Genomic DNA, 285,070 nt, shown 5'->3' with positions numbered 1-285,070 from the left:
TGTTTCTTGATTGCTTTAGTCTGATGGTGTGGTCACTGTCTTCGCTGGGTCTTTCTGTTGCGCGCAAAGCCGGGGGTTTCTCAATCACGTGCTGATTGCTTTGCCCCAAGCCGCTGCTCACTCCTTTGTCTGTAGCCCTCAAGGCAAATTGGCGTTGACACAAAGTGTCCGCTAGTAAAGCGGTCCCAGCTGGCCCATTAATCAGTTTGCAGTTGCTCACTTCCCCTTTTCCTTTGTTGGCGCTGGGGCAGTGAAACTAAGTGTGGCTGGTCAAGTCCCTAGCCATGCTGCGCCGGCTGAATCTGACAAGAATTACCTACATACAACTCCCATCTTGCACAGGACAAGTCGGTTTGGAAGATCCTTCTCCCATGTCAAGTCTCTAGCTAATATTGTTTGCCTGATGCACAGGAGAAAACCATACCCTCACTTGGTGCAAGGTTTGCCATTCACGCTGCTAGAAAAAGGATTTAGTAGCAGGCTATTGTTCCTTTTTCGCTCACCCAAAAGATTTTGCGTACCTGTGAGTTTGGCTGCTTATTTTGACTGTCTTGTGCTTTTTTGGGGGGGGGCAGTCACAACCACGATAAAAATATTTCAGAGGCATTCTACATGATGTATCTATGCAATATTCATGTAAATGAGTTGTTGATTAATAAAAGTTCACAGAATATACCCGCTGTTGGGCAAAAAATTATTAGATATGAGAGATTATTGGTAGCGGTAGGCAAAAAAGTACTTAGAAATGTTCCCGTGGGACAATGAACTTACTCTTGTTCACTGGGAAAAATCTGTTTCTTATGTGGTTTTATGTTTTTCTTTTTATATGTCTTGATGAGCTGATATAATGCCTCCAGTAACTGATAATTGTATTAACTCAGAAGAAAATATCTCCTCCTTAGTCAGCACATTTGAGATCTCCAAGAAGTATTGCCAAGTTTCCTTCATTTCTGTTAAATGTTTAGTAGTGAAGTAACTGTTGCACCTGAAGCCTGTTAAATGTGGTTTTATTGGTCCATACCTTCTAAATGATCAGAAAAAAGCAGGCTGTGCTCCTCTTGTGCATTTAATATCAGATTGGTCATATCAGCAAGTGAAGGTGTTCACAATTTGGAGGTGAGGGTGATATTATATTTGGAGATAATATGTGATGGAATGGAATTATGAAGGGCAAGCTCAGGGAGATAAGCATTTTCTTAGCTCACCGGAACCGCGTGGGAGGAACAAAAGGATGAGACTGACACCTCCCTGAGGAATTCACACTGTTGTGGCTGGAGGACTTTGGGAACTGGAGTTTTAGTCTGGGAAGATTCTTGCTAGAGGTTGTAGCTAATAAACATAGCTGGACTGAATTTGCATGGTCTCTTGGAGTTCCTTGGGCTAGGCCTGACATCAATCTTCCCAGACTGAAACCCCAGTTCCCAAAGTCCTCCAGCCACAACAGTGTGAATTCCTCAGGGAGGTGTCAGTCTCATCCTTTTGTTCCTCCCACGCGGTTCCGGTGAGCTAAGAAAATGCTTATCTCCCTGAGCTTGCCCTTCATAATTCCATTCCATCACATAATATCAAAACAAGAAGAAAACAAGGGGACGCGGTGGCGCAGTGCATTAATGACGCTGAAAGTTGCCGGCCAGAAATGGTCGACACTTCAGCAGTTCGAGCCCAGCTCCGCTTCCTCCCCAGCTCCTGTCAACCCAGCAGCTCGAAAACGTACGTGAGTAGATAAATGGGTACTCTCACCCCGGTGGGAGGAAAAATGCTGGCGGTGCTTGCATGGGAGACGGGACCACGTTGCCAGTAATGTGGAAGCCGCACACGCCCGAAAAAGGCGTGAAGCAACGGAAACCCCGCCTCCTGCGCTCGCCAGCTGGGCTCCGCTCTAGGAAGGCGGCAATGGCAAACCATTTCTGAAACACCTTGCCTTGAAAACTGCAGGGACTCGCCTAGGCAGTTGCCATAGAATCAGTCACGATTGAGTGCGGATTAAAAAAAAGAAGAAGAAAACAATGAAAAGAAATTGGAGAGTCACCAAGTTTCCTACTGCGCTTAGATTGCTTGCATGAAAGATAAATACTTGCATTTCTTTTCTTTCCCCTGGACGAAGGGATGCAGTATAACAGTGGTGTTCCTCCAAGACCAGTATAAATGAGTACAGGTTGGGGTGTGCATGGGACAGATGGTGGTCTTCAGATCTGCAAGATAGGGGGCCTGGGGCTTATTTATTATATTATATACATGACTCTGGGAAGCATCCTCACAACTATGGGGTCACAGTCCAAGCCTTGTCCCTTTTAGTATATAGCACCTACAAAAGGGGCAGGGCTTGGATCATGACTTTGCATCCACCATTTTGTGGATTTTGACCCCTCCCCAATTCCTCCTGAATACAGGAGTATTCTCTTCAGCTGCTAGCTCTTCTCATTTTACCTAGAGAATTCAGGTCCTTTCTCCCAACACTGAACCATTCCAGAGCCCTTTTTTCCCCCACTTCAATATGTGCACCGCATCCTCATTTTTTAAAAGAAATTTATTAGGTTATAAAAAGCATAAAGGTAAAAGCAAACAAGAACTAATAATCAGAAAGAATAGTAGAGAACAAAAGAGTTAAAGATAAAGAAGAAATACAGAAGTGATGAAAATTAAAAAGGAACAAAAGAAAAATTTCAAAAAGAATGACTTCTGACTTCTTATACAGCAGATATAAATGAATCATATAGTGACCTGTTACTCTTAACGTACATATTTTGTATAACCTATTATTTAACTAATCATCAAATCCATAAATCATGATTTCATTTTTTTCTGTCTCCTGCAAAAAGTCCAGAAGGAGCTTCCAATTGGCAATAAAATCAGTCAATGTTTTTTCTCTAAGCAAAGCTGTCAATTTTGCTATCTTGGCTAACTCCATCAGCTTCACCATCCATTCTTCCATTGTAGGTAATGTCAAGTCTGTCCACCTTTGAGCATCTCAAAGTCTAGCTGCAGTTATCATATATAGAAACAAAGGTCCATGAGCTTTTTCCAATTGTTTGTCTATCAGTCCCAGAAGGAAAACTTCTGGTTTTAACTGTATATTAACCTTCAAGATCTTCTGAATTAATATATGGATTTGTCCAAAATTTAGCAGCCTTATTACGTGTCCACCAAAGATGATAAAAAGTCCCTTCTTGTTGTTCGCATTTCCAACATATATTTGAAACCCTTTTATACATTTTGGATAATCTTTCTGGTGACAAATACCATCTATACATCATTTTATAAAACTTCTCCTTCAAATTATAACACAATGTAAATTTTAACCCTTTCATCCACATATTTTCCCATTGTTCCATTTGTATATTATGTCCAAAATTTTTTGCCCATTTTATCATAAAATCATAAAGACTTTATCAACAAGTCTTTAACTTGTTCATCGTCTGTTTCAAATCTCAACAAAAGCTTATGCATTTTAGCAATAAGATGTTCATCATTGGTACACAAATCAATTTCCAAAACAGCTTTGTTTTGTTCAAAACTGTATATCTTTTTATCAGTTTTAAATGTTTCTCCAAGTTGTACATATGTAAATCAGTGGCATGGATATCCTTGAGATATCAAATCCTCTCTTGATTTTATTTTAATTTTTCCTTGGTGAATATCAAGGATATCGACATAAATTAACAATTTCTGCTTAGTTACCATTTCTTTCCTATAAAATGCTTCTTGTGGAGATAACCATAGGGGTATTGTTGGACACAATCTGGGTTTGTATCTATTCCCAATTCTCAAAATGGCATGTCACACATCCTCATTTTTAATAGAAATCTCGTTTATTACAACAACAGTGCAGTGCAGGGGGCTGTATTTTGCTGCTTGACAGTTCCAAAAAGGATAATTTCCTGAGTCTGTTATTCTTCCCGGAAATGTAAACTTGTCCCTTTCATCTTCTGCTGGTAATCTGCATCAAATGCTTCCCTTTGAGCCACTGTAAAATAGTTCTTCCAATCACCAACTTTACCTGAGGAAATGCCAATGAATGAATGAATGAATGAATGAATGAATGAATGAATGAATGAATGAATGAGTGAGTGAGTTATGGGGAATTTCAGAATCAAGAAAAGCCTTGCATTACATTTGCAAATTCCATTCCACCACACTGTCTCCTAATTTTGGAAAGATGTGAGATCACCATCCATTTTTTTAAAAAAGTAAAAGGCAGCTCTCCTTTCTCTCCAGCTTTCTCTAAAGAAGGCAGAAGAAAGATCAGGATAGAGCTACTGGAAGACCTCTAGAAGATTTGTAGTAGGACCCCAGTGATGAAGTTACCCTGCTTCTGCTTCTTCACAAAATTAAAAAATAAATCCTGGAATGGCGCCCCTATACATCATATGATTTCTGAATGGTTCTTCCATACATGCTTTGGTTTTGTATGTAACATTTGTGTCATAGCTGATTTCATGTGTTCTTCTGCTGGGCTCTGATGTCCTGTGCATATTCATTCACAAGTGTGACCTACTCCCAGGAAAGGTTTTACAAGATGGCAGCCCAAAGCTGCTACTCTGAAGAGCTTGATATCCCTCCACACCCCTCCCCCAGACACAAAAGGGCTAGTGCTTTAAGGTCTGGACCAGGGACTGAGTAACTCTGTGGGCCTTGACTGTAAAATTAGATGGATAATCTGCTACCCCAAACCTGTTTTCTGAAGCCCCCAGCACCCACTTGAACCATGATTCCTGAAATCATTGACACTGTTTCCTGTTATTTTGAGGCAGAAAACACAGAAGAATTATAATGTAATACTAAATGAATGTAGCCCTAAAATGGACTAAATCATTTAAAATTTAAAAAGACCTTTCCACTCCACTTCTTTCCCTCAAATTCAGGGAAAAACAAGAAATCCCAATCTCATCTCTATACTTGTCTTGGCTTTCATCCATTCTACAGCCCTTAACCTTCACAAAAATCTTAAGTGTCAAACCATGGCCATCAAAACATTGCTTATCCCAGATATAAAGGCTCCTGATCCAGAACTAGCTTAAATTGTCTACCCTTCTTCCCATTTTAAGGAAAGTTACTGTACGAATGGAAACCACCACCTTGGAGTTCTTCATCTTACCTTTTCTCATGAAGATGCTTTTTGACTTGTCAAAGATGACAGAGGGTACAGTTTCATAATTTGCCATGGGATTGTCCTTCATGATCTCAAATGATGCCTCATGCACTATCTTCTGCACAATGTCTTCAGGCAAGTCAACCTCTAGGAAATCTTTTACACGGTGGACTTCACGGGCTAAATCCTGGCAGAAGATGGATGGCATGGATGGGGGAAAGGGCAGAATGTGAACAGTATAAAATTAATCCACTGTAAGTTCTTAGGTGCTGAACAGATTGGTGAGAGGATGCAGGAAACTATGGTGGATAGCTTCACCTCCAGAAGTCAAATTAGATGACCTTTGGATCTATTTTACCTACAGTATATCTATTAAATCTCTGAGCATATCACGATTGTCCTGGACCCTAGCTTGAAGGAAGCAACATTTGATTTCAAATGTGTGAGAACAACCTCAATGAGAAACAGGCATTTCTTTATGATGAACGTGCACTTTGCAGAGATGTGAAGGCTGGGGAAGAGGGGAAATGGACCAATAAAAAGATAAGGGGGGAAAAAAGGGAAAAATTGAGAGGAGGGAGCCCTGAGGGTATTTTTATTCCTTGCTTTTACATCTTTCTTCATAATTTTTACTTCTCAAGTCCCTGTATCTTAAACTGCCTCTGGGACAGTTGACAAACTGGGTTAGCTTCCAGGATATGGTTTCCTTGATTCTGGTTAAGTGTGTTGTGTGAATCCACCTAACTGTGGTTTATTCAATAAATCATGGTTTTAAAAACCACAGCTTTATGTAGTGTGTGAACCAAGCAATATAATGTTTATTAGTTGTACCTATGATTATTCTCCTTTAAAGCAGACACATTCTTGTGTTCCTCCCACCCCTTTTGAGAATACTTTTCCTCTATTCCTGTTACTATAGTATTTTAAAATCAGTTATACCAAGCCATTCAGTGTGTGTTTTTTCAATCAGAAAAAGAGCCTTTCAAAAACATTTCCAGTAACTTTACAATGAGTCACCCCAAAATATTACAACATATCAATAACAAGATTACAAAATGATGGTAACCTGATCATTTTAGTCATTCTTTGTCTCTCAGTGATGTATGTATGTATGTATGTATGTATGTATGTATGTATCAAATTTTTCACTGCCTATCTCGTTAAAATACAATTCTGGAAGGTTTATAAGGTAGTTAAAATCAATTAAAATTACATTATAACTTAATCCTAAATAAATAGAAAATAAATATAATCCAAGGATAGATGTTAAAATTGGCAATAACTCGGGGAGCGTCATCAAGGCACCAGCCAGCCCCAGGATTGGGTAAGATTCTTATTGCCCCATGCAATACTTCCCTATTTATACATTATTTCAGCTACAACTACTGTGAAATTTGCAGGTTTTCTGGAACTATTCTATCTACAAGCGACTTGGGAGGGAAATGAATAACCCAATGCCATGGAGTAAGGTTACAGCCTCCAGACAGGCTGCAATCCACTAGTCCTTGAATCAACTACAGAAAAGTCTGCAAGTATAATATTTGCTGTTGAATTGCTGCAGTAACAAGGCTAGAATTGGTGCTATCCTTACGGTTTTAATGTGGGACAAACTGAGGACAGTGATTGGTGGATTCCTCTGGCTTCAATTCTCTCCCACCAAGTGTCACCTGCCAGCAGAAAAGTGGCCACCAATCACTCACCTTAATTTGGGGGCAGGGAGGTTGAGGGGGAGGCAGAGGGCACAGGGTTGGATGGTTGTAGGGTTGGTGGGTGCTTGGAATGGCGTGTTTAGCCTTCTGAAGTTGCCTAACAGTTCACAAATGAAGGCTATTTCTGAACATAGATCTACCTTAAGAACATTAAAACCATGTCCAAAATTAGCCTGGCTGACAAATCACAGATGTGGAAAGGGGCATGGGTTGAAGTGGTAAAGAGTGATCAATAATGAGCAAACTCCATCTTAACTAGTACTGCAAAGGAATCACAGTGTTGGAACTGACTTTTATTCTCATGGCTGGTAGCACCCAAAAGTAGCCCACAGAGACCATGGAGCTGGAATTCCGTAGACTTCCCTTAAAAAGTTCTGTGAAATATGCTTTAATGAAATTTTCTGCTGGAGAGGAAAGCTATAGTTCTTAGATTTCCTTCTAGTGAAGGAATGGTTATATGAGTGGATGTACCTGATAGACTGCATAAAGGAAAATTTTCCAAAATGCAGTCAGTGAGGAGCCAGACCCTATTAAGCCCCATCAAAGATAGGTTTGAGGTGTTTTGGGGTGGGGGGCTTGCTTTGTGTTTGGTCTCAGGATAGCTATGTGTGTTATTCATACATCTGAATATCACCCTGGAACCTACTGGTTAAAGGTAGCTAAGAAATGTTTGAAAGAAATAAAATACTGAAGTTAGACATGGCCTTCTGATCTTCTAGCACCTCCCCATCACAGGTCACAATGACAAAACTTTATCACAGATGATAACTAATAGGGAAGTTCTCAATAATGAAACAGATTTGCCAGTAAGATATGGGACAAGACAGAATGATGATGTGTAGATAAACAATCTAACTGGCATGCTGGTTTGCAAGAGAAAAAGTTGAAGTCAAATAGATTTGGAGGGTACCGAGTGGAAGAAAGATTCAATAAGCCTATATGACAACATCTCTTAAAGGCCTGTCTCAGAGGTCATGGCCTTTTCTGGCCATAGGCCCTATTCTGCAGTGTTGTGTAATAACCTGGGCTGCTCTTCCATACGCCTGAAATCTCATAAAAATAACTCATAAAAATCAGAATTTGGTGATCTCATCCTGACATCTTTTAAGATCTAACATATGAAAGTGAAATCTCATTTGGGACTTCTGGAAGAAGAAATGGTGGACTGAACATGGCTCGGAAAAGCAGAGCCAACAACTACTGCACAGTGGAATGAAGAGCCAGCGAGTAGACCATCTCTTCAATAATTCATCTACATACAAGGAGAGGACCCACAAGTGCTCCAGACAGCTGCTTTCATGAAGAAACTGCAAGATAGTGGTTTCCAGCAGGTTTAGAGCTCTGGGAGATAAGGGAATAGCCATCTTGCTCAAACCACAGTCACCACCTTTGAAAGGACACTATGTTTGCACACTTTCTTTCCTAATCACTTTTGAAAATTGTTTAAGTTATTAGGAACTTAATAACTCAGTTATTAGGAACCTTTAGATCAACAACTTTGACAGCACTGGGTGAATTTCCAATCCTTAGTGAAAAAAGTTTTAACTACAAGTTTAAAAACTTTAAAAACTTTTTTTTTGGAATAAGCAGCAAAAGGGTGATTAAAACTTTGATTTTAGAAAGTTACAAATGGACTAAGAGTCCAGATAAATTTGAAGTAATATTTTGGAATTAATGATAAAGAATCCTTCCTGTGGGAAAATGCTTTTTAAATTTTTTTTTAAAAAAACCTAATAAGAATTTAAAAGTTGGACACTAAAGGAAACTAAAGATTAAAATTAAAAGAGAAGAACACTTAAACTTGACTTACAATTACAGAATGAAGCAAAATATTCTAACATTGGACATATTGAAGGATATTTTTGTTAAGGTATTCACCATAAGTGTTTCCTTTAAGGAGTGCAGTATCACAGTAAAACACATCTCAGGTGAGAAAAGGTGGAGCCGGCACTCTATGATTCAACTCATTTTTTGTCCATTGTCCATGACTTTATTCAACTCATTTATTGTCCATCCAAGGATATGTTAGCCGATGGATTAAAAAAACCGTTAGGTGTTAAGAAACACCAAGACCTCATATCAAGATTACAAATCAAAAGCAGTATCTGAATGTATATATGTATATACTAATGCACATACCTGTAAAATAAAATGTGTGTTTATCTCCATAAAGGAAAGGAGGGGTGTTAAGGTATTCACCATAAGTGTTTCCTTTAAGGAGTGCAGTATCACAGTAAAACACATCTCAGGTGAGAAAAGGTGGAGCCGGCACTCTATGATTGGATAGCCTACGTATAACCATAGGCTGTTCCCCAAGCAAAGTTGTTGGGGGATGTTTGGAGAGGAAGTACTGTTGCTGAAATGCTACATTGGACTGAATTGTAAGTGTATGACCTCGGACTGTTTAATTGACCATTGCCTATTGTATATATCTTTGCTCATTGAAATACAAGTCTATTGGACTACAGCTGTGTTTGACTTGTTATTTTACTGCTGTGCATATCTACTGGTTTAGTAGATATCATCTCCAAGCCTATCCCCTGATAATTTTTGAGCAATGGACCCAGAAGTTAATTTTAAGAGTGTCTGCCTCTATGGATACACTGTGTTGAAAAGATATTATGGAAGAGGAACAAGTTCTATCTGACAAGATCAAAACTGAGTTTAAAATGGATTTACAAATGACAGGCTGTGAGAATGACATGGAAAAAGATGTTACTCTAGACATACAAAAGAAACTGACTGATGTCTTAATAATTAAAAGGGATATACAAACAACAAACAGAGTGACGTGGATAATTTTCCTATACTGGATTTACAAAAGAGGCTTGATAAAGTTTTGAAGAATCTTGTGAGAAGGGACAAAGAAAAAATGAAAAGAAATCAAATTCTATGAAATTATTTGAAGGAACTAAAGATTAAGATGGTTAGAAGTAAAAGGAAGGAATATAAAGTTGGTTTATTTGATCAAGGTTAAAATAGCTATGTCGCTATCTCTGGTAACCCTTAGTGGACTTTTGCTGACATCAGGACTGAAATGATGCTACTTTATGGATTTGTTCATAGATAAGAGATGGGATATGGGAAGAAGAGATCATTTGCTGTATTTTAAGAGAAGGTGATAAGTTACTAAAATTGTTTTTACTTGTTGTCATGAAAGGGGAAGTCATTTCTTTATATATTTCTTTTCTTTTCCTTTACTATATTCTTTTCTTTCTTTTCTATTTTTCTTTCTATTTTTTCCTCTTTTTTCTTCCTTCTCTGCACCTTCTACTCTTTCTTTTGATACTTCTATTTTTTCAGTTTGTACTAGTTTTTACTGTTGTAATTATAATCTTTAATAAAATTACTATTAAAAAAAAGTGAAATCCCATTTTGTGTGAAAACATTACAATCTCATAACATTTCAACATTCTTATTGGAGATTTTTCATTCTCACCCAAGATGTGAGGTTTAGGTGCTTCATGAGATTTCACTGGTGTGTGTGTGTGTGTGTGTGTGTGTAAAACATTGTGGGATGCTGTAGGCATTGTGGGTATTATGTAGCAGGCCACTTGCCTATCTAGCTCAGCATCCTGTTTTCCACAACAGCCATTGAAATACTGTACCATTGAAACCCCTTGAGAGAGAGCATGACAGCAATAACCTACTGATTCAATCGAGAAAATGTGATTCAGGATTTTGGGTAATCCCTAAGTTTCTACAGCACTTAAAGGATTTCTCCACCACTTGGAACTTCCTCTTTTGTGTGGATTGTGTTTCTCCACCACTTGGAACTTACTTTTTTCATGTCTTCGTAGAAGACATAGAGGATACGATGATTATCTTTCTCATCCCAGTAACGCCGCACATGGTCATACCATGATCCCCAGGGAACTAAGTCACAAATAAAGTAAGATGGAAAAAGAGCGAGGATCATCATTCATTTCATAAAATCAATTAATCAAAAGCAGTGCAATAATGCATGGTCACTTACCAGTCAATCCCGCAGGAATCAGCAGCATTTACATTCTGAGTAGTGTGTGCTTCCCTTTGCTTTTAAAAGCAAACACGGCAAAAGAAAGTGGGGGAGAAATAACTGGGGAAGCAATGGGAATTAGGCTTTGAGGTGGATGGAGTAGTAAGGACATAAAAATGAAAGGAGAACAGTCTTGGGGTACGTGTACGGAATGTGTTTCTATGGTAGGGATGGAGGGAGTCCACATGCATGAAAACGAACAAAAGCGTGATGGATTTGCATGAATGGGATGCAGACAAGTTAATGGTGCTGCAGGAAAAGAGCATGAATGGATGGATGAGTGGAGGTGATGAAATAATGGGTGAGGGATTACAGTGAGTATGGTAAACAAAAGTGGCTGATAGAGTGTGCGTGGAGTGTAAATGAATGAATTTATGCAAGAGAGGGGTGCATATGGCTCTTACCCTTCCCACCTTCAGCTGACACATTAACCCCCAAAAGATTACCCACAAGGAAATGTAGGCCCTCAGGTTGAAAAAAAGACCCGGTCTCTGCTGCACATATAACCCTGGAGTCTTAATTGATTTATCATTCTCTTAATTAAATCTGCATAAGTGAATGTAATATTTTGGAACAATTTATGTTTTTATCAAGGATACCTGCACATATTGTAAGTAAATAGCATCACCTAAGAAGAGGCATGGAACTGATGATGAGGACTGTACTTTCCAAAAGTATTTACATTTAAAAAATAAAAAACAAACATGTTTTCCAGTCAATTGAAAGTTATGGGAGGGGGGGGGGGTAATGGATTAATCTACTCTATTACAACTCTAATTGGAATCCTTCTACCCAAACTATAAATCCCCCACATACTTTCTCCTTCAACCAACACCTGGACTGTTCCCTAGCAGAACCCCCTTTTTAAGAGAAACAGGGAGAGAGAAATCAAATGCAAAACAGAACAAAATTCTTACTTTGAAGTTATAGACAGGAAAGGACTGTTTGTTGTGAGCACATCATCTCTGCATATGCTCTATCCCGTGACAAGCCTAGAAGCTGCATTCACATACCATGCTAAGCTTGGTTACTTTCAACCTTGGCAATTTTTAGTGGCTGAGCAAGTAGGTGTGAACAGAAACACTCGATTGATTCAATGTTTTCTGGAAATCCAGAAAATGATGACATGTAAGCAGGTTAAACTGGTTAAGTGGCCACAACCCCTAAGTTTGTGACCTCATACTCCAGAATGGGCTGAGACATGTTCTTCTCTCTCTGAAACTCTGAAAAAGAACTGCCAGTTAACGGAACAGGTGTCAACAAGAAAAGCTAATGGCCTGGCTGTATAAGGCAATAAAAACTTATGATCTGGGACGGTATCCAGCGCCGCAGTGAAATAAAAATGACTCTAAGATGGAGTTTCCATATTCTGGATGACTAAAACATAGTACACAATCTAGCCTGAAAGTCACACGACTCCCTTCCTAAAGGTTTGTAAAGCTTCCAAGTCCCTTGATAGCTGCTGCTGCTGCCGCCGCCAATTTTTAGCAAGTAAATAAAATTAAACCCAGTGATTTAAAGACTGGATAACATAGGAGGGAGCAGGTGAGAGAGAATCAGCTTAGGAAAAAGTTGCGGATGAGAGTGAAGAAACTGGTGAGAGGGTGGAGAGGTTTTTTTTGTTTTTGTTTTTTTTGCTGCTAGTTTTGATTCCTGGCGACTGCCTGGAAAGTCCCTGCAGTTTTCTTGGCTAAATATCGGAAGTGTTTTGCCATTGCCTCCTTCCTAGGGCCGAGAGAGAATGACTGGCCCAAAGTCACCCAGCTGGCCTCGTGCTTCAGGTGGGACTAGAATTCACGGTCTCCCAGTTTCTACACCAAACTGGCTCTCTCATTACTATGTATACATTCACTCAAAAAATTAGAAACATTTCTTATTTCCCAAGTAAATATTCAAGAAGAGTTTTGCACAAGGCAAAGACTACTGGCCTAACATTACAGCTCTCTACTTCCAAAAACAGAATCCTGGCATCTTCTTCATTTATCTCCAGGGCTTAAGCAGGAATAGACGACCCCTGAAGAACCTGCGTCCCAAAACTAAACTTTGGTGGTGGCAGCTCAGAAGATTGGCAAGGAGCTAGTGATGTGATCCACTTTGGCCTTCTGCACATATAAGATCGATATTCTAACAAGCTGTTGCAAAATGCGTGTAGTTTAGCAAGCTTTGTATTGTGAATTCCTCCACATGTGCAATTCAAAAGAATTGCTGAGCAAGCTTTGTGGATTGCGTCACTGTACTATAAATCACTCTTGCTTTTAAATCTATACAGTAGTGCTACTTGTAACAATTAAGATAAAAGGGACAATCTGAATTCTCTAATCTAACACCTGTTAAGGAAGGGACCCAAGAGGATGTTTGTTAGAAATGTTTCCCCTAAATATTCTCAGCAAAGGGTCAGCTGTGTGACTCCCCAAGTTATTGACCAGTCCACCCCAGGTGTTGTCTGCTAGAGAGGATGGCGTATTTAAGGTAACTCTGGCAGAAGCTCAACTGTCCGAATTTGTGATCCAGTCATTGGCAAAATGTGCCACAACCCATCTCCAGGTATTACTGTTTACACTCACTGTCCCTTTAGAAAAGTATAAAGAAGTGGCAAAACCCCCCAGACATTTTGAACTGTGGTGCAGACCTAAAGACCTAAGAAGAAAAGGTGATAGCAATGCCAGCTCAGGGATGTCCATCCCCTATCATTTTGGGGGAGGGTTCTTGGCAAGCTAAATGGATGTGATTTATCTTTCTCTGTTACTTTCTTAATATTTATTCAATAAAATCCTTTTTGGCATTTCACCATGGTTTTGAGCCTATGGTCTCTGAATCCTAACGAACCATTGGCTACAGGCTGGCCATTGATATCAACACACCTTTGCCTTCCATGAATTTCTTAAGGTACTCTTCCCAGGATCCTGGATCAGGTTGGGTCAAATTCATCTGGTCAAAGAAGTAATAGGATACCAGATTATCCTTGGCATTGCGAGCAACATAGATCATCTGTAAAGGGATAGAAAAGAAAATGATGATGGACGAGGCGATAAATTAGGACTGAGGAGTGGGACAAGGATACGAGTGGGACTTGAATAAACTTACTTTGCAGTTATTTTCCCAAAAAGTTTTAGGGATGAGCTGGAAGGGGAGGTGAGTTTTGATCACACGAGGAGATGGAGCATTCACCAATTTATCAACTCCTGAGGAAGAAGAAGCAGAGAAGAAGACCACATCAGTCCAACAGCCTATATAGTATATTCAAGAAGTAGTGCTGGACATCAAGATGGCCATGTTTTCTGGCCTTACCAGAAGGTACAGGAGGTGGAGAGCAGATTTCTAGAAACGGGATCCGGACATGTATGGGTGCCCGTTTTGCTTTTTCCAAGTCACCTCTAGTCTGTATCAGATCAACAATTTCCTGCATCCACGTGGTACCTGAAAGCCCAGAGGATACAAACAATTAGGACAGTCCCTTGGTAACCCCACAAGCCCTTCTTCCCAACTACAATTCATGACAGCGGCCCCTTTATATATTGGCTACATAATAAGCTGTACTGAAGGTGCACTACTAATACATATCATCACAACAAATGCAACATTGCATGTAGCAGCACAAATATATATCCCATTCCATATGAATTAAAACAGCACCACCTGCATGTAACAAGGTTTGTGGAAATTAAAATAGTTTTTAGAAAAATAACATAAGTGGTGGCGGTGGGGAACTAAACAGCCCAGTTAGGACTTAGCATGTTCTTGCCCACAGAATACACTTTGTTGGGGGGTAGAAATGGAAAAATGAAAATGAGGAATGGAGTTTCCTGAATGGAAGTATTTATTTCATTTTAGGTCCTGTAAGTAACCTTAGAGAATACAGGACAGAATACAGGTCAGAAACGTGCCTCATGGTTACCACAGCTCCTTATTTTTCCATATCTCTATTTCAGGTTTTTAAAGACAGTACTCTACAAAGCAAGCAAGAAGCAAACCACTTACAGTTACACAGTTACCTATTAAAGACCTTCACTTACAGTATAGCCTACTCTTCACTCCTGAGATAGTAAGTTAATCCAACGTGTTGAAAAGCAAAACTTTGAGAGCAGACTTTTAAAAAATCAAACCTATGTTATATTTCTATAAAATGACAACTCTTTTTCTTTGAAAAATATCATGTTTCTCGTCTGCTTCTTCCCAAGACTTTTAATCCACCTAACCACCTATTTATGAAACTCATGTGCAGGACAGTTGGTTCTAGTTTACCTCAATATGCAATTCCAACATTACCAAAACAGGAGCACAGACTGGCTCTCTTGTATGCAATCTATTGAACTCTGGAAGTGCTCATGAAAAATCTACCCGTGGCTGGGTAATCCTTCATCAAAGGAATTCCAAGAAACAAGGACAGCAAAGCAAGAAACCAGCCTTCAAAAGGTGCAAAGAAAAATGCACAGCTCCCAGTTTTTCAGCGCATGCAGTACGTTCCAGATCTAAGATACTGTTTGTCACAGGCAGCTGAATTTTCATTTTCAGAATAGAGCTTCCACATCTAAGATTTGCTTGTTTCATTTTTGTGGGATCGGTGCTAACTTCATCTTTTTTCTGAATTTTGTTCTTGCAACCCTCCATCTGCTATATTGCCCCATAGCAACTCACCTGCTTTGGGGTAAGTTGAGATGACCAAGTCATCTGGTCGTGCCTGGAAGTTTTCAATGGGATCCCACTGATCTGCGATAGGTTCCATCAGGGGGATTCCATGGACCAGCTTCAGCGGATACCTCCGAAAGACATGTGAATACTTATGTAGGAAATCATCGTAGTCCATTGTTTCAGTCATGGTGCCTTTTCAGGGTTGAAGGTTGTACAGTTCTTCTCCAAGAAAATAAGAGCTCCCTCCTGGAAGATTTTCTGAAGTGATTCTCTAAGAGGAAGGTTCCCCTTACTCCTTGTTTGTAGACACTGTTTGCTCTACAGCCTTTTTACCTCATTCCAGAAAGCACCACTCTTCTCATTAGCATTGCCTCACACCGGAAAGTTCAGCACCAGGAAATACTTTCATTCTGGTATTTCAGCTCGCCCCTTTATTTACCAGCCAACTGAAGTGACAGGGCAGGGAAACACCCAGGGAGGCTGGACTTCTGAGTATTTCACCTCAAGATGCTTTCATGAAGTCTTTTACTGAGCAGTTGACCTGTTCCAGGATCTTATAAAAGCTCCAGATTGCATACTTAACCACTCAGAATCCTCTGGTATTTTTTCAACACATCCTTTTAATTAACAGATGCCTCCCATCTGGAAGCCCCCCCCCCCCCGCCCCACTTCTCTCTCCAGGAGCAGAAGACTCCAGGAGCCAGCCTGGCAAGAAACAGTTTGCTCTAACCACACACACAGCTTTGACTTCAAGACGGCTCTGACACAGAGATGGCTTCCTTATCGGCCACTGGGGACATGTCTTCCCACTGGAGCTTCCATCTTAGGGCGAGCCTGACATTGACACTGAAGACAATATACAGTCCAGCAGGAAAGTGGTGGTATCCATTGGAAAACAGAACAAAATCTCCTATGTGAACATTCTGATTCATGTGGAAGAGGAACCAGAGGGAGGTCAACAACCTACAAGAATCCAACTTGCTTTCTCCCAGTTCCCCACTAGTAGGCATATCAACCTTGTGGAAAGTATGTCACAAGGCCAATATTCCAGCCAGTAAGCTCCACCATTTTCTACCTCCATGCTTGCTGGAGAGTATCACTGCCACCCAACTGTCATGGGGATGTCCATGGTGCTCTCCAGCAACTGCAGAGGGAAAGTTAGGGAGGGATAGCCATGGTGAGAGACTGTACGGGATTCGTGCTTGGACAGGGATGAGGATTAGGGGTTTGGCAAAGAGACCACTGTGGGAGCAGTAGTTTTCTACTTTCCTTTAGTTTTGAGAAGAGCACATTGAATTTGGCAGTTACAGCAATAGTGCCTGAACAATTCCCAGTGTCTGGTTCTAGTTGCTGTCATAATTTCCACAATGCTTCTAAGGAAAACTACAGGTAGTCCTTATTTAGCAACCACAATTGGGACTGGCAACTTGGTTGATAAGTGAAACCGTGGCTATGCTTATGATCTTATGTCAGCTTTCCTTTGCTTTACAGACCTGTTAAGGTCATAAATGAGAGGATCGGTCACAAAGTTACTTTTTCATCACTGTCATAACTGCAAGTGGTTGCTAAATGAAGCAGTCACTAAATGAGGACTACCTGTAAAAGGATAGGCATCAGTGATGGCTTCTAGCAGCAGCCAGATCCTGTGTATTCTGTGTCAGCAAGGAATGCACATACATGGCTTTTAGGATCTGATTGAGGTATGAAATGTCATTGAGTTGCAGGCCTAGAAAAGAATGCAAAAAAATTAGTGAAACTTGAAGTCAGCAATGCATGTACATTGCAGGTTACAAGTCTCACTCATTCTTTTGCATTCTTTGCTAAGTCAGCCTAGCATAGCTTTATAGGTGGTCCTCATTTAAGGACCACTCATTCAGTGACCATTCAAACTTGCAACAGTGCTGTATGAGTAGTACTTATGACCAGTCCTCAAAGTTCTGTCCACCGCAATGCCCCCATGGTCGCCATCCAGGCATTTGGCAACTGGCCAGGATTTCCAACCATTGCAGTGTCTCCCAAAGTCATGCGATCACCATTTGTGACCTTCCCTGCTGGCTTCCCACAAACAAAGTCAATGGGGAAGCCAGGAGGAAGTTAGAAATCACGATCATGTGAAGTCGTCACTTAACAACCATAACTGGGGACTGCTGGAACTGCCGCTGCTAAGTGGCACAGTCATGTGACACTGTGCTTTATGACTGCATTGCTTAGCGATGAAAATTCTGGTTCCAATTACTGTAGTTAAGCAAGGACTACCTGTATGCACTGTATGCAATGTGTATTTTTTTTCTCCAGACTTGTATTTATTCTCAAAATCATTATAAGTAAGCATCTCTTAACACCGTATGATGTGAACCTAATATATGTGTTCCAAACCTATGTGCACCTCCCTCCAAGTCCCTAACTACTAGTTCTATCCTATTTACCATCCTAGATCTATGGAAAGGTGTTATGAAATTAGTTAGCATTTTATTATCCATTCCTAGGCTGAAGAGATGATAGGTGATTGGTGGGCAGAGAAACCTTTGATCATGCTTCTTCTGTTGTTCTGCCATCCCAGCCAAGCCCTGGAGCAATCTAGTAGGGTTCCCATGACGTTGTTACCTTTCAGCATTCTTCTTCCCCCAGGTCATGATTGTCCTGATCTCACCCAGCACCCCATAAATTCTGATAGTCGAAACTGCTGAGGCCATCTAAGGTTTACCAGCCAATCTTATTCAACAGACTATGACTTATTTTCAATAGCGACTAGCTATTTTAGCTCTTGTAGCATCTTTACTACCAGCTAGTGCCTCCATTACTCCATTTCTCCCCCCCGCCCCCGCTCCCCCAACTGTCTCTGATCTTAATGTGTTCTTCTGGAAGTTTTTTTAAAAAAGGATTTCCCACCCCTTTTGCCAACTCTGCATCCGCCTCTCCTTCTCCTATGAGCATTATGTCCCACAAGAAGCCAAACTATTCTATATTCTATTCCCAGCTTCTTATCAGTAAAGTACAGAGCTACAATAGAGAGGCAGAATATGCAGGCCAGGCATCGGATGAAAATACAACAAATAAGAGGGTTTTGGGGCAGAACACCTCAAGGGGGTCTGTCATCTACAATTTTTTTGTCAAACTGGGTTCCGCGGAAGTTTAGGGTTCTGCAAAGACTTGAAGAGATGTAATGGGCTGTAAGAGTAACCTTGAGGAACAGGAGGAAGAGCTGCAACCAAGACAACAGTCAGACAGAAGAAATTTGAGCTGAGGCAGAAATGTACTTTAAGAAAGCTTTTCAGACAAGACCCTCCCTAGTTCTCATGAAGAGAGGAAGAGGGGAAGCGCATTCAGACTTTCAAGATTCCGTTACGGTAACCATATAATAAAAGTAGTATTAGCATTCATAACTTTGGTTTCCTAATCTGGTCTATTTTGAAGGGCTGACATCAGATTCTGTGGGACTAAAAGGAAAAAAAACTGTGTTTTTTCCCCTATGGTCACTGATGTACAGCGGAAAGTGTGTGGCTTGTCAGCTGACACTCAGAAGCCTCACTCCTGAAACAGGGGTTCTTGGATTTTTTTTCAAACAGGTTCCACAGCCTGGAAAAATCGTGGAAAATGCCTGATCTAAAAAATAAAGAGGGAACAAACACAATATTGCATTCCAATTCCCATGGCTGATGGACAAGGATGTTAGGAAATGTGGTCCGGCACCTGGAGAGCTACAGGCTCCCCCAGGCTTAAATATGGCACCCAAAGCTTCCCTGGCTGAGACATCTTGCATCCTTGTGGATGTCACGAAGAGCACCAAGTGCTTCTTAGAGCAGAGGGAGGCGAGCCATTTGCAGCCGTGGCGTCACTCCCAGCACTGACTGCCTTGGAGGAGAGCCAGAGTTATGTACAGTTCCAGAACGGTCAGATTACAACCAGAACGAGGTTCAAATATCAACAGCTATCGGTTGTGCTCACTCGGCACTCTTAATCTGATTAATAAATCAACCCATTTTTCGTGTTTATATAATACACTGAATTATAAATTCATCTGACAGCTTGGCACGCGATGGAGAGACCGCTGCCAGGTCTTCAGTGAAGCATTAAGTATTCGTGAGCACAGCCAGTATTTCTTGCGTCACCCCCTGCCTTGTTATGGGGCTCAAAGGGGAGGACCAAGCCATCGGGAGATAACGAACATGGTCGTACGGTACAACACATCCTGCGACCACCACAATCCAGTTTCAAAACAAAGATTACGGGGTTCAGTGCTTCCTAAAAGCGACATCTTCCTAGACATAAAGGCGCCGGAGCTTGCTGAAATCTTCACATGCCTCGGAAACACTCTTCCGCGCAGATCACCTCGCACCGCAATCTATTGTGCTCGATTCCGGAATTCGCCGCCTTGTCAATCAAGCGGCAATTACCTGTCCGAGAGGAAGGCCCACCCCCGCTCCGCACCTCCCCAAAGCGGCAACCCATTCATTGCTTCGGCGGCTTCTGCCGGAAAGAGAAGCCTGATTGAGGGCGGAAGTGGCGTCGTAAGGGGCTGGTCTGGGCAAGTGGCCGCTGGAGTGAGGGCGGAAGTGGCGTCAATGGCCGGGGAGGGGGGACCAGGAAGAGACGGCTCGGTGCTTTGGGCGTGCGAGGCGCTGGAAAGGTGTGAGGGATGGTGCTCATTAAAGAGTTGTAAGTACTGGAGGGGCAGGGATGGGAGAGAGGTGCACGGGGGGGGAAGAGTTAATGGGAAGGTGGGAGGGGCTCTTATAGAAAGGCTGTAGGTAATAGAGAGATACAGGACCCGCTATATATAATTACCCCCTCCCCCCCTTTTCATTTGGCTATTTTGTATAGCGCCTAACAGTTATATAGTACACAACTATTTTATATAGTATCTTGGGTGCTGTGAAAATGTCAGCAACCGTAGTTTAGATCTGGCGTTCGGATGCAGTGGGTCCTTTGGCTACTTTAAGTCAAGGTAGTCACTTTTTCCTGTTTTCTAAACAACCTTAACGAGGGTGTTGGATTACCACTTCCATATTCCCAGCCAGCGTGCCCCTTGTATCCCAACACTTCTGAACGCCCACAAGTGTGCGTGAAAGTGAGCACAGCCACATTTCTTCCAGCCTCTTTCCTGCTCACAGATGGCATCCAGTTGAGGTGACTGAGATTAACACACTGGACTGCCACAAGCCAGTTATCTGCTTCTTCCAACTGACTCATTCCTTTTTTCAGAGAAGACATTTTCTTCTTAATGACCTCCCCCTCAACACCAACTTTCTTATTAATGCTTAGGAATAAATATGGGGAAGGTCATTAAGAGTATCACAATCGTTCCTTGGCTGCCTTTTCCCACCTAGAAGCTGCTGTATTTTAGGAATAGATTTAGCGGAACTTAAGTCAAATACCCACAGGCATTTGCAAACGCTGAGGTGTCACCGCAAATCATGCTTAGGCACAATATATGGGGAACTTTCCAACAGATTTTTCTTTGCTAACAGGCCAGGACAGATAATACAGTACAGGAAATCATAAGAGAGAAGGCATTTGAGATAACAGGAATTCTGTTTCATCTTATTCAGGGTTTCAGAGGAGTTTATTTAAGGAAGACTGCAATCCTGGCATTTGCCCAGTGGGTTTTGTTTTGGAATAATATGTATACAATTGTGTGTTGTGTTTTATAATAGAATTGGAAATGTGACTTCCAGAGGACATTGGATTGTATTTCCCATCAACTCAGTGGCTGGCTATTTTGGTTGGGGGTTATAGGAGTTGGAGTCTAATTTAGCAAGATTTGAGCCTTAGTTTCTGACCCCTGTTTTTATAATAAGCAGTATTCTTCACAGTTCTCAGCCAGGGCGGATGTGTCACACATTTCAGCTAACAGATATGTACACTGAGGTGTGATTCACCCACAACACATTCATTCAGATTTCTTGGTCTTGATTTGGTATCATATGAACTCAGCCATTGCTGTTTATAAACCATGGTTTGATTTAGCATTTTGTGTAAATTCAGCAAATTGTATGTGATTCAGTAGACCATGGTTAAGCATCAGTTTGTGATCTCAGTCTGAAATGTTGTGTTCTATACTGGATAAGTGTATATGCATTCCTCTAGACCAGTGTTTCTCAAAGTGTGGTCCAAAGATCCCTGGGAGTCTTCCAAGACCCTCTCAGGGGTCTGCAAAATCAAAATTATTTGCTAGCCTATGTTAAAAAATAACACAATATTAAAATCCCATCAAACAATTGTGAGAGCGGCAGTGGGTTTGTCAGTTTTAATTTTTAATACGGTAAATATCGATAAATGTAATCCATACAAACAAAAGCTCTTTTGGGGCCCCTTATAATTTTTAAAAGTAGGAAGGGGTCCTGAGAAAAAAAAGTTTAAGAAGCCCTGCTCTAGATCAGGGTTCCTCAACCTCAGCAACTTCAAGATGGGTGGACTTCAACTCCCAGAATTCCCCAGCCAGCTGTGCTGGCTGGGGAATTCTGGAATTTGAAGTCCACCCATCTTGAAGTTGCTGAGGTTGAGGAACCCTGCTCTAAATGACATCGCAGCATGCTTCAGCCTTCACTCCATAATCTTACGCTGATTGTAGGAACTGCTGCCCACGATCTTGTGTGTGGAAAAAGACAGATATTCTAAATACATTACAGAAATATATTTATTTATATTGCTTTCATTCTCAAAAGGCTATGCAGGGCGACCGAGGTTAGTGCTTAGGTAAGGGATCAGCAGGAAATACCAACATTTTATGCTAGATTAGAAAGTTAAAAAAGACATCCCAGGATTAAGCAGTGATAACCCACCTTCTCACCATGGCCAAGAAAACCACATGGATATGGCTGTGAAACCACTAGGATTCAAGTCTGACTCAGAGATTTTGCCTTTATTCTGTGGGCTCATAGAAGCTAAAAACTTTTTTGTCAATAGCTTTGTTCCTGACTGGTTTATAATTTGGGATTGTCTCTATACTCAGTTAATATAGGAGTAGTTAATGTAGATCAGTGTTTCTCAACCTTGGCAGCTTGAAGATGAGTGGACTTCAACTCCCAGAATCCCTCAGCCAGCCATGGTGGCTGGGGAATTCTGGGAGTTGAAGTCCACACATCTTCAAGTTGCCAAAGTTAAGAAACACTGATTTAGATTGCTAAACTAGGGGGTTAGCTTGCTTGTGGACCCTCTGCTGTGTTTTCTGAATGTTATTATTGCTGTCTTGTCTGGGCGGCTGTATTATGTTTTCAACTGTGTTTTCATTCTATATTTGACATTTTGTAAGCTGCCCAGAGTCTTTTTTTTTTTTGAGTCAGGTGGCCTTAACACATCTAATAAATACATATTTAAGTATGCATACTTCAAATTGCAAAGCTTGTGATACTTCTTAGGTACCAATATCTTTGTGTTACCTCTGCAAAGGCAGGGCCTACACAATTTCTGGTCCACCAATATCTGTCTGCTCATTCATTATGGCCCAAGTTATTTGTGCCCCCCTCTCCCCATAAAACCCTAAACAAAAAGTATATTATTTACCACTCAAAAAGAAACTTGGGGCAGCAACTTTCCTTAGCTCAGGTGGAATGGGGAGGATTTATTATTTCTGTTCTTCTTTTATTGTTACTTGGTATTTATAACCCTTTTCTGTACTCTGCCTTGAGTCACATGGCAGTTGAATGGCCTTACAAATCTAATAAATAAGCACAGAGAAATTACTGCTGACCAGTTTAGTTTATGATAATTCTGTAAATAAGTATAATAGAAACCAATTATGCTCTGCATCATGTTTTGTTTTTAATTGTAAACTGCTTTGAGACTTCTTTTTAAATGGGAAGCAATGTACAACTATTTTAAATAAATAATGTCTACCAATTAAACTGCAGTATCCCATATAAATTGCTTTGTGACTTAACATAGTTACGGATTTTATCCATTGAACACAGTCACAATCCCTTGAGACATTTCCAGATGGATAGCTTCTAGTGCTAGCAGTCAAAATTGTATATAGCTATTTCTATATGGCTATTTAATATTTTTCCCATGGCTTTTTAAATAAAAAAAGGGGGAGGGGGTTGAAAAAGGAGTTGGTGGTAAGAAAAGGTGGAAAGGTTTCGTTGTTTGTATCCACTGTAAAATTCTGTGGCTGAAGCAAAGTGATTTGAAAGGGCCTTACTTCAGGTCTCTTTAGGCAGGAAAGATGTGTTAATATTCTAGTGATTTTTGTTCATGGAATGGGAATATGTATTGCTGACAAAGCAAAAGAATCATATCCTTTTTGAGTTTTATTTCTTGTGGGATCTGCTAAAAACAAATTAAGAATCTGTTCCGTCCGGTCAGGTAAACAGACTTGTAAAGAATCCTTTTTAGTTCAGGTAATTCAGTCGTATTTTCTAGGGGATCATAGTTGAGCTGTCTATGAAATAATGTTCCATCCTGCCTAAATATCTGTATGAGCACATTCAGGCGCTCTGTTTATGTAGCCCATGAAGTAGTGAGGTGGGAGGGAGTGATCGTTGGGGAAAACCTATCTAATTATTTCCTTCTCTTTCTTTTCTTCCCCTGCAAAACAAAAAATCCCAGTCGAGTGGTACTACCTTGCTCTGTAGAAGAGGTAAGTTATGAAACCCCGCTCTGAGGGAATTCACGATCTTGCTCAAGATCGTGGGTAATGATGGGCTGCTATAAAACAGTCCAGAGTTAGCAATATTCTAGCTTGTTTTGTCTTCTACTCATGAATAGGTTTTGGTAGCCTGCTTCTTCTCCAGGGAAAGCAGTGTTTTACCCCCCTGTCTTTTTGTCCTCTTCAGTATAAAGTGGGACAGTTATTCTCTGTGGCTGAGGCTAGTAAGGACAACACCGGTGGTGGTGAAGGAATTGAGGTGCTCCAAAATGAACCCTACGAACGCGAGGGGGAGCAGGGGCAGTACACCCACAAGATCTACCACCTCCAGAGGTAAGGACCACCCTGGGTGTGGGCAGCTGATGGCAGGCTGGATCTAAGTCTTCCCTTGTTTCTTTCTCTCACAGCAAAGTTCCAGGATTCATCAAGATGTTTGCCCCTGAAGGGTCCCTTGTTGTCCACGAAAGAGCCTGGAATGCCTATCCCTACTGTCGGACGGGTGAGCCTGAGGGAAGGGAAAAGAGACCCAATTATTATGGGCAGAAACGATTATTGACCAGAACTACAAGCAATGTAGTTCAAGAAGACCTTCAAATTTCCACATCATTGAAGCCATTTTATTTTCACACTACATTCCCAGTGGTGAACAGGCAGTGTCTTGGCAGAGGAAACAGGGAGCACCCATTCACTCTAATCCTGCTTGAATTGAGAATGGGCAGTTGCAGATGGGGGGTGGAGCTTGATGTAATTAATAAAAATAATTTATTATTATTACTTTCCCCAAATGTAATCTGAAAATACCAAAGCTCTAGAAAATTAGTCACAGGGCAATGGAGCCTTTAGAAGGGCATGAGATCTTTCTTATTATATTCTCCAATTCACATGGCTGGAATTGGCAACCTGTGGCCTTCTCCAGATGCATTTGCCTAAAACCAGAAATCAGAAACATGAAAATCGTAGTAAAAGCCTTAAAATAAGTGTTAGCAAAGGAAAGAAAAACGCCCAAATTGTGCTCCATCACCCAGGAGACAGATTGAAAATCCAGGCCCATTGTCACATAGCCCAGCTCCCTTGGCATCATCCTTCAGGCCACTCTGCCATTCAGTCCTCCCAAAAAAGTTAAATGCAATGCTTGGCCACAAAAACGTTGCCCACTTTTACATTGTGACCTCCTCAGCTCTGATGCCCATAGCATTCTGCCTGCTGAGTGCTGGATTCTAACGTGAGACATTTTGAGTCATGCATAGTAATTACTGCACTTTTAGAGACCTAAATAATATAGAGTATATATCCACATACATGCCTTGCTGCAGAGATCTGGTCACACAGGGAGATGTACTGCAAAGAAGGAAAGGTCAGGATCAGTGGGCTTATCTTTTCCTCCCCCCACCCCAATTCTGATTGAACTGCTAGATAGGCCTGTAATCTAACCTTAGTTAAGATTATTGTTGGGGCAGAATAATAAGATGTGATTTAGAAAAAAATTCTGATTTGCTTTGCCACGCTAATATGCTTTCTGTCTTTTCCCTTATTTCGGTCTCATCTGCTGCAGTCATTACGGTGAGTGACGTCTGAAATGGGCAGCTGTGGGTGGGCGGACCGTTTTTCCTAGTTACTGCTCCCCACCCACAAACTTCCCAGGCCTCTTGAGCACATCTATGTCCTCTAATCCACACCCCCTGTGGGGTTCATCAGTTCTGTGTGACTCATATGAATTTACTCAGAGCATTCAGAGTAATGTATCCCTGACAAGTGCTGTGTGGCCTTAGTTTTTGCAGGTTCTGCTATACAAAGGAGGTGTAATTCTGGGTAACCATGTTTCCTTCTCCTCTTCTGTAGAATGAGTACATGAAGGATGATTTCTTTGTCAAAATTGAAACATGGCACAAACCGGATTTAGGTGAACAAGAAAATGTAAGTAGGAGCGTGCAAATCTAACAGATTGTTTGTACAAGAACTTTACAAGAACTTGTAAATCCTACTGAATTCTGTTCTTTATAGACAGCAAGACCTTGTATTGCTGGGCTCAAGTTTATTAAACTTGAATAAAACTTAAATAAAATTGTGGTTATCAGTCTTTAGGGGACATCGAGAACACCACAGATTAGTTCTGGTTTGGAGAATTAGCTTCCAGGAAACCCTTGAAACTGCTGAATCATTGTGGTCCAGAGAATTCAGTTTTGCATATCCCTATCAGCATTTATTTTCTTGTATGGCTAATTGCCCAGAAGAGAGGTTTTGAATTGTTAAGATTATGTGCTTATTAGCTTAGTGTGACTTGTAAAATTAAACTGTGCTTTATTTTCTTGGGGTTTGGCATGTTGTTCAAATCCAGCCATTATGATGTTGGGTTTAACATGGTATGCAAGCCTAGTTTATTTATGGTTAAACTGTGGTTTGTCATAATAGGTGAAGTAGGGATGTGCAAAACTCAACGTTTGAGGCATGGAACATTCCAGTGTTCTCTTTTTGTGTTCTGGAAGAGGCTGATTTGGTTGTTTTGGGGATGGCTCTGGTTTTCCAAAAATAAATCTACCTCTCCAGAAGTGGCTTGTGGTGTCTAGGCAGGGTATCAGCACTGAGTTTTTCATGCAACTAACGTGAAGTGCTTAATAGGGAATAAAGCACTTAGAGTAAAGAGATTTTAAAAAGAGGAAACAAGCTGGAGCAAAATCTTGCTTGATCCAAGTATCCCTAAATCAAAAGAATCCTGTTTAATCATGATGTACAAAATTAGCCCAATGAAACCAAGCTTCTACACGGCAATAGACAAAAATAATGTACTGAAGATATTACCTAGCCAGGTAATGAAATGTTTGCAAGAAAACAACCAAGCTCAGAGAACACCAAGAACTCCACAGTTCAACCCTGAGCTACGTATATTCACTTCTATTGGAGACAAAAATAAGTAATATAAGACCTAAACAGGTTAGCGTTGAAATTATCAATAAAAAGTCCAAGCAAATGAAAAAGGCTTTAGCTTGATGGCAATATATCATAGGAGAAATTGGAGAAAGTCCTGGAGAAGATGTTCCATAGGTGGTTGAGGCTCCAAAGAAGAAAGCATTCCATTTGCCACCTACCTGTTCCTTAAAGGAGGGCAGCTGGAAGAGACTCTCTGGGGATCCTAAGATTAAAAGACAACTGGCAGCGATTTTAGATACTGGCTGCATTCACATATGTTAGCCACATTTCTTTTGTTAAAGAAGCCAGAGACACAAGAGGGCCAGTGTTTCAGACAAACCAAGTTTCCCTGTTTCATTTATAATTTCCTGGCTAATTCCAAGTTTTTCTTTCTTTTTTAAAAACAACTCTTGGCTTACATATCTATGACTTGGTTAGATGCTTGGGAAAGGCCTTACAGAAAACTAGGAGCGAGTCAGGAAATCACAACTATTTGCCTTGTTCACACATCATATTGTGCTACACTTGTAATCAGTGAGCCAACAAAAACATAGTTTAAAATCAGTGGGATTATCTGATCTAAATACAGCCATCAAGCTGAGCGAAAACCAACCAAAGTAGCTCATTGGTGCTTCATATGTGGCCACAGGGTGATCCATATGGACCTCCAGAATTTGTTATCAAACTGTAATTTTTAAAATAACAGAAGATGGAAATTATTAAACATTTCATTTTTTAAAAAAATATTTAATAATGATTTCTTAAACTGTTCAGTTAATGAGCAGAGAACAATCAAGTTAATAATCTTAATTATAATTAAAACTCAATCAAATTGTTTCGTCCTCGTCCCATCCACTTCTTTTTGGAATGCAATTCTAGGCAGGCTACTCAAAAGCCAGACTGTAAAAAGTTGCCTGCTCCTGCTTTACCATGAGGTGCGAACTCAGTCACTATATCTAAAATATTAGATATTTAGATATATCTAAAATATTAGATATTGTGTATAAAACATACGTATGTCGAGAAGTTCTCCAGAATCACATACCTTTGATCCTATAAGTGATTTCTGAAATCCTAACTCTTTCTCCTTTGCAGGTCCATGGGCTCGATGCAGATACCTGGAAAGATGTGGAAGTTGTTCACATAGACATTGGTGATCGGACACAAGTATCAGATGATGTAAGATACTGCCTGGGCTGTTCCTTGGCAGTTGGCAAGGCGGGTGACCTGAGATGAAGGCAGGGGAATTCTGGGTCTTAAAAAGGGACTGGGAGACCGTTGTGAGCTACGGAGAGTTCACTTCTGGTGGCAACAGTGATGACTGCTTACACCAGTTCCACCAAATGCTTGCTAAAGTTCTGTGTGACGCTCAGTCTCTTTTGCCTTTCACTGGCTTTTGGATGTTAAACATTGTGGGGTTTTTTTTTTCTTCCTCTGTCATTAGGTTAGCCATTTTCTGCTCAAGCTGTAGCAGGAGATTAGTTGACTTGTTCTGACTACTCTTCCAATTTCTTTCTCATCCGCTGAATGGAGAAATATGTCTTGGTGTTAGATATCCAGATTCTTCCTCACATCACAGTTTGTTGGGACTTCTACCCTGCATGTTGCCACCTTTCCCAACTCCTTTCTCTTTCAGGATTACAAGCCAGATGAAGATCCAGCTCTCTTCAAATCTCTGAAGACGGGCAGAGGCCCTCTTGGTCCTGACTGGAAGGTATATTTACCCCCCAAAAAGGGGGAAATTGGCTTTTCAGTACGTCTTTGATTGCCCCCCCTTCCCCCTTCTTTCAGGCATTCTAGATTCCAAGAGAGGCTTGATCGGATGCAACCTCATTAGAGCCCCAAAATTTGGTTTGACCAACCCAGTGTTTCTGGTCAGGATCTCTTATCCAAAATAGGAGATCAGTCCTGCTTTTTTCCATAGAACTACAAGGCTTGCTCACATACTGTGTTTTCACACTGGGCTGACTTAAGCTGCCTGTGCATTTTGGAAGCGTTATTATGCCACATAACTCATCTGATATGCTAGAATAGCCTTCCACAATTTGGCACCCTCTGAAAATGTTGGGTTACAGCTCCCATCATCCCCAGACTGCATAATTGTAGCTGGGTACATCTGGAGAGCACCGGAGTGGGGATGATAGACTCAGATTCCCTTTGTCCTTAAAATGTATCTGATGGTCCCAGGCTAGCCACTGCTTCCTCAGCCTAATGTGAACTCCTTAGAGAAAAGTCATCTTGCTTTTCTTTGCTTGAAGGGTTGTTCTGAGGAGTAAATGTTTTTTCAAGTATATTATTTGTTGAGAAATGGAAACCGGATAAACAAAATTCATGTGAGAAATTTTGATTCAGTGTTATCTGTTCTTTCTGCCTCCCTCCAATTCCTCTCAGATGTTCACCAAAGAGAAACATTACTTTAAAATGTCCAGGACAGGGGCAGAGGGGCACCTGTGCCCCCCCCCCAAGCCTTGAGTGTTGTTACCATTTTTTAGAAATTCTTTCCAACCCAACAGAATGACGGAAAGAAATGATGTAAAGGGGGTTGCAACTCAGTCTATGTGTCTTCAGCAGGAAGCTCTCTGAACAGAACTGGGCCAAGTTTGGTATGTGGGAAGAAATCAGCATGAATTTAAAAATAGGATAGATCCAGCTAAGGGCTGTAGAGAAGAAAGTCCAGAAAAATTCCCCCATACTTCCCAATAGGAGAAGCAGTTGAGCGCTGGCTCAGCATGTTGCTGAAAGCTCCATCCTAAGGCCTTCCTTCCTTCCCAGTCAGGTAACCTAAAGCAGAGTTATGTTAAAGGAGTTGGGAGAAATTCCAGAAGCCATGCTCTGCATGCTTTCCTGTGGCAGGAGGAGAACTCAAACACATGATTGCAATGAGATTATAGTACAGGTAGTCCTCGCTTACTAACTGCCTCATTTAGCAACCATTCAAAATTACCATGATTTTAAAAAAAAGACAGCTTTGCGATCAATTCTCACAGTTATGACCATGACAGCGTCCCACAGTCACATGATTGCCACTCAGGCACTTCACAACTAAAGTGCGTTTACAACCGTTGCAGCATCCTGCAGTCATGTGGATCACCATTTGTGTGCTTCACAAACAGCATCCAACAAGCAGAGTGCATGGAGAATGTGGAAGTAAAATTGTAAGTCATGGTCATGTGATGTCTCACTTAATGACCATGGTGATTTGCTTAACGACTGAATGGGAAGTGACATCATAAGCCCATTATGGTCACATGATTTTCTGCTTAGTGATGGAGTTGCCAGTCCCAACTGTGGTCGCTAAGCGAGGACTACCTGTAACTGTATTTAATTATAAACTGCTTCTCTGAAATCAAATTTCATTTGTGTTCTGGCCCATCTGTTTTGCGGAGGGTAACTTCTGGCATGCCATTCAAAGGGCATGTGCACCCTTGGCCTGGAAAAAGTAGAGCATCCTGGTCTTGCCCTAACTCTTCTGATTTTATTCTCTCCCCCCCCCCCTTTTTTTTGTTCCTGTTAGCGGGAACTAGCCAATAATGAAGATTGTCCCCACATGTGTGCCTACAAACTCGTGACAGTGAAGTTCCGCTGGTGGGGCCTTCAGGGCCGGGTGGAAAAGTTTATCCAAAAGGTGAGTTCAAGGTGGGCGGTTGCTTGCTCTTGTTTGGGAAAAGTTGCTGGTTTGAATGAAAATGGAATCTGAAGCTCTCTCCCCTCTGTTTAAGGAGGAAACCTCCCCACCTTCAGTAGCATCAAGCTGATGTAGCTCTTTATGAATTAATAAGATAGAGAGGTTGAGTCCAGTAAAGATTGGGCCATCTTCTCAGGAGAAGCACTAGAGTTGGCTAGTTCAAAATGGCTGCCAGTCTTGCTTTCCTGTCTGAAGAGCCTAGCCTGGATTTATTGCTAAGGCTTTGATGTCCAAGTAAGTTGGCTTCTGTTCCCACATTGGGGTGTCTTGTATTCTCAGCATCCCAGTTACTTAAAAGCTTCTCTTTCTCCTCTGACAGCAAGAAAGACGCCTCTTTACCAACTTCCACAGGCAGCTCTTCTGCTGGTTGGATAAGTGGGTGGATTTAAGCATGGCTGACATCCGGCGGATGGAGGAGGAGACGCAGAGAGAGCTTGATGAGGTACTGAGGATGGTCACCAGTTTGGGAGTACAGCATGTACTGGGTGGGGTAGTAGAACAGCTTTCTTTCCCTGAGAAAAGTCTCTGCTTTAACAGGTGGTGGGTCCTTTATTGTCCTAAAGGAGGAAATGAATATAAGGGTACAGTGGTACCTCGGGTTACAAACGCCTCTGCTTACAAACTTTTCGGGTTGCGACCAGCTCCGGCTGCAAAAATTTACCTCGGTTTGCGAACTCTGCCTCGGGGTACGAACCGGATCCGTGGCCATTTTCTGCTGTGACACGTGGTCCGTGGCCATTTTTCCGCCCATGCCACGTGGTCCGCGGCCATTTTTCTGCCCGTGCCACGTGGTCTGTGGCCATTTTCTGCCCGTGCCACATGGTCCGCGGCTGTTTTTCCGCCTTGCCGCGCGGTCCGCGGCCGTTTTTCCGCCCTGCTGCATGGTCTGCGGCCATTTTTCCGCCCGTGCCACATGGTCCACGGCCGTTTTTCTGCCCTGCCGCGTGGTCCGTGGCCGTTTTTCCGCCCTTGACACGTGGTCCGCAGCCTCCGGAATGGATTAACGGTAATTACATTGAACCTTATGGGAAAATTTGCTTCGGGTTGCGAACAAATCGGGTTGCGACCAGAGTCACGGAATGGATTAAATTCGTAACCCGAGGTACCACTGTATTTTATAAAATGAAGCTTCCTAGCTAAAAATGAAAGAAGTTTGCTTTTTTTCCTTCAAAATCATGCTTTATTCTTAAAAGGGTGCAAATAACGAGAGAGTTTAAAAAAAAGAAAGCAGCCTTTTTCTTTATAGTTTGAAGATGTAAAAAGTTTACACTATTAATCTTTAATGTGGAAGGGAAATCTGTGATCCACATGCAGCCTCTTCCCAACCCATTTTGTGTCTGCCACACTCTCTTTCCAAGATATGGTTGCTGAAATTAGTAGCAAAAACATCACTTTTCAGCCTTTTGGCTACGATCGGGTGTAGTAGCAGCAAAACCACCAGATTTTAGTGATACCATTTTGTGTTGGGCTTAATTATCTATTTTGAGCTTGAAAGATTGCAACCCCCCCCCAAACCCTTCAAATAGTGTTAACAAATTTGGCCCGCCTGTCTCACCTAGTGACACTGCTCTGCTACTGTTATGTCTGTTGTGTCCTTTCGATGCCAAATAATTAAAAAGGGGCAGCCCCTTGTTTCTACAGAGTTGTCTGCTCCTGCTCTATATTCATAAACAGCCACCTATGATTAAAGTATGGAAACATGTGAATGCATTTCAGTTCAGTTGTCCTTGATTACTGCTAGGAAACACATAACCGTTTTGGCTTGATGAACAAGCGGAATCAAGCCTAGGAGAAACTGAAATGGGCCAGGCCCATTAGGAGATTATTCTTGCAAGAAATCCATTCAACAAGGAATTCCGTGTTCTGTTGCAGATGCGCCAGAAGGGCACAGTGAGAGGCATGACTGTCGGGGATGAATGACTGCCCCCCTGCTGCTTAGGCCAAGAAATGACAAGGTTGGAAAAACAGGAGTGGAATGAATAGCACACTGGAAAAAGGCGGGGAATTGATTCAGAAGCTCACATCTCAGCTTAATACAGCAGAGATGCAAGACGTTTGCCCCACACAGCCTCTGCTCCTCTCACTACAGTGCAAGTAAACAAAAAAGGAAGAATATAATTAGCCATAATGAACCAGTTTGGTGTAGTGGTTAAGACATCAGGCTAGAAACCAGGAGACCGTGAGTTCTAGTCTTGCTGTAGGCACAAAGCCAGCTGGGTGACCCTGGGCCAGTCATACCCTCTCAGCCCTAGGAAATAGAAGGCAGTGGCAAACCACTTCTGAAAAACCTGGTCAAGAAGATTGCAGGGATTTGTCTAGGCAGTTGCCAGGAGTCAGCACTGACTTGAAGGCCCAAAAAAATTAAAATAAAAAATAATTAGCCATAATTTGTCTACTTTAGTGCAAGCTAGGATATTAATTCATGGTTTAAAATTTGGCTTGGGTTAAACAGGAAATTATAGCTAATTATTGATTTCCTGACTTACTTGAATCAACTGCATGCACAGGAAAAGATTTGTCACATCTTATTTAGCTGAGATCTGGCTGTGCAGATGTGGTCAGTAGGGTATATATAATCTTTGTGAGAAATGAGCATATAAACTAAAATTAGTAGGGATATTTTAAAGCCACTCCTGATAATTTGCATTGCATTACTGTTGCAACATTCTTATGATTAGAGATATACATTCAATAAAGAATACGGTTTGCAGATTCATACTTGCTACTTTTTTAATCAACAAAGCATAAATGTGACTTCCTCAGTCTGGTATCATTCAGATGTGTTGGGTTCCAACTCCCTTTGTTCATATGGGGCCAGCATATGAATTATAGCCCCAAACATCTGAAAGGCATCTGATGGAGGAAGGCTGGCTTAAATCTTTCAGTTAGCATTCCTCTTAAACTTTATTTGTATGTCTAAATTGCTTTATGTAATTATAAAACCAAAGCAGCTCATAAAATATTTTTTAAAGAATGCTAAATTAATCCATTGTATAAATTCTGCTTAAAAATGTGGAATGTAGGCACAGTTGCAATATGCAACCCAGCCACAAGCAATCTGCTTTAAAAAGTAGAAAGTCAGGCATTTTGATCAAAATACCTCCTTTGAAGATTTCAGCTTGGTGTCCAGAAGAACAAGTTTGGGGCCCAAGAGCCTCTTTTACTGGTAAGGTTAAGAAATTTTTACTTTTGAGACTTACTGTACTTTAGCAAGTTGAAGACGCAAAGCAAGGCTTCAGGTTCTTTAAGTAGTTCTTAAATTCAAGTAAGTTTAGAAAAAAACAGCATTTGGGGATCAGAAACAGTTTTTACCTATTAATACACACCTTCCATTGTCTTCATTGCTGCTGGCTAAGACCTCATATCCAAAGGTGCATCTTACAGTTAGAATCCTCCAGGTCTAAACTGGGCAGAAGTTAAATTAGGATTACGTATGACACCTTGGTGACTGTAATAGAGGAGCAAAGGTTTCTGATTTCCTATTGTTTAACAAAAGCAAGGAAAATATTTTTAATTTTAAAAAACTGCCACAGCTGGAATTGTGCTAAATGCGTATATTTTCACATCAATATTTATTTCCTGTTATAGAGTTGCTAACTAATGCCTTTAGCCCAGTGTTTCTCAACCATGGCAACTTGAAGACATGTGGACAACTCCCAGAATTCCCCAGCAGAATTCCCCAGCAATTCCCCGAACACTAACACTAACCTAATATGGCCGGCTGGGGAATTCTGGGAGTTGAAGTCCAACATCTTCAAGTTGCCAAGGCTGAGAAACATTGCTTTAGCTTCAGTTCTTCCTGAAGCTCTCCTGGGTGTTTGGCGTGTTTTATGTTAGAATTCCGGATCTATGCAAATTATAGTGTAAATTGGTAGTATTATATATGGTGTGGTTCAGAGGAAGCAGAGGCTGATTCTCCTGCCCTCCCTCAATTATTTCACAGCTGGCCCTGATTAATGGAACTCCAGGTTCTAGTTAAAACAGAGGTAAATTCCTCATGCTACAAGTCTGCCCTCCTCTGTTGCACGTTGTGTGGAGTTTCAAATGCATCATTCAAGCATCCAAAGATAGAAAGCAAGGCACACAAGCAGTTGCCTTTCTGAGGCCTTCTGTGAACATCCCATCTCTTCTACCTGTTTATGCAAGCGTGAGTCAAAGAAGGCTGAAATATAAGTAACTTGTCCAGGTTTAGACTAAAGTTTGCTCTGTAGAGAAAATACTACTTTTTGCTCATTCCTCTCTGTCTCTTTTCTACCCTAGATGCAGTGCCCATTCTGACCTGAGATTGGACCTATCCTCGTGGGACTTTCCCTTCTCTCTCTTCCTCTCTCTCGTCACCTGGGAAGGGGGAGATGGGTTCTTTCTTTCATTCCATACTTTTGGTCCGAAAATATTCCAAGCTGTCCCTGATTTTACCAGCCTGGGGAGCCCCATGAAACTGCTGCATATTACTTACTGATCATGGATTAATAGGTGTCCTTACCGCATGAATGGGATATCAAAGGGGGCAAGGACCTTTCAGGGGTGGGGGGGCATCTCCCTTTTTTCACACTGCAGGGTCAGGAATGCATGACTATTAATAACATTAATCTTAATATTCTTTAGAATCATACTTTGGTGGGTGGGTGGGTGGGAAATTTATAGGAAGTGGGAAAGCAAAATAAGAATATTTGAGTTGGGTTGGGGAAAAAAATTAAAGTTAGGAATATAGTCAGTTTCTCTTTCATGGTGGAGAGTTGGAATGCACCCTTTTAAGTCACCCGTGAAAACTATTTCTGCCCTTTCAAAACCACATTCAGCTTCCAAAGCTGTGGAAAAAAATGAGGTTTTCGCTCCAGGAGTCGTCCTATGCATGCCACATGATGGAGTCCAACATGCCATTGGACAGGGCCAGTTACAGGCAGAAATGTGTCTCCCCACTTGACCCAATTTTCAGACATGGCAAAACTGTGTCATCAAAATTTGGTGGCACAGTTTCCTGCTATACTTTTCTGCTTTGAAATAGCACTGGGACATTCTCTTTAATTCAGGGTCCTTTTCCTTGCTTCCCCTCATCCTCACCTCCAATTTCAGGGGAGTGGGAAAGCAAGTAGTTTTCCATTTGGGGGAAAGGTACATAGAAGCATTTCAAGCCTTCCGGGGCTTAAGGAGAAAGAAAAAGACTTGGAGGGCCTGGGCTGTAGTTCAAGGATCTGAACAGTATTTTTTTTAAAAAAGAAAACACTGAAAATCTTTTTTAAAAAGTAAAACAGTAAATAAACTTGAAACGGAGTTCTTGTTTAATTCTTACATTGGGTGAGGATCAATGGCTGCTGTGTATAATTTCAGTCCTTTTTGTAATTTGTGTTCTCTTGATGCACTGAATGTCGAAATGGGAAATTTTATGCAATTTCATACATTACTTGTTTGTACCCCAGATTATTATAGACTTTCCACAGAACAATCCCACATGTAAATGTGCTTCATTCTCTTTTCTGGTGGGTTGGCTTCACACCCTAGAAAACAGGAATTCTGCTCCTTATCCCCACTTAGAAAACAAGGCAGAGAGCAGAATTGCACCAAAGGCTCTTTCAGTTGTTCCCCCAGGCAATGATTCCAAAAAAGTGAGGTTAAAAAAGCATGATTGCAAGAAATTGAGAGTCAGAGCTACACCAATGGTATTCTTGCTCTGTTACAATCTGTTTTAATTTGGACTGTCTAATTAAAGACATTCTGGGTGATTAATTCAATGACTTTACAACTACAAACATTGGCATACTGCTGAAACAAAATTTGCAGATAGAGATGGCTAACCAGTTGGGGACAATTGAGGAAACACCCATCCATTGTTTAGCTGCTCAGGATCCCTATCCTGCAGAAGTAAGAACATTTAAATGCTCATTAGCTGCTCTATTTTACTTTTCTACCCTTTCTGACCACCTCTCTACAAATCTTCTAAATGTGAACATTGTCCACCCATGCTCCGAACTGTCCCCAGTTATGGAGTCCTTGGTGCTCTCTGAGCTTGGTTGTTTGCTTGTAGACATTTCATTATGCAACTAGGTAACATCAGTGCGGGTGAGTGTGGGGTTGCTCCCTGTTTATATTGATTAGGGCATTGTTTTCTGCTTGATTGTTTGTCTGGTGTTAATCCCTGCTTATCTGGGTGTTGGAGCTACCAAGGAGAAAACCACACCTCTACCAAAACTGGCAGGGCAAGCTGCTGTATGTAAATAGAGAGCAAATCCCACATTCACCCACACTGATGATGTTACCTAGTTGGGTAATGAAACATCTGCAAGCAAATAACCAAGCTCAGAGAGCACCAAGGACTCCACAGTTCAACCCTGGGCTACAGATATTCTCCTCCATTGGAACCATCCCCAATTAATATTTGTAAGCATTCTGCTCTCAAGTTAATTCTTGGCGTTCAGGTTCTGTGTGGGCCCAATCTACCTGAGTACCAGGTGGAACTATTCTTTTTTCATGGTCTGTCCTGGAAGTGGGAGACTCATATGAGCATGATCGGCTTACTAAAGCACAGGCTAAATGAGTACCCTTAAGTGTTAAATCCCTTCTCTTCAGTTGCAACCCGGGTAATGTTGCTTTACTCCTTGCTCAGAACTGTTGGGTTGCTATTCTGTTGCAGTAGGCAGAAAAAGAGATTTAAGGTGATGATGCTGGAAGGGGATGAAAGTAAAGATTCTTCCTCCAACTACCAATCCTGGGGTGGGTTGTATAGACTAGCTTGAAGGAATGTGATATACAGGGTATACCAAAAGTCATAGCCCCATAGGCTAATTGCAATATGCTTTATTTTTTTTCAGAGAACTTGTTTTTCTTCCATAACATCTTTTAAACACAGTCTATCTATAAAGGCAGATACTATTAAAATTAATTTCTGGGTCCATTGTTCAAAAATATCCTTCAACATGTCCAATTTAAAATATTTTGCTCCATTCTGTATTAGTAAGCCAAATTTAAGTGTTCTCCTTTGCTCTTTAGTTCTTTCTTGTTCTCTCTATCCTATCATTTTTTTTAATTCAAAACAAAAGCATTTTCCCACGGGAAGGATTCTTTATAATTAATTCCAAAAATCTTATTTTAAATCCATCTGGGCCCTTAGTCCATTTGTAACTTCCCAAAATCAAAGTTCCAATCACCCTTTCGCTGTTTATTCAAAAAAAAAATTTTTTTTTTTAATTCCCTAGTGTTTAAAACTTCTTTCACTAAGGATTGAAGTAAACTCAATCAGACCTGTCAAACTTGTCAATCCAAAGGTTCCTAATAGCTGAAAAGCAGCTAACAAGCAATTTCTGAAAATGATTAGAAAAGGAAGTATGCAAACTTAGTATCTTTTCAAAGGTACCAACTGCGGTTTGAGCAAGATGGCTATTCCCTTGTCTCTCAGTGCTCTAAACCCTCCAGGAACCGCCATCTTGCAGCTGCCTGGAACACTTGTGGGCGATCTCAAGTCCTCTCTTTGTCTGGAGGGGAATTACGAAGAGCTGGTCTACTCGCCAACTCTTCATTCTGCCACAGTTTTTGGCTCCGCTTTCAGCAGAAGCTGTTTTCAGTTCACCATTTCTTCCCCGAAGTCCCAAAGACTAATGTATTAAAGATTAAAGTAATTGTGTTTGTAGGGATAATGGAGTGAACAGTTGCAACTTATACATACATGGCAAAAAACTAGAGCAAATAGATGAATTTGTATCCTTTGGTGAAATGGTTACTAAAGATGGTAAAATGGAGAAAATTTAAGTTCTGTAAATGCTGGTGGTAAGCTAATGGGTAGTACATGGTCTGTTCCAAGGAATGAATGTGTGTTGAAAAAGCCTAAATTAGCCATGTAGAAGAACATGTTTCCATCAGTTTATTATATGGAAGCTAGAGCTGGGTTTGTTGGAAGAAACATCAAAGTAAGTTAAATGCAGTGGGGAAAGGGGGTATTTAAGAAGCATTGTATGGTAAACCAAGAAGAGGTAGAGGCAAAAATGAATGAGTACTATATGGGTGCAGGCTGAATACAAGAGTGTGTGGCTGGTTTGGTCATACAGAAGGAATGGAAGGATTGAAATTCAAGGCAAATAAATGAAGAGTGAATGGATCAAGAGGAAGAAAGGAAGCTAGAGCTGGGCAGAATTAATTAGATTTTCAAAAAGAGGCAAGAAGTTTAAAGAAGAAAAGGCAAGGTATATGGAGATGGTAGAAACAAGGATGATTTGCACTGATAGAAAGATTCAAGGAATGGTATTGGTATACATGAGATTTAGCTGTATTCTTGTTTTCTTACCCAACACCTTTAATTTCTTTGGCTTACCACTACTTACTCCCTTTCTGCACTATAATAACATTGTTTACTCTGGAAGAAAATAGCCTGTTGGGTGTGCATGTACGTATATCTTTGCCCCGGGTGGCTGCTTCAACTTCAAAAGCTTGCTCTGTGTGTATTCTTGTTCTCCTCCAAATCTATATTGCTCTAAACATTTATTCCTTCCGGGCACCTGCATTACAGGGAATGTGTCTTCTAATGTAATGCCTGCAATTTAATTATGTTGGTATGGACTTAAAGAGTAACTGGGTTGCCTGGTTTTTCAATACCCTTCACCCATTCAGGCAAAAGGTGCAAACATTGTTTTAGCTGGTAGGTCCTGTTCTGTGCCACTGACTGGGACCACGTCCCACCACTGTCCTCTCTGCCCACTATTGTTGTTCAGTCGTTAAATCGTGTCTGACTCTTTGTGACCCCATGAACCATATTGCGCCAGGCCTTCCTGTCCTTCACTGCCTCCCTGAGTTTGCTCAGTTTCATGCTCATTGCTTCAGTGACACTATCTAACCATCTCATCCTCTGCCATCCTCTTCTCCTTTTGCCTTCAATCTTTCCCAGCATCAGGGTCTTTTCCAAAGAATCCTCTCTTCGCATTAGGTGACCAAAGTATCTGAGCTTGAGCTTCATTATCAGTCCTTCCAATGAGCAATCAGGGTTGATTTCCTTTAAGATTGACTGGTTTGACCTCCTAGCAGTCCAGGGGACTCTCAAGAGTCTTCTCCAGCACCACAGTTCAAAGGCATCAATTCTTCGGCGCTCAGCCTTCTTTATGGTCCAGCTCTCATAGCCATACATTACTACTGGAAAAACCATAGCTTTGACTATCCAGATCTGTCAGCAAGGTGACGTCTCTGCTTTTTAATATGCTATCTAGGTTTGCCATAGCTTTCCTCCCAAGGAGCAAGTGTCTTTTAATTTCATGGCTGCAATCTCCATCTGCAGTGATCTTGGAGCCCAAATAAATGAAGTCTGTTACTGCTTCCATTTCTACCCCTTCTATTTGCCAGGAATTGATGGGTCCAGACTGCCCACTATAGCCTATTGATTAAATCATTCAACTAGATTTGCAGGACTGGCAGTCTGCTAACTGAATGTGTCTGTCTTCCAAATGTGGTACTGTATTATGCAGTTCTTTTGAACCTGATTTCCTTTTAAAAAAAAAAAAAAAATCCCCCGGCTGAGGATTGCACCCGCCAATACGGTTAGAACTAGAAGGGAGAACCCAACCACCCAATTCCCACTCAAGCCTCAGTTGACGGTAAGCTCTGTGGGTGGAATTGTAAAGACTCTTCACGCCCCTGCTCAGAAACAGAGGCTGCTCTAGGAAATGGATTATTGACTGCTGCAGGTTTTACTTTCTATTTCTGTGCTTGTAAAACAAGAAAAAAAAGTTGGCAGGGACACTGGCTTTCTGCAAAACGGCCTGTGTGTATTTCAGCCCTGTCCTACCTGTTTCCCCAGAGGCAGCCACAACTGGTGCCAGTGAAGAGCATTCCTGCTATAAGATGTTGCAGGGTCAACCTTAAAAAAAGGGGGCGGGTAGCCCAATTCTAGATGCTGAAAGTTGAGTGGGTGGCCCTGTATCTCCCAGGTGGAAGTGACTTACACTAGAATAAAGAGCAGAGAATCAGTCGAGGATGAGCTGAGCAAAACATTGCCCATGAGTCAGTAATACTTAAACGGTAATAGCAGCTGCCTCTAGTTTCTGCTGTCTGTTTCTGGGATTTTCCATCGGCATTACTTAACTAAAATCCCCGTAATTCTCCCAATCTTTCGTACCTTGCATGATTTGTTCTCTGAGAAATATAACATCATCAGTCTGTATATCACAGTATCAAAGTCCCCTTTAAATGTGTATAATTATTTCATTTTTGCATCTGTTGTGTTTTCTGATTCTTATTAGCCTGGCTTTCTTCAGAAACTCTGTGATCCAAGAGCTGCCAGGAAGTCGCTAATGCCAGTCCATCCATTGGTGGAGCACACGTGAGATAGTGTTCTCTATTTATCTGCCCATCTATTTGTCAAAACATATTAATTGCTATCTGGGGTGAGGAGGAGCTGGCTGTGAAAATGCAGCTAAATCCTTAATTTGTTTTAACATAATTTCTATGTGCCCATTTATTTCTTTCAATTTTGACAAAGTGATAGGAGATATACCAGTTGTTTTTTTTTAGTCTAGCTCACTGCATCACATACAGCTAGCCCTGAGTTCAGCCCAGTACCTACCCCCAGCCAGGGCTAGGTTCAGTTGTGTAATTTGTATTTTGTTCAGTTTTAAAGCTTTATTGTAGCTCTGTGGCTATGTTGCCCAACACATTGAACCACATTAGATTAGTGTGTTGTGCAAATCCAGTCCATGTGGTTAGTTTATGATTCAGTGTGCTTCACAAACACAGAAAATTGCTTAATTTCTAACCACATTTAAATTAATCATGGATAAGTGGCTTATGCAAAAGGCCTTTTTGTCATAGCTCACGGTCAGTATAATTAATAATGGAACTAGATAATTGTGGAACATTCATAGGACTCTTTGGATATTTTGTTAAAGCAATGTATATGGGTTAGGGAATCCCAATGAACCATCTGTGCACAACTTTATTTACAGTCATCTGTTTATAGCAATTAGTACATGCCTACTGCTAGCTATACATTTCTAACACCATAGGCACCACTGAGGTGGGGAGCGATGAAACACACACCATCACAACACACGCTGCCTGTATTGTGTTTGCATACATTACACAGCCATTATGAAAGGATGGAGCTTGTACTGTGATGTTACAAAGTACATTCTGTGATTTTGACATTATTGTGGTTAGGAACAGATGTCTGTGCCCAGCTCTATCAGTTCATGTAATACAACAGCAGCTATTCCCACTTCCTGATCTTAATTAAATTTTTGTGATTAGAAAATGATGGAAGAAGAAATAAAATAGCACAAGAGACTTCATGGGGAACACGGCAACAACTGGAGTTTCTGTAAAATTCCAATAATGTGGGAGACCTCATCTGATGTGAAAATTGACTGTCAAACTTCTTTTAAAGTAATGGATTTGATCTCCTGGCTTCCCAACATGGAGCCCTTAAAGTGTGTTGGGGTGAGAACTCAAGCAACATAGCTAAATAGTGTGGGAACCAAGACTATGCTGGCTAAGAATTATGAGAGAAATATTTGGAGGGCTCTAGGTTGAGTAATGCTGATGTGGCATTTGGCTTGGGATTTTGCATTTCAAATTACAAAGGAAAAGCCGCCAACATGTTGCAGGGAACCATGCTGATGTCTGAAATTTTGGGAAAGCATTTTTTTTTCATTAGTGAAAAAAGGGGAAATTCACAGCCAACTCAACAATTCTTCTCCTGAAAATGTGATGATTTATGGCTTCCCCATGTGTATTGTTCATAGTTTTATTTTGCCCTTCTGCTAATCATCATTACAGAAGACTATGATTAATCTCCCTAACCAAGGGAGAACCAACTTCAAATCTGCCCTTAGTGACCGAAACTTACTGAGTAACTTTGGACCAGTAACTCATTCTCAACCCAATCAACTTCACAAGCTTGTGATTATGGGGGAAATGCCAAGGAAAGAATATTATAGGCACCATCTAATACCCCTGCTGGAGGGCAGCATATCGATCTAAAAAATAAAATAATAAATGCATTATAAATGCAGCAATGTAGCCATCATAAAAACATAAAAGCAGCAATAAAACACTCAAGGTAATTTAAAAGTCCAAGTTAAAAAAAATGTTTTATGAATTCAGAGAATGCAGGTTGGAAGGCAATTGAAGCTCTGAAAGAGAGACATTTTGCAGGAAAAAACCCTTTTCTTGATCAGATATTGCAGCTGAGGTATGGTAGCCCTTGGGTAGGGTTTCCCTACTGGGCACCCTCCTGAAAGGGGACCTCCAGCTCCTAGAATTTCCTACTGGTGAGAATTCTGGGTTGAATTCCACACATCTAGAGACTGCCCAGGTTGGAAAACATTGCCTGAGCAGTTTCCTTGAAGGAGATTTCCTGTAAATCTCAGTAACTTCCCCATCCATACTGACATAAGTAGTCCCCTTGATAGCCAGGCTCTAACCCTTAAAAATTAAGTGGTTTTAAATGTCAAATCAATTATTTGAATTGTGCCCAGGAATAATTGGGAGCCAGGGCAAGACATTCTATAATACAGGTAGCCCTCATTGAGTAACCACAGTTGGGACCGGCAACTCAGTTGTTAAGCAAAGCAGTTGCTAAGTGAAAAATCAGATGACTGTGGCTGTGCTTATGATCCTACTTCAGCTTTCCTTTGCTTTACAGACCTGCAAATATTGTAAATGCAGGCATTGGTTGCAAGGTTACTTTTTCATCATTGTGGTAACTGCAAACGGTCGCTGTCTGAGGCAACTGCTAAACGAGGGCTATCTGTAGCCCAATGTGATGTGGATGCAATAAGCAGTCTGCTTGCTACTTTTTACAACAGTTGAAAGTTCTGGGTGTTCCTGCAGACTCGCAGTATAATAGTGCAAGTATGATGTAATCAGGGCATGGGTTACTATAGCGAAGTTGGACCATTTGAATAAAACCTGTAGCTGGAGCATTGAAGGCAGTTGTGTAAACACATGCTTTGCCTCCACCCTCACCTGAAAATCTGGGGACAGAAGAGGATCAAAAAGCACTCCCAAGCTAGCAATACGAAGGGAAATGCAACCTTTAGCTTCATGTAATTGTGTTTAATAACACAGGAGACAAGCTGTAAGTCTGGGCAACACTACTTCTGGGGGTCTTTTGAAAATGGGGTGAGGCAATGTTCTTTTGGCAGCACGATGGTTGAATAACTCTAGGAGATGCTGATGGGGATCTTCCGTTAAATCCTGCATGGGATGGAAATCACATAAAAACATGATGCAACATTTCATCAACAAGTGTCCATCAACAAAAGAAACATTTTTGGAACGGAAACGGGACTGTCCAACAAACAAGAAGTCAGAGGTCCAAGGAGATAGAGAGAAAGAAAGAGAAACTAAGAAGGTTGAGTGTTTTTTGGATTGTGTCAAGGTCCGTGGTAAGATTAGTGAATTTCTTGGTACTTGTGGTGCTGGATGTTCTGAAAATACAGGAAGGTATTGGATCGGAACCCTCAATTAATTTTGTTATGAATGGATTATGCTATTTAAATTTTCTTCTGTATGCTGGGAGATGCTTAAGCCATGGATGCCAGAAACAGCATCATTAAAAATATGAAGGTGTCTGTACCACAGCCCATACAGAATAGTAAGTAATAAGTTACGTATACATTTTATATAATTAGCAGAAAAAGGAAAGGAAAAATTTACAGTCTTGAGCAAAGATGCTGATGTGGCATAGTGCTGTCGGGAGTAACTGGGTAATGATCTCTCTTTTTTTTTAATTAAAATGTATTCCCCCCAAGTCTCTCACTGAATTAAATTGAATATTCTTATAGTACATAGATTGACCTGTAAAGAAAATAAATGATAACTTAATGAAGACTTTGTAATTTATTAAACTGTTGCACTACCTTTTTGTAAATTGTTGTTATTATTATTCACTCTGGGCTGCTTTCAGAATGATCTTCCTTGAAATGTACATGGAGTAATCAGTTCTTGTTTTACATAGCTTGTTTTTCTCTCAGCTGGAAGAGTCTGTTAGGGAGAAAGAACAGAAACATAAATCTTTGAACGCATGGATGTGCTACAGGATTTTGTTTGTCCAGGCTGGGTTGTGAGGGAATGCCAAGCAATTCAGGTCTAAATCATTGTTCTCTTGGGATAATTCTATTATACCTTAATCTGCCTTAACTGTTCTCATGAATCTTGCCATTGTAATTGATTGCTTTCCCTGTTAGAAAACAAAGGATCCCTGATATTATGATAGGACAACTTATCAAAGAGCAGAGTAATGAGAAATATTTCGTAGTTCTACAATTAGGCTGCTGAAAATTTTAAATGCAATGTGGTTCACAGCTGTGTAAAACATCTGTTCATTATTTGTCTGTTTGGAAGAAGCAAATGTGATTATTGTGCAGGAGGGGGGAAAGGGATGAGGTGGGCTAGAGAAATACGTAGAAGTCCATGCATGTTCCACCATACTCCCCCATTAGTGCGGTTGGGCTAGTTTCTTCACAATAATAAAAAAGAGCCAAACTGTAGAGGAGATCTAACTGAACCTATCCCTATCCCAAAAGGTACAAAATAAGGCTGCATCCTAGCCTCATTGTTGTTTGATTTATATATTAATGATACGGTTGAAGTCTTTGCTTTACTTCCTCTGTCCCTCTCTTGCCCATTGCCCTGTTCCCATCCTTCTCTACGCTGATGGTGCAGCTATTCTTTCCATAACCCAGATGGGCCTGTGTAGATGCCTTGAAGCATTATTTTCCTATTGACCCAGAGAATGCCATGAGATCAGTTACTCTAAAATGTTTGTAATGTTTTCCAGAAACCTTTTCAAGTCCCTGATCACCTGGAAGATTAACAATAGGCCTACTGAGCAAGTCATGACCTTCTGTACTAGGCATGCACTTTCAATCATCTACTCACTGAATCAATCAAGCAAAGAACATTATTATAAGAGTCCAAAAAGCATCTTTTGCCATGACTGAATATGTATATCAACACAGTAATAACTGTGTAGCAACAGCTGTCAAATTATTCAAGGTAAATTATTGGGCTCAGTGCTAAATGGGGCCCCATTATGTATTTATAAAGATGCTTCTAGATCAGAAGCTATCCAATCCAAATTTTTAAAGGCCATAACTCAGGTTCCTTATTCTGCCCTAACCTTTCTTATCCAGCTGGAATTAGGCTCTGTCTCCAGTAAGGCTGCTAAATTTTTAACAATAGCCATGGCTTTCAGAGATATCTGGTGCCTCCCTTACACTATTAATTGCTTCCAACTTTTCTGTATATGAACTTTAAAAAAAAAAGCATCATGGGATCTTTGATGTGTTGTAATATTTTCTTTTAAATATTAGTCTTGGGCTGTAAAATAAAAGAAGCAAGTTGTGTGGACGCTATGTTGAAGTTATGCAAGGAACAAAAACTGGAAACAATGCTGAAACAGAAAAGAAGGTTCAGTCCTGGAGAAAGCCCAGGCCTTGTGTAAATCATTCATACTAGCATACACAAAGACCAGCTTGAGCTTAGGGAGCAGATTCCAGATGTTTGTATCAATTCAAAGGAAATAAAAGTTCTTCCACTTATTCATTTAAAGGTCCAGCTGGGAAAGTGGTTTCAAAGAAATGAGCAAAAGGATGACGTTGGTATAGGTACTGATTGATCTTTCAGCTGCAGATTGGTTCACATCTTTCAGTAAATTCACTGAAGTGGTAGATTAATATCTGATTCATACTGCACTTCAGCTTCCAGGGCTTTGCAACAGTGGCCCATTCTTCTGGAATGAACAGGATTTTCTTTTTGAAAATTGCAATCAAAATAGATAAATGGGGGGAGGGGTACTGTTTTTTTTATTTACAACATCTGTATACTCCCCACACCAAAGATTCTGCATGATGCACAATTAAAACATTGACCTAAGACATAGCTGAAAATGAACAAGTATTTATGTACATAATACTAGTAGAACTCTCCTTTGGTGAGTAATAGTTGCAGCACAGTGAAATGTTTTGATGGAATGGGTCACTTGAAATCATGAACAAGCTACTAATTTGGGTCTGAAAAGAAACTGAAACTTAGATCGAAATCTTCCTTAATGACATGCGCATGAGGGAGTTTCATGACATTGTGAATCTTCTGAATCATAGGTTCAGGGGAGATTTTATAAACAGGAATTTCACCTTTATTAAAGATCAAATCAAGATTTATTTGGCATTAATAGCAATTAGCTGTATTGCTACTTCTAGGACAGTTTTCCTAACCAGATTATGTCATACTGTATCATTGGTTATGCTGGCTGAGATACTATCCTGATGAAAACTAAACTTTCAACTGCTATTAGCATTTCTACAGTCAGGTCCAGAAATATTGGGACATTGACACAATTCTAACATCTTTGGCTCTATACACCACCACAATGGATTTGGAATGAAACAAACACAATGTGCCTTAACTGCAGACTGTCAGCTTTAATTTGAGGGTATGTACATCCAACTCAGGTGAACGGTGTAGGAATTACAACAGTTTGCATATGTGCCTCCCACTTGTTAAGGGACCAAAAGTAATGGGACAGAATAATAATCATAAATCAAACTTTCCCTTTTTAATACTTGGTTGCAAATCTGTTGCAGTCAATCACAGCCTGAAGCCTGGAACGCATAGACATCACCAGACGCTGGGTTTCAACCCTGGTGATGCTCTGCCAGGCCTCTACTGCAACTGTCTTCAGTTCCTGCTTGTTCTTGGGGCATTTTCCCTTCAGGTTTGTCTTCAGCAAGTGAAATGCATGCTCAATGGGATTCAGGTCAGGTGACTGACTTGGCCATTGCATAACATTCCACTTCTGTCCCTTCAAAAACTCTTTGGTTGCTTTTGCAGTATGCTTTGGGTCATTGTCCATCTGTACTGTGAAGCGCCGTCCAATGAGTTCTGCAGCATTTGGCTGAATGTGAGCAGATAATATTGCCCGAAACACTGCAGAATTCATCCTGCTGCTGCTGTCAGCAGTCACATCATCAATAAATACAAGAGAACCAGTTCCATTGGCAGCCATACATGCCCACGCCATGACACTACCACCACCATGCTTCACTGATGAGGTGGTATGCTTAGGATCATGAGCAGTTCCTTTCCTTCTCCATACTCGTCTTCCCATCACTCTGGTACAAGTTGATCTTGGTCTCATCTGTCCATAGGATGTTGTTCCAGAACTGTGAAGGCTTTTTTAGGTGTCGTTTGGCAAACTCTAATCTGGCCTTCCTGTTTTTGAGGCTCACCAATGGTTTACATCTTGTGGTGAACCCTCTGTATTCACTCTGGTGAAGTCTTCTTTTGATTGTTGACTTTGACACACATACACCTACCTCCTGGAGAGTGTTCTTGATTTGGCCAACTGTTGTGAAGGGTGTTTTCTTCACCAGGGAACGAATTCTTCGGTCATCCACCACAGTTGTTTTCCGTTGTCTCCCGGGTCTTTTAGTGTTGCTGAGCTCACCGGTGCATTCCTTCTTTTTGAGAATGTTCCAAACAGTTGTTTTGGCCACGCCTAATGTTCTTGCTATCTCTCTGATGGGTTTGTTTTGTTTCTTCAGCCTAATGATGGCTTGCTTCACTGATAGTGACAGCTCTTTGGATCTCATTTTGAGAGTTGACAGCAACAGATTCCAAATGCAAATAGCACACTTGAAATGAACTCTGGGCCTTTTATCTGCACATTGTAATTGGGGTACTGAGGGGATATCACACACCTGGCCATGGAACAGCTGAGAAGCCAATTGTCCCATTACTTTTGGTCCCTTAACAAGTGGGAGGCACATATGCAAACTGTTGTAATTCCTACACTGTTCACCTGAGTTGGATGTACATACCCTCAAACTAAAGCTGACAGTCTGCAGTTAAGGCACATTGTGTTTGTTTCATTCCAAATCCATTGTGGTGGTGTATAGAGCCAAAGATGTTAGAATTGTGTCAATGTCCCAATATTTCTGGACCTGACTGTAGATAAATGTCTTCAGAAGGACAACTTCTATTGGGAATTCAGCTGAAAAGAAAAAAAAATAACACATTTTCTCACCTGTGCTGGTCCTCCTGAAAAATTCATGCTGCAGGAATCTATTAACTAAACCGGTGCTGAGCGCCTCTCAAGCAATGCATTTAGCTTCCTGTATGAACATCAGTGGTTATTTAAAAAAACATGGAGAGATGCAGTGGGAAAACTTCTCTGTGGCAGCCTTCTGCTACTGGACTGATTTTAATTCATGGTTTCATCTCATAATTCTTGTGAACAATCTTTTTAGCACAAGTTTCTGAAATATGTGCAAAGTTCTCCAAGTCAATGTGCTGCTTCTAACTTTCTTTGTAAGTTTATAGTGATTATTTTTAAACCTCCTACAGTACAGTTACTAGAGGTTTTGGGTTGTACATGGGAAACCCAGCTTCCACTTTCAGCTCTGTGCTGAATCATGCAACACAAGTATCGTTCTACTGAGATAACCATCTCTAGTTTTTTGCATAGCTAAGACGATTCTATTAATAACGTGGGATGCAGTTTAATCCCATCCTTCCTCCAAATAGAGTCACATATGGGGGCAGATCTACATGGGACTCCTTTGTGTAGATGAGGCACTACGTTGAAAGTAATTTTGCCAAATACAATTGCTGTTCAATGGGCACATGACAAACAATACAGTGAAATATCAATTGTGTTTATAAGATGAGCACCACACACAGTTCATATCTGTGGGGATAAGTTAGGATACAGTAGCATTCTAGTACTTCTGTTTCATACATAAGAGATAGTCCCTCCCCCACTTTTTTGCACCATCCCTCCATCCACCCATATATCCATCTGAAAGGGGCTTGTTCTCTGTTGTACAGGACCCAAAATCAAGTTGTACAGGACATAAAGTCTAAGCTACAAGAAGGCAGATTCTGCTTGCTTTAAACTAGGTTCCTGCATGGGATTGGACTGAATGATCTATGACTAGGAGATACTAGAGGAAAGGCCTCGGTGATTGGCAATCAGTAAAATGAAGTTTTAGTTGCTATCTCTGGGGAGTCATTTTTAGTTTGAATTTGTAATGGTATGTAAGAATGACCTTGGGAGATGCGCCCAGAGGTGCTGCCTAGGGAACAATCAGATAAGAGTATAGTCTGCAGCTGGATAGTGGAGTTCCTTGAGGATTGGAGGCCATTCCTGAAATTCCTGTTTTTGGAAGAGAATATGAGGCTTGCAAGACTGATGTCAGCCTTACCAGGTAGATCAGACAGGAAACATGACCAGATGAGCTAATTCTACTTTATTATAAGGCTACATTAACAGAATCTTGCAAGTCTGAAAGTACAATTCTCCCGCCATCTCCTTTACCATCAAGAAATTAGGGAGGGTCTCTTCTGAGCCTCTTGCCCCACCCACTATCCAGCTGCGGACTATGCTGTCTCTTATCTGCCCATTCCCTAGGCAGCGTCTCTGGGCCCAATCTCCCAAGGTCATTCCCACATACCATTACAGAATTTCTTTCTTCACAGATACAATTCTTCCTGTAAATTTCATAGTTTTTTAAAAAATAAATAATCATTTCATGACCAATAATTTCTGCCAGGAAGCAAAGATAGACCCATCCTCTCCCTGTCCTGCCCCTGGCAGTTGTTGTACTCTAGTCAGTTTCTCTAGGAGACCTTGAATTGGTATGCTAAAGGATGCCAATGGACAGACACTAATTCTGTCAAAGGATACAAAGGAGATCAAAGGAAGATGGAAGGAGCATACTGAAATACTGTTCAGTAGAGATGACAACATCCAAGTTACCTCAGAAGATACTTCCTACTTATAAGAATCTCTAGTACTAGAAAATGAAGTCATATCAGCACTCTGGTGATTACCAACTCAGAAGGCTACAGGAATTGATGGAATACCACAGAAATATCTCAAGCAACAGAAGAACCAGTAAACATTTCAACCAATCTGTGCCAACAAATCCGGACAACAACACACTGGCTGACAGATTGGAAGAGGTCAATCTACATTCCAATACCAAAAAAAGGAGACTTAAAACAGTGTGCAAACTATTGTACAATAATATTCATTTCACATGTTAGCAAAATAATCATTCAATGCAGATTAGAGCCCTACATGGAAAAAGAGATGCCAGATATTCAAGCTGGCTTTAGAAAAGGCCAAGGAACATGAGACATTATTGCTGATACATGCTAGATAATTGAGAAAGCCAAATAATACCCAAAAGAAATTACTATGTGCTTCGTAGAGAAAGGCCTTTGTGGCGATCATGTCAAGCTGGGTAATGTGCTCAGAAAAATTGAAAACCGAGAACATCTTGTCCTCATGAGAAACTTATATATAGGTCAGGAAGCCACAGTAGAGACAGAACATGGTGAAACTGAGTGGCTCTGGGTTGGCAAAGCAGTGTAACAAGGCTATATGCATGGTTTTAAAATTGGAGGAAGAAACATCAATAACCTGAGCTATGCTGATGACGCTACCCTGATAACCTGAAAATGCAAAGAATCTACAAGCTGTGGTAATAAAAGTCAAGGAGCATAGTGAAAAAATGGGTCTAAAATAAAATATAAAGAAGATCAAACAAACGACAACAGGTAGAACACCAGCCTTAGAATTGACAGTGAAGATATTGAAGTGGTGGATAGCTTCTGCCTTTTAAGATGGGGCATCAACAATAAAGGAACAAGCAGTCAAGAAATACACTGCAGACTAGCACTTGGTAAAGCAGCCATGAAAGCCTTGGAAAATATATTCAAATTCCATGATGTGTCTATACCTACAGAGATCAGAACTGCACAAGCCATGGTATTCCCTGTGACACTCTATGGAAGCAAAAGTTGGGCTTTAAAAAAGCAGGATAGGAAGTGTATTGATGGTTTTGAACACTGGAGCTGGAGAAGGCTCCTGACAATACCATGGACAGCCAAGAAAACAAACTAATGTATAATTGAACAAATCAACCCAGAGTTCTTCTTCGAGGCACAAATGACCACAGGTAATCCTCAGGTTACGACTACTCATTCAGCAACCATACAAAGTTACAACAGTGCTGAACGAGGAGGACTTACAACCAGTCCACGAAATTGCGGTCGTCACAGCATCCCCATGGTCACGTGATCACAATTCAGCTGCTTGGCAACTGGCTCGCAATTACAACAGTTGCCGCATTCACAGTCACATGATTGCCATTTGTGACCTTTCCTGCTGGCTTTCCACAAGCAAAGTCAACAGAACAAGTCCTTCCCCCTCCCACTGCTTTTTCACCACCAACTCCCCACACTCCATAGCGCCTGCCTGCTGCACTCCCACACAACTGTGCTTCATAGTGCCTGCCCGTGGCACCTGCCCACCCACTACACCCACACCTCCACCTGTGCTCCATAGCACCTCCCCGTGGCACCCACCCACTTGCCTGCTGTACCCGTGTACCCGCTCGTGCTTCATAGAGCCTATTCACAGCACCCACACACCCACACGCACCCCATAGCATCTGCCTGTGGCACTCGCCTGTAGCTCTCACCTGCAGCTTTCACCCACTGGCCTGCTTGCCTGGGACTCCCTCCTCTTCCTACGTCATGGTCACATGAGGTCCTCAGTTAATGATCCGCACAGTCCTGGGTTTATGACAGCAACTGGGACAGCTGGGATTGCCATTGCTAGTGATGCGGTCACATGACATCACATTTTACAACTGCGTCATTTAACGATGGAAATTCTGGTCCCAGTTGCTGCCGTAACTCAAACACTACCTTACTTCAGAAACATTACACAAAGATCTAGCTCTCTGGAGAAGGCTCTAATGCTGGGAAAGAAGAAGAGGATGACCAGCAGCAAGATGGATAGACTCGGTTACATGGCAATGGATGCACCATTGGAAGAGCTAAAGGATCAGGTTAGGGACAAATTGTCATGGAGAAAAACCACAACAAATAACCATAAAAGTGGACAGAGCTGAAAATTAAATGAATTAGATATTAATGTTTACCTTATAATCAATTTAATCATTTATTTCTTACATTTTAGCATTAATACATACATACATAGTGAAGCCCATCATATTTCTCTCAGCTGATTCCCAGGTTCAGTATGAGAGAAACAAATCCTTTATTCTCTCATACGTGCTCATGCAAATAGTCTCATATTCATATTTAGAGGAGAAGGGAAGAGAAGGCAGAGCAAAGAAGCAATCTTGGGTTTGCTGGTGGTCAACAACAGGATCTGCAGGAATGTTGGAGGCCACACCTAAGTTCCTGGTGGGTCGTATGTTTCTCTTGAGCCAAAGGAGAGGAACTTAGGTGCTAGATGATCTCATGATCTCATCAGTATAAGGCAGAAAAGTTGGATTAGATGCACAGTGACTTTTAGCTTGTAGACCTAGAAGCCATCTGGAAGCGTCCATAATCTTTTCGGCTGAGATAATGACAAAAGCTAAAACCCACGATAGGCATCAGCAAGAATGACATATGCATGGTGACATAATCACAGTTGTGTCATCATTCTGACATCATGGTGTTTTCTTACAGGCAATCTTTTACTCTTTCCAGGATCCCAGTTTTGTCCTTTACAATATTTTTGCGGGACGAAGAATTAAAAATCCAACCATATGTAAGATGAACACCTCAGTGCAGCTGAAATACTATTTGTTATTTGCACTACAATAAACACTTCCAAGATTTATTTCATTAAAATGCTATACTGTAATTTTAGGTCTGTATCAGAATAGATACAGAATAAAATGTGCAGCGCCAAGGGAGGCCTTTGTTAACTTTAGCCAGAACTAAAAAGGATCTATGGCAGCTAGTTAGCATGGTATGGAAAACTTGCACTGAGGAAACTTGAACTAGGGATCACAGGGCATTTGATTAAGGGTACTTTTCATGATAATCTGTTAGAAAGGAGGGGGGATTAGGAGCAAACACAGAGCAAAACTGAAATACGTAGGTGGTTTTGGAAAAGTCCATGTTGAGAGAGAGAGAGAAATCTGCAGGACAAGGGGGGCCTTGTTCACGTGACCTGTTTCCTTTTTCCTCAGAGAGAAAAAAGAGGAACTTTTAAAAAAATTTATTTGCTGCTCCAATACGTTACTCTTCCGCTTGAAACCATAGTAAAAATAACTGGAGAGCTTTTTTTGCCCCTTAAATCTGATACAGTGTAATCTTGGACATTTTGTGTTCCCACGAAAATGAAAGCCGCTGTTCTTCAAAAGGCCCCCAGAATGGGCTGCAGGATTAGACTTCTCAAACAGGCGGACAGAGATCCCCCACGAACTGGAAAGCCTCAGGATGTGTCCACGCGGTAAGATAAGAAAAAAAAAATTGCTCTCTAACTGCTCTTCTTATGTGAAAAGAGGCTTATCTGTGTCTCCTGGGATGGAAACTAGGAACAAATGTGAAGGCTGGATGAGTCAGTAACAAGAAGAGGTATCATCAGGGTCCCCTTAGCTAGAAGGGGACAGGGCATCCAAGGTTGCAATTTTATGCTGCCTTTTAAAAGACATAGCCTGGCATTCTCTGAAGCGCAAATTCTGATATACACTGACACAGGTTTGGGTTCAGTAACATTCTGGATTGATTGATTGATTGATTATGTGCTATCAAGTCGTTTTTGACTCTTAGCAACCACATAGATAGATTTTCTCCATGACGATCTATCCCTAATCTGGTCTTTCAATGGTGCATTCAATGCCATTGTAGTTGAGTCCATCCACCTTGCTGCAGGTCGTTCTCTTCTTCTCTTTCCTTCCACCTTTCCCAGTTTTAGAGCCTTCTCCAAAGAGCTGGGTCTTTACATAACGTGTCCAAAGTAGGATAAATTGAGCCTGGTCATTTGTGCCCTGAGTGAGAACTCTGGGTTGATTTATTCGATGATTCATTGGTTTGTTTTCTTGACTGTCCACAGTATTCTCAGGAGTCTTTTCCAACATCAAAGTTGAGCAGTTAGATAATCTTAGCTTCTGGACATAATGGTCTTAGAGGAGATGCCTCTTTAGATGATAATGTTTATTACTCAAATTACTTATTACTTCAAAATGTGAGCCAGATGTCCATCTCAAAGTCCTGCTCTGATGGCACTGCTGGTCTGGATGGGAGGCTATCAGGGGTCTCCATGTGCATAACTGAGTTTTGGTGGAAGAAAGGGAGGATATAATAATAGTTATCTGTTCAAGCATATTTAGTTTATTATTGTACTATAGTTTACCTTTAGGGAAGGAAAGAAGGACTTTCTATCATATGCAACAAAGAATCCTACAAAATAACCATCTGAATACTGTAAATGATTGGATGATAGAGGTATAGCCTTCTCATTTCCTTCTGAAAACAATAAAGATACGACTGAGCATCAGAAAAGGACTGGCTCAAGAACATTTGATCTACCTTCTACCTGTGTCCAGTGCTATAACCCAAGACTTTCCTAAGCTGCCTCAAATCAAAACTCCCAACATGCTTATCCTGGCTGGGGCTAATGAGATGTAGTCAGGGATATATTTTGATCAGCAGGTTGGGGAAGGCTGGACTAGCGTCCCCATTGTGGCTATTGTTGCTACCATCTCAGCCTTGGGTTACATCTTCCTTACATGGTTCCCTCTATTTTCCTAGCAGATTCTCAACTTCGCTTTGAGGTGTATGCAGTCTCAGCCTATTAATAGTTCAGTTATGGTTTTTGTTAGTAATAAACTTAAGGCTCAGTGTAACTGAAAAGATCTCAGTATGATAGTATCTCTGTAAAATGAAATTCCCCTCAAATGGATTTCCCCAGTATAAATTATGAGATGGCCATGTGACAAATCTGTAGACCAGATCTGGGGTAAACATATCATTCCTGAGATGCTGTAGCAGGAATTTTATGGGCAAAATTAACTCCCTTCCCAACACAGGGTACATTAGCTAACTTTAGATTATGGATTTACTGATTTACAGGAGGGGTTCCTACTTTTATGTTTTTTCCCCATCAATATACAGGTATGGTAAACATGTAACACAGAGGTTTAACTATCTGCAGAAAAAGAGGGGCCTTCATGTGGCCCATCCATGTGGATGTGCATCTATTTTCCCCACAATGGCATTGTCTGATATTGCCAGTATTTTATAAGTACATAGGTCTGGCTTAGATACACTAGCATCCAATACTATCTCAATTTTTTTTCTAGGTGCAGTTCTCCTCCTCCTCCAAATTCTTCTCAACTTTGACATCCTTCTTGCTGCCCCTTCAACTGGATTCCAAGAGGAGAAGGGATCTGGGCTTGAGAGCATCCCTCAAAAGCAGCTGAATCTGCAAAAAGAATTTAGCATCAGCTTAAAACTCTCACGGCAACTTCTCCACAAAACAAAGAACCTTACACAATGCTATGTAAGTCTACTACTCTTTCTTCTCAAAGACTGTAAGTGAGGAGACAGGTATTGGATGATAACCCAAGGAGAAGGCAACTCTTATTTTTAAATTAGTTCCTCCATTCTCTTTTCTGTGTCCAATTTATTAACCAATCATCAAACTTTTTAAGGCTACTGTAATACATTCTATTTGGGGCTGCCCTTAAAAACTACTTGGAAATTACAATTGGTCTAAAATGCTGCAGCCCATGTATTTTTTTTACTCCCATCATTGGGAGGATATAACACTGGTTTTGTGGACCTGCACCAGTTGCTTACCAGTTTCTGGGTACAATTTAAGATGTTGGTTTTAACCTATAAACTCCTTTATGGCTTGGCACCTGGGTATCTGTAGGACTGCCTACTCCAATGAGTATTGGCTCAGCCAATTAGATCAGAGAGTATATGTTATTGATCCCATATTTTGGGGAGATTCAGGAGACTGAAGCAAGAAGGTGGTGCTTTTCCATGGCAGCGCCAGTGCTGTGGAACAACCTCCCAGTAGAAATTAGGCCCCGTCCTCATCATAATGTTTTGGAAGCCTCTTAAAGAGGGGAATGTTTTGGGGAGCCTGCCTTTGATTTTATCATGCCATCTTTACTTTCTTTTGATTGTTCATAGTATCATGTTTGGGTGGTGGTGTTTTACTGTAAAACAAGCCTTGTTTTACTTGGATTTTGTTGTCTATGTAAGCTGCAGAGAGCCTTTGGATTGCAGCCAGACAGAAATGTGAAAAATAAATAGATAAATAAAAATATCAATCAATAAGTGTCAGTAAGGATGGGCTACTGGTTGTTTCTGTCATTTGTATGGCAGATAAAAACTGGTGATTTGAACTGAGGGAAGGCTGCATGCCCAGCGAAGAGGTTGGAATATTCAAATTCCTTCTCTCAGAGGTCCCACCCCCCACCCCCCCAAGACTAAATACTCTCGCCATGCCTTCTGCCTTAGTATGCAATTTGGGAGTCATTGCTGCCACCAACTATCTCCTGCAAAGAAGGTCAATTACATCAAGAGGAACATAGAGTCCAGACTGTGGGAAGTAATTATCCCGCTCTTCTCTTCCTTGGTCAGCCTTACTTGGAGTACTGCATTCAGTTCTGCACACCCCAGTTTAAAAAAGACATTGCTAAACTGGAGCAAGTCCAGAGAAAGGCTACCAAGATGGTAAAAAGACCCAGGTATGTTTAGCTTTCAGAAGAGAAGGTTGAGAGGGGACATGATAGCTATCTTCAAATATCTGAAAGGCTGCCACACTGTAGAGCAGTGTTGTCCAAACTTGGCCACTTTAAGATGAGTGCTGGCTGGGGAATTCTGGGAGTTGAAGTCCACTCATCTTAAAGTGGCCAAGTTTGCACAACCCTGCTGTAGAGGATTCACACTTAACTGTCACTTGCTCCAGAAAAGACTAGGACTAATGGGATGAAATGTCAAGGATGTAGATACGGATTAGATATTAAGAACGTCTTGACAGTAACAGCTGTCAAACCAATGGAGTGGTTTCTTCACTTCACTGGAGGTTTTCCAAGAGAGGGTGGATAGTTATCTATCAGGGATGGGTAGTGACTCCTACAGTGTGCAGGGGGTTGGACATGATGACCTTTTATGTCCCTTCCAACTCTACAGTTCTATGATTCTAGGGCATGCTTTCGCTTGGCATCCTCCACCCTAACTCTAGTGTGAGAGAAAATGAGGCTCCCACAGTACGTGTACATTACTAGAAAAAAAGTCATAAAAAGGAAATAAACTCTATACCACCACCTGGTTTGGTAGCGTTGAGATATATTACTAGGGAAATTAGTCCATCCTTCTCTGTGGGGAGATAGACCAGTCTCTTAATAAATACATAGAACCACATTTTATTTTTAAAAAAGGAAAAGGGAGGTCACAGTGATATGAAGAAACATTCAGTGGTTGGGAAGATAAAAATATAGGGCCACTCAGATCAGAGACACATCTTAAGAAGAACCTCTAAGAGGAAAATTTACAGGAAAAGCTGAGATTCTGAGAAGGTCCCAAGATGATGCTGGTGACTGAACTGCTCCCATTTAGAAGCAATTCTGATGTAAAGAGGTGTCCATCTGCATAAAGCGCATAAGGAATGATCTTGTATAGAAACAGTAATCTGCAGAGGAAAAAGATTAGATTTAAAACAGAGAGAGAAAAAAAGAAAGTTTCCATAGTTCTTAGCTAACTTTCCCCATTCCTCTAGAGACCAGAACCCTTGGAATAGACGTTACCCCTGTGCCAATTTTTTACCTGGAAAATTCTTCCTGAAAATTCCAGTTTTAATCAGAGGGTGGAGTAGAATCTTAGCTCTCTCTTTGCTCACCCTCACTCCCACCACACGGCTTCTGGCTTATTTGTTTGATTTATATCCCACCTTTTGTAAAGGAGTGCAAGGTGGCATGTGCCACCCTCCCTCCTCCTCCTCCTCTCCCCACAATAGCAACCTTGTGAGGTGGGCTGAGACAGAACGACTGGCCAGGGTCATTCAGTGATCTTCCATGGCTGAGGGGAGACAAAAAGCTGAAACTCCCTGCTCTAGCCGGCATCTTTACTCCTCCTCCTCCTCCTCCACATTGGCTTGTCTCCCTCCTGCCAGAGAACTCTCTGTGCTTTCCAAAACTACAAGGGCTTTTCCATCTGGAGAGGGAGGGGATGTGAGGACCCCTCCTTTGGCTATGTGCTAAAGTCAGCACCTCTCTGTAGAAAGATCCTGCTTGAGATGGAGGGAGGGAGGGAGGGGTAGAGAGAGAGAGAAAAAAGAGAGATCTTCATGAATTGGTTAATAAATTGGCCAAGTCAATTTAACTGAGCAACTGACCAATAAAATCTAAACAATAGATTTTTTAAAAATGTGGTTATTACCCTCTCTTTTAAATGGAAGCTGAATACAGTGCGAGAAACTTCACAGTCAAAAGTTAGATTGGGGGGCAGGAAGTAATTCACATTAATTTTATGGCTGGTTTCCCCCCCCCCCCCAAGATTTGATTGAGAGAAGTGCTATGATGCATACACTTAATTTTAAAAAAATATTCCTTTCCTCCATTGCTATAACTATATCTGAGAGGATCACAAAACAAAACAAACACAATATTAAAATAGGTTACAGGTTTATGTATTAAAACAAATTGCTAATGTGTAATTAGTGAAATATCAATTTCAAATTGAGAGGTAATTTGAAAGTCACATTTGGGTGAATAAAAAAAGTTTGCTGCCGACACCAAAAAGTCAAAAGGTGCTGGTGAAGGCTGTTTCAAAACCAGAGCATTGCTGTGAAAAAGTCCTTTCTATGGGAAAATTCAACATTTGGATGCATAGATTTTCTGCAGTTTATAATCAATTGGCCCCTAGGGGCCACTGATGTAACATTTTGCCAAGGAACTCTACCCTTTTGCTTCTTTTTCTTGCACAGGAATCCTTCATTTTCTTGTTTCTACATTCACATCTGTTCTCAGTCTGATTTTTTTCAAGGCATTCATCCCTTCCATTTCTTGTCCCACAATCCCTTTCTCCTTTCTCCTTTCTCCTCTCCCTCTCCCTCTCCTCCTCCCCATAACTGAGAAAACCTGCCATTTTTAAAGTGTGGACCAAGTGTTTCTCAACCTCAGCCATTTTAAGTGGTGTGAACTTCAACTCCCAGCAGGGGGAATTCTGGGAGTTAAAGTTCACACCACCTAAAGTTGCTGAGATTGGGAAACACTGGTCTAGACAACTAACCAACCTTCTAGGCTTTGTTATTGTAGGAGAATTTTCCCAGGATTTCTCAACTGCAGACCAAGACACATTGCACCGAAGCACATGTTGGTTTACCGACAGCACTGGAGGCAAAAACCAGCCTAAAGAGGATGATCTCTTCCCTCTTAATAGATGTATGCAAATTAGAGTATACATGGAGTTCACACCACTTAAAATACATGGGATTCGATACAGCAGCAAGAGACTTGATTACATTCAGTTGTGTGTCTAGTGAAGTCAGGGAGGCAATTAAGGCGTAATGCTGAGGTAGTAGAGCAGTGTTTCTCAGCCTTGGCAACTTTAAGATGTGTGGACTTCAACTCCCAGAATTCTGGCTAGGGAATTCTGGGAATTGAAGTCCATGCATGGTAGTTGCCAAGGTTGAGAAACACTGTATTAGAGCGAAACTACAAAGAAGGAAGGTTTGAAACAACAAGGTGGGAGTTATTCCGTGAGCATAATTGTTTCCAGGGAGTTACTTTCTTGTGTTTCCTCAGAGCTCTGCTTTCCTCCCAGTATCTTTTCCCCCTTATTGGCATTCCTTGGCTTTCTAAACGTTTTATGGTTGAGCTGGCAGTTTTAGCTTTGCTGGGAAAGTGTGTTAGAGTTACTTTAATCCTGTGCAAAATAACCTCCCAGCATTTTCACTAATCATTTTCTGTCTTGCCTCGTTTGGCAGAGGGATTCCAAGCAAAATTTCTGAAGAATTTAAGATTTGGGTGGGTATATTTGGGAAAAGGCATCTTTTCCATTTTTGGCTCAAATTGTCAGGAACTATTTCCCAGGCTGTCCTACTATATGGGACTGTTGTTAAAATCAAACAGAACCAGTCCATGATTTATATATTGAGCAAAGAGTCGAAGGACTGAATTACTGGGTGTTTTTATGCAACAAGTGAATTTTTTTTGGATTTTAAAAAAGTTAATTTTGTTGAATCTGTACTTGTGAGATGGGAGCTTGAGATTGTGGGTTAAAGATTTCTGTGGGAAAGGTGCTTTTTTTCTTTCTTTGCTGCAATGCTGACTGGAGGAGCTTTGTACACAAAAGTACTCTGAGGCCTTGCTTTTTACCCATTTTTTTTCCTGTGTGCAAGGCTTGTCGTGGCTGCAGTGCAGCAAAGGGAATTTAAAGAGACACTTACACATTTATTGGAAGATCTCACTACTAGAATTCTACAAGTGACAGAAACTAAATTTGAAGCCTTTGAGAAAAAAAATCAGATTTGATAGTGATATTGACTTGCAAACAAAATTGGATATTGAAAATAAGAATATTGACAATGTTATAAGTTGTGAAGTAAGACAATCTTCAGAACAGGAAATGAAATAAGAGATCTGGATTTGGATGGAGGCCTGGATGATTTAGTTTATCTTCAGCCTGGAGATAATGAGTTCTTTATAAAGCCCAAATGTACAACATAATTTTTTTTTGACTATCCAGATCAAAAAGCAGAAGAGTTGGAGATTTTTCTCTTTTGGATGCTCAGGAAGGACTTATTAAACCTTTGAAGGTGTCTTTGATAGTAAAAAAAGGACAAAGTGACTTTTTTTTACTTGAGATTTCACTTGAAGAAAAGATTAAATGTCAGGCTCCCTGTAAAGAAGAAAAAGGAATTTATTTATTTATTTTTTATGTATTTATTATTAAATTTGTATGCCGCCCATCTCCCCCAACTGGAGATGTTTTAAAGTGGACGTATGGGACCAAGGTTAAAATGTACAAATTATGATTTTGGATTGGTAATACTGGAATTTATTTTTGGACTGGGATTATATGATAATGTTTATGGATTTTACTGTTATAGAAAAAAAGTAGACAGGTATTGAATAACGATAGATTAACTGATACTTCAAATGTTGGTAAGGACCTTGGGATAATATGTCTGTATAAATTTCTTTAATTTTGTTTCTATTTAGAAATTACTCTTGGGATTTTTGCTTGTAACTGAAAGAAATGAAATTTTGACTTTGAGATTTGCTATTTAGAATTGTTTTTGCTATAGAAATGTTGTGTTTTATTGATATTACTAGGGTAAGAAGTTAATGTAATATCTTACGTATAACTGTGCCAAAGAAAGTCAGAAGTTGTTCTTTTCTTCTTTTCTGTTTCTTTTTCCTACCCCCCCTTTTTTTTCCTTTTCTTCCTCACATTTCTTTATCTATTTCTTTCTGCTGCTTCCAAATCTTTTCCAAATCTGAAAATTTTCTGTTTTGTAATGTGAAATTAATAACTGGAAATTAGTAATGTGGAATGTGGGAGAATACAGGCAGACTCAGTGAATGAGACTTAGAAGCCAACTTATATTGTTCAATTTGAAAAGAGCAGCTGAGATTTGCTTTTCTCTGCATTGAATACAAAACAAGCTTGCTGTTCATAAAGCAGTGCTTCACCTTCAATTCATGCTTTACTCTTTACAAATACGTGTAGCCGTCACTGTTATTTAAACCAGATACTGACTCTTGGAAGATAACCTTGACTAAAGACCCAGAGCTTCAGTGTCACATGTCCTTATCACTCAAAATTTCTCCTTTGGGTTGACCGTTGGAGACCCCTTGAAGCCTCTGCCCTCTGCATTTATCACATCTCCCTCAGGAATCCAGCTGAAAGGAGATGTTCTGGTTCAAAATTCTTGGAGTGATAGGTCTCAGTCACCCAATAATCATACCGTCCTCTATTTAAGTAATATATGCTTCTTAAGGCACTGCTACAAGGACTGGTTGAAAATGTATTTAGAGTCACACTTGCTCTTCTTTTTCCAGCTCTCTGACCGTTTACCCGGAGTTCAAGTCACCCTTATTTCCCACCTGGGGCTTCTTCCCTCAACCAGCATTGATCTTCACACATGGATCTCTCTTCCAGTAAGAATATTTTTTACTTTTGCATTTGTATTTTTCCATAAAATCCTCAAAGTGGCTCCAAAGACCAATAAAAGAAAGAATGCCATTTATTAAGAATACCAGTCACCAAATACATCACGTGGAGAAACAACTCAATTAGGCTTGCTGCAAAAATTCAGACAACTGCTAGATGTCGCACAATGAATTAGTTTTTCCATATCTCTATAACCATCTAGTAGGGTTGTGGATTTTTGAAGCCTAGATATGGGAGATCTCATCGTCTTTCAAAAGTCTGAGCGAACCAGTTTTAACATGGTGCTCCCAAGGTACCATATTTGGTAGAAGACATTTGAATGAAGGCAACTGAAGTATCACTGAAAGGTCCTCTCATACTGGTAATCATCCATCAGACTCAAAGCAAAAGTAATCTAGAGTGACATGAACAATAGGCAACTTGATGGTTAGAAGACAGAAATAATAGATTCAATTGGTTAGGAAGATAGGATACCATAAGATAATGACAACTGGAAACAAGGCGATATCTGTTCACCAACTTATATAACTTAAACTGTTTTTCCATCAAATCCACTCTTGTGATCTCCCCTAAGAATGCTAACAAATGTAATTTGCTAATAGGTTAGCAAATTACTAAGCAAAAAATGCTAAGTAACCTCTCAGAGAACATGAGTTCCAATACTAGAATAAGTAAGTTAAGAGTGCTGCATTCTCTTAAGTTGCTTGCAAGGTCTGCACATTGTGTATGATCAAGGTTAAAACAATTTGTTTTCCTTTTACATATTACAGAAGTCACAACTAGCCTGCATCAGTATTGTAGGTGCTTATTGGATAATACCAATGCCAACATCACAGCTCCACTAACCAGTATCCAGCTAACTTTTGGAACTCTCCAATTACTATTGTTGTGTATTAATAAATGCACTCTTGTAAACCATAGGCTTCCACAGGGAGAGCAAGGAAGACAAATGCAGACATGCACATTTTGGTGCCAATGTTGTGACATGTACTGTACTTGCAATAGATCCAACATGAGACAATTACAACTGGGTCATTTGCACAATAATGTTTTGATGCACTTGTTAACATTTTGATGTTATTAGATTTGTCATGGACACCTATGTTGTAAATTATTTTACTATTGACTAGTTTTGCTTGGAGTGAAAATTTTTGGATCACAAACTGCTTAGTGAATCGTTTCCACCATGCAATGTAGATATGGAACTAAGGGAACTAGTTTCAGCCAGGGCATGGTAAACTACCACAAATAACCTTTTTTTTTTTCCCTACAGTGAAGTTCCTCTTGTCTCCAATTTTTAATGTTATTGGGATGGATGTAAGGGAGCAGAATTACTCCCCTAATATTTTGCAGGCATTCCAGAGTTGCCCATTTTTGACAATAATTCTTTAATACTTCAGCGACTGACCTTGTTTTGCTTGGCTTCTAACACTTTCTTCCCTCCAGGATGCCAAGCGCCTGTCCCAGATAGCAGAGAACCTTTCACTTTATCAGGGATTGGTGCAACAACTGAGGAACTTTGAAGCAGTGAAAGAAAATTCCAAATTTGCCTCTCAGTTTGAAGATGTTGATGATATCCTCCGAGATCTTGGTCATCAAGTGAATTACCAGGTGGTTTACCTGTTTTTTGGAGGCAGAGATGAGGGAAAGGTGTCCTTTGTTTTTGGCTGTGTTACTCATTTTTCATTTTTCCTGTAGATTTCACTTTGGGGCCTGCCATCTAAAATCCAGCCTGTACCAACTCCTCAGATCCTTCAACACCATAGCCAATGGAGGAACCGCCAAGAAGTATATATTGTCCTTCATTCTCTTAAGAGTCTCCTGGTCCGTATGGCACGAGATTTTTTGATGCTCAGGATGAGGGTGACCAAAAGGACTTCATTTTCCAGGACTTTCCAATCTCACCATTTCCTATCTTAGTCCCTACCCCCTATTCCAAACTGCCAGGAATGTTGTTTTGTAAATTATCTAAAATATCTAATTTATATATCTATTTATTTTTTTCTAAATATTTTATATGTATTTGCATTATTTTAACTTATTTGTCAAAGCAGTGTTTTGACCATGTTCAATAAGCAACTGTTTAGTGAATGCACTTTACTCATGACAATGTGACAGAGAAGAAGAAAGCAAAGTAAAATACTTTTCAGAGGTCAGAAAGATTTGGCAGCTAGCTTTCAGGAAATTTTAAATATTCTGTGTTTATCCATAAATATGTGGGTGACTAGTGCTTTGCTTTACAGTATACCATCTCCCCATTATTTTTTTTAATGGCTTTTTAGTCAAATGGGCCAGAGAACCTTGAGGGTATCTACAGGCAGATAGGTGGTAGATTATGTAGAAACTGTTCTGACAGTTTTCTAAAACAGATCTGAGTAAATATGCATGCTATATAAAACAAATGTTTTTAGTGAAACTGCCTTTTCTAAGCTTGAACTGGCCATTTCATGTTTTTAACAATTATGTTAATAAAAGTATTATTTTTAGTTAAAATTTGACTGCCTGATTAATTGGTGGTATCTCTAGCTGATCAAAAGAGGGTTTGTCAGTTCATATAATTAATCAGTGTGCAGTTAATCCTGCAATCTGATGCCAATATATTTAAAAAGTACATAACATTGCATTACACCTATTTAATCCATATTCATCGGGGAAAAGGAATCTCCAGTTGCTGGCTGAATTCACCTGGTGGAGGTTCTCTTTCTGGCCCCAGAAACCCTACTCCCTTTCCCAAGGCCTCTTGATCCCTTTCTTCAGGCTTTATCTTTCTCTTCTCAGAACTCCCTCCCATAGTCAGGAAAATGTGATAAGCTCTTATCTACAATCGGTAGACTTTGTCCTTCCAGTGCCGAGATCTACACTTATATGGTTTGTTATCTTTAAAACTGACCTTATTGAAATGTTCAAAAAGAGTTCCATTGTTAGGATCTAATCTTGCCTTCAAATTAGCTGCTAGATTCAAATTTGAGGTAGGAAATTTAAATAACAACTCTCTAATTAATAATCCTCAAATGAAAATTTTCAAATAAATCCTCAGGTAAAAAGGAGGACACAGTTCCTTCAAAGCCACCATAGGTCTCCAGTTCTGGGAAGCTAATGAAGGAGCAGCACCTCTCCCAACCTGGAGATTCATCAGTCTCTGATTAAAGAGGTGAATGCTAAAGGGGAAAAACACAGTTTGAAAGAGCTGGACTTTCCCACTGCCCAAACTAGAACGATTCTAGAGGACACTGTACAAGGATCATAGGATATGGGGACCGACCTCACCAGCCTGAAATAGCCAATATATGCTAACCCAATCCCACCTCCAGAATCACCACCACCACCAGAATGGCTGATGAAGAGCACCTGACTATACTTATCTGAAAATTACCATGGGCTATTGACCACTTAAGGGGGAAAACCTACTTTAACATTGGAACAGCTAAGTATTACTTCAGGCTGCTTCAGGTATGGGTTGGAGATGAAATGAAGGCATCAAAGGATGCAGCAGGGAAAAAAAATTGCTAGGATTTGTTTGTCCTATGCTTACATGCAAGTGACAAACAGCTCATTAATTATTTCCTTGTGAGGAACTACTGATAAGATTTTAAGCACATGGTTTGACCACCAGTAGTTGCATTTTACTGATTTATTTAAGAGTTTGAGGCCAGTTGTCTGCCAAAGTTAACAAGGCACTACAATAAAAGATAACAAAACAACTTAGCTTAAATACTAAGAACATCAACATTAATTGGTTTATTCTTAAACCAATTAAAAATAAAAACCTATAGTGAGAACAAGAAATGAAAACAAAATTAAAAGTAGCAATTAAACTTGAATAAAATAGGTACAATAAAAATAAAGCTATCATTTCCAAGATTGAAAATAGAAAAATGTCTTCATCTGGGTCCAGGAAAGTGGTCCTGCAGCCATTGGCCTGAGAATAGCATTTCCACGCTTGAGAAATAAATGATTGCAAGACCAACCAAGATTCTTAGTTATCTCAGGTGGAGCCATTTTCACAGAATTCCATTACATTCACACTTAGGCCAAGTTATCTAGGTGATAACTTGCAGGAATAAAATTCTATAAGCATCTCTATCTTCTCCTGGAAGTAAAAGTAGATCAATCAAACATTTGTTATCTTTTCAATCTGCTGCCTAAATCCTAATCTGGGTAAGGAGATAGAGGTGGAGGAAGGGGAAATACGGGATAACTGTGACAGATGAAGAAAAGATTAAATACAGCACATCCCATCCACTACCAATTCTCCTCTGTAATTGTGGCCCAGTTAATGATTAATATTAGTCATTAATCAGCACACACTTCTTGGCTTCAATGTGTACAGTAATCTCTTCCAATATGTTTCAGTTTCATTGGAATCTTGTAAAATAAAGAATGAGATTAAATTGATAGAGTGGTGGGGATGGACCACAATGTGGAATTTAAAGATAACCTTCCAAAATTGTTAGGTAGCTTTCTTTGGCATGGTTTCCATCTAATTACTTTTCTTCAGAGTACTTTTTATTTATTTATTTATATTTCAAATTTGCCACTGCCCACCTCACTATGGAGTGACTCTGGGCGGTTTACAGTAAAAATAGAATAAAACATTAATTAAAATAGATCAATATTAATTAGTTAATTAAAATATACTAAAAACAAACTTCCTTTATAATACTTCCAAGAGGCAGATGTTAATTAGGTGTTAAAAACTCAGAGAGCATCATCAAGATGCCAGCCATCCCCAGGGTTGATTGTATCTTTGATATGAATATCAAAGTATGACATGAATAGAATGAAAGAGCCATGAAATGGAGTTCACCATTTCAGGTGAGATAAAGATATCAGATCTGTTGAGACATCGCAGCAAGTATTTCTCGGATTTTCTATTCAGGCTATACACGTTGTGTCCTCACTAACTATTTAATCTAGAATAGACATCTAATTTACTCAGTTTCTAGAGAAAATAGAGATGGTGCCTCATTGCTTTCAAAATTACTGGTCATGGTGCCTTGATCCAGGGTAGAGCGAAAACTGTGCAAGTTCATTACTTGATAAAGCTCTTTGAGCCTCAGGTCACTTTGGCTTGGCCAGGCGCATTTGAAGTTCAGCCATCATATTGGGGTGCATAGGCCCAACCCTGGGAAAGCAAAATAAATGGGTAGATTAAAACAAAATTTAAGAAGACAACACTAATATCCACTTTTCAGTTACTATTGGATGTGATAAGATATTCCTATTTACCCAGAAAATCTTGGGTTTTGTCTCTTTGGCACTTCCAACAGTGATGGAGCATCTTCAGCTATATTTGTCTCTTGTGTTGGAGCCTCTGTTGATGGTTTTGATTTCTTCAAGCTGGGTGCTCGTCGAATGGAGCTCTTACGACGTAGCAACACCCGTTCCTTCTGGACACTGCTATTCAATGTTGTGACCTGCAGAACAGAGATGGATAAGATTACTTCAGTCTCCTGACTACTTTCATGCTCCACTTTCCTTCTTAATTATGCTTACACAATCTGGAAAAGCTCTGGGCCCAGCCAGGAGGTCTGTATCAACAGAGGCTGTGTATACCAGGTTCTCTGTGGTCTCTCCCAGATGACTTGACTGGCCCTCTGTAGTCTCAGCCATTTCCAGCATTTCTTCACTAAGACCACTAGTATCTGCCAATCTCTCAGGCTGTTCTTCCTGGTCAATTTCCCACCATTCTTCTCTTGTTTGCTGTTCCTGTTTTTCCCCTGTAGCCTGTGTCTCATTTTTCACAGATTCCTCTACTTCCTGCTGCAGATCCTCTTCTGTCTTTCCTTTATCAGGTAAGTCTCCCTGCTGACCATTCCCCCTCTCTTCCAATCCTGGTGCCTCTCCTTTCTGTTCTGTCATAATCACAGTTTCTTTTGGCTCCCAGTGAAAATGTATCTCCTTTTCTTCCCCTTCTAACACCTCCTTCTGGCTTGCTTCCATCTCTGCCTTGTCCAGTAGTGGTTCCTTCTTTGCTGCTATCTCTCTCTTTACCTGCTGGTCTGTTTCCATCTCTATGCCTTCTCCCTGTTCCTCCCCAGAGTCCAACTGCTGGGTTTTCACTATTTTAACATTTAGTTCATCATACTGAAGTGTCTCTGTCCATGTGATTCCCTCTAGTCCTCTTTCCTTTTCATCCAGTTTACTGTCCTTCCCCTCTTCAGTTCCTCCTATCCATTCTTCCAAATTCCAGCTTCTCTCACCTTTTCCTTTCTCTTCGAGCATCTTCACCTGGTCTCCTTCAGCTTCTGCTGTCACATCTGTTTTTACCTGCTGGTTCACATCCACTTTTGTATCTTCTTCCTGTTCCTTCTCAACCTCCAACTGCTGGTCCCTTGCCATCTTGGACATCTCCTCCAACCCATCTTGTTGAGCCCCTCCAGTCCACGTTGCATCTTCTTGTCCTCTCTGCTTTTCCCCTCTACACTGTGCCCAGTCTAATAGCTTTTGTTGAACTCCCTCATTCCACAACATATTTTCCAGCTCACTTTCCTGGTCTTCTGTGATTTTTTCTGCCTCTTCTTCCCACCGCTGGCTTTTCCTAGCCTTTCTTTCCACTTCAAGCACAGCGACCTGATCTCCCTCACCCTCTGCTCTGTCTAGCACTGCAGTATTTATCTCTTCCTGCTCTTCCTCACCCAACTCTGCTTCTTTCTGTTCATTCTCAAACTCTAATTGTTGATTACCCATAATCTTGACCATCTCTTCCAAGCCACCTTGAAGAATTTCCCCAGTCCACTCTGCCCCTTCAGGCCCTCTTTTTTGTTCTCCTACAAATGCTGACCAATTTGGTGCTCCTTGCTTAGTCCCCTCAGATAATACAGATGTGTCTTGCCCTGTTTTCTGACCCATCCTTGTCTTTCCTGCCTCTTCCATTTGCCCAAGTTCTCTTCTTTCTGCCAAAAGTTCATCTGGCTCCCAATACTGACTACATATTGCATCTGCCACCTCCTCTACCACATCTTCCTGCGCAACCCCCATCCAGCTGGATTCTTCAGACTTTCTTTGATAGAGTCTCCCAGTCATGCTTGGCTCCTCCAAGTGTGTCTGCTGGATGCTGTCAGTCATAGGTGCTGTGAATCCTAGTTCAGGGGTATCACTGAGACATGCAGAAGACACTGTGGGACAAAAATGAGGAAGGACATCTGTCATTGATCTTAGTTTCCTCCCCAAGACTGAGCATCCAAGAATTTAAAGCAGCTTTCTGAACATGGTGCTCTGCTCTGTTTACCCACAGTTCCAATCATCCTCCGTGAGTATGGCCAGTGAAAGCTGTCCTAATGGAACAGATATAGGATAAATGTTCTCATATCTCTGGACAATTAAAAAGCAGGACAACAGTAGTCCTTATATTAGCCTTTCCCAGCCCCATGCCCTCTAGCTGTGTTAGCCTTTAACATAATTCACAGCCAGCACAATGAAAGACCATGCTAGCTGGGAGCTATGGGAGTCAAAAGCCAACTCATCTGAAAACGATAACATGGAGAAGGGCAACCAAGGATGGGAATCATCACCTTCACATGTTTTTCTTGCTCTATGTGAAAAAAAAAAAAAAGATTTTCTCCTGCTTTTCAGTGTTCTTCAACCTTAGCCACTTTAAGATGTGTGGACTTCAACTCCCAGAATTCCCCAGCCAGCCATGCTTTTCAAGGAAGCTAATACATTCATTTTAAAAATACACATAAATACAAATGTCAAAACCAGCTGAGTGACAATCCTAACAATCACAAGGTAATCTGAAACTACAGAGGACCATTTAAAGTCAACATCTTTGTCAATAAAAACAACAGAATCATTGACATATAAAGAGACACACACATGCACACACATATACATTGGCCATTATAATTATATTTTTCTTCTTTCTCAGTGAACATTCAGCATTTTTCAGTGTAAGCTGAATGACATAGCTTGAGAATCCATGTGATTCAGTGGTCAAGAAGTGGGACCTGGACAATGGAAACTCACTTTCAAGCCCCTCCTTGGCCATAGTGCTCACTGGGAGATTTTAATCCAGGCTTTTTTTCTCAGCCTAATTGATCTCCCAGTTGTGGTTGTGTAATGATAAGATGAGAGGGGACCTTCATTTATGGCATCCTGAACTCTTAGAAAAATATAAATGAATATAAATGAAATTCTAAATAAAGAGGGGCACACCCAGCTCCTATTGTTATCTGTGAAGAAACACCATTAAGCTGTTCAGCCCTTTCGTCTTTAATGGATTTTGTATGTGAAAGTGCTCAGAAAATGATGGGAGAAAAGAAAACACGAGAAGCTGATTACAAGTGAAAATGATGAGATCTAGATTCTCCTCTTCTATTAAATTATGCATGATAAAATAGAATAATAACAGACTAATCTGAAAGCACTTGAGATCTCAGTCTGACACTTTATTCAAGTGACAGCGATTTGCCAACAAAGGCAGATATACTTCAGCTCATGTGCAGAATTTCTTACTCTCACAACTGAACAACTTTACTTCCTATATGCCTCCACAAGGACAGGAAGTAAGAGTATGCAGCTCTATAGATTGTGCAAACTTGTTTTACAGACCACATTCATAGGACAATCTTTCAGTTCAACAGCCTTTTGAACACATTTGTAAAAATTGTAGAAAAATTATAGGAAATTGTGGGCCACTTCTGTTAATATATGTCTTTGCCCATGTCTTTCCCATAATTTAAAACTGCTAGAGGTGTTTTAATACAACTTTCCCTGATGTTATCCTTTAGTTACGTTAATTTTTCAAATATTTTCTAATTGTATATTCCCCCAGTTTCTTTAAATGTAACTGCTGCACTTTGTGACTTTCAGAAGTGCACACTTTTGTCTGGTGTAATTTTTTGAATGGAATGATGAGATCTAGATTCTCCTCTTCTATTAAATTATGCATGATAAAATAGAATAATAACAGACTAATCTGAAAGCACTTGAGATCTCAGTCTGACACTTTATTCAAGTGACAGCGATTTGCCAACAAAGGCAGATATACTTCAGCTCATGTGCAGAATTTCTTACTCTCACAACTGAACAACTTTACTTCCTATATGCCTCCTATATTCCTATGGAGAAAGATGGATGCTAGTGTAATTCAATGCTACCACCTATGCTGGTGTAAAGTCCATAGGGAAAGGATCATGAAAATCCCAAAAAAATCTGTGGAGGATTTCCTGCTGCTTCCATTCTTCACAATGTGGTATCACCAACATTCCAGAACTTTCAGTCACCTGAGAACTTTTGTTCAGATTCTTCCTGTCCCTCACATCTGCTGGGAAATTTGGAAGATCTGAGAACAGACTCGATTGCCTGATCAACAGTAACTGCCGTTTTTGATGTACCCTGGATCTCCTGACTGAGTGGGGTTATCTGAAAAGAAAGGATCTTGTTGAAGGAAAGGTGGAGCATAGAAGGATTTTGCTCCACCTCCTCTCACCCAACACCTACCTCTGTTGTGAAAGGACCTTCAGTGATCTTCAGTGACCTTGGAGAAATGTCCCTGCAGGAGAAGGCAGAGGGGAGGGGAAGTGAATCCAATTGCAGGGGAGATAATTCTGCCCCAGTGGTCACTGCACCTCAGGGCTACCAAGCAAACTCCAATAGAAACAATTGCTCCACGTCAGATTCTTGTTACCCAGAGTGTGCTGTCTCCACTTCAGAGTCATGGTGGGTTCTGTAGTCCTTCATCTCCCTTCCACTTCCTGGTTCTTCTGCTCCTGGATGAGGTTCATCACCAAAGAGGTAAGTAGTGAATGAGGAAACAAAATCCTGAAAATGGGACGAAGAGAAAGAAACACTGAATACAGTATGGACTTCTAGTTTAGGAAGCCGGCAAGCCCCTTCAACATAAGCCAGAGGTTCTGGATCCCACCCAAGCTTGAGAAATGACAGGGGTACCACTAACCAAAGCCCGTTGCAGATTCCCCAAGACTGATCGAAGGTGCTCCATTGGGCTGCTCAGTTAGCTGAACATAAGCTACACAATGGCTTCCTCCTTCTCCTCAGAGAGGGAAGTAATGTTGCTAAAGTATTTGACCACATCCTTCTCTTCCTCCGCCTTATACATTGCCATAGTCCGTTCTGGCTTTGCACTACTGTGAAAGAAAGTAAAGCACACCACATCCTACAGAAACAAAAAGTACATGGCTAATCATTCACTATCAAGCACTGGCAAAATCAGCCCCATACTAGAGGAGTGCAAACATCACCATCATCATCATCATCTCCATAAAGTTGTATTTATAATATTCAGATCATTTAAATCTCTTTCAAGATCTCCCACAAATGGAGTGTTGAACCAATTTTATTGTTTTCTTCCCTTTCTTTTTCCCTGTGAAATTTAGTGACCACCCTCACTTATACTGGCTAGGATAAACCTGGTGATAACCTTTGGCTGAAATAGAATACACCATGTTCTATTTTAATCCAGAGAAAGGACTAGTAGCAAACTATCAGTGGTTAGAGTTAAACCTGATAATTGATTAATTAATTAATTAATTGTTAGTTTATTTAACATATATAAAATAGTGATAGCCCATACTAAAGACATACAATTGTCTTTACTTTTGACCTTGAAACAAAGAGAACATGTATAGTAAGAGCGTTCATATTTACCTTCTTTCTTTTCAGCTGACCAATAGGAGAATGCAAAGAACATCTCCAGTTGGTGTTCTGAACAATCACTGGCCTTGGAATAACATACATTTCCTCATTCCCACTCACACAAAAAGAAAATTAAATACATGGCTGAACAGTCTCCCATGGACACATTTTTCATCCGTATGCATTTGGCAGTTGAGAAGTCATGCCACGCTTAGAAAAAGAATGGGGCCCTTGCATTATGACATCACAATGCTGCTTTCACCACTCTAACATCCCTTGCTCTGCCCCCACAGACACTGTTACCCCTGTAACTTGTGAAAGTAAAATGACTGTGTTAGCAATGGTGTAACTTATTGCTTTTCCCAGTTGCTTTTTCTGACCATCATTGCATCTCACTATAGCCACAAGTTTTATTTATTTGTTAAATTTCTAAAGCCACCCAATCCCATAATGATCCTGGTGGCATATACTGTTCAATACAAGACATCATAACCACCACCACCATCAACAGACATCTGACAGAGCAATAGAAACATAACCCCCATTTCCCCATACTCCCTAAAAGGGGCAAGACCTAGAAGAGTCAGGTCTTCAAAGCTTGCTTAAACAAAGTCAAAGTAGGGGCCAAACAAATTTTTGGGGAGATGCTGTTCCAGAGGGCAGACACCATGACAGAGAAGACCTGCTTCCTGGTAGCACTGTTTAATCATTGGAACCCAAAGTATGCCAACTCTTGTATAGGATGGGCAGACGTCAGAGGAGACAGATGGTATCTCAAATAACCAGGCTATATGTCATGAAGGGTTTTATAGGTGATAACCAGCATTCTGAATTGCACCTGGAAGCCTAATGGCAACCAGCACAGCTCAGGAAGCAGAGATGCCACCTGGGCATCATGTAAAATGCCCATAGCTGCTTGTGCTACTGCATTCTAAACCAGGTGCAACTTCTAAGTGATCTCCAAGGCCATGTGGACCATGTTGTAATAGTCCACACAAGAGGTGACTAAAGCATGAATGACTGTGAGCATGGCCTTCCAGTTCAAGAATAGGTGTACAAGATGAATCTGTGCAAAGGCTTTTCTGGCCATAGCTGTCAGCTGCTATCTGAACAGGAATGGCCAGACAAGAACGATCCCCAAATTGTACACCAGACCAGTCCCAAATCAAACATGCAACTTCTTTATTCAGGGCTAAAGCTGGAAAGTTCCCAGATCCAGATGATCCAAATATCCACAGGCACTCAGCCTTGCAACAGTTGAGCTGTTCCTTCACATCCAGACCCCAACAGCCTCCAGGCACTGGGGCAGGACCTTGATAGATTGGGGGTGGGTGGGGGTGTGTGTGGATAAATAAAGGATGCTGAATTTCTGAGGTGGGGGAGGGAGTGAAGCATGAGTTCCTGCCAACATACTGGATTTGCAGAACTGCAGGAATTCATAATAAAATCTCAACATTGTTCTGGTTTCTTGTAAACAAAAGTCAGAAACGGACTGACTCAGTTCCTCAAGACAATGACATTGTAATATCAGATTCAGAGCTGATCCCAAAGTGGTGCTATACTATGCTGCGGGGTGGAAATGTACACAATATTATTGAGAAAAGAGAAATGGCTTAAGAGTTGAATAAGTCATGGGAAAAACTGCTGAACTTTTGTGAAATGCACTATCCAGCTCAACTTCTTGAGTTCATTGACAATGCAGTGGATTTTTTCTGACACAAGTGCATTATTTAATTGATCTCCAGCAAAGCACCGAGAGTGGCTGGTACTCTATGTAATACTTTTGCTATAAGGCTGATCTCAGCTCAAAAACCATCAAGTAACACCAGCTATATTGTGAAAACAATAGGATACTATATCTTTCAATTTATATAGCATCTTGCTCACCATGTGACTCTGGGCAGCTAAGAGTCACATGGGTTAAAAACATCAAAAATGTGACAAAAGTCTATAAAAACACATGGCAGAAGCACACCTACATTAACACTATGGGAATATGAACACTCTTAATTAATTTCATGATACCCTAGGAACATGACCTACTGGCCAACTGGAAATGGTTAGAGTACAGTTTCCACTTCAGTACTGTGAAGCTGGTAATCCCCTTTTACAAAAGATGTTGTTCATGCTATCACTGTTTATCAATTATCCCATTGTTGGTGGATATTATAGTTGATCCATTGTTTAATAAAACTGAGATGGCTCTCAGTTTCACCACCTGGATTAACCTTAAACTGATGTGTGACCTTGCTTACAACAACATCAAGAAGACTTTTTCCTGAATAGGTTACTTCAACCTGGACTCTATACAGAAGCTTATGAATTGCATTTTTATCCTGTGCTTCCCCTAAAAACATATGATTGATTATGTGCCATCAAGTCATTTTTGACTCCTAGCAACTACATAGATAGATGTTCTCCATGACAATCTGTCCCTTATCTGATCCTTCAGGTCTTCCAACCGTGCACCCATTGACTGGATCCATCTACTTTGCTGCTGGTTGTCCTCTTCTCTTTCCTTCCACCTTTCCCAGCATTAGAGCCTTTTCCAGAGAACTGGGTCTTTGCATAATGTGTCCAAAGTAAGATAATTTGAGCCTGGTCATTTGTGCCTCAAGTGAGGATTCTGGGTTGATTTATTCAATGATCCATTTGTTTGTTTCCTTGACTGTCCACAGTTTTCTCAGGAATCTTCTCCAACACCAAAGTTCAGAGGTGTCAATACTCTTCCTATTCTGCTTCTTCAGAGACCAACTTTTACTTTCAGAGTATCACAGGGAATACCGTGCTCGCACACTTCTGATCTCAGTATCCCACATCGCCCAGTAAGTTTCATGTTTGAGTGGAACTTAACTCGGACCTTCCATAAGTCCAACAGAGGGGGAAGTTACTGTTTCATTGTGTGTTTGAGGCTTTGCAGCAGATCCCACAATGATGTTTTGTGTTGCAAATTAAATTTGCATACTTTTACCCCCCCTCCCCCGCGTTCGCCACTTCGAACGCCCAGCGACAGAACAACGAATTAAAATAGCTACACTAAAAAACTACCTTGAGAGGCTCGCATCCTTTCACCATTACACATCTTTTAAGGTAAAGAAGCATGCATGCAGCGTGTAAGGCTTGTGCAACTTGCTACGGGTTTAAAAGAATCAACACCTGCAGGGACCGCTGGATGACCACCCTTTTAACCCTGCGCCCATCGCAGCGCGCAACCGGCTTTTCCCGGCCATCTCGCGCGCGCTCCCGGCTTCGCCCAGCTGAGGACGTTGCGTTGCGAGGAGGAAGTGTCATCAAACCAGGAAGTTGGATCAGCGGGAGACTTACAGTCCTACTACTTCGGTTTCAGTTTGTCGGGTCTCCTGCCCCCAGATGTGCCGACAAGCCTAATTCAAACGACTTCTTAAAGGTAGCGGCGGAGCTTTAGCCAGAGTGATGAATGGGGGGCGAGCAAGCGAGGAGGGACCGCGCCAGAGGGAGCATCGCAGTGCGGCTATGACGCTCCCAATATTTGTTGTGCATTCATGCTCCTCCTCCCTCCCCTTTTTTGGTTGTAGGTCATCCCTCCGGTGCCCGGTCTCTGCCACCTGCCATGGGGCACGCTGGGAGTAGATGGCAGGCCTCGGGTGATTCTGAGGGTGAGTCTGTTCCCATCTCCAGCTCTCCCTTCTCCTCCAGCTGTCTCCTCTGTCTTGACAGCTGCCCCTCTTCTCTCCCCACAAACAGAGGAAGATGAAGACGTGGCTCCCTCTGGGGAGTCCGAAGCCACCCTGGATGCCTGTAGCCAGTGGAGAAACAAAGTGGGCTTCTGGTGAGGTCCTTTACGCTCCTTCTTTGGTTCAAGGCTATGGTGAATGTTCAAAGTCATATCTTCAGTTGTTAGTACATGTAGTTCCTCTTGCATCTCCGTTGCTGCGTGATAACTCACCTTTTCTTCTATGTTTTAGCACATCAGCTTTCACACATTCTGCTCTGTGCCCATTTTTTAGTTTTGGGCTTTGTTCTCTGAGTTTCTTCCTTTGCTACAAACTTGATATTTTTACATATCCTCTTCCATCAGACTGGATCTCCCTCCTACTCATTTGCAGCCCAATTTGTACAACTTGTGGCAAGCATTATGTTGCATGCATCAGTGCTTTGGGGAATTTTGAGTGTGGTGATGATGTCTTGCATAGCCCGAAGGAACTATGAGTGTTACAACAAACTTGTAGCTGAACTGGTCTGGACTTAATCAGTGTCCGAATGGGAGATTGCTTGGGAATGGGGAACCCTGCTTCCATGCATTTGAGCTCTGTCGTGAAAGAAAGATGAGATATAATTACAATAAAAAATGAACAAAATGGTAACAACACTGATATGGTTCACACCGTGGTAAAGCATGGTTCACTTAGCGCTTCAAAAAGCCTCCGTTGGCTGGATTTATTGCATTAAGCTGTAAACCAAGTTTATAAACCACAGTAGTTGGATTCATACAATCCACTAAGCCAAAACTACATATCCATATGATAGCTTAACACAATTAAGCAACCCACCCACTGATGTATGCATATGTGGTAACCTCCGTGTTTCCTAAATTGCCTCCTCCCCTCTCACAGGCTGCTCGGACTCTGCAACAACTTTGCTTATGTAGTGATGTTGAGTGCGGCCCATGACATTCTCAGCCATCAGAAGGTGCCGGAGCATAATGGGACTGGACCGGTGGGTGTGCAAAAAAGAAGGCTGTGTGTATATTTGTGTTTGTATGCACAATCAGAATGAGAAACAGGTCAAGAGAAAGTGTCAGTTACTGGAAGAAAAAGGTGCATAGAAAATAAAAGCAAGGAAAAATTGATATACAAGAGCAAGGAAGTACATGAATGTGAAATGAAGCAGACCTGCTTATATGTGGACTTTTTCTCCCATTAGTTTCAACCAGTTGGGCGAATAGCCAGAGATTGAGAAAGCTATAGTCCATTTTATTTATCTCTGAGGTGGAAAATATGTTTTTGTTGAATTTGGCAGAAATGTCTTAGCAGAGAGCCATTTGATATTAGAATCAGTTCCTAGGAATGGAAGAAAATAGGTTCTTCCTTTATTTTTATTTCTTATGGTATAGCTCCTCCTTCCAGCTATGAAAGTGTTCAGAGAAATTCACAATTAAAATATCAAATCAAACTGACCATAAAACAACACCTTGCGCTGTGCCCAGAAACACACTAGAAAGCAGTAAATGGTTACAAAACCAATATAATAAGGCTTGAGAGGTACACTTGTGAGAGAACCCTAAGTATCATATTTTTTTCTAATTGTAGCTTCTAAACGCATTTCAAGGGCAGCTTCGCAGAGGGGTATTGCAATAATTACTGCAACTAATAATTTCATTCATCATCATCTCATTGCTACTAATCCACGCACTCTTCTAGGCTGGCAGATTGGCACCAAGATGCTTCTGACAAGCACTCAGCATCTCTAGCACAACCACCTGCCCACTCCCCTTCCCAGAACCAACCTCCCAAGCCCCCTGCTCTCACCCAGGAGGTGGAGGTAAAGCAGCACCACTCACCTAAAAGCTGGGGCCAGTCCTTGTCCCCCATCTGTCCCCTACCTGGGTGGGGGGAAAGCAACTAAGCCCCAGCAACTCCTAAACCCTCCTACAATCAGCCAGCTCTCATCACAATTGAGATCTTCCCTCCAACAGTCACATCAGTCAGCATCCATCTCCAAGGAGCCTCATCAAAACCATGAGGTATCCAAATCCATGTCCAGTCTGGCTGCTCTAACTTCTGAGTTGCCTTTGTGGCCTGATGCAGGTGAAATGTCTACCTTTGCTTTCTAGGCCTTGAGAGTCAGACAAGACAAGATGGCTGCTTTCCTTTAGGTACCTCATCATGGCTGCAGGATGCTTCCTGGTTCAGTCAAGGACTGCCAGCCAGCTTCCACTCCCGTCTAGCTAGATGCAACAGGTCTTTCTATACCGCCAAAACACAAGTCAGTAGAAACAGTCCATCTGAGGAAGTAGATTGCATCAAATAAAAGATGAATCACTGGACATCATTTCAAGCAAACAGCCGAACACTCAATGTTGGGGTGTCCAACTCTGGATTTGATGTATCAACAAAGATTGGACAAGAGATGGCCTGTAGCTCTATGAATCCATGTGATGGGGAATGGGACAGGGCCACTGCTGTGGTCCAGGAATTGCTGGGAGGGGTGAGGAAGACAAGAAATGGCTTCCACAGTTTGTTTCCATTAAGATGAAGGAGCACTGTCGGGTTGCAACAGAGCAACTCTGGAAATCAGTTGTCAGTGTGATAATGAGTACAAAATGCCAAATTACTTGGCTGCCATCCATGCACAATTAAGACAGTATTAATCTGTAGATACAGAGGTGGAGAAAATGATAGTAGCAAACAGAGCAAACTCAAAGTGGAGGCAGCACATGAAAGACGGTGATGAGAGACTGGTGGCATTTTCATCTTCTGTATCTTCTTAGAGTTCGCCAATGCAAATTCAGGAAAATATCACTCAGAATTTCCAGTGATCATATCTACAGAACATCCCCCTTTTTCTTGTACTATCTAGATACCTGTGTATGTGTGCGTTTATATATTTAAACATGATCACCGTTTGAGATAGTCAGATCTAATGAGATTTCAGAGTGTTGGAGATTTGCTGATTTCACGGGACTTTGTCCAGTACACACATACACACAGCAGCAGCACCTGTAAAAGTTGCTGATCCCACACCTGAGTTTTGCTTCCTATGTTTTGCTTCCCACTCAGATTCCCCCCAGTGTTTCTCCAGCGAATACAAGCATCAATACTTCTCGTTATGATTGCAACACCATTTCTACTGGGGTAAGTGTAAAGGCCAGATCAGGCAAGCGAAGGTGGGGAGCTACTCTGAGGTTTTGATAGCAACCACTGGTTCTTTTTGGCATCTTGCATAGGCTGTATTGCTGGCGGACATTTTGCCTACGCTCTTCATCAAATTCAGTGCTCCTTTTTGCATCCACTTGTTCCCATATGGGTAAGTTTGCACTGGTGCAAAAATAATTAACAAACCATTGGTAGATAAGAGAATGGAAGGTATATTATACTTGAACTCCTCGTGGGATCTTTCTTTATGTAAAAAAAATCCTTATCTCTTCAGTTGATGTCTGGGAAAAATTCTCTGATTTTGTCATGCTTGGGATTCAAAAGTATCAGTGCCTCGGGATCTCTTTTCCAACCTGGTCATACTAATCAGGAATAGTGGTATCACACCTGGAACACACCTAGAAGTCACCGTCTAGAGCAGTTTCTTGAACTTGGCAGCTTTAGGATGTGTATCAGCCCACCAAAACAAGGGGAGGGGGGGCTGATACATGTCTTAAAGCATGGCTGGCTGGGGAATTCTGGGAGTTGAAGTCCACACATCTTAAAGTCGCTGAATTTGAGAAACACTGCCCTAGAGAGTGTTGACCTATTGTGTGATTTGCTTGTACAGGGGTTACATTTGCCTTTTGAAGAACATGTGCTTGTAGGTGTTTTTTTCTATTGGAGAAAGCTGTATGTTCATATCAAGGTAAGAAATAGAATTAGGAAATTTATTTAGATCTATTGATGGGGAACTTCAGTCAAGGAGAAAGGAAAATGCATTCAGATAAGACGTTGTCTCTTTGCTTGTTGCCCAGTAGTTTGTTCTGATCCGTTCTCTCTCTCTCTCTCTCTTTCTCTCTCTCTTTCTTTTTCTCTTCCACACAGCTTGCGTGTTGCCATTTGTGTCGTCTCAGCTTGGGGCAGCTTTTTGCTAGTGGCTTTCTCTACCAGCACAACACAAAGCCTCCTGGGTTAGTGCCATTTTCACATGTGTGTGTAGTCTTAAAACAGATGGTTCTTCAAATATTGGAGGAAACACCGTACATTTGTCATTCAACCCAGCTATTTTTTTCAGCACCAAAGTCCCTTTGATTATATTTAGAACTAAATGCAACTGATTTAGCTTTGATCTGTCCATAATCCTAATTTGCTTGTCATGATATGCCAGAATTATGGTTTATCAAGGATATTATTGCTTGCCATCCATTCAAAGTAAAAAGTAAAAAAGGAGTTATTAACATTGCTTGGAGAAATCATAAGGCTTATAGAATTTTTAAAAAGGAGCCAAAATATCAAATTGGAGCATGCTCAGTGGCTAATGAATGCTGAATATTAGCTGAAAAAGGCAACAGAGTGTGGAGATGGAACAAAGTATGATAGAAAAGTGGGGAGTTGACTGGAATGCTACGTAGAAGTATTCCTTCTAGAAGGCAAAAACAAATTTTAAGTAAAATATTGCAGCATGTGTATTTTAAATACTTGTGCCAGAGCTTCTGAAGTTGTAAAACTTGCACAGAGATGAACATGTACAACTGATAGATTTTTGATGGAAGAAGCCAGGCCCAGTCCAGGTCTGCCTTCTGAACAATTCAGAGATCTGATAACAAGAGGACAGATTGCTTATATGTGATGTCTCCTTTTTCCTCCTCATCACTGTAGGTGTTGTGCTTGCCAGTATATCCTCTGGTCTGGGTGAAATAACATTCCTGGCACTCACATCGTTTTTCAACAGGTAAAACTTTGAGGAGGGCAGTTGCAGGATTTGGGATGGTGGTTGACACCTTACAATAGGGTTGGGTGTGGCTCCTGCTTGCTTAACAAACTGGGCTTTAAAGTAGGGATGTCCAGCCTTTCTGGGCCCATGGACCCAACTGGAAATCTGAGAAATTGTCATGGGCACCACCTTTACAAATGATGTGATGGCTATGGGAGCAGGCTTCATAGTAAGACTAAGTAACTAACTAAAAAACTGAGTGTGAAGGCAGAAACTGGATTTGGAATCCCAAGGTCAAATCATATATTCTCACTGACAAAACCAAGAAAGAAAAGTGTTGGTAGTCCAAGAAATGCAGCCCTCCCACCCCCAATGAACAGACAAAACTCTCTTTACACACATAAACACACAGTATATCCTGTGTGGTATTTTCAGTTACACTGACCATCCAGAGGCACCAAGTGATCAGTTTTGCCCTTACTGGGACTCCTTAGATGTTAGCCAGATGTTATTTTATGGGGTTCAAACCCTCTACCAGGAATTGGACCTTTGCACTTTAGATGACTATATATACAAGGCATTAGTTTTAGGAACATCCAGGTCTTGGTGCTCAGAAATTGCAGGAAGAGATATCTAGAAGCTCTCAGAATATGTATCATTCTGATAGCTTATAAGCACACAAAACAGACTGTATGTAGTCAAAAATATTTCCCCTTCCAAAAACATAACCACTCTGACAAAATACACATGGTGAACCAAAGAAAATAATTCTCGCTAACTGGCTGGACAGGCTGCCTAATGGAGATCAGAGGTCACTACTTAATCTTCCTTTTTTCTCTGAAGAAAGTTCTATGCTTGCTTGGGGCCCAGACACATTTGGTGGAAAGAAGTGGGAGGCATAGCTATAGATACGCTTTGCAGCCCCCAGAACTCAGTAGGTTACATTTTTATAAAAGTCACTGGGTCAACAGAATTGATTGCTTGTGCTATGATGCTGAACTGAGCTTCAGAGACTATTAAATATCCTTCTGCGTGTTAATAAGTCACATTTTCTTTGCCTTAATGCTGGTTCTGGGTAATAAGAAGACAGACATAATATTGTACTGAGCAGTACATCTGGTTGGAAAGCAATCTTAAGATGTGCATTTCACTCTGAAAAAAATTAGCTGTATATATCCAGCCTAGTTAGGCTGAGCTTAGAAATGTGAGTTGGACAGAGTTCTTATTGGCTAACACCGGGGTAATACCAACATATACTCATGAGAGCTGTTGAACAGCTTTTGCAAACAATACTTTTTCTATTTGCATACTAGTGAAGAATGAGCATCTAAAACAGTGTTTCTCAACCTTGGCAACTTTACAATGTGTGGACTGCAACTCCCAGAATTCCCCAGTGAGCTGTGCTGGCTGGGGAATTCTGAGAGTTGAAGTCCACACATCGTAAAGTTGCCAAGGTTGAGAAACACTGATCTAAAAGTACATACATGCATCACATTAAAGTGTTATCTAATTCTAATGTCAAGCAATACAGTATTTGACGTGCTTGCAAGTACATCAGTCCTGATAGTTTTGAAGTATAGGATGGGAACTGTGGTTAGACTGGGGATGATTATGTGGAAGTTGTATACCAAAAGCACCATGACTCATGTTCTGTTTCCTTTGCTTCTCTTCCCACAAGTGCTGTGATATCTGCCTGGTCATCTGGAACAGGTGGGGCTGGCCTGATCGGGGCCCTTTCCTACCTCGGGCTGACACAGGCAGGCTTGACTCCTCAGGATACGCTCCTCTTCATGACAATTGTTCCTGTTATCATGCTGGGCAGGTGAGATCTAAAGATGGGACCTGCAAAGAGAGCCTCATGCAGATACAAAAAAAGAAAGGCTATGGATGTCAAGAAGATGGGGGCTAGGAGAGCATAAAATGAAGCAGGAAGCAAGATACTGATTGTATATGAAATGTATGGATGTGCCGCACTTTGGATCCAGAGCCAAAAAGGTTTGAAGCAGGCATGGGCACATAGACCACACCTGTCAGCAGCTGTAATGGGCTGTGAGAATAACCTTGAGAGACAGGAGGAAGAGCCACAGCCTAGATGATAAGTGAAATCTGAGCCCAAAGCAGGAACGCAATTTGAGAAAACGTCTCAGAATTGACCCTCCCTAGTTCTCGAGAATGTAAAGGCAGGAGGGGAAGAAGCACATTCAGACTTGCAAAGTTCTGTTACTGTCACCTTAAAATAAAACTAGTATTAGTATTCATGATTTGGGTTTCTTGCAAGTCTCAATGCCCTTGTGGAGAGAGTGTGATAAAAATGCTGGCTCATCTTGTTTCTCTTATCTTTTTATAGTACTTTGTTATATCCTATAATGTATAAAATCCCTGGTCACTGAAATGATTTTTCTGTTAGGTGTTATTTGCCGACCAAGATGCTAGAATCTCACAGCAAGTTGAAAAGTTTTGTCTGGATGCTCGCTGGACCTAATGTTTCCATTTAGGGACGAGCAAGATGTAATTAAATAGAAAAAAACAATTTGTATGGTTATTCTGGATTATGTGACCTCATTTTATTTGAGTTGTATATTGCTGAGTATATTGGCCAGGGCCTGTCATAAAACTGAATTACTATATATTATAAAGAAAGGTTATTTTAAGAAGAAACCGAAAAGCACAATCACTTTGTAGTAGCCATCATCTTTATTTGTGAAGATGCTATGTTGTTGTTTTTTACATTTGAATATGCTTCAGTCCTCCTCCACCCCTTCAGCTCCACATGTCTTAGTTGTTCCTGAGATCGTAGAACTTTAGGGAGTCGCTCTAATTTATACTGCACGCCATAGATGAGGACCGGGCAGATAGTCCCCCAGCTCCTAAACCCTCTAAGAAAGTGGCACCCCTACATTAAGGATCCTCACCTGGAAAATGGGGTGTAGAGAAAGAATGGGCCAGAAATTCCTCCCTTAACTCCTCTACTGATGCCACTTTGAGTGTTCCTTGCCTGCCATTTGGTTTTCACAAATTAACTCACAAATTAGTCACAACAGGGTCCCTGCCATTGCTTTAGCTAACGAGGATCATAACGATAAGGGAATAATCGGATGTAATCCTAAGTAATGTGTCCTTGCTAGCTGGAAGCTAGCTATCTCTTATTTGAGGGATAACAACTGTAACCTCAAGGTAGTGGGGGCTTGTGATGGCACAAGGCACCTGCCACCCTTGACCATCTCCCTGTTTCTCCACCTCCATAGCTACTGTTTCCTGCTGGCTCCTCCCCCTCAAGCCCCTCGCTGCGGCTGGGGGGTCTGCAAGCCGAAATCGCCACGTGCCCTTTCTGTGGCTCAACAGCCTCTCCTGGGGAGCAAAACGACACTCCCCCAAGGTAAGCGACTCTTGCGTGAATGACTCCCGTGACCTCAGAAGATGAAACCCTTGTCCATAATGCATCTTCTTCTCCTGAAGACTTTCATCCCTGAAAAATGCTGCTGCTGCATCCTTAATTGTGAGGCCCTATGCTCCGGCCAAGGATGGGAAAGATTTTATCATGAATCTTGTCATCTTTTGTATTGGGGTGGGCAGACTGCATGCAGCCACACAGTGATGCCTCTTTTGAAGCCCCCCCTTGAGCGCCTCCAATATTTGGGAAGGGGATGGTAGGTTTTAAGACACAACATGGGGGCCTTAAACCTGTGCAGCTTAAGGCAACTATTTTGTCCCTCAAAGCCCCCATGTCCCAAAGCAAACCAAACATTTCCCCCAACCACTCAGTTGACATCAGGGTACCCTCATTTTTTTTGAGGGTAGCTTCTAGCTGCATTCCCCCTCCCCAGCTTTATATGTTTCTGCAACGCTTCTCAGAGGAAAATAAGATGCCGTTTTTATAATTTCAATTGTTCTGTCCCTTCTCCAGCAACACAAAGACCTCAGCTCACCTTGCAGCAAAAAGGACAGGTGGTCAAGGTAAGAAGCTTGCTCAGAATAGGTGGAAAGAATTTTTGGAGTTGTGCAAATGTAAAGGTGTTCATCTCGTAGGTTAAGTGGGGATCAATGTTAAATGGGCCTGGGGAAGGGGTTGATACATGTGGTTTCAGAAGGTTCCATCAAAAGGATATTGTTTAGCTATTTAATCTTTTCTTAATAGATTTTCTCTTGAAAGAGGTGGATTAAGAAACATGACAGGAAAAGACAAGAGGAGGAAATATTATCTAAATATATTTTGTAAATACTACTGAACAAGGTAGGGCAGTTGTGCAGTAAAAGCCTGAAAGTATCTTAATTTTGAAAAAGAGGATAAAAAAATAGGAAGGAGGCATAAGAACTTGAAAGAGGAATGTTTCACAGGTATGCTACCTGGTGCTGGACTAGGAGTAGGGGGACCCAGGTTCTAGTTCACCTTCTACCATGGAAGCTCATTGGGTGAATTTGGGTCATTTGCTCTCTCTCAGCCCAACTTACTCACAGGGTTGGGTTGTGAGGAAAACTAGGAGGAGAGAGAGCAGTACATATTCTCCCTTGAGCTCCTGAACAAAAAAGGATATAAATCTAATAATAAATAGAGATTGGATCAAAACACATTTTGGGAGCAGTAGATGGTAGTCTACTAATTATATACTTATAATGAACTAATAAGAAATCAACTATAAATACAACCCCTGCCTTTCAAGCTCAATTGTTTTTTAAATGATACCTTTCATTTATACAATTTCTATCCCATATTTCTATCATCAAAAATACTTCAGCTGTAATGCTCTATTATACTTTATTGTCGCAACCTTCTGTTATAATATAAGCTGCAACGTTTTGTGTACGTGTGTTATGCATTTTGCAACCTTTGTGCACAGTAGGCCTAGATCACAACATAAATAAATGTTGTACTTTACTAAGATTATGACTCTGAGGTACAACTGCTTCTGCTAAGCCGGAGTTGTTGGGCAGTATACAAATTTAATACATCATCATCATCTCAACTTTCTCCATTGTCTATCAAATGAGTATAGTCTCCCTGGAACTTCAATTAATCCACATAATTACATAGTTTAAGATACTTTTTGGCTTTAATTTTAAGCGCTTTAGGGTTTTTAAGGGTTTTTCGAAGCAGTTCTGTATTATCTGCATTTTATTTACTGTATATGCAAACATTCACACATAACAATATGATTATTTCCAAATTATGATTAAGTAAATTATGGCGTTACTTATAGAAAGAAGGACCTGATGGTTTCTTAAACGATTTGGCTGTTCACACAATGCGCTCACTCACCTTGTTTCCTTCAGGGTCTTTTGAAATACCTCATCCCATTGTCTATAGTGTATTTTGCTGAATACTTCATCAACCAGGGGCTGGTGAGTGTAATGGGTGGTTATTCCTTTATTGGGGATAGTGCTAATTCACCTTCTGGCTCTTCCTTCTTAACATTTACTCTCTGTGTTGTTCTTTCCCAGTTTGAATTGTTGTACTTTCAAAAAGCAGCATTAAGTCACCCCCAACAATATCGCTGGTAAGTGGGAAGTGATAAAGTAGCTATATCTTGCTTGGTGCTTTCCAGATGTTAGACTATGACCCCAGTGAGCCCCATCCAACACAGATTAACATGTCTGGATGTTGCTTGGTGGGGGAAAAATGAATTGCTAGCTAAGTGAGGAGATAGGCTAGAAAGGAGACAGATGTGAAAATTCTTGTGCTAAGTCTAGAGGATTTTTTAGAACTACAGTTACTGTATTCATATATAGTAGTAAGCCAAAAAGCAAGTTAACTAACTTGAACTGAATTCCTACTGTCTTTTGCAGGTATCAGATGCTCTACCAGGCAGGAGTTTTTATTTCCCGCTCCTCTGCCAGCTGCATAAAGATCCGAAAGATATGGCTTCTGTCTGTATTGCAGGTAAATTTTTCCCTCACCAGCACTTCCCCTGCTTCTCGATTTAATGATTCCTTCCTGTCTGCTTAAAACATGTCCTCTCTCCACTTTCACTGTAAGATTTATTTCACCCCTCCCACTTGCTTTGTATTTATATATTACAATCACGTTCTGCCTACTTTCATAGGCTCAAGGAGGTTAGCAATGGGCAAGCAAATAAAAAAATAAAATCACAAAATCTGCTACCATAAACAATTCAGCATTCTGTTAACATCATAAATACTGGTAGTCCCCAGTTTAAGAATGAGTTCCGTTCCCAAGGTCTATCCTTAAGTCGAATTTGTACGTAAGCCAGAACAGTATTCTATAAAACTGAATAAGTAGTATTGTGTAATTAACTTGAACCATTGTGTATGTAACTTGAATTTTGCTGCGGTAAGCTCCGTTCTTAACTATGGGTTGTCCATAAACTGGGCATCCTTAACCTGGGGACTACCTGGTATCTGTAAAAATCAACCAATGGGTACCCAACTATCCTGTTAGTGATCAAATGATTTTGCACATAGTAGAAAGAGCTTCTCTTGGCTCTTGCCAGTTTTTGCAATAATAGAACTTATTTGTTGTAGTCCATAATTGGCTTCACACAATATGCCAAGCAGGTTTTAAGCATTATTGGTTAAATAGGCAGTGGTTCTTATTCCAGAAACGGTGCTGAGCAATGTGCAATTGTTTATGTAAGGTCCAGGCCATTTTCTTTCAGATATTCTGTACAGAAACTGCTGCGTCACATATGGTGGCAGAGGCATCTCTGGAAAGGGCTATTGATCGCAGCCTTTAAGGTGTTGCTGAGCCCTGGTTCGCAGCACACAAGGGTTTATGGTCCAAAGTGAGGAAAGCTGGGAACTGTAGTTCAGCAGCTTCTGATACATGAACCAAAGCCTACTAGAGGTTTTATTTTCTTATATATGTCTTTGTAAAATTAACAAAGTACTATGTACTGAGCAGCTTACTTAATGTTGAACCCTGACAACAAACTGAGGAATGTAAAAAAACCACTTAGAATCTGGTTTGAAATATGACCTGAACAATTTCAAATATTCCAGTTTCATCCTCACCTTTTCCACCTTGCATCCTGATGGCAAGATCCAGCTTTCTACCTCTAAAGTCACAGAGCAGAACCTTTTATTATGTTATATCTAACTATGGTCTTTTAGCTGTCAAATGGGATGACCACTCCTGTTGTGGCAACCCAATACTTAGGCCTGACCAAATGCTTAATGCAAAGCAATACTTCTACAAAGCAAAGAATAACAATACAATATAACTTTTTTCTAAAAATACCAACAACAACTGAATGAAATATATTCTGTAATAACATTGGCTTTTAAGGTCTAGCACAGTGTTTCTCAACCATGGGAACTTTAAGATGCATAGACTTCAACTCCCAGAATGCCCCAGCCAGCCATGCTGGCTAGGGCATTCTGGGAGTTGAAGTCCACGCATCTTAAAGTTCCCATGGTTGAGAAACACTGGTCTAACAGAAAAGCCAGGTTAAGCATATTCCGTCTTTATAAACCAAGGCTTGCATCTTGAAGATGAGTGAGCAGTTTGAGCCTCAGAAAACCAATGCTTGACTTCAGCAGGAGCATCAGCTGCTAATATCTGCCATCGACATTTGCTTTTAGAAACCTGAGAGCAAGGGCTGATAAAAACAAAATGGCATCAGTGAGCCTCTACTGTATTCTACTGACCTGCCACCCTAAAATGGTCTTGTCTGTGATTTGGCTTCCAGGCAATTGCTACGGCTTTGCCAGGCTAATTTTCCTCTGTTCTCACACTAGTGCCTGAACATGGTGTTTCTCTTGGCTGCCGTAAGCTACGTGTTTTTACCCAGCATCTATGTGGCTTTCGTTCTGATATTTTATGAAGGATTGCTGGGAGGAGCCGCCTATGTGAACACTTTCCTTTGCATCAGTAAAGAGGTGAGTTTGAGGGGAGAAGCAACAGGAAGAGGTGGGATTGGAAGTATGTAAGATCAGTCATATGCTGGGTGGGTAGAGAAGAGTGTAGAATAAATATGAACATCCTTTGAAGCCCCATTGTCCTTTTTTCATGATCCTTGGCATCCTGCTGACTATCATAGCTTAAAACTGGCCACAGAGTGCCCGCCCCACCCCATTTTGAGTGGGAAACACCTGAAAACTATAGCATAGGCCCTAAATGCAGCCTTTTACAGTTAACCACCCACCAAAACAACTTCCCGGCTCTACATCTGTTCCATAAATGCAGTAGGGGCCTTTTCCTCAGCCGGCCAAAGAATGATTAAGTGTGGCCCTTGATAACCAGAAAGTTACCCACACCTGGAACAAAAGATGGGACCAGCACAAGAATTTGCAGGGCTTCTCTGCAAACAAACAAACTCAGTGGGCCTCTTTAACCAGTATGGGATGAAACAAAGAAATATTTCCACCACTTGTTTTGCAAATGGGGAGAAGTCGGCATTTCAGCAGGGGGACGATCCTCAAGTTGGAAGGAACAATTTGTTTTCTTGGAGTCTTTGATATTTGGTTACCCAACTTCTGCTTCAGTATTTCCAGTGATGTGGAGGTCTTGAATGAATGACCCAATGAATGACTCCAATCAAGAGTTGTTGAGAGTTGGGCCGCATACAAGTTTAAATAATAATAATAATAATAATAATAATAATTATTATTATTATTATTATTACTACTACTACTACTACTACTACATCTCCTGGTTGCACTCTTATATTGTCCTTCCTAACATTCAGTCAAAATCTGCATTTCCATAATTTAAAACAATTTATTTGTATCAGGAATTTTTAGTTCAGCCTTCTGTATAACATTTCAACATACTCTCAACATACCCCCTCTTAGTTTTCTCCTTTACATACCCCCTCTTAGTTTTCTCCTTTAAAGTCTAAACAAATCCATTTCCGATATTTCTCCTTCTAGGCCTTAGTTTCCTGTTCCCTTATCACCCTTTCTGTCCTTCATCATGTGAGCTATACTTATTGAAATTTCCTTTTTAAAATATCTATTCAGACTAGTGCAGGAATCCTGTCCTGTTTAATTTACTTTGTTTTTATATATTCACCCAATCACAAATGTCCTTAGAGGAGTTGATAAGCATCAAACAAAATCAAATAAGCAATATACAGTGATAATAAAGCTGATGTATTTAGAAAGCGAGCGAAAACAGATCAAGGTACTAAAAATTAATCCCTTCCTGGAAGACACAGATTTTTATATAGGCAGTGAAAATGCCAGGCAGGTCTCTCTTGGGAGGGTATTTTACACAAGGACAGCTGCTGCTGTTTCCCTGAGGGCAGTGTTGTCCACTCATCTTAGTGGCCAAGTTTGGACAACACTGCCTGAGGGCCACCTTGTTGTAGCCTCATGGGGAGTTACCTTCCAGAGGAAAGTTTCTGAAAGTGATATTAGTAACTAAGCAGGAATAATTTCCTTCAGGTAGATTGCTGCTAAATTGATTAGGACTTTAAAAATCAACATCTGCACTTCAATTAAGACTACAGAACTGATTGGCTACCAGTGTAGCTGACACAACACTGGAACAGTGTGTTGGAAGGGGCAAGTCACAGTGAGCAGTCTTGCTTCTGCACTTTGCACAGTGTTCAGTTTGCTGCCTACAAAGATTAACTACACCCCATTCTGCTGGTCAGTCTTGCATCTGACCAACCTGTCCCCCCAAATCCAATCACTTTGTACTGCAGAAGGCCCTCGGGGAAAGAGGAAAGAAGAAGCAGACTGTTGCTGACCTGGAATGGAGCCTGCATTGTTAGGAGCAGTTGCAATCATTTCTTTTAATGATATTAATGATCAGGGAGGTTGCCAATCAAAGCCCAGGAGGAAATGTAAACTAGAGCATAACAGCAAGACAAATGTCATATGATGCTGGGCCTTTGCCAACCAGTAGGCAAACGGTGCTGTGATTTATCAACAGATTTTTGGATAGTCCTCAAAGGCAGCTCCATGTTAAGCACATTGCAGTAGTTGCTCTGAGAGGTTTCTGTCCTGGGAATGTATTCAAAAGGTAAAATAGTGATCATGCTTCCAGTGATGAGAATTCAGGTGGGACTCCAGCAATCACTTATACAGAATACTAGCATCTGTGGTTGGCTTCATATATACTAAGCCATGGTTTGTTAAAAATAAACTAGAGTTTACAAGCCACAGTGGCTTGGTTCACATCTTGTGCTAAACCCTAGCCAAGTATACCACATAAGGCCAATGATGTGCTACACATAGAACAGCCAGAGGTAAGCTGTATATTGCACTTTGAAGAGAGATCAGAAACCCACGTCCAGTCATGGCAGAGAAATATGATGATTTTTTTTCTCTTCTCCTTCTCCATACAGAGCCAGCTGGAACATCGGGAATTTACAATGGGAGTTGCTTGCATAGCTGACACTTTAGGCATCTCGCTGTCAGGGGCCATTGCCATCCCTGTCCACGACTATTTCTGCCACCTTCCTTGAAGTCTGTTTTCCAGAGGGATCAACAGATGTCTTGGCATACTTCACCTTTGTTCTTGAGTGGAATGGTACCCAATTGTAAGGAGGGGAAAATGCTAAATTTTTAGTATAAGCTGACCTCCAAGTGCAAGAAGAAAGGAGCACCAGAAGCTGCTAGGGATTCATTCTCTTGGCTTCATTTCCCTGAACATTTTGCTTTAGGGAATTAGATGGTTTTAACTGAGCCCAGCTGAGGTTTTGTTTTGTTCCCCCTCACATTGTACAGGAATTGGCAGGTTTAAGGGGAGAAAAAGCAGTTGCTGTTGGATGGGAATCTAGAGTTCTCAGAGGTGTAGTAGTTTTACCGTAGCACAAGGTAATTTAGAAGACATTTTAGAAGACGCCTCTCTACATAAGTGGATTAAAGAGATGGAGAAAAGAGATACTGTTTTATTCATAGGTCAATATATTAGGAGGGAAGTCAGACATGCGATCCCAGTGGGTGGGCAGGATGATAGTTTTGTATTTGATCTACTTCTTTCTGAAGTTTGGTCAATAAACTCAGCCCTTGGAAAAATGTTAGAGTTGTTAAATGATTATCCTATGTCAAAGAAGCCAAGTATGATAAAAGTTGGTAAGTTTAGATTTGTGGATTTGTGTGATTATTTGAAATGATTGAGACAAGAATTAGAAACAGATTGGAATTATAGACAGCAGTTACATGGGAGCAAATTTCAGCTAAACATTAAAACTGTTTTGCTAATAAGAGCTGTTCTGTTCACCACGACATTAGAAGTTTGCTGCTGGACTCTTGTAATTAATAAGGATGGTGTTGGGCTAAATCTTCCTCCTAAAGTGACTGACTGACTGAATCCTCAGAGATGCAATCCAACATTTCTGCAAGACACTGTGGTAGAACTGATTCTGAAGATTCCCTCTAACGTTAACCACCCATTGCTTGCTGTCCAAAATGAGTATTTAGCCTCCGGATGACACACTCCCATTGGTAGCAGCGTCCCCTGTGCATTTGTCTAACCCACTCTCAAAGCTAGCTATGATTGTAGCTGTCACCCTGCTACTGTATAGGAAACATATGCCAAGCTTCCATCATCTGAAAACAACAACAAATAAGGCTGTTATGTCAATGGAGAATGATGAAATTTCCCCAGGGATGAAGATAATTTTGAAATAGTATTGCAGTGATTAATGTGAATAACTAATGAGCAGAAGCACCTGACACTCTGAACCATTCATTACAGATAGTTCACTGAGCGTGGAATTCCTGTTTTTTACATTTTTCCCCTTTTTTCCCATTGATTTGGCCTATGTAATTATTTATACTGTTATCTTTAATTTTGTCTTTAATTTGAATGTACAAAGATGGGAGTTATATATCACACAAAGTCAGCTCCAGCTGCAACAGTATATAACCCTTGCAAATAAATGAGTAAAATAATAGTATACCAGAACCAAAGTCACATGTGGTGGGTTAGTACAGATTTTGTCAGCTGCAGTATAATGGTAAAATAGCATTCTAGAGAACCTTACCAGTTGAAAATGAGATTATAAATTGGTTATTAGATTGTATTATTCACTAACTGCAACAAAGGATGCTAGATGCAATCGAACTGCAACACAAGATTCCTAGATATCTGCTTGGAAACAATTATTTTGAAAGGCTTTAACAGGATTAATTTGCTCAAACACTGAAGGATATATTGTTTCTATCGAACATATAACATACACATGAGAATCAAACAAAAACATTTGTTGTGTTCAGATCTGTTTCAGCAAGCAAGGAGCTGGGGAAAAAACTCTATCGCCATGTTGATTTTGTTCTGTGCAGGGTAGGTGGTTTAAATGCCACTGAAGATAATGAGTCTTGTTTTAGCTTAATTAATTGTGATTGGATCATATCCCGGGGGTGGGCACATTATAAATACTTTTTACTGTAATGGAAGGGAAAATTAAATACACTGGAATTTATTGTATTAACTGCATTTATTTTAAATTTATGTAATTATTATTTGGTCTTACCCGGCCCCCGGCCCATATAACAGAACGGGTTTACTGAATTTGTAGGATGTACTCTTAATATTTTACTGAGTTTTTGCTAAGTTTCCAATGGAAGGGAGTTGTGTAGATATGGGACTTGCAAAATATGCCAAAAAAAGGTGTACGTTTTCTCTTGCTACTTAACAAATGTTGTGTTTAGCAGACGTTGTTTACTCTTTTTTTTGTCGGGGTAAACTGAATAAACTGATTAAATATTTCTGTCGTAGACTAAATGCCTCACTTCCGGCAAACTTTGAACCGTCCCTTGCAATCATCTTCCAAGGGGGCGCTAGAGTAGTACAGCGCTACTTTATTTTGCAAGACTATGGTCAAAACTTTGTGATCCTTCGACAGCGGAAGTCGCCAGAGAGGGGTCCATAGGAGCGGAAAGAGTCATCAGTGCTGCGACAGATATTTCCTGCACCCTTCCCTTTACGCCTCAGGACGCGACGGCTTGAGGGCCGTGCGCCTGCTCAGTGGCTGCGTGAAGCGAGGCTTTTTGCGTAGCTCGGGCCGAGGTGAACGCGTGTTGGGACTGATTGCTCGGCGGTGGAGGCAGGAGAAGGCGGAGGGGAAGGTGAATGGAAGAGCTGGGGGGCGGGAGGCGGCGATACAGTAGAGTAATTAAGCTATCTGTAAAAGCCAGTAGGCAAAATACGTTCTGTTCTTGTATGTCTGCCTTTCTTTGATCGGTTAATTTTAAATATTATTTAGTTGGGTTGTGTACACGAGTTTTATTAAAGGTTATATATAGTCATGGGTGTTGTACTTATTCCGCATCAGTTTTCCCCAACCAGATGTTCTCCAGATGTGTTGGCCTTCAGCTGTTTCAGTTCCCCTGGTGGCTGAGGATTGTGGGAAGAAGTCCAATACAGCCGGCAGAGATCAGGCTGGAGAAAGGCAATATAAAAGAGTGACATTAACTCCCAGCACATTCCAGCAACATCCAGCGCAAGGAGGGGAGAGCTTGGTTGGGCGTGGGGTGGGGGGCAGTCAGGCAGTGCTTAACATTTTCTAAAGGAGGTGCCATAGGAATGGTGATGACGCAGAATGTGGAGGACCACATCACATGTGTGTGGATACATGGGGATTTCCTGTTTGTTTTGTTTTGTGAAGGGAAGCTGGGAGGATGTCTTTGGTTTTTAAATTATGTTAAGTCTGTATTAGGCCTTCTATTATAGTTATGAAGTTTTTCCACTTCAAAATGTGGGAAAATCTGCTGTTTTTATCGATTGTATCAAAAGATACTGGAGTGGCTGGACAGGCTACATACGTACTCTCAAGGATTAGAAATCTCTCATCTGTATAATCGTTTCAGTTACATCTAACATTTCATTTCTGTGAAGGAATCAAAGTTTATTAAAGAGTGTAAATGTAATTGATATCCCAAACGTCATTTTTCAAATCAATAGAACTAAATGTATGAATATTAAAGTGTTATACTTACTGGGCTTTTGAATCTCTATACTAATGCTCTAGGATCAGAAATTGTACGCGTACTGACGATCCAGAGCCGTCGCCATGTCGCGTTTCTTTACTACTGGCTCAGACAGTGAGTCAGAATCATCGCTCTCTGGAGATGAATTAGTAGCCAAACCTGTTGGAGGCAACTTTGGGAAACAGTAAGTATGTGTGATGGAATGTATCTACAAAGGGGGAGGTGGTGTGATGGAATGCAGTAGAGATCTAGGTTCCCAGGAAGGAGGGGGGACAAGAGACCACACAGTCCAGAGCAGGAGCATGGGAAGAAGAAACTTAAGATAGCCACTCTCTACAACAGTGATGGCGAACCTATGACATGCATGTCAAAGATGACATGCCACGACGTTTTGGGTGACAGGCCAGCATTCACTAACACCCAACAACTATTCTCCCTGTCTGAGTTACCAAAGAAACTGAGTTTGTTTTACTCATATTTCATTTTTGTAATTATTTGATGTTTCTTTATGTAATACATAGCACCACACATGATTGGACTGTATTTTTTTTAAATAAATGAATATATAAAGAATTTTTTCTCTTTTGTTCGGGGGGGGGTGACATGCCAGCAGAGTCAAGTTCAAGTTAGGCATTTTCTGAATTTTTGACACACTGAGCCCTAAAGGTTCGCCATCACTGCCCTAGAATCTCCCAGGGTATATCCACTAGGTTAGATTCATACAGATTTAATCTGGCAAGATTTTGTCTATATGGTGCAAGCAATAAAAGAACTGAACTTGGTTGGACTGTTTCCCTGTGGTTCTTGGGCTGGGCCTGATGTTTAGGGATGCTAAGGATTGAAGAGATGGGATCAAAGATTCCTAGAAAGTGACTAGATTTGGATAAAATAGGTGCACTACGGGAGGGAATGTATTGTAATCCTGCAGACTTAATAATTCAGAACTGAGAGTAAGAGCTCCACGTTCACCATTTTCAATTTATCTATGGACCTTATAATGCATTTCTTTTAGAACCCTGCTGTATCCTCACTTAAATATTCCAAACAGAAAGCTTTTTTTTCCTTTCTTGATCACATTCTTTATTTTCCATAGGTAACATTTTATTTGCTCTAATTGTACTACACTTTCCCTATTCTGCAAGCAAATATTACAAGTGGGTTTCAGAGAATGGAGCTTTTTATTTCTGTACAGTAGTCGACTTCTCCTCAACAACCTTTGATCTTGCCTAAAGTAATGTGTCACCCATCCACACTCTATTTTAATGTTCTTCTCTGTAGCAGCCCCCATGTTATGGAATATGCCGTCCCCTGGCATGTGTGTAGTGTCAACTCTCCTTGCTTTTTACTCGGCAAGAAAAATATTCTTGTTCCACCAGGGTTTGGCCCAAGTTAAATGGATGGAATTACATTTTGTTTTGTTATTTTTGTTTGCATGTTTAATTTTATTGCTTTACTTGACTGCTTTGTTGTATACCACCCAGTTTTTCACATTTGGGATGGTCTACAAATATTGTACAGTAAATAAATAAATGGTCTATACTTTGTTTTGTAAGCTAGGCTTTACGGACATCAAGAGAGTAGGATCAGTGAGTAGATTCTATGTGATTTGCAGTAAATCATCAAGATTTTGACTCCGAGTTGCTTAAGAAGAGCAACAGTAAAATAATTCTCCCATCCTTATCAGATTGCTTACCTAAATATACTTTTATATGAATGTATGGCCAAAATTGGGTGATCTCAGAAATGAAGCAATGACAACCTTCGTTGATGAGAACTTTTGGCTAGACTAGGGTGTCAAAAAATCATCCCAAGAAACAACCACTTCTGTAGCAGTGCCAAGAATACTGCATGAATAAGGTCCTGGGGGGCAGGGGTGGTGGTCAGGCTTCATTTGGAAGTATCTTTACATGTATTGTAAGATCAGTTTTTATACTGGAAAAATGTCTTATGGTCAGAAACAGCTGGTTTTTAAATTATCAACACATATACTGTTTAACTGGCTCTTGAAAATACATCTATGATGTTTTAGTAAAACAACAAACAAAAACAAAGTGGGTCTGACAAAGGTGGTCTGTTTTTGCATTAAATACAGTAGAGCTAGGAATATGAGCCTAAGGGCACTAGATTCCCCTGACAGTTGGTTTATAATCCTATGATTTCTTCCTCTTCTTTCCAATTTTTCCAGTTTTCCTTCCTACAGTCTTTGCTTCCTAATAGTTTATTATTAATTAATAAATAACCCGGCTCTGTGCCCTGGAGGGCTTTATAGGTGGTGATCAGCACCTGGAAGCCTCCTGAGAGCCAGTGCAGCTCATGGAGCAGAGCATCATTTGTACCTTTCACATCAATTGAAAAAGCTCCTGGAGATCATACATTTCAGAAGATAAATAAACTCCACTTTACTCTCAGACTTCTATATTGAAAAAGTTATCCTAATAGAGCCAGTTTTTTCCAGTTAATGCAAGGGATTTCATCATAAGAGGCCATTCCATTTGACTGTAGCAGAGGGCATAAGGAGAAGCAGAATCCACTCCTGTGACTGTGTGAAGTGATTCTTTACATTTGAGGCCTCTTCTCTCTGAATTATTTTCAGACTGCTCATGTTCAACACTTTTCAGGAAATTGTGCTCAATGTTATTCATACTTCATCTGTCGCTATATGGAGTGGGATTTGTATGGTGCAAATTTTGCACGTTGGTTCAGAGTGAAAATATATGATATTGCAATTTGCGTTTCTTGTCTAATCTCTCTGAATAGCATTAGCCTCAGAACTCTAGAAGCTAATCTCAAGTTCACAGTTAGCTAGAAAAAAAACATTCAGGTGTTCGTATTATTTGTTCATGCATCCCTATATATTGCAAAATAATCCTCTTGGTAATTTTTTTCCAATAACTGTTGACACAGGCTTTCCCTGTTACACTTATTCCCCTCTGACTTCCAGCTTCCTCTAATAGTTACTTACAGATATCCATCAGCTGTTTCCCTTCTCTTCTTGTAGGCCTCTGCTGCTCAGTGAGGATGAGGAAGATACAAAGAGAGTTGTGCGCAGTGCAAAAGACAAAAGGTGATGTATATGTTGCTACTGGAGGAAGAAGGGCACCTAAGTTTTGGAGGATTGAACCAAAATCACATTTTTAAATCTCTGGAAAGCTCCTTATCCTGTTGGTGGCTGGTTTCCATTGGACTTGGTGGCATTGTTTTCTCTAAGGGCATAGATTTTATTCATTGCCTAGATATATCTCCTCCTTTTGCCTCTCACTCACCTCCTGGTTTAATTGTCCCTTGTCTTCTTTTTCCTGTGTGCCAGGTTTGAGGAACTAACCAATTTGATCAAAACAATCCGGAATGCTATGAAGATCCGAGATGTCACCAAATGTCTGGAAGAATTTGAGTTGCTGGGCAAGGCTTATGGGAAGGCGAAGAGTATTGTTGACAAGGAAGGGGTGCCCCGCTTCTATATCCGCATCCTGGCAGACCTTGAGGACTATCTCAATGAGGTATTAGCTGTAGAGAATGATAGGCAAGAAAATTGCTGATTTTGGGGGGTCTGATTAGAAAGGATTAAACAACCATTTTGTTAATCCGGAAAGTGCCTCTCTCTGTGGTTGAAACAGGCTCTCCCTTGTAATACAAAATAAATGGGAGGTCTTCTGTGGCTCTTTTTTCAGAAAAATCTGTGATGGAGGTCACATTTATTTATTTTTATTTATTTAATAGACTTGTCCCCGCCCATCTCCCCATAACTGTGGGCCTCAGAATTGAGGCAAAGGTGTGAGCATAATCTTTCCTGACACCATCCCTGTCTCTTCATTACTAGCTAGTGGCCACTTCGTAATGAATTAATTACAATGTAATATAGATAGTGCAGGCATGTAACATTTCCAGAAATGTAGAAACCGTGATGTTCAAATCACTTTTTCCTCTGATAGGGAACATGGGAATGGTAACCAGTGCATCTGAAAGTAACATTGGTTGATGTTAAAAAAAAAAAAAAAAAAGGCATTATGCTACACATTCTGAAAGCTAAAACTAAAAGCTTCTTTTAAAAAGCATTTTTTTGTTCAAGGAAGTAATCACGGTAAATGATTCCAGTCTTTCTACACAAACATTTGAGAAGGAAAACTTCCTGGTGAATATGTTTTCTTAAAAAAAGAATTCTTCTATTCAAACTTTAGGTCCTTTGCTGGATCTTCCCAGCTCTTTAGACCTCTTGTACAATGGAGTGTATGCTCATAGCTGTCAATTTATATGTGAACCTTCCTGTTTGTTAAGACCAAATTAGCCCTTCCAGCTTTTAATTACCAATGCATTGGTCTACTGTCTGTGTGATCCTCAACCACTGATGACCATCAGCCGTGCTGCTGGAAATCATGGGATTTGGCGACAGGAATCTGGTGGACATCAGGTTAAGATAAGGTCATCATCTGAAGTCTGCTTTTAGAGATTATGTGCTACAGCAAGAGATGGGTTCTTTATGGTAGTGATGGCTCATTTATATCCCTCCACACCCTCCTCCGCATTCATTTAACACTAATAATAGTCTCTGGATTCTGGAGCTGGTATGTTTTTGATAGTTTTGTTTGTTCGTTTGTTTTCCAATATTTTTTTCGCTGTTTAACATGTTTTGTGGTCATTGTTCTGGCCTGAAAGAACTCTTCTACTATCCCTGCAGTAATCTTATAAAATTAGGCTAAAAGAGTGTAACAAGCTCAGTCTTTGTATCTGAGTGAGAATTTGAAGATGTATTTCCCTAGTCATTGTTTGATACTTGCTTTTTCTGCAGCACCTTGGTGCTAAGAGGGTATGTAAGCCAGTGCTGTATGCACAATGTTCACTGGATCCTAAGGGAGTAATTAGTGAACGGAATAGGTGTCCTGTATACCTCCAGTTGCACAGTTTGAGGAGGCAATTAGTGCTGCTCATCACATGTAAACTTGTTGTCTTCTGTAGCTTTGGGAGGACAAGGAAGGCAAGAAAAAAATGAACAAGAACAATGCCAAAGCACTGAGCACTCTCCGCCAGAAGATCCGGAAGTACAACCGAGACTATGAAACCCAGATAACTTCTTACCGCCAGGTATTGACCTACCACAGGAGAGGCTGCAGAGAAGTATTTTACAGCCATTGCTGTGCAGTATTGATGGCTTAGCTGAGTTGTCCATTACATTAACACTAACAGCAAACATAGATGCAGGATTATGGCTGAAGGGAGGGCTTGAAACAGCCCCATTTGTGATGGACAAAGAAGGCCATATGGGTAATGGGAGAGGGTAGAATAATATATATCATGATCTCAGCATATTGGCCATGTCCTCCTAGAATCCTGAGCAGTCAGCTGATGAAGATGAGGACAAGAAAAGTGATGATTCAGAGGGTGAGTGATGATGCAAGAACCATGCAGTTGAAGGATGTCCTCTATTCTGGGTAAGCATTTGTATGCTTTGGTGTGTGAAATCGCCCCTCTCAATGATTCCCGCCATTTTCTGCCTCCAGGATCCTCTTCCTCAAGTGAAGATGATGTTGAGGGAATAAGTGCAGCAGTCTTCCTGAAAAAGAAGGAGGGAGCGGTTGAGAATCGCAGCAGGTTTCTTAAAAAGATAGAGGTGAGAGTTCCAGGAAAGAAGTGCCACTGCAACTTCAAAGTTCTGCCAGAAATATTTTACTGCCAGCCTCCTCAGGGCTCCCCAGGAGGGTCCAGTGTAGGAGAATCCAAGCCTCTCTGTGAATGTAAGACAGAATCTCAGCCAGTTTTTCCATGGCAGTCAGATTATTGGAGACACAGAAGTTTTCAGCTAGAGGGAACTTTGCTTTGCTACATTGATTGTGGCAGATAAGTCCTTTGGCACGTGATTTTCCGGAGTAATATTTTTTTTTCTGACAGGATGAAGATGAGGAAGAGGAAGAGTCAGATGATGATGAAGACTGGGGCTCGTCGGATTCAGAATCTGATTCAGAGTCAGATGAAGATGACAGCAAATACACCTCCTTGGCTTCGAAATTCCTTAAGAAGTAAGGAACGTTGTAGGCAGTGGGAAGTGGGAACCGTACCTTTGTGCAATATGATCCATCATGCGTTACAGATAGTCCTCGGTTAACGACGGTAATTGGGACCAGAATTTCCATTGCTAAGTGATGCAGTCATAAAGCGCAATGTCACACGACCACATCGCTTAGCAACAGCAATCACAGCAGTCCCCACTGCTGTTGTTAGGCGATTACCCAGTCAGTGGGGAAGCTGGCAGGAAGTTGAGTCTTGGACTGGTAAGTGACTGCCACAGCATGAGCACAACCAGCATGAAAGCAGCTTCTGTGGTGCTGCATGATTGCACCTAGGCTGGGGGCAGCTGCTGCCAAGAATGGGAGGGCATGCAAGCTGCCCTGTGCTCCGCCGCCCCTGCCACTCCAAGCTGACCTTCTCCATCTTCTCCCTCCTGCGCCTTGTCAGCAGTGGGAGGAAGAAGATGGTGGTTAGCTGGGGGTGGTGGAACACAGGGTGGTGGAGTGCAGGATGGCCAAAAGGGCAGAGATGGGGGGGAGATAGGCGGTGGGGGGGAAGCTGAACCGCACCCTCCAGTTGTAAATGCAAGCGAGCTGCGAAGTGCCCAAATTTTGATCACGTGACTGCAGGGGCACTGCAGCAGCTGTATGTTTGAGGACCAGGTGTAAGTGCCATTCGTTCAGCACTGTCATAACTTTGAATGGTTGATGAATGAATGGTTAAGTGATTACTACCTGTATAGCTGTGATCCTTTGTGTTTGTGCTTACCGCTCTAGAGGACAGATTTTGTTCTAGGTTATAACTAGCATCCCCAGTGGGTTATATTGAGCTGTCTTGTTCCATCATGGTCAGATTATTGCAATTTGCTTTTCCAGGAGTTACCTTTGAAGAGCATCCAAATCTTATAATAACACAGGTGGCAGCTAAGCTACTAATTGGTTCAAAAAACCAAGATCATATTATGCCTGTGTTGAAATAGTTAGGCCCATATTGGTTGACATTGTTTTCTGATCACAAGTCAAGATGAAGGTTTTGACCTTTGAAAACCTAAAGTGTAGATCTGCTCTACACACAGCTCTGTACCTGTTCTTATCATGCAGTCAACAGGAGAGGCCCACTTAAAGATGCCTCTGCTTTCAGAGACTTGGTTGTTGGGCACCCTGGAAAGTCTTTTATTGTACTATTGGCAAAGTATGGAAGCTCTTGTGTTTGGTTCTCACCCATTCTACTTTTAAGAAAGAAATCCACAGCTGCTGCTTCAGCCAGACTTTATGAGCTGGGCTACTGCTCTTTTTACAGGATTTTTATATCTTAATTTTTAGAGTTAACCAGCGTGCATGCCCTATACAGGGTCATGACCATTTGTTCAGAGACCATTCAAAGTTACGATGGCACTGAATGAGGGGGACTTACGATGGGTCCTCAGAGTTCCAGCCATCAACCCTGCAGTCATGTGATCGCAATTTCCAATGTTCCCTGCCAGCTTCCCACAAGTGAAGTAAATGGGGAAGCTGGCAGGAAGTTGGAAGTCATGATCATGTGAGATCCTCACTTAATAACCTACGTGGTACTCATTTAATGAGGGCAACTAGGACTGCTGGAATTGCCATTGCTAAGTGATGTGGTCACATGACATTGCACTTTACGACTGCGTTGCTTAGCGATGAAGTTCCCAGTCCCAATTGCTATCGTAACCCGAGGGCTACCTGTAGGTAGAAAGTTGCAAAATCAATTGACATATTAGCAGTTGATTCCAGTCTTAGCAGACAGCGTTCAGTGAAAAGGTAGATAGATATCAAGGGAACCTTAGGATATTTGGGTAAAATAATCTTGCCTGTGAAGGTTTGGATTCAAATGCAATTTGTGGGGTGGAAAGAAAGGGAGCTATTTGCATTAATGCAGTATTTGAAGCCAGTGGTGTTTCTGGGATTAAGTAGTACACTGTAGGTAACTCAAGATTTTAGAATCACAGCGTGGAAAAAAAAACCCCTGATCTGTTTAATCCTCCAAAATCAGAATTGGCACAGAGGAGGAAAAGAGGGTGATGGAGAAGAAACGAGAAGAGAAAGCAAAGAAGAAACAAGACCGGAAATCCAAAAAATATGAAGATGATGACGATGACAACGAGGGCGAGTGGGAAAAAGTCAAGGGGGGCGTCCCTCTGGTTAAGGTGAGGCATTGCCAGTGTCCTCTCTTTCCAGCTGGAAGATTAGCCAGAGAGGGGATGGAAGGAATTGGAAGTTTATCCTTTCTTTCTTATCTCCTGTAGGAAAAGCCAAAGATGTTTGCTAAGGGCACAGAGATCAACCACGCTGTGGTAGTGAAGAAACTCAATGAGATTCTACAGGCTCGTGGCAAGAAAGGCACTGATAGGTGAGACAAATAAGATTAAAGTTGCTGGGCCGGGGTAACTGAGATAATTCTCAAATTAACTGCTTGTTTTTTTGTACCTCTGGGAGGCTGTCATTACTAAAAGAAAGCAAATCTGAGATGGCAATAAAAGTTTATTCACAGAGAATGTCCATCTTGCCTCAGATTCAAATCTTTTCCTCTGAAAGCATCTGGTTAGTTCTTGGCTATATGTGGACATTATTTATTTATTTATCATATTTATATAGCTGGCCATCTCACACAAAGTGACTCTGGACAGCGTACAACAATTAAAAAAAATACATAAAAACAATTACAAATAAAAAACTATAAAAGCACATAAAACAGGAGGGGATAAAATTAATAAGGGAGCCATCACCAAATCTCTTTGGCCCCTGGGACCCCCAGGCCTGATCACATAACCAGGTTTTGAGGGACTTGCAGAATGTTAAGAGGGAGGGAACTAATCTCAGTTCTAGTGGGAGAAGATTCTATAAGGCAGGTGCCATGGCAGAGAAGGCCGGCCTCCTGGGACCCATCACATGTAACTCTCTGGCAGACAGGACCCGCAGCATGTCTTCTCTGCCAGTTATTAATACAAGATGCAACATCCTTTGCACTGAACAGACTCATCTTCCACCAGTGAGATAGTGAGGAGGAATTGGGCAACACTTGCTTCTGATTTAGAGTAACCCCAGTTTATTCTATTACCTTACCTCAAGAAACAGTGCTAAATCTTATAGCCGTGAATTATTCACATGATGTGCTAAACCAGTGTTTCTCAACTTTGGCAACTTGAAGACATGTGGACTTCAATTCCCAGAATTCCCCAGCCAGCATGCTGGTTGGGGGATTTTGGGAGTTGAAATCCATACATCTTCAAGCTGACAAGATTGAGAAACACTGTGATAAACTATGGCTAATTGAAATGGGGAGATTATCTTTTTGAACTTTTCATCACCATACCATGGAAGTGGGCAAAAGGCTTGTGCCTCGAGTTTGCTGTGGCTAGTTTGCATCAGGCTGGACTAGACAAGGATGAGCAACATGTTCCAGGTTGAGGATGTAATTCAGCCTCTTGACCTGTCAGACATGATTGAGAAGGCTTTCTGCACAATAAGGGGTGTGGTCAAGCATTTCTAGCCTCTTTTCCATTCAGTTTTGGAAACTACATAAAGCTTTAATGATGACAACTGGAGTTTTGGCTTCATGGATTCCAATGTCCACTCTTAAAATTATTCCCAAACCTCCAAATTGAGCAAAAAAAATTGCCTTTCAAATTGATATTTTTGTTGCTGAACTTTGCTGGCATGATCTCATGGTGTTCTGGGAGCTACAGATGAGGTGCTGGGATGTCCAGTGCAGCTTTGACTAGGATGTTTAAATTCTTCCTACTCTTGGACCACTGCAGGGCTTATGAAAATGAAGTTAGGATAGTCCATGGATGGTTAAAGGCTTTAGAACAAAGTAGAGTGGGCTGTGCTGAGTTTGAGGAAGTAGTTCAAAATAATATTCTGCCATCTCTCCACATGTATTGTCACACTGATCTCCACCCTTTCTGCGATCTTCCACAGGGCTGCCCAGATCGATCTTCTGCAGCTTTTGGTTGGAATTGCAGCAGAGAACAACCTGGGGGTGGCCATTGATATCAAAATCAAGTTCAACATTGTTGCTTCTTTATATGATTATAACCCCAACTTAGCTACCTACATGAAGGTATGGGGTAATAAGGAAGGAGGGTAAGCTGGATTGATTCTGGCATGGCACAAGATTCTGTTCCTTCCCCTCATTGGCTGTGAGATATGTGACATGGAAAATTGGTTGTTGCGTTCCTGTAATAGTAAGGTTGCTGATGATTTCCTCTTTATTCCCCCTCTCCTTATTTGCAGCCAGAGATGTGGCAGAAGTGTCTTGAGTGCATTGATGAGCTTCTGGACATCCTCTTTGCACAGTCCAACATCTTTATTGGACAGAACATCGCAGAGGATTCTGAAAACCTCTCTAACACCGAGCAGGTGAGTGTGCCTGATGCATGTCTGCAAATCCCCCCCACCAACAAGGCACTCAGCCACATGCTATAGGGTGGGCAGGGGTGAAATCTGCAAGGATCAAACAGGATGCTGGTGCCCTGGCAGGCTGAGAAAAAAAGTGTGAGTGCTTTTATTTATGCCACTTCCCCAAGAATGCTACATTACAGTCCCATTATCCCAATGGCTGGGAGTAATGGTGATTGTAACCCAGCGTTTAGAAAGCTAAGCTGAGTCTGTTATTCTTAATCCCACTCCTTCCTTTCTCTCTTTCTATGGCCAGCCCCTTCGTGTACGTGGATGCATCTTGACCTTAGTGGAGCGGATGGATGAAGAATTCACTAAAATCATGCAGAACACAGACCCCCATTCTCAAGGTGAGTGAGTTTGTATATCAGTACATGTATCATAAAGTGGTGTCTTAGAGGCACAGTTAGTGGGGGAAGCTGGACATCTATTGAAGGTGGAGATAATGAAGGGGAATGGGTTGGAAGAGGGTGTACTTTGCCTGATAATAGGAATATTTGGCTCATATTTGAATGTTATTCCCAGCTGAGTTGCCTCTTTTGGCCAGGCAGAGAAGGATTGGCTTCTTCAGAAATTTGGAGCCTGTTAAGTTACAAAGTTAAAGAAATTCTGTTCACTCTTATCTTTTCATGTTGTTATGCCTGCTTATAAAAGAACCCACATTGTTCAGCTCTCTTACATTATTTTACAAGAGAGGTATAGATAACCAAAGAGTGACAGGACAACATGAAAAACAGGTGGCCAAGGGTCTTCATGTTTTTCCATTTTTAATTGTGTAATTGTAAGGACATAAAACAACAGATGTTTTGACCACATCCCCATAACCACCGAAATGAAAGCTGATGGGGAGGGGAAGTTTTGCAAGACTGCATTGTCAGATTCCACCTAATCGAACAAGGAAGCCCACCATCATCTCTTGTAAAAAACTAAGCTAAGCACATGTAACATGTTTCTGCTAGAATATGTGGACCACCTGAAGGATGAGGCCCGAGTCTGCAAGATTATAGAGCGGGTCCAGACCTATCTGCAGGACAAGGGAACCACGGAGGAGATCTGCCGTGTTTACCTGCGCTGCATCCTCCATACATATTACAAGTTTGACTACAAGGCTCACCAGCGCCAGCAAGGCCCAGCAGGAGATAGCAAGGTAAGGTGGCCCCTCTGATGGTCAAGACTTGCAAAGGCTATTCACCCTCCAGAGAGAGACCATTTGCTCCCTTGCCATCCCCTTCTTCTGATTAAGAGATGCTGGGGATTGGACTTGGGAGCTATTACCTACAAAGCATATAGCTTTATAAAATAAAGGTAACATGTCCTTCAGATCATCTTCTGGGGGACTTCATAGACACAGCCATGTCACAGGTTGCTGCTGTCTTCCAGGATGCATTTTGACTTCCCAGTCTGACTGACAGCCCTGAAATTCACAGGGGTCTCCCACCCAAGTGCTAACCTGATCCAGTGCTGCTGAGTTTCTGAACCCAAACAGAGTTGATCAGGTGCTGCGACTTGCTGAGATGTAACTTTGTAGAGAATTTAACTTTCCTTTACAAAACCACTGCTCCCAGCCTTTGAGGAGAATAGTCCTCCAATCAAATAAATAATTTCTTTGTTGGGAATCCAGAAGGTTAAACAGATGTAAAAGTAGTTGGTTGTAAACAGCACTGTTTGTATGTACTGGCAGAGGAAGATAGCAAATAGTAGAGCTTATATGTAGCTCAGAAAATACCAAGAACCCAACAGTTCAACCTTGAACTGTTGGGTTCTTGGTATTTTCTGAGTTTGATTGCTTTCCTGCAGATGTTTCATTACCAGGCTAGATAATATCATCAGGACAAGCTCAGACAACACCAAGAATCCAAAAAGATGGCAAAGGTTGGGGAGAGACTGATACATTACGGCAGAGCTGTATTTTTTGCCCAAGGACCACACTGTTAAAAATACATGCTTTTTCTCCTGTTACATTAAAAATTACATTTTGGCTGAACCTTCAGAGCTGCTTTAAAAGGCTGTGTATAGCTTTGAGACTGCAGGTTGAATGCTCTACACTAGGTTGATTTATTGATACTGGTGCTTATCTTATGGCTGCTGAATGTTACACTCTGTGCTTGTCTCAGTCTGAACAAGACCAAGCGGAAAATGAGGGGGAAGATTCTGCCGTGCTGATGGAGCGCCTCTGCAAATTCATCTACGCCAAGGATCGGACAGACCGGATCCGTACCTGTGCCATTCTCTGCCATATTTATCACCATGCCTTGCATGATCGCTGGTACCAGGCCCGTGACCTGATGCTCATGAGCCACCTCCAAGACAACATCCAGCATGCAGACCCTCCAGTGCAGGTTAGAGAGGAAACAAGCAACTTGATGGCCATTGAGAACCAACAAATTTTAAATTGCCTGTTTAGCTGCAGGGTTTCCTCTTGTGTCTGCTTGGAGGCAACCTACACTCCAGTGGGGCAAGCCATAGCTTCATGTAAACAAAATGGAGGACACCCAAGTTAATCAACTATGCAACCTCGTAGGGAGGGAAACTTGAAATTCTGTCTGACCTGTCTGTACTATGAAAGGACCACGATAAGAATCAGTTATTTGGGGCAGTTTCTGAATTGGCATCATCTGTGGGGTCTGAGAGCAGTTAATGGAGAAAGAGGTGCTGGTAGTCCTGCCTTTTCAAACACTTGATTGTTTTTTCTTCAGATCCTGTATAACCGGACAATGGTGCAGCTGGGGATCTGTGCTTTCCGCCAGGGCTTGATCAAAGATGCCCATAATGCTTTGCTGGACATTCAGTCGAGTGGACGAGCAAAGGAGCTGCTGGGGCAGGGTCTCCTGATGCGCAGCATGCAGGAGCGCAACCAGGAGCAGGAGAAGATTGAGAAGCGCCGGCAAGTCCCCTTCCACATGCACATCAACCTGGAACTCCTGGAGTGCGTCTACCTGGTTTCCGCCATGCTGCTCGAGATCCCTTATATGGCTGCTCATGAGTTTGATGCCCGTCGGCGAATGATCAGCAAGCAGTTCCACCATCAGCTGCGGGTGGGCGAGCGCCAGCCTCTTCTTGGTAGGTGGTCCAAAGTTTGCTCATTTTGGCCCCAAAGATGCAGTTCTGGCCATTATCTGCGTCTAGGGTTTCAAAAAACACAAGAGCCCTGCTGGATCAGATTAAAGGGAATCTGGTTCTGCCAGCTAGAAGCAGATGGAAACCAACAAGGAGGACTTGAAGTCAACATTGTCATCCTGTTTGTGTTCCCTAGCAAGTACTAGTGAGAGATACAGGTTCTCACAAGTTGCAGCTTAACTACAGTATGAATAACCAGGGTGGCTGAGTTCAGACAGAATGCTAGCCCATAAACCACAGCTTACCAACCAAGTGGTTGTGTTCATGTAGTATGTGAAGCCAAAACCAAACAAGCTATATTCTACTGTAATATAATGTGTGAACCCAGTCATGATCTCTCTGATAACTGGAAGAAATATTTAGCCATCCTGACTGGTAATATGCTACCTTGCTGAATTAAGCCTTCATGATTTTTTGAAAATACCTTTTTTCCTCTGGCAAATTATTTAATCTCTGTAACTCAACTAAAATTTGGGGAACTCATCTGCTTTTGTTAATGGAGAAACAATCCATTAATTTCTTCTAGTTAAAGACATGATTTTGCTCTTTTATAATAAATAAATCTGTAATTTTCTGGAATAGCAAAGTAGTACATTTTTTCTAAGGGATTGTGGCTTATTCATTTGGATAATCAAAATCCCTTCTAATGGATTAGAGAAATATCCTTCTATCTTTCCCTGCCTCTCTCTTTCTCCTTGCTTCAGGCCCCCCGGAGTCAATGAGAGAGCACGTAGTAGCAGCATCCAAGGCTATGAAGATGGGTGACTGGAAGACATGTCACCGTTTCATTGTCAATGAGAAAATGAATGGAAAAGTCTGGGATCTGTTTCCTGAGGCTGACAAAGTGCGCGGCATGCTTGTCCGGTCAGTTGCAAGGAGGGCATATTGTGAGGGAAGTGGGCTGTGAGCCAGGAAAAGCATGGCTGTTTCTAGTTTTGCTCTAGTATATAGCTGGAACTGGACCAGTAAAGGTAATTGCATGGTGGAAAATTGGAGATGTAAAATGTACCTATGTACTTTTGAATAGCAAGAGCTCGGGGACAGAAGTTTGGATAATTTGAGGGAGGGTCCAATACCTCATTCTCATTGCTGCTGCTTTGTTTCTCTCCACCATGTCCCAACAGGAAGATCCAAGAGGAGTCTCTCCGAACCTATCTCTTCACTTACAGCAGTGTTTATGACTCAATCAGGTACTGTGGGGGTTGTGGTGTAGAGGAGAGGCCCACATTTAACAGTGGTGGTACTTCTGCAGAGCAATGTTTGCCCTGAATATGGGCTGCACATATTTTATAGATACAATTGAGAGTTGACTGTGAATAATGGGTTTCAGCATTTCCTTTGAATCTGACTGATAGATTTAACTGTACTTGGTGGTTGGTGCACTTTTTCTCTGGTCTCTAGTTACAGACCCTTCTGAGCCACTCTTTTCTCAGTAAACATTCTTCTTGGCAAGATGCTAATGTATCTATCCTAAATAGCTGACTCTCACAATTCTCTGCTTTCTCTGATCCATCTTCCTAGCATGGAGATCCTGTCTGATATGTTCGAGCTGGACCTACCCACCGTGCACAGTATCATTAGCAAGATGATCATCAATGAAGAGTTGATGGTGAGAACCTTTGTGTAAGGCAGGCAGGGGTGGCTAGAGAAATTAGTTGCACCACCAGGAAGGGGCAGAAGAAATGTTGCTCTTGCACCAACCAGTTTTGAAGAGTAAGAGGAAGGCATCCATAGGCAGTTTTTGCAGCAACTTCAAGAAGGCAAGAATATGTAGGAGCAAAAGCATAAATAGGGAATCTCTGGCCCACAGGCCTAATCTAGCCCAATCTTCTGTCATCTGTAATAACAGTTATATTGGCAAATACCCCCTCAAACAAGGTGGAAGGAAGCAAGATTATTATGAACAGGAGAGACCAAATCAGAACTTTGTAGTGGGCAGCAGGAATACAACATTCAGGTCAGATTTAGTTCCATACTGAATGCTAAGGTTTCAGCTTGATAGAACTAAGAGATTGCTTAGAACATGGGAGGGGAATCTCTTTCTTTTAAAAGATTATCAGCGTATACAAGCTGTGCTGTGTCTTTCAAACCTTACTTCTCTAGGCCTCCTTAGATCAACCAACCCAGACAGTTGTGATGCATCGAACAGAGCCCACCACCCAACAGAACCTGGCATTGCAGCTGGCTGAAAAGCTGGGCAGCCTTGTGGAAAACAATGAGAGGGTCTTTGACCAGAAGCAAGGCACTTATGGTGGCTACTTTCGGGGTAAGTTAAAACCCAGGGGCCTCTGGTACTTACTATTTTTTTGCTGCCCTCTTATTTCTCCTCCATTCTGTTAACTGTTACAATATAGGCACAACACACACACACACACACAAACACACACACTGTTGTCTGTACTTCCCTTTAATAAAGGGGAAAATGTTCCAGCGGCTGTGGAACAAAATCTGAAAATGTTTTGAAAGTTTCCATTATGTTCTTTTCCTGTTACCGGGACATGAAGCCTCCTTTCTTCTCACTACTGGATTCAAGTCCATCTTGTTCTAATATCCCTCCAGCCAGGGAAACTACAGTTAATTGGCCATTTCTGCTCTGTCCCTGCTCCCCTCCGCCCCTGCTGTGAATGAATTCTGCAAAGCCAAAATATATAGATTTCATTCCAAAATTATGTTTTAATGGAATGTTTGTGGCCGTTTATTGTTTCCTTGTCCCTGATCCATATTTTCCTATTAGCTACAAACCCGTCTGTTTCTGTTTTGCTTGCTGTCTCCTTCTTTGCCAGTACCTAACTCCTAATCAGCTCTCATCTTTTCTTACAGACCAGAAAGATGGCTACCGTAAGAATGAAGGGGGCTACCTGCGACGCGGAGGATATCGGCAGCAAGAACGTCAGAGCAACTACTAAACCTAGAGCCGCTTCCATTCAGCTGACTTGGAGGGAGAGAGGTTATCCAGTTCTCGTATTTCAAACATGTCAAATAAAAAACTCACTGAAAAGAAAGTGCATGCAGTGTCCTTGGGAGCGGGCAAAGAGGGTGCCCAGGTAAATTAATTGGGGAGGAGAAAGACAGGAATCATCAGGCTGAGCTCAGCTCAGGCTCCATTGCATTCCCAGCCTTCAGTGGTCGCTATCCGGCCCTAGGATGGAGAAATGATTGTAGTGTGGGATCTTGAGAAATCTTTGGATTGAAGTTCCTTTTAGTTTTCAGTCTTAATAGGATCAGAAATGCAAAGACAAGGAACTTCTCTTGGGAGGAGGTTTATTAAAGGTGGTATTCTCAAAAATCAGATGTGAAGAAACAACCCCAAGTAACCCATGTTGGAGCATTATTTTATACAGCTCTTGTGTTGAATGTATCTGAAAGTATATGAAGCATCCATGTGTAGTGTGCCTTTTTGGCTTTAAAATACACAGTTTTGCTACCTTTCATTGTTTCTAGAATAGCAGGGAGGCAAACCATTATTACAAGTTGCAGATTTTTTTCTAATGCAACCTTGCTGCCCTATCCATTTAATCAAGTTGGCCCTAAAACCTTGGGAAAATGGTTACTGTCTTTACTCATCATTCCCTTGAAATTCACAGCCTTACGTTATTTGGGTGATAGCTGGTTAGTGGCTGATTTAGTAATAGCACAACAGCCTTGCGAGTGGGGGAGTCATCTGCTGGTAGAACTCAAAGTCATCCAATAACTTTCCTGGTTCACATGGGGATTTAAACTGGAGTCCCTCCAGTCAAAGTCCAACAGTTACAGAATTAGACTTCACCCACATTACTTATTAAGTACAGCTACTTTGTTTATTCTATACGTATGCTTGTACAGTGCAGAAAAAAAGTTGTGACACTGGGGCTTTGTATTTCTCTCATCTACTCCAAAGGGCCACTAACTTGCCTGCTGCCTCAGCTGCCTTTGCCACACCATAGTAGCCATGCAAACACTAGCCATTTCCAAGGCCTGTACTAACTGATCCTGGAGAAAAATGTGGGTCTACATTTCAGCCGTTTATTTCTAATTATTTGTAACATTTTTGTATTGCTCTTTAACCAAGTTCTTCAGTAGTTACCAAACTCAGAATTCGATAAAACACAAAATACATTCCCCAATACCATAAACATCATTTTTAAAAACTATCCATGTAATGTTACCAATGGCAAGTCGGCCAAGGCTGCTTAAAATACATTTTAAAGCCTTAAAAAGCAAAGGAAAAAATAATTAAAGCCAAAATAGCAAATGTGTTAAAATCATGTTACTAAAAACCTGAGGCTCTGTGAGAGTTTTCAACCGGTGCCAAAAGAATTCTAGAACATCTGTACAGAGGGAGCTGCTTGGGACAATATGTTTTCTTAATGGACATCTCCACCAAGAAAGCATCTTGGTTGTAGTGGCTACTGCTTCACCTCTTGGTGGTGAGAGCATGCCATTTTAGTTTAAAGGAAAAGAACATTTTTCTTCTAATCTCAGGAGGTAGTTAAAGCACATCCACACCGTGGGACTGCAACACCTGGAACCTTCAACCACCATGGATATTACAGATTGAGAATTTTATGAGCAGCAGCCCGAGTATACCTAGAAAACCCTTCAACCTCTCACTAAGTCTGAACTGAACTAATTTCCCTTGTAACTTGCATTTCCTTGCCATGGGGCCATTTGAGTCTTTTCCCCACTTGGTGGCCACTTCCTTGGCTGGTCTCTGGGAGATCTTGGAAGTCACAGCACTTAGCCACAGAGGAATACCAAAATGACACTTTCCCTCTCATTTTGCCCCATTTTTGATTTGTGTTTGGTTTTTCAAAACAAAGCAGGGCCTTCCAATTTTTCAAGTAACAGCGTAGAAAGAAGTGGAGTTTTTTCTATAATTTTATTAAAGATTAAAAAAAAAAACCTAATACAAACTAATATAAATTAAAAAGAAAAAGAAAGCTAAAAGTGCAAGAAAGTAAAAAAAGTAAAAAAATAGAAAATAAAAAAGATACAAAGAAGTAACTTCCAATCTTCTTTAACAGCAGTTATAAATACAATTATAAATTTACCTCTTACTCTGGTTACAACATAACTCTCTTCTTTTTATAATCTGTCTAATCATCAAAACCATAAATCATAAGCTCATTTGTTTCTCTTTTACACAAGAATTCCATCAGGGGTTTCCAGTCAGTAAAAACGTAGATATTGTCTTTTCTCTGATCAAAGAAGTCAATTTAGCCATCTCAGCAAATTCTATCGCCTTCGCCAACCATTCCTCCATTGTGGATAATGCCGAATCTTTCCATCTTTGTGCATACAATAATCTCAGTGCAGTCACCGTGTACAAAAACAAAGTTCTATGTCTTTTTTCCAACTATTCGTCCATCAATCCCAAAAGAAAAACCTCCAGTCTTAATTGTATATTAATCTTTAAAACCCTCCACAGAAAGAGTTGATAAAAGAGCAAAAGTGTAAGACAAAGGAATTTGGAGATGTAGTGACTGGATTTTTATGGGTGAATTGTTCAGACCTGAATCTATTAAGATTTATCTGTGGTAGAAATGGGCTTCCAGAAGTATAGATGCTAGTACTAATTGCAAAAGACATAATCTTTTTATAAAGGGAGTGAGGTGTTAGGGCACTGAACAGAGGAATGCTGTTATAGAAATAGAGATGCATAAACATATTCCCAACACAGCCATATTTGTAAGGACAGGGAAGACTTACTTGATAATGTGTCAAAGCAAATCATCTTAGAGGTAGCATCTCTGTCTGCAGCTAGCCTTTCCCAACCTGGTATCCACCAATTCTGTTGAGTATTAGTGGGCGAAGCATTTGGAATTTGAATGTTCTGAGTGCAAAACGACTCTTGATCTTACTAGAAGTATTCTGAGCTTGAAACAGGGCCTGGACAATTCTAAAATGGTCAGAAAAGAACACTTTCAGCAAGGTTGAAACAAGCTGTTTCAAACGCAAAACAGCTCCCTCAAAACAGCTCTTTCAGGTTCAGAACATTTTAAATTTAAAGTGGTCGTGTGCATATGACAGTTTCAGTTTTGGTTTGCATGGGTAATTGGTAAAATGAGATAAATAGCAGTTGTGCATTACAAAAAGTACCTATCAAGAGAGCATTCCCCCCCGCTGGCTAGAGATGCTGACAATGGTTCTCATCTGCCATATTTGGAGGGCCACCAGTTTATGTTATAGAATTAATGGGAACTAAGGTACAGCATAGAATCCAAAATGTGTGAAGCCTAAGTCAGTGTAAAGAGAACAAATGGAATCTAGTCATAATACTAATAAATGTGTGAGGACCAACACATAAGGAGTGTCTTCAATTCTTAGCAGCCCTGGCAACTTGGCAAATGTTGTGTTTCTCAACCTTGGCAAGTTTAAGATGTGTGGACTTCAACTCCCAGAATTCCCCTGGCTGGGGAATTCTGGGAATTGAAGTCCACACATCTTAAACTTGCCAAAGTCCACACATCTTAAACTTGCCCAGGCTGAGAAACACCGCTCTGGAATATAATCCGGCTATATCTGGAGGAACATCAGTGCCCACTTCAGTTCTACAGAAACTAGAATTACATAGGATGAAGCAGCCTTCCCTAATCTGTGGCCTTCAGATGTTTTGGTCTTCACCTTCCATAATCTTCCTGCTAACATAATGGCTGGGAATTATAGAAAAAGAAATTGAACAGGTCTGGAAACTACTCGGTCGCAGAAAAGAACAGAATAAACCAATGGGGTTGAAATGCCAGGAATCTTGATGTTAATGAATGACTTCTCCTTGGCAGGTTTTCTGCCCTAGTGAATTGCTTCCCACCTACCCCCAATAATCTGCTGAAGCTGCACCTTACTGGCTTGAACTTGCACTCTTTCCTCCACCCTCCCCATCTTTCAAGCTTGCTTCCATACACAATGGGATAGACGCCAGATGCTACATTCTCAGAGGTGGCACTGTGACCTTCAGACCGAGCTGGTGGCATGCTGCATTGTGGGGTTCGTTTCTTGCACCGGAGGGTAGTAACCCTCTGGGCCCCACAGGTGGCAATCCAGAAATCCTCATCTTCCAAGCCAGCCCCCCAAACTGCTTCAAAGAAACCCCAGTCTTCTTGTAGTTCACTGAACCTGGATGATGGGAAGGTTTTCCGTCTCAAAAGCAAATGGGAACTCACTCGTGGACTGCTGGTCTTCTTTCTCTGCTCTTCTCCATGGTTGGTGCAGAAAGCACCTAAGGTGAGATTTTGACTCCTAATCTAACCCACAACCCACTTCTCAATCATCATCTGTGATCTTGGGTTTCCATGATGTTCGTTTGGAAGTATGTGCCAGAGAGTAATTTTAACGATCTTATAAGGAGGTCAGTTTAAATGATGAATATGTACCTTAATTTATTAAGTTTTGGGAGCCTCCTTCTCATCTCTCTATGCTGAGCGTGACCCTGGAATTTGCTCCAATGACTTAATCTGAGTGCACGATTGATTGGGGAGGTGATAAGAGTTTTTAGAATAAATCATGGACTGAGTAATTTATGCAAAATAAGTCTTATGGCACTCGCACAAATGATTAAAGATAGTTATGACATCTTGTATAGATTGCAAGTTAATAAGTGGTTTTGTGGTGTAAAGACTGACAGATGGCAATTGGGGCACATTGTTTTGGTGGACTAAAGTCCATTGTTTCAGATGCACGAATTGTTTTCTTATTGGAAGAAATAATCTGTAGTAATTAATGAGTTAACTTTTAATCTATAGTTGATCTGTTAACTTTTTAGATATCTCAAGACGGACTACCACATTGAGACTACAAAAATCCAGATGATCACTAGATGGTGGGAAAGAGATACAGAAAAGTCTGTTTCCATCTAGTGATTATCTGGATTTTTTCAGGCCAAATCTGGTAGTCCTACTCAAGATTCTCTTTCCAAGCAAATACAGCTTCCCATCTGGAAATTGCCCACATATCCTATATTTCTCTTTGCCCTCAAAGCTCCTTTCCCTCACTCGACACATTCTGGGACGTCGTCTCTGGAGCTCTGCACTTCGTCTTACATTGTATGGGCAATTTGTGGCTGGTGAGACCCACAAAGAGATCAAGGAAACACTGCAACGACTCCAACATTTGGGGGTCCGGCCTCTCCTTGCTGTCCCCATAGAGGAAGATGTAGGAGAGGAAAAAGAAGGGTGAGTATAGGTGAATGGAGGGCTGGTAGATAGTCTAGTAGTAGAGGAGTTTTTGCACAGATGGAAAAAGCACAAGATGGTGATCTGACACATCTGCCGGTGCTTGATCAGATGGCCACTGAATCTTATTTCAACTTTATTACAGGATATGCTTTTCACTATACCTGAGGTTTATATAGTGACTTGGGAGATCAATAACAACTGAGGTGGTACATAGAGTTCTATTCATTTTGCATTTATCAGCATATGTCACTTGAGACAGCCGTCTTACCCTGCCTAACAGTAGAGGTGATCCTGGAGAAAAACTGGAGGAGAGAGAGATTGGGAGAGTATAGATTTTAAGAATGAGAGTAAATTAAGGGACTGAGAGAATATTTTATGTAATTCTAAATGTGGATTTATTTTAGAATCTTTGGGATTCTGTTTTGGTCATGGGAGGTGTATCCATGGCAGCTCTGAATTTTTGTAGGCTACAAGAGGCATAACATTTTGACTAAAGTTGTTAAAAGTTGTGCTCATGGATGCATTTACCTTGCCTCTATCCCCCCATAATTTAAGTGTATTATAACTATTCTACTGATAAACAAGAGCATATCTCATTTCCTGTATTACATCGTTCTTCAAACATCATCTCCTGGATCTACTAGCTGGGAGATGATGGCAAATGTTTTCCAACCCATATGGTGGACATTGGAGTGGGGGAAGATTGCTTTACAACAAATTAGCTAGTTGGCAGTTTGTGGCTTGCAAATCAATGAGGGGGTGTGTTATAGAGATATGGAGAGCTCACAGATCTGCTGAAAAGGTGAAAAGAGTCACATAGGTTTGCAGCTTAAGAAGGGAAACATGATTCACACATCCTCTTCCGATGTTTCCAGTGTGTATTAAGACAATACAAAGCTATCTACAACCCTGGCTTTCTGTTTTGAGGAAGTGGTTATCAGGTTTTAAGGGTAATTTCTCACACTTTAACTGCAGCAAGATTTGATATAATACATGGAACCCTGTTACTCAGAACTGGAAAAAAAAATTAAATGAGAATAAGAAGGGATTCTGCTGAGTCCAGTGAAAAGAAGGTCCATCTAGTCCAAAGGCCTGTTTCCCACAATAGCCAGCCAAATAAAGCCCGTCTTTTGGGCAGGAATACCCTAACCTTCCTCCAGGTAGTGGAATTTTGCTGGGAGACTTGGAGGCTCTTTTGAATTTTCCTGGTTAAGTGTTACTCATGGTCTGATCCTCCATTCATTAATGTAAAGCCCTCTGAGATCACCACTATCAGCATATGCCAGGCTTCCCCAACCTGCTTCCCTCTCAAGGTCTTAGGGCCCCATCTTCAGAATTCCTAGTCAACATTTCCCCAAGGAGAACCACTTTGGTGTAGTGGTTAAGGGAGCAGGCTAGATACCAGGAAACCGTGAGTTCTAGTCCTGCCTTAGGCATAAAGCCAACTGTGTGACCTTGGGCCAGTCACTCTCTCTCAGCCCTAGGAAGGAGGCGATAGCAAGCCAATTCTGAAAAACCTTGCAGGGACTAGTCCAGGCAGCCACCAGGAATCAATACTGACTTGAAGGCACCTAAATAAATAAATAAACAAACAAACAAACAAATAACTATCCCCAAGATGGCATTCTCCGGGTGGTGATGGGACCAAGCTCCCAGAATACCAGCCACCAGGACATGCATGCTGGAAATTCTGGGGACCTACAGTTTTGACCCTTTGGGAAGATGCCACTATTCCATCACACTCTAGCATGACAAACGTATGGAACCGAATCCAGAGGAAGGGGCAGCATCGTGTAGATAAGAGCTGGTGAGCAATCAATAAGTCCATCAGAAGTACTGAAACCCAGATATGAAAGGGTTCCAGTGCCACCCTTCTGCTCTCTCCTCACCAGGGAAGGGTGGTATGACAAGAATGCCCAATCCATGATTACCTGCCTGGATCTCTCGGTGGGGGGTGCCCCCAATCCCATGATGCAACTGAAGGTGACAGCACTGATGGCAGCTGAACTCTGTGTGAGTATTGTGGGATGGCGTCAAGCGATAACTGTGGGGAACAAGAAGTTAGTTTATACTTGAAGACAATATTAACACAGCCTAATTAGATTTGCTGTGCAAACAACCAAATCCAGGCAGTTGCCACTACCTAGTCCTCCTGGCTCCAGGAAAATGGCCTGAAATGAAAGAGAAGCTGAAAATGCAAGATTCCCCATTGCAGCACTCGCTGCTAAGGCCTGGCAGTGTGGAATGAGCCTCCCAAACACGGATTGGCTGATGTGGCCAATTTAGCCACGCCTGCTGTGTCCTGGTTGGCCAGGAAGGCACTATCGTTACCATGAAGCCTAGACCCTGCTCTTGTGATGCAAGGGTTCATGGGATACTGGGTACTTCTTTAAAAAAAGTGGATGGGGACACTGTATTCCCCCAGATTGTGACCTTTGACCAGGAACTATGCCAGCAGAAAGGAGATTTAACAGGATTAGGGGCTAAGGTTAAGCATGTTATGGGAATGGCGTCTGTATCTCTGCTCATTCTCATAACTAAGGAAAACAAAACATAATCTGCAAAATACAGTTAACAAATACCCTCCCCTCACATTTCTACTGTAAGGTTGCAAAGTCACCACAGGATGCAGCATGCTTATTTTGCTAATGATAGATATGTATGTAGCATTATCTAGAATGAAGGGCTCTGAGTAAAATACAGCCCACCTTGTGCATGGAAAAAATGATGCTAGACTGCGCCATTTTGCACTGCAAGTGAAGAATGCAATATCTGAAAGTTCATGAAGGATTTTTTTTTTTTTACTGGTCAAACTAAATTCAGCACTTTAGGAAAAAAAACCCTATACTAACTCAATCCACATCACATATAGTCCTCACTTAGTGACCACAACTGGGACCGGGAACTCCATCACTAAGAGATGCAGTTACTAAGCAAAACATCACGTGACCGCGACAGACTATGACATCATTTCCCATTTGGTTGTTAAGTGAGTCACCATGGGTCATTAAGTGAGATATCACGTGACCATGACTTGCAATTTTACTACTGGCTTCTCCACTGACTCTTCCTGAATGTCGATCACATGATCATGGGGATGCTGCAATAGTTGTAAATGTAAGGACTGGTCATAAAGTTACTTTTTCAGCGCCACTGTAACTTTGAATGGTCACTAAACAGGGCAGTTGTTAAGCAAGGTCTACCTGTAGTCCAACACAGCCAGTCCTTGTTTAGCAACTACCTTAGACAGTGACCATTCACAAATATGGCAGTAATAAATAGTAGTAAATGGTAGTAAAAAAAAAAAAAAATTCCACCACTTACACCCACATTTCTGTGCCTAACAACAGCGCACACTGGAGAGTAACGCTGGTGCTGCTGCACAAGAGAACTTTATCTAAATGAGACAGCAACAACCAGCAATCTTCACAGTGCTTCTCTCTCAAGTCTCATGTTTCACTTAATGAGCATTTCGCTTAGTGACCATTTTGCTGGAATGAATTGTGGTTGCTAAACAAGAAGAGACTGTAAGTGTGCTAGATTTCTGCTTACAGGGAAGGTCTTGTATAAGTGGAACATTTACAAAGCTATGATACTCCCTTGGATCTAAAAAAGCACAGCCAGCATTTTGGTTCCTAATTCTGCAGTTTGGGATGAGAATGAAGACACACACTCTGATTTTATTTGGATGCATTTATTTTCTCTCTTCACAGAAAACAATTACCCTGTGTTTACAAGAGAAGAAGGGAATGTCAGACTTTAGCATCGAAAGAGTCGTGGCCGCCATGGCAGGACAGGTGAGCAGATCCCGTTTTACCTTCTCTCTTTCTGCTTCCATGTTTGCTTGGATCCTGCCCTTTTCACTCACTTTATGGAGAATGATTTGTTTTTGAAATGTGTATTTTGTCTGTCCTCCTCCATTACCCCCAGGAAGTGTCCTTCAGCTGCTTGACCCAAGAAGAAAACCAGCATTTCCAAAAATCATTGAGGCGGCTGAATTCTGTAGCACAGGTACCAAACTAAGTGAAGTTTCTCATGTGACTTTTACATTGGTTTAGGCAGCGAAATGAATTAAAATTAACTTGTTCTGGCAACATTAAAGCTTGAATTTCTGTCCCAAGTTATAACCTACATTGTCAACAACAGATCCAGTGTTGAGGCCCAATAATTGCTGCCCTTTTGACAGAGGCTTAACCTTACAGTATAGGAAATATCAGTGGTAACATATGTTCCTTGCTGAACATCAGCAATCAAGATGAAGGCTGGCCTTACCATTAGGTGGAATGAGGGCACCTGGCCCAGGCAACAGGCTCTCGCTTCCATAGGGAGTTTAAAAAGTGAAGATGGCAGCCACAACCTCATGATCAGAGCCCTGTCCTTTCGGTGTGTGTGTGTGTTGTACTTGATTTTTTTAGCCTCCCTGCCCTTCCCTGTGCAGTCTCTTCTGTGCAGAAGGCTAGAAAACTGCTAGTTTTTTGCTTTGTTTATCCTGATTTCACTGATAGAGAAAGGTGATTGTGAGATTGTCTACTTTGGTTGCTGGAATGATTTTCAATCTTGGGGTACTGCCTCTATTGCATTCCTTGAGTTGTAGGATGGTATCCTTCTCAAGATCATATTAAAGACCCAGATTCAGAAGCAAGACAAAAAGTTGGCAATATCTTGAATACACAGGGGAATCACAATGAATTGCAGTTGCAGTGGGAAATTAGAAATACTTCTGGTTTGAACTGAGTAACAGGATGAAATGTATGGCTGACACAGGTCCTTTCCCCACTATTGAATTCTTTGCCCATTCTTGAATCATATCCAGCATAAAATTTGCTGTCCCCTTTGCTAATCTTTATCCTATTGCCTCTTGTTTGGGTTAGTGCCAAATAGTGGTATCCTGATATCATGGGAGTAGGTTGTGTGAAGCAAAGCACTTGGTGAACCACCATGGTTTTGCTGCCCTCCTGCTTTCTGAATGTCACCAGCTGGTGGGAAACCATCCACTAATCAGGATGGGCTGGATTAAACTTGGGGAGATGGCAAGCTTTGACAGATGGCCTACCTCTCCTACTTTATCACACATGTCAAAGAAGGGAGCTGCATAGGAAAACAAGCAGATGTGTCCACCTCTTTCTACATGGAGGGGAAGAAAAAGAATGGCAACAGAGAAGAATGCCAATGATTTGAGGAAAGGGGATGTGTCCACACCAGCCTGAAGTGGCCAATAGATGGTACCCCCAACAAAAATAATTGACAAACCACATCAGAGATTACACACCTTAAAACTGCTGTGAATAGCTAAGCTAAAGAAGGGAACTGTGACTTTAAAATCAGAAGTCGCAAGAATGAGTTAAACTTCTCTGATGCAAAGGCTGAAGACAAGATGAAGGCAATGTTATGGGGAGCATGGCAGGCAAATGATGTTGCCAAGACACGTTTGTGCTGTGGTTAGATGCAAGTGGTACCACAAACAAAGCATGAGGAGGGAATCCAAGAATTTTTCAAATAGTATTATGGTGCATTCTTCCATTCTCCATGCAGGACCCTGTAGGCCACTCTTCCTCAACCTGAGCAGCCACCGCTGCTGGAGCTGACCTACCATCAGCCCAACCAGCATGGCCAATGTCAGAGGAATCTGGGAGTTGTAATCCAAAATATTTTCAGAGCACAATATTACCTATCTCTGCTTTAGACATTATCAGGTTTAGTTTCTTTTAGATAATCAAATATGTCTTTACATTTACTTAACAAACAGAAATAGGTAGAGGAAGGAATAGTGAAGATTAAGAGTACTGTATTTGGGCTGCGCAAACCCAAATGACCATTAGATGGGAGCAAAGAGACAGATTTTTTGTAGCTCTAGTAAAAAAATAGACAGAAATAAAAGTGAATATCTCCCACCAAAGTGTAGCCCAGGTTTTAACTAAGCACATTTAAAAATTATAAACCCTTCTACACGATGTATCTGATTCTTTTGGCTGCTGCTTGAAAATATCCATGAGCAGTGTGATGTTCCACATCTCTACAGTTGGGGGGAAGTGCCTTACAGATGCCTGTTATCACTGTTGGTTTTGGGGAAGGGGCTTTTAGGAATCTGTAGTTGTTTACTGTAGTATATTCTTAAATCTCAGTGGTTTCTGGAGGACTGAATAGAACTAAGTAAAACCTTCAACAACCCAAGTACCTGAAGGCTAGATCACCTGTCACATGTCTTCTTTATGAATCATGTAGCCTTTCTTCTCCCATATAGTATGCTGTACAAAAAGGAGTCCGTGTTCTGGTAGATGCAGAATATACTTATATCAACCCTGCCCTGACACTAGTCACCATGGCAATGATGGCTGCTTGGAACACCCAACAGCCATGGATTTGGAACACATATCAAGCATATCTCAAGGTGGGTCTTCATTTCTAGAATCTCCCCCCCCCCCCATGTTATTCATCATACTTCCTGGGAATCAAAAACATCCACTCTAATCATAACAACTGAGTGCTGTTAGGGGACTCTCTTAATATTCCATAGTAATTGTTTTGTTGTTGACTACTTTTGTTTTCCTCCAGGACACTTTGGAGCGCCTAAAACAGGATGTGACCCTCGCAGAACGCTTGGGTGTATGTTTTGGAGTGAAGCTGGTCCGGGGGGCTTATCTGGACAAAGAACGGAAATTGGCAAAGGAAAAGGGATACCTGGATCCTGTACAGCCCAGCTGGGAGGCTACCAATGAAAGGTGAGGACCTTTTCAACAGAACTGTTCTTCTGTTTTGAAGGCCCTGAATATGATGCAGGGAAAGATTAGTCTTCCTCTCATTCAAGTCTTTCTTGATACTTATGTAGCCACAGCTGCATCACTCATGACCCAGAGACCAAGGCATTGCAGATTTTGGTACCATGAGATTGGGAGAGATGAATAAAACCTCAGGTGGAGAACCCCAGAACAATCCAATGACTCAGTGGCTTGGACTTTTGACAGACTACCTCAAAATTAAAATCAATAGCCACTGATAACTGAGTAGGAGTTTGTGACATTGGTTGTGGATGGATGAGAAGGAAGAAAGAAAGTATAGAATAAAAGGTTAGAGAGAACTCTCTTATTATCTGGATTATTATCTCTTTTTATTATTATCTTATTATCTGTTGTACATATGGAGTTGTGGAGAGTAAGGAAGATGACCTTGATGGACATACACAGAAGCTGTTGCCTAAACAAAAGGGGCTGAAACATTTTTTAAATCCAGAACATCCAGACAACATTTGGAAGCATTTCAGACAAGACACCTCCCTAATTCACTTGAACTATAAGAAGGAGGAGGAGATACCGCATAATCCGACTTGCAAGATTCTGATATTATAGCCAATCTCAGTAAAAGTTGTTTCAGCCTTCCTGAGGAGTTGATTTCATGGTCTGATCTACCTAGTGGGGCTATTTTAATATATCCACAGGTATTAAATTAAAAGCAGCCTATTGACATGGAAGCCCCTGTGGAAAAGAAACAAAGGAGGGAACTTTGAAGAGCCTACATGCTGTGACTTTGTGCTGCTGTGTGCTACTTGTAAGTTTTCTGTTGGGAATCGCCTTCCACAGTAACGCCTCTTTCCTTTCCTTGCCAAACAGTTACCGGCGTTGTCTGGATTTTGGCTTGGACCAAGCATCTCAAGTCAAGGGAAGATTTGAGATGATTGTGGCCACACACAATGAAGCCTCTGTGATGCATGCTGTGCAAAGGTATAGTAGGTGCAAAAGGGGTGAGGAGGGACATCTACTAAAATGTTGCATGATTCTGTGAACAAATCCCAACCACCTCCTTAAATGCTCTCCAGGTTGCACATAGAAGGTGCCACCTGAAAGTCAAGAGGGAGGGAAACTACAAGGCAATAAGCTGGGGACCTTGCAAACTTTCATTTAGATCAGTGTTTCCCAAGCTGGGTGCCCTCCAGATACGTAAACTTCATCTTTGAGCATTTAGTCAGTAGTGACATTGCTGAGAATTCTGGGAGTTGGTCCATACAACTGAAGGCTGAGAAGGTTGAGAAACACTGATTTAGATAAAAGGCCTTCCCTACTTTCTCTCCATGGAACATGTAAAGGAAAGCAGACAACACTTTGTGCCAGAGGGTTTGTTCATTTTTTAAGGGGGAACTCCAGTGACTGCAAGAAAGGGTCTGGAGACCCATATCTGTCCACTCTTGGGGCAGGGGAGCGAATTGTTTTCTCTTGCTCTAGGGAGACACTGCTACTTTTGTGACTCAGCCAGCAGCAGTACAATCTTCATCTACGTCTCAGACTTCTTTATCTGCAGTCGAGCCACACATCTCATGCTCAAGAGGTGGCATGTTTTTCACACTAACACAACTGGGAGGGAAAGGTCAAAATGACTGGAGGCATAGAACAGTTAGTGCACAAGTAAAGGCAAATGTTCATTTGCTTTCCCCAAAGTTGTGGGAAATTAGATAAAAAATGGCAAAACAATGAAACTGATATTTTGGGGTAAGTGATTTGCATAAAGTGGGGGGAGGGGGGCTAGGGCCCTCCAAATTTTGTTGAGTCACAATTCCCAGAATCTCTCACCTTTGGCCATATTGGCTGAGCTACTGGAAGTTGATGTTCAGCAACATGAGGATCAGTTTGGTGTGATGGTTAAGGCACTGGCCTAGAAACCAGGAGACTTTGAGTTCTAGTCCTCCCTTAGGCATGACAGCTGGCTGGGAGGCTTTGGGCCAATCACTTTCTCTCAGCCCAACCACCTCACAGGGTTGTTGTTGTGGGGAAAATAGGAGGCAAGAGTATTAGGTATGTTCACCTCCTTGAGTTATATATGAAACAGGCAGAATAAAAAATCTAATAATAATAATACCTGGAGAGTTTTAGGATGTCCATCTCCTTGATGAAAACCTGCCAATGAACTCATGCTTAAGCTGGAATTGTCTTCTAGCGTACAGTTTATGCTTTCTACTCTATACTAAATTCATGCCCATTGCTGTCTTTGCTTGTTTTATCCATTTAAGGATGTCAGAGATGGGCATTGACAAAAATGTTGGACCCATTAGCTTTGGGCAGCTGCTGGGCATGTGTGATCAGGTTTCCTTGGCACTAGGTGAGTCTTGCTCCATGCTCTTCTTGACTCTTTCTCACTTTCTCCCTTCTTCCTGTGATATTCACCTCCTTTCTCTTACTTGGTTTTTACCCTCTCTCCAAGTGTAGGTCAAGCAGGTTATGCCATCTATAAATCCATCCCATACGGATCGGTGGAAGAGGTTATCCCTTACCTGATCCGGCGTGCTCATGAGAACCAGAGTGTGCTACTCGGGATCCGAAAAGAGCGAGATCTGCTTCACTCGGAGCTGTGGAGACGGATTTTATGGAGGCCCTGATGGAATTTACATTTATTAAAGACCATTCCATTTTTTCTAGCATCGTAGGTGTTTCCAGGCCAGGTTCTAACAGGAGGTCTAGATATCATTGTATTACATTTGTTAAACCTCCTGTGTTTTCCTACCAGGCTTCCACTCTTTGTTCTATCACAGAAGATCCATTAAAAAGGGAAAGATGGAATAGGTACCTAGTATTTTATTTGTTGTCACTGTTAGTCCATTCCTGGTTATCTCAAACTTTCTTAATTGCAATTATTTAATAATAGTCTAAACTATTGGGTTTTGGAAAGCCTTGATGATCTACTCCAAATCCAGATGGGTTTCAGTAGGTTAGCTTATATCATCTTGGCTTCTTTTTAGCTTCTTCCGTGTTTTCTTTCTCAAAAGAATTTTCAGTAATGGCTGAAGGCTGTTGCTTACAGCCAAGTTAATCTGCTATTTGCCAGTCCTTGAACTGGCAGGAAACTATACCAGCATAGAATTTTCTAACCCTTTGCTGATCCTTATTCTGCCACAGGCAGGATGCAACCAAATGTTGGTGCCTTTGTTTATCATATATAGGACTCATTAAAAAGGGGATTGGTGGGTACCCCAACTTCGTTTCCCTCCAACCCAACAGCAGGAAAATATCTACCAGTCACTCTTCTTAATGTGAGTTTGCACTGGGGATGATCTGGGTTTGGATGAATGGCAAGACCAGGAGGCTTAGTCATTTGTCAAAACTCTCTCCTGGGTTTGCCGAACTGTAGGATCTCCTGGAAGACTGATTTTTTTTTTTTAAATATAGGAATATTATTTTCCTGTCCTTTAACTGGGCATTACCCTCTATGACCACATTGGATTGGACTGCAAAAGAGATTGGACATCTAGTTTGTTTGAAGTAGACCTATCAGCTAGGAATGAGGATTGTGCATGTGTGTTCTTGCCATAGGATTATCAGTCTTCCAGGAGAATTATAGAAGTATAATCCTATAACCAAAAAAAAAAAGTTCTTGCTGATCAGTCATTAGAACATATGAGGCAGTGAGAGGATGTAGGAAGAAGTTATCAAACTACATGCCAGCTCCGTCCCAATTGACATCTTGGATTTTGTTTTGTTGTTTGGACTTGACATGGACTATTGTCCTCCCAGGAGACTGATAGTTGTTTTTTTTTTATCCTAGCATTTTTCCTGCATGTGCAGAGTCCACTTTTTTTTTTCCAGATCAACTGAATGTTGATCTGTTGGTTGCAACAGGAATTGACCAACCTGTTTGTCGCCCAAGTCTGACACCGTGGGCTGAGAGCGTGACTGGCCCAAAGTCACACAGATGGTTTGTGCCTAAGGTGGGACTAGAACTCATGGTCTCCTAGTTTCTAGCCTGATGCCTTAACCACTACACCGAAGTGGCTCTCTCCCAGGAGTCTGATAGTTGTATGGCAAAAATAAAACAAAAATCAAATCAAATCCATTTGACTGGCCAGTGGGACATAGAATGGGCACATAATGAAATTGGAAAGAGCACTCCTCCTGCCAAGATCTGCCCACTGCTAGTTGTTTTTCCAACTAATTGGTGATGTTGGAAGGGAGGGGGAGGAAGCCAGAGAATCCACTAATCACTGGGCTGAAACTGACCTCCATTAAATCTGTAAGGACAGCACCACTCCTCAGCCTTGTGGCTGAGGCACAGTAAAGCTTGGCTATGGGAGCAGTGCAGATTGTGGCCATGTGTTTTTCTGCTGGCTCAAGGTCAGGAAGACTACGTATGAATGAGGTAGGGAGGAAATGCTTCCTTCGTTCAGTGCTAATCCAGCAAGAAATAAAAACCAGCAGGAGCTGAGTCCTTCATTTTACAAAATCCTCCCAAAACTTAGAGAGAAAGCCAATCTGCACTGACAGAATCAACCCACTGGGAATACGGATGTATCCTGAGAATTAGGCCCCTTTTTTGGCTTCTTTTAAATCAATGTTTTTCAAACTTGGCAACTTTAAGATGTGTGGACTTCAACTCTCAGAATTCCCCAGCCAGCATGATTTAGGAGTACATGCACATTTAAATAAGAAAAAGAAGAAATGTGCAATAAAATCCTCGCCCTTTTGCTGGCCAAGGGTCCTGCTTGGGCATGGCACTCAACTCTGGAGTCCTTGGGTGAGTTTAAATGTCCCATATTTTTTAATAGGATTGTATAGATCAGTGTTTCTCAACCTTGGCAACTTTAAGATGTGTGGACTTCAACTCCCAGAATTCCTCAGCCAGCCAGGGAGTTGAAGTCCACACATCTTAAAGTTGCCAAGGTTGAGAAACACTATGATGCTATCCAGCTGCATGTTTCCTTCTTAACATCACTGTTAGATTGCCTATCTTAGACATGTACACTCTATGATGGCCATTCATTGTCTGCACCAGAGGTGGAAACAGCCCACTTGCAATCATTCTGCAATCATCCATTGCCCTCTCCCAAGGATGGGATTTAGGTTGATTTCCAGTGAACTTTTAATAATCAGTGACACAATCAACATCACAACCTGATCGGATGTGCTACAGGAAGCAATGCACAACAGAAAGGGAGTGGAAATAATTTGCCGAATCTTCCTGGTCTTCCCATTTTCCCAAATTCCAAAACTTCCCATAAGTTTTACAGTCTATTACAGGATGCACATTATATCATTTGGGAGAGTGGAATTTGCCAAGAAAGCCTCTGTTCTCTTATCTTCTTGATCTTATGGTTGATTCCTCGTTTTATATCTGCTTTTTCTTTTCTTTTTGCTCTGAGAATGAAGCCATCATAGCTGCCATCTGATTGTGGCAGTTTCCCAGGCTACCTTATACAGAGATGCAGCAGCAGTGAAGACTTAATGTGTTTGTGGGTTTGTTACCAGCTTCTTTCTGCTGCTTCCCAACATGCATTGACCTGTTTAAGCAAGGCAGAACTGCAGGCAGAATGAAGGGGGAAGAAAGAGGGGAGCTATGGCTTTATATAATGGGCTTAATGACATTCATGTATTAGCAAACTGGACCGCCACACATACAGGCAGCACTAAACTGGATTAAAACCAGCTGTCCTGCTAAAAATGGTTAAAGACAGTAATCAGGACAAATGGGATTTTCTCTTGCTAGTGGGCTACAATGAAAAACCATCTGCAGAGTGGGAAGAACTGGGTGCCACAGCAGTACTGAAATTACGGTGGCCATGTCCCCTTTCCTTTTCTGAAAACCTGTAGCCTTTCTTTAAGATAAGGGGAGATAAAGAGAAGAATTGGGGGGGTGAGGATGCCATTGAGAAATCCTCCCTTACTTTTCCTAATTGAGCATCTGAGAGTGGAGTGGTGGCCAAGCTTGAAAGCATGTATTGAGGAGCAGAACTGAATGCTGGCTGGGGAATTCTGGGAGCTGAAGTCCACATATCTTCAAGTTGCTTAGGTTGAGGAACACTGCTCTAGGGACAGGAATTATCTTGGCTTGCCCTTGATATCATCAGCTTCTCTTCTGGGCCTGCGTTGTGATTCATGGGATGGAAAGGAGGACTGGCAACAGCTGTTTTGATTCCCATAGCTCTTAATCTACAAAAGGTTATTGGTGGAAGCCAGCCAGCCTGGAGTTGTAATCCTTGGAACAGATTGGGTTAACCAAGAAGCTGGGCCCCTCAGAAGGTCCACGTGCCTTTCCTGGGTAGTGACACTCAAATACAGGTGCTCAGGTTCTCAGCACAGCTTTTCAAAAGTTTCCATATTTTTCAAGTACAGAAGCTGTCAGTTCTTCATTTAATCTCTTTATTCCTGCCCATATGCTTTTCTTCAGGGCAGTGATTAAAGCAAATAACTTTGGTCAGGGTCAAGTTTGAGTTGTTGAACTATTTTTCTGACCTCTGCAGATGTGGACCGATAATGGCAGTTGTTGGATTGTTGGAAATTTACCACTCACAGCCTGAGAGAATTCTGTATAAGGAAGATTTTATTGTACATTAGTTGGGAGAGCGGGGGACAGATTTGATGAATGATGACAAATGAGAAAAGGGGACCCTGAGTTCTGACAGGTTTTGCAAAGCAGGGGTTAAGGGGGAATCTTTTTCAGATGGGGCTGCACATAATTTTTTTTTTTTATGGTTTTAGGGACATGGCAGTGATGTTGCAATGCCATTTTTATAGGGATCTGGATGGATGCTAATTGAAAATGGCTGCATTATATTTAGTGAAGACTTTAAAACCCTATTTTCAGTTGCACCTCTGACAGTTGGTGTTTTGTTGTTGATCTTAAGCAATGTAATCTTGAGCTACAAAAAAGGGTTTGGGAAGCCCATGTGGATTGCAAGTTGTCCATCCATGATTGGGGGAAGAATTTAAGAAATCTACACATTCCTTCTTCCACTTAGACTCCTTTATAAATTGTATTATTTAACCTTACTTCTCAGTTCAGACAGGGTTTGTTGTTCTTATTATAGAACTCAAAGCAGTTTAAGTTGGGCTGAGAGAGTGTGATGGCCAGAGTCACCTGCTGAATTTCCATGGCCAAGAGTAGATGAACCTGGGTCTTCCCAGTCCTTGGGATCATCCATACTTATGATTAACTGTGGCATGAAGATATTCTGCTAACCATTTTTAGAGGACATGTTTTCACAATGCTTCTTCATCTCATCCCCAGCCTACTATGAAGGCGTTTGTCTTTAGCAATTCCAGTTGATTAGTAGTGGTTTTCTTCTTCTGACCCAAGTCTTCCTATGTGAACGTTCTATGATGACTCCTTGAGATGTTTCAGGGGCTGTATCTACCTGGTTCCTATTAGCCACTCTCAGGTGCTGTGAACACAACCTTGGGCCCCTGTCCTCTTTCCACTGCCTTCCCTGAACATTTTGACTGGGGCTGAAGGAGGGATTGGGCGCCTGGCTTCCACAGAGGCATCTGCCTACTGATGCCTGACCAGTGTTTTGCAGAGCACCAGTCAGGCATTACATAGCTTCTTATATACACAGTTTTAGCATTCTTCTGGAACACCATTGGATTCCGTTTTTAATATGCATTTAGCAGTCTTTGGAAAAAGTGAGAAATCTCTGTTTAAAAAAACAGGGCTAGCACTGTCTACAAGGTCAATTTAAACTAGAAATGAGAGCTGGGTTTTGCTAGTTGTGGATTGCCGGTTCTGTTCCAAATATGTGCATTACAGGTTTTCCACGGCTTCTGCTAATAAGGGGTCTTACACAGCTATGCTTTCTACTGCCTTCATTTCTTTGAGGAATGGAGGCCTCCTTTTGCATCTCCAAAGCTATTTTGTGTATTCCATGGGATACATGTGGGGGCTGCTAGCAGTGGACAAATGCTGCCAGCATTGCCGTTACCTTGCAACACTTAGTGCTTTGGATACTTGGCAGCTGAAATCCTCCTGTCCTCTTCTAGCGTGAGTGACAGGAAGATCAGTCGACCTGTATCCAAAAGTAGCCTGGTTGATTGGTCGGTGGGATGGACAATGGTTGAACTAGGAAGAAGCTCCTTTGATGTGCCCTGCAAGCTCCCTTCCTCTTCAACTCACATGCCTCCTCTGTCCCACTGACCTGTCCACTGAGATATTTTTGGACACTAGTCTACAGGTTGTCTGGAAAACTGGTAAAACTATATCCAAATATAACTTGGTTGATAATTTGGTGGGATGAACAGGCCCAAGATGAAGCAGGAGGAAGTTCTCTCAATGCCCCATGCAAATTCTCTCCCACTTCATCCTGCACCTTTCTTCCATCCCACCAACTTTTCAACTGGGCTGTTTGTTAACACAGGTCCCCTGGTCTTCCAGAGGATGGGTAGATTGGTGTTCAAAAATAGTCTGAGTATCAGGTTACCAGGAGGGAGCATCTCAACTCGAATAACCTGTCATTTGGGCAACTCGAAAGGTGTCTAAAGCCACTCTGCCAGACACCTTCCCTCACTCTTAACTTTGCCTCTCTGGATTTGAAGGAGAGCAATTGGTGGGGTTTTTTTCCTCTGGCTTGTGACATTGGGTGGGATGGGAAACAAAGTCAGGGGAGTCCACTAATTCAGTTTTGTCCAAACTTGGCCACTTTAAGATGAGTGGACTTCAACTCCCAGAATTCCCCAGCCAGCATGTTAAGATGACCACTCATCTTAAAGTGGCCAAGTTTGGACAACACTGAATTAATTGCTGCCCATCCAGTTAAGCTGTAAAGGCAGGATCTTCACAAGCCTCCTTACTGAAGCAGATTAGAATTTGACTATTGGAGTAGGGCAAATTATGCCAGCATACTTTTTTTTTTTTTTTTGCCATCTCAAGGACTGGAGGAATGCACATTAATGGGCTGTGAGGAAGAGCCCCTAGTCCAGCAATTTCACCACACACTACGGACTCTACATAATTGATCCACACACGTTTGTTTTAAAGTGCAGTGTGTATTTTCAGTCCTTGAAAGCAGGGGGAGGTGGGTGGTTGCATCAGCGTGACATCATCCAGACAAATTCTGTAAGGGAAATACCATGAGATAATGTTAGCATGCTTGTGCTAGCCCTGGCTGTTTTAATGTTATATTAATTATTAAATTAATAAATCCATGAAGTTTGCTTAGTGGCCTGGACTGGTTTCTGTCCCTGATCTGAACTTAACTGACAGGAATGTGATAACAGGGGAGAGAAAGCAATTGGGGGTCTCTTTTTGCAGATGTTAAGGACTAGAAAGCTGTTCTAAAAACAGTAAATTAAATTTATTGTGTTGCCTGATTAGGTACAGATCAAATTTCCTGTGTGCGTGTCATACAACTATGGAACTGCCACATACGTAGAGTCTTCATCCTAAGATGGTATCTTCTGATTTTCTGCTGGAAGTGACTAATCTTTCCAAACTGATGATCTCCAGCTCATATCACCCCCTCATTCAGCAGTCAGTTCAAAAGATTTTTTTTCTATCTCTTGCAACAAATATCTTCTTGGTATGTAAATCAGTATAATAGTGCAAAAGGAATGGGGAAAATAATGAATTGAGGTGCCACCGGTATCTACCTGTTTTTTACATTTTAAAGGTAGAACACATTAAACTCTTCAAAAGAAAGGGAAAATACACAGCTTAGTGGGAAATATTATTCTAATATTTACCTTTGCCTTTCAAACCTCAAGAATATCATCTGGATGGGGGGAAATTGCAGTCAAGCTTCAATCTCCATGAAACTGAAATAATGTAATAACTTTCTAAATCTATTATCCAAACCCATTTAAGCCTGTATCTTGTCACTCTGTGCTTCTAAATCCTATCTCCCTAGAGCTTTAATGCTTTAATCTCTCAGCCTGATTTTCCTAAGCCTGTAATCTCTCTCCATCAGTTTATATTGCCAGATATCACCTTCAAAATCCACAGTCCCGTCTCCATTAACGTCAGCTTCCTTCACCACATCTGCAATCTCTCGAGGGGTCAGCCTCTCACTCATCAACCGTTGCATGGTCTGATGAAGCTCATCCAAAGTGATCTTGCCATCCCCATTTGTGTCAAACTGGAAAGAAGACCCAGAATAATTAGGACTATCCATGCACCTTTTCTATACTAGAACAAAAGGGAGGACTAGCTGTGGACCAATATTGGCATCTGAGAGAGCAATGACTATTTCTCGGTCCCAGAACCTATTAAGGGGCCAGTCTTTGATCCCCACTGCAGGAATCACTCCCTGCCAGTGCAGAGACTGGCTGTGATCATCTCCCATCTTATATTAACAGCAGGACCCTTTGGTGCAATTTAGAAAGAACATAGCTTTCATAAATATGTGAAAATAGAGATACCACTTGGAAATAGGTGCCTTTGTACTAGCTAGAAAAGCATTAATTTCGAAGCCTCAACTCTCCATAGGTGACATTACAGGTTTAATTATCAAGATTCTAGTAGGCCTTTTTTCTTAGACCATTTGCATCCTCCAGGTATGGACTCCAAATCTCATCGTCTAGCTAGCATGATCATTTCCTGTACTAAATGGGAAATTTTTAAATTTTGCAAATCTAATTTCACTACAACAAGAATATAGCCTTCAAGGTAGCTCCCAGGGGGCTAAACCATCCTTCTCCAGTTGGTTTCTTCCAAATGTGTTGGACCTGCAACTCTCAGAATTCTCTTTCAGACTTCTGAATGGGAACACAGGACTAAGCAATTTTATTGAGGAAAAGAGGATGTTAGGCCTGTCAGTATCTGTGGGCACCATGGGCATCACATCTATCCAGACAGTCTATTGAATGTGCTGTTGTCCAGTCCACGAGGCAGCACAAAGTACTTGCTTGATACACCCAGCCAATTGCTACTTGTGCTTGTTAACAAGGCAGCTTACTACAGAGCAATGAATGTGTGGAGATTGGACAATTCCTGTGCTGATGGGACAAAAAGGTCTAACAATCACTCTGTCTAATGTTGGTTGGGACTGGGGAAGGTGGTACATTTAGATAGATAACTAGAGGCTGCTGCAACAGATCCTCCTGCTTCAAGCCAGTGCCACCACAGCTGTCAACACATCATGAATGACATCCCTGGCTGAGCTGAAAGAGTGGCTCATTTCAGCCAGCATAGCTCCCACTTGTGATCATATCATCACCTGTACCAAAGACAGCCTCTATGACTCCATTCTGTGGATCAAACCCTGGGAGAAGAGTTGCAGGAAACAGAAGTGATTCTTTCCTCCTACTTTACATGGACACCATATCCCATACAACCTGCTGACAAGCTACATGGAGGGTCTGGGACCTGCTGAAATGGTTGAAGAGAGTCCTCTCACTTCAGTCAATGCTGCCACCCTGTGTGACTTACCATCCCACCTGCCAACACACATTACAGGCGATCTGGGAGAGGAGAGTAAATATGACATACAGGCTTGTCAACCACTATCCATCACAAGTGATTGGAGGGTAGGGGCTTGCTCACACCAGTCAAATGCAACCAACACAAGCTGGACATATCCTACTCCCTTCTATGTCATCAGCTCAGTCATCCCCATGGAAGACATTACCTTCACACTGGATCAGAAATAACCAGCTAACTAGCCTCAGTGATGGTCTGGGAATAAAAGGAGACTACTGTACTTCATGTAGACCTGTCTTTAAAGAGTGGTTAGAGAGGCATCTACAGAGGGTATTTAAATGTGCCCTGACCCTTAGTCTATATCATGGGTCCATGTCTATAGTATCTACAGCATGGCTGGCTAGGGAATTCTGGGAGTTGAAGTCCACATGTCTTAAAGTTGCCAAGGTTGAGAAACAATGATCTATAGACATAAACACACTAGGAGATGTCAGCCCTACTATGTGTACCAGACCAAAAAAGTAACTCCAAAGGAAGTTTCAAATTATTTTATTATATTTGCTATAGTAACAGCATCTTGCAAGTCTGACTGTGCTTTATTCCCCCAAATACTCCTATGAACTAAGGAGGAGTCTGTCTGAGCCATTTCCTCCTCCCCTCAGGTTCTTTGGGGTTTGAGTCATACTTCTCCCCTCGTCTCTCAGGGAATGGATCTGGTTTATCTCTGTCAAGGTCATTTTCTTTACCCTCTACAGGAGGTAGCATCCTACAGATAACCAGACACTGGGCAGAAACCGTGGTTAAGGGCAGATTGTCCTTATATCTTGTTTGTGGATCCTGGTAATTCCATATAGAAGATGCTGGTCTGGATGGAGTTTTGCTCAGATGGAGAAATTGGGGAATAAACATAAAAGAGCCCATCTAATCCACCTTTCCGTTCCAGATCAAAGTGCTAACTCCTGTGCCCTGCCATCTCTTTTTACCTCCTTGAAGGCGTCCCTCATCTCTTGAAGGCCAATCATGCCCGCTGTTTCTGCCAGCAGTTTTGGGGCCATCAATTCAACAAAGTCTTCAAAAGCTACATGTCCCCCAACTGCAATGAGACAAGTGAAGTTTACTGCTTAAAGTGGACTTAAAAACAAACTAACCAAGATTATCTAGATAACTTGCCTTCCCCTTCAGTTCCCTGATTAATATCTAGAGCTGAGTATTGAGGAGAAAGTAATAGGAAACAGATCAATTCTGAACCTCCTCCCACTTCCTACCTGTTGACCAGGGTGAGTCCCAAAGCATCATTTAAATAATTTAATTCTGGATTTGGTAAATATCTGAGTAGGAGCCCATATGAGATCATTTATATCACAAGGAGGAATAAATACACTTTTTAAAAAAAATGATGTGATGTTCTAATCCCAACTTTTCTGCAATGAGCTCAGAAGAAATATACTTGTCATTTCCCATTATCTTTCCTGAAAATGAGGAGGGCTAGGGGAGAAGGAAGTAATATCAGCCTTTTGACTTCTGTGGTCCTTATACAAAGTTTTCCTTTAGCCATTATTTTAGGTTGGAAACAAAACAAAGGGAGCTTTCTTCCCAATGCAAATAGCTGTTTCAGAAGAGAAGATTTTTACTAGGATTGTAGTACAGCAGTAAAGGGGAAACTCTCCTTTCTGCTGCAATCATCTCACCTTCAGTAGCTGATCTTTGCACATTTAAAAAAAGATCAAAATTAAACAACTTATATTTAGCATCATGTGTAATTTGTCCCTGAGAGGCAATCACTGGCCAAGGTTGTCCAGTAAATCTGAACCAGACTATTAAGTCTTAATCAATTTACACCATGGTTTCCAAAAGTTTATAGTAACTCCCCTTAATGAAAGATCCAACTTCCTTCAGAATTAGGAGCTTTCCCTTCATAGCCAACTGACCGCCAAGTTAAGTCAGTAACTGGGAACCCCTAGATCTCCAACTGTTGTTGGAGTATACTTCCCATCACTCACTATTGGCTGTGATTACTGGGACTGACAGGGGTTGGAGTCCAGAGACATCTGGAGAGTCTTGGATTTAGGTTTCCCTCACTCTTCCCAGTAAGCACTTACGATTCATGTTGATCTGTTGAGAGAGCTCTATGAGTTCCATCTCAGTCGGCATATACCCCATTGTTCTCATGAGGTTGCCCAAATCTTTGCAGCTGATATATCCATCTTTGTCCTTGTCAAACTCCTGAAAGGCTTCACGGAGCTCTGTTTTTGGATGAGGATGAGGATGAGGATGATGAGGATGATGAAGAATCAAATGAAATCATGGCTGGGCTTCCACAACATGCTTGACTAGTTTAAGCTTCAGTGTGTTGTGGGAGCTCAGCCCTTAGTGTATTGTGTGAACCAGGTCACCACATAAGCCATAATATGATTTGCTTGCTTGGGCATATCAGCCTTGTTAACCTGGATTTAGCAGTTAGCTTGGAGCCATTTTGGAGAATGGCACAGAAATGCAATTAATTAATTGTTTGTTTGATTGATAAACAAGCAAGCATGTTACATGAACTTATCCCATGAGTCTCAATAATAATAATAATAATAATAATAATAATAGTAATAATAATAATAATAATAATAATAATAATAATAGCTTCTGCTTCATGCATTCTATGTCAATTTCCTACTTGGGGACCTCCCACAGAAGCTACATTTACTGAGAAAACAATTAAGCCAATTCTGGGTTTATTTTGATAAATTGGACTACAAATAGAAGGTCAAGAAAGACAGTTTCCTCACTATCCCTTTTTATGAATTCAGTGAGCACACAATTGATGTTTCTCTTTTCTAGCAGTCTCCAGGGGAACACCGATAGGGGATGGCAAACTTTTTCAGGGAAGATTATCTGCTATTGATGTCCCATTACTATAATTATCTTTCTTAAGATTCCAAAAGACTTCAGAATATCTTGGAACACTAGTTTAATATACTGCTCAGATTCATACATGTGTACAAACAGATGTTTGCTCTTACCTTCAATTTCATCTCCACTCAGTTCACGTTGCTGTAAAAAAAGTGGCAAAGACATTCACTGCAATACAGGGATATAAACAAGAAACTCAGAGGCTCACAATTCCAAACTCAGAGAAAACTGCTGCTTTTTCTGGGACTGGAGAAATCAAGGACCTAGTCACCATAGTTCCAAACTTAACTCTCCACCCAACTGAGCCCAACAACAACAATTCAACTTGAGTGTTAAACAAAGCCTTTTCTTAACCTGGGCCAATAAAAACTATTGTACTGAATGACCAGAAATCAGTAATATTCCAAAATAACAGGTTATAACCCAAATAACTATCTGGGGATGGAAAGGCTAAGACCACTGGGCTTTTTGATTCACTGGATCCCTCAGAGATCCTTCCTCAATGCAATGAGTAAGTACAGTAGAGAGTGAGTCTTCAGGATAATTGAGATACCTGCCAGCTATTGATTCTGGAACAGGTTGAGATAGACAATGGATGCTTTGATTAGGAAATAAAGAAGAACATCTGAGAAGACAGCCTAGACCAAGCTGCTCACAACAGAAGCCAAAAAGATTCATATTTTCTCTTGTAAACTTTGCTAGTATTCAAGCTCAATAGCTGGGGCAAATCCTCCAACTAGAAAGGCAAACAGAAGTTGCAAGATAGGCATCACTTCACATGGAGCATATTTATATTCCTGTCATCTCAGTGTCACAGACACCGAGTGCCACTGTTTGTAAACCTGTGCTATTTGCCAGAGGTGAAAGTGGAAATAAGAGCATGAGCAGTAATGCCTTTTTCAACTGCCTTCCTCTCTCTAACAACAATTTGTAAAATCTAACTCTCTAGGTCAACTTTCTCCTACCTATTGTCTTCCCGCTGTTGAATTACAGTACAGCTGAATTACAACATCCATCATTCTGGGCATACTGGTTGGGGCTTGTAGCCCAGTACATTTTGAAATCACCTGGTTGGGGAATGTTTCTCTAGATTTCTTTTGAAGAGAACCCAGGATTCTCTCTCTCCCACCCCCATGTCCTACTTCAACGTTTTTCTGCCCAGAGTTTGGACCTGTGATCCATTTCTATTGTCTATCTCAAATTAAAACAAAATTCTCTAGGGCAGAGACTGAGATCTGGGAATATTACAATCCTGCCCTGGACCACTTTTGATTAATTGCTCTTTCACTGAAAAAAAATAAAAGTTCAGCCCAGCACATTTCCCCTACCCTGGAAGGCTATACCACCAATGCCCATGACCCAGCCACCACTAGATGGCCCATACCCCCTGCTTCTCAGCAATGCCCTTGCGCAAGAAGATGCAAGCCGGTCCCAGGATGTTCTGCATGGTGCTGAGAGATGTGGTTCCCAGTCCAGTAGCCATGTCCCCAGCCAGAATCTGCCTGGTACCCAATCTTTTCAGCAGTGGAAAAAAAGGATCTTAGGAAGAGGTTGATTTATAAAGGGAGAAAGGGATCATCTCTCCTCTCATTTCTGACCCCTCCTCCACCCAGGCCCTTTTTGCTCTCCTCCTGGCTGTGACATCTGTAGAATAAATCTCTCCTCCTCTGCCCAGATTAACATCTGCCACGTGGTAAGAGCTGGCAGCCTGGACCAGCTTGGCTTCTCAGGAAGTATGGAAGAGATTGAAGCTCTTGGTGTAGTGGTTAAGCCATCAGGCTAGAAACTGGGAGACCGGGAATTCTAGTCCCACCTTAGGCACAAAGCCAGCTGGGTGACCTTGAGCCAGTCACTCATTCTCAGCCCTGGGAAGAAGGCAATGGCAAACCACTTCTGAAATCTCGCCAAGAAAACTGCAGGGACTAGTTCAGGCAGTCGCCAAGAGTCAACGCTGACTTGAAGGCACAATCAATCAATCAATCAATCAATCAATCAATAAATGCTATAAGCCATGTAAAGAAGTTTAATGGGTTTAAAGAATAAAGAAAATCTCCAGACTTTCTCCAAAACTCAGGAGGAAAACCCCACAGAAATAAGTTTTACCCACTTCATTGACATAGCCCTAAACACGTAATGGCTGTCTTGCCCACTGTGGCCTACAGCCCACCTGAAAAATGTAAATACATGGCCTTCAGTCATCAAAAGGTTGCCCACCACTGGGTTAACATGAACACTGCTGTGGCAGGCTACACCTGAAAAGATGGGCCCATTCTACCAAAATCTGATTTGGTTCTAATTTGCAGAATCATTTGAGCCTTAAGAGCTTTGGAGAGTCATGACTTAAATCAACCCCAGAGTGTGTTTCTTCAAATTGCGGAAAGAAAGGTGGCAAATCTGGATCAAGCAAGTTATCTCAAAGGTGATGAATGCAGTCTAGGGTGCCCATGTTCTTACTCAGATCTCTTGATGTGGGATAGCTGTCACAGAGGAAAGAGAAGAAAGCAGGCTGTGGGTCCAGCTGCTGAGACCTTGAGCTCCTGTCTTTGAGAGCCTTCAGCCTCCTTTTGCAGCTGTCATAGTAACCAGGTTCTTCCTTCTCCTTCATTGGTTGCTAGGAGCTGGAGTAGAACCAGAGAGAGAGGAAGAGAGAGAAAGGCTGGTGCAGGGATGAGAGACAGGAGGCTTTGAGGCAGCTGGGAATGTGGGACATGAGGATGGTGGGGCGGAAGGAACTTTGCATAGCTAGCAAGTGGTTGGGGTGGAATTAGACATGCATGGGGGAAAAGGGATTCGGATCAAGTCGCTTGGAGGGACAGGGAATATAAAGAACAGTGATAGCTGTTTGGTGCCACATTAGACATTTGCCCATCTAACTCAGTATTTTATACTAAATGTAGTGGCGTTGCAGGTTCTCAGGAGGATCTGTGATTTGAAAGGCGACTCAGAGGGCTCCTGCATGCAACGTGTGTACTCTAAGGCTGAACTTTTTAATCTCCCCTAGAATGTTGGGAAGCAATTCAGAAGAGAGGAATGTAAAAACCCACCCAAATTTCTAACTTCCTCTCTTGCCCTCCCCCTGGAAGACCTGCACCTCCCAGGCCATGCAGTCTGGACGCAGGGGCCGCCTGTCCGTGCCGGGGCCGAGCAACGCAACCCAAGACAGCATTACCAGCAGCCCCTCAATATCTGGTGATCTTCGGCTGCTCCACACAATGTAGGTAACGGATGCAATGATGCTTCCCTCTCCACCACAGAAGCTCAGCTGCAGATTTCTGGCCAGCTGGCTGAGCCCAGTTCAAAGTGCTTGTTGTTTAAAGCTTTTGATGGGTGGGTCTGGGATGGGGGTGTCAGTATTGTAAGGACCATCTTTTTCCATACAAAGCTGCCTGCTGCTGACTCACATGTTTCAACAGAGACCAGGCTGGTGCTGCTCTGGAGAGAACATTTTTAGAAGCAGCTGCAATACCTCCTAGCAATTCCTACAGCTATGACATGGCAGGCTTTTCACCTTGACCTTGAAGTATTGTTAGACTTCCGGCTACATTCTGTCTTGATTCCCTGGTTTATATCTTCCATGTTTATGGCTTGGGTATTATTTTGTTTTCTGTCTGGCTCTATACTCGAATCCTTTTAATAAATTATGACCCTGTTAGTTGGTGCAGAGGCCAGGCGCCTTGTAAATACGTTGGATTTTCAACTTCCACAGTCTGAAGCTCCGCAAATGTGAAGTTGCAGGGTTTCATTGTCACTATTATCATCAGCTATGAAAGAGGAAAACTAATAAATAAGGATTGTTTTTTAACCCGCTGCATTTTGTATAAATGAGTCCCATATTTCATTATACTTGTCCATACAAAGTCTGCCTCTATAGGGAATCCGCTCATAAGTGGCAATGTAATCAGGTCTTCAAGCCATTGAGTGAAGGGGGCCATACATTTATCATTCCAGTGCTGCAATATCAGTCTTTTGGCCATAGTAAGGCCATGGAGAATCCAACCAAAAAAAAAATCCAACCCCCCCCCCCAAAAAAACCCCAGGATATTCATATAACTCTATTAGAAATATATATATACTTGAATAATGTTTGTATTAGATAAGCATATATAGAATTCTAACTGTTTATTGTCATAATGATATATTAACACTTCTTTTTCTCTTTGTTGTATTTTTTTACATTTTTGTTAAAGCACTTTTATGTATTATTTTTCTTCTTTTTGTAATCAAAAAATTTAAAAATAAATAATAAATAAATGTAAAAGGATACTTTGATCACCCTTCCCAAACAGAGACTGTGGAGATCAGCTTCTTTGCTGCCAGTTCAATAATGATGGGACGCGAGTTGCAGCAGGATTGCGCACTGGAGCCATTAAGGTCAGTGTCAGGCAAGGAAAGTTCCAGAAACCAGAGTTGTCCACAAAGGGGCAGTCAAAAATGTCAAGAAGGCAGCTACGACCATGCAATTGAAGCCCCATCCCTTTTTCATATGCGTCCCATATGTTACACATATGTGTGCATGGCCTCAATTGCATAGCCGCAGCTGCCATCTTGATTCTTTTGACCCCCCTGCCACAAACAGGTGCCATATTGTCTTTGGCCTCAATGTTCAGCAATCTTACCTTACTTGGTTCCCTCCCAGTGTGTTACATTCCAAGAGGCTGCAAGATGGGTTGTGGTTCAACTTCCATCTGAAAGGCAACAGGCTGGAAAGACTGTGCTGGAGATTTTGAGCACCCACAGCTGCCTGCTGGGAATCAGAAAGGCCATCACTTACAAGCAAGGGATCAGAGACCACAACATTCTTTGCCCTTTATTTTTTAGCATCTGATCCATCATCTCAGATGTTCAGTATGCTCAAAACGTTCTGTACAAATGGGTATACCAAAACATCTACAGAACTGAGGGAAAGGATAATCTACAACAAACTTAGGAGCTCATGTGATGTACTGGTTAAGATGTTAGACTAGGAGTAGAGAAAACTGAGTGCAAGTCCATTCTCAGGAATGAAGACTCACTACATGACTTTGGGTCAACCCCTCCCTCTCAACCCACCTCACAGGGGATCAAAATGAAGGGAGATCCCCACATATGCCACTTTGAGATCCTAAAAGAAAGATAGAGTATAAACATAACAAATTATACTAATCAGAGAATTGCAATCCTAAACACATTCACCAAAGGGAAAAAACACAAGGCTCCAAAGGATTTGCATCTAGGTAAACCCACACAGAACAGCAATGAATGGTGATCTGAGGTGCTCATGTTACCATTACAATTAGATATCTAACTAATACTGTATATCACAAGCTGTCTCGTATCAGGAACTGGTTTATTTAGTTCTGTTCATCAGGGATAGAGAATCTGTGGCCTCCACAGCATTTCTGAATTATGCCACCAACATTTATAAGTCTGTTGATTTTTGATCAATATAATCTCCCTCCCTCCCTCCCTCCCTCCCTCTTTCTTTCTTTCTTTCTTTCTTTCTTTCTTTCTTTCTTTCTTTCTTTCTTTCTTTCTTTCTTTCTTCCTTCCTTCCTTCCTTCCTTCCTTCCTTCCTTCCTTCCTTCCTTCCTTCCTTTCTTTCTTCTAAAACGTATTCCATACAAACCCTCAACCTATATGCTAAAACAAACACACACACAAAACCAAGGAAAGGATAGCTCCAGCCACAAAAAAACTGCTATGAAACCTGGAGTATATTGACTTGTTGCAACTGCTCCCCAGGATTCCAGGCAAATTTGTTCCCCAGCTATATCCAAAGATGGCGAGGGTTGAATCTAGGTATTTATATACCTTGGGGAACTTGCAAAATATATGCTGTATACTTGAGTTACATTCTACAGAAATGGAGTCATACAGTCTTCAAAGAGCTCTGTGCCATATTATCAGCTTCAGCGCCAAAGCTACAATTTTATTTTGTGATATTATCCATGGGAACCACCTATATTCCTCTGGATTTCTGTGCTATGGTCTTTTGCTTAATGGAACTAGCCGTTTCTTGTAGAATGCTATCCTCCTATTGTGTTGATATCTCTTTGTCTTCCCTCCTGTGCTCAAGGTTTATTCTGTCAATGATGGGTCACTTCATCACATTCTTGCTGACAATGAGACAACATCTTTAGGACTACCTACCACCTCAATGCACTTTATGCCCCGTGGGCCTGCCCACAATGGAGATGTCATACTTACCACCTGTGAGTGATGCTTTTCTGATATGATGAGGTTTGAATTCAGCTTCTTGGCACAGAGCATTTATTTCTTTTTGTTTGGAGTATGCAAGACCCTGAGTATTACTAAGCCTTCTTGATAAACCAAACAATGGTTTAGTTTGCATTACGGTTTAGTTTGATATGTGAACGGGGTTATTTAGCATTGCCATTTATACTGATCTAAATCTGGCTGCATCCTTAAGCACTGACAAACATCGTTCACTGCGCATTTGAAGTTTTACAAAGTTGTTCAAGTCAGAAAAGGACCCTTGTTAATTTTGTCTCATTTTGACTTCTACTGCCCCACGAAAATCTACCCTGCTTAATGTAATTAAATCTCTGGGCTCTTTCCCGACCACAGATTCTGGTGGGAAAGTGAAACTATGGCACGTCTCTACTCGCACCTGCGTGCGCACCATAACAGAGGACCGCCAAACCTTCATGGCCTGTTTCAATCATTCTGGCTCCAAGTTTGTCACAGGTGGAGCAGGACCTGGAATTTACATGTATGATGCTCAGACCTGGGATAAATTGGAAAATTTTCTGCCAAGGTACGCTGTTGAGATTAGGACATCGAGTCTTGTGAGGGTCAGAAATTTAAGAACTATATAATGGGCTGAATTTAGTAGGTAACTTTGTGGTTGGCTTTTGGCTTCTAAGTGCAGCTGTAATGGGCAGAAGGAACAGGAGGAAGAGCCGCAACCAAGTTAATGGTCAGATAAAAGAAATATGCGTCTGGGCTAGAATGTAACCTGAATAAGCATTTCAGACAAGAGCCTCCCTAGTCCTTATGAAGATAAAGGGAGGGAGGGAGGAAGCACATTCAGACTTGCAAGATTCTGATACTATAACCTTATAATAAAAGTAGTATTATTTATTTATTTTATTTATTGGATTTCTCCCCTGCCCATCTCCCCCACAATGGGGGACTCTGGGCGACTTACAAAAAACATTAAAATTATAAATATATATAAAATACATAATACATCTAGAATTAAGAACAATACTAAAGAAGGAAAACCCAAGAGGATGAAAAATCTGAGGCTGAAGACCGAAGGCCTCTATGGGGCTAGCCATCCCCATGCTTGAGGTATTCCCTCCCCACCCCAGGCCAGGTGGCAGAACCAGGTCTTCAAAGCCTTATGGAAGGTCAGGAGTGAGGGGGCCAATCGCACCTCCGGGGGCAGAATGTTCCAAAGAGTGGGGGCTACCGCAGAGAAGGCCCGCCTTCTGGACCCCGCTAATTGGAGTTCTTTCACTGAGGGGGTCCAAAGCATGCCCTCTCTGTGTGATCGGGTGGGACGGGTTGAAGTCACAGGGGAGAAGCGGTCCCTTAGGTAACCTGGCTCCATGCCATGTAGGGCTTTAAAGGTAATAACCAACACCTTGAATTGGACCTGGAAGCAAACTGGTACCCAATGCAGCTCGCGGAGCAACGGTGTTACATGGGCCCTTCTTGGGGCCCCAAAAATTAGCATGCATGACTTTGGTCTCCTAATCTGGTCTACCTTGAAGGGCTGACAACAGCCATCTTTTTTCTCCAGTGATTCCCCAAATGCGATGGATGGGCATATGTCCCGGGTCTATGCTTTGGCTTTCTTCCCAGAAAACGATGAACGTTTCATTTCTGGAGGATGGGATGACACCGTGCAGGTGAAACTCTGGGGAACATTACAAGGAACATTCGTTATGGTGCTGAGCAGTTATAGAGTTGAGAATTGGCAGTGCGAATTTCCAGACCCAGTATGGCAAATGGCCCCATGAGAAATACTCTTCCCTGTTCACTGGGGATACCTTAGAATAGCCAAAGCGTGTGGGAAAAGCTCTCAGTTCAGCCATCCCAACTGTTTGGTTTCAGGGGAGCTGCTGATAGCATCTCATCCTGCAAGCCCCAAATATCACAGCTGCCATTGGAGTTGCACATTTGAGCAACCCAGAAATTCAGCTGGGCAGACCACTATGTTGCACAAGCCCATGGGGAACTTGTAAGGTATGGAAAATACCTGTTGGCGCCGCTCCACCTCCACTCATGTAAACACAGGGTGCTTTGATCCAAAACAGAAAGATTGGTGATAGAGCTTAATCTCTCCCCTGCCCCCAGCCTCTTTTTAAAAATAATTAACTTGTCTCCATAAATGGGGGAAAGGATGGTGGGCTCTTTCTTAACAAAGGGGCTGAAAAAAAGGTTAGGTCCCCCCTGCCCCACCCCATGTTTAATGGTCCAAAGTTGTGGGCTATGGGTGGGCAACATTTGGGACTAGGGTCACACCTTTAAAATATTTTATTTTATTTGGTCTTTGGAGGGTATAAGATACAGGTTAGAGGCAGATGGGCAGTGATGTGGTGGTGCCATCTCTGGAGGAGATGAGGCTGAATTTTTCAGCCAATTTGAGGGTGGAATTTGAATTGTCTGGATTGCTCCAAACAGATGTGTTACCCTATTAAAAGAGAGAGTCTTTTTTTTTTTTTTTTTAATTTAAATCATGCTACCCAAAGTAGGTAATTGCTCTGAGGTTTAGCTTTGCAATCTTGGTAGGAAGATCTCTCCGGGTCACAGGGGGCCTGTGGGCTTTAGGGAGCCCCCTCCTGCACTGGAATAAATAAAAAAAAAAAGATCAGAACGGTGGCTGCATGATAGGTATTTTATGCATTGTGTACTTCGTCCCAAGAGGCACACCCTAAAATGCATTCCAGAATTGCTGGCATCATTGATCATTCCATAGGAGATAGGCCAGGCAAGGGAAATGTTATCAAGTGGGTGTTGGAGGGTGTGAACCTATCTAACTTCATTTTTCTGGCTTTTTGTCCTTCTAGTTTTGGACCATACAAGCACCACATTCTCTACGGTATGCCTACGTATCATATCTCCCCTACTTCTCCATCCAGTTCTCTTACCTCACTCTTTTGGACCCTTCTCCACCCTCCTCACTTCCTGCTTTTTGCTTTCTCCAACCATACTGATTCCTCTTCTATCACTTCTGTTCTTTCCCACCTTTACTTTGCCCTTCTTGCAGGCATATCTCTGGGCCCCACATCTGCGGGGATGCCATGTCAATAGACAAAACGGGGACACAGATTCTGACAGGATCCTGGAGGCGGCATAACACCTTGCAGGTAAGAGCTGGCAAGGAGGCGCCTCTGAAGCTCCAAGGTTGATCGAGGGGTTTCAGAGATCATTTGGATTTAACCCATTCGGTTCCTTTGACAGAGAAGCAAGGTCCGACTGAGAAGAAAAGCATTGCTTTTGTATGTGTGTTTTAATTGAGCAGTGGGATGTTTTAGGAATATTTTCCATTCAGTGAGAGCATCCAGGGCTATTTCCAGATGACGGCTTATTGTGTAATCAGCACATAACCACTATATACTTTTATGGTAGGCGTAGTTTTGTCACCATTTTATTTTATTTTGATGATACTTTTCCTGTTTTTAAAACATGGCAGTATTTGCGTCATACCACTTAACAGAAAGAACTTGAGAGCCCCACAATACCATCCTGTCACAATCCTAATTAAAAATAGATTTTAAGATTTTTCTCATTGCCATCCTTATGGCCACGTGGTCACTGGCAGTGCTTAGAAAGGGTAAAGTTGTTTTTAAAGAGTTTGGAGCAAATAATGCTATAAAGTTATAACCAAAATGAAACTTTTTAGTGGTGCTTCATATGTATCCCTCACAGTCAAATTAAAAGATCACAGGAGAATGACAACTAATGACCAGAGGGGAAAAAATGCTTACTGCAAAGGTTATGGCAAATATGGGTTGACTTTCAAAGAGTTCAGGGAACTAGACTCTATCTTTCTTGTTTACAGCAGCTATATCAAATCTTCTACTCTGAATGGAATACAGAATATACACGGGGAAAGTGCAATGTTGTTATTGCTGTGCAATGTCTGCATGGGTTATTGCTTTGAGGTATTCGTCTGGAAGAGGACCAAATTTCTATTCTCATCTGTAAAATGAAGATAGGGTAGATTTCCTTGCCCAGAACAAAGCAAATTTACAGGGAGTGCAAGAATGTGCCCAGATCACTTTACTATTGTTGCATTATATAGTAAAAAATGTATGCAGGAGCTCCAGTTTGACTCGAATACTTGAGATAAATGAGATGTGATATAATACGAATCATTAAAATGTTCCTTTAAAAAGATACGTTATATATTTGCATGCATATTTCTGGTAATTCCCTAAGCCCTGGGTTTTTAAATTCAAGGTTTATAGAACAAGACATTTACAGGATTCAAATATTACACTAAGCTTAGTAAGATGTGAAAACCTGCCATTTTGCTTTGTAAGACACGATTTATGGCTTTGCATTATATGTATTCAGAACATAAAGGTTTCTCTGAGAAACCATTGCTAAAAAATCTGGGCTAAATACAATCTATGAACCAGCCAATAAGTATAAATGCTTATTTTTCGCCTCTACCCTAGATCTGGGATGCTGAAACGTGTGCCAAGATAATGGACATTCCAGAAGATTTCCGGGGTCACTCACAGGTTGAAGAACCATTTCTTATAATTCCCAAAACTCAGGCAAAGCCAACATTACCCCAAGGCTGGTGTCCTCCAGAAGGGTTGGACTTCATCTCCCATAAACTCCATCCAGCATAGGGAAGGGTGAAATTAACCCATCATACATTTTTCAGTAGGGTTCCTTCTTGAAATGAGATATATATCAAATCTATAAGACGCATGGAATCCCTTCTCTTATCTTCTCGTGCAAATGCACTTGGATTTAACCAGACTCCGAGCACTTCCACCCAAAAAGCTTAAACCTCTGCAAACCCTGTGATCTGACACCATCATCTTTCTTCAACAATGATACTGTTCATTTTTGGCTCAGCTGTGGTGAAAGATGACTGCTGTTCTGAAGCTACATTTGGAGCTTTTATAGCCCATTTCCTCTTTGGAGGGAACTGTCCCCTCATCCCTTCTCCTGGCTTCTGGACTTCAGCAGTCCGTGTAGGTCCTGTAATGGGAGTGCTGGCTTGATGGCTTTCCATCTCTACCTCCATTTTCCAGGAGAAATGAGCAGGGGTAAATTGACACTGTCCAATCATTTTTTCTCTTCTACTGGAAAAAGAACCTGACCAGACTGCTCGCTTTCTTTCTTTCTTTCTTTCTTTCTTTCTTTCTTTCTTTCTTTCTTTCTTTCTTTCTTTCTTTCTTTTTCTTTTTCCTTTTTGTGTGGAATGAGATATTTGTCGCTGCAGAGTCTGGGTGGACTTGGGGTGGGACCATGTTTTCTGCTGTTGGTTCTTGGTATTGCAAGACCAGGGAGGTTGGAGATGATCGCAGGAAAACTTTTTTCAAGGATTGGGGAATGAAAGTGAAATAATGCCTCAGTTTTATTCTTTGCCACTATTTCAGCAGCCATGGTTTCTTTATCTGTAGCCCCATCATGTAGTCTGGTTCATTTACTTGGATTGTATCACACTTAATGTGATTTTAATGGTGCACTTTTGCCAACTGAAAGTTGATCGTTCTTGGCAAAGAAGAATAATTCCTTTAGGGTCCCTTTTTGGTTGGTCTAATTAAGGGACCCTTCTCTTCCTTTTCCCCCAGATATATACTTGCCACTTCCTTGGTGCTGACTACATAGTAGCTGGTGGCAGTCGGAACAACTTGTGTCGACTCATTGACAGAAGAATTCTCATGGTAAAGTCTCATGGCTTTGCTAACCTTTGTGGGAAAGGGCTTGGCTTTGTAGTAGGGCAGGTGTTTTGCACCCCAAATTTAGTCCCCAGGAACATCCACAGAAAAGAAACAAGTGGTAGCAGCTGATTTCTGCTCTCCTTTTTTGTTCAGAAGAAGAGAGCTTGCTAATCAACGGGCTGAAGGGCTAGTTTGCAAGGGAGGAGAGGGTGGGGTGTAAGAAGAATGTGTTAAACCAATGTTTTTCAAGCTTGGCAACTTTCAGATGTGTGGACTTCAACTCCCAGAATTCCCCAGCCAGTCCACACATCTTAAAGTTGCCAAGCTTGAAAAACACTGTGTTAAATCCTCCTCTAATCCTCAGGGTTTTTTCTGTTTTCCAGAGCACAGGGGTGCTTAATGACCTGCCTGGAGGTGTTTATAGTACTCATATCAGTTGCCGTGGAGTCCTAGCTGCAACTTCCAACAATTTCCTGTATCTTGCACAAACTCCAGTGAAACCTTGAAGTCTTCCTGTGTGACTGCGAGGAACTCTTGCTACGACCAGAAGGATATCACCAGTGCCTTTGATCATCATGACTGTTATCAGCTTGTCAATTTCCTAGTATCCTCGATGTCTGTCAAAATCATGCATAAGGTCACCCTGATATGCCTGCCCTCTTCCTATCTTCTTCTGCTTCTCTGTGGACAAACAGAATCATGGTCTGCCAGTAGAGAGTCCTGCTTGATTGGATGTGCCCAATCTCATCATTGCTCTGCTGATGTTAATCCCTTCTCAGCATGATCGTCTGGAGGTACTGCTCTGTTGGAATCATCTCATCATGGTTTGCTTTTGTGGACACCTTTCGTTTTGATCTTGTACCAGAATCTCCGGGATTCTCACCATTCTTTCCTTCCATGGATGAGATCTTATCTTTAGACTTTGTTGCCTGGGACTGTGACTGACTGGGTTATCTGTTGCTGCTGTTGGCAATCCAAACCGTGCTTGACCACAGCTGTCATAGACTTCCTGTTAAATTGACAGTGGTTATTCTTAGGACTATGTGGGGTTTGAAATGGTTCCCCTAACCCCATATTGTAGAGAATCCCATCATCCTCTGAATTGCCTTCTAATCAAACCCACTGGAGGGAAAGGTGTGTCCATGGTATTTCTGCCTTAAGTTGCCATCCTGCCTGGGGGTTAAGCTTCCTCTCTTTTCATACCCACCTCCCAGCATGGCTGCCCTAAAACACCACCTTGGTGCCAAATTAAAACATCTTGGCTGGGCCTTTGTGTGTGTCCAGTACTCCTGGGTCTTTGGGAAGGAAAATGGGATCTATTTGAACAAGAATGCAACAGAGGGGAGCTAAGACTCCTGGATTCCTTGAAATGGTCAAGGATTTTATTCCCAGGAATTTTGCCCCCAGTTGCAGGGCTGAGCCATGGAATATGTGAAACAATAATAAAGAAGAGAATGCCTCTGGGCATGTGCAGAGTGCATTTCCCTCACCACTGAGCAACCACAGCACTCATCCACATCTGGGAGAAGGTCTCCCAGAACAAAGGGGGTATTTGACCTGGGAGGGAGAGGTTCTTAAAAATCAAGCATCTAACATTTCTTTCTTGAAAACTTATCAAGGCAAAAGGAAAAATGTCTAAGACAACTTCAGCTTATTTTTCAGAGAAGAGTTTTCAATCTATTGCAAGTTTTCAGCTCACACCTTCCTGGGAATCAAAGATATTAGATATGGGAACGGCTTCTCAAACAGGCACCTGTTCCCACGCAAGCCGATAGAGTTGGCCGCAGACACCATCCTGTCTTGGTATTCCAGCTCCACGTAGTTTCCACCTGGGACACATCTGAAACCATACGCAAGGCCACAGCTTGCCGCGATCACCCCTGTGGAGTCACTGTCCCCTGTGGGATAAGGAGAAACACACATGCACACAGATTGTGTTCACCCAATGTGCTCAGTCAGTTAAAGACCTAGTGGCTACATTAGCACATCATACTAAGAATACAAATAGATGTACCCATCATGTATGTAAGCAATGTTATGCATAAAAGAAATAGTAAGCCAAAGAAACTACAGGTAGTCCTCATTTAGTGACCACAATCGGAACCAGCAACTTGGTTGTTAAGCAAAGCGGTCACTAAGTGAAACTGTGACTATGCTTATGATCTTACTTCATCTTTCCTTTGCTCTGCAGACCTGTGAAGATCATAAATGCAAGGACTGGTCGCAAAGTTACTTCTTCATCACAGTCGTAACTGTGAATAATCGCTAAGCAAGGCAATCACTAAACGAGGACTACCTGTAAAGGCGTGAGATCAAAGAAAAGGAAATAATCTACCTTACACCAACAGCATGCGCTATACCTCTCTATGCCTTTCTCTCCTTGTTTTCCACAACCTCGTATGCTGCCTTTTCTTCTTTAAGCTTCTTACCTCTCTCTTTCTGAAGATTTCATCAACTGTTGAACCCCCAGTTTCTTGGTCTTCCCCTTCCTCTTGATCCATTCCCTTTTCCTTGATACATTTCTTTTGCAATTTGATCCTTATTCATTCTTAAATGTTTCTTTCATGCTAGGCAGCACTTTGCATTCAGACCATATTCTTTCAACATCCCTTCATTCTTGACTCTCTTTCTTCTTTAAGCACATACACTTCTTAAGTGCCCCATTCCCGCTGCATTCTACTTACTTTTATGCTTCTCCTAACATCCTTTGACTTCCATATAACCTAAGCTTGGTTATTTTTAACCTTGATTTTCTAGGTGGCTTAGGGTGTTATGCAAACCCAGCCCATTTTATATTTTATGGGCCAGTGTATGGTGCAAGTCCAGAACATGGATTAATTCAAGCATGAGTGAATGCAACTGCAGGAAAAAAAAGTGACATCTGGCTAGGTTTGAGGTGAAGGATTTACCAGGGGACGTACTTGCCTCCTGACTCACCCCCATGGAACATGGCCCATCCACAGAGTTTCTCCCAGATGTTCCCTGCACCCCGCAAAGCATCATAGGCCACCATGGGGGTATCGTGACTGTTCTGCCCAGCCCAGCCACCCAGGTTGAAGGTTTTGTAAATATCATCGCACTCTGTGGGACCGTAGACAGAAGGAAACTGAACAGGTCTCCGGCCGTCAGCAAGGCCCTGTTCTGAGAGGTACCTAAACACAGAAAGAAGGAAGAGAAGAAGCCTGCATGGGAAGTGGTATTTTCAAGAGCTAAGGGAGAATCAATAGGTTGGGAGGATATCCGGTAGGCAATCAGATTTTGCCTGGATTTTCTGAACTACAATGCCTATCATGTCTTGCACCAGCTATAGTGATTGGAATTCATAGAAGGTGAAATCCAGAAGACATGGAGCTACTGTTTTTACATTGAAGTATGATCTAGAACTTGGATACACATAATTTGGGGGATGAGAACCACATGTTAGGGGCTAAAGGAGAAACTATAATATAAATGTCTGGAGAAAAAGCCACATTCTTCTTAAATTCCATCTGTATTCCATTAACTTTACCTTGTTTCACAATTGCTTACAAGGGATGGGGTCAAAAAAGTCAAGATGATAGCCACAACTATGCAATCAAAGCTCCCCCTTTAACATGTATTGTGACATACATAAAAAGCAGGCAGGGCTTCAATCACATGGTTGTGGCTATCATCTTGATTTTTTTGACCCCACCCCTGCAGACATTCCTGACTGCTCAGTTAGCTTTGAATACTGCAAAAGGTACATTTCTAGAACTCATGGTACATGGGGACCTAGAGAAATAAGAGTCCAAAACAACCATATAAGTAGCCTTAGAATTGCCCGCATCAATTTAATTCTAAGGTTCCACAGATAGTCCTCGACTTACAACCATTTGTTTAGCTGGCTTCACTCTCAACCCCAACAGCCTGAACGTACTCCAGCGCAAGGGACAGAGTCTTCAGCAACCCAGCTCCCCAGAGCTCCAGGGGCAGGCCCTGTACAGCATAAGCAGCAAAGAGGGCTGAGGCCAGAGGCCAGAGCCCCCAGGTAGCTTACAACAGAGGAAATGGAGAAAGGATGGGTCTTTCAGGACTCTATATCTCCCCCCACCTTTTTTTTCTTCTTAGTTATTCTACAAATTAGACTGAATTATTAAAATTTACCTGACTTCCCAAAAGTCCCTATAGTTTAAAGAGATATTTGAATGAAAACTTAATTGAAACAAGCAGGACTTGTATTTTTCCAGAGAGAAACTTTTGGAAAAGTCTGTTCTGTACATTATTAAACTGTGGTTCAGTTTACAACAGGGAAGCTGGCTATGGACTTGTTGCACATATCTCTGATGCCATCAACACATCCACAACCATTCTCCCCAGATTCCTAAAACAGTTTGGCGACTTATTTGAAAATATTTGCCAAAATCACCATAAAATGAAGAATAACATATTTCAAATGCATACATCTGTAAACATTTCTATGCTGAATTAATAAAATGTAAATTACAACAGATAACCTGCATGAAGAGAAGGGAAAGATCACTGGTTGAACAAGCACGTCATTTGCTGATAAATATCTTTTAAAAAGCACAATTACAGATATATGACTTGCATTATTGATTCTTAAAAAGTCACGTCTGCTTTCAGATGTCTACTGAGAAGACAGAGGGTAATCCATGCAAGAGGAATGAAGTGTCAAAATGAAATACATCTCCCCAAAATGGAGACATAAAGTGGCTTTTTAAAATGTTTCCTTGTCTATGAAATTATTTGCAAAGAGAAGTCTTAACACATCAGGGAGAAAGATTTCAATCAAATTCTTTGCCTAATATGTTGGTTTTATTATTGCAAGCAGCCTTACAGATGTAAGAACATTAAAAAATAAGATCTTTTATCTGAAAGCTTAAGTGGTGCAACCAAGTCCTACTTACAGGATTTTATCACCTCATCCTGCTGCTTAGAAAGACACCACCCCAAAAACAATAGGGGCCGCTTCTGCATGCATATAGATGGTTTACCAGGGCTGAAGAAGATCTCTCCATCCCACCATCATTTTTTATGCTTCCCCCAAGCCTTGAAAGACTGCTGCCCCGTGTTCCTTTACCTGTGGGGTGGTGATGTGTCATTCTTCCACTTTCGATACTGACATGAATCAAGCTATTGAGATCTGAAAGATGGGGATACCTGAGAAAGAAGTCAACCATGAGTCATAATGGAGTCATCTCTGTCCTTGGCCCTTTAGCTATCCTGACTGTGCAGTTTCTTTTTTTATATATATAATATTTTATTGAGATTTTAAAGATACATATTTAAAAGTTAGAAATGAAAAGGAAAATTTGAAATACAAAATATAAAAAGGAAAAGAAAAAGTGAGGTAAAGTAAAAGAAGAAAAGATATGAAAAATAGATAAGTTCCAATCTATCTCTGGTCTTAGAAATAATAAGGCTATCATAAGTGCTAGTTTTTAATACATTAAATAGGAATAATTCTTTGTCTAAACATATCCCATTACATTTATAATCTAATCTTCAAATCCCCATGTAAGCTTCACCTCACCTGCATTTTGCAAATAGTCCATCAATGGTTTCCATTCTTTAAGGTAGTAGTTGTTTGAGTTTTCTTTTAATAGGCAAATCAATTTGTAATTTTCTGCCATATCCATCAGTTTTAACAATCATTCTTGTATTGTTGGTAGTGTCTGGGTTTTCCAAAATTGTGCATAAAGAAGTCTTGCTGCGGTAATCATGTATTGAGTAATTCTAATAAGATGTTTTCCTATTTGAAAATCCATTATCCCCAACAGGAATCGTTCTGGCTTAAATGGGATCTGTATTTGTAGTATGCTCTGCATCAACATTTGTATTTGAGTCCAAAATTTCTTTGCAATTTTACATGTCCACCACATATGGTAAAATGACCCCTCTTGTTGGTTACATTTCCAACAAACGTTGGAAATTGTCCCATACATCTTTGATAGTCTTTGGGGTGTCATATACCATCGATACATCATTTTATAGAAATTTTCTTCTGGCTGTGCAGTTTCTATTGCTCCCCATTGTGTCATCATATCATCATCATCATAAGACCAGTGCACGTGGATCTCATAGCTGTGCCACAACCAGTTGCATTAGGGTTGAAGGGAATGCGATATCCACCTGGCTCTCCTGGATATAACTGAGATGCTCTTACAGGCAGGTGGGGAAAAAAGAGCACATTGAGATGTTTACGGGCCAAATGACCTCAGATTTTCAGCCCCGAATACATTTATCTTATTTTACAAAGTGGAGCTAGAGGTTGCAATCTAAAGTGAAACACTCATGTTAAAAAAAGAAAGAAAGAAAATTGGTTTCTTTTTTCTTTGTTGGTTGATTTTCTGCTTAGAAAAAAAAAAAAACAGGCCGTGAACTACAGACCACTGAGTATCACTTATAATTTGATTCACCATGTATTGCTGATTCAATTCGTAATATGGGTACAAGCTGTAAAAGGAAGCCCCAAGCTCAAATGTCAGCTTTGTCATATATTCACTAGGTGTTCTCTTCCCGCATCAGAAGGTCAGGGTGCACACACCTACATACACCCCCTCATAAAGGATATATAGCCATTTGCCGAGGATATCTTCTTTGAAGAAAATAACAGTGACCTATTTTGTAGCATCTTTGTCAACATGCTCTCAGTCCAGCTATAGGCGCTTTCTATTAAAATGCTAAATTTTATGGTTTCATTTTTAATGAGACCCAAAGGAGGAAAGGAAAGAATTCTAGAAATGCAGACAACTCTGATAAAGGGAAGAAAGGGTCATTTTATACACCCTTTCATTAAAGAAGGAAAAAGGAATCAACAGAGAAGAAAAAGAAAATAAATCTTGATGAAGGAAAACAGAGGAAATATCTTCTTGTATGACTACTAGAATACATGTTTTCCTGAGTTTCATACCTGAGCAACCCTCCACCCCAACCCCCTTTCTTTCTATCTTTCTAAAAACATACCAAGTTTCAAAGGGTTATTTTCCCACATAATTTATTTCTCCTAAAGTCCAAGGTTTTGATGTTCGTTACCCAGAGTGCTAGTGGACCCAGGTTTCCTCCCCTCCATATCTTTCATGGCTTCCACGTGGCATCTGGCCAGCTCCTGGAACAAGGGCTCCCCAGTTTTTCCTGTGCAAGGGAAGAAGACAAATTAAAATCATGTTTTGCCTCTACTTCATCCCAGCCTTCTTACTACCCTCACCTTGCTCAGTCCTATCACTTAAGGAAACTTACTCAAAAGCGATGCAACCAATTCCTTTTTGAAGGTGCTTTCCTTCATTGCAAAGCAACTGCTTTGTTGGCAATCTTGGTGTGGCTGACAGGAGTAGTAGTCAAACACATGTGAGGGCACCATTTTGAAAAAAACAAATGTATTGGAAGGACGCATAGCCAACTGTTTCTCTGTGCCAGTGTTTCTCAACCTTGGCAAGTTTAAGATGTGTGGACTTCAACTCCCAGAATTCCCCAGCCGAGTTGAAGTCCACACATCTGAAACTTGCTAAGTTGAGAAACACTGCTCTGTGCCACAGTGAACAGTCCAAACTCTTTTCCATTTTTTTTCTCCTTCAGAGGCTAAAAATCTTCCCAGAGGTCTAGCATGCACCTCCGGGCATTTGAACAGAAAAGTAAAACCCACTCCTCTAGCAACAGCAGCAAACTGATCCCAATATTTTCCTGTTATGCAGTGTAATGATATTTCTTCATGTGTTCAGGACTGTACAGGCCTTATCCATTTGGAAACCATTATATTTGTGAAGCAGGAATTTATTCATTTATTAGACAAGTACTGGGACTGTTTTTAATCAAACGTGGTTTTAAAAAATTATATGAAGAAATTAGACAACTCGTGACCCGTTGGGTCATCATTTCAGAGATATTTCCTTACTGAAATAAACAGAATGACCAAGGGCAAAAAAAACAGTGGGAGTGTGAGCGATTTGCAACATGTTGCTGGCTTCCCCATTGACTTTGCTTGTGGTGGGCTGGCAAAGAGCGTCAGAAATCCCCTTCCTTCCTTCCTTCCTTCCTTCCTTCCTTCCTTCCTTCCTTCCTTCCTTCCTTCCTTCCTTCCTTCCTTCCTTCCTTTTTTGGCCATACTCTGTGGACATTTTGAAACAGCAACTGAAATTAACTGATTTGTGTCTATTTGAACATATTTTTATATTATATACATTATATATATAATTATATAATATAAAATATAATATAAAATATAATATTTTATATTATGCAGTTCATGTGGGGCCAAACTTTGTACCAAATCCCTGTCTCTCCCACCAATTGTAATAGGCTTGATTAGGCTGAAAGTGCCCACACACACACACACACACTTACTGGAAAAGGATTCCAAAATGGATAATGTAGCATTGCCTGTTACAAGGTCTACTTTCATGCATCAGAACCCATGCCTGATGTGTCAGCCTCAGTTTGATAGATAGTGGGTATGAAGAGAGAGAAAAAAGGAAAACACTGAGAATCGCAGACTATGAGATGTAAGAACAGTATGTAGTATTTAATGCTAACATAGCTCAAGAGTGTATTTTACCCTCAGGAATCTTTAATGCAATTTTTTTTCAGAGGTTTACCTGTTACAAACTTTGCCACATTTATTTCATGTAAACCACATGGAACTCATAGCTATGCTTAGTCCAAAGTGGCATAGCCACATTAAAAAAAACACGTGTTATAAATGTCCTCAGTCTGTCATTTATTTCCAAAATGCTCTTTCATATAGTCCTTCCTTATTCTCCTCCCCCCGCCTCCTTTTTCTTCCCCACAGTGAAACTCTTCTCAATTTTACAGGTATGTACAAGATTGTCCTCAGAAGCAAATGAGAGGAAATGCGCTCCATGTAACTAGCTTATGCACTGAAAGGAAAGGTGGACCATAAGTGCAACAATAAATAAATAATCAGCACTGATATCACTATTTGGAGAAAGTTGCACCTTGTCAATGGCTGTCTGTTCTACATCTGCTGAAGACCCAAAAATCCTATCAAGAAAATGAAATAGGGAGGTAACGTGTCACTCTCTTTTCACCATTTCTGTCATGACTAACCCACCAGCGAGAGTGTTAACAAATTTGTCCGTTGGAGTGTGTCTTTTCTTGAAACAGCATCATGGGGTTTTTTTTATGTATTATTAGATTTGTATCCCACTTTTATTTGTATAACAAAAGGCAGTGTACACCATTCTCCTACTTCCTATTTTCCTCACAACCGCAACCCTGTGAGGTGGATTGGTCTGAGAGAGTGGCTGGCCCAAAGTCACCCAACCGGTTTTTCATCCCTAAGGCGGGACTAGAACTCACAATCTCCCACTTTCCAGCCCAGCACCTCAGCCACCACAACAAAAAAACAAGCAGGTTGAAGGATGGCGGGGGTAGGAAATGTTAAAAGGGGGTTGCAATGGTGCCATTTGAACAGGATTTTGGAGGAAAACACCGCTGGAAGAATGAACAAGAGAGCCCCCAAATATAGCAGTGGCATTAAAAAGGAGGCTGTAAAAACATCAGGTTCAGAGTTTAGCATTTCTTAACTGAGGCAGAGGCCGAATTATTTTAAAATTGTTGCATTTTATGGCACTGCTTTATTTTACGAAGGATTTTAGGATGCCCCTGAGAAGCTGCTGTTGTTTAGACTCAGGAACATAATGCATGATGGTTTGGGAAAGGAGAGGTGAGGTGAACAATTTGTTCCTTACAGATCGTCCATGCTGGAGGCTTCCTGTCTTCTGCCCAGCTCTTTCAAGCAGGTTTTTGCAGCCACTGCCCTGTCCCCTTTTGGCATGCCCATTGCTGCCTCCGCATTTTCCATGCCAGAGTCCAATGGGAAGCTCTAACAAGTGAAACCTTTCCAGTGAAAGTTGATATGGAAGTCTATCCAGCTTCCAGGCAGTCAGATGGCTCAGGTGCCAAACCATAGCCCAGGCTTCATTTTACAGGGCTGGACCTGCCACCTCCTTGGTCTGGTCAACAGCCTAGTCCTAAAGGTCCAGGCAGAGGTGCAGCCCTGAAATTTTAATCTGCATTTACGGGCCCACTTCCTGGTCCCTTGCATGCAATTTTTGGACTTAAACTCCATTTCATTGAAGAACAGTATAATTGTTTTTGAAATAAAAAATAATAGCAATGGTAGCTGCACACATGTCCAGCCAGCTGCTCACCCCTATATAAATGTACAAGTTTTTAAAAAATAGTGTTGCTGGCATTCCCATGTCAGAATAGGAATGGATGCTGAGCTTGTTTGCTGCTCGTCACCTGACTCTCTACAGACCATCCAGAGCCATGGATTTTGGCTCTGAGATCCACCTTAATTGCACTACTGAGTACAGTTGCTTAGTTATAATCAGCTGTAGGAAGGAACTATAGCTCTATAGTAGAGGTGTTCTGCATCTTGAAATCACAGGTTTCATCCCACAGCATCCCCAAGCACAGGTAGTCCTTGGATTATGATGGCAATAGGGACTAGGACTGCCATCGCTATGTGATACAGCCAGAAAGTGCAATGTCACGTGACCGCATTGCTTAGCGACGACAATCCAGGCAGTCCCAGTTGCTGTCGTAATCCCAAGATGTGCACATCATTAAGTAGGAAGTGGTGGGAATCCCAGGTAAGGAACATGGGGGTGACATGGGGGGTGGGAGAGGCCAGGGGAAACCCTGGGAGGGCCAGCGCAAGATGCATGTGAGTTGGGGGAGGCCAGAAGAGGGCTTGGGAGGTGCAGGAAGGCCAAGTGATGGATGGTGCAGTGGGGCACGAGTGCAGAAAGGCCAAGGGGACTTACCAGAGCGACTTGCAACCTTCTTTGCTGGCTTCCCCATTCATTTTGCTTGTGGGAAACCGGCAGGGAAGGTTGCAAATGGCAATCTCATGACTGTGGGACGTTGCAACCATTGTGTGAGCTGGTTGCCAAGCACCCGAATTGCGATCACGTGTCCATGGGGGAGCTGCAACCACTGGAACTTTGATGACTGGTCTTAAGTACCACTCATTCAGCACTGCCACAACTTTGGTTGCTGAACAAGTGGCCTGTAAGCGAGGACTACTTGCATAAGAATCTGATATTCCAGCAACTGCTGGGAAAGACTGCAGCCTAGGACCTAGTGAGACACTCATCATTGGGCGAAACAAGGCTGCCTTTGATGAAGGAACCTAGCTTCATGTGTGTAGAAAAGGAAGGTGCATCATCCTAGTGGCCCTTTTTATGTCCACAGCTCAATAACACATTTGGATCTCCAGTGAGGGTGAGAGTTTTTGCACAAGGTGTGTGTTTTTGCATCATGAGGTGAGTGACTTTACAATCATGTAATTATATATTTATCCTGCATTTCAAACAAATATTGCTTCCATAATTTCAGCAGGAGACCAGGTCAATCTTCTATGAACAGTGGTTTGTCTTGCATGGAGGGGCTCAGTGATTCTTCAAGCACTGCTGAGGATTTAAGCCTAGGAATTATTTCTACCCCCAGTGGCTCGGCTTAGCCGTAGAACATGTGAAATAATAAAGTGCCACTTCTAGAAATATATAATGCACATTCCTCTGCAAAATCACCATGCTCTTTCTTGTTAGGTGGATAATCTCTCAAGCCAAAGGGAATAGTTGACCTATAGGGTCAGGGGTGTCCACAGACAGGTTAATAGAGTCAGGATGGCAGCCCTAACGATGCAAAGCTCTATCACAAAAAAGGTGGGACTTCAATCACGTTTCTGGCTGCCACCTTGACTTTTTTTTAATCACCTCCCTCTGGACACCTCTATACTGGTAGTTCTCGATTTACGACAATTTGTTCAGCGACTGAAGTTAACAATAGTGCTGAACAAATGGTGGTTACAACTGGTCCTTGGAGTTACGGCTGTCCCAGCACCCCTGTGGTCACATGATCGCAATCTGGGCACTTGGTAACCTGTTTGCACTTATGACCAATTGCCAGGCACCCCACAATCATGTGATTGCCATTGCAACCTTCCGTCAGCTTCTCCAGAAAGTCAATAGGGAAGCCAGTAGGGAAGATCGCAAGTCACTGGGGTAAGTCTCCCCCACCCGTGCACCCTTCCCAGCCCCCCTGCACTTGTGCTGCACCAGCCACTCATGCACCCCTGCACACCCTCCCTGACCCGCGTTATACCCTGCACACCCTCGACCCATCTGGCACCTCTTGCACACCCCCTTGAACCTTTACACACCCTCCCTGACCCTCCCCTGCAATCCCCCTCACTCATTTCCCCAACCAGCAGTAGTCACATACTTGCCTGCCAGCCTGGGACTTGCAACTTCCTGCTGCATCCCCACTGACTTTGGTTGTGGGAAGCTGGCAGGAAGCTGCCTCACCTGACAACTGTGGGATTCAGTTAACAATGGCAACCAGGACTGCAGGGATTGCTATTGCTAAGCGATGCAGTTGCGTTTTATGACTGCATTGGTTAGCGAAGGAAATTCCGGTCCCAATTGTCATCATAAGTCGAGGACTACCTATATAGGATCTCAGGAATTTGGCACAGATCTCTCCTCCAGCCCACAAAACTGAGGCAGAATACAGCTTCAATTTATTTTGAAAGCAGCAGTTTTCAATCTATTGTGAGTCTTCAGCTCATGCCTTCCTAGGAATCAAGGATGGTAGATATGGGAACGGCTTCTCAAGCAGGCACCTGCTCCCACGCAAGGCGATAGAGAGAGTCGGCCGCAGACACCATCCTGTCTCGGTATTCCAGCTCCATGTGGTTTCCATCTGGGATGCCTCTGAGACCATATGCAAGGCCCCAACAGCATGCCGCGATCACCCCTGTGGAGTCACTGTCCCCTGTGGGACAAGAGAAACATACAGAAAAAATACGAGTGGCTGCTAGTTCTAGGATCAAGCATTTTATAGGGGACGGTTGTCATTTGGCTCCTGACTCACCACCATGGAACATGGACCGTCCACAGAGCTGCTCCCAGCTGTTCCCCGCACCCAGCAGGGCATCATAGGCGATCATGGGGGCATCGTGGCCGCTCCGCCCGGCCCACCCATCCAAGCTGAAGGTTTTGTAGATGATATCCCGCTCAGCAGGACCGTAGGTAGAAGGAAATCGAACTGGGCCCCGACCATCGATGAGACCCCGTTCTGAGAGGTACCTAAATGTGGGACATTTTAGTTAAATTTATTTATTTCACTTAAATGATTTATATGGCTGCCCAGCTCACAAGTAGGGATTCTGGGAGGGTGACATAGGGCTAAAAACAAAGCAACCAAAACACAAAAGCACAGCACAATATAGCACAAATTGTAAACCTACTCCAATCCCAAAATCATTCCCAGGCAGGGCCTTTCAACATTCTGGCCCAATGCTTGGGGAAAAAAACCAGGTATGGAAAGCTAACGGGCTCAGAGACATCTGGATCATGGAGGGAAGAATATGCTGTTCCAAAGGACAGGTGTTGCTGTGACACAGAAGACACACTTCCTGGGTCCCACTAAATGACTATGATTCCTAGAAGGGAGCTGGAGTGTGCCCACCCTCCTGGATCTCCTGGGGCAGACAGAGACAACTGGAGACTGGCTTTAGAAGGGCTTTGTAGATGGTAACCAGCACCTTGAATTGTTTCTGAAAGCTTCTAGGGAGCTGGTGCAGCTTGAGAAGTAGTAATGTTATATGGGCATACTGTGACGCATTGGTAACTACCCATGCCACCACATTCTAATAGCTGCTTCTAGATGGTCTTCAAGGGTAGCCACATGTAAAGCACATTGCAACAGTCCAAACAGGAGCAACCAAGACATGCGTGACTATAAGCAAGGCCTTCTGATCCAGGAATGGCCACAATTGGCACACAAGATGATTATGCAAAGGGTCTCTTGGCTGCAACTACTATCTGCTGTTCCAGCAGGAGGACTCCCAAACATTGCACAAATTCTGTTTGGGGGAGTGCCCTGCATCTAGAACTAAAGATGGAAGGTCCTCTGAACTGGGGGACCCACAAATCCACAGCTATTCAGTCTTGACTGAGTTAGCCTCCTACGGCCTCCAGACACTGGAAAAGAATTTTGAAAGCATCACTTGCTTAGCCAAGGGTAAAGATCCTTTTGTGTTATCATCAGCATACTGAAGAAATCTGACCCTGTGCTGGTAGATGACCTCACCCAGCAGCCACAAGTAAATGTTAAATAGGAGCAGAGGGAGCATAGAGCCCTGAACAATCTTGCTAGGGTGTTAGAGGTCTAGGGTGAGATCTCTCCCCCCATCCATGCCAGTTCGAACAATCCCAGAGGAAGGAAGAGAACCAACAAAACACCATGCCTCCTTGAAGCCTGTCCAGAAAGGAGACTTGATTGATGATACTGAAGGCCATGAAGAGATTAAAAAAAAAGGACCAGGATTGATGCACCAGAAGTCATCTGCAAGTGCAATATGGAGGAAGGGGAGAAGCTTGGATTGAAGAAAACACCAACAGTGTTAAGTTATCAGTAAGAGCCAGTGGCTCTAATGGTTACTGAGTTTGGCTACTGCAAACTAGTCCTTGTTCAGTAACAGAATTAAGAGAATAACTCCTTCTCTGGGTCAACTGCGCATCTGGCCATGAGATCCTTCATAGATGACAGAAAAACATAAAAATGAATGAAAAGACTTTATACTTTTTTAATGGTAAATTTTAATCTTATCATTCAGCCCTATCCTACAAATCTTACCAGGACTGAGAACATTTCCTCAGATCAGAGCTCGCATTTTTCTGAAATGTTTGAATTTTGCTTTTGTTGTTGTTAAGTTCTTAGACAAAATGTAACTCTTTAACATGTCCTTTAATTTAAATACACTACTGTAGATAGTACATAACCAAGGAAGAGGGATTAAAACTATTCAAATATACATTTACATTTTAACAGGCTTGTTAACTGCGGGCTAGATAGCGTGTCTATTACGGAGATCCACAGACGGCTTGAAACCATATTTAAAAATTGTTCATCATCACTTCCTCCTTGGACTGGAATCAGCTATGAAGTTGGATGCCAAAGGGTTTGGTCTTGGGCTCACTACTCTTCTATATTTCCATTAATGATTGTGAACTAGTGGCATCAGTCTCTGCAGCAGGTGAGTAGTGACAAAACATGTGTCACAATGTTGTGATGCAAACCCCATCCCTTCCATGCTAGTCATGATGGAAGTACAAAAAGGCAGAGCTCATATTGTGACATCACAATGCACTTTGCATGACGATGGTATCACATGGTTAAAAAAAGATGCCTATGACAGAGGAAGCCAACACTCATCCAAATGGTAGCTGCCATAAACGGGTTGGGATACGGTAGTTAATACACTAGAAGACAGAAACAGAATTCATAATGATCTTGATAGATAAAGAGATAGCTGAAAATAGGAGAAGAAACTTTAATACTAACCAAATGCAAAGTATTTCCCTTAGGAAAAGGAAAAAGGAAAAGGAAAAGGAAAAGAGAAGGATAGCACTTAAGGAATTGTAGTTGTTCACAAGTTGAGTATGAGTCAGCACTGTGATGGTTGCTGAAACAGAAAAAGCCATTTTAGCCTGCATTAATAGTTGTATCCCCATCAGGGGAAATAATAGATAGTTCCATTATATTCCATAATGATCAGACTTCACAGTGAATGCTATCATCAGTTCTTGGGTGTCACATTTTAAGAAAGATTCAGTAACACTGCAACAGAAAGGCAGTGAAGGTAATTGTGTGACGCTGGAAAAAAGATAAGAAAAGATGACAAAGAGGGAAGTATGATATCATTTTTCAAAGGCCTGAAGGAGATCAAGATCTGTTCTTTATCATCCCAGAGAACAGAGCACAGAATAATGGTCTTAACTTACATGAAGGTAGATCTGATTGAAAATTGGGTAGGAGCTGTTTGATTCAATTATGGAGGAAGGGGGGGAGCTCTCCATCACAGGATGAGTTCAAGCAGGGGTTGGACATTTAACTACAGTTTGGATTCCTTCAGTGAGAGATGTTTGGATTTGATGGACTAATTGACCACTTCCAGCCTTGGAAATGCAGAAAGAGATCCAGAAATTAGGAAAGTAGATCCTGAATAAAATAGTTCTTCAAACTGTATTGAATTAATCTTTATATTGCTTCCGGCTTTAACCCACAAGCCCTGCGATCCTTGTTCTCCTCTTGTCCAAACTACTTACCATTCCCACTTTTCTTGGAAATAGGTCCAGGCTCCCACGCTGGCTTCACTCTCGACCCCAACAGCCTGAACGTACTCCAGCGCAAGGGGCAGAGTCTTCAGCAATCCGGATCCCCAGAGCTCCAGGGGCAGGCCCTGTACAGCATACGCAGTGAAGAGGGCCGAGGCCAGAGCCCCCAGGTAGCCTACAACAAAGGAAGTGGAGAAAGGACGCTATATCTCCCCTCACTTTTTTTCTTCTTCTCAGTCATTCTACAAATTAGATTACTGAAAGTTACCCAAGGCTTCCAAGGGTAAGGCCTGGATAACAACTTTATTCAGTCAACGACCAGCAAAATATACAACACAAAAGTCAAATCAAATGGGTGAGATAAAATATAGGAGTCTCTATAATAAAAGTGTAACATATGCTGCTATGATTTGATTATGTGCCATCAAGTTGTTTTCAACTCCTAGTGACCACATAGTGAGATGGTCGGTGTATGAATTTGATTAATAAAATAAACAAACTAGATAAGATAGATGTTCTCCATGAAACTATAACATGCTACTATAATGGTATGTTAACAGTGCAAGAATACATGTAAAATATTACAATCTATGAAGTAAAAATACATATTACCTAAAACAAGAAAACTAACACATAATAAACCTGAACTGATGAATAAAACAGAAGTGGTTATTCTTGTATTCCTGAGACTAGTTATGCCTTATTTTCATTATGGGAACACAGAATTTCCCTATTGCACAAGTGATGAAGGGTTCTGAATTTTCTGGAAGATGATTCATGTAGAAATTGTCTGGCCTTCCTGGGACCTTACATATTAGGGTTAGGCTCAAGCAGAATTTTTTCCAGTAATAATTTGGGGGGAAGTGGTTTGATCCAATATGTTTTAGAAATCCCATTCAGATTGTATCAGGGATGGTAGATATGGAAAGTACCTATTGTACAATATTTGTGATGTCATCAACATAACAACAATCACTCATGTTTAGCTTGCTAAAACTGGTCCTTAGTATGGCAACTGTTCTGAAAATGTTTGCCAATGGCCCAGTAAGGTGAAGAATAATGAACATGCCTGTGGTGTTTTAATTTTTAAAATACAACATATGAACCAACTGGAGGGAGGGCCAGACTGATGACTGAACTAGCAGGTAACTGATTGACAGGTATTTGCACAAACTGTGGGGGCCACAGTTACAAATAGATAGCTCACGGGCAATTTTTAAGACAGCATTCCTTGGGATTTCCCCATTTTAATCTCACAAAAACCCTTCCAGTTAGATTTAAGCTGAGCTATAGTATCTTTATGGTCTAGGCAAGGATCTGAAGGAAATTTTTTTAAAAATTATTAAAAATGATCCTCTTGCAGGTTTCAACACAAACATGCCATTTTGACCACAGGAAAGCCGCACTGTTTCTTTTAGGAAGTTTTCACTCAGTTTAAATTAGTGGGAAATCATGGAGAATACCAGGATCATCAACACATTTACACTCTCCCAACTCCACCTAAACAATTCAATGGCTTTCAAGATGTTTGTTAATAGTTTCAGAAAATGAAGAATCACAGATGAAACAATCCATTGCCAATCAGGATGAAAACATCTTATTTCCCCATCTCAAAATGTAGCAGGACATTTTGGCATGCTACGCGCTGCAGACAAAGAACTCAGCTGTTCTTCTATTATCACTACAAGAAGCTTCAAACTCAGGAAAGCATTCAGAAATAGGATCAACAAACAGAGAGACTAAAGTGTAGAGTGATCAAAAGATACAACCAAAGACTTCATTCCCGTGCAAATTAACTACTACTCACAAGAATCTCTCACTCGAGCACACACTTCCCTGACAGGAGAGAAAGATACGTACAATCCTTGCCAACAGCCCCCTTTCTTCTGCACTGATGATGTTACCTAGTATGGTAATGAAACATTTGCAACCCCAAACCTCAGAAAACTCTTAACAACACAACAGGATCCTCCCCCTGCACATCAAAAAAGCCCAATTTACTGCTTCAGAACTCCACCACCCCATCCTGCTACATGGAGAGAAGCCAGCCCAGCCTACATGTATCACTACTGCAGGCCCAGGCCCAGGGCAATTTTTCTATATTGTACAAATATAAGCATAAGCATAATCTTTTCTGCTTTCCCTAAGCCTTGAGGTCAGCCAATCATGTGACAATGGCCCCATATATCCCTTTACCTGTGGGGTGATGATGCGTCATTCTTCCGCTTTCTATGCTGACTTGGATCAAGGTGTTGAGATCAGAGGGGTGAGGATACCTGGAAAAGATATTGGTTGGGAATCAGGATGGAGTTGTGTTGGCCTTTGATCATTCCGTTAACCCTGCTTTGTACGTTTTTCTTCTCTCTACCCCATCATGTATTACCTAAGCCCAATGCACATGGATCTCATAGCTGCACCACAACCAGTTGCGTTAGGGTTGAAGGGAATGCGATATCCACCTGGTTCTCCTGGATGTAACTGAGATGTTCCTATAGGCAGGTGGGGAAAGAAGAGCACATTGAGATCTTTACAGCCCAAATGACCTCAGATTTTCAGTTACACACATCCTTTGTCCTGGATAAAACGAAACAACAGAGGCTTTGATCTAAAGTGGAAGCCTTGTGTGAGGTGAAAGGAATTTGACTACTACTTTTTTAACTACTGTACTGTTTTTTTTCCCTTCCTGAAATTGAAAGTGAACAACATACAATTGTCATCCGTAATGTGGTTGGTGTAACTGGTGGTTTTCACCAGTGGTGTAATGTCTCCAAGTGGTGATAAAGGAAGCCTGTAGTTCAGTTAGAGTTTCTATTGTACACTTGCTGTGTGGCCTTAGGCCGTCAGTTGCTCTCACTGTAAAGGAATTTAGAGCTGACTTTGGGGATGAGGAAGGAATGAGCAAGCTATTAAGGGAGTAAGGGTTGACTGAGCCACTGTAGTCCTGAAAAAGAAGAAAGTGTGAGAAACTCAGAATAAGCCCACCTTAATTTTATTTGGTATAAGATGGTGTAGAGAGAAAGTCTAATAGGTTTTCAAGATTCTATTATTGTATCTTACTACAATAGAGCATTCCCGGAATTTCTCATACACCTTTTTTAAAGAAAAAAACTAGACTAGCTGAAAGGTCTGCTAGTCTTGTATCTTCAGTACAACACAACGTATAGTGGCATTTGCAATGTGAAGATAGTCACAGTGGTCTGCCTGTCAGGGTTGTTGTTAAACTTTCCAAAAGATGCAATGTTTAGGCCTTAAAAAAAAAGAGCTATTAGAACAAAATATTTTATTATTAGAGTAACCAGATTGGAGAAGGAAACTTAGATACAAAGAGGTTAATCCCATTACGTGAGCAGCTCTTTCAGTCTCTTAAGAAAGAGAGAAAAAGATTAACAGGAAAAAAAACCTTAATAAAGTGTCATGGGGGAAAATCCTCCTCATGTGAATATAGATTTTTTGCATCCCAATACCGAAATCAACTGGAAAAAAGCAATATTTTCTAACTTCAAGCCTCAAAGAATTCTTCTGCAGCAGAATCTGATTACTTAAACTTGCAAAAGAGAACAGTGGTGTGTTACCCAGAATGCTGGTGGGTCCAGGCTTCCTCCCCTCCATATCTTTCATAGCTTCGACGTAACGTCTTGCCAGCTCCTGGAACAAGGGCTCCCCAGTCTTCCCTGTGCAAAGAAGATGGGAAACACAAGAGAACAATTTTTGTTTTTAAACTTGAGCCTGGAATCTCTTTTGCTATTGTCCTCCTCTTCCACCCAAGGCTGTGGTTGATGCACTTTATTACCAATAGGAGCTTACTCAAAACTCCTACATCTAGAGACATTCTGAAGGATTCTTTCTCCGGTAGTATGTATCTTGTTTGACAATGCAGACTGTAGAGGTGAAACTTGTAGGGCAACCAAATTTTACTACATCAAATCGGGAAAGGTTGTTGAGAACGCTGGTGCCATCACTGCGAAGAATGCAAGCCACCATAGCTCAACGCCATGTTGAATAGATCACCTCAACAGCATGAGTATCCCAAAATTATGGGAGCCACCCAGAGTCACAAATGTGAGATAGGCAGCTATACAAATTGAATAAAGAGCTAAAAAAAAAATAATGAAAACATAGTTGCAAAATCTAGATGCAGGAGCCTTGTGGCACCAGCTGCATGCCAATGTCCCAGGAAGATCTATTTAGGTCATGTGATCCAGATACTCCAATCCATCCAAGGTAGCTGCTGTTTCTGTTGGGTTCATGTCCATGTTCAAGTTGATTTCTTGGCAACAGTACAGGAGTGCTTTGCCATTATCATCTTCTGGGAAGTTCTCTGGACTTCCAGTCATCTAGCCTATAGCCCTAGTACTTCCTGCTGTCTGCCCATCAGAGTACTAACCAGCTCGGACCCTGCTTTCAGCCAAGCGTTGCCATCAGCTACAACTGGAAATTAAACTGGTGATCTGTTGCCCACTGCTAGCTTAAGAGCTGGAGTTTTATTACTATGGATAAGTCTGGGAGGGCCATCTAACATAGGAGGCAGATGCACCCGGGAACATTTTACCGAGAGTACTTACTAAGTTGTATAAACCACCAACCTCTATAAAGCACCACATGAGAGCAGTGTTATTTTGGAGAGGAACCAGAGTGTGTGAAACAAGACTACAAGGCTTCCCATTGCTCCCGACAACTCACCTGTGGCCAGGGCCTCAGCAGTCGCCAGGTGCAGCACAGTGTCATCACTGACTGGCCAATCAGGGAGGGCTACACGGATCTTGCTAAGCCCCCCCATTTCCTGGAGCTCTTGGTGGATCTGGGGCCCTGAAGTACAGTATTCCCAGCGCTGGTTGCGATATCCAAGGGCATCACCAGCTCCAGAGAGCACCATTGCTGCACGATACGCTTCCCTGGAAGGAGTGTGGTAGCTGCAGCGGGATGGTGCAAAGTGAAGATTACACAAGGCTGCACTCACATACACACACTGTAAAACGTTCACATGCATGCTCTGCAAAATATTAACACCTCGTATTAAACATATCCCTCTGAAATCTGCAACTTGTATTAATTCACTAGCATCTATTCGGTTATATTGTACATCCTATCCTGTTTCCCCCAGTAGCCTGATCAGTCCATACGAAGCTGCATTTTTAGTGGAATTAGTATTTTGATACTTGCAGGCCACCCAGGAAGATTCCACCAGGGTTAACCTAATATTGACATGTACAAAATAAAAATTGCAATTACGATTAAAAGGGTTCCCTATTGTGATGTTATCGGTGGCCACTTCATCAGACTGCCATTTTAGCAATTAGTAACCACAGATCAGAGTAATAAAAGTGGAAAAGTTGTTATACCAGGAGGCTTAGACGTGAACTGAAAGTGTGTTGTTTCTGGAAGGAGTAGTAACTTCCCAGTAAGAGCCCCGCTAGCTAGTTTTATGGCTGATCACTGAAAGTTGCATAAAAACATCCTCCAAATGAAGGTCCTGGAATAGCAAACCCCATTGCGATACCGCTGACCACGGGCGCATCCATAAAATAACCAGCAAGCAAGCTCAGCTCAGGGTAAATTTGGAATCTGGAAGTTTGTAACTGCGAACCTGCGGACGCTTACACAAGAGAAAGCCCACTGAACAGCGTGGGGTTAAAAAGGAGCTCCATTCGACTGATGTGCAGCGCCCCTGCCAAAGGCTTAGTAGGGCTATGATTGAGATGCCGCTGTATTACATCTATTACGGTAGCAAGCTCCCGAAGCAAGAAGGCTACTGCGACCCGCCGGAGAGAGCTGTCGGAGGATCCCGATCTTGTTCGGTCCCCTCTGAGTGCCGCGATCTTAGGCATGACTCTCCCGCCCCTTCCCTTAATGCCTCCAAATGACCCGCGCTGCAAAAAGGCGAGGACACGGAAGCAGGGGGACGAGGTGAAAATTAAGAAAAGAGGGTCTGGGTATTCTTAAAGCGACTGCCCTGCAGATTGCTAGAAAGCCACAGGAGTCAAGTGCATGTGCGTGTTTATTGGTTATTGATGACTGATTATTAATAGGCGAGGGAGGGGGGCGAGCAGCTGCTTACGAGCCTTCCATGATTGCGGGTGGGGGGGAACCGCTCCGTCCACGGCTGTCCGCACCACTTGGAAAAGCCACTCGCGAGGCGACGGGCTGGTCGGACCCTCCCTCCTCGTCCGATGGGAGGGTCTTAAAGCGAAAAACTCTGCAAAATTCCCTCCCCCCCCCCCCGCCTCCTGGGAGCAATGGGGCGTTTCGAAGTTGCGGCGCCTGCTGAGATTTCGTTGCGCTGGTCGGAGGGTTTTCTGCGCAGGGGAGTTGATTTTCCCATCATAGACGGTGAAGAGGCTCCAAGGCCCTGTGTATCACAGGGTTCCTCAACCTCAGCAACTTTCAGATGGGTGGACTTCAACTCCCAGAATTCCCCAGCCAGCATGGCTGGCTGGGGAATTCTGGGAGTTGAAGTCCACCCATCTGAAAGTTGCTGAGGTTGAGGAACTCTGCTATATCAGATCTCTAGGGATTTCTAGATTCCACAGGCCGGGTGCAGAGTAAGAAGAGCATCGGGGGGTTCAAATTGTACTTCATGGAACTGCAGAGTTCAGAGAGAATTTGGTGGGGTCCGTGGGAAATTTCTCTGCAATGCAGCCGATTTTCTATCACTAGAGCTTTGCTTCTTCATGAGAGACTCTGGAATTTTTTTTTTTTAAGTAACAGGTCCTGTGGCCTGAAAACGTTTGAAAATCTCTGGTCTGGATTGCTCTTCCCTTTTCCTTGTGGGTGTGTACTGGGGAGGGAAAATGAGTTATCTTAATTTATTGCATGCCAGCTCCTTTGTCAGAAGGATCGCTGCAACATGGCATTGAGCAACTGGATTCTAGCTGATCACAGCTAATAGGGTTAGGCAGGGCAGTTGCTGTACTTGGAGGGGAGGCCACCAGAAAAACCTTAACCCTGCTACCCCAGTGTTTCTTAACCTAGGCAGCTTGAAGATGTGTAAATTTCAACTCCCAGAATTCCCCAGCCAACATGCTGGCTAGGGAGTTCTGGGAGTTGAAGTCCACACGGCTTCTGTTTGCTAAGGTTGAGAAACACTGCTAGACCATAAGTAGATAAAACTTCCCAGAAGAAAATTATGGCAAACCAACCGATGTACTGCTCCCAAGGAGAGTTTAATTTCCACAACTCTCAACTGCCTTTTTGTTGGGTTTCAAAGGACCTTCACTGCCTCTAGTCCATTCACTCTGTTCTCAATGTAGAGGCCCACTTGAAACTATCATTAAGCCATGTTTTTTTTCATTGCTTGTTGCCCAGACCCAGCCATTGTGATTTGCAAACCATAATTTATGCTTTAGCATATTATGCAATCCAGCCAATTGTGACTTATAGAATACACAGTATGTGAACCCCATCACAGAAAGAACTAGATGTCTGTTTAACAGTGGTTTATTGAATCAATCAAAGTAGCTGACTTCACTCAATGCTCTAAGCCAAAAAGTTGCAGACCACGTTTTGGCAAAGTGGGTTGACTTAACTGAGGCTTAGAGTAAACACTGTTAAGATTTACAGGAAGAAGGAGTTGGGTACAATTGCCTGGATGACCTCTTCTGCCTTAACTCATAACTGTGTTTCAGCCGTTAGTGCTGGGATCGTTCACAATCTCTCGTCCCTAGAACTTCAGAGTTTTTTATTTCCTATCCTGAGTGTTCTGCCCTGAAATTTGAGGTGTAAAATGAAAAAGTCTCACTCTCTGACAAGAGGTCATTTGCCTCTTACTGCTGTGAGCAGAAGCATTTCTCCATTTGATGCTTTCCAAGTGTTTTGGTCTGTAATCGCTGTATTGGGCCAGCTAGCATTTACCATGATAAGAAGAGCTGTAGCCCCAAACACCTGAGATACAGCTTCAGTATAATGCAAATAGCATTTTCTGCCTTATGAATTGTTGCATCAAGCATTAAAAGGATAGTTGGAGGGCAACACCCAATACTCAACCCTCTTGTCCAATGTCCAGGGCAATGACCTGCTCCAAATGCATTCAACTTCTTTGTCTCATCACAGTCCAGATCCCTGGGAACTCCCATTATAAGGATGCTAATTCAGTCTCTCTACACCAATGTTTCACAACCTCAGCAACTTTAAGATGTGTGGACTTCAAATCCCAGAGTTGAAGTCCACACATCTTAAAGTTGCTGAGGTTGAGAAACACTGCTGTACACTCCTGGTTGGCATGCAAATAAATTCATCATATCATTATGCAAAATTTATGTATATAATTTAGCCATTTTAAATCTGATTTAATAGAATCATAACATGGGCACATACCAATAAGAGCATGGGAACTGTAGATCTACAAGAATAATTTGTAGGGCTGTACAGAGATCTGCATTCAAAGAGCAAAGAGTTATTCAGAGTGTGGCAGAGTCCACCACCGGTCACAACCCTTTAAAGCAACTGAGTCTTTTCCAAGGCTTGTATGGCTGCCCTCCGCAGCTAATGTGCAATCCCAGGAATAGATGTGTTTGGCTCAAGGAGTACCTGACAGACACTGCATGCATGTGCTCTGAATCATATTTTGCCCTTTGAATCCAGATCTTTGCACAGCCTTACAAATTATTCTTGAAAAACTACAGTTCCCTGTACTCTCCTGGTTGTGTGCAAATGTTGTGAAGCAAATAAGTTTTTAAAAAGCATGGCTATGCACATTCTGAATCATATTTTGTTCTTCCAATCTGGATTTCTGTACAGCTAGTGGTTTGTTAGCTACTGAAGTCCTGTCACAGAACTATAATTCCCACGGTTTCCCTTTAATGGAATGGAGACGTGCAGATTAATGGCTTTGAATCCAATGTAAGTATGAGGTGAGGTAAAAATAGTTAGTGCAAGGGCTGTTGGGAAACAGCATTAGAACATTTCGTGGAAGTCTGGTTGGCAAGGCCCTGAAGCTTTGCTTCACGTTGCTTCAAACTCTTTGACATCTGATCCAGTTTGTTCAGGACACTTGAACAGCCAAGGGACAGGGGAGGTGAAAATAAATCTTCTGAATCATCCTCGGAGTTTGCTGAGACACCTGCAGAGCATTCAAGGAGAATTAATGCTGAGTGTTAAGACTAGAAATCTATTTATTTAAAGGTAATAGGAGCCACTTCTACTGCATTCTGTCTTAAAAGGCCAATGCTTCATGAGCCAATCAGTGCTCACTAAGGATTGGCAAAATCTACCGTTCCTCCTGTGGATCACACTGAGCTGGCTAATCTGGAAAGGCGCTGGTGGGTCTCCAAAAATAACTTACTGGGTGGTCACAAAACAGCTTGATTGGTGTGGTCCAGAGGTAGAATAGAGCCTTCCAGAATCCACTGGAGTACAAGTAGTCTTTAAGTTATGATCATGCATTTAGCAACCGTTTGAAGTTACAACGGTGCTGAAAAAAATGGACTTACAACTGGTCCCCAAAGTTATGGCTGTTGCAGCACCCCTGTGATCACATGATTGCAATCTGGGCACTTGGCAACCTGTATGCACTTACGACTGGTTGCAAAACACCCCGCGATCATGTGCAACTTTCCCTGCCAGCTTCCCACAAGCAAAGTCAATGGGGAAGCTGGCAGGGGAGGTCGCAAGTTGCTCGGGTAAGTCTCCCCCAACCACCCCTGCCTTTCTTCACTCATACACATTGCACCCTCTTTCCACCCTTCGCTCGCATGCAGCACTGTGCTCTCCTTCCCCCTTCACTTGACGCATGGACGGTGCCCTCCATTGCTCACTCACACACACCAGCACCCTCTTTCCCCCTTTGCTCGTTCACACTTGTTGCACCCCCTTCATGCTACACTGCAGCTCTGGGGCTTTGCAGGAGGACAGCTTTGCAGGAGGAAGGAGAAAGCCTCACGAGCAGCCAGCAGCTTCCAGTGTGAGCTGCAGAACGCGCGTTGAAAGTGCCCCTGGAGAGTCCTTCATCGCCCAGAAGTGCCCCTGGAGAATCCTCGAGTGAGCGAAGGAGGGTGTGGTGCATGCATGCAAGTGAGCGAAGGGCGCTGATGTGTGCAAGCAAAGGAGGAAGGAAGGCCAAGAAACCCCTGAGCCACAGTGTGGCAAGCAGCCCCAGAGCCGCACAGTTCTGGGGCTGTTTGCTGCCCTGCAAAGCAGGGTGCAGGGCGGCCAAAAGGGCAGAGGGGGAGGGGGAGACAAGTGGGGGGAGTTGGAGGTAGTCCCTTACTTTACTGAGGCTCAAGGCTGGGAGGGACCAAGCCTGGAATGGATTGGATTGGGGTGGGTGGGTACTCGCTTAACAACCTGCAATTCTTGGTTAACAGTGGCATTGAGGAGTGCCAGGATTGCCATTGCTAAGTGATGCTAATGGTCACGTGATGTCTAGCTTTACAACCCATTGCTTTGTGACAGAAATTCCAGTCCCAATTGTGGTCGTAAGTCGAGGACTACCTGTATTCTGTTCCCTGAATGGTTGGTTTTGCATATCTCTAATGCTCACCTTTTTCCCTCCAGATGAGCAATACAAGAGTTCTGCCCCCTGAGCTATCATTGGTCCCAGAGTAACAAAAACCTTCACTTTCCTCAAAGGAACTAATGAATTGGTAATGCCCCTCCCTCCGTTTGTATTCTTGTTTTTGGGTCTCACTGTACTTTCATGATTTCTCACCTCAAAATGGCAGTAACTGGCGTCATCACTCTTTAGACTTTGAGACCCAGCCCTAGCCAGGATAGCATATCTGGAAGCAAAGTCTGGATATCCAGTAATGATTAAAAATAAAGCTTTTCTGTTTTCCTACATAGAAATATAATACCTTTTGGTTCTACTAGGAAATAATACCGAGAACAACTTTAGATAGTCCGATCATTACAGGATTGGGAGAAAGGGGGCTTTTTAAGTATAAAACCCAGCATTCTTCCATCTCTCCCTCCCTCCCCTGGTTTTCAGCTCTCTTACCAACTACGTGCAAATTCACTTCCATGATGTATAGTTCTGGCAAGTAGGTGACGTAGCATCTGTAAATGCCAGAGTTTTCCATGTCGACCTGTGAGATGAAGAGGGAAGCATTTCCATTTCCCAGTTCTTCCTGGCTCAGCCTGACCCTCTGTCTGAACATGGTTGCCACCTCACCTTCAAACTCCACTAGCTGGTTGCCCTGGTGGAACCAGAGAACAGTGAGCTGCCGAAGGTCCAACGCGGTCCCATCCACAGGAAACATACATTTCAGCTGGACGTCATCCCGAGCTGCGGCTTCCAACCAGGAGAGGCCTCCCTAGAGTGGCAGTTTCTCAGCTGACCAAGAAACGTAAAGCAGATGATTGAGGTAGCTCTTAAGCCCTCCAAGGAGTCCTAGAAGTGAGGAGCAAAGTCAAGACCTCTCTTGTGTTGTCTTCTTGCAGTAACTGGCATTGAGAGGAGAACGCTGCCTGCTTCTGTATCTCACAGCATTCACTCCAACACCCTTCCTTGGCCAAATAAGCCAGGGAGTTAAGGGGAAGGGGAAAAAAGATGCCAAGGTCACTACCTCATGAAGGGGAGAGAAAGAACAGCAAGAGTGCTGGGATGGAAGAAAGAGAGATGATACAGAATTTGAGGGAACTACCGGGGAGAGAAACTGCTGAGTATGGAGCTTCCAAGAATATGTATGTACTGACCTGGGGAGCACCACTGAATGAATAGGTGATAGTGACGTATGAAATAGGAGATTGACTTACTGAGAGGGTCATGCTCCATGCCTCCCCCTCTCCAGCAACTAGCCAGGAGGTTGCTGTAACGGCTAGGGCCTGCCCTTTTTCCTGTTTCTCTTGACTGTTGATAAAAGCAAAAACTAGCTTTGTATATTGTGCTAAGCCATGGTTTAACCATAGTTTGTTGAAACCACGTGCCATTTAGGCTTTGAGAACATAATCTATGAAACACTGGCTAGGTTTGGCCTGGCAGCAAGCATCACTCATAATTTTGCATGTGATAGGTACCTCCTGACAAATCAGTTTAAAACATTAAGAATAGTATCGGAAATGGCCCAAATTTTATTATTTTTCTTTGGAACAGAAATTTTGCAAGACTTTTTTTAAAAATCTCACACCATTTAAGGTTTTTAAAATAATTAAGATATTGATTATGTCAATGGTGCCGCCTAAGGAACTACAGGATTTTGTTTATTTAAGAAATTTGTATCACTGCCAAATCTGTATAAGTCAAAGCCTTGTGCCAATTTAAATAATTAGCCTAATTAACTCATCTTTTCATCATCCAGTCAAACACTTTCCAGAAAGGCTGTTCTATCTCAAAATGTGGAGATCATTTCCATTCTCAGTATGGTGTCAACTTCCCTTTCCCTTTCCCTTTCCCTTTCCCTTTCCCTCTCCCTCTCCCTCTCCCTCTCCCTCTCCCTCTCCCTCTCCCTTCCTTTTTTTTTTTGCAAAGTGTATTTCCCTTGCAGGTTTTCCGTTGTGCTCTAGCAAAAGAAATTCAGAATTCACCTTTCCTGTTTTGTGGTAGGATTGCTGATGCCCAGGCAAAGTAGAGGTTGAACTGATCAGAAGGAAACAGTACAGGCAGTCCCCAGGTTAAGAACAGGATTCACCCCTAAGTCTGTCTTTAAGTCAAATTTGTATGTAAGTCAGAACACACACTTACGAATGGACTGCCTATGACTAAAAATGGCAGATGGTGTTCTCCTTCCTTGAGCCGGTGAACCGCTGAAGCCACACAGTGTTTTCATGAACCGCTGAAATCTGCTGAAAACAGGCTTTATTTTAAAAACACACACACTACTTTGTGACGCTCATGAAAACACTGTGCGGCTTCAGCGGTTCATGAGACATTTGCTCATTCACATACCAATATGGCCTCTGACCATGCTGCAACTACACTCCACCCATAAAAGCTCTCTGCCATTCCCTGAATTAATTTCAAAAGCAAATTGTTTCATCCAAATGAAGGAAAACTGGTTGGAACAAGAATTTTTCAGCCCTGCACTATATTATTTCCAAGAGTGCTATGATGATCTAGATATCTGCCGATACCCCTTGCTCTCTTAATTCCATCTGAAGCAACTTACTTGCTTTCCCAGGGAAGCAGAAAGAAACAAGGCAGGCCAGCGTTAAGAAACCCATCTCTGCAGATAGCAACTGCTCTGGAGTTTGTGGCTGTAGCAGACACCAACCCCAGTACCAACTATGGCCAAAGAGTTTATGCACTCCTGTGGGTTATCACTAAAATTGAAGACAAGCACCCACACACGTTAGCCTCCAGAGATAGTAGGGTGCTTATATTTGTGTGGCACTGCTCCTCTGTGTAGCCCTGCTCTATCAGGTTTTAAACTCTGGTAACTCCACCCATTATTGCTTTGATTATCCTGTAGGGCATATCTGGCCTGTCTGGAATGTTGGTTGGGGATGGGAGCGAACTGAACACAAAAAATAGCTGTGGGCATCACCCAGGCTTTCTCCAGGAATTTGGCATGTGTTTACAAAACATGTGGAAGAAGAGATTAAGAGATGTGGTGGCGAGAGTCACTCTTTTAGGCTATCCATTTTTCTTGGGCTCTCATAGTTTTTTCAGAGGTCTCCACATTCTGTGCGGGCACAGAAAAAGGCATGCGGAAAAAAAATGAGTGCCTTAGACTCCTACCCTTCAAATCGTGTAGCCCAGCCTATCTCATAATGATATGACGTCGTGCTCCCTCTCTTTCCCCCTCTTAAGCTTTTGAGTAACTTTCATCGTAATGTGTTGTATTTTTGTATTGGCTCCTTTTAACGGAACATGGACTTTTACATTTACATTATGCAAATAAGCTACCTTTTATTAAGGGCTGAAAAACAATCTGTCTATTCAGGCTTTCGCAACCAAGTACCCTCCTGATGAGTTGACCAAGAATCCCCAGAACTCCAGATACCATGATTATACTAGCCGTGCATTCTGGAAGTTGCAGGCCGATAGCTGGGGAAGGCTGACTAATTGCAGATATCTCAGTCATCTCAGCCATTCACTTTCGCTATCATCTGGAAAAATTAGAAGTTGGTTCTTCGCCGGTCATGTTTCCATGTTTACTTCTACTGCTCCTCCTTGACTATCCTCTTCCCTTGTGGGACTCTTGTTTTGTTCATGCGTACTTTTGCTGCTCTTGACTAGTGGGACTATGGGGAAAATGCCCACTCAGGAACAATGACCGCAAAGGTCCTCGAACATAGCATGGACAGCTTGTATTGTGTTAAAGCAAGCAAAGGAATATACATCATCATTTAAATGAATTTAAATGATTTCAATCATTTAATTTAAATCCATGGTTTATAAGAAAATGAGAAATATGTAATAGGAACCTCTGTCTCTGGTGGTGATGGTGTCTGGTAGGAGCCCATACAGTACATTCAAATTAACCCATTAACTTAAAATATTTTCAAGCATGTACCGCTTAACTATTTCTTTTATGCTCAGAGGCATCTCGTTCAGCAGCTGATAAAGAGTTAACCCCTAGGATCTAATGGATAAAATATAAAAATATTCCTCAGACTCAAGAGATTGGGAAAACTCACTAACTCACTCAATCACTCAGTCACAGGTCAGCGATATGTGGAAGAGGGCTGGCTAGCAGTCTGAAAAGAGAGCCAGGGTATAGGTTCACATGACAAATCTGGGTTAATAAAGCACAATGGTTGCATTCACATAATATGCTATGCCTAAAGATACAAACTATATTATAGTTTATGATGACCTAATTTCTAATGGTGGGTTCCTTCAAGGCACTTTTTTTTAGTCTCATCTTGCACCTCATGCGAACCTAGACCAAATTAGCTGAGCTTTTGAAACCTCCTGCTGAAGTGAGATCATAGCTCAGGAATAAAGAGGTACACAACTTTCTTATAGATACAGATCCAATTATGTATACTTTTCCTTTCAATACTTCCATTGCTCAGAAAAAGACACAGGTTCAATCCTTGAAGGCTGCAAAGATGTGAAAATCTATATTTAACTGTACAGGAAGTCCTGCCCACAATACAATTACTGGGCTAAATGGTCCACAGGAGGTATCTACAATTTTATAAAGGTGGAGCTATTTGTATATTTACAAATAAAGCAAACATTATATAATACACTGAATGTCTCATCATTAAAACAACACTACCCTCTGTCTGAGCAAAAAAAATGGCACACAGTACTTCATTTTTAATGGAAACTGCTGTTTAGGGCTCATTCTGCTGAATTGCTTAATCACCAAGACTCATTTGCTCAGTTGATCACACAGATCCTTGTTATCATCTAGTGGACCAATCTAGACCTCTCTCCCATCCCTAGATCAATTATCCCACAAGTAAAACGATGATGGAATTCTTGGTTCTTTATTAGCCAATCAAACGTAAAACAAAAGCAAAACCAAATTGCTTTGGGGAAGGTCCATCCATGGACTGCTACTGATGATTGGGAGAAATTCTCAGGATGTGTCATCCAAAGTGCAAAGGGGGAAAAATAGGTTATGACAAAATGGGGGGTTGCTCAGGAGGTGTCCTTGGGCCAACACAGTCGGTGGTGATCCATCCTGCACAAAGATGATTAGATCCACCAAGGTAGGAATGATACTTTGAAATCTTCCTTTCAACCTAGGAAGGAATAAAAGGAAATGGTACTTTAGACTGCATACAGCAAGATTTGTAGCCTTTTCAGGCAACAGACATCATCAAATGCTTTAAAAATGACCAAATTTTACCTTTCAGACATTTTTAGTTTATTTTTTAAAATACAGAGGTCAACATGCATAACCTAGTAGTCTCGCAAACACCTCCACTGAGCAGCCTATTCATATTCAGTAGTACTCCCCTCATTACTACAAGTATACTAAAAATGTTTAAAAAATAATAAAGTCTTGTAAGTCAGCTCAACTTCCGGTAACTGTTAGACACATCCATATTATTTTCTTAGTAACTTCTAAGATGTTCTGACTACCCAGTCCAGCCCACAACTCTGGGATGGTGTTTACCAAGTGCAATCAAGGTTAGCTTTTGCAACATCAGCCAAGTTGGCTTGGTGTTGCCACAGCAAAGGTAATGCTGGGATTAGTGCACACTGTTATCCGGTATCACAGTTCAAGCCTTTTTTCACCACAATGCCCTTCCCAGGGTCTAGATACCTCAAAGTCCAGAACAGACATTCTCATAGTCTGGAGCATCATCTTCACTTTCCCGATCACTTGTGCCCACTGTGGGACATGAGAAACGATAAAGTGGGTTAAAGTGTATATGTGTCTATGCATATCTTTTGAATGGTTCTCGGGGGATAACTGGTTAATGAGGGACTAAACCAGAAGTCAGTAACTCCTGGCCCAGGGCCACAAGTGGCATGCCAGGTCATTTAGTGCTGCTTCTCACGGGTGACTATCACCTCCTGGTTTAATGTTGCAATCAACAAAAGACCATTTCTGCAAAGCCTGATGACCATGCAGTTGTCTCTGGTGCAGAAGCCCCTGAGAAAACTCTACCATTATGGATACCATAGAAATACAGCTGTCCCAAAAGTCATCTTTTGCAATGTAACTCAAAAGGGGACTGACAAATAAGGAAGGACTTTAATTTTCCTTCTCTAGTGTCCATAGCACTCTGAAACAGCTTGGGGAGAGGGCCCAAGAGATGCTGTGCATGTGCCTGGGTAGGAATAAGACACCCTCTCCAACCCACCATCCAGCATGGCATCCAGTTCTTGGAGCTAGAAAGGCTGCTTGTTTACTGATAGACCAAAGGAAATGAATGCTCTGCTGAGAATAAGGACTTCTTCCCTTGCCCATCCTTTAAGCTTCCCTCACTCACCAAAACAAGGATCTAGTATTATCGGTTCTGGCTCTAGTACGTTCACGTATTCACCTTTGCAGGAGAAAGGAAAAATGAGAAAGGGTGACATCAAGTCCCATATCAATCTCAGTATAGGAGAACAGCCTTCCCAAGCGTCGGTGCCCCCATTCCTAACCAGCATGGTTTGCTGAAAAAACTAGAATAAGTCTTGCAGGCAAAGTAACTATGGCCCATTTGATAAGTTGTTTGCTTTGTTTCCCCTTTTATTAGCTGCTCCTGCCTTACACCTATGTGATTAATTAGAAAGACTTCAGTAGGGCACTAACATAAAACAGGAATCAATTAGGAAAAACACAAAAGTAATACCTTTCCAACTGTGACTGGGCTCACCCATTCAGACTAAGTCAGGGTTTCTTTCAAACATGGGCTATTGAATAAACCGCTATTGGCTAGGTTCAAACAACCTAGTCATATAAGTGTAAATCCAGAGTTTGGTGCCTAGGAATGATGGGAATTACAATTCAGAAGACCTGGGAGGCAGATGGTAGGGCAAAAATTAGGAATAGCCTTTCCTATGTAATTCACCCTATTTTAAATTGGTATTTCTTTGAGATTTACCATATTTATGATATTTTAAAATGTGTATTTTTCTCTGTAAACGAGCCCTTGCAAGTGTAATGTGAGTCTTATTTTATTTTGTTCTTGTTTGGCAATGTTTAGAATGAGAGAGCTTTTTCTGTGGAAAATACATGGAATTCCTCCCTAAAGAAGCCTGACTAGTGCCCACATTAGCGTCACTTCGGCACCAGGCAAAGACGTTTCTATTTTTCCAGGTTTTTTTATTGGTTTTTAATTTATACTGTTTTTAACTCTCTAGAGTCACCGACGTAGTGAGATGGGTGGCGTATAAATTTGATTTATAAATGAAATAAATTCTGAATGAGTGCCTTTTTGCTGCCTACCTTGTATAGCGTTTTCATTTTGCATTTCACTTGATGTTATTATATATGTTCTTTTTTCAAATTGAATCTTTTAACGTGTTTTAACCAGTCAATCTTAAAGGAAATCAACCCTGATTGCTCATTGGAAGGATCGATAATGAAGCTCAAGCTCAGATACTTTGGTCACCTAATGCGAAGAGAGATCTCTTTGGAGAAGACCCTGATGCTGGGAAAGATTGAAGGCAAAAGGAGAAGAGGACGGCAGAGGATGAGATGGTTAGATAGCATCACTGAAGCAATGAGCATGAAACTGAGCAAACTCAGGGAGGCAGTGAAGGACAGGAAGGCCTGGCGCAATATGGTTCATGGGGTCACGAAGAGTCGGACACGACTTAACAACTAAAAACAACAAGCCTGAAAGCTTCGGATATGGGGCAATTTTAAATTTTTAAATAAATATAATAAATAAAAACAAATACCCTACCAGCATATCTGGAAAAAAGGGTCTTGCAGAATTATTTTTTAAAACTATAGGCTGGTATTCCAAAGAATGTTTGCTCATTCATAGATGAGAAGACCATTGTATCCTGCTTTGTTGTCACTATGTGCCAACCAGATCATCTTCTAGACTCAACTCCAGCACCTAGTATTCTTTTAGCCAGTCCTGTCCCTCCTATCAATCCACCTTTTCCACTCACCAAGTGAATGTCGTTGGGACTCAGGCACATTTTCATATTGGTCCACTATGGACTCTACCAAAAAAAAAAAAAAAAATCAGGTGGAGGAGAGTGTGCTTAAAAGGGACAAAGCAATACATATTACTCAGAGTTTTCAACAAACAATTATGTTAAGATAGTGAAATACATACAAATCTTCTACAGTCATTGCAAAATAAACTATCTTTTTTAGAAAAATCAAAGTTTAAAACACATCAGATATTGCAATATTCTGCACGCTTATCTAGGTATAAAATCTCTGAACAAGGTGGGATTTACTTTTGAGTTGATCAGCACAGATCTGAAGTGAGTAAAGCTCTCAAAGTAACCATACTAGTTGCTGAAAATATTCCAAACTCTGAGAAGTAGAAGATCTCCACTCTCAGCCAGCAGAAACAGATCAGTTATGAGGTTATGCCCTTCTCTTCATGATACCCTGGGAAGAGATCTCAGCTTCTATGTAGTTTCTTTAAAGATCCCAGAAAAAGTTTTTGTACGTTATTTCTAATGCTACTTTCTCATCTTAAAAAAAAAGTTTTCTTTCAAACATTTACAAACATTCAGTGATGTTTTTTCTGAACTTTATTTTTACAGAGGAAAAAGCTAACAATTACACATCACCTGGATTTCCTACATTTCTCATCATCATTACAGATGCTGTGTCAACTATGGAGGGTAAATCAAAAAAGTAATTTGATTTTCAGGGCAAAACGCCACCCACCCCCCATCTCTGAGGGCAAACCTGTTTCTCAGGTATAAGGGTTGTTTCAAGTATTATGTGAAGTTTTACTTCTGAAATGCTCAACAGCCCAAAAGAAAACATTCTGCATATCCTTAAGATCAAGCAAATAGAGTGTTTACTGAATTACTCAAAGAAAGATTTTTAAAACAGCCTCATACAACATGGAAGGAATGTACGTGTTTGATAGACTGCTTTCTTCTTCAACTTACTTTTCTTCTAAGGGTGCCCTTCCTTTTTTTCCCCTTAGTTCTTCTTAAATCTTGTTGGTTTTTGAGGTCCCTCTCTTTCCAACTCTAGCACCATGTGGATCAACAAATCATGTGAGAGCAACATGAGAAACCCAAAGACAAAGAAAGGCAGCTTAATCCAACAACACTAAAGAGGCCATGACAAAGAGGAACAAGAGAATCCTCCCAGTTGCCAACTCACCAGAAGACGCATGATCCTTGTTCCTCTGTTCTATGATCGGAACATCAGGCAACACCTCTCTATTGAGGACAAGCGAGACCCAATAAGAGTAGAATTGACCAATAAGCCGCTCTTGTGTCAGACTTCCTCTATGTGGGGAATCAATATTGCTTGTCCTCTCTCAGAACTGTCTTCATTAGCAGTTATAAATTAGTATTAGCCTCTATTTCCGCTGTTCATTCTTTTCCCTTTTTTTCCCCACCTCTCTTAAATTGCTAAGCCATGGTCATTAAACTGATGAGCAGCCTTGAACAAATTGGCAAGGAATGTTATACAATGAAAAAAAATCCAAGAAACAGAAATTCTATAAATACAATGCAGATATTTTAATGAATAAACCACTATGGTCCATCTCACACGTCTATGATTCACTATTGTTTAATTCAACTTCTAAATTATATTCTTCCATTAAAACACCTTGGTATCATTTTTTACACTCTATGTTGTAAAACATCTGAAATGTTCAGATGCAGACAAAGAAACTAATTATATATTAAAATTCAGCATTATGCACATACACACACATATAGCGAGGAATGAGAAAAAAATCATACAGTAGCTTTTGCATAAGGTACGTGTTATTCTTCACCTAGATGTCTAAAACACCCAATGGTAGCATCTTCCAAATATTGGAGGCCAGGGAGAGCATTTCAAAGAAGAACCAATACAGTGCAACTAAAGTACCATAATCCTACATTCCCTGACTACTGTCTGGGCAAGTTGGGAATGATGGAAGACTAAACTATTTGGAGACTAAGATAACACTATATTGACCTAAATAGACTCTTCCCCTATCTCCCATCCTTCCCAAAGACTTACATGTATCCAGGGAAATAATTTTCATCATCATCAATGAAGCAAGCTTGTTCTGGAAAGACAAAGTTCAAAAAGGTTAGATGTTCCTCTTTAAATATAAATGAATTCCACCCCCCCGAAAATGCAACCCCACCGAATCTATAAAGAAGCTCCCAGAATCCAAAGAAGAGCCACTGTACTGCACGCAAGTCTAGATCAAAATGTAGAAATGATCCAATACAAGTGAGGCAAGCTGCACATTCCAGGTAAAGGTTGTGGGAAGGGGAAGAGAAAAAGAATATTGATGATTACGGCTACTACTTACCTTCATTTTCATAGCTGGGAACACTTTCTGAAAAGAGACAATTTTTTTAAAGGGAGATTATGTAAGTCAGAATGCCTACAGTAGATTCCCAAAAGTACATTTTGACCTCTATCTTTGTTTTGTTTCACAACAGATTTTCAAAAGGCTGTTTATTCCAGCAGCTAGGATTTCTAATCCTAAAGCAGCTATGACATGGATAGCCTCTCATTTTCTTGGACACATCTCTGCAGAAAAGGAAGCTCAGTTGTATAATTTAAGTCTGTGTAAGTGCACACATAAACATATGAGTCTTTACAACTTACCATTATCTTCAACTTTGATGAATGAAGGTGTCTGACTAGTAAAGCTATAAGCAGGGCCTCTGCTACAATCCGGAGGAGGGAGAAGGAAGAGAGGGGTTAATACATGTGAAAATACCTGAAGAACATAATCTACCAGAGATGGGGTGCCTCTCTTTATTTTCTTAACTTTTTATTTCTTTGCCATTTCTTTCAACTGAGAGTCACTGAGTAGAGTAAGAATGATACTATGATATCACCAGTGGGAGGAAGAGAGAAATTGTGGCCTCTATCTCTTTTTTTTGCTATTAACCGGGGAGAAATTTAATTCCAACATATAAGTTGTTGTACATTTATTTTAATTCTTTTTCTTTAAGAGCAAAAAACCCTCACCTTTCATAATTCAGTGGTTTGCTACTAAAATTCAAAGCATAATCTTGGGATGCTTTGTAAGACCACAAGAAAAGGTGCTGGGACATGTATGCTCCCCAGATTACCCACTCCTGATCTAGACTCTGTCGCTTTCAACGTAAACCTTATATGAATTTCCCACCCACTTCTCCAAGCATTCCAACCTACAAACCCTCACACCAGTCCACCCAGCTTGATACAAGGAAGCAATCAATCATTTCTAACAGGACAATCCCTCGCTATTCTGGCAGGTAGCAGGTGTATCCCACAGGCAGCCTAAGTCTCGATTTCGCTCTTACCATTTCCCTGTGGAAAAGCGGCTGGGGAGGGAATTAGAGGACTAAGAGGCAGCAAGACAAAGGGACAAAGCATTTGCTCTCGAAAGCAAACCACACGGCCCTTCTCCTTGTATTACGTACAAAAGCACCTGCATTAACAATGAATCTAATTGCAACTCTGAAGGCAGGACAGCTTCCTGCAATGCAGCTAAGTGGAGTTACTAGTTTAGGAGGGCATGTGGCAAGTGACTAAGGACACAAAGCCGTACCCTTTTGTGTCTTGTTGCTGCTGCCACTCACCTCCCAGCGTCCTTCACCTTAAGCAGATGTCTCACACACTCAACACACACAGAACAGTGGGAAGGAGCGCAGCTCACCTCTGCAAATCTGGCTGGGACTGGATGGCAGACCAAGGTGGAGCTGCAAACAGGGATGGGGGGAAAAAAGAAACAATCTCAGGTAGGACTGGGCAGAATCCAGCTTCCTCTTTTACTTTCTGAGGCTCAAAGCAACAAGCAGCACGAGGGAGCGGCTGGCCTAGCCAAGTTTAAACCATATTTTTAAAAGCCACAGATTAAGAACCGAGAGTGTTGTGCATGACAATTCATTCATTCGTTCAGATTTGTTATAGCCACTCAACTCTTTTCTTCCGGGGAAAAAAAGGAATTAAACTGAAACAAGGAAGCTTCCAAATGAGGAATTTGGGCTTATTTACAAAATGTTACCAAGAGCTCAGCAACTTCTTCAACAAGTCAACTCAAGATTTTCTCACTATTTCTTTCATCTTTCTGTCCTTAAGATATTTTTTCTAATGAGAGAAAAAAGAAAACTAAATACTTGACTATATACACTAATGGAAGTACTTGGAGAGCAATGGAAGTACTTCTTCTATAACCACTCCTGGTTTAGGGCAGGGAAATATAATCTTAGGCCATCCCCCAAAGAGCCAGTGCAATAATGGTAAGCTAACACAATAGTGAACCATTTGCTGCTTCTCTTCAAGCTGAAAATTCACTGCCTCAGGCAGCCATCGCATTTTGTCTCACAGAGTCCATCTAATGGTAGGGCTGGCTGCAAGATCCAAACTATTAGCTACACCTGGAATCCACTGAATATTACCTGATTCCATTCATTTAAATTACAATTCTTAGTTCATCTTAGATCTAAGCCAGTCTTTTTTAAAAACTTTCCTGTGATAAGTATAAATGGGTGTGTATACATATATACACACATGCCAGAAGAGTACACGAGTAGATGTACACAATGTAATATAAAATGCTGGATTGAAGTTCTTAGAAATTGATTGTCCAAATTAAAAACAGGTTCAAACACTCACCTTCAACACTCTCAAATGCTATACTATCTTATTAAGTTATAGCCTTCAGCCTAAAATGCCACTTTCATTAAATAGGTGGCATCTTATGCTAAAGGCTACAGTTGGAAGACTGCATAGCTTGAGAACGGTGAAGCTGAGAGTTCAAATCTAATGCAGGGCTACTGAATTCTGAGATGGATCACTACATGGCTGGACCAACTTCCCAAAATCTTCAACCATAAGTTTAAAAAGAACAAAGGATCTGAGGAGGTAATGTAGTCCTTAAACAGATCAGTTCTGGAATATGGGAAAACTGAGGTCTACTTACAGGGAGGACGCCTCAACACTCTGAAAGTCTGGGAATGAATATTAGTTGAAGGCCTGTGAAAATAATAAACCATTCAGTCTATTTTCTGGAGGGTAGAGAACATATGTCTGAAAGATGCAGTTATCATTTTTCAACTGTCTCGCTCAGCAGTCACCATCAGAAACTCCTTTTCCCAGCTGTTAGACTGTGTTGAACGATTAGCTCATCGCTCCATATCATCTATGCAAGCCTTTGCAAACCTGATACCCTTCAGATGAGTTGGCAATGCTGCTGCTTCTACTTGCAAAAGCTTTAAAATAGAAGCCCTTTCCAGCAATATCCAGGGAAGCCAAAGCATAAACCTGGCTTCTTCTACATGCAAAGCACACACACTATTTCACTGAGCTACGTATATTATGCTAAGCCAAAATATGATCTGTTCGATTTTGCTTAACAAGCAAATGTTACTTGTTCTGCTTTTTATTTATTAATTTAATCAATTTATACGGCTGCCTGCTTCCCAGAATAGCAGTTAGCAAAACATTAAAAACAACAGACAACAATAAAAGCAGATATCCAGTCCAATCCAATCCAACTATTTCATATTTTTTGTGAAACCAACCACTGCAACTTATAAACCTTGATTAATAGATGAGTGTTGTTGAACCCAGCCAATGTGATTTATTCTATACAATAAGATCATGGCTTAATACAACATGAATCCCGCCTCTCTGCCTAAGCCAGAGAAATACTGCCACATGTACTGCTTATGCTGCTAAGCTAAGCAAGTTGGAAATGTCAATTGCTTAAATTAACATTTTAATATTCCTATTTTAACACTGCTATCACTTTTCCTCTATGACTATCGAAATCTGTTCTTCAAGAACCATTTAAGTTTGTGCATTGAAGTCTTGCAAGTTCCGTGAACCTTTTTAAAAAATAAATGTTACAATAAAAAAAGTATCTGCGCTGAACGTCCTTGAAAGAATGTTAAATTATAACCATCTTGTTCTTTTCTTATCGGCACAAATAACCAGGACAACTGAAATCAGTCTAGGTTCCCTGCACGCATATACACACAAAAAGTCATTGCTCAAAGGAATGTTGTCAGAATATCAGTGGTTTGGTTTGAAAGAGAAATTAGCAGCCGTACTCTGCAGCTGCCAGTGATAAGAATTACGTGGCCTATTGTAGGCCAAAGTGTTGCTACAAGGGATCCCACATAATTCTGCATTCATTCCAAGTATTGTGCAACCAGGAGGAAAAAAAAAACTTCTGGAGCAACTTTACCGGTGTTGCAATTCAGTTAAGCGAGTCAAGTTATACATTCACAACAGCAGCTCATCCAGCAGAATAAGTTCAAAGACTATTTCCCAACTGCTTGTACCACTTTAAGATATTAAAAAAAATCACATTACAGAATGCTACTAATATTTGAAGAAAGAGAAAAAGCAAGAATAATGAATAGAGGACTACAACTCTCTCCTACTCAGATATTTCTGTGTAATATCTTTGACAAGTCATTCAACCATGCATTTCCATACAGAGGCTACAGAATGGTACGGCCCAAACACTTCCTTGTCTCATCTAATGTATTGTTGGTGTGCATGTATCAAATTATGGCAGGGCTCACACACACTGTTAAGCCATACTTGCTTAATATGGTTTCCTGAATAAGCATTGAGTGGGTTAGCACAACATGCTAACTATAAACCATCGATCACACCCATAATGACAGGGTCCACACAAGATGTTAGGCGAAATTAAACAAACTGCATTTTGGCTTTGCATGATGCATGAACCAATTCATAAGAACAGTCATAGTAAAGGGCATTTCTAGAGTCTTTTCCAACATAACTTCATTCAACCTTGACATAAAGTTTTACTCATGGTTGCTATTTTTTCTGTTACATTATTACCGAAATGTTTTATACGTCATATATTTGATGATGCATTTTGCTTTTGCAACTAATTCATACTGCTTTGTATAGATTTTGTAATGTTTATAACCTTGCCTTTCAGAGTGAAGACCGTCAATAATTCCAGCTCGGTAAGATGGCTGACAGGGTAAGTTGGGAATTGGTCAGCCTGTGTATGAGGCCAAGCCTGTGCGTGTCTTATTTATTTATTCTGTGAGGTATTTCAAGATAAGATTAAACCAGGGCCAACCAAGCTTTAAGAGCTCTCGAAATATAGAACACTCACAAGGGCATCTCAATGTATCTTCAAACCAGTTCAACTGTGCAAAGGCTGAAGTAAAAATTGAAGACACACCAGTGGTTCATGTGGCACCAACTTTTCAAGGTGACAAGCGGCTATCTTCTGTATCACCTGCCACTTCATCCTCTCCTCTATTTTAAATTGGGAGATGCCAAGGATCAAATGGAGTGTTCAAAGCATGGGCTGCCCCAAACAGTTACGGCCTCTCTTTTCCCCATCCTAGACTCTTTGATTGCTACCTAGTTCTGGATAGCCCCATAACATTTGGAGTGTGCATTTGATAGGGGACAGCAGATACAAATGTAGGATGTTTCCTAGTTGCACAGAAGAGAACATTTGGGAAACCGACCCCCTTTTTTCCCAGGGGCAGAAATTATTCCAAAGACCACATTTCACTTCTGCTTTCTAAACCTGCCTGAATTCTGGTTCCCCATCCTTTATTTTGCCCCAAGGTAAGATAGCCATGGACTCACTTGTATTGGTAGTCATCAATAGAGGGTGCTGTTCAGAAAGAGAAAAAAAAAACACCAATGAAATTAGGAGATCCCTACAATTTGCCTGGGGGTGAGAGGATTCAGGAACTAGAGGTTCCTCCCAAAAATAAACATTTAGGAACAGGGAGGGCAAAACTTAACTGTCTAAGGCAGGGTCACGACAATCAGTACAAAGTACCAGTAGAACCACCAGGATCGGGACTGCAAGTGCCAACATCCAGAAGAAATCACCCGTGTGGAAGGTATCCATGCCACCTGCAAACCGACAGTAGATACTGTAGACTTGGGATGGGTGTTGACTCCAGAGTGAAACACAGCATTGAGCAGGCTAGTGGAACATGCCAACAGCCCTGTGAAAAATAGGCAAATTAGGGTTAAGCTGATACAGCAAATACAAACATTTTTCTTTCCTGTATCTTCTTTGGCATTCAGTCTATTTAATATTCCTTATTCAGAATTTTAGTCTGGACAGCATTTGGAGTTTTTAACACTAAATAGAAACACAACCCAAAAGTAGGAGTAAAAAAAGAGGGGATGCCTAGGGATAGAAGATACAGCATAGGCTTTCTAATGGAAGCTGGTGGTCCATGGCTTGGTTAGATGAATGGTGTAATTCTAGAATGATGGACATTTGTTAGAAAAGCCAGCAGCCAAGTTCACAGGTAGAAAGACCACAAGCAGCCGGTAAGAGCAGAAATGAAAAACCTGTAATCCAAAAGTGACATACTTTTCATGGTCTTGCTTTGTACTTGTTGGAGAAATCAAGAGGAGGAGGAGGAAGATGGCAGGAAGAAACTGAATGAGATGGACTGGGTTCACATGATGTAACCAGATCAGATAAAGACCTAGTAGTGGCATTTGTATACCATGGCATTTTGGTTAGTTTCAGTTGTTGGTGGTGGGGAGCTCAGCATGTGGGATAAACTTGACTTGTTTTGTTAGTTTATGACTCAATATGTTATGCCAACACAGAAACTTAATTCAGTAAGTCCAGCGCAGATTAATTGCAGGATGGGCAATCTTTTGGTGGCCAGAATATCCTCTTAACATATTTGGGAACATGCAGGCTTCAGAGGATGAGATGCTGATGCAAAATTAGTGGGTTTATATGCATTTTGGGGGAAGGGAAGGGAAGAGGGGCAATGTTTCTTTGAGAGATTCTTTTCAAAAGATATGTTAAGAACTTTAGGGCTTATTCCATTATTTGGTTATTTCTTCTCTCAAAATGTGGAAAACTCCCGTGTCAGTTTTCAACAGAAGGTAAACTGGAATTTGTGTACAGATGATCAGTTACAATAAATAATCAAGTCTTCCTGACTCTTCAGATTTCAACAGTTAAAACCCCATAATAATTCTGTAATAACTAAGGCACTGATTTGCAGACGAGTAAGAAAACATTCTAGTTTCCCAACTAATCTCCTCCCAGATACATTGCATCACAGCTCCCATCCTGTCCACTGGTCGTGCTGCTTATGGATGAAGGCCATTGTAATTCAACAAACCCAAAAGCAGATGAACTAGATTAAATGTCAGGGCCGGGTAGTATTCTGGATTCAGAGGCAAAAAGGGGATTCAGAGCACCATGCAGCATTCACATAACATCAGCCTGCCCCTTCTTTAAGCAACTGTATCTTCTCCTGAGACTGCGCTGCAGTTGCGAAGGAGAGTCATGCAATCTCAGGAGAAGATGCAGCTGGTTTGAGGAGATGCAGACAGGTGCTCTGTGAGAAGCCCTGTGCATTTCAAAGATGGTTTGTTGTTTTGCTTTTGAATCTGAAGCGCTGCACAACCCTATTAAATATCAGTCCCAGATTCCTGGGTATTTAGGAACAAATGCCAGTAGAAGCATGAACTGAGGGGGGAAAGAAATTATTTCTTCCCCACAGTTCTTAGCCAAATGTTGCATGTAGTTCCTTAATTTCTTCCAATGGCTGGGTCAGACTTAGGGAACTATTTCTGAGCATCTCCTCACAGCAGCACTAAAATCTCTAAGCCCTAAATGTTTGGGCAGACCGTGACTTCTGAGGGACACGCTAGGGGAACTGCATTCTGTACAACAGTCAGTCAAGACCAAATTTCAATATGACTACAATTAAATGAAATTAAAAGCAGTGAGTCTGCTTCGTTCCTATATAGTTAGCAATTTCCGCCATCTGCATGTTTCACTAGCGAGTTGTGGAGAGGCTCTGGGGGCTGCCTCCCAAGGACTCTAAAGGCTACAAGCAGTTCTGAAGTGTCAGGCTGTAGCAGTCTGTAGCAATAGGCCTCACCCTAGCACAAATTGCAAATGGGTTTTTGAGCACACGCAACACTGCTTTGCAGCCATTCATCTTCTTGGGAGGAAGTCAATATTGGGAAGGAGAGGGGGGTTGCTCTCTTTAAAAGGTAATTCTTCACCATCACTGAGAGATCATAGAGCTCCCCACAATATCTACAGCAGATAGGGAGACCACATAACCAGGTGCAACAAAGGAGGAGAGTGAATGAGGCAGTGGTTTTCCAACTGAAACAGTCTAATATAGCCAACCCCACAATACTGTAAACAGCGAAGAGATATTTTTCTGCAACAGAACGTGTATCTAAAACAATAGGTGGCACAGATCGGGAGAGGCTGTTTTGAAAACGGAGTATATTTAAAATGGAGGAGACCCCCTCCATGGAGTGGGTGGAAAAACAAATCATGAATGCAGTTCTCAATAAGAAAGGACAGGTATTCAGGTCTAGATTTGCATAGTGGCCACTCAACTTGATTACCAGTATGAAGCTTTGTCACATTAAGGAATTCTCCAGCGAAATTTGCAGAAAAATAATTATTCTTACTCCCAGATATACACTCACACACACATATGCACATCCAGTTCTCCTTCCAGGCCATTAGACAGAGTCATTTTGGTGTAGCTAAGTAGCAATGGGTGTCCATTACAAGGTGGGAGGCTATCTGAATAACCTGGTGTACTCCACTGACATTCCATGGAAGGAAGCAAAGCATACAGTAATCAGTAAAAAAGCAAAAATCCTCAAAATATGTCCTGGTAGATGGGCTAATACAACTTTGTCAAGGACTAGGATTTTCATGGACATGTTTGCCAGGACAGGAAGTCTTCTCCAATCTGGGGTTTTCAACAACAACAAAAAATTTCAACTAGACTTCAATCCCATCCTTTCCCCAGGAGTTCAAAGTATGTATATCATATTCTCCCCTCCATTTTCTTCCACAACCATCTCCCAGTAGAAAAGGGTTGGCCTGAAAAATGGTGATTATTATTTTATTATTAAATAGTTTGCAAAGATTTAGAAAAGAATGCATTGCTTGGCAAGAACCGGCATAGTTTATCTGATAAATCAAACCAGTTCTTTTTTTGACACAATGACCAGTTTAGCTGAACACAAGAATGTAGTGGACGTAGCAAACCTTGGCTTTAGCAAAGCATTTGGCAAAAAACTCCCACCAGATTCTAGTAGAGAAGATGGCAAAGTGTGGTTGTATTATGCTACCATTAAGTGTATACAGATCTAGATGAACAATTGTGCCAAACAAATATATATCAGTGGCTCTGCACGAAGCCGGAGGGAAGTGATGAGTGGCTTCCAACGGGGCCCTGTCCTAGGCTCTCTGCTGTTCAACATATTTATAATTGTCTTGGAAGATGAGTTAGTATGAAATTGCAAATGACACAGAGATAGCAGGGATAGCAAAACAGCAAGATGAATTTCAGCACAGACAAATGCCAAGTTCTACATTTGGGTAGGGAAAAAAATCAAAGGCAAGAATATAGGAAGGGGGGATCATTGTTGAATATGACTCAGTGGTATGAGGCAGCTGCAAAAAAAGCAAATGGGATCTTAGGATGCAGTAACAGAAATTTAATGTTAAGATCAAGAGAAGTCACTGTTCCTCTCTTAGTTTGCAATGATCAGATCACACCAAGACAGGACTTCCAGGGAAGAAATGGCAGACTGAAGATTCGAAACCTCTCCGGACTTGAGATCACCAAGTGCTCCAGACAATTGCTCCTTGTGAGGAGACCACAAGGCAGCAGTCTCCAGTGGGTTTGGAGCTCTGGGGGACAAGTGAATAGCCATCTTGCTCAAATCACAGTTGGCACCTTTGAAAGTGCACTGGGATCGCATACTTTCAGAAATTGCTTGTTAACTACTCTTCAGCTTTTACGAACCTTTGGATTGACACGTTTTACAGCACTGGGTGAATTTCCTTCAATCCTTAGCAAAAGAAGTTTTAAATACAAGTTTAAGGACTTAAAAAAAATTTTTTTTGAATAAACAGCAATAGGGTGATTAAAACTTTGATTTTAGAAAGTTACAAATGGACTAAGGGTCCAGTTAAATTTGAAATAAGATTTTGGAATTAGTGTAAAGAATCCTTCCTGTGGGAAAATGCTTTTATTTTGAATTTTTTTTGTTAAAAAAACATAATAAGACTTTAAAAATTGGACACTAGAGGGAACTAGGAGGAACTAAAGATTACAATTAAAGGAGAAGAACACTCAAACTCAAATTTTAAATACAGAACGAAGCAAAACATTTTAACATTGGACATTTGAAAGATATTTCTGAACAATGGACCCAGAAGTTAATTTAAAATTTAATTTAAAATTAACTTCTTGGTCCATTGTTTAGAAATATCCTTATCTACAGAGTGTCTTATCTATATTCAGAAATATCCTTATCTATAGAGTGTCTGCCTCTATAGATAAGACTGTGTTTTAAAAGATGTTATGGAAGAGGAACAAGTTTTACCTGACAAGATTGAGACTGATTTGAAAGTGGATTTAAAAATGACAGGCTACAAGAATGACATGGAAAAAGATGTTACCCTGGACATAGAAAAGAAACTGGCTGATGTCTTTTAAAATATATATATATATAAAAAGGCGGGGGGGGGGGAAGCACTTTGTATGGCTTTTTTCCTCTTTTTATAATTAATTTTTTTAAAACAACAAAAAATGAAATACAATAAAGAGGGGGGAAAGTGTTAATTCGTCATTGTAACAATAAAAAACTACAATTCTATATATGCTTATCTAATTCAAATATTTTTTTTTTTTGTCTGCGCTCAGTCATTGCTGACCCTACAGTGATTGCTTGGACGACTCCCTGCAGTTTTCAAGGCAACTGTTTTTCGGAAGTGGTTTGCCAGAGCCTCCTTCCTAGGGCAGAGCCCAGCTGGTGAGCGCAGGAGGCGGGGTTTCCGTTGCTTCGCGCCCTTTTCAGGCACGCGCGGTTTTTCGCACTTACCGGTAACTGCTCCCAACTCCTTTTTTGCAAGGCGCCGCCAGCATTTTTCCTCCCACCGGAGTGAGAGTCCCCATTTATCTACTCACGTAAGTTTTCGACCTGTTGGGTTGACAGGAACTGGGGAGGAAACAGGAGCTCACCCTGCTAACGTGAAGGCTGGACTTGAACCGCTGAAGCGTTGACCATTTCTGGCCGGCAACTTTCAGCGTCATTAAGCCGCTGCGCCACCGCGTCCCCAATTCAAATATTATTCAAGTACATATATATTTCTAATAGATTTATATGACTGTTTTTTAACCTATTGTATTTTGTATAAATGAATCCCATATTTCATTATACTTGTCCATACAGTCTATGTCTATAGGCAATCTGCTCATAAGTGGCGAGCGCAATCAGGTCTTCAATCCAGTGAATATATGGGGTCATACATTTATCTTTCCAATGCTGCAATATCAATCTTTTGGCTATAGTAAGAGCACAGAGAATCCACTTATGTTGTTGAGATGTCAAATTCCATGTACTAGGTATATAGTTCAAAAGAATATTATACTCTGAAAATTTTAGCTTTTGTCATACAATTATATTTATAAAGTCCACTACTTTCTCGGGAAATTTAGTAAATATAGGACATTGTAAAAACATATCCTTTAAGGAGGCATTGTCCTTATTACATCTCCAACAAAATGCAGTTTTTGACAATCCTTTTCTATACACACCTAGTGGAGTCCAATACATTCTAAATATTATTTTTTGTTGTATAAGTCGTAGTTTATAGTCCATTGACACTCTTGCTATAGAAGTTAAGACACTCTCCCATTGTCTAGGCAATATGAGAACCTCTAATTCTTTATTCCACTCATCTCTTAACATCTGTATATCAAACTGATTTATTGATAACAAATATCTATATACATTAATAGTAGGTTTTTTAGTTTTAAAGGATTTAACCCGTTGTTCTAATATCTCAGAAGCTTTAAAATGCTGCTAGTCCAAACAATGTTGTTAATAAATGTTGTAGCTGTAAATATAGCCATTGGGTTGCTTCTGATAGATGATACTTATCTCTTAACACAGAGTATGTTAAAAATTCATCTTCATCATCTATCAGTTCGTCCAAAGTCAATATCGCTGCTTCCATCCAATTTTTCCATATCACCATCTTTTTCCCAATTTTTAAAGTTGGGGAAACTGGCTGATGTCTTAATAACTAAAAGGAATATACAAATAACAAACCAAGAGAGTGACCTGGATAGTTTTCTTATATTGGATTTACAAAAGAGGCTTGTTAAAGCTTTGAAGAATTCGGTGAGAAGGGGCAAAGAAAAAATGAAAAGAAAGCTCTAGGATATTATTTGAATAGATCAAGTTTGTTAGAAGTAAAAGGAAGGAATATCAAGTTGGTTTATTTAATTAAGGTTATAATAGATATGTTGTTATCTCTGGTAACCCTTAATGGACTTTTGCTGACATCAGGACCGAAATGATGAGGCTTTAAGGATTTGTTTATAGATAAGAGATGGGATAAGGGAAGAAGAGATCATTTGTTGTATTTTAAGAGAAGGTGATACATTATAAAATTGTTTATACTTGTTGTCAAGAAGGGGGAAGTCATTTCTTTATATATTTCTTTTCTTTTTCTTTACTATATATTTTTTTCTTTTCTATTTTTCTTTCTATTTCTTTTTTTCCTTTCTGCACCTTCTATTTTTTCTTTTTATTCTTTTATTTTTTTTTAGTTTGCATTAGTTTTGATTATTGCAATTATAATTTTTAATAAAATTACTATAAAAAAAAAGATCACACCAATAATATTGAATCCAGTTCTTGGCATATCATTTTGGGAAGGACACTGACAAACCAGGGCATATCCAGAAGAGGGCAACCAAGATAATAACAGGCCTGGAATTTAAAAAAAAAAAAAACACTATTGAAGATGGTTGAAAGCACTGTATATGCAGCTTTTTTCAAGTAACAGGGTGTCATGTAGAAGATGGGCAGAATTGTTCCTAATGGTTTAAATTACATGGAAACAGATTTCATCTGAACATCAAGGAAAACTTCCCAGTGGTAAGAGCTGTTTAACAATGGAACAGACTGCTTCAGGATATGATGGGCTCTCCTTTACTGGAGGTATTTAAAAAAAAACAGAGGATCACCATCTATTGGGATGGCTATAGTAGTAGATGCCTGCATTAAACGAGGGTTGACTAAATTAGGGTTCCACAAGAATCCCATCAGGATTCTGTACGAGCCTAAGGGGAAAAAACCTCACTTGAACCCAGCTAATTTTCTACAAATAGAGCTTTGCTTCTTCATCAGGGGTTCTGGGAATTTTTTTTTTTTTAAACTAACAGGTTCCATGGCTTGAAAAAGTTTGAAAACCCCTGGACTAGATGATCTCCATGATACTTCTTTCCATTACATTCTATGACTGGCCCATGGGGTTTTCAGGGTGACAAGTGACTTGAACTAGGAGGGAGGTCCATGTTTAATACCTTAACCACTAACTGCACTGGCTCTCTTGGCTAGGCTGGTTCAAAGTTCTAAGAATTGGATTCCCAATACCTTTAGAGAGCATGTGGTTGGGGGGAGGCTGATCTAGTGACCACTACCTCATTATGATGGGAAAAGCAAACAACAAACAGGGCAGACGATCCAAGCTGGATCTGCGCAACTTACTAAGCCACAAAAACACATTAAGATTACAATTAACCATGCTTTTACTGTGTTGAGGCAAACAAAGGCAATTGCAAGGTCCTTAACTTATCTGTTTTAATTTTAATGAACTTAATTTTAATAAAACTTTAATTCATTGTATGAACTCAACCTCAAGGTCAGATTATTTATTTATTTATTTTATTTGTCATATTTATATAGCTGACCATCTCACACAGATACTGGTATGAATGGTCAAAATTGCCTATATCTGATTAGGCCACCAGCACTTAGAAACAAGCTCCTAAACACCTAGTTCATCTATCTATCTTACGATCTACTATGGCTGCTATTATTCTCTAAAATTTTTGGCATCAACTACCAAATATTTTCTACCAGCGAAGCTAAGAATGGAATCTAAAACCATTTGCATGCAAACTATGTGCTCTTCTGTTGAACTAGTAACAATGAAATGGTGCAACATTTGGGGTCAAAATAAAAGGCTTGAAGATAAAAGCTTCCAAACAAAATGCCAGATGGCTGGTGTGGGTCTTCCAGGCTGTGTGGCCGTGTTCTGGAAGTTTTGTTTCCTAACGTTTCGCCAGCATCTGTGACTGGCATCTTCAGAGAGCAGGAGCACAGACAGGAGCAGTTCTGTCTGTGCCCAGGATGATGTGACCCTTTTGTGGGTATTTATAGAGATCTGAAGGGGGGAGGGATAGGGTGTGTGTGTGCTAAAATCAGCAAAAGACAAAAGGGATCCCCTCACTGCCGCAGGAGTATACCGCATACCATGCAGCTGCAGGCAAGTATACATCGGGACCACAAAACGCAGTATCCAGACCAGGATAAAAGAACATGAAAGACACTGCAGACTACAGCAACCAGAAAAATCTGCAGTAGCTGAACATGCTCTCAAGCACACTGGACACAAAATCCTATTTGAAAACACAGAGATACTGGACAACACCAACAGCCACTATACCAGGCTATACCGGAAGCCATTGAGATTCACAAACACCAGCACAGCTTCAATAAAAAAGAGGAGAGTCTAAAAATCAACAAAACCTGGCTACCAATCCTGAAAAATACAGCCTGTAAAAGGTCAACGAACTTAGCTCAACCACCAGGATGTGTGAACAGTTCACACAATGAACATACTAATCACCCTCAGCAGCCACTCGTTAACAACTCAATAGAAGAAAAAGCCCTGCCTAATCCCCAGGAAGATACATACATATTCTGACACCAAAACAAGCAGCCACTTGTTAATGCAAACCTCACCCCCACCCCCCTAACCCCCCACCACACACACACCCAATCCCCCCCTTCAGATCTCTATAAATACCCACAAAAGGGTCACCTCATCCTGGGCACAGACAGAACTGCTCCTGTCTGTGCTCCTGCCCTCTGAAGATGCCGGTCACAGATGCTGGCGAAACGTTAGGAAACAAAACTTCCAGAACACGGCCACACAGCCCGGAAGACCCACACCAGCCATCGTATTCTGGCCGTGAAAGCCAATACACAAAATGCCAGATATTGTTTTTTGGCTTTCTAAAACCTAACATCCTCTAAGTTGACCTAGGCTACTGGGGACAGCAATAGCTACATGTCAATACAACTGAAAGACAACAGGATGCAGAAGATGTAGAGTATCAGGGATAGGACCTTGACTGCAATAGGCAAGAACAAGAGAAGAGGTAAAGCACATTGAGGCTTGCAAGATTTATGTCAATCCTTTGAGGTAGACCAGATCAAGAAACAGACTCCACAGGAAAACTAGAGCTATATTTTATTGAGACAGGCTATAACAACAGAACCTTGCAAGCTTGATTGTGCTTTACCTCTCCTTTCTCATACATCCCAGGGAATCAAGGAAGAGCCTGCCTGAGACTCTTCCGAATACTATCTTGTTTCCCAAGACTTAAGGAATGTTTCAGTCCCCTTTGCTTATGTACAGGTTCTTGCTTATTTCCCTCAAGATAATTTCCCTGATTTTCTACGGGTTTACATAAGACTAAATATTCCAATCCACATAGAGAGAATTTTTTTTAAAAATCTGGGAAAAAGCCAGAGCTTCTTATTTGTTTAGAAAGGATCTCTATCCTCCCTGTTCACTTCAAAAATCAAGAAGTATGGGAGCAGCAGAAGGTACAGAGGTGAGTCACATCAGTAATACTGAACCAACACCGGATTTGGGTGCCTGCAAAGAAAGTCTTGCAGAGTTTTGTGGCTGTCGTGGGAGAGACTGCAGTTACAGCCTTGCAGCTGCAAGATCAGATAGCCTTACTTGGGAGAAAAATGTAAAAGCAGCTGAGGCAATCTATTCAAAAGGGAGAACTCAGTAACTGGAATGGAGAAGAGGGGAGGGGCGGGGAGACAGAAGACATTCGAAGTGGAGACTACTGTGACTTTATACAATGCCATACTTTAAAACACCCACTCAGCCCCCACGCTTTTAACGCACTTGACTTGAGCTCTGGCAACAGGTAAAGGCAGCTACGGTCTCAGGAGTCCGTTCTGAAGCAACCGCTGGCATCGCGGGAACTGGGACGAATCGTAACGTAGGAGGGATAGCTGGGGGAACCCACACCCAGGCTAAGGTTTGAAGGGGATCATTCATTTATTTCAGCCTCTCCTTTAACACAGCCTGTCATACCCTAACTTTCAAAGCTTGACCAGATTAAGAGAACTAAGGGGGCACATGAGATAACTAGGCAGCAAAAGAAGACGGTATCAAGAGAGAATGTAGGGACACACATAGAAAAGACACACCCCCTTTCCCCCATTCTAATATATAGTATCTCGCTATTTCCTCTATCATTTCCACTTTCTTGTCTTCTAGCCCTAATTCGCCTCGACTTGTGAGACCTCCCTACTTTCTCCAAAACAACCCAAGAAATTACAGCCTAACATCATAGAATATGTAACTGGCAGCGGCTGTTCCTCCCCTTCCAACCCTTTCTCAACTCCCCCTTGTGCAAACTCACATCTAGGGTCTCTATTTCCACATCTGGATGAAGGCTTGTCTGCTGTGGCAGAGATGATGCGCTGTTTGATTGCTCCGGCAGGAAGGAAGTGCTACAGCCACCAGCAGGAAGTCAAAGGGCAGATGCACTAAAGCATGACATGCGGGGAAGAGGAATCAGAAATAATACCATATTCAGATGTTTTAGGAATATACATAGTCGTAAAGGGGTGATTTCAAGATATATCATCCCAGTCAGCAGTTTCTAGGGACTCCTGAATCTTTCATCTGAGTATAATTCAGATGGGCAGATACTTATCGGGGATGGGGAGGCATTACTGAATTTTCCAAAACCTCTCACTTGTAAACTTAGAGTAACAATTTATATGTGGTAGTTTTGAAATGCATCCTCCTACTCTTCTTTCGGGAGCTTTTTTTGGCAATTTCAGATATAAAGATACTTCTATAGAAGTAAATCTCTACCCAAAACCTCTGCGCAATATAAAACTCATTTAAAAGTCATGAGCCAATTTAAAGAAAAGATTTTTAAAAAGGGTACTCATTTTGTGAATTAGCGACTTTTGTGGACTTGCAATTTCAAAACATGATAAATCTTGCATCTTCAAAAAGTGGTAAAAATGAGGGAAGTTTTTCAACAGGCAACTCAAATGCATATGTTGAGCTCTTGCTCTGATCCCTGCTAGTCTGCGTCAGTCAGATTTTGTACTGGATGGACAAAAAGAGCAGGTTTTCAAGCAAGATTCTAGACCTCCCTGTATAGGATAGCTATGATAAAAGAAGTGGTAGACACAATAAAGAGAGGTTAGTTGAGAAATATTCGGGGGGAAGCTGTCCCATGCAGAATACAGATGCAAAATATTTCAGAGGCAGATTATACCTGAACACAAGAACTGCCCTATCAAGGCATGGTTGTAAGAACAAAAGCCAGTTTATATGATCAGTAGAATCAAGTCCTAAGCAGGTTTCCTGGACTGTACCATTTTGGGCTGCCGAAGAGAAAAAACGATTACAGATTTCAGAAAAGCAAGTCTTCTGATACATAGTAAAATCAAAATACCAGAGTCAAAGTAGTTGTGATACAGCAGCTTCATGTGTTTTATCTACACATTTATCCTACTTATGTATATAAAGTGTTCATAGTGGGAACTATGTCTGTTCTTTGCATTAAAAAAAAAAAAGGATGAGGAAGAAAATTGCATCCTCTCCTATCAGTGATTTTTTAAGTGTAAAAGGCATTCTCCGCACTATCAGTTTTTTTTTTTTTGACAGAGCTTCATTCATTTCATATGAAGATGGGATAGACACAAAAGTTGCCCGCCACATTTTTTAACATTCTTAGAAGGGTTGCCTTTGTCTTCTTTTAACTTGGCATTATGCTAAGTGCATAGTGACTTTACAGTATGCACCTCCCCCACAAATATCCAAAAATGGTTCAGTCCAGGAAAAGTGCTTAGCATTTCTGATTATATAAAATCTGCAAACAGGATTTTCACAAGCCTTTTTTATACATTAATGGGCTGAGTAAAGAAGTTGTACTTGCCGGGAGTGAAACATTCCACTTCTTCTTACTTGCCCTTTCACCAAGAGGCACCACACCAAACTGCAAATCCAGAAAGATTTTTACTAATCATATCCTCTTATTTCTGCACTGATCCTGTGGGAGTTCTATACACCTCCCCTTCTGTGCATTTATCTTCTCCCCCACCCCACCTGAAATTCAAAAGAGCAAGTCCCAATGATCATGGTTCACTTATGATTCAACAAGCATCTACATCTTCCTAGCTGTTAAACCAACACTGAGTTTCAAGCTCAAGAAGACATCAATGGAGGGTCAAGACATCATCCAAACTGAAAAAAGTTCGAATGTGGCAAATAAGTATTAGCAAGCCAAACATTATACCAAAATCTGCATTAAGGAAAATATGATTTTGGACCTGAATGCTTAAATGATGTTGCTAATTTGGTTTCCCATTTTGGCTGCCCAAGGGAGGGACAACATTCTGCTGTGATTTCAGTAGATATTGCTTGCACAAAAGTCACGCTTTTGCTATTCCAAAGGTTTGCTTTACAAACAAAACCAGTGAAAGCATATATCCATAGGAAGAAGCTGCTTTACAACTGCTATCAGATACTGAAATTCCGTATGGTTTTGCCTTGAAGAATTTGCAAATCCCATGTTGTTAAAAAAAATAAATAATGAAAAGTCACCTCATCTAATCTGATAACAAGATATCCCCACCTCTAATATCTGAGAGGAAGAAACTACTAATCTAAATTAATGAAGGCTCCTCAAAAGATTTCAAAAATGAATCAGTTTATTGTGGCACAAGCCAAAGCCCACTTTTTCAGATGAACGAAGAAGTAATTTGCATTTATCACAGGCAAGAGAACAAAAAAGGAATGAAATCTGTGGGCTGAAATACACAAGATGCAGACTGCAACATTTCCTATCAGCTTAAGGAGACTTGGCACACTAGTGGTCTTAAGATTATTGCTCTACCATAATAACCAATTATGGCTGGGAGTCGAGCTTAATTCAAAATATTTGTAGGATATCAGGCTAGGAGAAACTAGTTTCAAATACAGCTCATTTTTCTTCTATACTTGTTTAGGAACATTTGATTTTACATTGAAACATACTGAAATGAATCCATAATTGACTGCAACTAGTTCTGTTTACATTGCAAATTAACACAAGCCATTTATGTTAAGGTACAACTACTAGCTGTCTTTCACAGATGTCTCTGCAGAAGCCTGTTAATTTAAGCTTCTTCTCCCCACGGTAAAGGCAAAATACAACTACCAATGACATTATAGGCAATTCAACTGACAAATGAAACAAATGATAATGCCAGGGATAGAAGCCAGATGCCTGCAGGTTCATTGAAACTAATTATCACAGGTAGTTCCTCTGTGGATCACAACATAAAGCAAAGACTTGGTTGTACAAAACAAGACATCATTCATCTAAACTTTGTCCATCATCATTCCAATGTTCAATAGCAGCAATATGTTAGGAACAAAAATATTAAATAGGAGCCTGAAGCTACAACCATACATGCAACATTTTTTCATGCAAGTTTTCATACTTCAGAAGCCGACAATGACATCTTAACAGAGATGCAAATCCTTTTAGCTCCTAAAGTGAAGTATAACTGACACATTAGGATATGATTTTTTTTTAGTGTCATTCCTAACACTGACTCTGTCCTGAATACTGGCTTTGTCCTGAAAAAAAAGCAAGGGGCTCCTAGATGGTCAACTATTTTGGAGTAATATAAAAATGGAAGACATCGTCCAGACATTCTGCAGAACTCTGTGAAGGCAGTGTGCCTGCAAACAAAAGCCTTTGTATGAAAGCATAGATGTGGTCTGTAAGATTCAGTTTTTCTTAAAAGCCAAGGCTCTGAAATTATTGAAGGCTGATTTTTTTTTCAGCCATTTCTTTGTATATAAGGGAGACTGCCTGGAAACCTCTTACATGTTGCTTTGAATTTCACAACATAGAAAAAGTAAATGAAATAAAAATAAAACAATCCAAGTAAGGAGAAGGGAGGAAATGGGTTTTCGCTATTTCATCCTCATTCATCTGAGAAATGCCACACGACTCTAGATAGTGCTTGGGATTTATAAAAAAAATCCTATATACATAGCAAAAAATTGTGATTTCATTTCCTGTTGTCCATAATCTCGCCTTGGTGCCTTTAGAGAGTTTCTCTCTCCTCAACTGCTGAGTGCAAATCTGTTCATGTTTCCAAAACTGAAGCAAGATGAAGTAGAGGTTTCAGATAAGGACACTGGAGACAGGAACTTTTGTTGATCGCCCATGCTGAGGAACAACAATGCGATCTTCCCGTTCCAAAGATTCGTGCAGCTGTCCTAGAGGGAGGAAAGAAGCATGTTAAGGACAAGATTTTAAAAAGAGAGTGTCAGATGTCATAGCTCCCTTTCCTATTCCCCAGCTGCTCACTGTTGTCTATTACTCCTTAGCTGTACTTCCCTTATTTCATCCACAGCTATATATGTTGCTGTGAATATGAATTCTGGATACTGGCATCACTCTTGTTCTGGAGCTACTGCTGCAAGGGTTGCAAATAGAAGCATTTGAGATGAGTTTCTTTCTCTCCCTCTCTCTTTCTTTCAGCATTTTATAAGAAAAAGAAAAAGGAAATGAAAGGAAATGAAGAAACACAAAAAAGAAAACGAAGCAAAAAGGGAAAAGAAAAGGACAAAGTGGATAAAACAGGGAAGCGAGCTTCAAGTCAGTGCTGAAAAAGAGAAAGAGAACTTATTCATGTAATTCAGTGCTTAAAAGATTTTGAGGAAAATTTGGTCAGCAGCATATGTCAAACATTTGAGGTTAAGAAGATGCTTCCAAGGCATAATGTTCAATGCCAGTGACTATCTCCTGAGGAAACTGCATTGAAAATGTTCTCAAACACTCTCAACATCTCAGGGAAGTTCATCTACCTTCCTCATCTATAATATACAATAAAACCAAAGTGTGTACCTCTGTTTTACTAGCAGCATGTGCTTTTGTGACAAAGCTCTGAGCCTGAATTCTTGGGGCATTCATTCCAACTCTGTATAGCTGGTAAAGGAAAGAAGTTTTACCTTGTGCATACAGCTCTGTACGTTTACGATCTGCCTGGATGAAACAAGCTGTAGCTAGGAAGAAACCACCACCAATAACACCCACAAAGGCGCAGATCATAAGTGCGTATTCCAGGCTTCGGAACCGTGACAGCAGTGAAGAGGGGCGACCGCGCTGGATTCTATCACTAATCTATGAAAAGAATTAAATAAAAAGCATGCAATCTATTAGGTAATGTCCCACAGGAAAGCCTTCAGAACTGGAGATGAATATTGTTATTTATTGCTTCTCTTACTATTTGGGATGAAAAGCAATTTATCCCAGTTGAAATAAATAGCAAGACAGACCCACACCATGGATTATTTTTTTCCCCTTGCACTGGAAAATGTCATTGGATTTAAACTATTTCATATCTGAGACCTTGAACAATAACAGCCCACTGCAGACAGAACAGAAAAACATGAATTTGGAGCATGGTTCCAACGGTTACTAGTGATGCAGTTGCAAACAAACTTTCAATTAACTCTCACGCCTTGAGGGAGAGAAACATCGTTACATATCTCTAAACAGAAATGGGTATGGAATCTACATTGTCTTTCTCAAGGACAAATATTCCATAGTTTTGTAACCAAATATGAAAGTGCCCTGCTTTAATCTTATCTGTTAAGTTACACTCCCAAAGCACAGCATCTGCAGTGATCTTAAAGTCCTGGGGAGGTTACACTGCATAAGGCTGTACTGGAACTTTTCCTTTTAGTCTGGGCAGGAATTACAAGGAGAACCTGGAATCCAGGCAGCTCTAAGAGGTCAGGATGCAAAACTGCTTTGATCTGGTCAGGTCTGTTCTAACTGTGAGGAAGAACAGGCAAAAAGAGAAGCTGTTCAGGAGGTGGGACAGATCAGCTCTACAGCCCTAGAAAATGACAGCCTAAGTCTTATACCCCAATGCTTACCAAACCAATAAGATAAGGGCTCCCAGCATCACCCAGGAGATGGGACAGCAGAATCTGAAAAGCTTCAGCTGTGGATCGGCGAGTGGGGATGACAACATACTGCAAAGAGAAAAAGGTAGATTTCCTTTGGTACCCTCTATCAAGAAACTTCATCCGATTTCAGGATAAGGCTAGAACGGAGGAGGCAGAGAGCTCAATTCTATGGGGCTCAGAGCCACTAGCCCCTCCACTTCCTATTCACTCAGGCACTGAGTCAGAAGGGGGAAAAGCCAATCAGGGTGGATAGATGGGATTGGTGCTGCCATTAAGGTATGAGGCAATCGGTTAAACAAACAGAGGGACGGCGATGAAGCTATCTAGAACACTATCTGGCAAGACTGGAACAAAATAGCAGAAGAGATTGGTCACATGGGCTATCAGAGGTGGTGTAGGGAAAACCGGCTACCAGTGACGCAGCTCTCCTACTGATTGCTTCCCTATTCCTACTCAAAGGGCCTGAACTCATGCCATTAATTTCCAAGCCACATACCCTGTTTGTTGAGCAAATGTAAGCGTCTTCCCTTCCCCATGTTCTTACCAGAAGGATGTCTGCCACTATAGCCCAGTTGAGGGAAAGGAGGATCTCACCAATAAAAATAAATACCTACAAGGAGGAATGAAGAAGAGGAATCATTTTATTCCATCGTAAAAAGATATACCATTTTTCATTAAGCACCATACACATTTAAAACACAGAAGTGCCCTTTCCCATGCCCCCAAGGACTGTACTAAAATCACAGGAGAAACTTGAGGAGAAACTCACGTAAGTAGCAATGATGCTGTGCTGAGCAAAGACGACAGCCAGGAACAGGAAGGGGGCAGAGCCAAGCAATCCAATGGCACACACCAAGGGGTCAGAACGGGGGTTGATGCGATGCCAGCGTCTTGAGATCTCCACCCCAGCACTGACGCCCAGGACACCAGTCACGCACGTGATTACACCAAAGATGAGGCTGCAGAGATAGTTACACGCGGCTTGATGAGGGTCTTCAGAAATGGTTCAAAATGTTTAAATGATCAGCATATTGGAATCTTTACAAATACCATGCAAAGTATTCACAAGAACTCAGAAATGAGTTGTCAAGATGCTCTTCAAAAGAGACCCAAGACCTAAGCTAGAAATCATGACGCAAGCCACTCCCCCTTGCTAATTCACCTGTCATAGTCTCCATGGCAAACATCACCTCTAGGGCAAGGCGGGAGGCTTCCGGTGGCCAGCCGTGAGCGGTACAGGAATGCAGGTGCCCACAATGCTAGGGAGCCTGTTACAAACGCCACAGCTGTGAATCCTAGTGATGACAGCACAAAGCTACGGCTGCCAGTCAGGGGGACAGAGAGAAAGAACGAATTAATGTCAGCATGCATTATAGCCTTTTGGATTCCCAGAACCAAGTGATAACATAGATCTGAGCCATCAGAGATCCATCGCCTCAACAGAACACCTCTACCTGCTCACAAGAAATGCTTTACAATTGATTCACTGTATCCGGCAAGTTGTCCAATAAATGACACAGAGGACATGAGCTGCGTACATATTAAGTGTCATCTAGAGTCCTGGCACTTTTCTGATAGCAGATAACTTAGGCCATGGGTTATCAGCTTGCTACAATGGCAGCACAAGGCTGAGAACCATTATCTGCCTGCAAAGGACTTGTGAGCTAACAGATCTGACTCTGGAATCCCTGTCTGTCTCTCCTGACTGCAGTGCTACCTATACTACATTTCATTAGGTTGGGGGGAAAAAAAGCACTGCATGGGGCTATTTAAAAGAACACAATGAACCCAGGTAGTGCTTCCTGCTATGCCACGGTTTTTCAATCATAGTTTATTGAATAAGTCCACAACTCGTTGGATTCAAATAATTACTAAGCAGTCTTACACTATGGCTTAGTACAATGCACAAACTCAAGTGAATGGTCAGGTTTATACAACAGGCTAAGCCAAAATACGGCTTGTTTTAGGAACCAGCCAATTGTGGTTTATTCACATATCATGGTAAACAACAGCAGCTTAGCAGCAGTATTAACACAGCTCATTTCTTAGAAAACCACACTGCTGATGGCCCAAGGATTTTTAACTATAAATCAAGGGCTAAAGCAAGAACTTCTTGAAGATTCTTCTTTTGAAAGAACAATTTCTACATTGACTTGCCGTCCCAGTTTCATTGCAGAGAATTTGGGGGTTCACTTCCTGGCTCACACAGACTACTGACTAGGCCTGTTAGAATGCAAGTGATCAGAATGCATGTCCTACAACACACTCAACATCTCTTGCAACGTCTTTGCCGATTATGTCTGTGAAGATTCTCTTGAACAAAATGACAAGCCTGCTATAAAGCTCCCTACCTCCCTGATAAATAAAATACTATCCTGCAAAAGTAACCACAGAAGTTACTAGCCTCTTATAGTAGTCAGCACTTCCCTGGTATTATTATTATGCCCCACCTTTTTTTATGTATAATTCAAGGCAGCGAACATACCTAATACTCTTGCCTCCTATTTTGACCACAACAAGAACCCCATGAGGTGGGTTGGGCTGAGAGAGAGTGACCAGCCCAAAGTCACCCAGCTGAGTTTTATGCCTAAGGGAGGCCTAGAACTAACAGTCTCCTGGTTTCTAGGCCAACACCTTAACCAAAGTAGTCAGTGCTTCCCTGGTAGCTCCAGAAAGAAGCCTGATTCTCTACACCCACACCTTGGCAGATTTTTTTGTAGATGTCTCCTACCGAGACTACTAGTGGAGCACAGCAATCTGCTGTTCTCTGTCAATCTTGTGCATTTCATGCTGAGTAAGGAGAAGGGAGCTCCTTTTCTTCAGAAGCATACAAACCAAGTGGTTTCCCAGAGGAGTGACAGTGATCCAGCCCTCTCCACTAGCCCTTTTACTTGCCTGGACAAAATTTCATGTCACCTATGGCTACTATCCAAGTTATGAAATAAAAGCTGTTTTTAACTGTCATTAACTGTGAGTATTGGCATTGAACTGGAACTATTAAAATGAGGGCTAGAAGATAATTCAGTAAAAAAATTGAAAAGCAAGATCTCTCCCAAATGACTCACTTGTGGCTCAAGGCCCACACATCAGCTGCCCATGAAGTGTATTGAAGTGGGGCATCGGTATGGGTCTCCACAGCTCCTCGAGGTGGCTCACGCACCACTGTTATCAATAATAGCAAAGCTATTGCCCCCAAACCTGGAGTCACCTGTGGGGATATAATAAAAAAAAAAAAAATCCAATGTGAAGCATTCTGAATAGAGAAAAACATATGTGAATGACTGGAAGACAGGCTGCTTCCTAATTTTTGCTAAAAAGAAGTTTCAGAATTAAATTTAAAAGGAGTTTTACAGCAATAAACATTGACTAGAGCTATAACTCTACTTACCCGCAAGGCCCAGTGCCAATCATCAGCCACATCTTTCACCTTTGATCCCACAATATAGCCCAGTCCACTGTAGAGGAAGATCAGGAAAGCAGTCAAATCTTCACTCAGGCAGGCTCTCCAACTTCTACCAGAGCTAATTAATACTTTATCAACTTCAGTCATTGACACAATTAGTCTTTTAGGATATGGATATGCAAGCTGTATAATGTTGCTTGCATATCCATATCCTAAATGATTTTCACCAAAGATCTCTAGTTAAAAACCCATCTCTTCACCCTCCCTCCAAATACAGAGCACAGAATGTTCCCACCTGCCTACAGGTATAGCAAAGTAGAAGATGCTAAGCATGCGGGATCTCCGGTCACCCAAGTACAGATCAGCAATAATGGTGGGGGCAATAGTTGAATAGCTAGCCTCTCCCACACCCACTAGGCCTCGTGTAAGTAGCAACATCCAGAAGAACTGAAGAGGAGAAAAAAAAAACAATGCACGAACAATAGAGAAGCAGATATAAGCTTTAAGTCTGGAATACCCTCATCAGGAACCTTGAAACTGTTGGTTGTGAGTTATGAGTTAAACATTTTAACTCTGTTCAGATGCTATTTATTTATTGCTTATTTAAAACAAAAAAACTCCTTCAGGTAATAAAATAGGACATCTTAGAAAGGTTTCTTACTAACTTTGAGGAGCTAACTTCTTGCTTATTTGAGGTCTGATTAAAAGAGAACAAGAAGTGCAGCTACATGAAAACAGCGACAGCGAGAGGGTTGATTAATTCTCCCCTCATCACCTACTATGAAACTTCATGCATTTGCCTGTATGGAATTCCTCATCACTAAGGCTATCAGGAAGGTTTCATAGCTTGAAAGTGCAGAATTTCCAGAAGAATTTCTGGAGAAATGAAAGAAATATATATTTAATATCTCATCCCCATAATGTTAATTTCCCAGAAGTCCCCTCCTCCACACCAAATAAATACCTGCTTGGGGGTGTAGCTGCTCCCTAGAGTCACAAGAGACCAGAAGAAGATTCCTATACACATCAGGTATTTGCGATTCCAACGATCACCCAGGTAACCAAAAATTGGTGCCAATATCATGTAGCTGATAATAAAAACTGTCAGGAAAGGGAAAAGAATTTTATGCTCCACTCTGTTCTATATGTACTAACTGTGTAAATGGTTGCAGAGGGGATAGAAAAGACAATCAAGGCCTGTTGTTCCACTCCTCACCTGTCTGTAGCAGACCTGATTTGCTATCATCAATCTCAAAAAACTTCTCAATGTCAGGAAGAACACCTAACACAAGGCAAGAGAAATGCAGAGCTTCAATTGAGACAAATATAGTACTTTCATCAGTTACATCCATAATCATCTAACCAAAGCCAGGAACAAATGGGGAGAATCTATTTACCCTTGCTTTAAAAGTTACACACCTTCACCCATCTCATCAGTTCAAAAAGAAACTGAAGGAATTTCAGCTACCATTCCATTGTGCTTACCAGCCACAGTAAAGCGATCCATGTAGTTCAGTAGATTAATAAAAAAGAGTACACCCACAATAAGGCGTGCGTGTTGAGGGGATATCCCTGTCAGGGTCTGTACATCTTCTTCCTTTATATGCCCTGGCTGAAGACCATCTTTTTCTTCACCTTCAGTATCATCCGCCTGAGTCAAAATCGGAGCTGTATCAGCATAAGGTTGCTGCTGGGATCCCATGGCTGGGAATAAGAAGGGTCTACTGTAAGGAAAAAGATGTGTCACTGCAGGGGAGGCAGACTTTAGTAGATTTGCAGGATCTACTAAATAAAAAATTTAAAAAATAGTACCACAAGCGGGGGAGAAACGCGCTTAACGAGAACGCCTGCTCCAAAGGGTTGCTGTCAGAGATGACCCACAGAATTACATCCACTCCTCAAAAACAGACCCTCGGGCCTCTTCCGAAAGTAAAGACAGAGGCAAACATGGGTGGAAAAAGGAAGAGGAGGGCAGGCTGACTCAAATGATACAAGCTATCCTATCATGGTTTGTGGGGACTGACTCACTGCCTAAACAACAAATCCTGAATGCCGGCCTCATCCTGCATAGACTGGACGCCGGAGGAACTCCTAACCAGCTCGTGCTAAGTTCCCCTTCCCTTCCAAATTCTCTTTAATACTCCACTTCCCCAAACTTACCCGGTCTCTCTTCCCTCTGTAGAACAGCCTGATCAGGTCACGTGAGCGTTTTTTAAAAAAAAGATGTTATTTAAAATTTAAAAAAAGAGACCACCTTCCTTATCATATGACTTCTTTTTCCCCGCCTTTTCCGCCACCGCCCTGCGCGCGGCAACTCGGAGCGCTGAGGGAGGCGGGCCTGACCCACCACGGCTGGGGAGATGGGGGGGTTCGGCTCCACGATAGCCAATAGAACGGGCTCTTTCATCGGCGGCTGCAAAGACAGGCCTGCCTCGGTCGCCCGCGTTACCAGCTCAGGCGTAGGTTCCTCCCACTTCTCCTCCCCTCCCGCAATGGGTCTCCTGTCTTTGTTCGTTGTTATGGTTACAGGGTACTGCTTTTGCCCAGCCCGATTTCGCTACGTTGTACTGTCTCCATGACACCCAGTGTGCCCTAAGTTACATCTCAAAAGATCACATTTGATCTTTTAACTACCGGTTTTGCCCTGGCTCTCTCAAGTTACAAAGGCTTCTCAGTCATCTTACATGCCTTGGTTTGGCAAGCCACAGTTTAAAAAAAAGCCACGATGGGGGGGAAGACTAATATTTTTATTATAACAACTGGAGGTTTACAATTTGCAATTATTTGTAAACCTTCTGTTGGACCAAGAGATACAGTCTCAGTGCACCAAAGTTAACCATTTGTAGCTGTTGGCTACATAAAACTAAACAACTGTGGTACCAGTAATCTTAGTTCATACAAAAATCTGTTCATGGAAGGTTATGTCACATAAGTGAATAGCCCTATACAGATTTACCCAACTCTTGAGCACAGAGACAGGCTTGCTTTTATAGATAAGTGTTAATAAGATTTTTCATAATTATTTTTAATTTGTGAATTAAAAACCACGTTTTCCTTATTTCAGGATTGCAGCCTAAGATTATATGGACACATCATGCTAAATTGTACATTTTGGTTTACAAACCACAGTTGCCGGATAACATAGTAATCCCAAACAAATTACATTGTGGTTTAACATTACTGTGTTATATGATGCTATTATGAGAGATGGATAAAATATGTTATTATTGACAAATAGTAGCTTGAGCATGTTAAGAGTGCAGCTGTGAGAGAGATAAGGAAGTAGTGTTAAGTGTTATGGTTATCAAATAGTGGCAGATGGAGAGGAAGTTGTCTCCTTGTGTGGGACAATGTAAATAAAAACTAATTTGACCTGGGGCAGTCTTTATCAGTATAATGCAATTAGCTGGAACCTTGAGCAAATTCAAAATCCTACAAGCTAGGCTTCAACAATACATGAACCGAGAACTACCGGATGTACAAGCTGGGTTTCGAAGAGGCAGAGGAACTAGAGATCAAATCGCCAACATTCGCTGGATCATGGAGAAAGCACGAGAGTTCCAGAAAAATATCTACTTCTGCTTCATTGACTATGCAAAAGCCTTTGATTGTGTGGATCACAACAAACTGTGGCAAATTCTTAAAGAGATGGGAGTACCAGACCACCTTACCTGTCTCCTGAGAAATCTGTATGCGGGCCAAGAAGCAACAGTTAGAACCGGTCATGGAACAACCGATTGGTTCAAAATAGGGAAAGGTGTACGACAAGGCTGTATACTGTCACCCTGCTTATTTAACCTATATGCAGAGTACATCATGAGAAATGCCAGGCTGGAAGAATCACAAGCCGGAATTAAGATTGCAGGGAGAATCATCAACAACCTCAGATATGCAGACGATACCACCCTCATGGCAGAAAGTGAAGAAGAACTAAAGAGCCTCTTGATGAGGGTGAAAGAGGAGAGTGCGAAAGCTGGCTTGAAACTCAACATTAAAAAAACTAAGATCATGGCATCTGGACCCATCAATTCCTGGCAAATAGAAGGGGTAGAAATGGAAGCAGTAACAGACTTCATTTATTTGGGCTCCAAGATCACTGCAGACGGAGACTGCAGCCATGAAATTAATAGATGCTTGCTCCTTGGGAGGAAAGCTATGGCAAGCCTAGATAGCATATTAAAAAGCAGAGACGTCACCTTGCCGACAAAGATCCGCATAGTCAAAGCTATGGTTTTTCCAGTAGTAATGTATGGCTGTGAGAGCTGGACCATAAAGAAGGCTGAGCGCCGAAGAATTGATGCCTTTGGACTGTGGTGCTGGAGAAGACTCTTGAGAGTCCCCTGGACTGCTAGGAGATCAAACCAGTCAATCTTAAAGGAAATCAACCCTGATTGTTCATTGGAAGGATCGATAATGAAGCTCAAGCTCAGATACTTTGGTCACCTAATGCGACGAGAGATCTCTTTGGAGAAGACCCTGATGCTGGGAAAGATTGAAGGCAAAAGGAGAAGAGGATGGCAGAGGATGAGATGGTTAGATAGCATCACTGAAGCAATGAGCATGAAACTGAGCAAACTCAGGGAGGCAGTGAAGGACCGGAAGGCCTGGCGCAATATGGTTCATGGGGTCACGGAGAGTCGGACACGACTTAACGACTAAACAACAACTTGAGCAAATTACCATAGACTTGCAATGGATGAGGTGGGAGGGACCAGGAAGAAATCATAGAGCGGCCGGAAAGACTGTACACCCTGAGTACCTTAGCCAATGGGGAAAAGGGGAGGGACTTGCGATCGGGAATGTATATAATTAGGCCGGAGTGTGTATGTGGGTGTGGCTTATTTGCAGTGAAGCCCACCAGCCTTTGCAAACGCTTCCAATAAACTTTACTTCTGACTAACCCAGAGAGATTTGTGGTGCTTGTTTCACACACTATGAAATAATGGCTGGGCTCATACAACACCCATGCTTAACTTAATCATGATTTTTTTACTCAGGCTGTTTTTCTGCATTTGCATGATACTGAACTATAAAGTAGCCAAACTGGATTTGCAGAATACACTAAAACATGGTAGTTGATTTGTGATTCGGCATGTCATATGAATGCAGCCAATTTAGCTGGCTTTGTCTTGGCCACAATCATTTTTAACCATGGCTTATAGTTTAGCTAGCTTTGTGAACACAGCCCAGATCTGTTAAGGGTAACGCTGTTCTCATCACTTGCTCCTAGCTAGGTTGGAGATGATCCAAATCTGGAGGGCCAAACATTGTCTAAAGACTCATTCTTGCACTAAGATATTACAAATTTCTTGTCTGTCTTACAACAGGCAAAAACATCATAGACATTCAAAGTCTCCAACAGCAAAGCAAATTTCTTTCTCTCTTTTTGAAAGGCAGACTTCTTAAGACTTCTATTGCTCTAACTGAAACTTGCAAAATGGGTAGTCAGTCTTGAGAGGCCTAGGCTTTCTGAGGCATGCAACCAGATTACAAACCCAAGACACAAACTGACAATAAAGATATCTATTTAAAATAGTATTTAGATTTTATTAAGAACAAACAGCAAAGGAAAATGGGTATTTGGCTAAAGGAAAGGATTTAGGCTCGAACCAAGGAAGTATGAGCAAAGGAGCAATGCAGAAGGCAATCTAAGAAGGCAACCCTAGCCTGAAGGAAACCATGGGAAGCTTGGTCTAAGTGTGTGGAAAATAGAACCAAACTTAATCATTACTGTCTTTAGTTACTCATTGTACCTAGATTCCATCCTAAACCTGGAAGTTTCTCCCCCATAACATGAGGGAGTTTAGATACCACTCATCCCCACAGTCAGCTCTTGCTCTCCAAAACCATTAGTATACTGTGTATCAGTGTTTCTCAACCTTAGCAACTTTGAGTGGACTTCAACTCCCAGAATTCCCCAGCCAGCATGGCTGGCTGGGAAATTCTGGGAGTTGAAGTCCACTCATCTTAAAGTTGCTAAGGTTGAGAAACACTGGTACATATAATTCTGAAAGGATTTTCCTGCATGTTTTTTTTTCCTGTTTATTAAACAAAAGTGTTAACAGCAGAACCATTGTACCAATTAACCTACTGGAATCACATAACTATTTAAAAGCCATATATACCAAGAGGAGCTATATATATATTTACACGATGCCAAGTTAGATGTATAAGTTAGATAAAAACCATTCACTTTTTTTTTAAAGTGGAGTATTTATGAACATAGGAAAGATAAAGCCATAAGCACTCCATAGCATTGTGTCTCAATTAATCTACTGTAGCCCGTTCCTGCCACTCAATGTAAAACCCAAAGATAAAGCCTTCTACCATCAGTTGATTTGAGTAGGCGCTAGTGCTAGGAAATAAATAAGTCTATTCTATCCCCATGTTATCTGTAGAAGTGTTTACATTCTTAATGATTCACAAGAAAGGATAATTATACTCTTTAAGAGTCCATGTTCCTTTTCATTTATAAGAATGTAATCTTGATTCCATCCAAAGGTAGATCCTATGAATTCAATGGTGCAAGTGCTGACATAAATTAATTACTGCCTCAATTTACTATATGAAGAGCTTTGTATCTAACTAGGAGAATTTGTTTGAAGGCAAGCAAAAACAGTCTCCAGAACCTATGCTGCTGCTGAATTTTTTAATTTTAGTTGCCCAAGGGAAAGGAATCCAGGGCAGATGAAGACAAAGGAGATTCCTGCAGAGCTCCTTAAGAGCGTTTGGGTTCTTAACGCATTCATTGTGATTTACAGAAGTTCAGCAAATTATGATTAAAAAGCCAAAAATAAAATTGCTAAGTAAACAAGAAAACCATTATTTAGTAATGTGAACATCCCACAAGAGGAAAAGAAATTAAAGAAAACTTGGACAAATCAGGCTTTTTGGTTGGGGTTACATAAGATTTTGGAATATGTTATTTTTCAATGCCAGTATCAGAAGAAGCTGTTCATAAATTAAAACAATGATTTGCCTTTCTTTAAAAAATGTCAGCTGCTTTATTGAAGAACACCACACCAATCCCTATGCACAGACACTGAGCACAACCATATCTTTTCCAGTTCAGTATTTTCCACCTGCCTAGTTGGAGGCTAGCACCTAGTCAACTTTATTGACAAGCCAAGTATGGTCAGGCCTGATTAGCATTTCTTTGGGAATCTACCAAAAAATACCAGGGTTCAGTGACTAAACTGGGAAAAAAAAAATCAGCATAAGACAATGGTAAACCACTTCCATACTGCTGCCAAGAAAAACACATGGGTATACCCCTGGAGTCACTAGGATATGAGCTATACGCAATGAGACTTGATATACTCTCCAGCTGTGTTGGACTTCAAATCACCATGCTTGGGGATTATGAGAAATTCAAAATATACAGAGGGCACCTAGATAGGATATACATTTCTATGTATCTGAGACAGAAAAGCCAGATATACAGAAGAATCTGGCAAAGATGAAGAAGTCTACAATTTTCTAATTGTACCTGAGTATTCTTAGGAAACCTAATTGTCACTACCATGGAAAGGTAAGTAAGAAAATATAATATAGAGATTGCACTGCTTTGTTATTCTTATTATTATCCATATTATTATCATCATCATCATATGAAGTAGAGTTATTGAAAATATAGTGATCTGTTAATATCCATCATTACTCCATTACAAAGTTTGTCTCCAAGCAACAGGACCAGTAGCAAAGCTTGACTTTATTAAATATTCCAAATATCGCATACCGGGAAATGGAAAGCGTCCCATGCTTATTTCCTATACAAGTTAGGCTGCTGCTTCCCACTTGGTTCCGGACATCAGTCACAGTGAAAGTTAAATTAGGGAAAGCAGGACACGGGTAAGTCTCTCCGAGTGGGTAGATAGCACACACAAAAAAAAGTCCAGGCATATATCCTTTGAAGAGGTGCCACGATGCTAGTTCCAAACTTCAATAACATCACCAGACTCCATCCCCAATTGTTCAGGGGTCAGAGTTTCTGCTAAACGCTGCCCATCAAAGTGGAAGACAAGTTTGCATCTGCCGAGACCTTGAGCTTGTCTGTAGTAATTCATAAGGGCTCCCAAGGGCTCCCCCTGCAGAAAAGAGAAAATAATTACTCTAATACTTCCTCACAGAAGAAACCCTATTATCCACACCTTAGTTCCCTTACCTTCTGGACAGTAATCTCCATTGTAGAACTTTTGTCTTTTCCTTGTACTCGGAGCAGCAGGTTTCCAGAGTCATCAGCCCATTTGCTACTGGCCTCCACTATACAATCTGGAAGTTGTCCAACAGGGAATATTTATCTAATTTTCCTCCACTGAGTTCAAAATAGCAAAATAGACATTCCCCTCAACGTTACCCCACCAAGTGCCCTGTAATGGTAGAGCTGGACTCTGGGGAAGGGGAGGAGGGGTAGCAGTTGTCATCCGAGACTCTCTGTTGGCCTTCAGGGGTGCTGCTCCACAAGTGGGCGGTTGTGAGACCCTGTTCCTGCTGTACCAGCCTCCCTGCTGCGTAGCAACTTCCCTGCCTGAGCTGCTGGAGGCCATCTTGGGGCTGGCGGTGGAGCTCCCCAGACTTATGGTTCTGGGGGACTTCAATTTGCCATCCCTGGGACATGCCTTGGAGGCGGCCCGGGAGTTCATGATCACCATGGCAGCCATGGGACTGTCCCAGATTATTCACAACCCAACTTGGGACAGTGGTCTCACACCGGACTTAGTTTTCTTGTCAGAGCAGTGGCAAGATGGTCCGAAGGGGGAGTTACATCTGTCCCCATTGTCATTGTCGGATCATGCCCTGGTGATCTTGAGATTCTCTCATGCTACCCCCCTCCACAGGAAGGCAGGACCTATTCAACTGGTCCGCCTCCGGTGACTGATGGACCCAATTGGGTTCCAAAAGGAGCTGGGGGTTATACCCGAGGATCTGCTGCATGGCCAGTGGAGGCCTTGGCCACCACCTGGAATAGGAAGGCGGCTGAGGCCTTGGGACAAGATCACGCCCATGCGACCTCTCTTGTTCCATTGATCTGACAATCCCCGTGGTTTACAGAGGAGTTGAGGGTCTTGAAAAGGATTAAGAGACATCTAGAGCGCCTCTGGAGGAAAACAAGGACCGAATCTGACCAAATATAGGCTAGAGCCGCTATTAAGTCCTACCTTGTGGCAGTAAGAGCAGTGAAACATCAATATTTCTTCACTCTTACTGCATCTGTAGAATGCCGCCTGGCGGCCCTGTTTAAGATCACTCGATCCCTTTTGGGAAAAGAGGGCCCGGTGGCCCATTTACGCTGTAGGGGTCTGGATGGGGAACAACAGGCTTCAGCTGAACCCTGGTAAGACGGAGTGGCTGCGGATTGGAGGCTACTCTGTATCTGGGGGTTTACCATCTTTGGTTCTCGATGGGGCTGCATTGCCCCAGACAGACCGGGTGCATAATCTGGGGGTCCTCCTGGACTCATGACTCCTGCTTGAGGAGCAGGTGGCAGTTGTGGCCAGGAGGGCCTTTGCGCAACTTTGTGTTACGCGCCAGTTACACCCCTTCCTGGATCAGGAGTCCATCTGGTCTGTCACTCATGCCCTGGTCATCTCTTGTTTAGATTACTGCAATGTGCTCTACATGGGGCTACCCTTGAAGAGTATCTAGAAGCTACAGCTGGTTCAAAATGCAGACACATGGGCAATCTTGGGTGCCCCAAGGATGGCACATGTAACACCTTTGCTGCAGGAACTGCACTGGGTTCTGGTTTGTTTCCGGGTCCAAATCAAGGTGTTGGTTATCACCTTTAAAGCCCTACATGGCACAGGTCCAGGTTACCTGAGGGACCATCTCATCCCCATTACATCGACCTGTCCCACCCGGTCCGACAGAGGAGGCATGTTGCGGATCCCATCAGTGAGAGAATGTCGACGGGCGGGTCCTAGGAGGAGAGCCTTTTCTGCAGTTGCCTCCACCCTACAGAATACTCTCCCTGCAGAGGTGAGGTGGGCCCCTACCCTCCCAATTTTTTTGGAGGGAATTGAAGACTTGGCTCTCCCAACTTGCGTGGGGCGAGGAAAGATCCAATCGACCCTGGGGATGGCTGGCACCTTAACGATGCTCCCTGAGTTTATTAAGACCTAATTAACATCAGCCTCTTGGAAGTATTATAAAGGAAGTTTGTTTTTAGCATATTTAATTAATTAATTAATATGTATCTATTTTAACTAATGTTTATTCTATTTTTACTGTAAACTGCCCAGAGTCACTCAACAGTGAGATGGGCAGTGACAAATTTGACTGATAGATAGATAGATAGATAGATAGATAGATAGATAGATAGATAGATAAGAGAGCGATGTGGCTGAATGGGGACTAGAATTTAGGACCTCAAAGACCTTACAGTAGTTCTAATTTTGAAGAACCAGGTTTAGGCAATACAGTTGGGAGAAAAGGAAAAAGACAACTGTTGTTGAATACTAGACAGTACAGAAGTTCAGTTCATTTGGGAGGCAACAGATTCGGGACATTTAAAATAGTCCGTAAGACTGGAGGGACTGAAGGGCTGATCTGAAGTAAAAAAAAAAAAAATCCCTAAGCTACTCACCAATGATGTCAGCAACGCCAAGGCCCAACTTAGCAGGAGTAGCATCAGCCGCAAGCTCACAATCTCGATGCAGGAGAAGGATTCTGTTCGGATGAACCTTCAGGATCTGTGCCATGTGCTCAACCACTCGCCGAAGAGGATCTGTCTACAAAAGGTGAGGAAGCAGCTGTGTAAGAGAATAAAGGCCCTCCCCAGTGACAATACTTACCTAGGCTGTATGAAGTCATGGTTTACTTAGCTATGGTTTACTGAATAAGCAACAACTGGCTGAATTCACACAATATGCTCAGCCACAATCGAGTAAACCGTGTTTTAGTGTAGGAGTGGCAATCCTTTGGTGGCCAAGGACTGCATTTAACAGGGGGAAGGTTGTAAAATGTATGGGGCTGTATAACCAAAGTAGCCAGAGCTGTTGTGGGGGAGTTTGAGAATCTTTTTAAAGTGTGATACATGCTAATGTTAGGTTTTATACTACAGTATTCCACTGAATTCTGCCTTCAGTTTTCAGCAAATAAAAGAGCTCCAAGGGCTACGAAAGGATCTCTGGAACTGCAAGTTGCCCATTCCTGGTTTAATGTGACATGCGAATTCAAAAGCAGTATTCAGCTTCTGAAGAGGGCATGTTTTCCACCAGTGCTATTTTGAACCATCATAAGCCCACATGGCTTTTTTAAAAAATGTAACTATTATTACATTGTTAGAGGATGTAAATATATCAGGTAAATTAATAGCGTGGTTGCTAGAATTCACATAAAATGTTGGTTTTGTGCAGGATTGTACATGAAGGCTCACCTACTACTTGGGGAATGTCTAGGAGGAAAAAATAAGATTCCAGAGCAGAAAATGACTGCTCTGCACTGAAGCCCAGAAAAAAATGGTCTCTGCTGCAGATGTTAGGACTGAGTCCTGGGAACTTCTGGGAAAGCAATGGTGAATTAAAGATGGCTCCGCTGAGAGCAGAGCCAATGACTGCGGCGGAATGAGAAGCTGGTGAACGGGCTGGCTTCTCGGAATTCCTCTCTGAACAAGGAGAAGACTTGGGATTGCCTACGTGTGCTGCAGACAGCAGCTCCTCACGAGGAGACCATAAGACAGCAGTCTCTGGCGGGTTTAGAGCTCTGGAAGCCGAGAAATCACCCTCTTTGCCCAAGCTGCAGTCAGCACCTTTCAAAAGAACACTGGATTTGCATACTTCCTTAAGTAATAGCTTTTGGAAAATGCTCGTTGACCATTTTTTGGATATTATGACCCTTTAGGTTTTAAGGCTTAAGGCTTTAAAGATTTGTTCATAAACAAGAGATAAGATACGGGAAGAAGAGATTTTCTGTTGTATTTTTAGAGAAAGTGATAAGTTACTGTGTTGAAAGGAATATAAAGTTGGTTTACTTGATTAAGGTTAAAATATATATGTTGTTATTACTGGTAACTCTTAATGGACTTTTGCTGGTTAGGACTGAATGAGGCGGCTTTAAGAATGAGTTATGGGAAGAAGAGATCTTTTGTTGTAGTATCAGAGAAGATGGTAAGTTACTGAAATTGTACTTGTCATAGTGAAGGAGAAAGTCATAACTTTATATATCTCTTTTTGTGTGAGTGTGTGTATCTTCTCTGCACTTTTTCTTTTTTATATTTTTCTTAGTTTGTATTAGTTTTTTATCTTTGTAACTATAAACTTTAATAAAAATTATTATTAAAAAAAGGACTGAGTCCTGGGAAGGTGTGGGGAAGAAAAAAAGGGAAGAGAAAAGCCCAGATTATGAGAAGCAGATGAAATGAGTAGGGACAAGGTAACAAATACCAAAGCATCACACCATTTGAACACAGACTCTGTAGAGATCAGCTCGACATCGGACTTTCAGCATCAGCTCTTGGGGCTCAAATGAGTCGACCACAATCACGGCATCCTCATCAGATCCTGACCCTTCATCCTGCAAGATCTTCTTAGCAGCTAAGAGGGAGGTGGTCAGATTTCTGAGACTCTGATCAAAAATTCTGCTGAGAAAGCAAGAACAAACCTGAGTGAGAAATCCATATGCTAGGTTTTGCCTTGGCATGCCGTAAACTAGAAGTGGGCTGTATTCAGTCTGAAGCAGGCAAAGGTGCTTGGGTTCTGTTACGGAAACCCTTTCTGTATCTGTCAGCAGCTTCTTAAGGGAGCAGCCCTTTTCCCTATGTTGATATGATCACCAGACAGATTCAAATACATATGCACTTGAGTTAAGGAGTTAAGGAGTTAAGGAGTCACTGACAGTTACTTCATCACCCTGTTGCCACCTCTGTAATGCCTGTGCAAGAATTATCTGCACAGATACTATGTAAGCCCAAGAAAAGGCTGGACTTCTTTACAGAGTTTCTGGCATGGAAAAGACAAGAGCCTGCTCTGGGACCCAATGAGCCACAACAGTCTCCCCCCACTCAGTATCGCTTCAGACTTTTGGAATGGAGTTCCTATCACCCCCCAGTCCAAGATATCCAGGAGAGATGGAATTGGAACTGGGAAGATTAGGACAGACAGACCAATTTCACATATTTGTCTTGGCTTCTGTCAGGAGCCTTTAATGAATTCATTTGCTGCCTCAGTACTTCATTGACCAGATTAGCCTTTTTTATAAGACTGCTCTGAGGACAGTGTCTGAAGGTAGAGACAAAATGGCATATTATTCCTAACCTAAGCCCATCATCAAGAAACCAGTCCTCTCCAGCCTGAAAGCCTCTCAAAGTATCACCAAAACTAAGAACACAACACTGGCATACAACATAAAAGCAAGCTAAGTGCACAAAGAGTAACTCAGCATGATCTGGCCTTATCGGGTATATCAGCCAATTTACAAAGATAGGAAATAACAACCTCTCCAACCCTGTACGACTGCATTATTTTCAGCACAATACTGTTGTGCTCATACTGGCTTTTAATCAGTGTCAGTGCAGATTATGACATGAATAGAAACAGTCCAGCAATTTAAAAAAAATTAAAAAAGAAACAGGTCAACAAGATCTTTAATGGAAATATGTTGCATTCAAATAAACAAGCTTAGTCAAAGTGTGCTGACTAGCGTCTGTTGGCTTTCTTCCCGTACACACTACACAGTTGCTGAGCTATCTGAAGGACTGTAAGCTGACTTGCCATGTCGTCTCAAACTAACGGGATCGCTCCTGCTACCTGGAGCAAGCTAGGGAAAGAAGCCACCAATTTAAAACAATTGTGCCCCCAAGACCCCAATCCTCTTTAAGGCTCTCCTCCTCCTCTGGTATCAATCCACCATACTCCCACCTCATTTCCAGAAATATCAATTTCTTACTGGGCTTTGTCATGCTTTTTCTTTTGCTGTGGTGGAGGTGGAGGGGAAGGTGACGGTGAAGGTGAAAGATCTTGACGTCTGCCAAAAGGAGAACAGATATAGAAATAGTTTTAATTCAGCTTGTCCAAAAAGTTATGTAGAAGGAGAGAAGAGGAGGAGAACTCAAATCTTGCATTTTTGCTTCACATACTTTACAGGAGCTCTCTTTTTCTCTTTCTCTTTCTCTTCCTCTTCTGATGAGCTAAGGACCTGGGGCTCACAACAAAGCTCTTCAACTTGAACAGGAAGCTTCAGAGAATTTTGCAACAATTGTAGGCTGTTCTGAACCTACAGATAAGAAACAAAGTGGCGGGGGGGGGGGAAGAATTTATCAGATTACTAGGAAGGAAAACAGGAATTAGTCACTTGGATACTTAGGAGTCAGTGTTACTAATATGTCTAGATGAATGATCAATCATAGTAAAAGTGGAATGCTACAGTTCTTTGCTTCTCTTCAGCAAAGTGTATCAATGGCAATAAGGAGTAAACTTGGGAAAAAATTGGAGCTATAAAACGTTAACCAAGGTAAGTCTGATGGCAGTATTAACTACAGTGCGCTGTAAAGAATTACAAGACCCTTCTCTTTACAACAAATCCACAGTTCTTTAAAAACATTTGGGATCATCAGCAGCTCTTTTAAAAAAGGAAGAAAAAAAGAATGCATCCCATGGCAAACAATTACTGGGCAGTCCGACTTGGGATCAACTAAGAATCTGGCTGAAAGAGAAGAGATCTCTCTCTCAACCAGGGAGAACTTATTTGAAATTCAAAGCTTTGAGGCTGCCTGTACAGATTTGTCAGAGAAGACTGGGTGGGAATGCTGAGGGGAACTGGGACTCAGGAGCAAGACCAAGTTTTAGGCTTGCTGAAAAAGAAGGATCACTTGAACAAAAGAAGGAGTCCTTTTCTATATCAATCAAATTCTTTGATCATTTACATCACAGAATCAATGAACTGGAACGGACTATGGAGGTTATTAGCCCAACCTTCTGGTCAGTGCAAGATACAAGACAGAAAACACTGTCCAGTCTCTGCTGACGAATGGGAACCAATGCCTCCTGAAGTAATCTTTGCCACTGAAATCACTATTTGGAAATTCTTCCCAGCATTTCTCTAAAATCTGCATCCCTGCATTCTCTGTTCTTTGATTCAAATCCAGCCCTCTTCAACAGAGAACAGCTTTGTGTCATCTAAATGCAGCCTACATAGTGGAAAACAGAATGAAATCACTTTTTCTGTTATCTAGACGCCATGTTTCTAATAATTGAACCTAAGGCTGCACCATCTGTAGCTATCACGTATCTCTGCTGGCTCATATCCAGCTCATGATTCACTAAGATCCTTTTTACACATATACTTAGACTAAGTTAGGTCTATTTCATCAGCTATCTTAATCTATAGAAGTTGTACTTCTGACATCTTTATCACCCAATTAGGCAGCAGCACCTAGAAAACCTTGGCTTATCTTGAAAGCCGAGAGCTGGTTTGGTGTAGTGGTTAAGGCATCAGGCTAGAAATCAGGTGACCGTAAGTTCTATTCCACCTTAGGCATGAAGCCAGCTGGGTGACCTTGGGCGAGTCACACCCTCTCAGGCGGCAATGGTAAACTACTTCTGAAAAACCTTGGCAAGAAAACTGCAGGGACTAGTCCAGGCACTCACCAGGAATCAATACTGACTTGAAGGCACCAAAAAAAAAAAAATCTTGAAAAGCTAAGCAGGGCTAGACTTGGTTAGTGTCTGAATGGGAGACCATTAGGAAATCTCATGGCTGTAGAGTAGACAGCAAAGGGGGTGGGGACCCTCAAAAGGCAGCAGTGGCAAATAATTTCTGTACTGTTGCCAAGAATGTTACATGGATATGACCATGAAGTATGAGGGAGGGGAGGACAAGTTGATTATACAGATACAAGTTACATGTGAGACAGATTCTCCTACCAGTTTTGCAAAAAAACCCCAAAATTCAAAAGAAAAACTGGGCAGGGGAAAACTACAACACTCTTTTGTCCCACTAGTATCAGGGACAGCACAAGAAACAGTCTGGGAGAAGACTGGCAGCCACCCAACACTGGAGGCTCTACGATAGTCATTAAATTAAGTAAGCTCTCTCTTGTCCCTGGCCAGCAATGCCAAGATTTTTGCTAGCTGGAGAAACTTTTCCACTGAGTTATTTAATAATGGAGATCAGATACACTCTTCCATACAGAACAAGAAGCAGCAGTGGCTAACCTCTGTAATCTCATTTGTAGATATACACAAATAAATGAATAAATATTTGTGTCTGAGTCAGTCTTGACCACTGGGGACTCCTAGACAAGTCCCTGCAGTTTTCTTGGCAAGATTTTCAGAAGTGGTCTGTCACTGCTGAGACTGATTAGCCCCAAATCACCCACCTAGTTTTCATGCCTAAACCAGCAGTAGATGGCCTCCTGATCTCTAGCCCAGTGCCTTTAAACCAGTGCACCAAACTGGCTCTCAACCCCATTATACAGACTGATACTAATTACAATATATGTACAAGACATAGAGTACAGTAGAATAATTGATTAGATACAGCAACACACAGTAATTTGATTGGAAACGTACATTAATGCGTTAAAAACAGTGAGGTAACGAGGGTGGCACTACAATGACAATAATAGCTCACTGAGTTAGACAAAAGCTGTGTCCTTTGGATAAGAGTTACTGTTGATATGTTACTTATTATCTGCCAGTGGCCTTGCTTCCCAGCAATGCCCTAATCAACATGTTTTGCAATTAAATGTTTTGGGGCTGACCTGATGGTTTTATTTTCCCTGAGAAAGTGCATTTGGGTGGGGGGTAATTTATTTGCCTTAACTAACCCCATTTTTCTACTAACCTGGGGATGATGGAAGTTGCACCCAGTTGCCCTGAACATTAAGATAGGGTGAATCAAATCAAAACCTTTATTACAGCCTTTAGGCCAGCAAGTGCTACAATAAAAATGCAGTACATAAACCTATAATTAATAAAACTAAAAAGCAGACAATAAAATTTCATGAAATAAATTAATAAAGTAACAATAACGCAGATAACAGTGGCCACCACCAAAATTTGTACCAAACTTCAGTCATAGGTAGGACAGATGGCACCAAATCGGGCCACCCAGAAAGAGAGGTCAGGGTCCGGGCAGAAGAAGCTAAAGAAGCGAGCGATTTTGGAGTGGGGGGGAGAATGGGGGCACGCACCCCTGAAGTCACCCCGCCAGCACACACCTTGTTCGAATAGACAGGGACGACGGGGATATCTGTGAAAAGGCGGCGGCGCTTGTGAAGGGGCTTCCTGGGGGTCCCTTCTGTTTCCGAGTCGCTGCTGGTGCAGGAATTCACCTGTTTGGGAGGGGCGGGAAACACCAGGGGGCGTTATTCAGAAATCCAAATTTAAACACCCCCCCCCCTTGTTTTTTCCCTTCCAGCCGGCTCGTACTTACCGTCTCCGCCATTGCAGGAGCTGATACTTCCTATTGGTTTTGATATTCGCGTTGCTCCGCCCCCTAGGATCCGATTGGCTCCACCCAATACCTCTCCGTTTCTTCCGTTCTCTTCACGCCACAAAGAAAAGTTTGAACGAGCAGGGATTGCTTTAGGAGCCTTAGCTTCCGTTTGCGGCAGCGCTAAGCAGTCTGGGGATGGTAGTTTTTTTCAGTTGAGACGGCTCAGATGGTTTGTTTTCCGGGGGAGACCGGAGAAGAAGTCTGGGATTCTGCGCTGCCTCGCGGGGCGCCTTTTTCTCGAGGCACGAAACCTCTAGTTGGAATGCAAATGCGGTATTTTTCACTATCCTAATCGTTCCAACGAATCGCCCATTTGGAGGGATTTTTTTCTTCTCCTAAGTACATACCTCTGAACAAACCACATAAAGCAATCATATTTACACTGGTCCATGGGGGGAAAAAATCCAAGATCCATTGCTAGGTGAGTATTGTCTTTATTAGGCTATGCCAGATTGGTCCAAACCAGCACAAGCTTTTGAATTGTTTTTTGAAATCGTTTTTATTAAAAGATTTTGCATAGATAAATACATTCAAAGAAAAGAAAAAATATATAGTAAAGTAAATGTGAAAAAGAAAAATAGAAAAGAAAAAAAGAACAAAGAGAAGATAGAGGAAAGAAAAATAAAATAAAAGAACAAAACATGAAAAAATATATGAATGAATGAATGAATGAATGAATGAATGAAATTATATGAATGATTCCAATCTTCCTCTGGGCAGACAATATACAGACAATTCTAATTAAACCTTTCTCTAAGATTTCATCATAATTCCCTTCTTTCTATAACTATTCGTTCTAATCATCAAAACCAAAAGTCACAAAATCATTTTCTTTCTTATGCAAAAAGTCCATAAGGGGTTTCCAATCATTGATGACTGCCAATAATGACCTTTCTCTAATCAAAGAAGTCTGTCCATCTCGCCAAGTTCTGCCAACTCATTTCACTAACTAATCCTCTATGGTGAGTACAATAATGCTGAATCTTTCCATCTCTGTGCATATAGTAATCATGCTGCAGTAATCATATATTGAAATAACCTTCTATGGCTCTTTTCTAACCGTTTATCCATCAGTCCTAAAAGGAAAAGTTCTGGCTTCAGTTGAGTATTAACCTTTAAAATCCTCTGTATCAATGTACAGTCAGGTCCAGAAATATTGGGACATCAACACAATTCTAACATCTGTGGCTCTATACACCACCACAATGGATTTGGAATGAAACAAACACAATGTGCCTTAACTGCAGACTGTCAGCTTTAATTTGAGGGTATGTACATCCAACTCAGGTGAACGGTGTAGGAGTTACAACAGTTTGCATATGTGCCTCCCACTTGTTAAGGGACCAAAAGTAATGGGACAATTGGCTTCTCAGCTGTTCCATGGCCAAGTGTGTGATATTCCCTCAATACCCCAATTACAATGTGCAGATAAAAGGCCCAGAGTTCATTTCAAGTGTGCTATTTGCATTTGGAATCTGTTGCTGTCAACTCTCAAGATGAGATCCAAAGAGCTGTCACTATCAGTGAAGCAAGCCATCATTAGGCTGAAGAAACAAAACAAACCCATCAGAGAGATAGCAAGAACATTAGGCGTGGCCAAAACAACTGTTTGGAACATTCTCAGAAAGAAGGAACGCACCGGTGAACTCAGCAACACCAAAAGACCCGGGAGACAACGGAAAACAACTGTGGTGGATGACCGAAGAATCCTTTCCCTGGTGAAGAAAACACCCTTCACAACAGTTGGCCAGACCAAGAACACTCTCCAGGAGGTAGGTATATGTGTATCAAAGTCAACAATCAAAAGAAGACTTCACCAGAGTGAATACAGAAGGTTCACCACAAGATGTAAACCATTGGTGAGCCTCAAAAACAGGAAAGCCAGATTAGAGTTTGCCAAACGACATCTAAAAAAGCCTTCACAGTTCTGGAACAACATCCTATGGACAGATGAGACCAAGATCAACTTGTACCAGAGTGATGGGAAGAGAAGAGTATGGAGAAGGAAAGGAACTGCTCATGATCCTAAGCATACCACCTCATCAGTGAAGCATGGTGGTGGTAGTGTCATGGCGTGGGCATGTATGGCTGCCAATGGAACTGGTTCTCTTGTATTTATTGATGATGTGACTGCTGACAGAAGCAGCAGGATGAATTCTGCAGTGTTTCGGGCAATATTATCTGCTCACATTCAGCCAAATGCTGCAGAACTCATTGGACGGCGCTTCACAGTACAGATGGACAATGACCCAAAGCATACTGCAAAAGCAACCAAAGAGTTTTTGAAGGGACAGAAGTGGAATGTTATGCAATGGCCAAGTCAATCACCTGACCTGAATCCCATTGAGCATGCATTTCACTTGCTGAAGACAAACCTGAAGGGAAAATGCCCCAAGAACAAGCAAGAACTGAAGACAGTTGCAGTAGAGGCCTGGCAGAGCATCACCAGGGATGAAACCCAGCGTCTGGTGATGTCTATGCGTTCCAGGCTTCAGGCTGTGATTGACTGCAACGGATTTGCAACCAAGTATTAAAAAGGGAAAGTTTGATTTATGATTATTATTCTGTCCCATTACTTTTGGTCCCTTAACAAGTGGGAGGCACATATGCAAACTGTTGTAATTCCTACACTGTTCACCTGAGTTGGATGTACATACCCTCAAACTAAAGCTGACAGTCTGCAGTTAAAGCACATTGTGTTTGTTTCATTCCAAATCCATTGTGGTGGTGTATAGAGCCAAAGATGTTAGAATTGTGTCGATGTCCCAATATTTCTGGACCTGACTGTATGTATTTGAATCCATTTTTTTTTTTTAGCTTTTTTACATGTCCACCAAGCATGATAAAATGGCCCTTCATGTTCACATTTCCAACATTGAAATACCTTTATACATTCTGGATAATTTCTGTGGTGTCATGTGCCAGCAATACATCATTTTATAAAAATTCTCTTTAAGATCATAATATAATGTAAATTTAAACCTTTTTAACCACATATTTTCCCATTGACCCATCTGCATATTGTAACCAAAATTCTTAGCCCACTTTATTATACATTCTTTAACCTGTTCTTTCTCCATTTCAAATTTTCACAAAAGTTTATACATTTTAGCAATTACATGCTCATTATCAGTATATAATTGCACTTCAAATTTTGTCTTACTTTGCTCCATACCATAAGTCTTTTTATCCATTTTAAAACTTTCTGGCAGCTGTAAATGGGAAAACCATTGATAACTATGTCCTTCTATCATTAGTTGCTCTCTTGATTTAATTTTATATTCCCCTTGGTGATTTTCCATTAATTCTTGGTACATTAATTATTTGTCTTTGCCTGTTGTTTTTCTTCTATACAATGCTCTTGTGCTGAGATCCATAGGGGTGTTTTCGGGCACAGCCTGAGTTTATATCTGTTCCATATTCTGAATTTGGCACATCTAATAAAATGGTTTTTAAAATCCACATTAACTTTAACTTTATCATACCATAAATGTCCATATCCAAACTTCAGGTCATGGTCTTTTAACTCAAAGTTTTTTGCTTCTCAGGAACACCCGTTCTTTTATCCAAACCAAACAACAAGCTGCAAAATACAATTTCAAATCCCAGGAGCCCAATCCTCTTTCGACCTTTGCATCTTGTAACACTATATATTTAACTCATGTTTCTTTCCCTTGCCATACCAATTTAGATATATATTTTTGCCATTGCTTAAATGGTACATCAGTTGTCAAAACAGGTATTGTCTGAAAAAAAACCCATCATTCTAGGCAAAACGTTCATTTTTATCACAGAAATTCTCCCCAATGGTGACAGTTTTAATTTGTTCCATCTTAACATGTCCTTAATTTCATTCCATGTCTTAACATAATTATTTTGAAATAACATACAATTCATATTTGTCATAGTTATGCCCAAATATTTTACTTTTTTCTCAATCTTAGAACCAGTTTTCTCCATTAGGTCTATTTGATCTTCTATCTTCATTTTTTTTTTGTTAACATCTTCTTCTGATTATTAATCTTAAAAACTGCTAGCATACCAAAGTCCTTTAATTTTCCCATTAATGTTTCTACTTCCTCTAACAGATCCTCCACCAGGTCATCTGCAAATGCCCTTAACTTATACGTTTCTTTTTTAATCTTAACTCCCATGATTCTCCCATCTTGTCTTATGTCTCTATTCAACACCTCAAGAACCAAAATAAACAAGAGAGAAGACAGCCTTGTCTTGTCCCTTTTTGAATCTCACAAGGTTTTGTTAGTTCTCCATTAACAATTATTTGAGCTTTCTGTGAAGTATAAATTGATCTTACCCATGAAATAAAATTATCTCCAAGGTTCATATGTTCCAAAACTCTAAACAAGAAAATCAAGTTCAAATTATCAAAGGCTTTCTCTGCATCTAAGCAGATCAATGCAACTTGTTTTTCATTCTGTTGTTCCAAATACTCCAGAATATCCAACACATTTCTAATATTATCTCATAATTGTCTTTTAGGTAAAACCCCACTTTGATCTTCATAAATAAAGTCCTGTAAAATTATTTTCTACCTTTCAGCCAAAATCATTATAAACAATTTATAGCCATTATTCAATAAAGATATTGGTTGATAATTTCTTGTTAAAGTCAAGTCTTGGGCCTCTTGCTGTATTAGCCTCTTTACAACTATCAGGAATCTTTCCATTCCGTAAAATAACATTCATCACTTCTTGTAAAGAGTGTAAAAGTTCATCCTCAAAACATGTATAATAAGAGGCTGGCAGACCATCTGGACCAGGTACCTTTCCTGTTTTAGTCGTTTTAATAGCTTCACAAACTTCCCTTATTGTTATAGGTCCATTCAAAATTTGTCTCTGATTTTCTGTGATCTTCATAAATTCTGTTTTATGTAAATATACATCCAGTTTCTCTAAGGAAATTTCTTAATCTTTATATAAAGTAGAATAATACTGGTGAAACACTTTTCACATATTTGCATTATCTGTTGTTACAGTATTCTTGTAATTTTAGTATCACTTTTCTTTTTCTTTTTGCAATTTATAAGCCAGCCATTTCCCTGGTTTATTTGCAAATTCAAAATTTCTTTGTTTTGCATAATTCATCTTTATTTTTCTCTCTCTTAGATAATTACCTCTGTAGAAGGTTAATTTGGTGGGTAATAGTTGTCATCTCTGGGGATTTTTTAAAACTCTTCTTCTTTTTATCTCATCCAAAATCACTTGTATTTTCTCTTGCCTTTTCTTTTTAAAGTCACAGTCACTGTTACGTTGTATTAAATATCCTCTTACAAGAGCTTTGCTTGCATCCCAAACCATTCTTACTTCTGTACCTTTATTAAGATTATTCTCAAAAAATTCTTTTAACCTCTTTTTGCAATCCTCCACTACAATTTCCTTTTGCAACAATATCTCAATCTCCATCTGAAAGAGCTATTTTTCTTTTCAAAGTTAAAGTCACTGGGTTGTGGTCTGAGAAAGTCTTTGGTAATATCTCCACTTTATGAACATTAGTAGACAAAATCTTAGAGATCTAAATCATTTCTATTCTGGAAAAGATCTATCTCTTTCAGAAAAATAAGTATATTCTTTTGAGTCACCATTTTTATATCTCCATACATCAACTATATATTTTTAATATTTTTCTGAGAAGTTCTATCTTTCTGTGGGGAAATCACCCCATTCCAATCTCTCAGGAAACACCAATTTCCATATGGAAAGTCCAGTAATTTATCCACAAGCCCTTTAAAAAATGCTGTTTATTTTCATTTGGGGCATAGATTCCCAATATCAAAGTCTTAGCCCCCTGTAGATTAACTTCCACCCCAACATATCTGCCATAATCATCATTCAATATCAGTTTTGGATATAGCTGAGAATTTATATACAAAACAGCTTCCTTTTCTTTCATTCCTGCTGAAATGAATTCTTCACCCAAAGTTTTGTGACTCAAATGTTTATATCTTTTTTTCCTAATATGCATTTCTTGTAGGCAACTCACATATTGTTTTAACTTTTTCAATTTTTTTTTTCTCTTTGGAGGAGCATTTGCCCCATTTATATTCTATGTTAAGCATTTATAATCCATAATTATGCCAAGATTTTAGAAAAGTCAATACCTGTAGCACCCTATGTGGTATCATCTTCAGTGTCCTGTTGTATCTGTTGTGGCATTTGTTTAGTCACATCTGTCACTGTCACTTCCATTTGCAACCCTCCAATTCTTTGAGTTTTCCCAAGAAATCTCTTGCTTTCTGCACAGAATTCAGTCCGGATCTCTGCTGTTTAAAAGTAAAAACCACCCTTTCCAACTCATCCCATCTAAATGGAATCTTCTTCTGTCTGTCTGTCAGAAAAAAATACTTTTTTCTTTTACGGAGTCTTCTAATTGGAATTTCCTTTTCCTCTGGTAGACCAGATGTTTCAGGCATACCAGAGGAAAAGGGTAAATCCTCAAATATGATCCTGGTGATTTCATATAATTTTTACATGAGATCGCCTGAAACCACCAATTGTGAGCACATAGTACATCCTTCTAGTTCGGATCACTTCTGGTTCCAACCTGATGTGAAAACATAGGTCCAAGGCATTCAGCTTCTTAATTCTAAACCAAAATGTCCACATATCTGATAGAATAATTCCTTAATGGTTTATTTTTCATCTGAAAATATTGTTCCACTTGGACAAAACTGCTCCAGAAGAAGTTACTTAAGATTTACACAAAGCTGCCAGCCAATCAGTGCTATGTATAACCCGTTGATGATAAACAGAAAGAGAAAGTAACTTCAGTGAATGATAGAGGTGCCTGCTATAGAGTGAATGTGCATTCTCTGACTCTCCTCCTAGTAGGACATAGGTGTTGTCTATCCCTGTAATCTGTTTCCTGTAATATAAATCTCCTTTCTGTTAGTTACAAAACCTGCTTCAGTAATCCGCTCAGGAAAGATGTCTGATCTAAGAAACAGACGTGCAAACACCCAATCTTTTATCAGCCATGCTCTCCTGTGGGGAAACAATGATCTCATCCAATTTAATAAAACTTTTCTACAGATTAAAACAAAAAAGGAAAACTACAGAAAATGATGTAAGATGATAAATGAAAAGACTCATACCTTTAGAAATCCACTGGTCTGAACATACTTTTAATAGCTATGATCACAGTAAGACTTCAAACTGTTGGCAGCTTCATTTACTGATGCATATCCTAAACACATCCTGCTCTGTTCCAAAAAACAGAAGTTTATTTAATATACAGAGTTTAAAATGAAGTCACATAGCAGGGTTTTTAAAAAACGAGCACCATCATTATACAACATAATTAGGAAATGTAAAACTAATGTCAGAACAGGCTCTTTTGATCCTATATACAATATTAAATCAACACACTGTTTATTAATGAGGCACGACAGGTTCTGAAGTGGCAACTAATGCGTAGTAAAAGTCTAAGCATGTCTGTAAGATGTATTTCATGGCATTGCTTTTGGCTGCAGAGAAGGATTTCTTGCAAAGAGCTGAACGCTCCGTAGTAGGTGATCTTTCATATCTGCAATGCTACATTCTTCTTCCTCATCTTCTCTTTGCTGCTGTTGCATTTTTTGACAGGTACATAGCAAAACATCCTTAAGCGACAGCAACTTTTTCATCATTCTAAAAACCTCACAGAGTTTGGTAGGAAAAGGCTCAATGTATTCTAGAATTATGTCCTTCACCATAGGCATTTTGGTGAACACTCTGCAGAGATTAGCACTGGCACGTCCTTCGGGTGGGGGAGAGAAGTTAGATATACTTGCCCAGGACTGAGTTTACCTTATTTTCACAACATGGGTAAGCTGTTTTTGCATCAGTTCAGATAGACATTTGCATTATTTGAACTCTGGACTGCACAAACACACTTTGGCAACTGTATGCTTGTTCTTAGAATTGCAGATTCTGTGCCTGCAGTTAAAATGAACAAGCCCTGTGCTACATTTTGGGAGGGTTTAGTAACTGAGGGCCAAAGCAACAGGTCTACCAAAGTAGAATTAACCTTGAGAAAGGTATATGTCTGCCCCTTGATTCTCAATTACTTGGGACCTATAGACATTTTTCCCTCTGGCTAAAACTATCAGTCAAAACTGTTCAAGTTCTAAACGCTTTATCTGATTTGAGATCAGGCTATTTGAAATAGTGTATTTTCCCATATAAATCTACCAGGTTATAAAATGTTCAAGAGAGGTCCCTTGTCTTGTCTCACCAGTATTTGAGGCATGTTGGATAGGAATTCAGAAAGGTCATTTACAGTGGCACTTCCCACATTTTGGCACTTCGCTGCTCCTACCTTTCTGCAGTACAGCTCTAATAATGAACATAGGTTTAATGCATTGGTCTAATTATTAAAAAAAAAACTTTAAAAAATGCCTTATTTATTATATATGTACAGAATACATCCTTGCTATTATTGTCTTTTGGGTTAAGCAACTTTATGCAAAGTAAAGAAATAGTAAACATGGCATGAGGATTAAAAAAACAGGAATGTAGCTAAATCTACATCAGTAATACTCATTATAGCTCTCCATACCTTCCTAACCTTGAAACCATCCTTACTTCCACATCCATTGCTTCATACATTACCTTTTGTTCTTTAATTTTTTTTTTTGTTTTAGAATTTCATGAACTCTACCCAAAGACAACTTTCTTGCTCTTCCCTACCTTTCCACCCATTCACTCTTCTTTTTTTTAAATGTGACTGTAATTTAAAAGAATATGAATTCTTTTCAGTTCAAGCTCAGCTGGCAATTACAGCAACACTAAAATCTCTTCTACATTGCTGAATTTTTTAAAATTGGGCAGCAACCTCTTCCCATTCGGGAATATTTTTTAATGAAAAATAGTCCAGCAAGTTTGTGCTTCAACCTACGTGCCTGTCAATCATAGTCACTCTGGTTGAAAAACAGGGGTGTGTAAAATGTTTAGAATTCAAATGGCCCACTTTGAATATCGAACAACTGTTTCGAGTTTGAAAAGCATCCAAAATGAACAAAGATTTATGAAACAAATCTAGAAATAGGGTAGTTCAAATTTGAAGTGTTTCCAGTTCTAAATGTTTTGCATACACCTAGTTAAAAACTGTAAAAAACAGAATTAGGCAGGGTTCCCCCCCCCGCTTTCTAATAAATAGCTATGTTTGTGTTTAGCTGTTCTACAAATTTAGCTCAATTTGTAGAACTGCTTGATTTTTAAAAATGAAAAGTGGAAATCTGGGACTTATGGCTTATTTCAAAGGGTAATGCCCACTTCTTGCCTTCTGCAGGTGCCTTGGCTTCACATATCTGTGCCTTCCTTAAGCCATGGAAGGAAACACTGCATTGTACAGATCACCAAAGAGAAACCTGTAGCTTATTCTTAAACGAATGACATTTTTCAGTGGAATGTGTGTGGTAATCATCCAGTCAAAGTTGCTGTTCCTGCACATAATGAAACTTTTCCTGATTCACTGGTTCATCACCGGTCTCTCCTGCCTTGGGTTTTGAGATGGCATGGACCTTCTCTTCATCTGGCTTTCGAAGGGGGATTTTCTCACTGGACATTCCTGTAACTGAAGTACGCTTGACTGTAAATGGAGAGAAAATGAAAAAAGTGTCCTTAACTGGTACTGTGGCCCCCTCCTCAGCCTAGTTTTCTCACTGGCTTGGCTTGGCTTCTGCCCTGCACCACCGCCATTAAACTCCTACTTTCTTTAGATGTGAAGGCTCACCTTTATATTTATAGCACATTATTGCAGCTCCTACTGAAAATCCAGACCCAAATCCAATAGCCAATCCCAACAGCCAAGGAATTGCTGACGAAGTTGTAGAGGTAACTGTGGGCCAAGAGGGTGAGGGAGAAATTTTATTTGTGGTACTCCGAGTACTTGGGGGAGTGGGATGGATAATCCCATCACCCTCACCTTCTGGCTGCCAAAGGACAGACTGCTGCTGTGAGCCATTTAAAGCTTCATGTTCTACTCGACAAGTGTAAGTGACTTCGACATCACTCTTCTCTGGGAAGAGGACGCTGGTAACGGAAAACATCCCATTGTGCATACGCTGCGCCTCCGTCTTTACTTGGGTTTGCGGCACTCCATTCTGCAACCACTCAATACTGATTTGGGAGGGATAAAATTTGCTCGCATGGCACACGGCTGCTACAAATTCCTTCCCCGATGGCTTAGTGAGCAGCCGAAGGTCTGGGCGAGCTGCAAAGAGAGGAAGGAAATTCAAAGTCCTGGAGACAACAGACAGTCTGCCATGCCGCCATTGTCAGTTCCCAACTCCTTGGAGCCAGTCTTGTGACTATCTGGGATTATTCTTGTCACAGCTGTTGTGTGAACTGGAGTCAGCTGACACCTGCTTGTTTCAGCTGACCAATCAGGGAGCACTAAAATCAGTCTCCAGCTGCTGTCTCTGCCCCTCTTCCATCTAAAACAGTGTTTCTCAAGCTTGGCAACTTCAAGTTGTGTGGACTTCAACTCCCAGAATTCCCCAGCCAGCACAGCTCACTGGGGAATTCTGGGAGTTGAAGTCCACACATCTTGAAGTTGCCAAGCTTGAGAAACACTGATCTAAAAGAAATGCAGGTCACTAGCCACGAAGCCACCTCAAAACCCAGCATAGGGCCTCCTGGATCCTACAGAGAGCCAAGAGGCCAGATGCCCACCATTGGGCAGCCCGCCAGCCCCCTAAGCCCTGCAGAGCCCCAGGCTCACATTTGAGCTGTGCTGCAGCTGAACCAAAACTAAATGGGCTCAGCTGTCCAGTGCCAAGCTGGGAACGGTGCCAAAGCCCCTCGTGGACATGATCTACATAGATTCTCTGTCAATTTTGAGACAGCTAGCAGAGGGAGATATAACGGCATAAGAGCAATGTATTTATCATTTCTACGCAACAGAGTAAATGTACTATAGCTTTTCTCATGTGCAGTTTGAGCAACAATCACTAGGGATACATCCAGTGACTGTAATACCCTTGTGTTTTTATTTCCCTCTTCTCTTGACCTACAACAACTCTGGGGGCTATACCCAATGATATGGGGAGGCTACGTGTAGCTCTGGGACCTCAGATTGTGCACCACTGTGTCTGTAACGATGCAATGATGTCAAAATGACATGTGCCGCGTTCTGATTATGCAAAGGACACAATTTAATACTTGCATCATGATATCTGACATGAGCGTGTTAGCCATAGCAGTGAAATCATGGCGAATGTGTCTTCCTTTGCCCCTCTGGCAGACACCCATGTTGTCCACATCCTTTTTTATATGGTATAAATACCATATGGTAACTTTCAACTTAGTATCGGAAAATATACCCATATAAGTCCCCAAGAGTTTCTTATCTTCCACTAAATGCACATTAGTTGGAAGAGTGACATTACCCATAAGGCAGAAAATGTCTCCAGGTTAAGTCTAAAGCTAGCTGTGAACCTTCTGAGAAGACAAGCCAGTGGCTGGTTCATACTACAGAACAGTGTGGCTTGTTTGGTTCTGACTTTAAGATGTCATGATAACCAAGCCAAATGAGGTTTGTCAGCTAAGCTCTATACGTGAGTGTGTCACATGGACACAATCGTGACTTTTTAAAAAATAAAGATGATTTACATAGTGCAAGACCATGTCTTCTGCATTTTGTGAGCCCGGCCTCTGCTTTTCAGCCCAAATGTTGGATTTCTGGAAAGAGCTTAAAACAAGAGTCTGATTGGACAGTTGGAGAAAGACTGCCAGGACTCCTTACTTTCTGAGCAAAATGTCATACCTTGCAGCTGCAACTGAAAATTTAGGGCAAGTGGCCCTTCCATTGCTTGGTGCTGGATATGGCAGGTAAAGTTGGCATCGGCATCTGTAATTTGTGGTATGAGCTCCAGGACACTCTTTGCTCTGAACAAGAGGCCACCATTGGTCCAAGCAGGAGGCCATTCTGGGCCTTGCACGATCTTCTCATTTCGGAACCACGTCACAGAGATATTGCCAGGATAAAAATCTTTTGCCGTACAAACAAGTTGACTTGGCTTAGTCAACTGCACTTTTGTGGAGCCAAGTTCTATGAGTGGGGGAGCTGGGAGCAGAGAGGAGAGGAAGAAGAGACAAAATTTTACTGTCTAGTGACTCAATTAAAGCCCTCAATCAGCAACAAAGGCCAGTAACTCTGACCCACCATCCACCCATTGCTACACTGCTTGTAAATGTGCAAGTCAACATCTGGAAGACTTCTGCAAGAAAGAATGGGAAAACTCCAAAAACAAGAATAGAAAGATGGTTAGCTTCCTACCGCAAATGTTTCAATGCTGTTATTTCTGGCAAAGGAGGTGGCACTGATTGAAAAAAAAGTCTAAACTTCTGCACCTGTCCTATCCAGGTTCCTCATTCTGAGTCTATAAACAACTGCACATAAATACTGTGGCAAATATGTATTCCAATTTGTAGATGAGTTTAGCTTTGTACTGGGCAGAGATTGTGTCCAGTTCTGTTTAGTTAGGGATTTACTGAAACATGCACACACACAAATTAAAAATGCATACATAAAATGAAAGCTGTGGACTACAGCATTAGAAGGTAAGAAAGAGCATAATAAAGCCAAAGAACAGAGTCTGAAAACCCAAGGATGATTTTGGCTGACAAGTCATTTTAACAGGTGAACCAAGCGAGCAAACTTTTCTAGGGAAGAAGGTCAAAGAGAAAGAAGACACAACTGAAAATAATCTCTCTGATGGCTAACTGTCTAGCTCAGATAATGGCTAATCCCCAGACAGTGAGCTCTGATGACAATTTCAAATGGTCTGGATTGCATGGGTAGCTGTGACAGGTCCTTGTTTTATTTACATATCCTTGTTTTATTTATATACTCATACAAATGGAGGTCAAGGTATGCCTCACAAAAAGGGTGTAGATAAGAACAGCTAAGCATCCTCCACTCCTCTTCATTCCTGCAGTGTTTATAACTGCTTTTCTCTCTAAGTCATTTCTGGAAGTTCAGAAGAGCTGAGGGCACATTCACATGTCCCTTTGATTTGAACTTTGGGATGCTTCACTGTTTTAGAAGGACACTGCCACATGATGGCACTTCCTTTCATCCCCAGACCATAACTGAGCCCTCTAACTTTGTATTTTTCAGAACTGGTTGAAGCAGTTCTAACACAAGCACAGGTATTTCCATGATGTGCAGCTTCAGCAGTGACTGAGCTGATGACCTGACCAGGAATGGGATCTATCGGCTGCTTTCAGCCGATACCAGCGTGCTTCCCAACCACCCGTGGTGGGTAATGGTGGCAGATTCCTTGTTTGGTGGGGGGAAGTGACTCTGAGGTCATATTAAATCTTTCCAAGATCTCCCATGCATCATGTTGTCCCCCATATCCGAGTTTCCACAGCAGTGGCACTGATCAAAACAGGAAATGCTTCCCACCAGTCACACCATCAACACTCTGGAAGAATAAGTTGCCCTGAAACAAGAAAATGTTATGTGCAATTGTCAAGGTCATTCCCGCCCCCCTTTGGTGGTCTTAGGGTTAGGTACCCAGTCTAGGCATGTAGGCCATGACATAGAAAAGGGGGGGGGGGAGCTTAAATCCATAGAATTGCCTGCAAGCTGGCACATAGGTTTTGAAAGAAAGAACTATAAAAGAAGCCAGAGAAAGTAGACGGGGGGGGGAGCAGGGGGGGCATATTCCAGGTGTGGTAGGAGATGTGCTGGAGAAAAAGATGACTAAATGGGATATGGAGCAGCAACAGCAGTGGCTGAGAGAGCTAGGAGCCTGAGGATCCACAGCTAGGGAGAAGAGACCAGGAAGAAGCCCAAGGCAGCTGAGGAAAGCCAAAGAGGAAATCTGCAAAAAATGCCAGCAGAAAGGAAAGCGTAGCCCTGGACTACAGGCAGTGGCAGAGCAAGCTCCAAGCGGTACAGGTGAGAGTAACTGGGCAAAAGCGAGAGAAGTTTTCAGCATGCTGTGCTGGAGATAAATAAGTATGGGAGGAGGAAGAACCCAGCAGCTAAGTGTTTTGTACTGTAAAGTAAAGGAGAAGTTAAACTCATGTTAGTATACTTTATAGTTAGCTTTTGATAGTGTACTGATTTACATATACACTGGGTAACTGTGCCTGTGTATACACACACACACATTTGCTCACTAGAATTCTTGTAAATACTCTGTGCACTAAGCTTGTATAAACAGTGTCAGAGTCTGCACACTCAATCCCAAAATTCAGTAAATCCTCTGGAGACTAAAAGTTCCATCAGAGATTTCTTTATTCAGGAGAAGCATACGGCATCATAGTTTGTTGAGTCTAATTCTACATAGCAAAGCCTTGTCCTTTTAAGCCCAACTTCCCCCCCTTCTAGGTTTCTATTCCCGCTTGCAGCTCTTCGCGCCTTGCCCCGGTTCTCACACCTCCTGGCCTTGGATGTCTGGTTCAAGATAGAGATAACGGCACCTGGCCTCCTCTTCCCCCCTTTTTATGGCAGGTCAAGCAAACGGTTAGAATAACATTCCCAGTATTTCACTATTGATCTATGGTTAGCAATAAAAGCAAAAGTATGGTTAGCAATAAAAGCAAAGTAAAAACAATTGAAGGTTCTGGTTTGCGTAGATCCTGACAAACAGTGCTCTATTCACTTGTTGGTGTGTGCACGTGTCTGGTTTTGTTCCTATTGGTTCCCACCCTCCAACAAACCGCGACAGCTGCCGACATGCGAGGTGGGTTGATAGATAGCAAGGGGGCTGTTGGCTGAAGCAGGATATTCCTCCCGGTTCAGGCAGCCCCTTCTGCTGCTTGCAGACCCCACCCATTCCCACCCAGCTTGTTGCCAGCTGTCAATAGAGCACACGGAAGGAGTGGTGCTGGCTGAAGGGAAAGACCTACTGCCCTATGTGACCTATCAATAGATATCTCCTGCTGACAGGCCTGTACTTCTTTAACAGGCCTGATCCACTGGGGTGGATCCCTATCATCCCATTCCTGTGAATCAAGCACTGCAAGTAACCTAGGGGTAGATAGCATCTTCCTGGTAAAGCAGGAGTACAAACTCCCCACGTACCCTGTATATCAGGTTCTGACAAAGGCTAAGCCTGCAGCCTTCGTCAACTATGAACGCTCACCTCCCCCTCAGCCCTCAATCTCCCTTCTAAGTGAGGGAGTCTGACCAGTGGATGCTTTTCCTGCCAACAAGGAAGTCTACCAATCCCTGCATCTTAACTTACTCTGTAATAAACTCTTAGGACAGCATCAGCCTCATAAATGGCAGAGCAGAACTCAACTGTAGGAACAGGAAATATCATGCACTTTGTGGCTCTCATAAATTGCAGGAAAGCATGTTCAGCTTGACATCTGGATGTGCCCTGAGAGAAATCTGTGCAGCCTTGAGGCAACTGAAAATGTCTTCAGGCAAAAACCACCGGCACTGTAAATGCTACTAAATATAACCTTGTGTCAGTCTTAGCATCATTAATAATCAGTGACCTCTAGTTCCCCCACTGAAACAATCACATTCAAAATTGTGGCCTAGATCAAGGCTTTTAAGCTGTGTTGTAATCATGCTTTAAATAGGTTTGAAGTTAAGATGTGACCCTCATTCACTTTTCCTTGGTTGACCTTACCTTCCACTTTCAAATTCACTTCCCTCTTTTCACTGTCAGGCCTGTGGATAACAAAGCAAGTATAAGTCTTGCTATCTGTGTCCTGTACATTTGGAAGCAGAAGGCTGGCATTGCCCTTTTGCAGTTCTTCACGAGTCATCTTCGCCCCCTGGCGATTGGCTTCTAATGTATCTTCATACTTAGCAATAATTTCAGAGCCCACACGCCATATCACTGTCAGCCGTTCGAGGTTTAGATGCCCAGAAGACTCCTCAACATAACAAGGCAGAAGGACATCAGAGCCTGGTTTGGCTTGAACTGTGTCTTCAGGGATTGTAATGGTCAAAGCTGCCTCTGAAAGATAAAGACAAGAAGAAGAATTACCATTAGAAAATCAGCATAAGGCACTACATGGCCTGGCACCTAGCTAAGTTTAGGATTGCCTATTCCAGCTGAGAGTAAAGATCTTCTCAGTAGAGATCAACCCATCAGAAGAGATCTTCCCATGAGAAGCTGCTTGCGATCCCCATGTTTTGTGAGTTGGGGGGGGTTGAAGCTAGAAAATATTATTTTTTTCATCACGGCACCTCTTCAGAAGGCAGACTGGCCCCTCAGCGATGGCCTTGTGAAGGTCGTGAAGACCTAGCTCTTCTGGATGGTGCACAGTGCACCATCTGTAATGAGACTTTGTTGGTTAATTGATTAGTTAGGGTATGGCTATTATTTATTGTAGTTTTGTTTCACTTGGGCTAAATATATTGTGCTCTCAAACATAAAAGCCTGACAAATAAATACATAATTGGGAGGGGTCTATACTATATAACCTTCATGTGAAGAGTAGTTCTGTGAAGAAAGGTTTATTCTCTGACTAAGCCACAGTTCCAAGAGTTCCTTGATAAAACTAGCTCAAATTTGAATGCAAAGATTCCTTCAAAAAATCATCTATTTCCACATTATCTGTAGTAGTAAAATATTATTTCAGGGACAGTTTTGGCTGCTGTATCTCTAATGATCTCCTCTAAGTGAGGGCATCTCTTGACATCTGAATGGTGTGCCAAGAGCCGCCACTTCCAAGGGACATAAACAAATCATGACTTAGCTTAACAAGGAAACCCTGCCAATGTTCAAGTGGCAAGCCCCACTTAGCCGGGCAAGATCAAGGAAACAAGAACTAGACAAAATTCAAGCTCTCCATCGCACCAAGGGCTCTGTTCCACCAGTCCTCCATTGCCACCAGTCTCCAAAAATGACATCAAGCTGGGTCAGTTGCCACCCCATTACATTAGCCACTGGCAAGATACTGGGCATTGTCAGCTCCAGTTCTGCCATGACTTCCGTCTCCATGCTGGAGCCCCTGCCACAAGCCAGCTGATCAGCAAACAGTTGATTAACAGTGCTATTAAGGCTGTCATGCTGCTGTTGACTTTGGCAGCCTTTGGAACATTTTCTCTTGTAGCTTAGCATGTTATGTGAACCCAGTCTTTTGATTAAATTGTGATTCAGCATATGGTGTGAGCACAGAAAATGAATTAATTCAGGAAGCCAGTTAACAGCTTTTCTGCACTGCAACCTTAAGCTGCTGGACTCTCATGCGTAAACCAGCTGGGAGTGAAACCTGCTTTAAAAACCCCTTTCCAGATTTCAATTCCCCAGTTTAGCCCTGGTGATAGTGATTCCCCTGCTTGTTTACCTCTCCCACCACTGCTGGAGTAGCAACCACCAACTGCTTTCCTTCTCATGGGCGGGAGGACCTGTGGTTTCCCTTGATAAACCATCCATGATTAAGCCTTATACTTGACATCTTCCCAAACAGGGGCAGCCACTTGAGGACAGAAAAGGAAAAAAGCCATGTTCTTCCCGTCATTTGGGCTGAAAAGGGAAAGTGGCAGACCTCTTGCCAATTTTATGTGGTTAAAAAAGAAAAAGAAAAAAAGAAGACCTTCGATTTTCACTTTTTATTAAGGATTTTATTTTATTAAGGATTTTGATTACAATAGTAAAAATGAAACCAAACTAAACTTAAAGAAAGAAAAAATAGTAAGAAAGAATAAAAAGGGCATGAAGAAAGAAAAAGAGAAAAGAAAGACTGTAATAAAGAAAAAGAAAAGAAAATATATAAAGAAATGGCTTCCAACCTTCATTACAACAGGTATTGTATAGACAAATTTAGTAACTCTTCACCCCCTATGAGGTTACAAACAGATATCTCTTCTTCCCATACCCCATCTCTTATCTATAAGCAAATCCATAAAACATCAACTTTTCCATCCTGGTGTCAGCAAAAAGTCCATAAAGGGTTGACAAACTTTGCAAGTAAATGTCTTACTTAAACCTTGTGTCAGGCCCAGCTCAAGAACGATGGTGAAACAGTCCAGTCAAGTGTAGTTCCTTCATTTGCTTACAGCTTACAGACAGAATCTTGCCAAACTAAATCTATACTACAGCAACTAGAGGATATACCCTGGGAGATTCTAGGGAGTGAACCTGAACCTCTTACTCTTCCCACGCTCCCCCTGTGGACTGTGTTGCCTCTTGCCTCCTCCCCCCTGCTGGAACGCACCCCCTCCCTCCTGATAGCCTTGATCTCCCACATCACTCTCCTCCTCGCAGATACATTCCATCACATCTTGATCAAATAAAGCAATTTTATATTTCTTCTTTTTATTTCTAACAGTCTTAATCTTTAGTTCATTCGAATATTGCTGAAGGATTTGATTCTTCTTCCGTTCTTCTTTATTGCACAGATTCCTTCAGGGCTTTAACAAGCCTCTTTTGTAGATCCAATAGGAAAACATTTTCAGGTCATTCTCTTGGTTTATCATTTTTATTTCCCTTTTAATTTTTAAAACTTCAGCCAGTTTCTTTTGTATATCCAGTAAATCGTCCTTTTCCAAATCATTCTCCTGACTCATCATTTGAAGTTCCACATTCCATACATTCTCTGCTTTGTCATATAAAATTCGTTCCACATCTGCAATTTCTTCATTAACATCTCTTAGACATAGTCTATCCATAGAAGCAGACATCATTACTGACAGTGTTGATATTGTACTTACAGGTAGTCCTCGACTTAGGATGACAATTGGGACTGGAATTTCCACCACTAAACAATGTGGTCGTAAAGCATGACTGCATTGCTTAGTGACGGCAATCCGTGTAGTTCTAGTTGCTGCTGTTAACTGAGTCCCAAAGTCGTTAGGCGAGGCAACTTCCTGCCGGCTTCCCACAACCAAGTCAGTGGGGAAGCCAGCAGAAAGTTGCAAGTCCCAAGCTGGCAGGCAGGTAAGTGGCTGCTGCCGGGTGGGATAGGGGGTGACAGGGTGCATGAGGGTGTGTGGGAGGGTCAGGGAGGGTGCGAGGGTGTACGTGAGAGGCACTGTGTGGGTCAGGGAGGGTGTGCAATGTGTGACGCAGGTTGGGGAGGGTCCGCGAGGTGTGCAAGAGGCGCCACGTGGGACAAGGAGGGTGCGTGGAGATGTGCAGGGGTGTACAAGAGGTGCCATGTGGGTCAGGGAGGGTGCATGGGAGTGCACGAGAGGCACCGTGTGGGTCAGGGAGGATAGGCAGAGGTGTGGTGCAGGTCAGGGAGGGTGTGTGGGGGTATGGTGTAGGTCAGGGAGGGTACACAGTGGTGTGGCACAGGGGAGGGTGTGTGGGGATGCAGACCGGGGAGGGTGTGTGGGGGTGCACGAGAGGTGCCATGCAGGTTGGGGAGGGTGCACAGAGGTGCAGCATAGGTTAGGGAAGGTGCGCAAGAGGCACCATGCAGGTTGGGGAGGGTGCACGGGGGTACAGCACAGGCCAGGGAGGGTGTGCGGGTGTGCACAAGAGGCACTGCATGGGTCAGGCAGGGTGTGCAGGGATGTGCGAGTGGTCAGCGTAGCGTGAGCACAGAGTGGCTGGGGGAGGGTGCATGGGTAGAGGAAACTTACCCAATCAACTTGCAATCTTCCCTGCCCGCTTCCCCTTTGACTTCTGGGGGAGCTGGCGTGGAAAGTTGCAAATGGTGATCATGTGATCACAGGGCACTTGGCAACTGGTCATAAGTGCGAGCGGGTTGCCAAGCACCCAGATCATGATCACATGACCATGGGGGTGCTGGGGTAGCCACAACTTTGAGGACCAGTCATAAGTCTCCTTTTTCAGACTTTGGCAACTTTGAACAGTCACTGAACGAATGGTCGTAAGTCGAGGACTACCTGTACTAATTTTTGGCTCCATTCTTCAAAGATCTCCTTTAATATTTCCAATGTTATAATGTTTTGTATCATTTTGTATATCCCAGTATTAACTGATATCAAAAATTTGTATTTTTTCTTCTGCTTAAAATCTTTAGTCCCCTCTACTGTCCAGTTTCTAAAATCATCACTTATTTTTTGTTATGACTTGCTATGAGTTTTTGTTATGAGGATAACCAAAATAAATCTGTGCCCCATTTATAAATACCCAAAAAGGGTCACATCATCCTGGGCACAGAGAGAACTGCTCCTGTCTGTGCTCCTGCCCTCTGAAGATGCCGGTCACAGATGCTGGCGAAACGTTAGGAAACAAAACTTCCAGAACACGGCCATACAGCCCGGAAGACCCACACCAGCCAATTTTTTTTGTCAGAGTTGAAACTAAACTCACCCAACGACTTTCCAAACTTGTTTCGAAAGTCTGTAATAGCTTTAAGATGGTTAATACACAATTTCTGAAAGTGATTAGAAAGTGAGTTTTTCAAACTTAGTGTCCTTTAAAAGGCTCTGTCATGGTTGCGAACAAGATGGCTAATCCCATCATCTCCAGGAGCTCAATTTCACGGAAGACCACTGTCCTACAGTCTCCTCATGAGCAGCAGCCATCCAGAGTACATGTGGTGATCTCCCATCCTCTCCTTATCTGGAGGGGTTCCAAAGAACCAGTCTATTCATCGGTTCTTTGGCCTTTGCTGTGGTCATCAGCTCTGCTTTCAGGGAGATGTCTTCAGTTTGCCATGTCTCGCCTGGAAGTCCTCCCATTTTCACTTTTCTGATCCATCAGTGAAGTTGTTAAAGAAAGCAGCCTTTCACCAGAGCAACAGCCCTGCTCTGACCCTGTCTTTGCCTCCTTTTCCACCCAGTTGTAATTCCTATTCATTCAGACATGCAGCAAGCCAGCCACAACTGGAGCAGGAGCAAGCGGGCACAGTATAACAGCAGCAGTGGACATCCCTGAACCCCAAGTGTACTATCCAACCTCAGCCTCTATGGCATTGTTTTTCAAACCTGGGAACTTTAAGATGTGTGGATTTCAACTCCCACAATTCCCCAGCCAGCAAGCCACCATCCTCAGTTCCCAACTCCCTGAAGTCAGTCTTGTGACCACCTGGGATTATTCTCCCCACAGATGTTGTGTGAACTAGGGTCAGCTGACCAATCAGGGAGCACCAAAATCAATTGTCCAGCCAGTCTCCAGCTGTTTGGGGAATTCTGGGAGTTTTAGTCCACACATCTCCAAGTTGCCAATTTTGAAAAACACCACTCTAAGGACAAATGTGGAAATGGTTATGAGACGGGACAGCAGCCGCGGGGGTCTGGAAAGGGCCCTTTTTTTGCCCCCTTAAACACCTCCTCCTAGACACAAAGGCGGGTGAGTTGCTGTCACTGATCTCCGCGTGGGCAGGAGCGCGCTGCGCGGCTTGCACGCCAGTCTTGTGGCAAGTGCCTACGGTACCCCCCGCGTCTTTTTCCTTTGAAGAATAACCGCGGGAAAAAGTTCTTTCCACCGAGAACGCGAGAGGGGGCTAGAAAGCGAAAGACCCGCCGCCCCGTCCCCCAGATACAACATCGCCCCCCTCCCGTCCCTCGCTTCGCTCAGCTCCCAGCCAGCGTTTTCCAGCACCGGCACCTTTCTCAGTCCAGTGGGGCGGGGGGTTGTGCGATTCGGGTTTGTGGTGACTCACGTGCAGACGGCAGATACAGCAACAGGCACGCGAAGTATCCGAAGGAGATTGACATTTTGTAAAGGCCAATGTAAAGTTTCGCGTTGCTCGGAGATTGCAAAGTACCCCTGCGCAATGCTTCCTGTTCCCTTCCGTTTGGAGACCTGATATTGAAAGTAAGCGCTCGGGGCGGAGAAAAAGAGCGGATCTGTAACTGGAAATAACTTCTGAGCACCAAACGGTCGAAAGAAACGGTGGGGAAGAAGCGAGAACGTCCAAAAAATAGGCTAAAGAGGAATTGGGGACGGATAGCTTTTAAGTTTGCAGACTGGAGAGATTCCCCCTTCAATCTTTTGAGCCTGGCATCCTGTTTGTATGTTAAGAAATTGGCGGGTTTGGGCTACATTTGGAGCAACTGTTCATAAGGGCGGATTCAACTCCGTCAGGCTGTGACAGATGCGCTGGAGGATTTCCTGAGAAAAAAGAAGAGCAGCAAACCTTGCTGTTTCTTAAGGCCCAAAAATGATGCCATAAGCTTTGGGGGATCATAATCCACTGTTAAGTCTTTAAGATTCTATTTTTTCATGCAAAAGGCAAAAGTATGCTGTATTCCTCTGGGAACTGTAAATACAGGAGCCATGGTTTCTTTGTGTTTCTGCAGATAAAATATAAGGGTGGGGAAAGCACCCCCAATATTTAGGGCTGCTTCAATTTTAAGTGCTAGTTCACCATGAAAGTGCAATCAAGTCACTTTATTTCGTTCATCAACCAAATACATAAAGGAAGTGCAGTTTTATTTACATGAAGAAAACCGTAGTTGAAACAGATGTGGTGGGGGGGGTGTATCTGTGTGCCTCCTTCATCTTTATTCAAATAAGAAGCCCCCTCCGAGTTCAAAGTTGGATGAGTTTTAATTGCCGAATCGACTGTCTGAATGGCGTACAGATCTTTTTAAGAATTGTTTTTTAAATGAGTTATTAAGGAGAGAAAGAGGCGGGTTTTCTTCCTGTCCTTTTACAGAAGTTTCTTCACTGGGTTTATCTTCAAACATCCCACAGCCGGTCTCCTTATCTCTCCTCACATGTTTCCTTGTCCAACTTGCAGCCTTCCCTCCCTTCTCTAGCAATGCCTCTGAAAGTCTTCTGCAGCACTGCCGGGATATTTTCCCCTTGCTCTCCTTTCTAAGCGATTTGCCAAGTTTTTGTTCTCAGGACATGCCTTTTCTATTTGCACTTTGTGGCCTTCTGTACTTTCCTACAATCAGTTTTAGACTAAATTCCTCCTGTTTTTTTAGATGTTGTAATGCAGTGTTTCTCAACCTTGGCAGCTTGAAGATGTGTGGACTTCAACTCCCAGAATTCCCCAGCCAGCTATGGGGAATTCTGGGAGTTGAAGTCCACACATCTTCAAGCTGCCAAGGTTGAGAAACACCGTTGCAATGTCTCATGCAACTTAGATAATATGAAACAGCAGTCACCATCCCATTTTTTCAGAATACTTTTCTGAGTCTCATCCTGTCTGCCAAAGTTGATTCTGATGGGGTTGAAGTTTGGGCAAGATCCAAGTTTTATAGAAAAAGCACACTGTGCTGCATTTTCATAATGTAGGGCCCCTCAGATGTATCAGGACTACAACTCCCAAACACACCTACCGTACATGGCATCAAGTTGGGGAAAGGCAGCAAATGCTTTGGTGTGGAGCAGTATTTCCCACCTGGCAGATCCTTCCTCTTTCCCCTTAATTTCAACTGTTGAAGACTAGAAATGCAGCCCCTGCAACAGCCATTGGAAGTTTTCAAGGAAAAATGTCTTCATTTGTGTGTAGTAATACAATTACCTTGCTCAAATTCAAATGAAAACTAAAAGCTAGCTTGTTGTGATCACAAGGTGCTGAGAAGCAGAAGACAATCCAAGTTCAAAACAGAATATTTTATTTTACACGGTATAGGATCTGATAAAACAGATGACAGGAAGAGAAATAAGAATAAGAACCCATGACAACTTTTCCCCATTTATTTTCCTCAGTACAATCAGAACTTTTCCATATAACCAGGAGATCAGCAAAGCAGGGCCCATACACTGTGCTAGTTTATAATGTGGTATGTTTGATTTTGATGTATGATATATGATATCATTCATATCATATTCATATTGATATATGAACCCTGACACGATAGTGTGTAAACTATCATTTATAGCTTAGCATGAATTAGGCCATTATGGTTGTAGACCTTCATTAAATTATGGCTCAGTATGATGTCTCAACCCAGCCAAATGCATTATTTTTTTGATAGGGACACATCCATTTATAGAAACCAATTTTTTTTCCCCCCGCTGGGCACAAAATGTTCTTCCCCTCTCCAAGTTCTTGCTCTTCTTGAGGTATGCATATCTAGTGACTGTAACTTCTTACCCTTTACCAATATCTCTGCCAGATTTTGCCTTTTAAAAAATTGATTTATGTGCCATCGAGTCAATGTTGACTCTTAGCTACCACATAGGTAGATTTTCTCCATGACGATCAGTCCCTAACCTGATCCTTCAGGTCTTCCAGTGATGCACCCATCACTACTATAACTGAGTCCATCCACCTTGCTGCTGGTCATCCTCTTCTTCTCTTTCCTTCCACCTTTCCCGGCATTAGAGCCTTCTTCAGAGAGCTAGGTCTTTACATAAGGAGTCTGAGCCTGGTCATTTGGGCCTTGAGTGAGATCTCTAGTTGATTTGTTTGATAACCCGTTTGTTTGTTTTCTTAGTATTCTTAGGAGTCTTCTCCAATGTTCAGAAGCGTCAATCCTCTTCCTGTCCTGCTTATTCAAAGGCCAACTTTCACTTCCACAGAGTGCCACAGGGAATTCTGTGACTTGCACAATTCTGATCTTTGTAGGTATAGACACATCATGGCATTTGAATATCTTTTTCAATTAAAGAAACATTATTTAGCAAAATATTTACTGATCCCTTTGTTAAAGGATCATTTATAATATTACGCTTTTCACTTGAAATGCTGCTTTAATGTATGGCAATGAAGGGAGGTTTTGTGATCGCCATGAGCACCAATCAACACTGTCTTAAATGAAGGAGGGTTAGCTTCATGCTCGTCACAACAGCTAATAAATCAACAGTCTGGATAGCATGTGACTGTGATGAGGTGAGGTTTGTTGTTCTACAGCATGATTCTCTGAGTAATATTATCCTGCCAATTCATTGCTGATTCATCGGATCCATAAACTGCTTTTTGTTTTCTTTTAAATGCCCTTTTGTTTAGAAGCAATTGTGGAACAAAAGAAATGTTTTCATAGTCTCAACACTTTCGATTCCTGAAAAAGTTGTGTCTCCAGCCAAACCCCCTTCTGCTTCCTGGAATTCTTCATTGCTCCAGCTGCTGGAGATCAGATACAAGTCTAATCCCCCAGCTCCTTCTTCTCATATTCTAGAAGCACTGGCATATAACATATTCCTCTGCTCTGAGGGGATCCAACATGCCTCATCGTCTGGAGCAACAGAGTGGAATTCTGGGTAGAAATACCTTTAATTTCAAAAAGAAAGGAATTGCTCCCAGCTTGGTCCTGTGCTGTGGCAATATTAGTCTGAGCACAGCAGCCCACCTCTGAGATCAGCCCCAAAAGGAACAGGGATATGTTGCCACCTGGAACCAAAGAGAATACCTGTGGAAGAAATAAAGAAGATTGTGTAGATAATGTTGGGAAATTAAATCCCACCCCCACCAACACTGGCAGGGCAAGCTAACTGTATATAAACAGAGAGCAAACCCCACTCCCTTCTAGCACTGAAGATGTTACCTAGCCAGGTAATGAAACGTTTTCAAGAAAACAACCAAGCTCAGAGAACCCCAGGACTCCACAGTTGGGGAAATTAAACCCAGGGCCATGACCTCAATACTGTATGAGCAGCATTTCTTGCATACTAGGGATCTGCAGCAATGTAGAAATAATATAGGACACCGAATTCATCATCAAATTGAATGTTTTCTTCAACCAACCAAAACCAAACTATTTATTTAACTAGCCAAAGATAAATTTCTAGCTCTGTGGATGCAAAAACAAGTTTGAAAATGCACAGACCCTACGGAAACATTTCTGGCTCCAGAGCTTCCCACGCCTGTCAACTTACCTTCTCCATGTGGATCCAAGGTGCCTTCTCTCCGTGAATTGAGGCTCGTGGGGCTTTCCATATTCTCATAGGAATCAGCATCTGCAATGAGGAACTTGTTATGGATTAATTGAATTCCCAATCCCAGTTTATTACAACAGGATTTATGGGACTGGGAAGGGTTAGAGATATCCAAGTAGTCTAGAACTATTCATTTTTTTCTCTCCTAATACTGGCAGTATAAGATCACTGGACTTGTTTCCCAACCTTGCACATCACACAGTAACCAAAAAAAAAAAAAGAGTTGGAATACTTCTGAGCTGTTTTTAATTCTTTCAGATCTATACTAACTTTCATGTGGAGTGGCAAGGCTGAACCCATAGGGTGAAAGGTGGATGGTCTCAACCCTTCCATCTCAAAGGTCTGCTAGTTTCTATACATTCTGGTCCTCCCCATGCTGGCTGGGAAATTCTGGGAGTTGAAGTCCACATGTCTTCCAGTTGCCAAGGTTGAGAAACACTTGTGTAGCTGATTGGAGTTACTAGTGCCACTGCCTATTTGGTTAAGGGATGCCTTTCCCTAGCATCCACTCCCTTAATCCCAATGGGTAAGGATCCCCACAGCCTATGGCCTGGCTTTCTACTACAAAGGGGAAAAGATGCTAACAATGAAATAAATTCAATTGCACCACTCCTGGCCCTTGTAGCTTTGGGGCATGTGGCTGATCCTTTGGGAATTAGATCAAAAGCACAATCTTAAATCAACGTTATTAAAAACAACAAAACGTTTTTTTCTTTTTTCCCTTTCCTTTTTAACTTTAGAGAGTCACATGAAAAAAATGCAATTGGGGTAAAAGACATAGAAATATAGCTTTCTGACCATGTTTCAGGGGAATCTCCCCTGGAGTACTATAGAGAAGGTGGGTTTTCCAAGTGGATCATAAGATGGTAATTATTCTCTTATGGTTTGCTGTTACTTGGAAGCAAGCGTGATGTTTCAAGTTGCATTTAAAATGCGTACGGACAGTTTACTGAACACATATAGACAGCATACATACTAGAGACAATCACAAAGACTATAGCTTTAGATTTAAAAATACCCTCAGGAAATAAATTAAACCTAGCACATTTCTGAGCTAACTTTTCTCTGTTCCAACATAGAATAAATTCCCCTTGACCAATGCTATTGCTTGAGCCAACTGATTTCCTAGAAACCTCGTGCTTCCTGAAGATTTCCAAATTTAAATCAGAGCCGTAGAAACATTAGCCCAGCTTCCCTTCCAAGCCTCAGTACAGTCCTTCTTGCTGTCCTCCCTTCTACCAAGGAGATCTCTGTTTCAGACAAACAAAGGCTTTTAACATGAACAAGAGGGTTGGGGAAAACCCTTTCTGGCTACATGAGCAGGAGTATGTCACACACAGAATTACAGTGTCCCTGAGTTGGAAAAGACCCCCGCTTTTTTGGAGGGGGTGCCTTCAAGTTAGTGATGACTCCTGGTGACTGCCTGGACAAATCCCTGCAGTTTTCTTGGCAAAGTTTCAGGAGTGGTTTGCCATTGCCTCCTTCCTAGGGCTGAGGATGTGACTGGCCCAAGGTCACCCAGCTGGCTTCGTGCCTAAGGCAGGACTAGAACTCACAGTCACCCACTTTTTAGCCTGATGCCTTAACCACTACACCAAACTGCCTCTTAGAAGTAATCTATTCCAACCTTTTGGTTAGTGCAGATTCCACTAGACCTTCTCTGATAATCCAGTTTATCACTGATGCTGCAACAGATATCCAAATAGTTTTCCCCCTTGGAGAAAATGACAGAGAAGCACATAGATTATGGGACAGCTTCTGCGTCATGAAAACTTTCAGTAGGTTTTCTGGGGGTTGGACTAAAAGAGTATAGAAAGTTCCAATAAGAAATTAAGCAGCTGTAGCTTTCTCTGGTGTGGATTCTGGTAGCACCTTTTCTGACTAACAAATAAAAAAAGTCATTACTCTTGGGGAGTGGTGCTTCTTATTTTTTGCCACCATTGACTATCGTGGTCCTCCTCCTACACTGTCTGGTATGGATGTCAGAGTAGTAAAGGGAAATGCATTGCCTGCTGAGTTTATGTCTGTGCGGGACTGAAATCAGTAAACGTTAGCTGACATAACCAAAGCCATATTTAGGGTGCACAACAGAATAAGCTAGAAGCTATCGTGAAAGATGCAGAAAAGAAAATTCTGCCATGGAAGGGAATAAGCCGTAACGAGCATAGGCTATATAGCAATTAGAAACAAGTTTCTTTGTTCCATATTTGCTGTTTTTGTCAAGTTCCTGTGGAAAGAAGCAAGTTAAAAATAAGTATGTCTAGTCAAGGACAAACCTGTTTTTTCCTAAATCAGCCATTGTTCCTAAATAAGGTAACCAGGAAGATGACATACAGTATGTAATCAGTTTGACAAATGTGCTTGTTTGCATATAAATGTTTTCTGCTCCTCGGAGAGAACATCCTATGATTATAGATCAATAAAACCTCAAAGCACTCTTCAGCAGCTGTTGGTTTTACTGCATTTGCCAAGCGGAAAGTTTTCCTCCATCTGCCACACAATTTTAAAAGCGAAGAAGCCCTCTCAAGAAAAAAGTCACTCATTGTAATTGACTGCAATACTACAGCTTTGAAAAACATTCCTCCTTTTTTGCTGTATGTCCTTAAAGTTCGGAGGAACAATTCTTGGGTTTTGTTCCCAGCATCTATTGGAAGTAGCTTTCAATTGTTTGAAGGTGTAAGAGAACTATTTTATTTATTGGATTTATATCTTGCCTTGTTTTCCAGGAGCCCAAGATGGCATACACAGCACTTCCTCCTCCAGAACAACAACCTTGTGAGGTAGGTTAGGTTGAAAGTGAACAATTGGCTTAAAGTCACTAGTGACCTTTTATGGCTGAGGACCAACTTGAACTTGGGTTTTTCTGATCTAATGCCTTAACCACTTTCACAAATTGGACAAACTTGTTTGTTAGCAATCCATTCTCAGATTCTATTAAAGTAGCCCTTGGAATTTCTTCTAAGCTATTGCAGCCAACTTGAACATCCTTCCTAGAGAATCCAGGAGTTTTGATACTCACCATCTTCATTGCTTGTGTTGGTATGTAGGTGGAAAAGTTTGCTTGCAGTGGGACATAAGGATCCATTCATCTCTTCATAGGACTGGGAGCCTGATGAACAAAGCAGGAATTTCTCAAAGTAAGGCTAAGTTAGTTTCTCCTGATACTATCTATCTCAGTGTTTCTCAACCTTGGCAGCTTGAAGATGTGTGAACTTCGGCTCCCAGAATTCCCCAGCCAGCTGCCAACCCCGAAGTCCACACATCTTCAAGCTGCCAAGGTTGAGAAACACTGATCTATCTGGTTAATATTACCAGCCCCTCAGCCATGCCTTCATTGTATCTTGAAGGGAGATTTTGTAAACATCCTGTTGAACAGCATCTCGGTCCCTGTAGTGCTGATCAAGTGGAAGACACCATTCACTACATTCACCACTACCCCATTCACAATGAGATTAGGGCCAAATTATTGATGGTAGGTGAATTCAAGGGCTCGGACCTTGAACAGTTGAATTACCATATCTTCTTGCAGACTTGTTTCCGACTGTTAGCAGTCAGCTGGCTACTTTTGCTCTGCTGTCATTTAAACTCAATTTTTTTTTTTTTTTTAGTAGCTCTGGCCTTTCCTGGTTTTGACTTCTTTGTAACTAGCACTCTTTTTACTATCCTATTTGATTGTGATTCGGTTTTATTGTATTTCATGCGACATTGCATTGCTGTGACCTATAGTGACAACAATAAACTTACTTACTTACTGATGCTATCAGCAGTTCTACAGGGCAGCGTAATCTGTTTGTCTTCCAGTCTGTCCTTGAAGCCAACTTCAAAAACTCCAGTCTGGATTGCTGTGGTTTGGCAACAGAGTTGACTGGGTACTCAGTCCAGACTACAGCGACCACAGGCGCTAATGGGCCATTCCTCTGCTTCTTGCTTTCCCATCCATGCAGGGAAGGAAAGTCTTGCTGATTGGCCCCTGTGTGGGCAGATGCCCACCTTCATCTTTTAGGATCTGTTCCCTCCTTACTACTCCCCATGGCTTCCCTTCACAGTACTATCTTGGATCTTTGCACACGTAGATACCTTCACACCCTCTTCCCACATTCTTTCCTTTGACACTAACACAGACCCTTTATAGCCCATAGTCTTTATGAGCCGTTGCTGGATCAAGGGAAGAAGAAAAAAGGAAACTGATGATCAGCTGAGAACATAGCAGCTGACCAGCCCAGGTTGAAATTACCATACAGGGCAGCAATCAGCTATGGGAGGGGAGGGAACTGGCAGCTGTCATAGCCAATTGTCACTGGTGAGAGTAGCAGATTGGAATGAATCACAGTAGACCAGTGTTTCTCAGCCTTGGCAACGTGTGGACTTCAACTCCCAGAATTCCCCGGCCAGCATGCTGGGGAATTCTGGGAGTTGAAGTCCACACGTCTTCAAATTGCCAAGGTTGAGAAACACTGCAGTAGAGTATCTGCTCAGAAGGGCTTAAGACAGCTCAGGATAGACGCAGGATTTCTGATGGAGAGCTTCAAAGCATGGGGGCGGATGGGAGTGCATTTCAGCATTTAGAAATTATGGGTAGTCCATAGTGGGAACAGGGCAAGACTGGAGGGACTTCAGATGTTGTATATCCAACACATTATGCTCAGATTTGTTTTGTTTTTCCAGTAGAAGCTTTAAAAATACATATGTATTTTTTATGCATTTCAAGTTATACATGTAGGAGGGAAGTTTTAAAAATAAAAAGATAGCAATGCTATACATCAGTCTGGTAGGCTTGAGAAGAGGACCAGAATAAATTTGAAGATTTTTGTGGTTCAGTAAGATTCTCTTTTTTGCTTACCTGTAGAAGGTTCACTGCCCCCATCCTGCCTGTCTATAGGGGGGTCCAAAGCCAGCTGTAAGCGTAAACCTGGAAGCAGAGACAGATAGCATTTTATACTGCATCCACAGAAATATCATACAAATACAAAATCTTAAAACAGAGCCTTCCTGTCTAATAGTCTTTACACTGAGCAGCCCAGAGCATCCAAGATTCCCACAAATGAGGTATAAAGAAAATGCCACATACCTAGTTGTGTTCCCCAGAACTGGCATAAATAGAGTGTCTCTTATATGGGATTTAATATTTAACTAGTAGGCACGGCTTCTAGTCATTATATTTTGTGTATTTAATATTGACAAAACCCCACTTGGAATCACTGTGTCAGGGTGATTCCAGCTTACCAATTGGGCCTCCAGTCTCATTTTACAGGTCTAAGAAATCCCCAACTTCAGACTGCCCTGATTTGGTGATATGAATTTCTTTGCATAAATGTGAAATAAAATAGGTGCTTTTAAGGCCTCAAGAGCACTTGTTTTTACTTTTTTCTCCTATTTGCCCATTTATTTTCTATTTCTAGTGTGGCACTATAGATTGAGTGGTATGATAGATCTAGGGTGGCATTATATATGGATTGAGATTGGTACTCTAGGATTCAATTCCCTACTCATCCCTAAAAGCGCACTCTTATGGTTTACGCCAGTGTTTCGCAACCTTGGCAACTTTAAGATGTGTGGACTTCAACTCCCAGAATTCCCCAGCCAGCATAACTGGCTGGGGAATTCTGGGAGTCAAAGTCTACATAACTTAAAGTTGCCAAGGTTGAGAAACACCGGTCTAGTCACTATTTCTCACTCTAATCTATCTTGCAGAGTGGTGGTGGAGGTGTATGAGTGGAGGGCAATAGCTAATGTTCTTTAAGCTCTTGGGAGGAATGGCCAGGTAAAAATTAGGCAGTAATAGTATTAATAGTAATAATAAATATGCCTTCTAGGAACAGGTTGGCTTTTGCTGATGAAGAAAGATGGAGAAATGTCATGCATTTGGAGATACCAAATTCTGGACTTGGTTTTCATTTAGTCTCTATTTAGTACCTGCTATGAGTCGTGCTGTACCAGAGTTCATAGGACACTCTTCTTCCAAGTTTATATAGTTTTCATTGTCTGTTGAGTAAATATAGAAGGTTATTACCAGCAGCATCAGGACTAAAGAACTGGGTGACATCAGCATCTTATGGAGTCAGTTTTTGTTATGAGTAATACTCTTAAAGTTCTCATAAAGCCATAAGAGGGGAAAGGAAGGAAAATAATGTTCCTGCAGTAACTTGATGCTTTAAAGTCTGCCACTGCCACAGTTGCTAATGTTATGAAGGCTTCTGGGACAAAGGGTTTGCAACCAGTTCCAGTGCTAAAGTATCTTTACCATTCTGACATCAGTACAGTCAATATATTTGTTAATTTCAGAATTACAGACATCTTTGTTTGAAAACAGTCTAGGTTAGAATAAAAAACAAGAATAGGCATGTTGGATCAGGAGGGGGAAAAAACAATATCCATAGTATGACAATGCTATGTGTACTTCCAGCTGTTCCCAACTACATGGTGTTGCTGTGAACTACACCTCACATTATCCTTAGCTAAGAGGCCTGGGGGGCATAAAGATATGTTTCAACACATGAAGAATACCAGTTTCAGAAATCCAGTTGCTTTTCATCTATATCAGTGTTTCTCAACCTTGGCAACTTTAAGATGTGTGGACTTCAACTCCCAGAATTCCCCAGTCAGCATCTTAAAGTTGTCAAGGTTGAGAAACACTGATCTATATCAATAATGATATGTCTCTCTTTTCAACTTCCACATCCAAATCCAGACACTACCTTCAGCAATAGGGTCTTGGTCTTGGGTCATATTCTCAAGAACCTGCTGGGTTTTGTTGGAATACCATGAGTCAGCTGTGGGACATAAGAAAGCAATAGTTAAGAATATTATGCCAGTATCTTACCATGACACCTGCAGTCCCCATTCCACCAAGATCCCCATACACTTCCCAGTACCTGATTTCCCACTGTAGAAATCAGATTTCACCTCGTCCTTGTTATTTTCATAAATGAGCATATCTATAAAGCAAGGAAGAACAGCTGTCAGTTAAAAAAAGAGAGGAAGTAAAGATGGCTGTAATTGCTAGCCCACATGCTTTGCATATATGAAGCATATCTGGGGAAGAAGGGTGAGACCTCTTTCTGAGACCTTGAGGAGCTGTAGACCACTCCTGTAGCAATGGTTTGAAGGACTTTCTCAACTTGCACCTCATCAAGGCACAAACATGCTCTGGCAACATGTGTTTTCTGCTGTGTCCCCGTGATGTGGCCTTCATCTCATCCATAGTCCATGAATGAGCCAGGCTTACAGCACCTTTAGCTGCCCTGGTATTAAAATATTATTTTCCCCCTTATTCCAACACCATCCAAGGGTAACCTCAAGGCATGTAAGATGTTAGGCTTTGTTACCCATTATCTTGGAGGGAAATCAGTCCAGTTACTCTCTTAGTGACTTGAAAGAGAGGCCATAGAGGCAGGATAGGGATTGACAAGGAGAGCAAATTTCATCCTGTTACTTTTCCCAACATTCAAAGATATGTTGATAGCGCTAACAATTTAGCAGGAAAGAAAGGCAGTAAGTCTCAAGGAGAGCTGTTATCTCTAAAATTGATTGATTATTATGTGCCATCAAGTTGGTGTCAAACCTTAGTGACCACGTAGATAGATTTTGTCCAAGTCTTTTAGGTCTTCGACATTGCTGCTGGTTGTCCTCTTCTTTTTCCTTCCACCTTTCCTAGCATTATACTTCTTTAGAGAGCTAGATCTTTGTCTGATGTGCCTAATTTGAGCCTGGACAATTGTGCCTCAAGTGAGAAGTTTGGGTTGACTTGTTCAATGATCCATTTATTGTTTTCTTGGCTGTCCGTGGTATTCTCAGGAGTCTTCTTCAACACCAAAGTTCAAAAGCATTAATATTCTTTCTGTCCTGCTTCTTCAAAGTCCAATTTTCATTTTCATAGAGTGCCACAGGGAAAACCCTTGCTTGAATGATTCTGATCTTTATAGGTATAAAAACATCCCAGCATCTGAATATCTTATCCCTAAAATTACCATATATCTTTTTTTCATAGATACATATTTCTTTTTGGTTCCTAAATATTTGTTTGCCTAGGTCCCCCCCCCCCCCAATATCTAAAGATTTCTAAGATTCTGTTAATCTTTAAATTTAAATTTTTGACTCTAGTTGGTGGGTGGCAGGACAAGGGCCTATGACGGTGATAAGAGGACACAAATAGCAAGAATGCCATGCCTTTTCCTTTTCTAACTGGACACTGAAGGAGAGCCCATGGTAGCAAAAAATCAGAATAGCACATTTTCAGACTACCATCTTTTATTATAAAAGGCATAACTTTTGTGAGCTGCAGCTTACTTCATCAGATGTGTGGAGTGGCTTAACTGTAGGATTTAAATGCATAGGGATGAGGTTGGGGAGTAGAAACAGTGGTTTTAAAGTTGAAGTTCAAGGGGGACAGATAGGTTTTTGACACATTACAATCATAATTGTTGAGGTATTTTTAAAATGTTAAAAACCCACTGTGTTTGTTCAGACCTTCTGAGATAGCCCCATACCTACTGATGTACACCCAGCTGTCTAGTGATCAATTGTGCTGGCATAGTCTTTTTGTTCCAAAAGTGCTACTTTGAGATCTGTAATGGAATGTCCTAGGAGATTAAAATGCTCTGCTATTACTTTGTCCTTGTTTTGAGTCCTGATGTCAAATTTGTATCCATTGATATTTTTGTGTAAAGTCTGGTCTGTTTGTCCTATATAGAACCCAGAGGGGCATTGCTGACACATGATGGCATCTATTACATTATAGGAAGAACATCTGAAGGCACCTCTAGCATGTATGAAGTTGTAGATGCCCATGGTAGTTCTGTTGGTATAAACAAGGGCACAAAGTAGATATCTGAGCTCATTGCTTGTTGTTGGTTCCCATGTTAGCATCATTGTCCTTTTGTTTCTTGATGCTTGTGAGAATATGTTTCAGCTGAGTGTCTGTCTTTATGCAAATATGGGTTTGCCACCAAGTACCTGAGAAAGTGCAGTGTCATATATAGGTTGTAGCTTCTTAACACATTTGAGCAGCTTGAGTTGTAGGTGATAACTAATTATCTATTTTTCTGTTTTTGTGGTATGTCTTTTAATAGATCCCGAACCCTATATCTAACTGGAGACCTTGCTGTTCAACACTAGTACTGACACTAGTCTCCCAACCTTGGCAACTTTCAGATGTGTGCATGGCCAGTTTTGGGAATTCTGGGAGTTGAAGCCCATAGATCTGGAAGTTGCCAAGGTTGGGGTATGCTCATATAGAAAGTGCCAATAGTAGAGATAGAGAGATCTGGCCACAAGGCATGCAGAAGGCACCGTGTGTCTAGGTTTGGATGATGAGTTGCAAGTGGGTTTCTTAAGTCAAGATGTTAGTTGCTCATTACTCCAGTCCAGAGTACAGGTCTTCAGCTTTAGTAAAGAATTTGAAACCCTGCTTGTACTTCAATTCAACCATTCCAACTTAGAACAGAATTTTAATTTTGAAGCACTGTTTATTACTCCATAGCTTCTCTGGCCATTTCCACATGGCTGCTGCCTTTGCTCTGTATGTCACAAACAAACCAACCCAATTTAGCTGCTGCTGTGGGAGTAGCAAAGCTGTTCCTACACTCAGTGGGGAATGGTAGTTAGGGGGGGAAAGCCAAGGAGCCAGAAAAGGATGGGATTCCTGGAGGCAAAATAAGGTGGCAGAAGTCAAGCTGATTAACCCATGAAGTTAATAAAAAAAAATTTTTTCCAAGGTGGCTGAAAGCCTATGATATCACAGGGATACTAAAGGTGGTGCCAGTCTCAGATTAACGAATCTCTGGTGTGCAGATTTTTTGATTAAGTGCCATCAAGTTGGTATTAACTATTAGTGACCACATAGATAGACTTTCTCCAGATGATCTGTCTCCAATCTGGCCCTTCAAGTCACCTAACCATGCACCAATCATTGCTGTAACCAAGTTCATCCGTATTGTAGCTGGTCATCCTCTTCTTTTTCCTTCCACCTTTCTGAGCATTATGGATTTTTCAAGGGCACTAGGTCTTCACATAATGCATCCAAAATATACAGTAATAATTTAAGCCTGGCCATTTGTTTCTTGAGCGAGAACTGTTGAGAGTATATATTCCTGGCCTACATTCCTGGGGTGTTTTGCTCATCCCTCCTAGGAACACCACCTGTCACAATGAGGCAGCATAACAGGACTTGAGGAGACTGTCTGTAGAAGGAACCTTTAATTTGGAAAAGGTTTTATTCCTTTTATAATTCAGAAGAGAAATTATTGTGCTCCACTTCTGCACACTTATTTATAAATTTTCAGTGTAGACAATATTTAATACACTGTATATTATATTCTTCCACTGTACACTCATTTGTACTTGTTTATGCTAAAAATGTATTACTGTAATGATACATGTACTATATCTAAAACATTAATGCAACGTGAATTGGTTGACACTGATACAGATATGCCTTCTTCCTTCTCCTGAGCATCTTTTGAAAAGTTTAAATATGGCAACTTCATTTATCTCCTGAAATGCAGCCTCCTCTTAGTACATGCCCTCAGGTTCAATTTGCTTGTCACTCGTTCACTCCCATGCAGTGCCCTCTAACAGGAATCCATTATTAATCCATTGATCCAGGTCAGTGTTTTCCAATCTGTGGGTCTGAACCCATCAATGAGTCTCAGCATTGCCCCAAATGCCGGGTAACCTCCTTGCTCCCTGTCTGTTTGCTCTATTCAGATGAAGACAGAGGTAACAGGCTGAAGGCATATAGAAGGGGTTAGAGATTAAAAGGCTGGCATTTTTTAATAGCATTAAGGATATCTTCCTGATAAAATCCATGGCGGCTGTTATGAAATCTGTCTCTACCTGCACCTGTCACCATTTTGTGAAGGACTGGTCTGTGATTTTCAGCACGCTCGAGTGCATGTTGTGGATAAGCATCTGAGAAAGTTTGGTATATAGGATTCAGAATCCCCCCCTCCCATACACACACCACTGAATGTTTAATATTCTCCTTCACAATTTGTTTTTAAGCTACTGTTAAAAATTATTGTTCTTTCCCCACAAAGCAAATAGGGTTTAGCTCCTGCCTGGGTAACAGTTCTCATTCAAAGAGCTGCTGAAGAAAGAGGGTCCAGCGGGATCTGGAGGGGATGGTCCAACAAGTCAAGAAGGACATCTGCCCCCACATGGTCATAGCCAGCATATTGATTAAAAAAAAAAAAATCTGCTGATGCCCTTAAAAGTTCATCCTCTTACTTCACAGTATGTGGGAAATCAATGAAGCAATCTTATGTGCTGAGAGTAAGCAAGCAAAGGTTGTAAGAGAAATTATTTACCGTTCAAAACCACATCTCCCTGTTTCACTTCTTCTTGGGTATTTTCATAGTTATCATCTGCAGCAAAACCAAACAAGATTCAGAAGATTAGTTCAACCCACTCTACCCTCAGCCCAAAATGCTTTATTTCTCACTTTCATTAACATTTTCCCCTTCCGCATCCTATTATGATGCCCTGATTTTAAGCTTGGTCAAGAATTGTGGCTTCCTCTGTTTTCTGGTTTTACTTGTAGCTGCATATATTATCCTTTAACAATAAGATAATGAATTCAGTTTCTTAGTTCAGTGTATCACTTGGGCTCCCTTCCAGGTAATTCGATGCCAACCACCATTGCAGTCAATAAGCTCATAGCATAGTAAGATTTCATGGTATTTACTAATATAAAGCAAATCATGGTTTATTCATTGACCCATTCGTGCATTGCCCCAAACAATCAAATCATATTATGATGAATGCAGCAGGTGAACCCAACCAATCCAACCTGGAAAGATCAAACCTTCCCCACATCCAACCCCATATCTTTCAAGTAGGTTAATCTCTCAATTAAGAGATTGAGTTCTCGGTTGACTGCAGTACATTTGGTGGTCACAATGTGTCTACGGCAGTGTTTCTCAACTTTAGCCACTTTAAGGTAGGTGGACTTTAACTCCCAGAATTCCCCAGCCAGCCACGCTGCCTGGAGAATTCTGGGAGTTGAAGTTCACCCATCTTAAAGTGGCCAAGGTTGAGAACACTGGTCTGTGGCTTGGGAGCCAACTGTTATCCTATAATTTCCTCTCCCACCTCACGCTGCCCATTCCCACTCGATCCGTTTTACCATCTGACTTGAGCTCAGTTTCACTATCAGGGCATTCGTATTCTTCATCTGGTGGGAAGAAAAAGAAGAAACAGTTATGCACAATTCTTGGACTGGCATTCTCTGATTGACCTAAGGTAGGGCTTCTCGGGCTCCAGGTCATGCCCCCCTGGGTAGTCTCAAGCAACTTGCAGAGGGACACCCATCAGGCTTGCACAAAGCAGGGAGCAAAGCTGCAAGTGGGAGACAGCTAACCCTAGCCAGCTGTCAGAAACCTCTGTCAATCACAAATGCTTTTATTATGTATTTGTGTATTTATTATTTGGTTTCATTCATGGGAAGAGACACACTAATTCATTCACTAAAGTGATGTAGTGGGTCATGATTGCTAAGGTGGAGAATGCTCGTTTTGAGGCACTGGCCCGCTACTCAAAAAAATAGTAGTAGATGTGACTGGCAGCCACCACAGTGCCAGGCACTTTGATACCTGCCTAAAACTGAAATGAATTCTTTCCAAGCACAATTTTCACATTTCTCTCTTTAGCACAATCTATTGAGAAGTAAAAGATGGGGTCCCAGGAATTCTAGCCATTGAACTATTTCCCATCTGAAACAACTATATCCCCAAAGTTTGCTAGGGCAGAGAGAAGAGACTTCTTTCTTTTTCACTACCTTTCTGCAAACCAGTCAACTGGCATATCTTCTCATTGATAACAAAGGAATTTTTAGGTCTTCTAAATCCTCCTCAGTCTGGGAATGAACTCTTGCAGATGGGCATGGTCGGGTTTCAGGCTTAATGCTCTCTCTCCCTGGCTGGATTCTCACATAATACAGTACTAAGCTACAAAGTAGTTTCCTTAATTGCCACTCTGTGTGTTTGCTGAACCCAGCCAATTGTGATTTATTCAACAGACCATGATTTATCATGCAGAAACTAACCCCCTTGCACCCATTCGCACAATAAGCACACGCACACATTCATTCTTCTCATTATCTTGGATCTTAAAAAAGATTCTTTAGACGGATCTTCTGCCGCATGGAGGTCCAAATATGTCTACCTGTCTCTACCCCCACTTTCCATTGAGAACTGATAAGAAGAGCTGCAGAGGGCACAAACTAGGAAAGCAGTTGATAGGGAAAGAGAGAACAGGATACAGGCCATGAAAAAATAGGCCAAATCCCACGTGCACCCCATAGGTTGCCCATTTGAGGGCTACAGAAAGAGTAAACGAGGGGCAAAATGCTTCTTGGATTGCACCACTTTGAACTAAAGTAAGAAAAACATGGTGTTAAATGCTCTTTCATATTAAAGAACCATCCTCTATCACTGTTTCTCAACCTTGGCAACTTTAAGATGTGTGAACTTCAACTCCCCGAATTCCTCAGCCAGCAAGTGATTACAGGGGTGGGGTAGGGGGTTAAACCTTGTCAAGCTGCAGAGCCTGGAAGAAGGGGAAGGAGAAAGAGAAGCCCAGTCCACAAAATGGCCACCCTGATTTTTTTTCTTTTTTTTTTTTATGGGAGAGTCATTATGAGCACAAATGCCACCTGAAGGGGTAGGGTTTCTGAATATCAGATGAAAAGCCCAGCCCTTTCTGTTGTCCTTAAAAAAATTGCTATGGACACCTCTCGCTGTACTCTGGTGAACTTTTTTTTTTTTTATCATCAGTCTCTCACAGAACCTCCTCAAGTTCTTGAAGAACCCTGTGATTCCAAGGAGCACATTGTGAAACATTCTGAGCGAGAAACTTACACCAACATTCCTCGTGTTCCCAGAGTACAAAGTCTCGTTGTGTTGCTCTTTTGTTATGAATGGCAAAGACAGGTGCCTCACACTGAAAGGTGGAGTCGCCTCTTCTGTCTTTAACAGCTTTACCCATTTCCTGTGCTCATTTTTTTATATCCTGCTTTCATTTAAGGAAGCCTTACTTGTCACAGGTGATGGTGACTGCAATGTTGCTTTGCAATAACAGGAAACTCATAAGTAAACGCTTGGGAACACTGAGAATGTGTCTAAACAACATAAATTAGTCTTGTTCATGCAATGTGAGTTATGAAGCCATCTTTTGGATTGTGCTGTAAAAACTGCATCCTATTCTGCCTACTTAATGGTGGCTAAACTACCTATGGTCAGCCTCACGTCTGAAAGCATTTTTACTTTTTCAGAGCTGGAGATTCCTGCCGCGTGCTTCACACCCTCAGATCTGACACTACACCACAAGAAGGGTCAAGGCCAGATCTTTAAAAGCAAGTCATAGGGTGTAGATAGGATGTGATGTTTAGCATGGCACCTTACCTGATCATATAATATTATTTGGTTTTATCATTACTCCAGTCTTATTCAATCTCTGCTCTTTTTTATGATTTTTATTATTGACACTTCCCCTGCTACAGATTGCACACACAATTCCTAATTCTGTGCCCTGCTTATTCGTACCAACCTTCCATCTTGAGGGTATTGGGCAAGATTTTCCCTTTCTGCAGTAACCTTTGGCCACGTTGCGCACGCATACTTGGCAGCACGTTTTCATAGGAGAAGGCATCAACTTGCTCTGTGACTTAAGAGACAAAAAGCACATTGCATCAAAATATCATCTCTTCTGAAGGAGGAGCATCTGAAAGACAAATAGAGGTATAAAGTGCGTAATCATTTGAAGATGGTTCCTTTTCTGCCATTAAGAAAATTGTTCCCTTTCAAGATACCACAAGACTTGGCATTTGCTTCTCGCTATATTAATTGCATCTGTACCTGCAGCAGCATGAAGAATCTAACCAAATACTCATGGAAAACAACTTCTTTGTGGCTCATGAGAAAAATGCCTGGTTGTGTCTATAAGAATATTCCAGAGCTATATACTGATGAGGACCACTCAAAATGCGTGAAAAGGCTAAATTAATTTCAGATTCTCTAAAATTCTTCGTCAAGTTGGATCATGTGGAAAGCTGCAGGTGGATGGACGGTGGTGTTGGGAATTCAGGAAAAAAAGTCACCCTAGCTTAGTATTAAAGCAGCAGAATGGATAGTAGTTGAAATATGGGTTCCTGCTCAGATCAAACCATGAGGTTTGATTTCTCTTTGAGGAACTCAGATCGGTCGTCTGTACATCCTGCTTACTCTGGCATAAAGATGCCTCAGTGATCATTTTCAAAGGACACATCCTTGTGCAGAGGCAGCCTGAATTAGCTGATCCGGTTTCATTTTTCCTCTTCTCTTGAGAAATGACTACTCCTGCTGCATGAAGGCTGCCTCATTCATGCTATAGCTGTTGACGCAGGGTGCTTCCAAACACAGCAGCAGTAAAATGCTGTCATTCAGGACTTGTGATGGCAGAAAAGTATACTAGGTTAAAGAACTGCTGGCTGCGCTTCCAGTCCCTATTCTAACTCAGCATGAAGAACGGGTTCTGTCTGCCCAAGAAGAAAGAGGGAGGAAAGAGGCAAGGTGGGCGGACACCTCCTTTGGGGCCAGTACCTGGCAGTTGAAGACCCACAAGTCATTTGCTGTCAGTTCTCCGACTGCCTGGAATGATTGCTCTGTGGGGTTTGAGAAGTCACAGCAAAGGGGCCATTCTCTTAGGCAGCAGGGGGACTAGGGGGGAAAGAACAAGGGAAAATGGATGCCAATTTTCCCAGCGCCCAGGACTCACTTCCGCCCACAGAGTGCCAATTATAAAGCCATTTCTCCCTGCTTTCCTTCCTTCAGGGAAGGGAAGTAGTGTGAAAGCAGCTGTGCAGCAGAAGCTCCATAGTTAAGGCTACCCATAGCTTCAACAGAGAAGCCCTGGACAGCTTCATAGCAAGGTTGCCTCTCTTAAATTTTCAATATGGCATCAAGAAAACTACAGTACATCAGTGGATGGGGAAACAGCATGTGTGCATACACACAAATAAGGGAATACTAAGATGGTGGCTGGGTCTGGCATTTCATCCTGTTCTAACACAATTTCCTTGGTTGTAGCCAAAGAATTCCCCTTCTCAAAATGTTATTTTGCTCACTGATTTACTCCTCTAAATAGAGCTGACATGTGCAAGAGGGACATTGCTTGGTGCAATGGAGAGCTCTTTCCCATTTCATCTTGCAATCTTTCCCCATAATTGGTGTGTTTCAAGCTCCTTATGAGTTTAGCACTGTTCCAGAATAGGAAAACAGCTTCCAGAATAATACTCTTTTAGAACAACACTAATCCAGAATAATGCTAAACTTATGCCCAAAAGGGTTTTGCGTACCACACAGTATACCTGCACAAAACCAGAGCATATTTTATTACGTGCCAAAACTTGCCTCTCTCCAGTTCCAGCCCAAGATCATGTTAGGAAGATGATTTACCGGCTGGTATCGTAGGTCATGCTTGGTGAGAATGGAAAGGAAGCCAGAGGAATCCACCAATTATTTTCCTTAACTTGTCGAATTAAATCTGTAAGGACAACACCAATGTTTTGCCTCATTCCTGAGGCAATTTTCACTAGCATACTTTTCTGCCAATTCAAGTAGTGCAAAAATGCATATTAACCTGTCCATGAGGAAGAGTTTTCTGAATGGAGAAAGGTCCTAATTAACTCACCATCATCATTTGCTGGGGATACCACAGTCCTACTGGAGGTATATCTCTTGTTCCGTTTGGCATAAAAGTATCTTCTGGAAATGATAGACCCATAAATATGATTGACATCAAGATGTAAGTTGAATACAAGCTGCTTTCTCAGGGCACAAAGGTGAAGGAAGCTTTCCCTTTTGGACATCAGATGCTCAACAGTATGAGCTGTTTTTGGAGGACAATTGGGGTTATAACACATGGGCTCCAAATAGTCCACTTGAATACTGTATCTGGTGACAATAATCACTTGGGCCATTAGGGCAGGAGCTCATGGAAAATACCTAGGATCTTTATTGGGTCCCCAAATGCAGCAGGGAGTTGAGAAACACATAGTACCAATCTAGAAATGTCTCCCCTTTCCCAACCCTCATTAAACCATTTAATCCAGAACCTAAAATTATCTAACTGCATCAATGGGATTTATAAAGTTAAGGAATCCCAGTCAGTAGACATAATTGAATTTTAAAAATGTACTGGACAGGGAAGCCACCTTGCACCAGAGCAATCAAAGGGGAGCCATACCTGGCAACTGTTCCCTCAGAAAATTGGAAGCCGCCAGATTGGGGAAGGCTGATCTGGGGCAGAGACCCATACCTTATTCTGGGCTGAGGACCAGATTTGAACTTGGGTACCATGCTAGGAGCATGACATTCCAAAAAAGAGGGGATGAGCAAGGCCAACAGCTGAATTTAATCTCATTTAAATTGAGGGCCTTAATTTAATTTAATTTAATTTAATTAAAAGGACATACAGATTATCTGGGCATGTATTTAATCATTTCCTCCTCCTGTCATGCTAAAAATTCTAATCTGATAAAAACTTTTGATTTTTTTCTGGTGGCTGCATGCCAAATTTTCAGGGGCCAGATACAGCTTAAAGCCCTTATGCCTTAGAATTTCAAGTATGCAAAACTTCTGGAATCTCCCCACTTACTACCCCACCTATTCCCCCACCCTACCTATTCCCTCCTTTTGCCAGGCCTATCTTGTAGAGTCCACAACCTTCCCTTATACATGGTTTACCAAATTTGGCGCACAACTCCCACTACTTTCTTGCACTCTGTTATATCCTAAGTACTTGCCTTCTGGCAGGACTCATTAACTTCATCTGTTGTCTATGAGCTCGGATAACTGAAACAAGAAAGGTTGACAGACAGCACTTCATGTAAGGGATTCTCTCCACTGCAGCAATTCTGACACACTAATGCAGTGTTTTTCAACCTTGGCAATTTTAAGTTATGTGGACTTCAATTCCTGGAATTCCCCAGCCAGCCATGGTGGCTGGGGAATTCTCAGTGTTCAATCCACATATCTTAAAGTCGCTGAGTTGAGAAACACTGCACTGGTATATCAAAGAGGGAAAAATTTACCTGAAGGTTTCATATCTCAGAAAAAATAAATTGAGTGACAGCATGCAACGTCCAGAGAGTCAAAGTAGCTTAAAACTACCTCCCCATCCCATTCATCCATTTGTTCTCCAATAATTATCTTTCTCAAACACAAATATACATACACAAACCTTGATACAGTTTGCCCTGAAAAAAGGGATCTATCCTATTTTGGGCCACATAAATGGAATTCATTTCTACTTTGGGACATTAAATTGGCTCTTAAGCGTTCTCCTCTGTGGCCTACCTCCCCCATTATGTCTATAATTTAAACCAATTTTTAAAAAGTAGATAAATAATGCAGGTTGGATTGATCATTTTGGGTGGCTCATGAGAGCTCCTTTGCTACTTGGTATTCTTATTGACCACCCTGCTACTCTCAAGGAATACTATAAATCTGCTCAGAGGAAACTATCAATATTTGCTGGTTGATAAATAATAAACTGGGGGGGGGTCAGTTCATTTGGGGGAAACAGTAAGAACAGAGATAGAAGGGGTTGTGTATGCTATTAGTAAAAAGTGAATGGACAACAGAGATTTCAAAAATTAGTAATTGCAGGCCAGCAAAGACCAAAAAGGAGGGAATGGATTTCATTTAAGATACATTTCACCTTTGATCTCTAGTCCCTAATTATCTCTTGGAAACAGATGAGATAGTTGTCATCAATAAAGGAACCCTCAGAGTCTATATTGCCTATAAAGTTAATACAAGGTCATTCCTTCATTTATTTATTTTATTCAGCCTATAATATCACCATTTACTGGGGTCTCTCAGAAGTCTGCAATAAAACATCAAATCAGAATTAAAGCCTGGGATATTAAAAACGTTTAAAACAACCATTAAAATCAAGAGTCCAAAGGCCTGTTGGGATCCTCAGCTTACCAGAGAGTTATTCCCAAGTCATGAACGGGACTATGGAATTGAGTGAAACATTGTCAAATTCGAGTGAGCAGGGAGGTCTCATAGAGGCATTCTCACAAGCCATGTTGCTTTAAAAGGCAGTAACCCAATGGGAAGAAATATTGTCCCTGACTGTATTGGAAGAATTAGATTTAACCTATCGAAGGTAGCAGAATAAATCACAGGAAATATCTGACCATACCTTTCTCTGATTAATCTATATTTGAGGGTACGTACCTTGCCGGAGCCACAGAAAGCAAGCCAGGGAGCTGAGGCAGACAAATATATATCCCAGTGCTACAGACCAAATCATCCAATGGAAAACAACTTTTAATGGGGGGGAGGAGAGAGGGAGGGAGGAAAAGATGCAATTAGGCCTTATTAAGGTTGCAGTTCAAAGATATTTCTAAAGCAAGAAGCAGGGTTTCTCTTTTTCTCTATAGATAATGCACACATGTTGTAAATAATAAATCAGTAACACTGGCAAATAGTAAACAATAACCGCAGCAAACAAGAAATAAAAGACCAAATAAATATGCTTGAAGCTAAATCAGTTTGCATTCCCTCCTATTTGAAAAGAAGATGCCTTTGTATGACAGGGCCTACTGTACCATTTCCAGTTTTTAATAAGCACTTGTATTAAATATGACTGTTTTTTTAAAAAATCTAATATCCATTGAATCGGTTGCCCATCAAAATTCTCAGCATGTTTTCATTCTACACCTGCACAGTATAAATACACATTAGGCATTGAGCATTTTAGATTTTCATTTTTACAACCAAGTTTCCTGGGTTCAGGGCTGAAAAGCTCTTATCAGTCTTTCAGTGCCTGATGAAATGCTAGATGTGAGTGATAAATCCAGGCACAGAACACCGGTTCCAGCTACAATGGCATTCATAGCTTGTTACCTGTCTGCACAATAAGGCAACAAATATTCATATTGGAGAACATGACTTTTCTCATTGCAGAACCTGGTATACGGAGGAAAGGCAGATAACCGTGACAGAGGTGTGCAGGAACTGTTTACTAGGCAAAAGGTTGAAGCATTTTTAAAGTCCAGAATGAGATAACATTTGGAAACAGCTCAAGCAGATGCCTCCCTAATTCACTTGAGTATAACAAGGGTGGAGGTGGGGGAGATACAACCAGATTTGCAAGATTCTCAATAAAAGTAGTGTTAGCCTTCCTGTGGAGTTGCTTTCCTGCTCTGGTCTACCTAATGGGCTGCCACATGGAGATAGTCTTTATCACATAGATTACCCATAACCCTGTGTTTAGATCTAGATCAGTGGTTTTCAACCAGGGGCCATATGGCCCCCTGAGGGCCCTAGGATATTCCAAGGGGGTCACTGGTGAAAAACATGTACCTGGGGGCCACAGGTTGTGCCGAGGGGCCACAGAAAAGCAAACTGTATTATACTGCAAATACTGTTTTGTTGATGCCAGAAAACACACCAGTTACTGTCCTATGTCCCTATCTGGTAATGGGACCTAGATGGGGGGTGGGTGGAGGGCACCACAGGAGAAAAACAAGGTTGGCAGGTAGCCACAGGTGAAAAAAGGTTGAGAAGCACAGATCTAGATTATTGTTTCTATAGATAGATGTTATTGGGTTATAATATGAATTTTTCAAAAGCAACTTTTTTTTTCAAATTGGAAATGATAGGTTTGGATTTTAAAAACCTAATGGCATTTCTGAACTTACACATATTTATATCCAAACACAGCCTTCCCTTTCCCACCCCTTCATCTGGAGCCGTACCTGTCTTTGCTATCACCTCTAGCTGAAAATGGCATGTCTGATTTTTCCACTGGCAGGAATAGTTCCCAGCATCTTCAAAGGTTACTGATGGAAGGATCAAAGAAACGAAACTGTCATTCACATCCACTGAGCAGTGAACGGAGCGCCGTATTGTCATATTAATCAGAACCATATTTTGGTCCGGTGAATCATGCTGAATCCAGAGCAGTGTCCCCTGTGTCCAATTTCCCTGCACTGGGGCATCACAAGGAAAATATTCGGGATCCATTGCTGAATTAGTTAAGTTTTCCTGGTGTCCTACATAAGAAAGGTTAGTAATAATAAATTGAGCTGAAAAACAATTTTTGCTTAATTTTACTTATGAAATTTAAAGACATTTTAAATGCTAAAGCAAGATACGTTTTGACCACACTTCAGAAAGTTCTGAAATTTAAGGAGTAATTATTCTGTTTTAAAGAAGCAATATTAATTTTCAATTTTTAAGATTTGCATGGTTCATTCCAGTGTAGTCCTGTACATCCCACGTCGCCTTCATGTTACAGAAACCCTAGCCAACCCTTAGGGGTATTTTATTTTGGCTGCAAAAATGTGGAGCACACTACAAGCCACCAAAAAAAAAAAAAAAAAAACCCTGAAAATTATCACCATTCACTGAATTTATCCATATTTTTGCAGTCTAGAGATGATAGCCCTATTTCTCCACTTAGATAATGCCTCTTCTACTCACAGATGCCAATTACTACCCAGTTCCTGCCCATTGCTCATCACTCTTCAGTAACCAAGGGAATTATCTTTCATCTTCTAACCTTCTTCTTCTGTCCACATGTTCAAATACAACTCCCATCAATTCATGTTACAGATGCTAGAAGCTATAATCCAACCCAGCTAAAGGATATTGGTTGAAGAAAAGCAACCATCACCTAGACTGGTGGATTACAACCTACATCCTACCAAAGATTAACTCATGTAAAATTCCCTCACTCTTTCCAACCCCATAAAAATCTATACTCCTCCCCCATTCATTTTAGTCATTGCCTTGCCTGTATGAGGAAGAAGCCTTCCATAAGCTAATAGAAAGATTAGCCCACCCCCATTTCCCAGTGAAACATGGAAGTCAACTCTGATGGGACCTCATAGGATAGCACATAAGGGAAAGAGCTATATCCACCTGAAAAATTACCACCATCATCTTCATAGCCTTTTTTCTCATATTCTTCCATTTCCACTTGGTTGTTGTCAGAGTCGTCTCCACCTGAAAAAAACAGCCTCAGGTAAACCACCCAGAGTTGCTAGGAGGTGGGTGGCATATACATGTAATGAATTATTATTATTATCATTATTATTATTATTATTATTATTATTAGCTTGACCCACTCTTTTTTTCAGCCCAGAGAATTACCTTTTTCCCAGTCCCATATCTTTCTCTTCTATGCCTATAATTATTTCCCCTAAACTGGTCCCCTAGAGATAAGTTGGACTATAATGTTCACTTTATCCTATAATCATCCACAATCAAACAAAGGACTTGAAGATTCTACTTTGTAGACTGAAGTGCAAAGTATTATGGGATATATTATTAGTTTGGGCAGGGTATTGGCCATAACAATTACAGGAAATTATGCATCTAAGCAATTATCACAGCTACTCTTCTTCTTCCATATGCATTTATTTGTTTATTGTTAAATTTATATACCACCTTACCTCTAGGAGATGGCATACATATACATTCAAGGTTTCCCCATTAAAAACAACCCTGGGAGATAGGGCTGGGCTGGGTAGGAAGAGAGACTGATTGGCCCCAGGTTAGCTTAGGTGACTGAGGGGGACTTGAATCCTTGATCCTAGTCAATCATCTTTTTTTATTAATTTTTTTAAATTGAATAGTGACAGAAAAAGAAAAAGAGCAAAACACAAAGAAAATTACAATGCAAATACATACTTTCTCAAGAAAAAAAACACATAAAAAGTGCTTTAAAAAAAGTGAAAAAAGAGAAACAAAGTATATATCATTATAACAGTTTACAGTTACAATTCTCTCTCTGTCTCTCTCTCTATATATACTTATCTAATATAAGTATTATTCAAGTGCATATATATTTATTTCTAATACATTTATATACTATAACTATTATTTTTTTTCAGCCTAATATATTTTGTATAAATGAGTCCCATATTTCATTATACTTGTCCATACAAAGTCTATGTCCATAGGCAATCCGCACATAGGTGGCAAGTATAAGTAGGTTTTCAATCCATTGAGTAAATGGGGCTTTACATTTATCTTTCCAACACTGCAATATTAGTCTTTTGGTCATAGTAAGGGCACAGAGAATCCATTTGCATTGTTCAGTTGTCAAATGCCATGTAATATGTATGTAATTCAAGAGAATATTATCTTGCGAAAATTTTAGTTTTTGTTGCACAATCATATTTATATAGTCCACTACTTTCTCCCAAACCAAGTAAGTATCAGACATTGTAAAAACATGTGTTTTAAAGAAACATTATCCTTATTACATCTCCAACTGAATGCAGTCTTAGTCCTTTTTTATACAAAGTGGAGCCTAATACATTCTAAATGTTACTTTTTGTTGTATAAGTCGTAGTTTGAAGGCCATTGACACTCTTGCTATAGAAGTTAAGACACTCTCCCATTGTCTAGGCAATATGAGAACCTCTAATTCTTTATTCCATTCATTTCTTAATATCTGCATATCAAATTGATTTATTGATAGCAAATATCTATAAAAACTAATACTTTTTGTAGTTTTAAAGGATTTAACAAGTTCTGGTATCTCAGGTGTCTCAGAAGCTGAAAATGCTGCTGGTCCAAACAATGTTGTTAGCAAATGTTGTAGCTGTAAATATTGCCATTGGGTTACATCTGGTAGATGATATTTATCTCTTAACACAGCATATGTTAAAAATTCATCTTCATCATCTATCAGTTGGTCCAAAGTCAACATCTCTGCCTCCATCCATTTTTCTGTGCTTTTTCCCAGTTTCAAAAATTGGGTTTCCCCATAAAGTCAATTTAGCATGGGAAAAGGGGTCAAATCTTTTATTAGACATTACGTTCCATCACTTTTTGACTGATGAAATTGTTTCCAGAGATATAGTCAATCATCTTAGCTACCATATCATGCTGGGTCTTCTTCCTCTTGTTTCTTCTGTAGTGGAATATCTGCCACATTTTCTGGATACCAGTGACCATAAAAATTTGAAGGCAATATTGTTACCTGCTACGTTGCCCAACCTAGATTCTTTTTATCCTGGATTTATGCACCATAAACAATATATATAATTTTGAATGCAAAATGAAAAATGATATGAAGATGAATTTCCTACCCACTGTTTCTACAGCAGCCTTCTCAAATGGGTTCTTGGCAGATGTTCTGGACTATAATTCCAGTCAGCCCCCAGCCAACAGTGTCAATGTGGCTGGGGTTGGTTGAAGTTTCATTTCAAAGTGAGGGATGGAGGGAGCTAGGGAAAACAGCCAATTTTGTTACAACTTTTTGTTTATCATTGAAAGCTTTCAGAATTACACTTACTGGTCCTGTTTGGGAGCACATGGGGTTTTCCTGACATGCCATTCCATTTGCAGGTAAACCAAGTGGTATTTTGCAAGAAGGTCCTGCAGATCGACAAGCCCCACAGAGTGTTCAGACTCGCCTCTGGGTGGTGATGCCTCACATTTACATACAGCAATTCCTTCCCTCTTGGACCGAGCCAGAGCAGATCTAAGTCACTTGAAGCCAGTGCATGATCCAGCATGCAGGAGAAAAAAACTTTCTGGGATTCTGTGATGTGAGAGAGAGTTATTAAAACTTTCATTTCTTTCTAGAAGTTTTTTTTTCTGATCAGTGTTTATAGATCACTTTTCCACCAAGTAAAAGTGTTCAACAAGTCAAATAAAAAGAATGATTCTTTTAAAACGAAACAAAACAAAACCTTAAGAACTATTGAAGTGTTTGCCTCTACCAATTTTAAAAGGATTTTTTCAGTCAAACCTTTCATGCAGTTTTCAAACTTTTTAAAATATAGCTGCATGCTTTTTTAAAAAGCAGCAAATCCTTAAAATAGATTAAATGAAGTCAGCAATTTAAAATAGGGATAAAATGACAGAGCAATGTGCATAGCTTTTAAAAATCAATAGATAATATCTAAACTGATGCTGGGTTTCTGTTTGTTTTTTTATCCCTACGTTTAGCAGTGTCTAATGGCTTCCAGAATTAAATTTCAGATCTCAAAAGTTTCTGAAAATGGCTAAAATAATGCTTACTGAGAACAGTCTAGATGGTGCATCTAAAGTACATGACATAAAGGAGAAAAGGATATGGGGAGAGATAAGAAAAGCAAATTAATCTAGTTATGAATGATGCTTTTTGATCTGAAGCTTGCTACTTGCAAGCCTTGGATACTTGGTTTGGGGACTGGCCATGATGCAAAAAAGATACTCTGCCAATGGTCAGAGACCCTCATTGTTTCTCTAACATTATATTACTACATTGATGACTTTCCCATAGTATACCTACCGGTAAATCTGAAATCTGTTTTCAACTAATCTCCCAGTCTTCTACCATCCTCAGCCATCTACAAGACCTACCTGCGACTTGGACCACCTGCAGGGTTTCCTTGGATGTTTCAGTGGCTGCTGTCCAGCAGGTCAGCCCTAGGAGAAGCAGGTAGCACAGAACGGGGGCCATGGTCTCCTTCCAACCAGCTAGATGAAATGAGGCTCAGACAGTTCTACAGAAGTGGTCGGACCAGTAGCAGTTTTAGCAAAAGGGACGGCTCTGAAGCGTGAATTCTTCATCAAACTCCCCTGAGAGCTGAACGGTTGCCCCAAGGGAGAAGAGAAAAAGGAGAGAAACAATACCACCAGCGCTCAGTAATTGAGAGTGCAACCTCTAGTGTCTTGTCCTCTATGCAAAGTTTATTTCTGTATTTAACATCTTTACTACATTCAAACAAGCCATGGTGGTCTCTTTAGGAACTGTGGGTGTAAGTTCCCAGGCCTGTGCTTTTCCTCTCTTGTTTTTTTTTCTTGGGGGAACGTAGATCTTTAAATAAACCTTGAGAAAATTGGGGCATTGCAGCTCCAGTTGGGTTCTCTGAAGCAGACAGCGGCCTCCTCAGAATGAAACAAAAGTCTTTATTAAGGTTGCACACCCATTACAGTATTTGGTGAGCTGATCGCTAGTTATAGTATATACTCATATTTACTCTGATTGTTTGCCCTTTCAAACTGCCCCTCCCCAAAATATTCGTTTCTCCATTCATAACCATTGTAGACATTGCAGCAATAGGAATTCTGGGGACGTTCTAGGACAATATTTTAGGGCAGCTTTTCCCAACCCTGCAGTAATGACCCCTGTGAAGCAGGTTAGGCTGAGCTGCAGACAGGTCCAAAGCCTTCCAGAAAGCTTCACTGCTAAATCTGAATTTATAAGACTGTTCCATTGTATAGGGATATAAATTATTGACTCCCCCCCCCCGGGCCAGCATTTTGCACTTCTTCTGCCTGCCAGCTACAATTTTAGATCTAGCTGTAAATAAGGGAAGGAAAGAAGGAAGAACTGGAGATCTAAATTGTATTCATTTCTAATATAAAAGTTTCTGAACAGTGCAGGCTAAGCTGTTGCAGAATACAGTACAGTAATCAATGACAACAGAGTGAATGGAATAGGAATATTGTGTGTGGGGGGGTGCGCAGTGATAATGAGAGAGTTGTGCAGAATTCCTTGTCACTGGTATGTGTATGTGTTGTTGGCTGGTGCAGTTGCGGGTTGGATACCAAAAAGGGGAACACTAGGTCAGACACCAGGATGCTCACAGTTAATAAAGATTTATTAAAATGGTCCCTATACTGACAGCGTTGGAGAATCAACCCCTCAGAGCACCACGGTGAGTCCAGATTGTGGCGAGGTAGGTAGTCCATGGATGTGACTCACAAAGGGGTTGCTTTCGTTGGGCACGTTTTACAGCCCATCAACATTTCTCTCCCCCCCCCCCGTGGCTTAGTTTACACATTGGCAAAGGAAATTATATATTCATGGATGTTAGCTAGATTGCCAAGTGTCTGGCAGATACAGGGTGCCTAGCTAAAACAAAAGGGGGAAATAACAATTTGATTGGGGTTAGAGCAGAAAGTTTGTTACCTCGCAGCTCATGAGAGTTAATAGGAAGATCTAGCTTGTCTAAGCAGCCTCTCTTAATTAATTAAAAATGTGTTTATCCCTGGACGGTCGGTCTTCTTCTTCTTCTTCTTCTTCTTCTTCTTCTTCTTCTTCTTCTTCTTCTTCTTCTTCCTCTTCCTCTTCCTCTTCCTCTTCCTCTTCCTCTTCCTCTTCCTCTTCCTCTTCTTCTATACATTTGTGAGGGGTATTCTAGTTCTTACATTTGATATATCAATGATATTTATGATGTGAATTTTCAAGTATTGAATGGCATATTTCATCACTGCCTAGATAATATTTGTTAAAAACAAAGTGTGAGCTGGTATACCATAATGCAGGGTTCCTCAACCTCAGCAACTTTAAGATGGGTGGACTTCAACTCCCAGAATTCCCTAGCCATGCTGGCTGGGGAATTCTGGGAGTTGAAGTCCACCCATCTTAAAGTTGCTGAGGTTGAGGAACCCTGCCATAGTGTATTGGGTTATTATCAATGATGGATTAAGCATGCCTGTGATCTAGCATTGTTGCTTGATTTCTTTGGCCTGATGGATGTATTGTAATTCTTGCAGACTCTCTGGAGTTAGTTCTTGCAGTTTCAGCAAAGCAAGGGATAGTAGAAAAATGAATCATTTCATGATTATTCATTTGATCATCTTTTGTCCTTTTATTAGTAGTAAAAGATACAGTAGCAACCACTGGGAAATGGATGGTTTCCAGCACTGGTTGCTCATCTTGCTGGCAGTTCCATGGAACTGCCTTGCTGTACAAAGCTTGTGAATACCTTCCACTTTGGGGGGGATCATACGCACTGCTCTAGGAAACATACTGGAATAAGAGGGATGAGTAAGATCACTTGCACCCAGCACGTTGGGCACTTCCTACCCCTAGGATGGTCCTCCCTGCAACTACAAAGAGCTCTGAAAAAGCTGGCTGAGGTTTCCTCTAGCTCAGGGGTCCCCAAACTCTTCAGCTCATTGATCCCTCTCTGAAGTTTCAGATTGTTCATCAACCTCCAAATTTATCATAGGAAAATAATTTAATACAGTACTACTTTGACTCATAGTAGTATGAATATCAATTATGAATAATAATAACTACAACAATCATGGATAGTCCCATCAACCCTTGGGGGTCAACACTGACCACTTTGGAGAATGCTGCTCTGGCAATCATTATGGGGAAGCAACACAGTTGGTATGCAGACAGCTCCATGCTGGCTTTCACGCAGCAAGAAATTTGCCGCAAATTCCTCCCCGTTTTCCCTTTTCATGAAGCATGATATAAGGTCACTACAGCTCTACAAGGCCTAGCAGCTGCAGGAAGAAAAACTGTAGATATTGGTAGGTGTTCAAGCCAATGGGAGAACGGCCTCCAGCATCCCGACTTGTAAAACAGAATTTTGCCATTTTTCCTGAACTGTAGGCTGGCAGTGTGGATTCGCAAGGCAAAGAGTCACGCAGAGATGCAGGAGGCACAAATTGGTGCCTCTGGTGCAGTAGATTCATTGCATTTTTGCAGGCATGCTGCTACTGTTAATCAGTCACCCCACGGTGAGGGGGGCATTGCTGTGGTTTGCAAAAATGTTTTGCAGCTGGAGCAGATGAGGGATGTGTGGGCAGAGCTGTAACAGCCAGCAACTGATGCTGAAACTAACTGTGACACAGGACATTTTTTAATTGAGCCACAAAGCGGGCAGCTACACAGGGGTACGCCAGGCAGGAAAAAAACAACCCTTTCCATATGTAGGTGTCATTCCTAACCATCCTGTCGCCCAAATAATGAAATGTGCTTTCTGATGTCTCACACAGGCACCAACCTTTTGTACTTGCCTCACGTCCTGCACACATATACTGTATAAGAATAAAAGTTTGCATTGCAACATGTGTTTCATCACAAGGCCACACCCCCCCCCCCCCCCCAGATGCCTATGCTTCCATGGTATGCCCTGGCCTTCTTGAATCTCCCATCCATGTTTTAAACATGGCTAAACTATGCGGTCTCATGCTTTTCAGATGAATTAGAGTGCTACTCCAGCTTCCCCAGCCAGCCCAGTTCATGCTCAAAAATTCCTTTGTTGATTTTTCAGTTGGGTTGTTTAGACTGCAGTTGCCCTTCACAGGTATTCTGCATTATGTGACATCTATCGTTCCATTTGTGATTCCATTGATGTGCTTCCATATGAGACATGTATGTATTAGGCCTCTCCTCAGTTTCATCTGCCTGTCTCACTAGATCCAGCAGAGTGGGTATGTTACGGGTGCTGTTGTCTAGGGCAGTGTTCCTCAACCTTGGCAGCTTGAAGATGTGTGGACTTCAACTCCCAGAATTCCCCAGCCAGCATGCTGGCTGGGGAATTCTGGGAGTTGAAGTCCACACATCTTCAAGCTGCTAAGGTTGAGGAACACTGGTCTAGGGAGCTACATGTGGCGGGCCATAAGCAGCAGGCCTTTTCTGCTGTGGTGCCCGTATTGTGGAAACTTCTTCCCCCAGAGCTGAGTTTGGCTTCATCACTTCTGAGCTTTCAAAGGTCCCTCAAGCCTTGGTTATGCCAGCAGGCCTGGGGACCCCAGGGGACGGGTGAATTAGTGAGGTGACTCCAGTCTTATTAACCCCCCTCTATTGTTTTCTCTTTCTGTTTTAGTTCTGCTTTTATAGTTTTTAATGCTTTTTAATAATTACTATATCATGTTTTTAGGCAATGTTTGTTTTATGTATTTATTGTTTTATTGGCTTGCTGTACACCACCCAGAATCACCTTTTGTGAGAAGGGCCGCCATATACATTTGATTCATAAATAAATAAATAAAACAAAACATTGGGCCATGCTCCTCACTCACGAGAGCATGCATTCTTGTTTCCTTGAAAAGCCTCCCA

General features: G+C 41.5%; 15 protein-coding genes, 1 pseudogene and 1 gene segment (V, D, J or C); 6 read left to right on the top strand and 11 right to left on the bottom strand.

Annotated features, from left to right (window-relative positions):
* Nucleotides 1-2,509: 2,509 nt before the first annotated feature.
* On the bottom strand, nt 2,510-15,851 carry LOC103049617 (sulfotransferase 1B1-like). Its single transcript, XM_007421426.4, has 7 exons — nt 15,452-15,851; nt 14,105-14,233; nt 13,901-13,998; nt 13,678-13,804; nt 10,580-10,674; nt 5,096-5,276; nt 2,510-3,997 (listed from the first exon to the last, which is right to left on the bottom strand). The coding sequence occupies exons 1-7, from the start codon at nt 15,630-15,632 to the stop codon at nt 3,888-3,890; spliced, it is 921 nt and encodes a 306-aa protein (XP_007421488.1). The 5' UTR covers nt 15,633-15,851; the 3' UTR covers nt 2,510-3,887.
* Nucleotides 15,852-19,974: 4,123 nt separating this feature from the next.
* LOC103049866 (phosphatidylinositol transfer protein beta isoform-like) lies at nt 19,975-35,240 on the top strand. The gene is made up of 12 exons (XM_007421427.4): nt 19,975-20,101; nt 23,993-24,023; nt 24,220-24,365; nt 24,440-24,531; nt 25,585-25,592; nt 25,872-25,946; nt 28,032-28,115; nt 28,573-28,650; nt 30,451-30,561; nt 30,941-31,063; nt 32,494-32,576; nt 34,882-35,240. The coding sequence occupies exons 1-11, from the start codon at nt 20,082-20,084 to the stop codon at nt 32,539-32,541; spliced, it is 816 nt and encodes a 271-aa protein (XP_007421489.1). The 5' UTR covers nt 19,975-20,081; the 3' UTR covers nt 32,542-32,576; nt 34,882-35,240.
* A 19-nt stretch (nt 35,241-35,259) lies between these two features.
* IL27 (interleukin 27) lies at nt 35,260-65,489 on the top strand. The gene is made up of 5 exons (XM_088142776.1): nt 35,260-43,991; nt 55,725-55,918; nt 62,439-62,537; nt 63,997-64,161; nt 64,249-65,489. Exons 1-5 carry the CDS (start codon nt 43,796-43,798, stop codon nt 64,468-64,470), a joined length of 876 nt encoding a protein of 291 aa, XP_087998902.1. The 5' UTR covers nt 35,260-43,795; the 3' UTR covers nt 64,471-65,489.
* APOBR (apolipoprotein B receptor) lies at nt 57,863-76,605 on the bottom strand. Of its 4 annotated transcripts, XM_088142774.1 has the most exons (8): nt 76,306-76,532; nt 72,182-72,315; nt 71,995-72,046; nt 71,778-71,916; nt 68,047-69,668; nt 67,780-67,967; nt 67,587-67,675; nt 57,863-58,063 (listed from the first exon to the last, which is right to left on the bottom strand). In XM_088142774.1, the coding sequence occupies exons 1-7, from the start codon at nt 76,438-76,440 to the stop codon at nt 67,612-67,614; spliced, it is 2,334 nt and encodes a 777-aa protein (XP_087998900.1). In that variant the 5' UTR covers nt 76,441-76,532; the 3' UTR covers nt 57,863-58,063; nt 67,587-67,611. The 4 variants fall into 4 exon arrangements, with proteins under 4 accessions (XP_087998900.1, XP_087998899.1, XP_087998901.1 ...); XM_088142773.1 differs by lacking the exon at nt 57,863-58,063 and having other exon boundaries at nt 65,895-67,675; XM_088142775.1 differs by lacking the exon at nt 57,863-58,063 and having other exon boundaries at nt 65,896-67,675; nt 76,474-76,605.
* CLN3 (CLN3 lysosomal/endosomal transmembrane protein, battenin) lies at nt 76,423-92,688 on the top strand. The gene is made up of 16 exons (XM_007421428.4): nt 76,423-76,555; nt 76,704-76,784; nt 76,873-76,957; nt 77,742-77,844; nt 79,908-79,982; nt 80,075-80,154; nt 80,871-80,956; nt 81,645-81,717; nt 83,378-83,521; nt 84,945-85,075; nt 85,604-85,653; nt 86,968-87,036; nt 87,136-87,191; nt 87,481-87,574; nt 89,392-89,532; nt 91,950-92,688. Exons 2-16 carry the CDS (start codon nt 76,739-76,741, stop codon nt 92,067-92,069), a joined length of 1,353 nt encoding a protein of 450 aa, XP_007421490.1. The 5' UTR covers nt 76,423-76,555; nt 76,704-76,738; the 3' UTR covers nt 92,070-92,688.
* Nucleotides 92,689-94,519: 1,831 nt separating this feature from the next.
* LOC103050361 (eukaryotic translation initiation factor 3 subunit C) lies at nt 94,520-112,078 on the top strand. Its single transcript, XM_007421429.4, has 21 exons — nt 94,520-94,677; nt 95,580-95,722; nt 98,537-98,602; nt 98,846-99,035; nt 100,489-100,614; nt 100,857-100,911; nt 101,031-101,140; nt 101,419-101,546; nt 103,552-103,705; nt 103,805-103,908; nt 105,480-105,621; nt 105,795-105,920; nt 106,216-106,309; nt 106,919-107,106; nt 108,074-108,298; nt 108,656-109,019; nt 109,781-109,940; nt 110,201-110,266; nt 110,598-110,685; nt 111,180-111,342; nt 111,897-112,078. The coding sequence occupies exons 2-21, from the start codon at nt 95,622-95,624 to the stop codon at nt 111,980-111,982; spliced, it is 2,736 nt and encodes a 911-aa protein (XP_007421491.1). The 5' UTR covers nt 94,520-94,677; nt 95,580-95,621; the 3' UTR covers nt 111,983-112,078.
* Nucleotides 112,079-115,898: 3,820 nt separating this feature from the next.
* PRODH2 (proline dehydrogenase 2) lies at nt 115,899-127,362 on the top strand. Of its 2 annotated transcripts, none has more exons than XM_025172005.2 (10): nt 115,899-116,276; nt 117,030-117,223; nt 119,119-119,239; nt 120,940-121,023; nt 121,157-121,237; nt 123,468-123,614; nt 123,779-123,945; nt 124,831-124,941; nt 126,222-126,310; nt 126,413-126,515. In XM_025172005.2, exons 1-10 carry the CDS (start codon nt 116,025-116,027, stop codon nt 126,415-126,417), a joined length of 1,251 nt encoding a protein of 416 aa, XP_025027773.1. In that variant the 5' UTR covers nt 115,899-116,024; the 3' UTR covers nt 126,418-126,515. The 2 variants fall into 2 exon arrangements, with proteins under 2 accessions (XP_025027773.1, XP_007421517.1); XM_007421455.4 differs by having other exon boundaries at nt 115,902-116,276; nt 126,418-127,362.
* Nucleotides 127,363-127,450: 88 nt separating this feature from the next.
* Nucleotides 127,451-139,934, bottom strand: LOC103050771 (calcium-binding protein 5). The gene is made up of 6 exons (XM_007421431.3): nt 139,614-139,934; nt 138,340-138,370; nt 137,428-137,571; nt 136,312-136,421; nt 133,898-134,045; nt 127,451-133,025 (listed from the first exon to the last, which is right to left on the bottom strand). Exons 1-6 carry the CDS (start codon nt 139,710-139,712, stop codon nt 133,000-133,002), a joined length of 558 nt encoding a protein of 185 aa, XP_007421493.2. The 5' UTR covers nt 139,713-139,934; the 3' UTR covers nt 127,451-132,999.
* A 1,381-nt stretch (nt 139,935-141,315) lies between these two features.
* LOC112541664 (periodic tryptophan protein 2 homolog) lies at nt 141,316-151,535 on the top strand. Its single transcript, XM_088142541.1, has 10 exons — nt 141,316-141,443; nt 142,516-142,600; nt 144,285-144,420; nt 144,797-144,986; nt 145,980-146,088; nt 147,250-147,281; nt 147,450-147,549; nt 148,867-148,932; nt 150,001-150,093; nt 150,474-151,535. The coding sequence occupies exons 1-10, from the start codon at nt 141,331-141,333 to the stop codon at nt 150,594-150,596; spliced, it is 1,047 nt and encodes a 348-aa protein (XP_087998667.1). The 5' UTR covers nt 141,316-141,330; the 3' UTR covers nt 150,597-151,535.
* Nucleotides 151,536-151,831: 296 nt separating this feature from the next.
* LOC148215712 (ADP-ribosylhydrolase ARH1-like) lies at nt 151,832-157,432 on the bottom strand (annotated as a pseudogene).
* A 5,151-nt stretch (nt 157,433-162,583) lies between these two features.
* On the bottom strand, nt 162,584-172,414 carry LOC103050993 (ADP-ribosylhydrolase ARH1-like). The gene is made up of 8 exons (XM_007421432.4): nt 172,279-172,414; nt 170,904-171,133; nt 169,796-169,894; nt 168,607-168,712; nt 168,420-168,499; nt 166,215-166,398; nt 162,976-163,190; nt 162,584-162,876 (listed from the first exon to the last, which is right to left on the bottom strand). Exons 1-8 carry the CDS (start codon nt 172,287-172,289, stop codon nt 162,713-162,715), a joined length of 1,089 nt encoding a protein of 362 aa, XP_007421494.1. The 5' UTR covers nt 172,290-172,414; the 3' UTR covers nt 162,584-162,712.
* A 2,662-nt stretch (nt 172,415-175,076) lies between these two features.
* LOC148215711 (uncharacterized) lies at nt 175,077-179,315 on the bottom strand. The gene is made up of 3 exons (XM_088142397.1): nt 179,226-179,315; nt 177,154-177,469; nt 175,077-175,311 (listed from the first exon to the last, which is right to left on the bottom strand). Exons 1-3 carry the CDS (start codon nt 179,313-179,315, stop codon nt 175,085-175,087), a joined length of 633 nt encoding a protein of 210 aa, XP_087998523.1. The 3' UTR covers nt 175,077-175,084.
* A 2,081-nt stretch (nt 179,316-181,396) lies between these two features.
* On the bottom strand, nt 181,397-203,241 carry LAT (linker for activation of T cells). The gene is made up of 13 exons (XM_025172031.2): nt 203,173-203,241; nt 192,410-192,618; nt 192,248-192,275; nt 189,576-189,628; nt 188,310-188,352; nt 187,268-187,329; nt 186,966-186,992; nt 186,665-186,713; nt 185,807-185,865; nt 184,618-184,671; nt 182,997-183,050; nt 182,324-182,392; nt 181,397-181,796 (listed from the first exon to the last, which is right to left on the bottom strand). The coding sequence occupies exons 2-12, from the start codon at nt 192,516-192,518 to the stop codon at nt 182,325-182,327; spliced, it is 606 nt and encodes a 201-aa protein (XP_025027799.1). The 5' UTR covers nt 192,519-192,618; nt 203,173-203,241; the 3' UTR covers nt 181,397-181,796; nt 182,324.
* Nucleotides 203,242-205,470: 2,229 nt separating this feature from the next.
* Nucleotides 205,471-214,465, bottom strand: SPNS1 (SPNS lysolipid transporter 1, lysophospholipid). 2 transcript variants are annotated; one of them, XM_007421433.4, is made up of 13 exons: nt 214,315-214,465; nt 213,640-213,878; nt 213,371-213,436; nt 213,119-213,255; nt 212,450-212,601; nt 212,140-212,206; nt 211,817-211,959; nt 209,914-210,072; nt 209,521-209,710; nt 209,296-209,361; nt 208,719-208,817; nt 207,786-207,957; nt 205,471-207,050 (listed from the first exon to the last, which is right to left on the bottom strand). In XM_007421433.4, exons 2-13 carry the CDS (start codon nt 213,854-213,856, stop codon nt 206,956-206,958), a joined length of 1,563 nt encoding a protein of 520 aa, XP_007421495.1. In that variant the 5' UTR covers nt 213,857-213,878; nt 214,315-214,465; the 3' UTR covers nt 205,471-206,955. The 2 variants fall into 2 exon arrangements, with proteins under 2 accessions (XP_007421495.1, XP_025027815.1); XM_025172047.2 differs by lacking the exon at nt 214,315-214,465 and adding an exon at nt 213,967-214,122.
* A 3,651-nt stretch (nt 214,466-218,116) lies between these two features.
* NFATC2IP (nuclear factor of activated T cells 2 interacting protein) lies at nt 218,117-229,631 on the bottom strand. Of its 2 annotated transcripts, none has more exons than XM_015889447.3 (8): nt 229,528-229,631; nt 229,313-229,426; nt 226,229-226,365; nt 226,039-226,116; nt 224,551-224,731; nt 222,740-222,884; nt 220,319-220,425; nt 218,117-220,241 (listed from the first exon to the last, which is right to left on the bottom strand). In XM_015889447.3, exons 1-8 carry the CDS (start codon nt 229,537-229,539, stop codon nt 220,083-220,085), a joined length of 933 nt encoding a protein of 310 aa, XP_015744933.1. In that variant the 5' UTR covers nt 229,540-229,631; the 3' UTR covers nt 218,117-220,082. The 2 variants fall into 2 exon arrangements, with proteins under 2 accessions (XP_015744933.1, XP_007421497.1); XM_007421435.4 differs by having other exon boundaries at nt 218,118-220,241; nt 224,551-224,734.
* An 8,577-nt stretch (nt 229,632-238,208) lies between these two features.
* LOC103052013 (tyrosine-protein phosphatase non-receptor type substrate 1-like) lies at nt 238,209-251,459 on the bottom strand. The segment is given in 6 exon segments: nt 238,209-239,178; nt 239,323-239,427; nt 239,515-239,802; nt 241,357-241,656; nt 245,192-245,524; nt 251,094-251,459. Coding segments are annotated over 6 exon segments (1,242 nt in total).
* A 1,556-nt stretch (nt 251,460-253,015) lies between these two features.
* On the bottom strand, nt 253,016-280,750 carry CD19 (CD19 molecule). Its single transcript, XM_025172072.2, has 17 exons — nt 280,624-280,750; nt 279,569-279,817; nt 277,183-277,266; nt 276,015-276,311; nt 274,489-274,578; nt 273,045-273,093; nt 271,931-272,004; nt 269,810-269,926; nt 267,390-267,437; nt 266,572-266,628; nt 262,138-262,200; nt 261,961-262,035; nt 261,179-261,247; nt 260,106-260,174; nt 258,285-258,374; nt 255,206-255,286; nt 253,016-254,739 (listed from the first exon to the last, which is right to left on the bottom strand). Exons 1-17 carry the CDS (start codon nt 280,721-280,723, stop codon nt 254,657-254,659), a joined length of 1,695 nt encoding a protein of 564 aa, XP_025027840.1. The 5' UTR covers nt 280,724-280,750; the 3' UTR covers nt 253,016-254,656.
* Between the last annotated feature and the right edge of the window lie 4,320 nt (nt 280,751-285,070).

The sequence above is a fragment of the Python bivittatus genome, unplaced genomic scaffold (genome assembly GCF_059951505.1).
Source record: "Python bivittatus isolate LINGU-HERP-01145 unplaced genomic scaffold, Pbiv_v1 ctg000440_np1212, whole genome shotgun sequence".
Classification (NCBI taxonomy): domain Eukaryota; kingdom Metazoa; phylum Chordata; class Lepidosauria; order Squamata; family Pythonidae; genus Python; species Python bivittatus.
The sequence above is the reverse complement of the archived record's forward strand: the minus strand, read 5'-3'. Positions and strand labels throughout refer to the sequence as shown.

Coding starts and splice junctions, on each gene's coding strand:
- LOC103050771 (XM_007421431.3), bottom strand. CDS start 139,712: ATGGCTACTGGACTGGGAACCACATCTCTCAGCACCATGCAGAACATC. Junction 138,371..139,613: donor GCATTGCTGAGAAGCAGGGG/GTATGGGCCATC, acceptor CTTTTTTTACAG/CAACGTGAACTGAGTGGAGA. Junction 134,046..136,311: donor TGAGGGACGCCTTCAAGGAG/GTAAAAAGAGAT, acceptor TCTTCTTTCCAG/TTTGACACAAATGGGGATGG.
- CLN3 (XM_007421428.4), top strand. CDS start 76,739: ATGGGGCACGCTGGGAGTAGATGGCAGGCCTCGGGTGATTCTGAGG. Junction 83,522..84,944: donor CCTGTTATCATGCTGGGCAG/GTGAGATCTAAA, acceptor CCACCTCCATAG/CTACTGTTTCCTGCTGGCTC. Junction 85,654..86,967: donor AAAAAGGACAGGTGGTCAAG/GTAAGAAGCTTG, acceptor TGTTTCCTTCAG/GGTCTTTTGAAATACCTCAT.
- LAT (XM_025172031.2), bottom strand. CDS start 192,518: ATGGATACCTTCCACACGGGTGATTTCTTCTGGATGTTGGCACTTGCA. Junction 192,276..192,409: donor TCGTGACCCTGCCTTAGACA/GTTAAGTTTTGC, acceptor CTTTCTGAACAG/CACCCTCTATTGATGACTAC. Junction 186,993..187,267: donor CATCAAAGTTGAAGATAATG/GTAAGTTGTAAA, acceptor GTCTCTTTTCAG/AAAGTGTTCCCAGCTATGAA.
- LOC148215711 (XM_088142397.1), bottom strand. CDS start 179,315: ATGGGTTTCTTAACGCTGGCCTGCCTTGTTTCTTTCTGCTTCCCTGGG. Junction 177,470..179,225: donor TGGAATTAAGAGAGCAAGGG/GTATCGGCAGAT, acceptor CTGCCACTCTAG/GGAGGCCTCTCCTGGTTGGA. Junction 175,312..177,153: donor AGTGAATTTGCACGTAGTTG/GTAAGAGAGCTG, acceptor TCTAGTCTTAAC/ACTCAGCATTAATTCTCCTT.
- CD19 (XM_025172072.2), bottom strand. CDS start 280,723: ATGGCCCCCGTTCTGTGCTACCTGCTTCTCCTAGGGCTGACCTGCTGG. Junction 279,818..280,623: donor GCAGGTGGTCCAAGTCGCAG/GTAGGTCTTGTA, acceptor CTCACATCACAG/AATCCCAGAAAGTTTTTTTC. Junction 254,740..255,205: donor CTTGGATCCACATGGAGAAG/GTAAGTTGACAG, acceptor TTTCTTCCACAG/GTATTCTCTTTGGTTCCAGG.
- LOC103050993 (XM_007421432.4), bottom strand. Junction 169,895..170,903: donor TGCTGAGGCCCTGGCCACAG/GTGAGTTGTCGG, acceptor TTCTTTGCACAG/GGAAGACTGGGGAGCCCTTG. Junction 168,713..169,795: donor TGGACCCACCAGCATTCTGG/GTAACACACCAC, acceptor ACCTGCCTATAG/GAACATCTCAGTTACATCCA.
- LOC103049617 (XM_007421426.4), bottom strand. CDS start 15,632: ATGACTGAAACAATGGACTACGATGATTTCCTACATAAGTATTCACAT. Junction 13,999..14,104: donor TCCACCTCCTGTACCTTCTG/GTAAGGCCAGAA, acceptor CTTCTTCCTCAG/GAGTTGATAAATTGGTGAAT. Junction 3,998..5,095: donor AAGCATCTTCATGAGAAAAG/GTAAGATGAAGA, acceptor GCATTTCCTCAG/GTAAAGTTGGTGATTGGAAG.
- PRODH2 (XM_007421455.4), top strand. CDS start 116,025: ATGCTGCATTGTGGGGTTCGTTTCTTGCACCGGAGGGTAGTAACCCTC. Junction 121,238..123,467: donor GGCTGAATTCTGTAGCACAG/GTACCAAACTAA, acceptor TCTCCCATATAG/TATGCTGTACAAAAAGGAGT. Junction 124,942..126,221: donor GTGATGCATGCTGTGCAAAG/GTATAGTAGGTG, acceptor TATCCATTTAAG/GATGTCAGAGATGGGCATTG.
- NFATC2IP (XM_007421435.4), bottom strand. Junction 226,117..226,228: donor AAAAAGAGAGCTCCTGTAAA/GTATGTGAAGCA, acceptor TCCTTTTGGCAG/ACGTCAAGATCTTTCACCTT. Junction 220,242..220,318: donor TGGAGATTACTGTCCAGAAG/GTAAGGGAACTA, acceptor TCTTTTCTGCAG/GGGGAGCCCTTGGGAGCCCT.
- LOC112541664 (XM_088142541.1), top strand. CDS start 141,331: ATGCAGTCTGGACGCAGGGGCCGCCTGTCCGTGCCGGGGCCGAGCAAC. Junction 141,444..142,515: donor CTTCGGCTGCTCCACACAAT/GTAGGTAACGGA, acceptor CTTCCCAAACAG/AGACTGTGGAGATCAGCTTC. Junction 147,282..147,449: donor CAAGCACCACATTCTCTACG/GTATGCCTACGT, acceptor CCCTTCTTGCAG/GCATATCTCTGGGCCCCACA.
- APOBR (XM_088142774.1), bottom strand. CDS start 76,440: ATGACACTTCCTCCTCGCAACGCAACGTCCTCAGCTGGGCGAAGCCGG. Junction 72,316..76,305: donor TCATCCAGCGGTCCCTGCAG/GTGTTGATTCTT, acceptor TCCCATTTTCAG/GATTTTGTTTCCTCATTCAC. Junction 71,917..71,994: donor AAGGTCCTTTCACAACAGAG/GTAGGTGTTGGG, acceptor CTTTCTTTTCAG/ATAACCCCACTCAGTCAGGA.
- LOC103050361 (XM_007421429.4), top strand. CDS start 95,622: ATGTCGCGTTTCTTTACTACTGGCTCAGACAGTGAGTCAGAATCATCG. Junction 100,912..101,030: donor GAAAAGTGATGATTCAGAGG/GTGAGTGATGAT, acceptor TTCTGCCTCCAG/GATCCTCTTCCTCAAGTGAA. Junction 101,141..101,418: donor GGTTTCTTAAAAAGATAGAG/GTGAGAGTTCCA, acceptor TTTTTCTGACAG/GATGAAGATGAGGAAGAGGA.
- LOC103049866 (XM_007421427.4), top strand. CDS start 20,082: ATGGTGCTCATTAAAGAGTT. Junction 28,651..30,450: donor CTCTTGGTCCTGACTGGAAG/GTATATTTACCC, acceptor TGTTCCTGTTAG/CGGGAACTAGCCAATAATGA. Junction 30,562..30,940: donor TGGAAAAGTTTATCCAAAAG/GTGAGTTCAAGG, acceptor CTCCTCTGACAG/CAAGAAAGACGCCTCTTTAC.
- SPNS1 (XM_007421433.4), bottom strand. CDS start 213,856: ATGGGATCCCAGCAGCAACCTTATGCTGATACAGCTCCGATTTTGACT. Junction 212,602..213,118: donor GCAGCTACACCCCCAAGCAG/GTATTTATTTGG, acceptor TCTCCTCTTCAG/TTCTTCTGGATGTTGCTACT. Junction 208,818..209,295: donor TAGTGGCAGACATCCTTCTG/GTAAGAACATGG, acceptor TTCTCTTTGCAG/TATGTTGTCATCCCCACTCG.
- IL27 (XM_088142776.1), top strand. CDS start 43,796: ATGGGATGGAAATCACATAAAAACATGATGCAACATTTCATCAACAAG. Junction 62,538..63,996: donor ACACATGGATCTCTCTTCCA/GTAAGAATATTT, acceptor TCTTCCCTCCAG/GATGCCAAGCGCCTGTCCCA. Junction 64,162..64,248: donor GTCATCAAGTGAATTACCAG/GTGGTTTACCTG, acceptor TTTTTCCTGTAG/ATTTCACTTTGGGGCCTGCC.